Source organism: Symphalangus syndactylus, chromosome 18, assembly GCF_028878055.3.
Source record: "Symphalangus syndactylus isolate Jambi chromosome 18, NHGRI_mSymSyn1-v2.1_pri, whole genome shotgun sequence".
Taxonomy (NCBI): Eukaryota; Metazoa; Chordata; class Mammalia; order Primates; family Hylobatidae; genus Symphalangus; species Symphalangus syndactylus.
In genome coordinates this window covers 60,854,449-61,142,806 of record NC_072440.2, presented here as the reverse complement: position 1 = coordinate 61,142,806, position 288,358 = coordinate 60,854,449, and the positions used below count along the sequence as shown (strand labels likewise).

The 288,358-nt window shown below is 44.2% G+C and overlaps 1 protein-coding gene and 1 long non-coding RNA gene across 9 annotated transcripts; one reads left to right on the top strand and one right to left on the bottom strand.

Moving 5' to 3' along the window:
• Positions 1 to 45,279: 45,279 nt before the first annotated feature.
• LOC134733539 (uncharacterized) lies at positions 45,280 to 47,063 on the bottom strand. Its single transcript, XR_010117124.1, has 2 exons — positions 45,599 to 47,063; positions 45,280 to 45,506 (listed from the first exon to the last, which is right to left on the bottom strand). It is a non-coding gene; the product is annotated as an uncharacterized lncRNA (long non-coding RNA).
• A 5,742-nt stretch (positions 47,064 to 52,805) lies between these two features.
• Positions 52,806 to 267,002, top strand: SEZ6L (seizure related 6 homolog like). 8 transcript variants are annotated; one of them, XM_055251461.2, is made up of 17 exons: positions 52,806 to 53,107; positions 174,920 to 175,660; positions 176,783 to 176,916; positions 179,310 to 179,502; positions 181,419 to 181,604; positions 188,442 to 188,607; positions 193,136 to 193,302; positions 194,239 to 194,433; positions 196,224 to 196,362; positions 223,556 to 223,752; positions 231,111 to 231,305; positions 234,326 to 234,517; positions 248,631 to 248,825; positions 256,856 to 256,888; positions 258,992 to 259,103; positions 261,080 to 261,182; positions 263,673 to 267,002. In XM_055251461.2, exons 1-17 carry the CDS (start codon positions 53,014 to 53,016, stop codon positions 263,700 to 263,702), a joined length of 3,072 nt encoding a protein of 1,023 aa, XP_055107436.2. In that variant the 5' UTR covers positions 52,806 to 53,013; the 3' UTR covers positions 263,703 to 267,002. The 8 variants fall into 8 exon arrangements, with proteins under 8 accessions (XP_055107436.2, XP_055107435.2, XP_055107439.2 ...); XM_055251460.2 differs by having other exon boundaries at positions 258,989 to 259,103; XM_055251464.2 differs by lacking the exon at positions 256,856 to 256,888 and having other exon boundaries at positions 258,995 to 259,103.
• Positions 267,003 to 288,358: the final 21,356 nt, after the last annotated feature.

Below are 288,358 nucleotides of genomic sequence, written 5' to 3'. Positions count from 1 at the left end.
CTGGATACGCGTCCAAAAGAAAATGAATTGTTTTACTAAACAATGTTCATTATAGCACGATTCACAATAGCAAAGACATGGAATCCACCTAAGTGCCCACCAGTGGTGGATTGGATGAAGAAAATGTGGTACATATACACTATGGAATACTATGCAGCCATAAAAAGAATGAAATCATGTCCTTTGCATCAACATGGACGCAGCTGGAGACCATTATCCTACATGGATTAACACAAAAACAGAAAGCCAGATACCACATATTCTCACTTATAAGCTAGAGCTAAACATTGGGCACTTATGGACATAAAGATGATAACAATAGACACTTGGAACCAATAGAGGTGGGAGACGGGAGAGGGGCAAGGCTTTAAAAACCAGCTGTTGAGTACTATGCTCACTACCTGGGTAATGAGATAATTTATATCTCAAACCTCAGCATCACACAATATAGCCATGTAACATATCTGCATATGTACCCCTGAATCTAAAATAGAAGTTGAAAATATGAAAAAATAAAAAATAAAAATAAGAATCATCTAGACCAGAAGCTCCCCTGATAGGCTGCTTTGACTTCTTGTTGACAAGGGTTGGCCCTGTGGGCATCCCTAGCTGCAAGAAGTCCCCGGTGTAAGCATTTTTAAGTGAGCACACCACCACTCTGATCATAATGCAATACTTTAGTAACCAAGAAGGAGAAAATAAATACTGAGTAGGCGAATAGCAATGTCTGACACAAAATATGTCCATTAAAAGTTATATAATTGTCACTATGGGAGGCCGAGGTGGGCAGATCATGAGGTCAAGAATTCGAGACCATCCTGGCCAACATGGTGAAACCCCATCTCTACTAAAAATACAAAAATTACCTGGGTGTGGTGGCACACGCCTGTAGTCCCAACTGCTTGGGAAACTGAGGCAGGAGAACCGCTTGAACCCAGGAGGTGGAGGTTGCAGTAAGCCGAGATCACACCACTGCACTCCAGCCTGGCGACAGAGTGAGACTCCATCTAAAATATATATATATATGTTTTAAATTTTACACAAATTATATTACTCTGCATATTATCTTTTGAAATTGGGGTTTTCACTCAACATTGTTTGCTAACTTTATCTTTATTTATTCATGGAAATGTGGCTCATTTATTTCATCACTGATATTATTCCATAAGTAAATATTACTGTTAAAAAAATTGCCCTTATGGTGCACTGAGAATAGCAACCATAGGACCCTCAACTTCCTGGCCTCAGAATCCAAGACTGAGTCAGGAGGCCAAAGCTCTATGTTTGGATCTGTTTCAATTTATTTGGTTCTTTCCCAAGCAATTTTTTTCTGCCTGTACATCCTCCTCAGAGCACCTGCCTCTTTGGATGAAGATTTGAATTGCTACCTCCCAGAGCCAATAATATACCTCACCTCTTTGCCGACAAAGGTAAATATAATTAAAAAGTGATTATGATCTGGGACTACATTCATAAGCTTTGCTAGACCTAATTATACAGCTAAGACAAGTCTCTGGGTATCAAATTCTTTCTAGATGAAATTTACTGACACCATCAGTTGTGTCCCAGTGAGCAGGGGTGAGGTTTGTACTGCTGGTGGCAGAGTCTGGGATATGAGAAGGAGATACTGACCCAGGGCAAACCACGTCCAAGCTTCGACAATGTTCCTAGTTCTGAATTTGTTCATTTGAGTCGCATTTGTCCAGCACCATCCATGGTCATATCTTGTTCTTGAGGAATTCACAGTCTAACTGGGGAAAGGGGCTTGTCCATAAAGGCAGAGTAATAAATTTGTAAAAGAGTATTTGTTGGTGCATCAAAGAGGACACACGGATGGCAAATAAACACATGAAAAGATGCTCAACATCATCAGTCATCAGAAACATGCAAATGAGACATCACAATGCAATATCATGATGCACCTATCAAAATGACTGAAATAAACAATAATAAAAACACCAAATGCTGGCAAAGATGTGGAGAAATTAAATCACTCTTACACTGCTGGTGGGAATGTAAAATGGAATAGCCATGCAGAAAAACAGTTTTGCAATTCCTTATGAAACTGAATATGCAAATATCACAAGACCCAGCAATTACACTCTTAGGCATTTGTCCTAGAGAAACAGATATTCATGTTCACAGATATTCATGTTCACACAAAAATCTGTACACGAATGTTCATAGTAGCTTTATTTGTAATAGCTCAAAACTGGAAACAGTCCAGGGATCCTTTAATGAGTGAACGTACACTTACTCCAAATTGGCTGTGTTTGTTTTCAAATCTGTTTATGCTGATTGTACTTGGTGAACACATTGTGGTACATCCATACCATGAAACACTACACACTAATAGAAAGAAATGAAATTTTCATATCTGCAACAACTTGGATGAATCTATAGGAAATTGAACTTAGTGAAGGAAAGACAATTTCAAAAGTCACAGACTATATGATTTCATCTATGTAACATTTGTGAAATGACAAAATCACAGAAATGAAGAAAGGATGAGTAGTTGTCAGGGCTTACGGAAGGGGTGGGGTGAGAAGAAAGTGGCTGTGCCTGTAAAAGGGCAACAGAGTGAATCCTCACGGTGATGGGAGTGCTCTGTGTCTTGACTGTATCAAGGTCAATATCTACATTGTGAAATTGGACTAGTTTCACAAGATGTTACCACTGGGGACAATTAGGTAAAAGGTACATTGGATCTCTGTGTTATTTCTTACAATTGCATGTGAGTCTACAACTATCTCAAAATAAAAAGTTCAATTTTTTAAAAAAGAGAGTATTGGCTCCCTGCTCCAAACCCTTCAAAGCTTCCTATTGCCTTTGTGATAAAATACAAATGCTCGTCTTGACTTTCAGGCCCTGTTGACCTCCCAGACTATCCCATGCTGCCCCATTTTCCAGACCCCGGTCACCCTGGGCTGTTTTCAGTTCCTTTCTAACTTGATTTCCAGCCTTCTTCTGTGATGTTCTCTCTCCACAAAATATCATCTCCTGGTTTTTCTCCCAGCTGCTCCTTCTCGTCATTTGGATTTCAGCCTAAACATCACCTCCTCATGGAGGCCGTCCTTGATTTCTTCCCAATAAGCCCCCTCTAAAGTTCTCTCAATGTCCATCTGTAATTACTGTGTTTTCTGGTTTACTGACTTAATTTTTGTCCTCTCTACTAGACTGTTAAGTTCCTTGAGGACACGGATCTTGTCAACCGGGCTCACTAATGCTTCCCCAGAGTCAGCTGAGTGGCCGGCACATAAAAGAGGCTGAATAAATACTTGCAGGTAGGAGAAGAGGAAGGGAGGATAGAAGGGAAGAGAGGATGAAGGGATGAAGAGAGGGAGGGAGGAGAAAAGTGTAGAAGGGAGGAAGGGAATGATTAAAGGAGGGAGGGAGAAAAAGGGGAGAGGAGAGAAGGTGGGATGGGGTGGGAGATGTCAAAGAAGCAGCTCAACAGGACTTTGGCTGTGGGCAAGGGGGAAAGAAGGAATGCATGATGACACCTGGTTTGGGCTTGGTCATGATGGCAGACGCTGGTGTCGTTTGTTCTTCCTGAGGAAGGAGAATGTTTGCAACAGGAGAAAAAAGTGTAAGTTCATTTTCAATGTGTCAAATTCCTCTAGCTCCTTGCCTACTCCAAGTCCTCCTGCACCTGGTTATCTTGTATGTACAGAGGAGCCCTTTTTACCAAATACACGTAGGATCATTAATTGGTCAGTAAATCAAAAGGAAAATGGTTAAAACTGAGAATGAAAATGATAAATTCCTTAACACATTTTATTAAACTTAAAGACGTGTATATTCATTCATTAATCTTAAGACAAAAGGTGAGGCTTTTTTTGCCGATAATGTTTTTTGCTATTGGTATTTCATATAGTTTTTCTTGCCAAGTGATGTCTATGTGATATGCACTAACTCTGATCCTAAACAGTCGCCTCCCACACCTAATTTGATAGCAGTTCTTTAATAGGTTTACTTAATTAAATGGTGTAATTATAATAACATGTACAACCAGCATAAACAGGTTTGGAAACAAACACAAATGACTTAGAGTAAGTGTGCACCTTGGCTAAGAGATGCCAAGTGCCCGGGGAAATGAGAGTGGTGTCTGCTAGCCATCAGTGGGCATCAGTCCTCATGATTTTTAGCTGACAGTCTGTAAACATGGCAAGTTTGTTAAGGGGAAATTGGCTAAGATTTAGTGAAGTGTTTACTTAAATATGCATTAAATAAATGAGTGAAAGTTGTGATCTAATCTCAATCATCCCTCTGCCCTCAATGTCCTTTTCTGTAAAATGGGCCCGAGACTAGTTAAGTGGCAAAGTTATCCTGGACACAAGATGAGCACAAGTGTATAAACCTGGCACCCAGCTCCTAGCTCCTGCCCAAAGCCAGGGTTGGAGCAGATCTTTCCGAAGCCCTCAGCCTGTGAGGTCTGCACGTCGACAACTTTTTACAAAAGCAGCCGGGACCCCCTGGCTACCTTCCCTGTTGCCCAAAAGACATAAAATAGAAATGTGATTTGTTGTACCCCCAAAACTCAAATGACAAGGGACAATTAAGTACCTCTCACATGGAGAAACCCTGGGCAGCCTGATAAGCAGATATGGCTCAGATATTGAGGGCAGGTAGACAGGGCTTGAATCCTGATTCAACTTCATATTATCTATGTCTTCCTGGGCAAGTGACATTATCTTCCAGAGCCTTGGTTTCCTCATCTATAAAATAGGAGTTAAAATGAATGCATGTGAAGTATCACATTTATGTGTAGTACACAGTAGGTACATCATCAGTAGTAGCTACTAATATTATTGTTAATTATTGTTATTATTGAAAGCTGGCAGAAACAGGCAGCCTGCCAGACACCCTCTGGTCATACAACAAATGAATGTTGCTCTTCTGTCCTAGACAGGAAAAAGCAATTTGCCATTTCCTCTCCCACTTGAGTTGATTGCCGTTTCCTTCTGATTAATATTTATGAAACTGGCTTTGTGCCTTTGCAAGGGAAGTCCCCTGTTTGTCAAACAGAGGTCTATAAATTTATATGATAATTATCCTCCCCATCCATTCCAGTACCCCCCGGAAAGCAAAGATAACTGAAATGAGGTGTCCATGAGATTTAATGGGTGGGAGACTTTGGCCATGGAGGAACTACATACGCAAAACCTCTGTAGGAAATACGCTGGGGAAACCAGAGTGTCCTGGACCACTGGGATATCGGAGTTAGAAGATCCTCAGGGTTTGTCTGGAGCCATCTCTCCCCAACTGCCAGGAGATTCCAAGATATAGATGTGGTCAATCAGCATAGACCTCCCTCCTTCTCCACAGTGATTGGTTTATAATGGGCACACGCCTCATGCCGGTGCACTTGGAATGGATCTTGGGATTCTATCACAAGAGAGATGCTGCTAAGCTGGAGAATGTCAGCTTAGAGGTGCCAGAGCTGACTAAAAGAGTCTGCCAGCACTATGGGAGGCTGAAGTGGGTGGATCACGAGGTCAGGAGATCAAGACCATCCTGGCTAACACAGTGAAACCCCTCTCTACTAAAAATACAAAAAATTAGATGGGAGTGGTGGCATGCACCTGTAGTCCCAGCTACTTGGGAGGCTGAGGCTGGAGAATCACTTGAACCTGGGAGGCAGAGGTTGCAGTGAGCCGAGATCGGCCACTGCACTCCAGCCTGGGCAACAAAGCGAGACTCCGTCTCGAAAAAAAAGAAAGAAAAAAAGAAAGAGACAGAGAGAGAGACTGCCCAAGAAGCAAATCAAATCAAAACCTCTGAAAGACAGAAGAAACCAATTCTTGATATTATTTGAGTACTGGATGCAACTGTGCCTGAATTTCTACTCACTGAATTTTACAGTTGCATGAACCAATACATTATTCATTCTTTCCAAAAGCCAGTTGAGTTTTGCATCTGTCACTTGCAACCAAAAGATTCCTGTTAAAGTTTACCCCCTTATTTGATAGATAAAAATTCTGAAGTCCAGAGTGGGGAAGTTACTTGCCCAAGGTTATGCAGCAAGCTTGTGGTGGAAACCAGTATGAATGAAGGAACATAGTTTCACATTGATTCTATATTTTAAAAATACACATTAGACAAAGCTTAAAAAAATTTTTTTGGTAGGCAGTTGCCATGGTCTAGATATGGTTTGTTTGTCCTCACCAAAACTCATGTTGAAATTGGATCCCCAGTGGGGAGGTGTTGGGAGGTGGAGCCTAGTGGGAGCTGTATGGGTCATGGAGGAAGATCCCTCATAAATTGCTTGCTGCCATTCTTGCAGTAATGAGTGAATTCTCGCTCCAGGGAGACTAGATTAGTTCTCTTGGGAATGGATTAGTTCCCAAGAGAGTTGAAGAGAGTGGATTGTTATATAGCCAGTATGTTAGTCCATTCTTGCATTACTGTAAAGAAGTATCTGAGGCTGGGTAATTTATAAAGAAAAGAGGTTTAATTGGCTCACAGTTACGCCAGCTGTACGTGAAACATGGTGCCAGTATCTGCTTCTGGTGAGGCCTCAGGAAGCTTACAATCATGGCAGAAGTCAAAGAGGGGTAAGCAAGTCACATAGTGAGACAGGAGCCGGGAGGTGCTACACACTTTTGAACAACAAGATCTCTCATGAACTCAGAGAAAGAACTCACTCACCACCAAGGGGATGGCAATAAGCCATTCATGAGGAATCTGCCCCTGTGATCCAAACGCCTCCCATCAGGCCCCACCTACAACACTGGGGATTACATTTCAACATGAGATTTGGAGAGGACAAACACCCAAACCACGTCAGCTGGGATGTTCCTCTGTTTTTCCCTTTTCGCACATGTCTGCTTCCCTTTTTACCTTCTTTGCCATGTTGTGATGCGCGTGAAAGCCCTCACCGGAAGCCGGGACCATGCTATTGAACTTCTTGGTCTACAGAATCATGAGCCAAATAAACCTCTTTTCTTTATAAATTGCCCAGTCTTAGGTATACTATTATGACAACACAAAATGGACCAAGACACAAATGTTGGCGTGGTATGAGGAAATATCACACTTGTACACTAACTGGAAAGTGTGGAAATTAGTAAGCCTTTCTGGGGAGAGAGGCATTTTGGCAACAGAATGCTTAGAAATCATGTTGATATTTAACATGTAAATAGATCATATTATACCACAGGACCTCTGGATGCATGAATCCTGCCTCAAAAACATGTGTATCTTCCCACCTAGGAGGAATTCCCCTTGAAGAATTTGTCCTAAGGAAATAATCTAAAGGGCCTACAAATATTTAGGCACAAAGATGTTCATCACTGTGTTGTTTATAATAATGCAATTTGGGGGGAGAGGAAATCTCAATAGGGAAAATGGCTAAGTAAGAATACATCTATAAAAGAGAATACCATAAAATAAAAAATTAAAATCATGTTATGAAAGAGTGTTTCATTACATAGAAAAATGCCCACAATATATTAAGTAAAAAGGTCAGGTCACTGTCTGATTTATACCACATAATAGCATGTGACCCAAATTAAGGGAGGAAGCACCAATATTTATGCACGTTTGCATACGTGAATACAGCATAGAATATAGACAACAAGAAAGAAAGCCAAAGCATTAGCACTGTTTTTCTCTGAATGATATTTATTTGCTTCTTTGTGCTTTTCTGTGGTTTCCAAATATACTACAATGAACATGTGTTACTTATGTAATCATAAAAAATTAAAGTTTAATATTTAAAACAATTGACTTAGGTTGGTAAAAAATAACTGGGCCAGCCAATGATGGATACATGGTACAGCCTCTGTTAGCCACTTTGTAGACTCTACAGAGGTTTTGAAATAATTGCCTTGGACATAGAACTGCATTCATAGTCTGAATTATTAAAGTAGCAAACCCTGGTTCATAGCAGTGCACTAAATGTGTTCCATGCACTATTTTAATTCTCTCATTGACCTCAAAGAATAGGCATTATTACTCCCATTTTACAGGTAAATGGCTGAGGTTCAGAGAGGGTAATAATCTTGCCCTAGGTCACACAGCTAGCAAGGGGGCATGGTTGCAACCCTATCCAGCTGATTCAAGATTTAGCTTGAGTCCTGGTTTGACTAAGCCTTTAAGCTGGCTTCCATGGGGTGGAGAGTCTAAGCTGCAGCTAAAGTCTCGCTGGAAGGAAATTGTCTACATTCCTTCATCATAAGCCTGCAATGGCTGCTGCTCTTCTCTCTTCTGGTAGAGGCTCTGTTCTGGTGTGTCCCCATTTTACAAGGGAGGTCACTGAGGCTCTGTGCCTGAGATTACTCAGCTAGAAAATGGCCCCTAGGTTGTCGGTGAAGGCCAGATGCCTTCTGCAGCCCTGAGTGCATCTGCATTCAGAACTCAGGCTGCAGCAGGAGGAGCAGCCTCTCATGGGCCTGGGCCTTAGAGAACTGCTGAGTTAATTGCCAGAATCAATTTGCGCTAATCCCCCACAACGCCAAGCCTGCTGAGACCTGTTTCTGTGGCCTGCAAGCCTCAAATTGACCGCAGGTAATGGAAGTCATTTGTAAAGAGACATTTATTGTTATCATCTTCAGCTGTGTTCCAAGCCCATGCCTACTCTTCAAACAAGCAGTATCGAAAGGGTCTTTGAGAAGGGACGCAGAGGAGAAAACTCACCCATTCCACCTGATCATTCTAAAAATGAAAAGGAAATGAAAATGGAAAGGGAGGTGCTCTGGCCCACCCTTGGCAAAGCAGCTGCTGAAAGCATTGTTTAAATTTAAGGTCTGGGAGTGTAAATGGGAGTATGCTGATTCATCCACATTCTCTTGTCTAAATCTATCCTCCTATGGAATGCACTTGCCCATCATTCCTCCTGCACCTACTGATCACCTGTTGCGTAACTGGAATGGTGCTAGGTACTGAGGTAACAGGTGAAAAAGACACAGTGGCTCCCTGTGGAGAGTTCACAGCCTAGAGTGAGAGGCAGGCAGAACTACCATGCATTCAGAAAGGGATTCACTCCACCATTTATTCACCCGTAAAATGTTTAGTGAGTAGCTCCTCAGTACCCCTAAACTCTGCAGGGACTGAAGATGTTGCAGGTCAGGTTCTCAGGGAAGCAGACCCAGAGACAGTTAAGGAGCAATGCAGAGAACCTTTAGGAGGAAGACCTGTAGAAAGAACGGGGAAGAATGCAGAACTGGGCAGAGAGACATGAGGAACCGTGATACAGATCAGGGCCAGTCTTGGCCATCTCCATGGGAGGCCGGGGCCTAGGATGGCCCTTCAGCATTGTCCTAAATTTGGCCAACGAGATCAGGCTTTCTACCCCACATCACCCAGGAAAGCCATGCCCTGGGGCGAGGCAGCTCTCTGCAGCTGAGCCTTCCCTGACAGCAGAGGGCCATCTGCCAATAGTGCTTGAAGAGGGATCTGGGCTGTGCATCCCCATGTCCATCACAAGAGGGAGGATGATGAACACGAAAAGCACCATCCCATCCCCCCGAAAGAGCTTTCCTCTGTCTGAAAAAACAGGTGTTCTGTGGAGCAACATGGAGTAACTGGGAAGGTGAAAAGTCATTCATTCATTGATCTATTCAATGTTGATTGAAGAACTGCTGTGTGCCAAGTCACGCTAGCTGCTCAAAATGACAGCCATGACAAGAGAGACACAATCTCTGCTTTCATTGGTTTTGATATGGTGGTGACAGGAGCTGCAAAGGAGAAGAAAAGCATGGTTTATAATGAAGGCACCTTTAACAGTGTACAAGGTAGGAAAACATTTCTATGAGAGGCCTTAATTCTGGAGCAAGGGGTGTTGAGGAAAGACTTCCTGGAGGAAGTGACATTTGAGCTAAGTTTTGAAGGCTGAGTAGGAGTTCATAGGTAGGTGGAAGTGGCAGAAGAAACATTCAAATGGAAGGAAATAGACCATTCAGAGCTGTAGAAATGCAAAATCATACACCCCAACTGGATGAAAAGATGCAGCTGGACCCTGAACTGAATTTTGGAAGCCTACTTTCTCCCAGTAATTGGGGGAAGTTAAATAGGGTTGTGATCCAGCAACTAAGACAACCCAGTCCATACTTTGAGGAGGTTATGCCAAAAAGCTTGAGTTGGTGCTTTGATAATTCAGGGGTGGAGGGGCAATGTCTCTTTGATAGCTGCTGCTTTTTCAGCTGGGGAACAGTTATAGTGGCCTCAGTTGGTGTGACAGTGACTGCATGAGCCCATTTGATGCAAAACCTTTCACAGATGCTCTTGGCAGCTCCTGGGAGAAGGTGAGTCACAAGTAGCCTGAGTTTCTGTCTCAGCCATGCACCACTAACTCCATTCACAAAGCTCAGTAGACAATGATAACATCACTCTCCTTTCGGGGCAAAGAGCCCATGCAGCCTGCTTCCTTTAGACTAAAGAAATCTGGATTTTTCGGCTGTCATCAATTTCTACAAATGTCTCTTTAAGGCGATCTCTTGGCAATAATATTAAGAATAGCTAATGTTTATAGACGACAGGCTACATGCCAGGTACATTGTTAAGTGATTCCCCACATCATTTTGAATAATCCTCACAAGCCCTGTGTAGGGGCACTATTATTATCTCCATGTTGCAGATGAGGAAGAGGAACCACTTACGGAGAGGTTGAGTCCTTTATACAAGGTCACAGTCAGTAAATTGCCTAACCAAGACTCGAAATCTGTCTAATACCAAGCCCAAGGCCAAGTTCATAAGCACCATGCAACATGCCTCCCTACACTGCCTTCATCTCCTCCTTCCCTTGATCCCTGTATCAACATTTGAAAACCTGGCTTCTAGGGCCGGGCGTGGTGGCTCACGGTTGTAATCCCAGCACTTTGGGAGGCCGAGGCGGGCGGATCACGAGGTCAGGAGATCGAGACCACGGTGAAACCCTGTCTCTACTAAAAATACAAAAAAATTAGCCGGGCGTGGTGGCGGGCGCCTGTAGTCCCAGCTACTCGGAGAGGCTGAGGCAGGAGAATGGCGTGAACCCGGGAGGCGGAGCTTGCAGAGAGCCGAGATCGCACCACTGCACCCCAGCCTGGGTGACAGAGCGAGACTCCGTCTCCAAAAAAAAAAAAAAAAAAAAAAAGAAAAGAAAACCTGGCTTCTCGCAGGGCTCAGACCATTTCTCCAGTATTAAGCTAACTGGCGATGGTTTTTCTTATTAAAATAACTTCCTTCAATTATCAAGTGCATACACATTATAAAAATATTGTTGCATAAAGTTGAATGAAGAAAATTATTAACAGTTCCATGACTGCAACACAACAGTGGTTAATATTTTGATACATTTCCTTCCAGTTTTGTTCTGAATGATATTTGCTGTTGCAGATTTGTCTTTCTGTAATTGATATTAAATACACATTCACTCAACTTTATTATAAGCATTGCCCAGTTTGACATATGTATTTTGTAATCATCATTTTTTAATGGTTATATAATATTCTGCTGAGTGGAATGGTGCAGAATTTATTGGCTGTAGTTTTGCACAGTTAGGTTGTTTTCAATTTTTCACCTGTTACAAGTAACAGCAGCTAACACGATTCTATCCATAAAGTTTTTATTTCACATTTAGGATTATTTCATGAAGAAAGGATCTCAAAAGTACTGTTATTGCAACAAAAGTCATAAACAATTTACGAATCTTAGTATCTCACTGCCCTCACAACTTTCTGTGAGTGTTTGTATTCATACACGAGGCCTCTGGTAATGAATAAAACCAGTGTATTTCCCCCCTTATTTTATTTTTTTACACAAATAAAGCACGTTCATGACAGAGCAGCAGTGCAAGTTCTTAATAAACCTGAATAGACATTTCTTCCCCAAGATCATGCAATCCATCTTTCTTTGAGATACTGACAATTTAGTCTGTTCCATCCTTATGGGGGTCTTACTTTCATCATGAAGGAAGGTTACTATAGCAGCACAGAAAACTGAAAGTGATCATTGATTCTCACGAGCTCAGCATTGTGATACAAGAATAGGACACTTAGGGCACCCACCTTAATAGAAACACGCTTTAGAATTTTTCAACAAGAGCCTTCTTTCAGTTGGTCCCATTAGAAGGTAGCACTAGCTTGCAAAATCACCTGTGTAACATACGGAGACATTCCAGCCCTCCTGGGCATCAGGTCTGCGTGCATATTGTGAAGTCCATGCTAGCTGACCTCCAGCACTGGGGGCTCATTCCTGAGCCCCTTGCCCCAACCCTTGTCTCTTTTCTTGCTTCCAATTTTGACCTCATGACTACGTCCCAGTTTACAACCTTACCCATCTCAGATCAAAACCTGGCACAGTTGCCCCATTGAAGACCTGGCTTCTGATTCCTCACTTGTGAGGTCTCCTTACTCACTGTCAGCTGCTGCACTAACTCCTGCCCCTACTGCCACCCCTTGGTGCCAATCCACCATGATGTCTCACCAGGACTAAGGCAATAACCTCCTTCTTAGTCTCTTCCCTTTTGCTTTTGCTCTCTACAGTCTATTCTGCAAGAGAGTGATTTCTTTTCTTTTTTTTTTTTTTTTTTTTTTGAGACGGAGTCTGGCTCTGTCACCCAGGCTGCAGTGCAGTGGTGCTATCTTGGCTAACTGCAAACTCCGCCTCCTGGGTTCACGCCATTCTCCTGCCTCAGCCTCCTGAGTAGCTGGAACTACAGGCGCCCGCCACCACGCCCAGCTAATTTTTTTTTTTTGTATTTTTAGTAGAGGCCGGGTTTCACTGTGTTAGCCAGGATGGTCTCAATCTCCTGACCTCATGATCCACCCACCTTGGCCTCCCAAAGTGCTGGTATTACAGGCGTGAGCCACCACACCTGGCCGAGAGTGATCTTTTCAATGAAGCTGGAATCAGCTCTTTAAAATATGAATCTGGTCAGGAGGAATCTGGGTATAACCTTCCAACGATTTCCCATTGAACTTGAGATACAGACAGATACTCTGGTCTCCTCTGCCTCTTCAAACTCACCTCCCACTACAATATCGCCATTTTATTTTTCAGCCTGCCCTATCCGTAGACATCCTGCCTCCCACCTTAGTCCTTTCTCACACCATTCTCTCTGCTTGGAATGTCCTTCCCTTCTTCCTTCTTTGTCTTCTTGACTCCTCCAAATCCTCCTCCCGGTCTTGGCTTAAGTGTCACCCCCTCAGGGAAGCTTTTCTTGGCATTCCTCAAATAGGATCTGGGCATCATCTCCCTCACTGCACCTTGGTCACAACTCTGTGCTTTTCCCAGATAGCATTTGTTAAAGTTTAAAAGCATGCATTTGGGAATTTGTTTAAATTGTGGTAAAATACACATAACATAAAAATTACCATCTTAGCCATTTTAGAATGGATAGTTCAGTGGTGTTAAGTACATTTACATTGTTGTGCAACCATAACTGCCATCTGTCACCATAACCCATTTCACGTGGCAAAATTAAAACTCTATAGCCATTAAACAATAACTTCGGCCAGGTGCGGTGGCTCACACTTGCAATCCCAGCACTTTGGGAGGCTGCGGCAGGCAGATCATGAGGTCAAGAAATCGAGACCATCCTGGCCAACATGGTGAAACCCAGTCTCTACTAAAAATACAATAAATTAGTTGAGCGTGGTGGCACGCTCCTGTAATCCCTGCTACTCGGGAGGCTGAGGCAGGAGGATCGCTTGAATTCAGGAGGCAGAGGTTGCAGTGAGCCAAGATCATGCCTCTGCACTCCAGCCTGGCGACACAGCGAGATTCTGTCTCAAAAAACAAAACAAACAAACACACAAACAAATAACTTCACATTCCCCCACTCCCGCTAGCCCTGGCAACCACCATTCTACTTCTCTGTGTCTGAATTTGACCTCGTAGCTACCTCACCTGAGCAGAATCTGGCACTGCAAGTCCTTTGTGACTGGCTTATTTCACTTTTGTTACATCCCCACCAACAGTACACAGGGGTTCCAATCCCTCCACATCCTCGCCAACACTTGTTATTTTTTGTGGTTTGGATAGTAACTGTCCTGATGGATGAGAGGTGGTATCTCCTTATGATTTTGATTGGCATTTCCCTAATGACTAGTGGTGTTGAGCACCTGTTCATGTGCTCGTTGGCCATTTGCATACCTTCATGTGCAAAATGTCTGTTGAAGTTATTTGCCTATCATTTAATTGGGTTGATTTTTTTTTGATGTTGTTGCTGAGTGTAGGAGTTCTTTATATATTCGGTATATTAACTCCTTATCAAATATTCAACTTTCAAATATTTTCTCCCATATCATAGGTTACTGGATGATTTTTTATCGTCTATCTCTCTACCCATGATTTTAAGATTCAAGAGGGCAGGGATCCTGTCTGTTCTGCTCATAAACGTGTTGCAAACACTTCGCACAGTGCCTGGCACATAAAGGTGCTCAATAAATATTTTTCAAAAATTCATTATTGAATGAATTAATCAGTGAATGAATGAAATAATGGTTGTTTGGAGACTCTTCTGGCTGGGCTGCCTTCCTGTCCAATACCTTTCTTGGCTTCTGTTCCTAATAAGGCTCCTAATGGTTAGAATCCAAGTAGTCTACTTTAAGCAAATATTAGTAGCAGGAATGTTGTCACAAGAGTTACATTTTTACTTCCACCCCTCACCACAGCTTTTCCCTAATGGTTAAAAAACGATTTTATGGGAAGCTGCAGTGTTTGCTGGTTTTTTTTTTTTTTTTTATCCTGTAACGAATAACATTTCAGTTCACTGCAAAGCTGGAGCATCTCCAGCAACTGTGCCAAGAACAAAACCTTGAGAGAATAAGAGAGGGGAAAAAAATCAGCTTGGTCAGGCAAAAATAAGCCATGGAATCCCTGAGAAGTTGCCTGAAGCCAGAGTTCTTGCAGAGGAGGCAGGGCTGGGAAGCTGTCGGAGGGAAGCCAGTGTGATGTTTAATTTGTGTGCTCAGAATGGAGGCTGGGGTGAGTCTTGACTGTAATAACAAGCATTATTAGGAGACGTGCAGTGCCCCCCAGCCAGACATCAGCTCTGTGATGCTGAGAGTAGAGGGATGAGGTGGATATGCATCATGACAGTGCTTTTGAAATGGAAATATCCACGCATTAGGCTGAAGGCAGAACCACTCAGAGGGAGAAAAGTGCTGCACCGGGGTCAAGAGAGTCTGCACCACAGGGAATGGCATCATGCAGTCCTGTCCTTGGTGAGCAGAGATTTCTGAGAATGCTCACATGTGGCAGCAGAGCCTGCCTGTAAGGAATGCAGCGAAAGACATGCTCTGGGTATCTGGAGGTTGCAGCCCCATCCTTATCCTCACCTCCAGCTCCTCAGGTGGGTGCCTGGAGCAAGCCTGTTTGTCCCATCACCTGAAATGGTCTCTCTCCTTTAGACTTTTTGATTCTCTAAAGCCACCAACAAAGGGGTGACTCTGCCAGATGCTCCAAGGGCCAAGACCATATCTGTCTTGTTCACCACAGTATCCCTAGCATCTAGGACTAGCTTGGCATGAAATAGGCTCCCAATAAATGTATAATAAATGGATGGATGGATGGATGGATGGATGATGGATGGATGGATGGATGATGGATGGATGGATGGACTGACTGTCTTACACATAGTAGATTCTCAATGAGCATTTGTCAAATGAGTTGACATATCCCTGTGTAATTTATGGTAACCTCGATGTCTACCATAGAACCATGGGTAAGAGTCAGAGATTTGATGAATGAATGAATAACTGTTGGATACCTGGTAAGTACCGAATGAACATTTGTTGGATGAATGAATGTATCCCTGTGTAATTCCTCATGGAAGCCTTGGTTTCTAACATAGAACCACAGAGAAGTAGTCAGAAAGGTGATGACTGAGTAAGTGAATGGATGAATGAATGAGTCTCTTTCATATTTATTAATACTTCTGTATCTTTAGTACCTACTCCAGGGCCTGGCAAAGAATAGGTGCTCAATAAATGTTCAGCAATGAATTGATTATATTAAGGGTACAGCAGTGTGTGCAAGTTACCAGCCAGAAGTGCAGCCTTCACCATAGAAGTGTGTGTTCAGTATCTTTTTAACTTCCTAATTTGGGTATCAAAAGCCTGTAAAATAATTAATTATTAATGCTAAGTTCTGAAGTTAAGAGACTTTTGAAAACTTAACCATGTTTTTTTTTTAAATTATACTTTAAGTTCTGGGATACATGTGCAGAACGTGCAGGTTTGTTACATAGGTGTACATGTGCCATGGTGGTTTGCTGCACCCATCAACCTGTCATCTACATTAGGTATTTCTCGTAACGCTATCCCGCCCCTAGCCCCCCACACCTGACAGGCCCCAGTGTGTGATGTTCCCCTCCCTGTGTCCATGTGTTCTCATTGTTCAACTCCGACTTATGAGTGAGAACATGCGGTGTTTGGTTTTCTGTTCTTGTGAAACTTTACCATGTTTTTGCTGTACCACTAGCCCAGGTATCTTTGAGGTCAATCACCTCCACCTCAGAAAAGTCAATTAGTAGTTCTGAATCTCTCCCCTGTACCATCTTTCTCATGCTCATGTCATGGTCCTGGTAATGAAAATTCAACGACACAGGCATTAGCATTATCCTTGTTCTCAGGTGATATGCGCTTCTTGCTAAGATGTGATCTCACTCATAGGTGGGAATTGAACAATGAGAACACATGGACACAGGAAGGGGAACATCACACACCGGGGGGCCTGTTGTGGGGGTGGGGGGAGGGGGGAGGGACAGCATTAGGAGATATACCTAATGCTAAATGACGAGTTAATGGGTGCAGCACACCAACATGGCACATGTATACATATGTAACTAACCTCCACGTTGTGCACATGTACTCTAAAACTTAAAGTATAATAAAAAAAATAAGAAAAAAATAAATAAAACAACAGCATGTTACGCCAGGGAAAGGAAGAAGCCGTGGGGTTAGGGATTGCCCCCACCTTCTCCCTGCACATCCTTGATTCTTGCCATCACTGGCCGCAGAGCTAGCTCAGGCATTCACCCATCCAGAAGACTCTGAGGAAGTCCTTGCTCCCCTCTCCACACTCACATGCATGCACTTATGTGGGCTCCCACACTCATGCACACTCCCGTGCTCACATTCATTCACTCACATGCACCCACACCCCCACACCCTCAAGCTTGCTCACAGACCCTCTCATGCACACACTTGTATAGGCTTCCATGCTCACATTCATCCACTCACATGCACCCACACCCTCACGCTTGCTCACAGACTGTCATACACACATGCACCCACAAATTTGCACATACCACATTCACACTTATTCACATGCACACTCATCAGCTCACTCATACACCCTCAATCCTTACAACACAATCTCACACTCACTTATAGATTCTCACTTACTCCAACACACACCTCATACAGGCACATCCATTCTCACACATGCATATAGTCTCATACATTCACACTTGCACACTCACTCACTCACGGCTTCACACTTACACAGAAACGCTAGCACACACTGACAGTCTCACTCATACAGACCCGTGTAGATTAACACACACTCTACCACAAACAGGCACAGACTCAGATGCGCACACTCATGCACACACAGAGGCACACTCTCTCACATTACACTCAGACACACACACAGATACTCATTTTCACTCCCACATTCATATATATTTCCATGCTCACATTTATTGTCCTTCACACACTCACTCACTTCCCCACATGCACCTATATCTTTACACACTCACACTTGCTCACAGACTCACAGCCACTCTCACACGTATGCACATTTGCATAATTATATACTCTCACACACAACACCACATTTGCTCACAGACTCACACCTACTCTCACATATATGCCCAATCAAATAATATATACTGTCATACACACTCTCACACTCATCAACTCATACATTTGCACGTTCATAACTCATAGCATATTCATGCTAATGCACATTCACACATATTCATTCAGACTCATACACACCCGCACATACTCACTCCCACACATATTCATATGTGCACATGCAGAGGCACACTCTCACAATAACATTCAAACATGTATTCACACACTCACCTGCCACTCAAATACACACACACAGACATTCACACATACACAGACATTCACACATACACACATAACTAACTACCTGTTACTGACGTCCTCACCTGCTACATGGCTGGCAAATAATGCATTAGAAAGGGTCAGGCAGTCTAGTTTCTGGTACTGCCTTCCTTCCCTCATTCCAGAAACTCTTCTTGAATTCCTACTCTGTTCTGGACACTGTGCATTAGCTAGCTGCACCTGTGACCTTGGGCCAGTCATTCATCTCACTGTGTCCATTTTTTCTTCCATAAATTGGTGGCTAATTTCTAGGTCTAGACACATTTATGGAGCTCCCCCTACAGGCCATGTCCTTTGCGAGTTCCTGGGGATCCTCAAGTGTAAGGTGCAGCCTGTCCTCAAGGAGTTTGCAGTTGGACATGAGAACTACGTGGCCACATATGTAACTGTTATGGATAGAATTGTGTCCCTCCAAAATTCACATGCTGAAGTATTAACTGCCAGTATCTTGGAATGGGATCTTATTTGGAAATAGGGTCATTACAAGTGTAATTAGTTTAGCCAACATGAAGTCATTATCCAATATGTCTAGTGTCCTTATAAAAGGGCTATTTGGGCACAGACACATACACAGGGAGAATGCCATCTGAAGATGAAGGCAGAGATCAGGAGATGCTTCTACAAACCACAGACACCAAAGACTGCCAGCAAACCACGAGAAGCTAGGAGAGAGGCCTGGAATGGACTCTCCTTCACAGTCCCGAGAGGGAAACCAATCCTGCTGACGCCTTGATCTCAGATTTCCAGCCTCCAGAACCTTGGAACAATAAATTTCTGTTGTTTAAGCCACCTAGTCCATGGTACTTCATCATGGCAGCCCAAGCAAAGTCATACATTAACCAAAGGCTATTCAACCAGAATTTTCTCATTCACTCACCAGGCATTTCCTGAGACTGCTATATACTGGACCATGAGCTTCATGAGGGCAGAGGCTGTCTCTGGTTGATTTATCACTGGATCCCTAACTCAGAGTGCAGGGGTAAGAAATACTATGGGTGAATAGATGAATCAATAACAGAGAGGAGGAATGACAAATTGGCACCAGGACTCTAGAAATAAGTCTGGTACAGCCTTCTCTCAGTGTGGTTGAGATGGAAGTGTGATGATGGATGGGCAGAAATACCCTTGGGAAAGTAGGATCACAGCCAAAGATATATAAGCACTCCTGGAAATAAGTCAGACGAGATGCACAGCTTGTGTTTACATGGTTCTTTTTTGTATCAGGAATGGAATCATTTTGGTTTGTGGATTTTATAACATATTCCAAATTTATCCATAGCAGCATAATATATTGATATTAAAAACTGTATTTATATTCAAGTCCTGGTACTCCCTCTTTTTGCCTGTCTTTCTAGTGGCAGTGAGGGATGCCATCAGAATGCCATCAGGAAAGGGAGTCAAAAGAACAAAAAAAAGAATCAAGAATCAAAGTATCAGCTTTGCATTCTTGGATAGATTTTATGAATCTACAACAGAAGCTGTGGTATGGAAGCCCATGTATTTCAACTCTAATCCTAACAAGGATAATGCTAATGCTAATGCCTTTGTTGTTGAAGTATCGAATGTTTGCACAGAAAAAAATCTCCCCACCTTTTTTTAAAAGTCTGGAAGCTGGCTTCAGATATCAAGAACCTAGAGCATAAACCAGAAATTAGAAGAATGTATGAAGGCATAATATCCATTTTTCCATGCTTCAGAGCTGAAAGAGAGAATTAGCAAGAGTCCCTCAGAAGGATCCCAGGGCCCTGACTTTCAGGTTGAATAAGAGACAGTGGCCCTTGGAACCAACATAAGTTGAGGTATATCCTAGGCCCCTGGCTTTCCAAACCACAGGCTTCATTGATAAGGCTGACATTCACCATAACTCCTGGGTTAGAAGCCCATGGCCAAAGGAGTTGTCCACACCTCATGAAGCCACTCAGAGCTCCCTGGGCTGCAGTAAAGCTATCCCCTGATGAGGCTTTCAGCTGGAACAAGAAGAATGGCCTGTGAGCCCAACTGCAGATGTGGGTGTGCTTTATACCTTAGCAGGGTGACGGCTGTGTCCTGGGCCCTGGCAGGAGGTTAGCAGAGCCAGCGAGGACAGAAGCCTTCCTTTTTTAAAAAATTTAAATTTTTATTTTTAGATTTGGGGTCTTTCTCTATTGCCCAGGCTGGAGTGCAGTGGCATGACCACAGCTCATTGCAGCCTCGACCTCCTGGACTCAAGCAATCCTCCCACCTCAGCCTACTGAGTGGCTGGGAACTACAGGCATGCACCACTACACATGGGTAACTTTTAAAATTTTTTGTAGTGATGGGGTCTCACTATGTTACCTAGGCTGGTCTCAAACTCTGACCTCAAGCAATCCTCTGGCTTCGGCCTCCCAAATTGCTGGGATTACAGGATGAGCAACCACGCTCAACCTGAAGCCTTCCTTGAACTCATATGTCACCTAAGAATAAGGAAAAAGGGCAAGGAAAGAGAATGCAGAATTAACCAGGTAATTGCCCAAGATGACTCAGTTGCTTTGACTCCGCAAGATGAATATCTCCATTTGCAGGTAGAAAAAAAGGCTCATGGAGGATAACTGAGTTTATTATAAAGAAGAACAAAGTTTTCAGAAGTCTGTGGCCATTGTGACCCCCATAGCTCCCCATTACCTGTGGTTTCTCTTTCTGCAGTTTCAGTTACCAGTGGTCAACTGCTGTCCACAAATATTAAGGTATTGAGAGAGAGAGAGAGAGAGAATGCACATTCACATAAATTTTATTGCAGTATATTGTTATAATTGTTTTATTTTATCATTAGCTATCATTGTTAATCTTTTATTGTACCTAATTTATCAATTCAACTTTATCACAGGTGTGTATGTATAGGAAAAAAACAGTGTACAGGGTTTGGTACCATCCATGGCTTCAGGCATCCACTGGCGGTCTTGGAACATACCCCTGCAAGGATAAAGGAAGACTACCGTGTATATCCGCTGTGGCCAAAGTTGAGAATAAATCTAGCTGCCTTAGAGATACTCTCAGAGTCTCTTGGGTTTGTAGCTCTTTCGGAGTAGACAGATTTAGCAAATAAAAATACAGGATGCTTATACTTTATCTGATGACCCTAAGCTCTTGGCCCCCATCTCCCAGTGCTTAAGTAGAAGCCATCTGATCTCTGAGACAGTGTTGAGGTTCTTTATAGGGCCTTAGAAATCCACTGATTTGGGATTTGCAAATGCTTAGCACATGTCTGCCTTGAACCACCTCTACCCATTAGTGACAGACATCGCTAATTGATCGTTGAGCCTCACAGTTCTTTTCAATATAGCACTCTAGACAGCAACTTCCAATTGATCAGAATTGGTATGTAAGTTGGAATTAATTGCCCTCCTTGATGGAATCTGAATTTAAGCTTAAGGAGGAAAAGGCCAGACAATGAATGGCAGTGCCAAGAACAGAACCAGGGCTGGGCTCATTGGCTCATGCCTATAATCCCAGCACTCTGAGAGGCTGAGGTGGGAGGACCACTTGAGCCCAGGAGTTCGAGTCCAGCCTAGACAACAAAGTGAGATGCTATCTCTACAAACTAAAACTTAGCCAGGTGTGGTGGCACACAGCTGTAGTCCCAGCTTCTTGGGAAACTGAAGCAGGAGGATTGATTGAGCCCAGGAGTTTGAGGTTGCAGTGAGCTATGATTGTGCCATTGCACTCCAGCCTAGGTGACAAAGCAAGACTCTGTTTCCAAAAAAAAAAAAAATTTAATTTTTAAAACTTAAAAAAAGAACAAACCAAGTGTCTCTGCTCCCCAGCTGGGAATGTTTTGTTGGAGCCACAGAGTTCTGTGTTGCAGCACCTATAACTTTTTTTGTGGCTAGCACCACATCATGTGTGTACAGGAGAGAGGGCACCAGAGATTCATCCCATGTGAATGTGGGTGTAGCATACTACCTGGGCTACACACAAGAGGGACGGGTCACCGCCACGTGGGCTGACATTCACAGGCAACAGAGAATTTGCACTGAAGCCCCCATCTTGAGTTCAAATTCTGGCCCCTGCGTTTTCTGCCTGTGTGACCTTGGTCCAGCTAATTTTCTTCTCTGAGCCTCAGTTTCCACATCTGGAAAATGGAGACTGTTAGTACTGACCTAGTTGGGTTATTGTAAGGATTCAATTAGATATGAAAAGCCCAACCCTGGCACATCTTAGATGCCCAGAAAATGGTACTTGGTACCATTCTAGACTCTACAATTCTTTTGCCACTAAAATCCTTCGCTTTGTCAGCTGCTGTTAAGACATCTTTCTTTGCGTGCAGCTCTCAGAGGAGAACCTCACATTTTGAGCTTTGTTAATGAGTTATTTGTACCTAACAGCAAACAAGGAAAACAAGTGGCATAAAAGAAGGGACAATTGGCATTGGAAGAGATTCTTTATAATAAAGAAGGGACAATTGGCGTTGGAATCAAACCCCAGTTGTTACTTTTTGCTCTGGGATGCTTTGCAAGAGACCCTGTCTATCCAAGCCTCAGTTTGTCATTTGGACAATGGGCCCAAGGACAGGTGTCCCCATGGGCTCCATGATGGCAGGGGAGAGGATGGATGTGTGAGTGCCTGCTTTCACTGGCACTGTGAGCAGAGCTTTCACACAGCATCAGTTTCTTTGCCAATAACACTCTGGCCTGGCACCTGGCCCATGGCTGGTGAGGCTCCCTCGGCAAGAGGAAATGAAGTTTGACTCATGCTTTTGTTAATGCCTGGCTGCGGCTGGCCAGACCTGCCTCCTCTGGGGTTAGAGCTGGCCTCGCAACTGAGCTTGGCTGGGTACATGGGGTTACAGGGAAGCTGGCTCTGCCAGGCCGAGAATGGGAGATCTAAGTTACACATCACTGCCGTTGGCAGTGGACCCAGGCCAGAGGAGAGAAAGAGAGAGGCAGATCAAGACTCAGCATCCCCATCCTTCATGTCTGGTCCTTTCCCCCATCAGAGGACAAATGTTATACAAAGTGAAAAATGACCCCAACTGCTCTCAACCTGCAATAGTTGAGGACACCGAGGCACAGAGAGGGTGAGCAATGCGCCCAGGGTTTCACAGCCAAGAAACAGAGGAGCTAGGACCTAAATCGAGGTCTATGAGCTTCCCAAACCCAAGCAGTTAACAAGCTAACCTGCCTTCTGTGAGAAACCTGGAGAGTTTTCCCTGAGGAAAAGATGGAAAGAAACATTAATAGTAATTAGGCACATACCATGGGTTGATCAAGATATTTGGCCCTTTTCACATGAATTTGTCTACTACAACCCTGGTCATTTTCATTGTATTTTACGGATGAAGAAACTAAGGTTCAGATGCTTGAAGCGGCAGATCCAGTGTGGCATTATTGTGTCTCTGAATTTAGAGTCCTTACCTCGGCATCCATCTGCCCCAGAGGCAAATGACTTCCCCTCTCTGATCTTATGCCCTCCTCTGTAAACTGAGGATGATCACAGCACTCACCTCACTGAGATGTCATAAAGACCAAATGAGTTTGTGAATATAAAGTACTTAGAATGGTGCTTGGTTCATAGAAAGAGTACTGCAGGTATTTATTTCTGCCATTATTGTTGTCATGATTATTACTACCCAAGACCAAGCTGCAACAAAGAGACAGGGTTACGTTTAAAACCAGGATTGTAGAATTCAAAAGTAGGTTTAAGATGCTTCACGCCTACAGTCCTGGCCACTTTGGGAGGCCCAGGCAGGAGGATTGCTTGAACCCAGGAGTTCAAGCCTGCAGTGAGCTATGATTGTGCCACTACACTGTAGCCTGGGCAACAGAGCAGGACCCTGTCTCTTTTTAAAAAGTAGATTTAATAATTTCTCTCCTATCCCCATGTTTTTGCTACCAAGACAGTGGCTCCCAGATATTTGGACATCACTTAGCAGTTGAAAAAAATCAAATGACAAGTAGATAGATACATAGATGATAGAGAGATAGAGAGATAGATAGATATATAGATACAGATAGATAGATAGATGATAGATAGATAGATAGATAGATGATAGATAGATAGATGTAGCATATTCCATTTTCTATTTTACCAAAACAGACATTTTTTATAAATTACTACCATCTTTTACTTCCATTATTTCAGAAGTTAAGTGCATTTTAACACGTAACGGTGGGGGGCAAGAATCACAGGATACAGGAAAGCCCTTTAAATTAAATAAATGTAGCTTTCTGAACACTCTCTCAACATTATTCTCTTCATTTCCACAAAGACCAGTGGAAACCTCATCAGAGGTCATCCCAGGTTTTCAGGCCAGCATTTTTAAAGCACTGCCTTACTCCCCTGCCAAGGCTCTGCAGGAGGGTGCACAGAGGTTTGGGGTGCCAGAACACATTTCTAAAATAATGTGTTTCCAGAAAAGTATCAGCTGATAAGTAGCTGGAGGAAAAAAAATTATATATATATATACATACACTCATAAATATATATGTATATAGACATATATGCACATATATACACACATATATATATACATATATACACATACACACACACACACATATATATATACACACACACACACACACAAATATATATTTTCTTCCCCAGGTAACAGCACAAATTCAGCAAACCTAAAAGAGGATTTTTTATAACAATAAAGTAGTAACAGACTCTGATGAGCTTATCTTGCAATTTACAGAGTGTCTTAGTCCATTTTGTTCGGTAAAACAGAATACCAGAGGCTAGGGAATTTGTAATGAACAGAAATGTATTTGGCTCATGATTCTGGAGTCTGGGAAGTCCAAGATCGACAGACTATATCTGGTGAAGTTCTTCTCATGGCAGAAGGCATCACATGAGCGAGAGAGAGGGAAGGGGGCCAACTTTGATAAGAACCCCATTCCCAAGGTAACTAACTCACTTCTGGGGTTAATGACATTAATCCATTCATGAGAGCAGAGCTTCACAACCTAATGACCTCTTAAATGTCCCATGTCTCAACACTGTTGCATTGGGGATTCTTTCTAATACACGAACTCTGGGGGACACAATCAAATCATAGCATAGAGGATGCGTTAAGTAGAAGCCAAAGAACTCCTTTTATAAATACTCATCTGGGAATGAGCACATGGGGCTCAGACACACCCAAGCAAGCACTGATTTCCCTTGGCATCAGTTGTGTGGAGCAGCAGGTGTGAACGAGTTGTTTTTTTGCAGTTGAGTCTAGGCTGCAAACCTGCAGGCCCAGCCAGCCTCCAGAGGGACTGAGAGATGGGTGGAAGGGGATCTGAGATTGGAGCATGCCTCTCTGGTGACTGGAACAGCAAGCCAGGGGCAAGGTTCCAATGAGAAAGGGAGGCAGACACACACAGCTCACAAGGCTTAGGTTTACATGACAGATCAATGCAAATTTGAATCTAATTTTCTCTCTCACCCGAGGGTCTCAGTCTCCTATCCATAAAATGCGGATGGTAATATTCAGTTGAACTACATGAAATGCCATTTTTGTAGGTCAAAAGCTGTTGATAATCAAAGGAACTGACAATAGCAAGTGTTGGTGAGTATGTAAAGAAGCTAGAACTCTCATCCATTGCTGGTGAGGGTGCAAAATGGTGTAGCTACTTTGGAAAACAGTTTGGCAGATTCTCTCAAAGTTAAACATAAACTTGTCATATGACCCAACAATTCTACTCCAAGGAATCCATCCAAGAAAAGTGAAGGGATATGTACACACAAAGACTTGTACACAAATGTGTACAGCAACAGTATTCAGAATTGCCAAAAAAATGGAACTAATCCAAATGCCCATAGACTGGTGAATGGATAAACAAAATATGATACATCCGTGTAATGGAATACTATTCAGCAATGAAAAGGAATGAAGTATTTGATACATGCACCGGCTTGAATGAACCTCAAAAACATGCTACATGAAAGAAGTTAGACACAAAGACCATATATATTGTGGGATTCCATTTATATGAAATCTCTAGAAAAGGCAAATCTGTAGAATCAGAAAGCATATGAGTGGTTGCCTACAGCTGGGGGTGGGAAGAGAGGAGTGACTGCAAACAGGCAAAGGAGATCTTTCGGGAGTGATAAGAATGTGCTAAAACTGGATGATAGTGATGTTTGCCCAAGTTTCTAAATGTACCAAAAATCATTGGATTGCACACTTAAAATGGATGAGTTTATGATATGTAAATTATACTTCAATAAAGCTGTTTTAAAAAGTCAAATACAGGCCGGGTGCAGTGGCTCATGCCTGTAATCCCAGCACTTTGGGAGGCCGAGGCGGGCGGATCACGAGGTCAGGAGATGGAGACCATCCTGGCTAACACAGTGAAACCCCGTCTCTACTAAAAATACAAAAAATTAGCCAGGCGTGGTGGTGGGTGCCTGTAGTCCCAGCTACTCGGGAGGCTGAGGCAGGAGAATGGCGTGATCCCGGGAGGCAGAGCTTGCAGTGAGACAAGACCCCACCACTGCACTCCAGGCTGGGCAACGGAGGGAGACTCCATCTCAAAAAAAAAAAAAAGTCAAATACAGGCAATTTTTATAGTTCAACCAAATAATTTGCTTATGGGGGTTTTGAGGTTTCAATCTACAAAAATACAATTAAATTTCTGTTTGTGACCACAATGGTAGACAGGTGTGATAGATTGTTGCTAAAAATGGCTCTAATTCCCTGCCCTTTCCCTTATCCATACCCTTGGCAATGTGACTTTGCAGGTCCTACCATCAAGAAATGGGGAGTCAGGGCTCAGCACATGAGTTGCTTTGACCAATAGTATGCAGTGGAGGAGGCTGGGCGTGGTGGCTCACGCCTGTAATCCTAGCACTTTGGGAGGCTGAGGTGGGTGGATAGCCTGAGGTCAGGGGTTCCAGACAAGCCTGGCCAACGTGGTGAAACTCTGTCTCTACAAAAATACAAAAATTAGCTAAGCATGATGGCGGGTGCCTGTAATCCCAGCTACTCAGGAGGCTAAGGCGGGAGGATCACTTGAACCTGGGAGGCAGAGGTTGCAGTGAGCCGAGATCGTGCCATTGCACTCCAGCCTGGGCAGCAGAGCGAGACTCTATCTCAAGAAAAAAAAAAGTAAAAAGAATCCTGCGTAGGTGATAGTGTGCCAGTTCTGAGTCTAAGCCTCAAGAGACCTTGAATATTTACTCTTTTTTTTCTTGGAATCTTGCCACAACTAAGAACAAGTCCAAGTTTGCCACAACTAATGCAATGTAATCTAGTTCACTGAAGCATGAAAACCACCTGATCCAGCTTGTAACCAGTCTGCTGCTGTATATGTGGATGTGGTCATCTTAGAATAGCCAGCCCTCAGCTGACTTGCCAGCTGATCACAGGTGCAACAGCAGGTCCAAAGTCATCTGACCTTGTCCCAAATCAACAGAACCATAAAACTGACTTATAGATTCATGAGAAATAATAAGTGCTTGTTGTTTTAAGCCCTTAAGCTTTGAGGGATAGTTTGTTATGCAGCAACAGATAGCTAATACAGTTGGGGATTTTTTTGTTTGTTTTTTCACTACTTTTGAAAGGTTTGTTGGAATGGCCTGGCTTAAAATATAGGTGGTATAAATGAAGGGTTTTCTGGGAGCATCATGAGTCACTGCAATCAGGAAGGACATTGTATGTTCTAAGATGATGCAGTGGAGGAAATGGACAATGGCCTGAAATAGGAACCCCAAATTAAAGGCCATAAACTGAGTTGCAGATGCTAATTTGTGATCCGGTTGCATCTCACACAGGTAACTCTTACAGGCACCTCCAGGGTGAGTTACAGTAAGGATTTATTTATTTAACAGTAGCTAATTGTTCTTCCAAGACATACCAGGGAGCCAAGCTTGAATATTAAGTAAATGAATGGCATACAGGAGGTACTCCGTGTCTTTATACAATTTTCAGAGAATGGAGAAGAACAGATTCTAGAAGCGCTAGACACATTTAAAAGCCTTCATGATGGAGGTTAGAGGCTCAGAGTCCAAACTTCTTTGACTTCACAAGTTAATAAAGAGGTTGGTCTAAACTTTTTCTATGGTTTATATGGCTGTGTTCGGGATACTTAGTATTACCTAAGTAATGTATTTATATGGGTTTGTTTCCAAGAAATCCCCAACTTTGATTTGTCACCACTTTGGTGTATTGAGAGAAGATTCTTATCTAAAATCCCATTGCCTAAAGGAGGAAGACAATGCTTTGGCTTGCCTGGTCCTGGATTGAGCTGTCCAGTGTGGCAGAGCCAGATATGGGCGTTGTCATTCTGAGTGGCTGCTCTGCTCCTTCCCTGTTATGAACCAAAAGCTTGTGGCTCTCCCAGTTTATACCTTGAAGCCCCAACCCCCAATGTGACGGTATTAGGAGAGTAATCAGTTCAAGAGGGTGAAGCCCTCATGATGAGATTAATACCCTTACAATAAGAGGCACGAAGTGCGTGTGCTCTCTCTCTCCCTCCTCCCCCCCCCTTTGCTCTGCCATGTGAGGACACAGCAAGAAGATAACCATCGGCAAGCCAAGAAAATGGGCCTCATCAGGAATCGAATTGGCTGACACCTTGATCTTGGACTTTCCAGCCTCCAAAACTGCAAGAAATAAATGTGTATTGCTGAAGCCACCCAGTCTATGATATTTCATTACAGCAGCCCCCATGGAATAAGACACTCTTCTTGCCCCGTACTGGGGGAGCAAAGAGAAATGATGAGGTTTTGGCTTTTCTAAGCCCTTGGGTACAGGTCTTTATTCTCTGGCTGTTAGAGGAGAATCTCCCTTACTTTTCCCGTGGGCAAGCTGACAAAAGACAAACCTAGGGGATTATCAGAAGGGAGCAATGGAGATGCTATCAACTCCTGTCTTTAACAGATGGAATTTTTTCACATCTCTGGTCAAAATAACTGTTTGGTATCCTTAGAATTTTAGATGTGGGGGTGGATCATTGAATTACTACCTCCAGAACTGCGAGAAAAGGAAACTGTAGGGAAAAGAATATTATATGGACCCCACGCCCATACCAAATGACCAACCCAGGCTCAGAGAAGTGGACAAGAATTTGTGTAATTCCTGAAAAGGGCGATGGGTGAACCTCAAAAGACTTGCTTTGGATTGTTCTTTTCTGAAAACTGGCTGTGTGGCTTTGAGTGAGTCACTATCCCTCTCTGGGCTTCAGTTTCTTCATCTGTAATGTGGGGGCCATAAACCTGCCTTCCTCCTAGGCATGGTTAAAAAAAAAAAAAGCAAATGAGATTAAGGTTGGGAATGCCCTTTTGCACAGTCTTTAAGGGGTGAGCTATGAGGAATGGTGGTCACTATAGCTTCAAATCTTCTGCCCAAGAGAAGCCCAACTTTTGTTCAAGCCTTCTGAAAACTGCCGTGTCCTTCACTACCCATTACGGCTACCTTCTCTAGTTACCTAAAAGACTACTCTCCCTTTTGGAGCCCCTGAAGCTTGTAGCCTCCTGCTGGACTCTGTCTAAACCAATCTTCCCCTACTGAATGTCTATTATAGGTAAGACCCAGGAGAGATGGAATGAACAGCAGGACGCAGTTCTTATCCTCAGGGAGCTCAAAGCCTAACCAAAAAGGCAAGACGGGTACAGGTGAAGAGTTATTAGCTCTCGCTTCTGCATCCTCAGGGTTTTTCACATTGAATTATTGTTTTGTAGCCTTCTCCTCTAGAGCAGTGGTTCTTGAGTATTGCTATGCATCACAATCACGCAGTGGGACTATTATTTACAGATTACAGGGTCCCACACCCAGAGTTTCTAAATTAGTAGATAGAGCCTAAGAATCTACATTACTAATTAGTTCCCTGGTAAGTTCATGCTGTTGGTCTGCAGACTACACTTTGAGAACCACTGGTCTATATTCAGAGTTTTTGAAGACAGGTGCTGTGTCTTAATTGTCTCAGGAGTCTTTGTCTAACATTTGTTTTAAACTCTTACTCTTGTTACAAGACCCTCCTCAAATATCTTCTCATCCTGGAAGCCTGAAGTGACTCCCTACGCAGACGGAGTAGAACTGTCTTGAGGTTTCTCAAGCACAGCTCTCTATTTTAATGCATATATGAAGCTGTCTTGCATCTGTGCAGATGTTTGCTCTGCCAGACTGTGAGCTCCTTGAAGGTGGGGATTTTGTCTGGTTGTTTTTTCCCCAGAATAAGAATGTTGGGTATATACATGTCTAGATAATGGTTTAGATGGATGGATAGATGGTGAATGAATGGATGGATGGATGCATAGGTGGATGGATGGAGGGATGGGTGAACGGATGGATGGATGGACGGAAGGTTGGTAGGTGGATGGATGAAAGAATGAATGGATGGATGGGTGGCTGGGTGGGTGGGTTGATGGGTGGACAGACTGATAAATGGCTATAGTACAAAGCCATAGATGGTAAGAAGTATATGTTAATAGAGAGAACTTGAACCCTTAGACTTCATTTGTTGCCTATTTGGGGGAAGGTGGATAATGAGAGGCAAAACAACCTCTCCTGAGGGTTGACTCTCTGCATTCCTACTCTGTGCCCTTTCCTTTTGGGCCTTAGTTTCCCCCTTGGGCAAAAGAGGGGAGCTGGATGAGATGACCACTAAAAGTTTTTTACATTTTGAGCTGAAATGATTATTTTTCATAAAATGAAAAATAATAGCAAAAGCCACCATGTAGTGAGACTATGAACGTGAAATTAGCACATAAATCACTTGGTACAGTTCCTGGAAGATAGTAAACAGTTAACACATGTCAGGTATTTTCTTCTTCATTGTCATTATTGTCACTCCATAATGAATCTAGGTCTTTACCAATATGAATCCCTTCAGTAACTTCACCACTGTGGTTTTGAGAAATAGCTGGTATCTCAACAAAGTCTATTTCAGAGTAAAGAACACTACCTAAGGATAAGGAGAGTCATTCCATAATGATAAAGGGGTCAATTCATTAGCAGGCTGTAACAATGATAAATATGTATTCACCTATTACGAAACTTCAAAATATATGAACCCCAAACTAACAGAACTAGATGCAGAAGTAAACAAATCCACAATTATAATCAGAGATTTCAGCATCCCATCTAAATAATTAATAGGATGGTAGACATAAAATTAATAAGGGTTTAGAGACCTGAAAAACATGGTCAACCAACTAGACCTAATTGACATTTATGGAACACTCTACCTAACAATAGCAGAATACATATTCTTAAAGTGCTCATAATATGAGCTCATATTATGGGTCTTACCTTAAAATATGGAATATTTTACTAATACAGATTATATTATGAACCATAAAGTATGCCTCAATGATTCAATTTATACAAAGCATATTCTCTAACCACAATAGAGTTAAATTATAAGTCAATAACATATCTTGAAAATTTCTAATATTTAGAAACCAAAAGCAAACTTCTAAATAACCAATGGGGCAAAGAAGAAATAAAAAAATTAAAACCTATTTGAAATAGATTTCAAAGTACAACATACCAAAATTCGTTGCATGCAACTGAAACAGTACTGAAAGGAAAATTATAGCATTAAATGGGTATGTTAGAAAAATAGAAACGTCTCAAATCAATCACTTCAGTTTCTATCTTAACAAACCAAAAAAAAAAAAGAAGAATGTCAAACCCAAAAGTAAGCAAAATAAGGGAAATAATAAAGATCAGAGCATAAATCAATAAAATAGAAAAAAGTAATAGAATCAATGAAAGCAAAGCTAGTTATTTGTGAAAAATTAATAAAAATGACAAACCTCTAGCCATAATTATCAGTAAAGGAAGAAGATATAAATTGCTAATACCAGGAAGGAAAGTGATATCATCGCTACTGATGCTATAGATATTAAAAGGTTAGTGAATGTTATTAGTAACATTACGCAAATAAATTCAACAACTTAGATAAAATGGACAGATTCCTTGGAGAATGCAAACTACAAAAGCTCACTCAAGAAGAAATAGGTTGCCCAAATAGCCCAGTATCTTTAAAAGCTTGAATTTGTAGGTAAAAACATTCCAAAAAAGAAAATTTCAGATCCAGGTGAGTTCGCTGGTAAATTCTACAAAGCATTTAAGGAAGACATAATACAATCAAACACAAATATTTTCAAAGCATAGGAGAAGAGGGAACTTCCCAATTTATTCTATGAAGCCAGCACTAGCCTGATACCAAAATCAAACAAAGGCATTACAAGAAAATTTTAGATCAATATTCCTCATAAACATAGACAAATAAACCTTTAACAAAGTTTTAGCAAATCAAATCCAAAAATACGAAAAACAAAAAAAAATCTTATGATCAAGTACAGAAATGCAGAGTTGGTTTACAACTTGAAAATCAATAAATGGAATTTGTCATGTAAGAGACTTTCTTTAAAAAGGGAAACAAAATAATCTCAATAGATGCAGAGAAAGTATTCATTAGATGTTGAAAAAATTCAACATTTATTCCTGATTTTTTTTAAAAAAGTCATCAATCCAGGTGTAGAAAGGAACTTCCTCACTGGGTGCAGTGGCTCAAGCTTGTAATCCCAGTGCTTTGGGAGGCCGAGGCAGGAAGATGGCTTGAGCTCAGGAGTTTGAGATCAGCTTGAGGAACATAGTAAGATCCTGTCTCCACAAAAGTAAATAAATAAATAAATAAATAAATAAATAAATAAATAAATATTAGCCAGGCATGGGGGTGCATACCAGTGATCCCAGCTACTCAGGAGGCTGAAACAAGAGGAATGCTGAGCCCAGGAAGTTAAGGTTGCAGTGAGCCATGCTCGCTCCAGTGCACTCCAGCCTGGGTGACAGAATGAGACCCTGTTTCAAACAACAGCAACAACAACAACAAAGAACAGAACTTCCTCAGCTGGATAAAGGGTGTCTATTAAAAAACAAACAAACAAAACCGTACAGCTAATATCATCCTTAATGGCAACAGACTGAATGCTTTCTCCTTTAGATGAGGAATAAAGCAAGATTGTCCAGTCTTATCATGTCCATTCAACATTGCCCAGGGCAACAAAGTAAAAACATATACATTGAAAAGGAGAAAGTAAAACTAACGTTATTTGCAGAAGGCATAATCATCTCTGTAGAAAATCCTGAGAAATCTACACAGATGCCACTAGCAGTAATAAGTGAGTTTTCAAAGTCAGTACACAAAAATGAACCGCATTTCTATCAAATAGTAACAAACTTTTGGAAGTTGAAGTAAAATAATCTACCACAATAGTATGAAGAATATGAAATACTTAGCGACAAACTTGCAGGAGTTATTCAAGATCTATACTCTGAGAACTATGAAATGTTGCTAAGAGAAATTAAAGAAGACAGAAATAAATGGAGAGATAAATTGCATTTATGGGTCAGAACACTTAGTATTAAGATGCCAATGCTCCCAAACATTGATCCATGGATTGAAGGCAATTCCAGTCAAAAACTCAGCAGACCTTTTTGCATAAATTTACAAGCAGATTATGTAATTAATTTGGAAAATCAAAGAACCTAGAGAGCAAAAATAAATTGAAAATAACAAAAAGGACCTACACTGCTTGATTTTAAGATGTATTATAAGGCTACAGTAGTTAAGGTGGTATCAGTGTGGTATTGGCATAAAGATACACAGATCTGTGGAATAGAATAGAGTTGAGAAATAGACACATACATATATGATTAACTGATTTCCAACAAGATTACCAAGGCAATTTAATGGGGGAAAGGAAAATCTTTTCATTGGGTGATGCTGAAACAATTTGATGGTCGTATGCTGAAAAAAACCCACCATACACGAAAAAATTACTCTAAATAGTTTATAAACCTAAAAGGGGCTGGGCGCGATGGCTCACGCTTGGAATCCCAGCACTCTGGGAGGCCGAGGCGGGCGGATCACGAGGTCAGGAGACAGAGACCATCCTGGCTAACACGGTGAAACCCCGTCTCTACTAAAAATACAAAAAATTAGCCGGGCGTGGTGGCGGGCGCCTGTAGTCCCAGCTACTCGGAGAGGCTGAGGCAGGAGAATGGCGTGAACCCGGGAGGCGGAGCTTGCAGTGAGCCGAGATCGCGCCACTGCACCCCAGCCTGAGTGACAGAGCGAGACTCCGTCTCAAAAAAAAAAAAAAAAAAAAAATGCCCTAAAGAAAACATAAGAGAAAATCTCTGTGGTCTTGGGTATGGCACAGGTTTTTAAAACACGAAACAAACACAAACTATAAAAGAAAATATCAATTAGTCGGAGAAAATCAAAATTTAAATATTTTGCTCTTTAAGAGACACGAAAATGAAAAAGCAAACCACAAACTTAGAGAAAATGTTTATAAAACACATATCCGGCCAGGCGTGGTGGCTTACGCCTGTAATCCCAGCACTTTGGGAGGCCGAGGTGGGTGGATCACCTGAGGTCAGGAGTTCAAGACCAGCCTGCCAACATGGTGAAACCCCATCTCTACTAAAAATACAAAAATTAGCCGGGTGTGGTGGCAGGCGCCTATAATCCCAGCTACTCGGGAGGCTGAGGCAAGAGAATCGCTTGAACCTGGGAGGTGAATGTTGCAGTGAGCCGAGATTGGGCCATTGCACTCCAGCCTGGGGGACAAGAGCAAGACTTCATCTCAAAAACAACAACAACAACAACAACAAACAACAACAACAACAACAACAAATATATCCAACAAAGGTTTCTGTCTCAAGAATATATGAAAAACTCACAAAATGCAAAAATTTAAAAATAGGAAAAATGAAAAAAGAACATACTCATTAGCAAAGAAAATATATCGATGGCAAATAAACACATGAAAAGATATTCAACATCATTAGTCATTAAGGAAATGAAAATGAAAACTGCAATGAAATACTACCACCACAAGCCCAGTAGAATGGCTTAAATTTGAAAAACTGATTATCCCAGGTATTGGCAAGGATGTTAAGTGGTTGAGACTCATACACTACTAGTGGAAATGCAAAATAAAACAGCCAATTTGGATAACTATTAGGTAGTTCCTTAAGTAGTTACACATCCACCTGCCATATATATAACAATTTCACTCCTAGGTATTTACCTAAGAGAAGTGAAAACATTCACCCTCACAAAAACTTGGACAAAAGTCCTTGTAGCAGCTTTATTTGTAGTAACCCAAAAGCAGGAACACCCTGAATGCCCAACAATAGGTGAGTGGGAAGACGAATTGTGATACAAGCATACAGTGAACACCACTGGTGTCTTGAGTTTTCTGATCCGTCTAGTGGGTGACGGTACCTGTTTCTTTTTTCTTTTCTTTTTTTTTGGATACAGCAGAGTCTCGCTCTGTCGCCCAGGCTGGAGTGCAGTGGCGCGATCTCAGCTCACTGCAAGCCCCGCCTCCTGGGTTCACGCCAGTCTCCTGCCTCAGCCTCCCGAGTAGCTGGAACTACAGGCGCCCGCCATCACGCCCGGCTAATTTTTTTGTATTTTTAGTAGAGACGGGGTTTCACCGTGTTAGCCAGGATGGTCTCTATCTCCTGACCTCGTGATCCGCCCGCCTCGGCCTCCCAAAGTGCTGGGATTACAGGCATGAGCCACCGCGCCCGGCCAGTACCTGTTTTCTTGACAGCATCGGACTGTATGGGAAATCTGTCTGATATCAGATAATTTAAAATGTAAGCACTTCCAAAGGTAAGTGCTGAGGTCTTTTTAGACCCACCTTTGTAATCATCACACCCGGAGTCCATATCTCCATATTGATTGAGGGATTTAGTCTCATTTCCATAGATTTGTGTAGTTTTAAGGAATATACCATATTCCTTAAGAATATAAATAAGTATGGCTACTTACTTATCTTCACATCTCACGCTTCATACCTTTGCAAAATGGGGGAAAAAGGGGCTCTTTGACCACACTCAGGGATTTGAGCTTGGGAAATATAGTCAGTAGGCTTGATTTGGTTTCCTACCCTACCTTCTCTTGGTGTTCCTTTTTATTCATTTTGGATTCCCAGGAGCGTGATGCTGTCTCTTCTCTTTGACTTTATTTAAGGAGAGGTAGTGTATTCCTAAATTATAAGAAAATATGGATTCAAAACTTAGTTCTTCCACTTACTAGCTGTGTGACCTTGAGCAGATTACATAACCTGTCTGTACCTGTTTCCTTATTTGGAAAATGGGTATAAGCAGAGTACTACCCCCTGGAGCTGTTGAAAGCATGCAAAGCTCTTAACATTGGGCCCACCCTAAGTGGACAACAAATATTTGTTATTCTTACTACATGAACCCAGTTTCAGGAGAGGGTCTGAAGGTTGGATTCATCTTATCACTCAGTGTTACAATGGTCACTCTCCATAGATGACCACCCAGACAGAGGTTGCATTTTAATATGGTCTTGTTACAGAAAATAGATTCTAACTGGGATTTGGGGCATGATTAAATTGGTCTGGGGTAGAGGAAGGGCTGGGAGAAGGGCATTATTGTCTAGGACCAAATTGTGTCCTCATGACAATGAAGACTATATGAGAGACTCATTAAAATTAGCATTTTTTGCTAAAACAGAATAAAAATATAAAGTGTTTTAATAAAAAATTAAAAAATCTGCATCTTTGAGCCAGGCTCACTGGTGCACCCCTGTAATCCCAGCTACTTGGGAGGCTGAGGTGGGAGGATCACTTGAGCCCAGGAGTTCGAGACCAGCCTGGGCAACACAGCAAGACCCTGTCTCAAAGAAAAATAAACAAAATAAACAAAACCAACATCTCTGAGCGGCAGCCTGGGAATCCACATTTTAAGAAACTCTCCAGACAATTCTCATTTCCAAGAAAGTTTCAGAATCCCAGTCTAAGGCATATATATCAGAATGTATTTTTTTTCACTATCTCTTGCTATGACATTCTTGTATTTCTCTCTCCTCAATTTCTTTTTCCTATTTTTGTGTATGTTTGGGCGAGGGGTGGGTGGGGGTGGGGATTGACCAAAAAAAGTCCTTAATTACCTGAATTTTTTTTTCTTATTTTGTTCTTTTTAGGACTTGTATAGCTGCATTTTAAAAAATTGTTTTACCTTGGCAGTAATATATATGTAGAATTATATATTCTGCATCAATTAACATTATGCCATATGTATTATCTCATCCTGATACATTTTGCCTCAGGCCTTCTCTTCCTCACCTCTTGCTTCTGCGTTCAGGTAACTACTCAGTGTGGACAGATAGATGCATGCCTGTGTCCATGTTCATACCATCCTACTCAAATATAGATAGATTGCATGTTTGAAAATTTGACATATTTTGGTTTCTCTTACTGTATGTATTTTATAAGCACTCTGGTATATTTTTCTTGAAAGCTAAATGAATGAATAAACAAAACTGAAAGAGATATGGTTGGCCTATGCCTGTGCTTAAAGCTTCACATGAGATTTCTATAGTGGAGAAGGTTGCTTTACATTAATGAGGATCATATTTACTCTTTTAGTCTTACCTGCAATTATTGGGTGAACTCAGGTCTCTTTAGTTCATTACCCCATTAGTGCCTGTCAATAACAGAGAATGTGCCTGAAATGCTCAAGTAGCTGGGAGCTTTGGAAATCTCCTCTCTTCTAGTGGAGGGCAGCCCTGGCTTGTGCAGTGGGGAGCTTGGATCCTGGTCCTGTGGGTCACTGCAACTCGGGTCTCTCCCTGAGCCTTAATTTCCCCATCTGTAACAGACAGCTATTAGGCTAAAGCAGTATTTCTTTCAATTTGCCCTGTGGGCCATCTGCTTCAAAATCACTCACACACGATTTAAAATGCAGATCCCCAGAGCTCACTCTAGACTTATTGAATCACAATCTGGGGTGGGGCCCAGGAACCTTCATGCTTAACAAGTCTCACAGGTGGTTCTTATGGATTATTACAGGCTGAGCATCACAGTTTTGTGGTTAAACATTCTGTGTGGTTGAACTCCAAACTGCTTTCTATTCTTTCTCAGGCAGAAAGCGATTGACCCGGGTTAGTTAGCCTGGTTCTCATCTCCATGCTCAAAAGCTATGTCAGGCTCCTGGGAGGGGATGCTATTGACACCTGGCTACTTGCCTAGCTGCTGTGGCCTCCCACAGGTCATGGACAGGAGCCAGAGCAACGACGGCTGGCCTGCCCCGTAATAACTCAGACCTCAGGAGTGCACTCCAGCATTGACTGGGCATCCAGTCTGCAGAAGGTACACTGGGATCTGTCCAGCCTCCTTTTGCAGTCCTTAGGGGGACATGCCTTTCTTCCCAGAGCCTGAGATTAAAGCTGAAATCCTAGGTATCCAACATATATCAGGAACCCAGTGCAAGTTTAATGAATGGATACAGAATACTGAGTGAGTGGTGTACTCTGCGGTGGATAAAATAAGGAGTGTGGGGTGGGATCTTATGTGCAAGCCAGATAGTGGTGGCCAATAAATACTTGTTGAGCAAATGTATGCCACTAAGTGAAATTCAAATACCTGGTGCATAGTAGGTATTATAAGTGCAGCTATAGTAAGTCAATTTAATATCTGCCCCTGCTCGTCCCCCATATGCCTTCAGCCCTTAACATTGCATTGTGCTGATGCCTAACTGTTATATTTACATGTCTTTGGCTGGAAGCTTTCTCTACTGCCTGCAAGCATGGCAGCCCAGAAATCCTCGGGAATTGGCTCATGACCTCCAGCAGTCCTGGAACCAAGAAGTTTTTGAAGTTGGTGTATAAATACCCCAGCTCCCTCACTCCTCAGAAGGATAACTCTGAAACAAACATACTATGCCGTCTGTAGGAGTCCCCCAGTGGAGTGGAGCCCCACGTGCTCATGGAGGCCATTTGCATGATAACATGTGCTGTCTTTGGCTCCCTTCCCATTTTCTCTCTCACTTCTCCACCCCCCTACTGATATTTCCCCAGACCACCTCCCAAATCAACCACTTGCACTCAAGTCCTTGCCTTAGGGTCAGCTGCTGAGGAACCCATGCTAGCATGACTATTGAATTAATAGAGGACTAAAGATTTAATGAACAGAGGTGGAGGGCTAGCATACTATGTGCTTAAAACATAGGAAGCCTTTGTGGGAGGTTGCTGAATGAATCGCATTCAACAAATGCATAGAGTTCAAGGTAGATCCCTATAAATCTGGTACTTGAATTTCTGGTACAAAAAAATGTGTTTTGAAAACGTGAATGGATGGATGGTCATTGAAAAGAGTCAAAGGCTAGAAGTTTATGCTTTGGTACAGAGTGTTCAATAAATGCTTTTTGTATGGATAGGGAAGAAAAAAGGAGGGAAGGAAGGAAAGAAGGGAGAAAGGGAGGAAGGGGGGACTGAAAGAAGGGAGGGAGGGAGGGAGGAAGGAAGGAAGGAAGAGGGGGAGGGAGGGAGGGAGGGAGGGAGGAAAGGGAAGAAGGTGTCTCAGAGGCTTAGGGTTTGAAGAAGCCAGGCACTGAACATTCATGAAGTGGCCTATAAAACCCCCCATGGTCTGGTCCCTGCTCAGACCACAGGTTCCCTTTGCACCACTCATTCCCTTTTTCATAACACTTCACATCAGCCTCCTTTCAGCTCCAAATCTTTACAAATTCTGTTTCCTTGGTCAGGAATGGTCTCCTTTTAAGATGTGTCTCCTTACACTTAACTAAGTCTCAGCCAAGAATTTGCTTCCTCTAGGAAGCCCTCCCAGAGTTCTCCATTATGTCACACATATATATAACTATAATACCTCCTATATCACCTGGTATTTCTCACTTATGTAATTAGCTGCTTAATGGCTGACCCTTCCCAGTGGAATGAAAATTTTCTTCCATATTCTCGGGGCTCATCACGGCATCTGGCACATAGTAAGTGCTCAATAAATATTTGATGAAGGCTCAAGTGAGTGATGCAGCCATAGTGCCTGGTCTAGCTTTAACCTTAGATCTAGGGCTTTCCTGGGAAGAGCCGGGCTTCCAGAAACTTTCATCTACAGGCATGCTGTTCCCACTCCCACAGCACCCCAAACCAGCCAAATAGCAAAATGCACCCAAAATCTGGGAAAAGCCTTCAACAAGTCATCTCAGAGTAGTTACAGCTTCTGTCCCAGCCAGCACCGTCACAGGCAGCTTAATTATGGTCATTAGGACCCACATTAAAACATGATTATAACATAAAATTGAAATTAGCTGTATAACACATCCAAATTTTTCGGTATGCTTATTGATTTTCCTCCTCTATTAATCAGAGGGCTACAGTAAATTCAGATAGATCTGGTATAATTAAAACCGAGCCTGTAAATTCTAGTGAAAACTCTAATCAGCATCTGTCTTTTGTTAAGGACAGCAAGGTGGGAATGTATATTTTTCCGCGAAACATAATCAAGGCTTTCAGGTTTCTTTCCTGGATCTTTGGTTGGGCAGGTTGTCATTCCTTTTTAAGAGGAATTTAAAATTGGTTTGAAAAAAGATGCAAGTCATAAAGACATCTAAGAGATGCCAAAATAAGAAGTGGTTGGTTAAAAGAAAAATGATTAGCTGAACCGGGTGATTGGAGGCATGTGGATGAAACAACCAATTGAATTGTTCTCTTTTCAGTATGGTGGAGTGGCTTTGAAATCAGAAAACTTTGAGTTCAAGTCTAACTCTGCTATTTACTGCCTAGGTGATATTGAAAAAGTGTTGTTTTGCCTAGCTGAGCCTCAGTTTCCTCATCTGTGAAATGGGGATAATGATAGAACCTACCCCATAAGGTGTTTGGAAGGTTTAATGAGATTACAGTTTTTTCAGCTTGTAGTAAAATGTTGATAATTAGGAGTTACTACCATCTTCGTAATCATCACCACCATCATCCACACCACCACCATCATCTTCTTCACTATTTACATCATCATTATTATTTTCATCTAATAAAGAAAAAACTCAATGCTTGTCATGGCTCTAATGAGCTTCATGGCATCGTGAAAACATGACTTTGAATTCAGGTAGCCTTCCACTCTGTGCCACTCATAAGCTACGTGACCTCATACAAGCCATTATATTTCTCTAAATCTCTTTTCTCATTTGTAAAATGAGCACAGCTTTCAAGAGGATGTTGAAGATGTAATGAGGAATGTTGATTATGCCTGGCATGGAACAAGTCATTTAACCAATGTTGACTCCCCATCTCCCATATCCAGTCCTGTATCCTCAACAGACTTCTTAGTTGGTGGTATATCTCAGGCAAGTACAGAATATAAAATAGTCTATGGGTTTCTAATCACCAGACGTCTTTAAGAGGCATCCTGTTGGCTTTTCAGTACTGCCTCCTACAAGGCCAGTGTTCCATTGTCATGGCTTTAGTTGCTGGGGAGTGTTTCTGTCATCACAGAAGGGATCGTAGAGCTCATCACACATTCCACCTGCTCCCCTGCATTTCTCAGCTTTCTTTGTGGCTAGAGTGAGGTCATGTGACTACTTCTACCCAATAGACTATGAACACAAACATGGCATTTCCATTTGGAGAGAGGGAAAGAGCAGTGGTCAGAAAGCCACCACTAGAGATAACAAAACTGCAGAATGGGAGTGACAGATTATCAAGTCACTGCAGGGAAGACAGTTGTCCTGGAAGGCAGCTGAAACTCCACAGGACTTCTGTGAGTGAAAAACAAACCATTGTTGCATTAAGCAACTCAAGTTTTGAAGTTTGTTACAGCGGCATACCCTAACCTGTACTGATTAAAGCAATGATTGATCAATCAAGTCCGTTTATCTGATTGTGGTTCTTGCTCTGAATGCATTAGTGGGTTGGTGGATACTGCCCTCTCAGGGGCTGATGGACTTACCTCCAGAGCAGATTTTGGGTAGAGTAGATGGAACCTGGAAATCCTGAGTCCAGAGATCTGCCATGACACTCGTGCCCTTTTATGCAATCTGAAGCTGTTCCCTTACAGTTCAGATGCCTTAAATAGCTGAGAGGAAGGAACGTGGACAGCCCAAACATCAGGGGCCTCAACTGGCTCCTTTACAGTCACATAGTCCCCCTGGGCATGTTGGGGTGCCCAGTGGAATTAATATGTGGAATACCATGGGCATCTATTGTTTTCCCTGACCAGAATCCACACTCACCTTTATTTGGATACCAGCACCTTAATTTTGTTTTGAAAACCACTCATTGGATGCAAGCTTGGTGGGCTTTTCAATCAAAAGGCACCATCCTCATTTTCCCAAAAGGGGGCACATGACTCAACCTCAGTAGTGATTCATGCCAAAGTGCAGCCACTTCGAAGAAGTGGGGAGGGTCCCTGCTTCCTAGATCCTCAGAATTGCTTTGGTGCTCTCCCAGGTTCAACTCCCTTTGGTCTGTGAGATACTCCTATCTTTCTAACAAAGCCCTCCAACCCTTTTCTGGCTGAATATAGTCAGCCTCAGTTCCTTTCCACCAAAGAACCCTAAGAAATGTATAGTCATGAATGTCATCCCATATCAACAAAGCCCCTGTCATACGCTGGTGTCTTGCTGCACTCTGTTGTCTCATTATTCTGACCTTGGAATGTATTTTATGTCTGATGTAAACATAATCATAAACGAAGTCAACATAGCTCAGTAGATAAGGAAGATGTAGTTTTATGTATTCACTCAACAAACATACTGTGATTGCCAACTATAAGCAAATGCACTTCTAGCTACTAAGAATAAAGCAACAAATGAAACAGATTTTAAAAAAAACACCACCCTCATGCAACTGACATTCTAGTTGGAAGAAGCAGACATAAACAGCGCAAATAAGTAACAATATAATATTCAGAGCTGAGACATGCAATGGGGAAATAAAACAGGGCAGGAGGATGGGGAGAACATGGAACAGGAACCGGGGGCAGATGAAGAGGGATTGAAATTTTAAACTCCTTGTTCGGGGAAGACCTTGCAGAGATTTGAGCAAAACCTGGATAATAGAGTTGTGTGTTCTCTTGTTCATGTCTCCAAATTCCATTTTGCAGGTGATTCGGTTTATAGGGTTGTTGTGGGAACAGGATCTGACACTTAATAAGTACACAATAAACGTCATCTGGAAAATGAGCTTGAAGGAGCCGCCATTCAGATGCCAAGTCAGCTCTGGGTGTGTGGGGAGCGTCAGTACTCACCCTCCAATCCCAAGCTGTCACACTGAGGCTGCTGTATCCCAGAGGCCCCAGGCAGAGCCCCTTCTCGTTCAGGTCCTGAGAACTGCTAAGGCTGAGGCCTCAGAAGTTGTTGAGCCTTCAGATCACCAGGCCCTGACCCAGACTGCTCTAATTAGGGACATCCAACAGAGATGGGGGCAGGTGGAGAGAGACAGAGGGAAAGGGAAAAGTGGGGAGAGGAAGAGAAAGAAGAGAGGGAGGAGAAGGAGAGGGAAGTGAGAGACAGACAGAGGAAGGAGGGGAGAAGAGAGAGAGAAAGGAGAAAGAGGAGGAAGAGAGAGAGAGAAAAGAGAGATGGTGGAGAGAGAAGAGAGAGAAAGAGAGGGAGAGAGGAAAGAGAGAGATAAAGAAAGGGAGAGAGAGGTGAGAGACAGACAGAGGAAGAGAGAAGAGAGAGAGAAGAGAGGGGAAGAGAGAGGAAAGAGGGAGGAAGGGAAGTAAGAGAGAGTGGGAGAGGGAGGAAAGAGAAGAGGAGAGAGGGAAGGAGGGAGAGAGAGCAAAGAGGGAGAGAGAAAGTAGAAAGAGATAAGAAAAGAGAGAGAAAAGGGAAAGAGAGGGATAGAAGGAGAAGGAAAAGGGGAGATGGAGGGAGAAGAAGGAGAGGAAGTAGAGGGGGAAGGAGGGAGGGAGAGAGAACAGAAAAGCAGTGCACTAGGAGGGAGGGGAGTGTATCTTGCTGGAGAGAAGCAGGTAGAACTGTGGGGCCTCTGCAGTGGGTTAATGGCTTTGACCCAGGTGGCTAGGGTACTGTTCCTCTAACGTCTCCAGCTCCTCCCTGCTGCCCTATCCTGCCTACATTCAAGATATGGTCCAGGGCATGGATTTGGGATATAGGCGAACCTGGGTTCTCCTGGGTTCAAACCCCATCTCTGCCATTGCCTGGAGAGGTAAACTTGAGCAATTCCACCATTCTTTCATTCTCAACTGAATAATATCAACTTCACGGGTTAAAGTGAGGACCATGATGTGGTTTACGGAAGGCACGCTGGCATGTGCCAAGCACACAAGGGGTGCTTAGTCAACATTCGATGCTGCTGTTATCACTCTAACCGGGTTTGGGGATTAGCTCTGTCCTGGCTCTGGGTCCTTGGACTCTGGGGTGAACTCAGCCCCTGAGGAGACTCCTGGTCTCTGAAACTTTCATGCAAAGCCATGGTTAGGGTTCTGAACAGGAACTTTCTGCGCAGTGGCTCTTAGCCCCAGCTGCACACTGGAATCACCTTGGGACTTTAAAAAAATACAGATCCTGGGCCCACACCCAGAGAATCTCACATAAATAACTCAGGGTGCAACCTGGGCATCCGAATTTCTAAAAGCTCCATGGATGATTCCAAGATGTAGCCAAAGTTCAGAAGCACTGTCTAGGGCTTTGATTTAATCTTCCATATTTATTCCTAAAGAAGGAGATATACCCAGACACCATTTCCTTAGGCAGCCACACAGACCACTGGATTATTAATTTTTTTCAAATTTGGTTCCACAAGCATTTGTTAAGCATCTACTATGTTCCTGGAACATTGTTAGACACTGAATAAGCACTGTTCCTGCCCTCAAGCAGCTTGAAGTCTGGGTGACCATACAGTGAATAAACAATGCTTGAGAAGTCCACAGGAGCAGTGAGGAAAGAAACATCACCCAAATGCAGGAATGCGTGGGAAAGAAGCGGGTGCAGGGTCACACCTAAAGCACAACGTGGAAAAATGAGTAGCAGTTTTCTCTAGTAGAGAGGTGGGGGGAAGGTGGATAGCCCATGCTGTTCAGGGTTGAACAGCATGAACAAATGTGGGTTGGTGAAAAACTTCTAGGGAGAAGGGACAAAATGAGGAGGGAAGTTGCCTATAGGCAGGACTATATAGCAAAGGAAGAAAGGGTAGGAGAGGAATCCAGGTAGCAAAGGTCTTACAGACAGGCTTAGATCCATGGGGTTCATGTTATGGGAACTGGGGAGCCATGGAAGGCTGTAAGTTAAGGGGAAGCCTTTATCCTGTGCTTAAGACTTCAGGGTGTGGTTGCTGTTAAGTGCTGGGGTGTGGGGCATCTGAAGAAGAAAAAGTCTGTGCTTGGCAATTTCCTCTCAAGTAATTTTATTCCATTCCCTTCCATCATGCACAAACCTGAAGTTATCCTGAGAACAAACGTCACTGCCATGGAAACAGTAAGAGAAACAAACAATGCGTGCACTGTATAAAATTGTACATAAAGGCTGTTTATTTTTCATACCATTATTTTAATAGGTGGGGATGGCAGTGATGGGCTGGAGGAACAGCAGGCTTTAATGGTGCCGCTAATGTTGCCTATTCTTAAAATGACTTGATATGCTCACAGACATTCAGCCATTGGCACTTAGATCATGTCTCTGGCTTGGAACTCCTGCTGGTTTAGAATCTCACTGCCGGGAAGCATCAGCTGTTCCTGGAAGTGAAAGGCAGTATGGCCAAGTGGTTATAGACTCAAGCCAGAGGTCAGACAGCCCCGGGTTCCAGTCCTACTTCTGTCACACTTACTGATTGGTGACTATTGGCAAATTTCATCACCCCTCTGAGCCTCTGTTTACTCATCTGCGAAGTGGAAATATAGTCATTCATTTATTCCTTCATTTGAAAGTTAACAAGACTTCACTGAAAACTTGCTATGTGCTTTGTTCTAAGGGTCCTGGCATTCATTGAGCTTAAAGTCTAGTGGGAGAGCAGAGATAACATACCTGCAAACACATAAATAAGAGACATAATTGTAGATAGTGATATAGGCTAAGAAAGATTTAAAACCAAGGTTCTTCTCTCTGATGAGATGCCAGTCTAGCTGGCCACAGAAAGAGGAGGAAGAGCCAGCTGCTTATATATCAGAAGGAAAGGCCTTCCAGGCAGGGACACAGCAAGAGGAAAGTCCTAGAGACATCTAAGATTAGAATCCTTGCAGCTGGGGTTTTATAAAAGGAGGTGCAAGATAAGGCCAAATAGAGAGGAGAGACCAGATCGGAAGGGTCCTATAGGACAAGGTAGGAGTTTGGGTTATAATAATACTAACCTTCTAGAGTGGTTGTAAGGATTACATGAAATATCAAATGGTAAACTCTAAACAGCTGCTTAAAAAAAAGTCAGCTTTTACTTTCACCAAGACAACTGTAGTAGAACTCATCACCTCGTGGGTCTAGTTGCTGACATCATAGAATTATTGAATTTCAGAAGTGAGAGATCATTTTTCCTAATTTTTCATATGGCTGAATTAAGGGCAAGGGACTTACAGAAGTCACACAGGAGTCAGTGGTGGAGGCTCTGGGCTTTTCAATTTCTGCCCACTGTCCATTGAGCTCTTGACCTCAAGCCCGTGCCAAGATCTCTATGGGGAAATTCCTTGGCTTCTGTTTCTGCTGGGTGGTACTTCCTTCTAGGGGACAGTGTAGGGTCATGAAAAACCACAGACCTGGTGCTGCGAGTGTGTGGCTTCTCCCTGTGAGCCTCAGAGGGCTCACAGACATTAGTCCTTCTTCCCTCCTCCTGACACAGAGGCTGTGTCTGTCCTCCTGTGTCCTCCCTGGCACAGAGGCCGGGCATTGGCTGGGGAGCTGAGAGAAAGGACAGGCTATTGATCAGTAGGGACCTGACCCAGTCTGGCCTTTTCAATATTCCATACTAAGAGAGTGGTGAGATTTGAGAGGAAGTAGAAGGGCTGGAGAATGTTCCTGTAATTGAACAGAGCAGTGCAGCCTTAGTTAATTTCGAGTGAGGAGGCTCACACAAAAAATGGGTCAGATTGACCAAGACCCTGATAGATTTGGAAGTTTTACTTATTCTGCACCCTTAACCCCAGCTGGACTTTCCTCTGGGTATAGACATCCATAAATACATGTAATAAACCCTATGAGAGAAGAGATTTTTCTAGTATTTGGGTTCTGTTTTTCATACACAATTTATATAATGCGTGATCATTGCTCCTGTTTATTGAGCACCTACTACAGGCTGGACAATCAGTTCAGCAGTGAACATGCATCCCCTCTTTTACTTCCATAATAACCCTAGGAAGTAGTCATTAATAGTCTTCACCTTATACAGACAAGTAAATCGACATTTAAAAGTTACTTACATTGGAGAGAGTTCTGATATGTCTGACTCCAAATAGACCTGCTGATTCCAGAGGGTACGTGGACTCATGGGGTCCCCAAACACAAAAGTCTTAGAATAACCCATAGATGTGTGCTGCTGTGCTGATGCAGGCTGTTCTTTATGGACTGAAAAACGTATGTGTTACAGTTTATAATGCCAAAAGAGTGTATAAATATGCACAGTATCTTTAATTGATTTTTCTTCTCACCTTTGAGGCCTAAGAACATAACCCTTAGTCAGGAAAATCTCCCAGCTGGGTTTGCAGGAACTTGACTGTGGGGGCCTGATCCAATCCGATATGTTTGTCCCTCTCTTTCAGCCTCCTCCACGTTCCTGATGGTGCACTGGTTTTCCTTCCTGTCTGGCCAACAAGCCTCTGGAGAATGGCCATCCATCTTACAGGCTCACTTTGTATTCTGTAAACTTTCAGTTTGAAAATAAACGCATTGTCTCCCTGTCAAAGCTTTACTGTGCATGGGTATTTCTCAAGAGCTAGGGTGGATGGTACAGACAGACCGAGCATTTCCAAGGAAACCAAAGGGGCATAATTGCTTCTTTCCAGGTAATGTGGATGCACTGGATGGGGTCGGCTGCGTCACAGTGGATCATTTTCTTGTTAGCGTCTGGCCAGAGTGATGTGAGTACCACGGGCTTCCTGAATGACGCTGCACAGGCCCATCTGCAAGTTACAAACACCAAATTGAAAATAGATCATGAAGACACCAGTTGGATACTCTGCCTTCCCTTGAAAGATCCGCGGTGGGTTTGTCTCCTGAGACATACTATTGCTGGGATTTTTTTTTTCTTTTTATTTTCTTCTTTTTTTTTTCTTCTTATCTTTTAAGATGACTTTTTTTTTGTATTTCATTTTTACCCTAAGACAAAAGATTTTTCTCTTTTTTTCTCTCAGTGATTAAAATCTTTCCATCAACCAGATGTTCCCAAGGGGGATACATGATGCAAGGTTTGGCAGGGCGGGAGTGTGAACAAATGTGCATTGATGGAGAAAGTAGTCACTGAGCATAGGCTGTCTCATGACTTCAAAATCAAGCCCCTGATTAATCATGATCTGAGTAGACAAAGAAATGGGATCACAGACACATGATGACAATGACTTCCATTAATGCAATGACGCTGTTTTAGCCTCAGGACCTTGCACTTGTTGTGTTCTCCACCAGGAATGTGCTGCATCTGCACTTAGTGTCTGTCTCATCATTCCTTTCTCTACTTAAACGTCTCCTATTCTAGGAACCCATCCCTGATCATTCAAAAAGAACTTGCCTCTTTTACTCTCAAATCACCTTGCTTTATCTTCCTCAGAATTACAGCTCTCTGAAATTCCTATTTATTAATGACTTTATGGTCTATTTCTCATCCGTACAAAATAAGCTCCAGAGAGCAAGAACTTTGTCTTGTTCGCTGCTGTATTATCAGTGCCCAGAACAGTGCCTGACATATGCACTATCCTAAGTGCTTTATAATGATTGTGTCATTGATTGCTAAATAATAGGCTTTCGTTGAAATGATTCCTGAAAGGTTAATTTAGTTGTTCAAAATCACACCACTGTTAGTTAGTGGCAGATAAACCATTCAAATTGAGGCTTGTTGGGTTTGAAGTTCCAGGCTTTTAACTGCTCTGCTAAACTGCTTCCCCTGGCATATAGCATTAATTTTGGAAGTGGTTTGGGCCCTTGTGTTGCCAGACTTCACTAGACTGTCAGCCCTGGAGAGCCAGAGACAGAGTCTGTTGCATCCACAGCGCTCAGCACTGCTTGCCACGTGGTAGCCATTCAATAAATAGTAAATGCTCGAACAGTATTTGTAGATAGATGGACAGATGGATGAGTGGGTGGGTGGTTGAGTGGATGGATGGGTGGATGAATGGATGAATGGAAGGGAGGAGGGAAGGAAGAAAAGAAGACAGAAAGGGAGGAAAGAAGGAAGGGTAGGTAGAGGGATAGATGAATTGTTGGATGGATGCATGGACTAGTGAATATATGGACAAATAAGTGGCTGTGCAGATAGGTGGGTAGATGAATAAGGAAACAGAGTCCCGGAGAGACTGGTGACTCACTTAATATCACACAGCATTAGTCTTTAGTCCATCAGTTCACGGGATCTTCTCTATAACCCTAGGAAATAAGTGCCATAATATCCCCTCATTCACGAGGATATTATTATCCATTTATGTCAATCACTCCAGGTGATAAGTGTTATTTTTATCCCTACTTCTCAGAAGAGGAAAATAAAGCTCAGAGAGGTTAAGTGACTTGCCCTTGTCATCCTGTAAGGAAGAGGCGAGGCTAGGATATAACCCTTTGTCACCATTGTACTAATTTTAACTGCATAACATGGCAAAATATAAGGTGAATAGAATTGTAGGCACACATCATCTAATCAGCAGACAAGCTAAAATTATCTCCCCAGGAGGCATTGGGTAGCAGGAAGCTCACCCTGACACCAGAATCTAGGCAGGACGTGCCCTATTAGACAGACCACAATATCACTGTCATGGAAACAGCAAAAGGTAAAAGGTAAACCAAGTGTATGATATCGAGTAAGTTACTTTGCCTCCCTGGCCCTCAGTTTCCTCATCTATAAAATGGCTACCAAAATTGTGATTGCAGATTTTCATATGCAAACTGTTCTAGTCCCTTTCAGAATTCTATTTCTAATTATGATATTTCTTTTTCCAAAAATAGTCTTGATATTGCTCCTAAATAATCACTTTACATTCCCAACATCACTATCTCAGATAATCAGGTCTGTGTCCCATTTCCTCAAGACTTTTCTCTGTGTCTTGTTTTAGCCAGCAAATGGAAAGAGTAAATCTCTGTCCATATGTTCAATGGGTTAATGGTTTACAGTGTCACTTCTTCTACATAAGACACCTGCATGCAAGCAATGATCTAGAAGTTCAATGTACTTACCAAAGTGAGTAACCTCATTGATGGACTTTTAGTGATTGTGGCCCTTCTGGTAGTGAGGAAGGGCTGAAGCTTCAGAAGGTAACAACCAAATCATAGCACAGAGGCAGCCACCAAATTTCTGGGAAATAGCCTGTGAAGGTGAAATGGGTTCTGGCTCTGTAGTCAGGGCTGGCCTTGAATCTGCCAAATCCACTGCTTCCTGACTGAATGACCTTGGCTGGGTTGGGACCCCCCACAAAAAATCAGATACTTATCTTTCAGATGGCAATAACCACACCTCGTTTTCAGGATGATTATGAAATTGAAATGAGAGACCGTGCTCGGTGTGGGACAGCACCTGGCAAACAGTGGATTCTTTACACAATAGTTTCCTTTTCATTTGGGTTGTTTGGTTTTTTTTCTTGTAAATTTGTTTAAGTTCCTTATAGATGCTGGATATTAGACCTTTGCAGATGCATAGTTTGCAAAAATTTTCTCCCATTCTGTAGGTTGTCTGACATTACTGGGTATATACCTAAAGGAATATAAATTGTTCTATTATAAAGACACATGCACATGTATGTTCACTGCAGCACTATTCACAAGAGCAAAGACATGGAATCAACCTAAATGCTCATCAATGAATGAGCATATATGTATGGTACATATACACCATGGAATAGTATGCAGCCATAAAAAAGAATGAGATCACGTTCTTTGCAAAAACATGAATGGAGCTGGAGACCATTATCCTTAGCACACTAATGCAGGAACAGAAAACCAAATATCACAAGTTCTCACTTATAAGTGGGAGCTAAATGATGAGAGCACACAGACACATAGAGGGGAACAACACACGGAGGCCTACCAGAGGGTGGAAGGCAGGAGGAGGGAGAGGATCAGAAAAAAATAACTATTGAGTACTAGGCTTAATACCTGGTTGGTGAAATCATCTGTACAACAAACTCCCATGACACAAGTTTGCACACATAACAAACCTGCACATGTACTCCTGAACCTAAGAATTAAAAATAGTTTCCTTGCCTCCAAGTATGGAGCTAACAACCTATCTCTTTTTCTCGCTCGCTTTCTTCCCTTTCCCCTCTTTCTCCACCTTCCTTGCTTCTTTAGGTTTCCATTGAACAAGTCTCACTGAGCACCCACTGCATGCCTGCATTATACTATACAGAGCCTGAGCATATAGCCACAAACAAACAGGCAAGGTCACTCCACAGAGAGCTGGCAGCCTCATACAGTAAAGCATGGAGTGCTTCATCTTCTCCAAAGGAGAAATCAGCCCTCCTGCATCCCTGCCTCAGCCACCTTCTTTATAAAAACCAGTTGGGTTTACTGCCAGGAATGGAAACCTCTTGCAGCTGAGGATAGGACTTTATGGGGGGCTCTCTGTCCCCCAAAGCCTGAGGCAGGTCTGGGCCTATAGTGAGTGGCCTGTAAAAGAGCATTGTTTGAGTGAGTAAATGGGGAAGCTCTGGGTGTGGAGAATCTTCTGAAACCCTGGGCCAGAGTGCTCCTCCTTCCCTCCTCCATCCAGTGTTCACCTCCCCCACCCATTCTTTCTAGGGACTCCCAGCTCCACCACGCTGCTAAAGACATATTCCTCCCCCTGTTGCTGCCTGCAACCTTCTCTCCATCTGCTCCCTCTGCCTGTTCAGGCTGCAGTGTGTAGATAGTATGGCAAGGTAGGGTGGGGGGAGGAGGACAGCTTCTAAATTGGGTGAGAGGCCTGTAAAGCCTGACCGGTCTGCCAAGGCTAGGCAGGGAGAGACAGTCAGTCTCCAGGACTGTGCATAAGCTTGTCCCCACCTAGCTCTCTGCCAATGTCTGTCCCCAAGTATCTGCTTGTCTTCCTCATTGATTGTCCCTCACTACCTCTATTTGTGGAGAAAAGACTTTGCTTGAGAATCAGGCCTGGGCAAGAATGCAGCAGAGGTGGGCCTTGTAGTCCTGCTCAGATAGGGAAGCGGGTACAGGAAGAGGCAAGCGGCTGACCTGAGAGGAAGCCTCGCAGCTCTAGTGCCCTGCCGGCAGTGGAGTTATGGGAGACAGGGCTCAGATTAAAAAGTGGAGATGGATCTTAATTTAGAGTTCGTGATTGGGCTTCAGCGGGGTCCAGACCCCCTCCTGTTAGATGCACAATTTTGTGGCTATGTGTAGTGTTCTAGTAGATTCACAGCTCTCACCAGATCCACAGAGTTAGAGACTTTCTAGGTTATGGGGACTCACTTTGGAAGCGGCGGGGCCCTGGCGGGGAAGCAGGCTGGCTGGATCCCAGAGGGCTCTGGAAAGAACTGGAACTGGGATATATCTGGAAGGCTGGGCAGGCAATGGAAAGCTCCGGGCTGCTCATAAGCTCGGTTTCCAGGCCTCCATCTCACCGTCTGGAAAATGGTCCGGGTGCTCTCCAGCCTGGCCTGGCCAGGCAGAGCTGCTGGGAGCGTCAGCAGAGAGAGAAAACGCTCGGCTCCCAGGACGCAAGGGGAATTGGCGTTAAACTTTGCAGGGCCGACGGGCCGGCGGCCAGAGGAGGCGGCTGGCACCCCAGGCGCCGCCACGGCCCCTCCAGCTCACTGCCCGCTCGCCCGCCCCCTCCCTCCCTGCACTCTCTCGGCACAGACTCGGCCCCAGCCCCCTCCCTCCTCCCGCTCGCTCCACGCTCGTTCGCTCGCTCGCCGGCTCCTCCTCACTCGCCCGCCCGCGACCGGCGCAGCTCGGCCAGAGCGACCGCGGGGCTGAGCGCGCGTCCGCCCGGGGGCTCCGGAAGCAGCCCCGGCCCGCGGCCCCCTCCCTCGCTCCCGCTTCCCCTTTCTCGCTCACCGCCGCCCTCCTTCCCCAGCTCCCGCGCCGTCCGCCCGCCCCTCAGCCCGCGGCTCCGCGCCCCCTGCAGCCACGATGCCCGCGGCCCGGCCGCCCGCCGCGGGACTCCGCGGGATCTCGCTGTTCCTCGCTCTGCTCCTGGGGAGCCCGGCGGCAGCGCTGGAGCGAGGTAAGCGCCCCGAGGGGCGGGGCGGGCAGGGGGCAAAGTTGCCGGGAGAGCTGGGCAGCCAGGGGTTGGGGCTGACCAGGGCGACTCAGATATCACCCGCCGGGATGGGGAGCGGTGGTGGCTGCCCAAAATCGGGGCTAGGAACCGCACGTCCCCTTGGCCCGGGCTGATGCGAGTGTGGAGGTGGGGATGTGTTGAAGGACTCGGGCGCTTCCCTGCTTTGGCTGCGGGCTCCCTTTCGGTCTTCCCCGGCTGTGGGGCTGATTCTCCTATGCAGCCAAAGAGGATCTCCTTGGAGTGGGGTCGCCTCCAAACCCCAAATTCCCGGCGCTTCTCTGCAACCGCACCCGGGGCTGGGTGCCAGATAATTCTCTTCCTCTCCGGGAGAGGACAGGAAGGGGGGTGAGCAGCTGACCCACCCTGCAACTGAGGACTAGACTCAAACAGTGCATTTGCCGCTCTCCCCCGACACCTCAGAAACCCTTGACTCCTTTGGTTCAGGCTGCCCCGAGGGTCTGTGTCCCTGGATCGATCTCAGCCAAGCGTCAGGATACCGGACTTGGGTGTGGCTTTCGCCAGAGGCCGGTGGAGGGGGCTGAGGGCTCTGAGAACTTGGTAAGGGAAGGAGAAGAGATGTTAGTTAGCAGTTGGGAACCTGAACGAACGGACTCCCCTCTACTCTCTCCCCGACTGCCTAGCATCTCTGATCACTGTTAGGAATGGGGGTGGGCGGTGTTAGTTTCATCTACCACATGTTTGTTGAATGGGAAGAGGGGCCCAAGTTTAGCAGAGAATGACAGCTCCTCTTTCTCAGACCTGGAACCATACCCTCTCTCCACCCCATAAGGTACCTCAGGAAAAGTTATGGGTGGGGGAGAGGGCCAGATAGAGAGGGGGTGCAACGCCTAACTCACCCAAAGCTAACCCTCAGAGCTTCGGGGGTTTTCTCAGGCACCTAGGAGACCCGAAAATCAATAGGAGCGTTAGTTGGCCACCGGACCCGGCCTTCTTGCAAGGTCCCAGAAATGCGCTCCTCACGTGTAAAAAAGCAGGCAGCTGCAGGGTCTGAAGACAGAGGGAGAGCAGGCACTGTGCTCATCTGGGGCTCCGCCTCTGTCATTTGCACCGTCTTGACTCAGAGTTGGGGGACAAGCGGTGTTCTTTCCCGCGGAGTTCTGGACCCCCAGCGCGCGCACCTGCTTTCAGCACCAAAGGCCCTGGACAGCTCTCAGCTCCATGGGCCCTGGCTCTGGGTCCCTTTCCCTTCAACCCTTCCCGGTGGCCTGGAGTGCCCCCCTCAGCATAAATCAGGCATTTTATCCCCCATCTCCCCGTCTTTTTAAATGTAGAGCCCGGAGTGCAGAGCAAAGGAAATTGTTCATCACCTTTTGTTTAACAAAGCATATCATTGAAGAACCCCCACCCCTTTTTTATGAGGCAATAATGTCCACAATTTACACCAGGTCTGGACAATTTCTCTGGGAAAGATAGGGAAAGAGATTTGGTTTAAACAAATCGTTTCCACCACAGCATGGCCTTTCTTAATTAGCTGTCTCTTTCTAACAATGGCTTGGTGGCCTTGAACTGAGTCCAGCTCTCCCTCCCCCACCCCCTTTCGAATCTGTGTTGTGACTAACACACATATAAAAAGAACCTGAATCTACCCAGCAGCTTACTGGATTTTCTAAAGCAGTTCTACCTCTGAGGACTCCACTCTCCAATACACCACCTTGCAGGGAAAAAAAAAAAATTGTCTTAATGGCACGTATTGAATTGTCATCTAAGACAAGGATTTCCTATTCTGTTTCCTTCACAGGCTTCAAACACATTGTAAAAGCAGGGGGAGACGTGTGTGTTTTAATTTTTAAGACGTTTCATACTATTTTTCCAACTGCTCAACACCATGGCTACCCAGCATATTTTTTAAATTAACTTCAGGTCACTACCAAATTAAAGTCAAGTGATGTGCTACTTCAGAAAGCTCATTAATAACTGTGTGGTTCTGACTCTGAGTCATAAGGAGGGAGTGAGATTGGCCAATAAGCATTGCCAAGTCTGGTGGTGCATTTGGAGACAATTGACCTTCCACAATAAATTGTATTTTTAATATAGAGCCCAACATCCACTAATGTCAGATGGAGAACCATTCACCTAACTCGTTGTTGCAAACTAGTTCTTCTGTTTGCGGTGGAGTGAGGGGATTTGTAAATACTCAAAAGGGACCTGTTGCTACATTCTTATGCAGGTCACGTGGTTCTCTGGGCCATTTCGCTGTAAGGCATGAATAAGTATAAAGTATAACTTGTTTTTGAAGAGGCTCCTTATTGTCTAAGATATGCACATGGGGAATAATTGTAACTACGTGCTAAGACTGCAAAGCCTAAGTATAATTTCTTTTCTTTTTCTCTTGAATTAATAAGGCAAATTCAGTATTGCTGAATAAGACTCAAATTTGCTGCTTCCCCAGTCTCTAACGTGTGTTGTGGTTAGATTCACTTAAAGACTATTTTCATTATGGATTGGCATTATTTTCCATAGAGTTTTGCCCGTTCCTGCCAGGGGCCACCGTATCTAAGCTTGAGGGATTCATCTTGTGTTCATATGGCGCAGTTAGGTATTAAGAAAATAATGTTACATTCCTTTCCTTCCCCTTCCAAGGCAAAAGGATATTTTCTGATCAGAGTGGCTTGTTTTCTTATTTTTGCGTACAAGTCCATTCCTGCAAGCTGTTCAAATGAGCTCGATTTACTGGTCCTCCCATTCTGTCCAAGGACAATTCCTCCGATATACCCACTGTGCAGATCTCCACTGGGAGCGCTCCAAGATATAGTTGGCGACTAACGGCAGAAGAGAGGGGAATTCTGACCTGTGGAACAACCAGGTGTGTGCAACACCAAAGGTCAGCAGAATGGAGCTCCTCTCAGCCTGGAGACCTTGCTATCATCTCTCCCCTCCCTCTTTCTGATTACTACATTTTATTACTGTTTCTCAAAGAAAAATTATTGGTCACCGTTGACACACGCAGTGAAAAAGAGAACGAAAAGGTAAAAAGAAGCCAGGAGAATGCTCCAAGGAAAGTGTCAATCCAACTGCCCTTTTTGTATTTTTGTAGTTTCCTTCATGAAGCCAAATTGCAAAACATCCAAGAGGCTGTGGCAAGGCTGTTCTGGGGAGTTTGACTGAGCTGGGCACTGGAATTAGATTTACAAAGTCCAGGAAAAGAAGTGTAGCTCCATAATTAGAGTGACCTGGGTCCAGAGGCCAGCTCCATTGTTTATTAATGCATGGCCTTCAGCAGAACTATTTTATCTGAACTTCCATTTCACCATCTGAGGAATGGGGGCAGGGGAAGGAGGGCTGATGATACCAGCCTGGAAGGATGGTTGCAGGGATTACATAATGCATGTAAAAGCAGCTGGCATGGAGTAGGTGCTCAAGTAATGTTTATTTCTTTCTTTCCCTGCTTTCCAAAGGGCAAACTGCTCCTATTAGTAGACACCAAGAAAACAAATCGCTGCGATTGGCATGAAGCAGGTGTTGGTATAAATATTGGGATAATTCAGCCTAAAGGAGAAAGGGGTTGAAGGGCATAGTGAGTAGCTCCAATGGGCAGATGAGAATTTGACATTGCCTGGTGCAGACACCCTTCCCTTCCAAACTCTCATGCTGTTTCTTTTTGAACCTCAATATTACCATCAGGAATCAGAGTTCATGGTACTAGAGATCGAGCGGATGCAGGAGAGCAGGTTAATTGTTGGAAAGAAGACATAAGAAGCAAGTCTTCCAGAAAAAGACATTTGCTCTTTCACTCATTCATTTGAATTTACTGAGCACTTCCTATGTGTCTTAGTTCAACCTGCTATAACAAAAATGCCGTAGATAGGGTGGCTTAAACAACAGAAATTTATTTCTCACATTTCTGGAGGCTGGGAAGTCCAAGCTCAGGGTGCCAGCAGACTCAATATCTGGTGAGTGTCTGTCATCTGTCTTTATGCTTTGCAGATGGCCACTTTCTAGCTGAATTTTCATATGGCCAAGAGGGACAGAGAGCCCTGGTCTCCTCATCTTAGAAGTGAATTAATTCTTGCACATGTACCCTAAAACATAAAGTTTAATAATAATAAAATAAAAAAGTGAATTAATTCTTATCATGGGGGCCCTATCTTTATGATTTCATTTTAACCTAATTAATTCCTAAAGGCTCCACCTCCAAATGTCATTACATTGGGGATAAGGCCATCAACATATTGATTTAGGGGAGACACAGACATTCAATCTATAGCACTATGCATGCGGTAGACCTTGTGTTCGGTGCTGGAGTACTATAATATGATAAGGCTCCTGCCCCAGTAATGGCAGCCTAGCAAGAGACATCTGCAGGTAAACTACTACCATCCATGCCATGTGGTAAGTTCTTTGGTGGGGGGATATCAGAGATCTATGGGACCTCATGTGGATGTGTTTAATTCTCACAGGGGTGGCCAGTGAAGGCTTCCTGGAACAGGTAGCATTTGAACTGGCCCTGAAGGGGATATGACAGGTACCAGCAGCCAGAGGAGAAATTTCTACAGTAGGATAGGGAAAATCCTGAAGGCTTCACTCTCAGCACACATCACACCCCCGCGGAATTGAAGAGAGGAAACAGAGGAGAGAGTGGGAGGAGAAAGTAGGCAGGTGCACATGCTCACCCTCAAAAAAAAGATAATCTGTCGGACCTGCCTGTCCTCCCTGCTCTCCCCTGAACTTCACGGGCTGGGTAGATGAGAGCTGGAACAAAGGACGTTGAGCCGCGGTGTTCGCTATTGTCCACTAGAGGTTGTGATGACACCGAAGGAATCTTCTCAGAAGGGAGTGAGGCCCAGCTGCTGAGCACAGACAGCATCACACAGCCCTGGGTAAACACTGCTTTAGTGGATTTGCATGTTTGCATAATCCTCTGGTTACTGTCGTTCCTTAGAAGCATCCCTTTGGTGGCTGTGACAATAGGGAGCAGGGCAGGGAATAGGACTGCTTTGAGGAAAGGGTAAAAGGTTGGTGAGTTGGGAGGAGGTCAGTGGACGCATGTGATATAATTTACTAGATCGTGGGAAGGACTGAGTTTAAGCAATGCAAACAGCATTTATTGAGTGTTGATTTTGTTCCAAGCCTTATAATAACTGCTTTATATAGATAGGTGCAGAGAATTCTCACAGTAGCCCATGAGAGAGGTGCAGTTGTTATCCGCATTGTATGGACTGGGAAAACTGAGGTACTGAGAGGTTAAGCAATGTGTCTAGCATCACAAAGCCAAGAAAGGGATTGAAGTCCAGCCTCAGACCCAGGCTGGTGTCAGAATCATAACATCAAGTCCCACTACTACCTTTTATATCCTGCATTCCCCAAGACCATGTGCAGATTCTGATGGTTCTTAGGAAGGGATGGTGTGTGTTTGCCAGATGTGCATGGAATGTGTACTCAATGCCTAACACATTCCCTGGCACACATAGCAAGCATTTAAGTAAAGCTGGTCAAATTGAAGTGAGTCGTAAGGTAAAACAGGTTACGATTTTATTTATAGGCAATTAATTCACAATCATTATAGTTAGTGAGCATTTACTATATCTCAGGCACTTACATTGGTTATTTTAATTAATTTTAACAATATCATTTCATTTTATAGATGAGGAAACCAAGGCTTAGAGAAGCTGAGTTATGCATAGGTAAGGTTTAAATCCTTGGTGCCTTCCAAGCTGGGTCCTTCTGTATTTCTAAATGAAATGTGTGAGAAAGACCGTTTCACCATTAATGTGCAGATAGTCTGGATGGGTAAGTGCACCAAACTCCAAAGACTGACAGGACAGAGACCAAAACCAACCCTCAGTAGTTCTCAAAAAAGATGAACGTAGGGATTATTCTTTCCAGTTGAGGAAAGGAGAAGACCTCATAAAAGAGAGTGAGCGGTCCAGCTGGTTCATTGGTTGGCACCAACATTATGTGACTGTTTGCAGTTTCTCAAGTTTCCAGGTCACCCAACCATTAATGGAGAACTCACATTGTATAAAATTGGTTTCTGTAAGCCCCTAAATTCAGGACCTAAGCTAAACCATTTCCTCTCTATGAGTCTCAATTTTTCCTTCTGTAAAATGGATCACACTAATCACTACCACATTCATAAAGCTGTCCTCACAGGGCTGGGTTGGGACAAGAGAGTTAAGATGCTTTGCACATGCCAAGAAATCAATCCTTGAGGAAGTAAGTGCTGGCATGGAAGGTTGAAGACCTCAAACACCCCCATGTGCTTCTTCCTGGGCTTGTTATAGCCAGCGTTATAGCAAATATAACACTGCTATTTGCCATTTATTGTGGGCCTACTCTGTGCCAGGGGGCTGTCTTTGTGCTTATCCTGTATTCACGTACTTGATCCTCATGTGTTCCTATCAGGTGGTATGATAAACTAGATTTTACAGATAAGGCAACTGAGTCAGAACGGTACAAGCACTTGCTCAGGGTCTCATGGACAATGAGCGGTGGAGTCAGGATTCAACCCCAGAACTTTTCGATTCCAAAGCCCACGCTTGTTCTAGGTACTGGGGCATGAAGATGTGGGTATCACATAGCACAGAGGAAAACGGAAATGGAGAGCTGCTGCAAGCCTGGAGATCAAGGTGGTTTGACAGGACTTCAAGAGGGGAGATGCTTTCTCATCCAGTGGCAAATGCCAGCTGTCCCAAGTCAGCTTTCTGAGACAGAAAACAGTTTATCCCAGCCTCTTTCATACCTACTTTGATGGCTTGTGCGTGAGCCTTATTCTCATCTTACTCATGTTATTCCTGCAGCCTGGACTGTCATCCTAGAGGAGCGCATAGCTGGTTGTGTAGAGGGGACTAAATCAAATTCCCAACTGGCTGATTTTAACAGTATGATCTTGAGCTATTTACTTTAGTTCTCTAGGCTTGTTTTGGCCTGATATATAAAATGAGAGGATTAGATTTACATTACAAGATTGTTAAGACTCATCAATGTATGTGCATATTCATAGCTCATTGCAAGCACTCAATAAAAATTTGCCATTATTGCTCTATTAACCTGGTAAACTTCTATTCATCCTTCAGAACCCAGTCCTAATTGTCCTTTTCTGTGAAGTCTTCTCTTGCTTCTCTCCTCTCTATGCCAATTATGAATGATCTTCTTGGCCCCTTATCACATTTCATCCCCCTACTATGGGTAATTCATACACTGATAATGCCTGGGTTGCCAATTTACATAACTCCCTCCCCCTAAACAACGAACTCTTAGAAAATCTCAGCTGAATCTTACTCATTCATATGCCCCTTAGCCTGTATTTAATCCAGTATAAATTCTCAACCCATTATGTTAAATTACTTTTCCTCTTAATCTTAGTTTTGGGGAGGTGAAGTTAGAGTCCTGACATCTGAATTTAATTCCTGACTCTCCTATCCTGTGTGGTCTTAGGCAGCCTGTATAAACCTTGATTTTTTATCTGAAAATTGGGAATAATAATAGTGTCCAACCTCATAGGATTGTTGTAGAGGAAAACCAATGAGATAATAGATGTGAAATCACTAAGTAACTCTACAAAAAAGGAAGAAGAGAAAGAAAAATTAAAAGGTGGAAGAAGGAGAGAAATACACTTTGTAAAGAGAAAAGAAAAAACCTTTGTGCAAACACAAAACCACAAGATAGGCCATTCATCAGGTCCTCACTAAAGCCATCTTTCTTTCCAAAGGAAATATTGGATGCAATTATTTGCCCTGTGCCTAACCTCATTTCAAAGCAGAAAACTTCTGGACATCCTACTGCTTATTGCAGAATCTGCCTTCTCTTAGGTCTCTGGCAGCTGCAAAAACAGCAAATGCCCAGCTGAAAACTGGGACAGTATAGCAAAGTGAATAAAAACCCAAGCTCTAGAGTCAGAGCAGCCTGGGTTTCAGTCTGTTGCTTCTTATTAGATGTTTATCCTTAGTCAAGCCACTTTGTCACCTTGAGCTGACACTAGGCCTTGCATAGGAGTGAGGGTCTATGCTCTGCCCACTTCCCAGGGATAATATGATATGGGAGAGAGGTTGTATAGTTAGAGTAGGCCTCCTTGGTGTCTGTAATATAATCAGATTCTAGCAGTTATTTGGGATTCTTATCTGCCTCAATCGTCTCCCTGATATTTTCATTTTATTGAGGAAAGAGACCCAGAGACAAGAAAGGGCTTATTCGAAGTTCCAACTGTGAGTGGCAGAGCCAGGACTTGAACCCCTCACTCATGTCTTCTGACTCCCATGCTAAAGTGACTTCCACTTACTTTCAAGAAAAATGGAATCCCTACCCCTCTCAAGTTTATGTCCTGAGACCCAAGGAGTGTGGCAATGGAAGTTTTAAAGGTATCTGTTTTTAGTAAACCACTGGCATATATTACCCACATGGGACATTTACATTATGTGGCCATGGAAGACTGACTGCATGAAAGAGGCTTTGGTAGAAGCGGAAATCAAGCCATAGCTCCCTCCCCTGCTGACTTGGCACTTGAATCTTCAAGGCACCAGCAGATAAGCTTGCACCTGGGAATGGTGCCATCCAAGCATCTGGCTTGAGTCAAGCAAGCAAGAGTTAAATGAAGAGGCTCAAGGAGACCCAGGGCCCAGGCCAGGTATCCCTCCTAGGCTTCCTTACCCTCACCATGGGTCATGGATAGTGGCTGATTGAGAAACCCGCTGGGGAGCTGGGGTGTGGAGAGCAGGGAAGGATTGAGTGAGGCATAGCTAATGTAGCCAGCCTGGAGCAAGTAGTGGACATTGGGGATGTTTTGGGGCTGGAGATTAGAACAAGGTAGGTGGATACAGTATAGCACCTGGGGTCTGGAGCTCAGGACAAGTCTTAGTGGGTATAAGCCTCTGGGTGTCAGTTTCCTTGTCTGGTCTCACCTATTCCCAGTTTAGCTTAGCATCATAAATTGGTGAGTTCACATTGCCAAAATGGAATGGGCTCTTCAAAGCCGTACACCATAATAAAAAAAACACAGACCCTGGAGTCCAAGAGATATGGGTTCAAACCTAATGCTGTGATCTTGAACAAGTCACTTAACTCTGAGATGATGGGAGTGGGTGGTAGTGATGAGGATGAGGAGGGGAATTATGAGTTGCTGTTGTTACTGATGGACCGAGCTGATTCTCAGGTCAGCGATGGCTTCCATGAGAGGAAATAGTATATTCTAATGTGATTTTTGTGGTATAGTGCTATGGTTGGAATATTTGTGTCCCCTCCACCTACACCAATGTATAGGTTGAAATCCAACCCCTCTGCTGATGGTATTAGCAATGGGGCTTTGGGGAATTGATTAGGTCATGAAAGTAGAGGTCCCATGAATGGAATAGGTGCTCTTAAAAAAAGAGGCTTGAGGTCAGGTGTGGAGGCTCGTGCCTGTAATCCCAGCAGTTGGGAGGCTGAGGCAGGAGGATCACTTGAGGCCAGGAGCTCTAGACCAGCCTGGGCAACATGGCAAAACCCCGTCTCTACAAAAAATTCTAAAAATTAGCCAGGTGTGGTGGCATATGCCTGTAGTCCCAGCTACTCAGGAGGCTTAGATGGGGGGATCCACCGCAGCCCAGGAATCCAAGGCTGCAGTGAGCTATGACTGCACCACTGCACTCTAGCCTGAGTGACAGAGCAAGACCTTGTATTTAAAAAAAAAAAAAGGAGAGACACACCTTACCCTTTTCACCATGAGAGGTAGATATATTGAAGCAAGAAGCTGTGATATATAAGAAACAGGCCATCGCCAGACCCTGAATCTGCCAGCACATTGATCTTGGACTTCCCAGTCTCCAGAACTGTGAGGAATAATGTCCAGTTGCTTATAAGCTGCCCAGTTTATGGTATTTTGTTGTAGAAGCCAGAAAGGGTCTAAGGCATTTAGAACAAAGACTCATTCAGGATAGCTGAAGAATAAGAAGGTTTGCTCTAAGGACACTGCAAATATTGAGCCAAGAACATTCCAGGACTCTCTCCACTTCTCTCTTGCATGCATCTGCTTCTCCCCACGCATCTGTTCATTCTGGCTTCCTCTCTATTGCCTAACTCCTCTGCTCACTCACCATAGATCTCTCATCACCTCCACTTACCCATTCGCTATTATGGCTTCTCCAGCAAAATCACCACATGTGCACTGTCTAATATGGTAGCCACAAACCACATGTAGATATTGAAATTTAAATTAATTAAGATCAGATTGAATTAAAAATTGAGTTCCTCAGTCCTACTAGCCACGTTTCAAGTGCCCAGTAGCTATGTGTGGCTCATGGCCGCCTTATTGGACAGCATGGAGAGAGCACAAATGATTTCTGCCCAGTCCTTTGCACTGGGCAACTGGGCAATAGGTTGGTTCTTCATACTTAATCCAGTCATCTGTGACTGGTATGGGAAGCATGCCATGTGACACAAAACCATACCTTGGGATACAGCAATCGCCACTGATGATGTCTCACACACTTTCACTGCTGGCCTTGATAGCTGCTTCTCAACTCTTCTCATTTTTAGGATGTGGCTCTGCAACCCTTTTGCCAGTAAGACACATATTCATCAAGATGTGGCCTGTCTGATAATCACATCCAAGAAAACTGGGAAGAATCCTGTCATCATTGTAACTATCTGTTGACTTGCCTCCCTCCGTGCTGTACAATGAAATTTTCGGGGTTAGGAGTTGACTTGTATTATCTCTCTATTCTTAGCTATTCTGTTGAATAAATGAGTGAATGGATGAATCAATGAATGAATGATATGCAGTCTTCAGCTATGACTCAAAGTGTTTGGACATAGAACACAAAAGCCTTTGCAAAAAATGTGCAGTCTTCACATTATTTGGGTAAATGACTTAGGAAAAAATAATTTAGGGTAGGAGTTGTGGGTGATAGAGAGCTAGAAAAGAGGGAGCCTCATAAACTACTGTATTTAGACGTTTAAAAGTGATCCAGGCATTGAAATCAGATTGGAGTGGAAAATGAAGAGAAGCCTCAAGGTGGGGTCCCAGGAGTTCTCCTCTTTTCCCATGAGAGATTCATCTGGAATGATGACAGTGGATTTAAGAGCAATAAGGGAGGTTGGTAGGAACACAGAATGTGACTCCATGCATGGTTTTGGTAACCATTTTTCTGCAAAGTTTTAAGATTATGGAAACAGGGAGAGGAGATGTTTAGAACAATGTCCTCAGAGTGAGCATTCTGAATGGGGGACTCAGTACAGGATTAGGACTGAGGAAGGACTGACTGTGGATCCCCACTCTGCCAATTCTGTGTTGTGTCATGCTGGAGCAAGTCACTGAATCTCCTCAAGCCTCAGTTTCCATCTTCAAAATGAGAATAGAATTCTTCCCTTGCCTCTGTCTGCAGGGTGAATAGAGAGAATGTAATGCATGTGACTACTATCCAGCACAACTCCAGAGGGAGCTATTTATACTGCAGTGTATGTGAATGGTACCCCCTGGAATTAAGCAGTGTACAACCTATGCTGCCATATGTGGTAGCCCTGAATATGGAAGTATGCCACCGAACTATGAATCAATTTGCAGAGGAAGAAGGACAGAGCTCCCAAGACTTTTCATTCCCTAAGGACTTCTGATCAGGCCTCCACCTTCTATGCCCCCTTTTAAAGCAGGTTTAACAGAGTGGAAAGCTAATTTGGGGCCAACCACCTTCAAAATTAACGTAAAATATGTGGAATCAAGCCTAGTTTTCCAGGGCTTCAGGAAAGGAAATTTGCGTAATTTATGGCATAAATAAAAAATGATATGCCAGGTTAATTTGCATACTTTAACTTCAGTTGGGGTTAAAAACAAAGTTTTTGTTGTTGTTGCTATTTGTAGTTGTTGTTTTTAAAGAAAGCCTCTCTTGTTAATCTGACTGTAAGCTTGAGTAAATTACTTAACCTCTCTAGGCCTCGATTTCCTCAACTGTGAAATGAAAATGATAAATGGACTTACATCCTGGGATTGTGGTGAGGAGTTATGAGCTGACTCTGTAAAACTTGTAGAATAGTGGCTGGTACATAGCAGAAGTTCAATAATTATACACTATATGTAATATATAATAACATATTATGTCATTGTCATTAAGTATGCAATGTATCTTGTCCACTTGATATTACAAGAAATTCTAAAAGATGCATATCATAGTGTACCCACATGAAGTTATTTTGAGCTCAGGACCTAGAATTGTGCTAGAACACAGCAAGAGCTCAGTCGTGAGATGCATGGCTGCCCTACAATGAATGCGTTATTATCATTATTAATCACTGCCCCATAGGTGCATGTGTTTGAAAGCCCTTCTCCCCTCTAGACTGAGGTCCCTCCAAGGTAGGGACTGTTTTATCTCCCTCCCAATCCCCACCTCTCAACACTACATCTCCCAGATAGTAGAAACTCAATAAGTGCAGACATGTTGAATGAATAAATGCTGAAGTGTTATTGTTCTTAATTAGTATGCAAGAAATGATTCTTATTAACATGCATATGAATGAATGGCTGTCTTCCTCGCAGACTAGAAACTCCTCACTTCTAGGTCACCAACATTTGGATCAGTGCTTGGCGTATCACGTAGTCAGCAGGTGCTCATTTGGTGTATGATGGTGCCTAAGACCTCAGAATTTAAGGTCCAAGGCCTGACTCTGCATCCAGCTTTATCATTTACTGGCTGCGTAACTTTGGGCAAGATATTTGTGCTTTATGAAAATAGCATGTGCAAGGAAAATAACCAACTGTACCTTTTTCACTGAGTTGATGTGAGACAGAAATCAGGAATTTTTGATCAAGAGCTTAGCACAGTCCCTGACACACAAATTAGGTACTCAATATAGATACTACTGTGAATAAATGAATGCATGGCCCTTCCCAAGTGTCTTGATACAGGAAAGGGGCCTTGGTGTGTAATAAGAAGCTAGAACAGAATTTACAATTTTATGATCCCCATAGAGAAAACATTCTGTGGGAATTCAACGAGGAGCATTGACTTTACAACAACCACATCTATGCACACCTTCCCAATTTAAGGTATGTTATTATCTCATTTAATAAAATGGAGGTTCCAAGCAGAAGGCAGGGGTCCAAGTGAGTAAATCCATCATTCTCTGGCTGTTGTTTTATAATCAAAGTTTATCTCAGATCAGCCACAAAACCCTAGAGGAGGCACTACATGGGCTTGGCCTGTCTGCCGGGAGCCTTTCTGTCTGTGAATGAGTGACACCAGGAGCAACTTCTTAGCAAGGGACTTTCAGAGAACAGTGCTTTTGTCTCTACCAGACTCCTTCCCTGTTTCTAAAGAAAGCAGACCCCTAGGAAGGCTGAGAAGGAAACAAACTCCTATAATGCACTAGAATCCCTATTCATGGCTTCATTTACAGAATCTTGCTTAATTATTAGCAGAACCTTCAAAGGTGCCTTACAGCCATTTGATTATACATAAAGAAGCGGAGGTCAGATGGCTAAGCAGTGCTGGTGTTATGACTCATTCATTCTTTCATCCAAGACCTACTTTCTCTTTATTTCAGAGATTCCACTCTGTACCAATCACTTGATAAGTACTAGGGATACAGAGAGAAACAAAACATATCCTTGCCCTCAAGAACTTATCTAACCATTCTTCAGACTCACGTAGGACCAAGTTCTTCTCTTCTGCCCTCTCCTCACTTCTACGTTGTCCTGATGACTTCCGGGCAGGGGGCAACTTTCTCCAAGGGACCAGGGTTGGCAGCCATGAATTCCTGGGACCACTCCCTATAGCTCTAGTTGCTATCCAAACAAAGCAAGCTCGTTTGATCTTCTTTAACTTCAACAAGAAAAAAAAATCTAGTTGATGCTCCTTTAATGGGTGAAATAAATGTGTCACTTTAAGAGAAGCTCCAATAACCATCCCAGACTTCACAGAGGCAGAGGAGAACTCCAACGGGGCCTGCTGAGAGTGACGTTACTGCCTTCAATTATTGCAACAATATGTTGGCATTTCCTTCTTTTGTGAATGTGGGAAACTATACCCTGAGCAGAACTGCAGAGAATTATATAGACGCAGCTGAGCATGTGTATAGATATAAATAATATGCACACTATTTCCATAAAGCATAAACTTGGACAATCAGTTAATGAGGTTTGGCCAGAAACAAATTAATTCCTTTGGGTCCTGGGGTAGTTTTATTCTAAGTAATAATAAAAATAAATAGTCATTTCTTATGCTTAGCACATGGCAGAGGATATCCATTATTGCATTTGATTGTCAAAAAGAACTCCGAGGCCCTAGTACTATGGAATATTAGTTGTTTTTCAGCAAACTGAGGGTCAGAGAAACTCCACCATGGAACAGTGCCTTGGTTTTTATTTATCCTGACATTGACATTTTGGAAGAGTACAGACCCATTATTTTATAGGATGACCCTCAATTTGGGGATATAGACTTTTGATTCTTACAAAATGTCAGCATGCAGCCCATATTGGCCTATCACTTGCCTTTCTCCTTCTTGGGTGTTTTTGCCATGATTGAAACAAGGCCTAGAATTCCCCCAAGTCAGGCTGTCTTCACTGGTTCCCTCTACCCCAGTGTCTAGTACCAAGCAAGGGTGCCCCCTACCCCACTTCTGGGATCCCTAACCAGATGCCTGCCTCCCTCTCCACCCCACTTCTGCCACAATGCTTCCACGGCACCAGGCTGGCACCCTTGCTATAGTAACGAGCCTGCTCTATTCTTAGTATTTGTTTATGCATCTCTCTTTCCCACTAGGCCATGGGAAATTCAGAATCTGATTCACTGATTCAACCCCAAGAAGCAAATATTTAATAAATGTCTACTTTGTAGGCTCTGCTGTAGGTGCTGGAACAAAAACTAATAGTGCCAGCCCTCAAGAAATGTATGCTCCCTGTGATCTTTCATTCATTTACTGGCCCGAAGCATTCATTCATTTATTCAATAAATATTCATTAATATTTTGTGTGCTGGGCTGCATACCCCAAAGCATGCGGATCGTTCAGTGTTTGTATAATGGGGTAGAAACAATGGCCTACTCCTACAATGAAAGAAAAAGAGGTTAGGCTTGTTAATCTCTGATAGAGGCCAGCTGTGGTGGCTCACACCTGTAATCCCAGCACTTTGGGAGGCCAAGAAGGCAGGTGGATCACCTGAGGTCAGGAGTTCGAGACCAGCCTGGACAGCCTGGTGAAACCTCATCTCTGCTAAAAATACAAAAATTAGCCAGGCGTGGAGGCATATGCTTGTAGTCCCAGCTACTTGGGAGGCTGAGTCAGGAGAACTGCTTGAACCCAGGTGGCAGAGGCTGCAGTGAGCCGAGATCGTTCCACTGCACTCCAGCCTGAGCAACAGAGCAAGACTCTGTCCAAACAAAACAAAACAAATCTGTCATAGTAAACAAGATAAAAGGCTTCCAATGAACTTCAGACATTCTAATGCACACTATGTATGTGAAGGGGTTAAAAAGACAGCTGGGGGATTCTGAGAGCATCTAGAATCTCAAAGAGAATGGGAATCCCTCTGTCACACTGCCCTTGGGGGCACCAGCCACAGCCAGACACCTTGATCTGACATATAATTTCTCAGCATGAATGACCAGAAAGACCACCCAATGAGAGTCAGAGACCTGAGTTCTAGAGATGACACAGTTGCCAAAAATATGCTGTGTGACCTTGGGCCCATTTCTGTCCCTCTCTGGTCTTCAGTTTCTCCATCTCTAAATTTAGTGGCCTGGGCTGAATCATAGTTTCCAAAATGGACTATGAGTTAAAATCACATGAAGAGCTTTTAAAGACCCAGAAACCCAGCTATACCCCTGCCTACTGAGTCGGACCCATGATTGAGCTGTACATGCTGCCTTCTGGATTTTTCTGAGGCCATCAGTAAACTTCACCTGGATGATTTGACCCCAAGCCATGACCTTTTATGATTCTTTTGTTCATGATAATTATGTCCACCATTTATATGCGAGGCATATGCTAAACCCTCTACTCACGTGATCTCATTTAAGCCACATATGAGACCAGTGGGGTGGGGCCTGATACTTCCATTTTACAGCAGGAGCCACTGAGACTTGGAGAGATTAAGCAGTTCTCTCAAGATCACACAGCCAGTAAGATCCTGCATGCATATCTGTGTCTATGTGACTTTAAAAGAATTTGCCACCTCTCTGTAGTATGAATAGGGGTGGGAATCTACTCTTAGCCCACCATATTCCCTCCCCAGAGGTAGCCCTGTTCTCCTGGCTCCTCTCTTCCCTGAAAATCTAGTTAACTCTTTTAATGAGCCAAATAATTGTGCCCTGTGAAGTGTGTGATCGATCACACCCTGGCTGCCCATGAACCAAGCACAGGTTTGCTGCGCACTGGGGTCAGCCTCCCTGACATGAATTATTGCTACCATCAGCCCTCCTTTCCGCTCCTGCACTTGCAGGGGGGCGGCTGAGCCAAGGACTGTGGACACTCAGGATTCAACTCTGGGCTTGGCCAGAGATAAGTCCCTAGAGTTTGGGGCATTTGAAGAACTGACAAGAAGCCAGTGTGGCCAGAATATCCTGAACAGAGAAGGAAGTGGGCAAAATGAAGTTAAGAGAAAGTATTAAAGAAAAACAGTGATTCAGTTGCTATACTTGTTAAAGCATAATAAGGCAAACTTTATTCAGGACCATCACACTGATGGGGACAACTGCAATGGGATTTTGCAGTGGGGGAGATTGGGCTAACTCCAAATACGAATGGGAAAGTTGGAATTTATAGCCAAGGTGCAGAGTAGGGGTGGGGAGATTAGTGGATGGAAAACTACTGAAAGGAAACATTAGGGGTAAGGGAGATTCTCCTAAATCCACCTAACAGGATTCTTGCTGAAGGCACACCAGCATGATCAGACATCACCTGGAGATGGTGGAGGATGAGGGACCCGATCAGATATGGAAGGTGATCAGATATCCAAAGTGTAGGGTTCTTGCTAAAGTGACTTAGCAGGGTTCTTTGCTAAAATTGGATTCCACAAAGAAGTGCACAAATTGGCCTAGAATAAGGTTCAGGAGCCTGATTAAAGTTTGATCAAGCAGAGAATCATTGTCAGTGGCCAGGCCCAGATCCTATAGGGCAGGGAGGACTTGCTGAGAGGTGTTGGGAGTTTATTCTCAGCTGTGCTTAGGAGCACGGGAGGGGATTTTTGGGTTTGATAATGCTGTCTATGAAGTGAAAATGCTAGCATTAAAGGCAAAAGAGGAATCATTTAGGAGATCCCCGCAGATAGGATTTGAGGGAGTTAATTCTACCCCACACCTCCCAGCTTAAGATAGGGTCACCTCTTCTAGCCTCTCTGCTAAGGGCAGGGACAATTTGTGTATTGGTTTGTTTTCACTCTGCTATGAAGAACTACCCGAGACTGGTTAAATTATAAAGGAAAGACATAATTGACTCACAGTTCTGCATGGCTGGGAAGGCCTCAGAAAACCTACAATCATGGCAGAAGGGGAAGCAAACAGGTCCTTCTTCACAAGGTGGCAGGAGAGAGAAGTGCCAAGTGAAGGGAGAAAAGCCCCTTCTCAGACCTTGTGAGAACTCACTCACTATCATGAAAACAGCATGGGGGAACCACCCCAATGATCTAATCACCTCCCACGAGATCCCTCTCCCAACACGTGGGGATTACACTTTGCCTTACAATTCAAGATGAGATTTGGGTGGGGACAATTTCATACCACCAAGCCCACTGCTCCTGGTGCAATTTCTCTTCAATTGCAATGGAAGGGAGGCTGATGCTCTGCACTTGCTAAAACATCCACAGGATTCCCAGCCTTTGACTCTTTGGCTGTGTCTAAAACCTCCAACTCATCTGCAGACTTGCTGTCTTAAACATGGCTGGGTGCTTTGAAAGATTTTCTCTGTTGCTCCCCCATAGTGTCTAGAATACAGAAAAAGCAGCAGAGAGGAGAGGAAAAGAATATAAATTTGGGCAAATGATGATTAAATCCACCCTTCCCTGCCTCCCAAACTCTGATCAGACTGTACAAAAAGAATCTTATATATATTATCACTGGCTCTTGGTTTAACGTAGGGCCAACAGTGCTGGGTAAATTAAACGACATTTATAATATAGCTGAACTATAAAAATGTGCTTGGGGCAGAAATTAGACATACCAAGCTTTTTCCAGCAAAAGACATTTTTACAAATGCATGAGAACCTGAACCAATTTGGAAGCCCTGTCATTTTGATTTAAAGCTGGGGAAGTGGGGCTGATCCCTAAAGAGGAGAAACAATTATCCAGGTGAGAGGAGATTTTAAAATTCTGGTTCTCATTACTGCCCTAAGTTTGACTCAAAATGTATCATGTAGAGAAGAGGGTTGACCCATAACTGAGAGCTGGGACCCTTCCTTCTTCATCTGCATAACCAGCAAATCTCATATGATTTCCACATGTACCCTCTTCCAGGGAGCCTTCCCTGCCTGTCTCAGCTGAGTTAGGGGCATTGCATTGGAGTACCCATATCCACTTTGTTTTAGTTAACTATTGTTGCCTAACAAACCATCCCTGAAATTTAGTGGCTTAAAATAACAAATATTTACTATTATCTCACATGATTCTGTGATTTGACTGAGTTCAGCTTGGAGGTTCTTCTGTTCAGCCTGATGTTGAAAAGAGCCAAATCATCTCTGAGCCTCCAAGGGGTTCAACCGCATGTCTGGTAGCTTGAGCTGCTTGTCCCCTGAGCATGTAAGTTTTCCCTCATGTGAGTTGGGCTTCTCCCAACATGGGAGCTGGATTCCAAGAGAGAGTGTCCTAAGAGCAAAAGTGAAAGCTGCAGCTCTCTAAACATGACTTGGCAGCCATCTATAACCTACCACTCCCTTGTACTAAGTCATGATATAGTGCTGTTCCCATGTGCTGAGCGGGTACTATGCTAGGTATTCGCCACTCTGTACTCCATTGTTGGTTTATGTCTGTGTCCCCTTGCACAAAGGAACCCTTGTCTAATTCATTTCTGCAATGAAGGAGGTGCAGTTAGTTCGGGTTCAACAGAAAAGCCATGGCTCTATGTGTTCACGCCAAGTGTGGTCACTCTTAACCCAGGAGATTATGGTGAGAGAATGCAGGAATCTAAGGGCCAGCATCAGTATTCTTTTATAGTACCACAATAAAAATAATAGCAGTAGTCATAATGATGATTAATAGTAGTAGGAAGTACTAATAATAGTATAATTTCTACTGCTCTAGCACTAATACATGTAATTCTGCCTTACACTTAAGAGACATTTGACCACTTACAAAATAATTTTTTTCCATTACCTTACTTTGCTATTCAACAACTTTGTGAAATGGCCCAGGAGGATTTTTGTTATAAGTCATAGTTTATAAATGAGGAAACTGAGTCTGGGAAGGAACAAAAACTTGTCAATAGTCAATTAAAATGGATATTGTCAAGTACTTACTATTTGCACTTTACACCAATGACTTAATTTCCTCCTTGCAGCAATGTTGTGAGGTAGATACCATTATTGCCACCATTTCACAGATGAGGAAACTGAAGCTCAGAGAGATGAAGTCCTTGCCTTGTCTAGGATTTTATGTTTCCTGGCTGGGATTTGCATCTGGATCAGTCTAACTCTTGAGTCAAAGACTCTTTCCACAATGCTACATTTAATTCCTCCCAGATTACCATTTTGTAAATTACTTTGAGCTGAGAAAACATTCACATAAAAATACAGTCAATCCTCCCCTCTGTATCTGAGAGCTTCTCATCTGAGTATTCAACCAACTGTGGATTGAAAATATTCTTTAAAAACAATGAAAATAACAATACAATGATAGAAAATAATACAAACTTAAAATTTAAAAACCAATATACTATAACAACTATTTACATAGCATTTACATTCTATTAGGTATTATAAATAATCTAGAGATGATTTAAATTGTATAAGATGATGTGCATAAGTTATATGCAAATACTACTCCGTTTTCTATAAGGAACTTGAGCATCCGTGGATCTTGGTATCCTGGGGGTCCTGGAACGAGTCTCACATGGATACTGACAGACAACTATAATATGAAAAATTAGAATGAGGGACTCTTCTGTGAAAAACTTCCGCTGGGTGCGGTGGCTCACCCCTGTAATCCCAGCACTTTGGGTGGCCAAGGCAGGCGGGTCACGAGGTCAGGAGATCGAGACCATCCTGGCTAAGATGGTGAAACCCCATCTCTACTAAAAATACAAAAAATTAGCTGGGCGTGGTGGCAGGCACCTGTGGTCCCAGCTACTCAGGAGGCTGAGGAAGGAGAATGGCCTGAACCCAGGAGGCAGAGCTTGCAGTGAGCCAAGATGGGCGCCACTGCACTCCAGCCTGAGCAAGAGTGAGACTGTGTCTCAAAAAAAAAGAAAAAAAAAAGAAAAACTTCCACCAGTCTTAAAGCCCGCTTTGACCACTTGGAAGTTTTTATTCTTCACCCATTGTTAGTTCTTGATGGTTTCCACATAGCTGAGGTTACCAAGAAGCAAACTTTCAGATAAACAAGTTGTCATATGTGTAAAGTTACATGAGGTTATTGAGTCCAATTATTCCAGGGATTAACTCACTTTGAAGTTATAAATTATGCACTTGATGGGAGCAAAGATAGATATGTATATATTTTAGCACCTATAAAACCCATCAACTGGTCTTTTTTGGAGGACATACTATACTAAAAGGCAGGATGATGATAGGTTAAGCACGCTGACTTAAAATCAGGCTGCCTGAGTTCAAATCCCATCTCTGCCACTTATCTCAGGCAAATTATTTCATCTCTCTGTGCCTCAGTTTTCTCATCTTTAACAGGGATTTATAATAGTACCCATTTCACAGGGTTGTGGAGGGGATTAAATATATAGTCGGCCTTGGTTCATGTGCTCATCTTTGAACAAGTCACTGGGGTTGGAACCATGTAGGACCCTGACTGGCCAGCCCTGACCTCCCCCAGCACATGGACTGAAAGTGAGAGGTGGGGACTTGCCAAAGGAATGTCAGGAGATGTTCGCCAAGAGAAAAGTCACAGAGAAGTCCAGCATGTTAAGGAACTAAGAGTTTTCTTTTTATTTTTTTCCTGCCGTGTCTCAATCAATATCTGAAAGACTCATAAAGGAACTGAGTGTGTGCCAATAATAAAATGACCCAATTGTGAATTAAGCAGATATGTTTCTCCCCAGCAGGGTTAACAAAGTGGCTTGCATCCAGACCCAACACTGCCATTTACCACCTTACCTTCTGCAGGAGAAAGCATGGAAAGTGTGCAGAAAAATATCCTGGGGTGTGGCAAGACAGAGGCCTGTCAGTTTAGCAGTGAGTTGTCATTGGTTGTAAAACATGATCCTATAAATATAGGATGTTTGAGCAATAGGTCCATGTCAGGTCTCTCTAAGAGTCAAACATTTAAGCAACAACCTCTTGTTTAATGAGAATAAAGAAAATCTGCCACCCAGAAATAGCCTTTGACCCAGCAATCCCATTACTGGGTATACATTCAAAGGAATATAAATCATTCTATTATAAAAATACATGCATTTGTATGTTCAGTGCAGCACTATTCGCAATAGCAAAGACATGGAATCAACCTAAATGCCCATCAGTGACAGACTGGTTAAAGAAAATGTGGTACATATACACCATGAAATACTATGCAGCCATAAAAAGCAATGCAATCACGTCCTTTCCAGGGACATGGATGGAGCTGGAAGGCGTTATCCTCAGCACACTAATGCAGAAACAGAAAAACCAAATACTGCATCCTCTCACTTATAAGTGGGAGCTGAATTATGAGAACACATGGACACATGGTGGGGAACAAAACACACTGGGGCCTGTTGGAGGGTTGGGGGTTGGGAGGAGGGAGAGCATCAGGAATAACAGTTAATGAATGCTGGGCTTAATATCTAGGTGACGGGATGATCTGTGCAGCAAACCACCATGGCACACATTTACCTATGTAATGAAACTGCACATCCTGCACATGTATCCCTGAACTTAAAATAAAAGTTGAAAATAAAAAATAATCTGCCATCAACTAAGTCCTTTCTCTTCTCTGAGCTTCAGTTTCCTAATCTGCAAAATGAGCAAGTTGTACCATCTGGCCTCACAGGACACTTCCAGTCCTTGTGTTCAAGTGATTGTGACTAAATTTAAATGTCTTTAATGACAGCTTGAAAGTCAGGAGTCAGGGCACATCCACTAACTCACTGAATGATATTAAGCAAATCACTGCATCCATCCATCCATCCATCCATCCATTCATCTGCTCATTATCCCCTGTCCATCCATTCATCAATGCATCCAGTTATCTGTCCATCCATCTACCCACCTCTTCATCCATCCATCCGTCCATTCATCCTTTCATCCATCCATTCATCTGTTTATCACATCCTGTCCATCCATTCATCAATGCATCCTTTTATCTGTCCACTCATCCACCCGTTGATGAATCCATTCATTCATCTGTCCACTAATCCATCCTTCCATCTCTCCATCAACCTGTCCGTTCATCAACCCATCCTACACAAAGCCATTTTAAGACCTTGGTTTGATCTAAGCAGTATTATTTTGGAGTTTCACACTCATGTCATAGCATATAAATTTAAAGAATTCTTATAGTAACATTTAAGAAGAAGCATTAAAGTTATGTGTTTGAAATTATATTGTTACCAGTAACTCTCTCAATGTATTGTAATTGTAACCTGTAATTTCTTGAAAATCATCAAGCATACTCAGGAATGAAATGAGACTCTAACTCATCAACTTTTTTCAAATGTAATGAAACTTTTATGAACACTAAATTTAAAAAACACTGAGGTTGATATAACCGTATGTTGTGGAGGCATTTAATTTAAGCCTTTATTAATTTTGCTTTTGCAGTTTTCTTTTACTATTTTGGAGCCAATATATTACCTTCAGCTCTCAGGCATTTTCATGGGCTCTTAAAAAGCTTGTAGGCCTCAGGGCCTAATGGGTGAAATAGGCCCATTTCCAAAGTCTTTTAATATCCTTCCTGCATTTCCCAGATCCTAATTGGATGAAGACAGATTATGCAAAAGGCCTATCTGGCCAACCCAAGACAATAAAATAGAAGTGTAAGGGAAACATACATGAAGCATCAACCTCACGCTAAGGAGACTGCTTCACGTTTGCCCTCCACCCCTTTAGGTATTCCTGTCCCGAATAGAAACAATAATTCTGGACAGATGCGGGGAGAAGATAAAGATGATTTCAAGGGCTCACCATAAATCGTAATGAGTACCTACTCTAGCAGAGAGTATTTTGATTACTTTTTGAACTGTGAAATCGCAGATTTATCTCCTGTGATCACATTGGGAACATTTTTTTTCCTATATAAAAAGAGGTTTCAAGAAGTGCTGAAAGGTTTAGGATAATGAAGGCAAATTGCTTTACAACAGCAGGGAATTGTGAGCAGTTTGTGTGTCTCTGAACATGGGAAAAATAAGAGAATTCCCCAGGGAGAAAAACTCCCAGTTTGTCACTGGAAAAAATTCGTATGAGACAAATATGGCTTAACGCTTAAGCACGTATATGAATTGGAGCCCTTGGTGAATATCCTAGCCTGTCTCCCTTTTTTAATGATGAGGCATGTTCAACACAGGGAGTGGAGGTAACACATTCAAGATCACAAAGCAAGTTTGTGCCTAGACAGACCAATGGCTGACCCTGGCCCGATGTGGTTCTGCTACCACATGGTGTACCTTGTCCTAAAATAGTGGAAAATGCATAAATGAGAAAGGTATTCTTTTTTACAATGTGCTTTTTTTTTCTTTATTAGACATTTTTGAACATTTGGGAGATGTGTTGAGAAAGTTAATTACCCCATCCTCATCCCACTGCACCAAGGAATCCTCTGTTAACAGCCTGTGCAAATCTTTTCTTTCTTTTGTTACAATTTTGAAGAGCAATTTTCTCTTTATGTTTCTATATGCTTCTTGAGTCTCCATGATATACAGACTTCCCATGGCATTCAATTCTGCTCAATTGTCTGTTGCTATTTGGACCAAATTCTTCCAGGAATAATTACCATGCTGGAGTTCATGGTGATGTGTATGCAGTACACTCATGTTGGGTATCTCCTGGATGTCAGAAACTGTGCTAGTTAATGAGGGAAAGAAGTTAACCAGAATGGAATCACTGCCTGCAAGAGACTTAGAGGCTGGTGGGAGGTTGGGTGTATAAACAATTTTGACAAAGAGCAATGTGTCCTGTGATAGGGATAAGACACAGAAGTCCAGGGATGCACCTGACCCAGACTGGGAGTCAAGGGAGGCTTCCTGGAGGAGATGATCCCTCCTAGATCCCAAAGGTTGAGTAAAACTTAGCAATGTAAAGATGGGAGAGAGAAAGGCATTGCAAGCTCAGGAAAGAGCAAGCTCAAGGCTTGTAGGCAAGAACTTTGGGGCTGAAAGCAACCTTACCTGCCACCATACTCCCATAATTCCTATGTCACAGATGGGAAAACCAAGGTCTTTTTGAAGCCCTTGGTGCCAATACACAAGATAGCACATTCTGTTGTTCTTTTTGGCCTTTACAAAAGCAAACTTTATTTGCAGTGGGATGCAAATGGAAGACAATGGTATTGTCTAGCATGATTATCCCTGCAGATCTCTGTTATAACTAAGGCCTCCTGAAGTTAAGAAGATGTAGATTGGCTGGGCGTGGTGGCTCACGCCTGTAATCCCAGCACTTTGGGAGGCCGAGGCGGGTGGATCACGAGGTCAGGAGATCGAGACCACGGTGAAACCCCATCTGTACTAAAAATACAAAAAATTAGCCAGGCGTGGTGGCGGGCACCTGTAGTCCCAGCTACTCGGGAGGCTGAGGCAGGAGAATGGCGTGAATCTGGGAGGCGGACCTTGCAGTGAGCCAAGATCGCGCCACTGCACTCCAGCCTGAGTGACAGCGAGACTCCGTCTCAAAAAAAAAAAAGAAGATGTAGATTAAATGTGTGCATGGAGTGCTATCCTTACGCCTGAATTCAGAAGGACTGGCGCTACAGTCACTGGTTGGCAAGATTGGATTGCAGGTCAACTGTTTTTGATCCACTGTAACTTTAATCCTGGCCGAGCTGATGATATTTTGGAATCAGCAATGAATCAGCCATTGGACATAATATGCACTAGGCTCTTAGAAAGGAGTTGAGGGATCATGGGGAAGAGATGTTCCTGGTAGTGTAGGAAATAGAACACAATTGTCAAGAGCTTGCACTCTGGACTTGTACCTACCTTGATTTGAATCCCAGTTCCTCCACTTACAAGCTGTGCAACCAAAGCAAGCAACTGCATTTCTCTGTCTCCTCACCTGTCAAATGGGAGCAGGAATAGCTCTCACCCGGAGGGACTTTGTGTAGATACAAAAGCATGTAAAGATCTTACTTAAGTGTTCAGCACATCCTAAGTGCCCAGCAAATGGTGTAGTTTGAATTATCCTATTTTAATCCAAACCAAGTTCCCTCAGCTTCCAGAACTGGTTGGGGTCAGCTACATCCACTGACATATTCCTTTTAATAACAGTTTGTGCCGGACAGGACATAAAGAAATAGAAAGATGCTCTGTGCTGCAAAGCCTCCCAGGCACAACTGGGAATGACTCAGTGTGGGGAGTTATTTTGGTTCGCTCTTTTGTCTGCTCTGCTCTGGTTGTTCAGATAACTGGACTTTGCCTGACTTTGCAAACCAGCCAGACTGGGCTTACCTGAAATGCCACCTCAAACTCTCAAGCTATCTTTGATACACTGCCAATGAGTTAAATATTCCTCATATGATAAAGCAAAGGGGTTGATAAAAGTGTGGTAAATCTCTTCGGAGTATTAGGAATTATATAGTGACTTAAAAGCCCAGCTTGGAAAGTCAGAGGAAGTTTAGTTCTAATTTCAGCCTCGCCACTGCCTAGCTATGGGACCTTGGTCTTACCAGCGCCTCTCTCCTAATCTCAGTTTAGTCATTTCAGAAATGGGTGTACTCATGCCTGTCATTGGGTTACCATGAAGATTAAATGAGATCATGATATGTAAAGTGTTTGCCACTGTGCTTGGAATGTAGTAAGCACTCAATATATTCTAGCTATTCTATTATGTTGTATTTATTCACTTATTTAGAAAAAAAGGAATATGTAAAAATCATTACTATGTGTCAAGCCCTGGGGTGGAAGCTGATGATACAGTGACAAAATGGGTATGGTCTCCATGCTCAATCTATCACAGAAGAAAGACAATAAGTAAGTTAATATGAGTGTGTATGTATACGTATGTGCATGTGTGTGTGTGTGTGTATATATATAGTGTGTGTGTATATATACAGTTTGTGTGTGTGTGTGTGTGATTACAAATAGGAATAAATGCTGTGAAAGCATCAGGGTGCTGAGATCAGATGGTCATGGAAGGCTTCTATGAGGCATTGACCTTTAAACTAAGATCTGATGGATGAATAGGGAGTTATCAGGCCAAGAGCAAAGGAAACAGCATGTGCAAAGCCCTGAGGAAGTAATGAGTGATATAGTTTTGATCTGTGTCCCTACCCAAATCTGATGTCAAATTGTAATCCCCAATGTTGGAAATTGAGTTGGTGGGAGGAGATTTGATCATGGGGGTGGTCCTTCGTGAAGAGTTTAGCACCATCTTCTTGGTACTGTTTTCATGATAGTGAGTGAGTTCTCATGATAGTGAGTGAGTTCTCATGATATCTGGTTGTTTAAAAGCATGTGGCACCTCCCCTTTCTCTTCTTGCTCCTGCTCTGGCCATGTAAGATGTGCCTGCTTCCCCTTCACCTTCCACCAGTTTTGTAAGTTTTCTGAGACCTCCCCAGAAGGAGAAGCCGCTATGCTTCCTATACAGCCTGCAAAACCATGAGCCAATTAAGCCTCCTTTCTATATAAATTACCCAGTCTCAGGTATTTCTGTATAGCAGGGCAAGGACACCCTAATACAATGATCTCACTCCGTCTGAATAAGAACTAAGGCCAATGTAGCTGGAGTATGGCAAATGAGGGCAAGCCTGCTCAGAAATGGGGTGGAAGACGAAGTCAGGCTCCAGAACACACACAGCCTTGCAGCAAAATTTGGAGGCAACTTAAGGACAGTGGAAAGGAAGCCACTGAGAGGTGTTAAGCAGAGGATTGTATGATGGGGTCTGAGCTTCAATTTTCAAAACTCACTTTGACTTCTGGGTGGAGAATGAATGGTAGGGAAAGACCAGGCAGAAAGCTGGACTCATCTCAGTGAGGCAGAATGGTGGCTTGGACTTGAGTGGACCCTATGTGGGTAGGAAGAAGCAACAGGTTCAAGGTCTATTTTGAAGTTAAAGTCCGTAGACTTGCTGATAGGTAAAATGTGGGGAAAGGGGAGAAAATAGACTCAAGGACGTCTCCTCAGTTACTGCCTGAGTGACTGACTGGATCAGGTGGTACCTTTGCCGCAATAGGAAAGGCTTTAGAGAGTAAACAAGATCAGCTGTAAGGCTCTTGCAACACTAACATTGAATGGAAAATCCCTATTGTCAGCAACAGAGTGCATACGGCATGTGGATGCATCTTGTTTGCTGATACATTTTAGAGACGTGCACGTAGATAGCTTTAGGTATAGATACACCCACTTCCATACAGACACTACTTCTTTCACATCATCTTATTTTATTTCCTTCAAGGCACTCACCACAATCAGAATTATTTATTTTTTTCTTGTTATTTATTTCTTTTCATTCTATCTCCCCGATTAGAATGTAAGGTCCATGAGTGTGAGGCACTGACTATCTTGTTCCCTATTGATTCCCAGCACCTCGGCCTGGTACTGGCACATAGTAGGTGCTCCATAAATGCTCATTGAAAACATAATTTTTTCACATTGCTACGTGTACATTTACCTTCTATTGCATGACAGGTGTTCAGTTTCACATAACTAAAATGGCCAAGTGGGTTTTCGCAGGTTGGGGAAAGCCTGAGCCTGGTCTTACTGGGCAAGTAAGTAACATTGTGCATATGTTGTCATCCTTCACAGGAGGAGAGAACTGCAACTCTGCTGAGGAGACAGACAGAAGGGGTCCTGGTATAGTGACAAATCAAAGGCATGAGCTTTCTGTTATGGAAATGGGGTGGCCGGTGGCCTTCCAGGAAGACTCAACAATGTTGATTGACTGTAGGAAGAGTTAATAACTACTCCCAGCCCAGTCAACTGGGCTCAGTTGCTAAGCAACTACCTCCCCAGGGTTATATAATATGTAAGAGAAACACTTTTTTTCTAAATGGAACACAGGCTTCCTTCCTAGGTGACAGAGACTTTTCACCTTGATCTTTCCAATCTCCAGTAGACTCGGGTGACTTAGACATGCGACTGGCCTTTGGGTTGCCTTCAAGCTGCTACCAAAGAGGATGCCGCCATCCAATAAAGGATGGATTTAGAGAAAGGGGTAAATGGGCAATCTGTGTAGCTTCCTTTACTTGCATGTAATTCCTAGGCAACCCTGGCATGGTTGTCTCTTTCTATGGATTCTCCAGAGGGCTCTGGTGACACCAGATCTCCCTGAAGATTTGACCAAACTTACAGATGGACTGGGGCAAAAGGAGAAGCTACTGGTCTACCTAGGGTTTTCTTAACTCATGCAATTATCCATCTCCTTGTTATTTGAGACTACAAATGTGTACGAATCAGACACAACTGAGTTCAAATCTTGGCTTCCATTGAGCAAGTTATTTAACCATGCTGAGCCTCAGGTTTTGCATCTGTGAAACAGAGGTGATCAGAATGATGACAATTATCATGATGATGAAAATGAGGCTAGTCTTAAAGGCTTTGCAAGGCTCTGGCCAAGATCTAATGGATAATACATGTGAAAGAACTTCAGAAAGTCCATAAAGCTATATAAATGTTGATTGTCACTGAGATTATCCAAAGACTGTAAGCTTAGATTCAGGGATTCCTTTGAAAATTTGTGGTGTGGACAGTCATTGCAAGAGCACAGATGTACAGAGAGACAATGGGGACAACAAGCATAAAATAAAACCAGGAAATATCTTCGTTAGTTTATGCTGATATAATACCAGCATATACCACAGACTGGGTAATTTATAAATAATAGAAATCTGCTTCTCACAGTTCTAGATGCTGACTCTGGCAGGTTTGGTGTCTGGTGAGGGCTGTTCTCTGCTTCCAGGATGGTGCCTGTTGTTGCATCTTCCAGAGAGGATGAACACTGTGGCCTCACATAGCAGTAGACAGAATGGCCAACAGGGCCTCTCTAGTTCCCTGGAGCCCTTTTATAAGGGCTCTGATCCCATTCATGGGGAAAGAATCCTTGTGACATTTCCTTTAGGACCTGTGAAGCTGAGACTGCTCCCAGTAGATGTTCCCACCTCCTCCTGTCTTTAATAACAAAATATTCACATTAGCTGGAGATGTGGCCACCTGGAATATACTGAAAGTCTCTGCCTCCCTTATGGTTGGATGTGGCCATGTGGCTGTGCTCTGGCCAATGGGAAGCTGGTGGAAATGTTCCCAGTAACTTGGAGAGACAACGGGATAAGCAGAGAGTCACTGGAAAGTTCATGACACATCTACCTTACTGAGGACAAGTCAGCGATTATCAGATCTGAACGGGTCCCTAAAATAATCTTCTGCCCATTGAGAAGATGAGAAAATTGAGGCCTAAAGAATGGAAAAGGATGGTCCAAATCACTTACAAATTAGCAATGGAGAAAATTAGCCCATTACCAATCACCAACCAACCTTTTCACCAATTACTGAGTTAAGGTCTATGGTACAAAAATGAAGAACCACACCCAGCGCTCAAAGAACCCGGGGCCTGTTGCTTAGTAGGGACCGAACACAGCTCCCAACTTCCAGCTACCGTTTACCTTCTGGGCTAATCTTTAGTCTGTTCTTTTCAGAAGAGAAAGCCTGGGAGGGAAAGGTTTTTCTGAGACCTGATTTAACTTGTATCTATTCATCCGAGAGAAAACCCACAGTTTGATGACGTTGAGAGGTACTTTACACAAAATGACAACTTAAAGGAGAGGCAAAAGCAATCTCTTTAATTGCATTGGTTCAATTTGTCTACCTGATGCTTTTGGGGAGAGATTAATTTAATTGATTCTCTCATATGTGAAGTTCCATTACCTCTCCATGTTTCCAAAGCATATTTATGCTGCAAAACTTAAGCAAAGAGAAGTACATCCAGGACTAGAGGCGAGGATTCATTTCAGGCTGTCAGTGCAGCTTTTTAGCAGTTTGGTGAATTCCCTTATGCTAAGTTATACTCTCAGCAAGTGGGTAGAGTCCTCTTTCAGCATGCCAAGACTGGAAGTTGTAGATTCAGTTCCACAGGGCTTGAGGCTGAACTAAACAAATGAAGAGGAAGAAAGGGAGCTGACAGCTCTAGAGCACCTCCCATGGCCAGTGAGTCTCATACATCTCATATTCACCACCATACATCTGTGTTTATCAGGAGTCGGGTGCTTGGCTGAGCATTTCACATGGGTTGGCCCCTTTAAATCTCACAACAGCCCTATCAACTTGGTACTGTTATTTTACAGGTGAGGCACTGAGACTATGTAGTTAAGCTACTGAGCAAAGATCACACCAATAGGAAGTGGTGGGGATGGGACTGGAATGTAGCACTGCTTCCCAAGCATTCCTGAATTCCCCTCCTTCCTTCTCCCTGCCTCAAACCACTTCCTCCTTCTAATGTATATATTTCCTTTTAACTTCCCTTCTTTCTTCCAGTATCGAACTTTGGAAGTATGTGTATGATGGTGTGTGTATATGTTTGTGTGTGTGTATGTGTTTGCATGTATGTGTATGTGTGTGTATGCATGCACATGCGTGTGTATGCATGTTTGTGTGCATATGATCCATCCTTTCAGTAATGACTATGCACCAGGCTTGGTGGTTGGTGCGAGAGACACAGCTTCTGCCTTCAAGGGGTTCACAGGCTGACAGCAAGTCCTTCTTTCTTCAGTCCCACCTCAAGTTAGTGGACAGGACTTGTGGAATCCCCACCAGCCACCCCCTTCCCAGTATCACCTTCCTGGGCTGAGATCTCACTATTTCTGAACTACTGGAGCCCCTGTTTGAGAAGGGGTGGAAGGAGATGAGGAAGGCAATGTGGTGCAGTGGGCATAGCTCAGTCTTTGGTTAATATGACTTTGAAGGCCAGCTTGGCCACTGCTCCCTGTGTGCCATCAGCCTTCTCAGCCTCCAGCCAGTTGCTGGATTTGTCATTCTAAAGGACTTCTCTCATCATGCCTATCCCCTGGTTAAACAGACTCTGCGCCTCTGTCCAATTCCAGCTTTCATCCTGGGGTTCTGGGTAGCATATCTGACTTCACTCCTACAATCGCTCTCTGCTTGAACCACGTGGATGACTCACTATCCCCCAAACACATTCCCCACCTCTCAGCCTTTGTTCAAGCTGGACCTTCCGTATTACTTACCTCCTCCAGTCAAAATCCCAATCAGTCAAAACCCCATGCAGAATCCCAGCCCAATCCAAAGACTCCTCTGGTTCCCCCAACGGGGCTGGTTCCCCCAAGAGGCCTTCTTGAAGCCTTATGGGTCCTTGCACTCTTTCCTACCTCATCTAGGTTTTGTTCCTCAGTGAACTTGTCTTTTCTCTCAGATGAACTGTAAGCTCTTCCAGAGAGAGCATGTTTTATGCAGCTCAGAGCCCGAGCCTCTGGAAGAGGCTGGCATACAGTAGACACTCAATAAAAGTTAACGTAATTGATTAAAATGTCTCTGGAGGCTGGGCATGGTGGCTCACGCCTGTAATCTCAGCACTTTGGGAGGCTGAGGCTGGTGGATCATCTGAGGTCAGGAGTTCAAGACCAGCCTGGCCAACGTGGTAAAACCCTATCTCTACTAAAAATACAAAAAAAAAAAAAGGAAATTTGCCGGGTATGGTGGCTTGTGCCTGTCATCCCAGCTACTCGGGAGGCTGAGGCAGGAGAATTGCTTGAACCTGGGAGGCAGAGGTTGCAGTGAGCCAAGACTGTGCCACTCTACTCCAGCCTGGGAGACAGAGCAACACTCCATCTCAAAAATAAAAAATAAAAATAAAATAAAATAAAATGTCTCTGGAGGTGGTAGAAGGGTGGGATGTTAAAAAGCATAGGCTTTAGCAATGACTACTTGTATTTAAAGCCCATATTACCACTGTTTGTGACAACTGCCTTAATTTCTCTGAGCCTCGGTTTTCTTATCTTTAAAATGAGAAAAGTAATATCTGCCTTCCAGGGTAGTTGACATTGGTCAAATAATCTAACACCTCCAAAAACATTTTCACAGCCCTGGTCCAGAGTAGGAGACCAATACATGGTAACTGATATTATTATTATTTTATTATTTTTCTAAAAGGAAGACAACAGCTGAGTCAGATTTTTTGTTGTTGTTTGTTTGTTTTTTGTTTTTTGTTTGTTTTTTGAGATGGAGACTGGCTCTGTCACCCAGGCTGGAGTGCAGTGGCGCAATCTCGGCTCACTGCAATCTCTGCCTCCCAGGTTCACACCATTCTCTTGCCTCAGCCTCCCAAGTAGCTGGGACTACAGGCGCCCGCCACCACACCCGGCTAATTTTTTTTGTATTTTTAGTAGAGACGGGGTTTCACTGTGTTAGCCAAGATGGTCTTGATCTCCTGATCTCGTGATCCACCTGCCTCGGCCTCCGAAAGTGCTGGGATTACAGGTGTGAGCCACTGCGCCCGGCTGAGTCAGATTTTTTATTCTGTCTCATATCTGCATCTATCTCCACATACGTTCCTTTAAACAAATGGTTAAATCTCTGAATCATGTAAAAGCAGAATCTATTGCTAGATGATCCTATAGGAAAATGAAAAGGTCATTTCCCCATCCTCCTGAGCCACAGGAAGTTACAGCTGAAGCAGCACAAAGGTTCTCATGGGTCTTCATAAGTTCATGATGGCACATTCCCTAATAGACAGTGAAAGAGGCACGGGTTGTCTATGGAATGTTCCTAACCCTTGAGTTTGATGGATGAGAGGGCTGCCCAGCTTCCTCCCCAAAGCTCTCCCTTGACGACACTGTCAGGCACAGAATCCTAAGCTAGAGGGATGGGAAGGTGACAGGGGTTAACTCTGATATTCTTTTTTCAGTAAACAATTCATCAATTTTATGTCTTACTTTTTTTCAGATGAGGTTAATGGCAGAGGAGAGGCAGAATTTAATGATGATGTGGGTGGAAGGGCAGATCTGCTATTCAATCAGAACCACATAAAAATAGAGGAGACCTTTAGAAGAATGATCAGCCCCTGGATGATTTAGAGTATTCTCCACTAACTGTAGTATCGAACTTGCATGGGACGAATCATTAGTCATCATTAACTAAAGTTCAAAAGAAATAATTTAATACCTTAGCACTGGGCTGCAATAATTTTTTCTAATTGTAATATTTAAAGAACACTATTTAGTTTTCAAAGTTGTAACAAAGTTTCCATATATTGCAGACCACTTTTGTTTTTCTGCTTAAACCACTGAGGACAGATTATCATTGCACTCCCACTGGTGGAGCAATTCCTAGAGTTGCTTTGATGAGAAGCAGCTCCACTGCAAATCTGTGCCTGCAACTTAGAGCTTCTGCCTTTGTGTTCATTCATGAATCATCAAGGTGTCAGTGTCTAGAACATCTCTCTAGGTCCTAGAACACTGTGGAGTACAAAGGTGTGGTTCCTTAGACATTTGTTGAAATGAAGCCGTCAGTTGCGAGTTGCTCACTTTCATCTCTGTGCCATGCACCTTTGACTGGAATGTCCTTAGCCCTCTCCAGACCCCTCCAGATTGAGTTAGATGAGGCCTTTGTGCTCCCTGCACCCCAGATATGTTCCTTCACGTATAGCAGCCATTGGGCATGTCGTGATTGTTAACTAACAGCTCTATCCCCCTAGCCTCTGAGCTCTCCGAGATGAGGGTTATTTATTGTTCACATCTTTGGCAAGCAGCAAATATATAGAAGGTGTAGGTACAAGCTTCTTGAATAGATGAGTCAATTCATTTGGATTTGTCATTTGTCACATTTCTTTCCTCTCTGAGCCTAGTCTTCTATATAAAATAAGGATGTAACAATCACAGGAACACTTACTAAGCACATGCTATATGCCAGGCATCATCTTCTCATTTAAATCTTACAACAACTCTAGAATATGGACTTTATTACTCCATGCTACAGTTAGAAAAAAAAACTGACATTCAGAGAGGTGTTGGACACGACCAGGGTCCCACAGTCAACCAGGTTTGGCACCCTGGTATGTTTCACTCAAGAGCTCAAGACCTGAACCATCACATGGACCTCAAAGTGATGTACAGAAAGGGTTATTTTGAACAACGTAGACTCTTAAGAGCTGAAGAAGAGTAGGAGCAGAGAGAGGGAGAGGGTAAGGTGATGTTTCAACTTTTATTTCTGGTCATTTGCCCTGCATTTTATGAGGCAAGAGTGTTGTTACTGCCATGGCTTTGAATGCGGAAGAAAGCTTCCGAAATGCTTCCCCAAGTGTTTGAAATCTCCAGACACCCTAATTCTAGAACTTACTCTGCAATTCCAGTACCTACTCCTCTGTGACCTCAGGAAAGTACTCTTCCATTCCTACATCTCATTGCTTTCCCATGTGTACTATGAAAATTTGATTAGATACTGCCATTCAATACATAGTCCTTGAGTATCTACAATGTGCCAGTTACTAGAGTCATAGAAAGGTACAATACAGACATGGTCCCTCTTGGGACTCTTAATCCATATGGGAAGTCAGTCATGACACAGATGATCATACACATAATTACTAACTACTGTTGTGATGGGTGCTTGAAAATAACAGTATAGAGGACTCTAAAATAATAGTCATACCACAAATCTAGCACTTACTATGTGCTAGTCATCGTTCTAGCCACTTTACATCCATTAGCTCAATACATAATCACATTGAGTTATGAAGCAGATATTCTGAATATCACCCCATTTTACAGATGAGGAAGCTGAGGCTAGAAGAGGTTAAGGAGTTTTCCCAACATCACACAGCTATAAGTGGTATAACCTAAATCCAGGCATTGTGATGCCAGAGCCTTTGTTCTTAACTACAGAGATCTATTGCTATGAGAGTATCTGAAATCCGTGTCTAATCTAGTCTGGAAGTTTGGTAAGGCTTCTTTAAGGACATGTCTTTTTTTCTGAGAGTGGAAAGAGGTGAAGCAGTTTCCTAGGTGGCGTGCAGATCGAAGAGTGTTCTGCCAGAGGGAACGCTATATGGGAAGGCTCCAGGCAGGTTGGAGCTCATCACATTTGCCAAAGACAGGAGCAGATATGCTCTAATGAGCTGGATCCATTTTCTGGACCTCCTGACAGCTTTTTCAAGAAACTTCACAGCAATCTGTGCTGTGGTTCTGTTCACTGCCCCTGTCCAGCTCTATCTCTCTTTCTGAGAAAAGACCTCACTTCAAACCAATGTGACGTGCCAGCCAGCAGCCCACTTGGCTTGTCATGTGAACAGACCCATGTCAGGTAACCGAGAGATAATTGAACCACCAGATCTGGTTCCCTTTTGTCCTTGTTTTCCCATTCATTATTCCTTTCCATTGGTATAACTGGCAAATAAATCTCAATGTCAAATTTAAAGAGAAGAGTAAGTCCATTTATTTGGCAGATTTCACTGCCTCTTATTTGTTCAAGAATAGGGATGCCTGTCTTTGGTACAGTCCATCAACTTAAACACTACCAATTACCAATGCTTTCCTGGCATTCAAGGCCCTTTCAAGTCTGGTGACTTTTTGCTCTCCAAGATTATCTTCAGTGACGTACATGCATCAGGATGGTCTTCTCATTGCCAGTGAGCAGACCATGAGAGTTGTTATTAGTTCTGAATTCCTCACCTAAAATGTGCTCCCCACTCCTCTTCTCCTCCTTTGTGATTCAGCTCACAACTGACCTTCTTCCTGAGGTTTACCTTAATTGCTTATCTCACAAAGGCTTGCTTCAATTCAGTTTTTCAAGGCTTTCTAACTACACCATGCCTGTAACTCTTTTATCCCTAAACCGCTGTTTCTCTAAGTGTGAGTCCTGGACCACCTACATCAGAATCACCCAGGGCAACTATTAAAAATGTGGTTTCTGACTCTCCATCTTAACCTCTCCGCACCAAAATCTCGGTGGTGGGGGATGGGGAAAGAGAAGGCTGAAATTGGCATTTTAGCAACTCCTCCAATCCAATCACACTGCTCTAACTAAATTGCTTTATTCTTGAATTAATTGTAATTCTCCCGAGAGTCTCTTCAAGAATCAATTTAGCAGAATCTCTTCCTCCTCAAGAGAATGAATGTTTTTTTTTTCTTTTCAAGCATTTCCCAGTGACTAGGTAGTAGTCTGTGTAATGATTTGAGACACCAACTCTGTCCAGGCCACCATTCCCACTCATGGGAACCATCACGTCAGAACTTCCAGACCCTCCAGGTGTCCAGTTTATGCTCTGGAACTCATCCTTCACCCTCCTGTTACAGTGATCTTCCCCTAAAAGAGTCTGCAATGTGTCACTCTCAGCATCCAATAACTCAATGGCCTCTCCTATAGAATAAATGTGCAACTCCTTCACTCTACAAACATAACCCTTCACAACTCTGCCATATCATAAATTTCCAGGCTTATTCCCACCACTCTAGGCAATGCTTCACTACATGTCTTTGCAAATACTTTTAGTACTATCTGGAATAACCTCTTCATTCTACTCCCTTTGAAAATTACTGTTTGCCCTTGAGGGCCCAACCCCAATCGTCCCGTTTCTGAGAAAATGTCCAGAACCACCTCCTTTACCCCCAATTCCTACTCCAGAGCAGTGACAGCACCTCACCCCCTATGATCCAAGAGTTCTGCATAGTATATAATTTTTAAAACATTTAATTAAGTGCTTGCTATATGCCAGCCACTTTGTTACATCCTTTGCATGTCTTACCTACCTTTCAAAACTCCCATGCAGTAGATACCATCCTCATTTTGAAAATAAGGAAACTAAAACCCATAAAGGTAACATTCCTTGTCCAAGGTTACACAGCTAATAAGATGAAGAGTCAGGATTCAAAACCACAGCCATCTGATTAACACTAAACTGCTGCCGACAACATGAGAGACCTAAAAGTCCCAAAAAGCACAGATTGGCCCTTGTCTGTTCCGAAACAGCGAGATGGTCTAGACATCCATAATTGGCATTATCTCTAGTGTAGATAAACACAATATCCTAGGAAATAAAATACAGCACCCATTTGAGTTGCTGTCACATAACCTAGAGAAACTTGTTTTAAACTAAATTATCAGAGAAAGTTAGATGAACTCAGAGTAACTGAGCTATCTCTTTCTGGACAGAAAATTCAAAATGGCATTGAAGTATTGGACTTAAAGCTAATCTTCTAGGCCTGATGAAGCCACGGTGATTTATTTTGAAAGCTCCAGGGACAATTTGTTTCTAACGGAGATCTCTGGAATAACCCAGTGTTTTGTGAACCTTGACAACCCTTATTTTCTTCTTAATGCAGCTAAAATTTTGTTTAAAGCAAAAAGCATAAATTCAATATTAGCTTTACTAGGGGTTGGCATATAGGGTCACTCTTGCCAAAGGTAGACGTTGGGACAGGTATTTTTCTCTTATGGTGCTCTTTTTCTGTTTTGTTTTGTTTTCAAGTCACTTGCACCCACTATAATTGTTAGGAGATAATTGGGAAGGAGAAGGCACCACAGTATTCCATTCATCTTGCTTTGACACCACAAGGCGTGATAACCACCTTAGTTAGAGGCAGGATGCTGTAAAATGGTTATAAGCTTTGCAGTGAGACCTCATATATTGGCTTTGTCAATTGTTGCTTCATCACCTGAAGCAAGACATTTAGCTTCCCTGACCCTCAATTTCTTCATCAATGAAATCAAATATTTATCTTACAAAGTTGTTATCAGGATCAGATGAAATAATTCACATAAGCACCTGGCACATCATAAGTCCTTAACAAATGTTAGCTATCATCATAACAACACTAAAGGTATTTATTGATATGGGTGGATTTGAATCTTCCATCTTAGTATTTGTTTTCCATTTGCCCTTCTGTTTTTCTTCCTCTATTCCTCCTTTCCAGTCTTCTTTCAAATTATTTTAATATTTTAGAATTACATTTTAATTTACCTGTTGATTTTTTTGCTATACATATTTGTATTTTGGGTGGTTGTTCTAGGAATTACATTATATATACTTAACTTTTCGTATTCTACTTAAGGTTACCACTTTACATGAAATTTAGAAACCTTGCAATGATTGACCCTTTGATTGACCCCTCATCCACCATCCTTTATGCTATAGTCGCTGTGTGTAATACATCTACATACCTTATAAGCACACAGGCAATGTTATAATTTTTGCTTTAAATATTCATGTATATTTTAAGGAAATTGAGACAAAACATTAGTTGTTCATTTACATTTACTCACATGGTGACAACTTCCAATGCTCCTGATTTTTCCTGAAGAACTTAATTTCTCTTTGGTGTCATTTTCCTTCAGCCTAAAGAATTTCCTTTAGCTTTTCTGGGTGATAGATTTTCTTAGTTACTTTTATCTGAATATGTGTTTAGTTTACTTTTCATTCTTTTTTTTTTTTTTTCTTTTTTTTTGAGACGGAGTCTCGCTATGTCACCCAGGCTGGAGTGCAGTAGTGCAATCTCGGCTCACTGCAAGCTCTGCCTCCTGGGTTCACGCCATTCTCCTGCCTCAGCCTCCCGAGTAGCTGGGACTACAGGCGCCCGCCACCATGCCTGGCTAATTTTTTTGTATTTTTAGTAGAGACGGGGTTTCACCATGGTCTCGATCTCCTGACCTCGTGATCCGCCCGCCTTGGCCTCCCAAAGTGCTGGGATTACAAGCGTGAACCACCGCGCCCGGCCTACTTTTCATTCTTGAAAGCTATTTTACCTTGGTATAGAAATCTGTTTTGAAAAATGTTTTCTCTTTTGAAACTTTAAAGCTATTAGTTCTTGGCTTCTGGCTTCCATAATTTATGATGAGAAATCTATGAGGTTTCAACGTATCACGCATATGCATGCAATATGTACACAGTTTCAAATACATCCTGTATATGATATGTTTGTTTTCTTTAGATGCTTTCAATATTTTCTCTTTATTTTAGGTTTTCAGTAGTTTGACTATGACATACGTAGTCATAGTTTTTTTCATATTTATCCTGCTGGAGTTGGCTAACTCCTTGATTCTGTAAATGTATTTCACCAAATTTGAGAATTTTTCAACTATTATATATTTAAACTTGTTTACTGCCCCATTCTGTTTTTTTCTACTTCTTGACTCTCTGTGTGTGTGCATGTGTGTGTGTGTGTGTGTAATCTTTTGATATTTCCCACAGATCCCTGGGTTTTATTCTCTTAATCTTTTTTCTTTATTTTCTTCAGATTGAATAATTTCTGTTGACCTAGCTTCGAGTTTATTTACACTTTCCTCTGTCATCTTCATTCTGTTTTTAAGCTCCATCAGTGAATATTTAATTTTAGATATAGTTTTCAATTCCAGAGTTTTTATACTTTTTATTTCATTACTGATACTTTCTATCTTTTCATTGATTTCAACTATATCTTCTTTTAGTTTATTAGGCTTAGTTATAGTTACTTCCTTGACATCTTGGTCTCATAATTTCAACATCTAGATCATCATGGAGTGGGTCTTAGTTGATGTCTTGTTTCCTGAGCCTGTGTCAAATTTCCCTGATTCTTCATATGTCAAGGTATTCAGGGTTGTAACCCATATGCTGCCAATACTATATTGTAGAAACTTTAGATTTGGTTACACTTCTTTGAAGAGTGTTGATATTTTTGTTTCAGTTGGCAATTGATTTAGTTGGGCTCTAGCAAATGGATGGATGAAAAGGAGAGGGAAAGAAGGAAGGATATATGGATGGATGGATGAATGGATGGATGGATGGCAGGGAGGAAGGAAAAAGGAGGAAAGAGGAAGTCAAGGAAGGAGGGAGGGAGGAGAGAAGGAAGGAAGAAAGATGGATAGATGGTAGGAAAAAAGGAAAGGAGGGAGGAGGAAAGAAAGGAAGAAGTAGGGTAGGAAGGAAAAAAGATGGATATATGGATGGAGAGATGGATGACAGGAAGGAAGGATAAAAGAAAGAGGAAGGAGGAAGGGGAGGAAGGAAGGAGAGAGGGAGAGAGGAGAGAATGAAGGAAGCAAGGGAGGGAGGGAAGAAGGAGGAAGGAACAAAGATGAATAGATGGATGGATGGAAGAAAGGAAAAAAGAAAGAGGAAGGAAGGAAGGAATGAAGGAAAGAAGGGAGAGAGGAAGGAAGGAAAGGGAAAGAGGAAGGAAGGAAAGAAGGAGGAAATATGGATATATGCATGAATGGATGACAAGAAGGAAGTAAAAAGGGAGAGACGGAGGGAGGGAGGAAGGAAGGGAGGAAGGAAGGGAGGGAGAGAGGAAGGAAAGAAGGAAGGAAAGAAGGAAGGAAAAAAGGAAGGAAGGAAGGAAGATGAATATATGGGTGTATGGGTGGCAGGAAGGAAGGGGGAGGGAAGGAGGGAGGGAAGGAGGAGCAAAGATAAATAGATGGCTAGATGGCAGGAAGAAAAGAAAGAAGAAAGGAAGGAAGGAAAGAAGCGGGGGAAGGAAGGAGGGAGGGAGGAAGGAAGGAAGGAAGGAAGAAGGATGGGTCAATGAAAAAAATATGTATTATGAAGCTGTAAATGCCATGCACCTATATTAGCAGAAAATATCATTTGTTTGTGAACCAAGGTGAGGAATTGAGAGGATGACACTTAGTCCAACCACTTGGGAAGCCTCTCAGTAGAGATGAACCATGGCCCTTCCCCTGCCCTTCGGGCCAGTGCACATACCACATCTTCACATTGGTTCTGATCTGAGACCATCAGGTGGAGTTCTGTTGGGGGAAAGACAAAGCAACAATAAAAGCAAAAGAAAACCTTTCAGTGAACTAATCAAAAGCCTTAATCAATTCTCCCTGTTTCCTTCTCTGCCCCCAGAGAGGAGGGAAGGCTCACATTCACAGTGAGCTCATTTTCCTGAGTGGGTTCTAATAAAGGACAGAACATTAGGTTTCTCTCTTTAAGGGAACATACCGCTCCTTTTAGAATTCATTGGGATATTTTGGAACACAAATAACAACAGTGGAAGGCACTCGTGTGGTGATAATTTAATGTAATTCCGATGTCAGTGACACGCCACAGTGGCCTAGTCAGCTTCCCTGGGGGCGGTTTCTTTTGTGTTTTGCCTGGGAGAGTGGGTGCGCGGACATTCATACACCAGCCTGGCAGCCCCGTGCACATTTCCTCTTTTCTCATCTCCATTTTCAGAATGGTTTTTTTATTATAATCCAAAGGACTCCTAGGGAGACAAAAGAAGTTGGAGATTTTTCCAAACTCCTAATCAGAAGAGAGTCCACAAGCCAAAACTAGCCCACATGCATTTTCGGGTTTGGCCTGGAAATATTTTGTAACACTTTAAGGGATTTGTTCCAACATTTAAAATAGAAGACTTTGCATGGCAATTCCAATGTCAGGCATCCCTAGAAAAATCAGAAGAGTTGACAACCTGGGACTCACCCTCCTGCACTCCAACTGTTGGCTGGGGTAGAGTAGCAGTAGCCTGCCCCTTAATTTGGCCTGCTGCGTTCTCTTATATACTATGGACCTACCAGCTTCACTTCACTCATCTGCATTTTTTGCCAGCCTTTGTGGTCACCTGACCCTGCCAATCCTGCCCCTAAGCTTTGGAAGCCTCAAGCCCTGGTCTTCTCCACAGACTAGCCTAGGTCTCTCTATTTCTTGAAGAAGAGAGCTCTGGGAGCCAACCAGGTCTGTACTGTTGTGATGGAAATTTCCACCCAATGAAAGGAAGAACTAGTTCAAGATTTCCCTTTTCTCTTTCAAAACGTTTTGCTATAGTACACTTTCAGTCCTGCCATTTAGTTGATGCAGTTTGTTGGAATGACATTGGGCTGTTAATGGTGTTGGCCAAACTCTTTACCATTTCACCGAAGATCAGTGTCATCCAGAAGCAAGGCTATGGGGAAGAAGTAACCCAACCACCCACCTCCAGGTCCTAGGCCCAGAATATAAGGTCTAAAGGAAGGTAGATCCAGCTCTGCCCACCTGCTCACACTGCTACTCCATTTTATATGCAACTGGAGCTGCAACAATAGCTCTATAGAGCGTTAGGCTCAAAAGATACCTTACAAATAATTCAGTCCAGTGTTTTTTCCATCAGGAGCCAATAGAAATCAAGAAAATGACGGTCAGGCCAGTTGGCTTTACAGCCTCCCATCCCATTCAAGCATCATCAGATATTTATTAATAGCCTATTTTGTAGCCAGGTGTGGTGGCTCACACCTGTAATCCCAGCTACTCAGCAGGCTGAGGTGAGAGGATCACTTGAGGCCAGGAGTTTGAGACCAGCCTGGGCAACATAGCGAGACCTCGTCTCTAAAAAAAAAAAAAAAAAATTTAAATTAAATAAAAATAAAAATTAAAAAAATTAAAGAGATTGTTTGTGACAAGCAGAATGGTAAGTAAAGGTAGACAAAATTCATGCCCACCCAAAATAAATCAAATATAAATGAGGAGAGGGATATGGGGGCCATTCATTTGCATAACAGGGATTTCAGCTAGACCTGATGGCTGGGAAAGATTTCCCAGTGAAATAATAAAATGTGAAGGACAAGTGGAAGCTAACTAGGTGAAGGGGAGCCAGGACAGGCTATTCCAAAGAGGACGGCAGATTTCATAGGCCTGGGATGAGAGGGAACACGCAGAGTTTAAGGAATTAGAAGCAGGTCAGTGGGTGGAGATGAGACAGGGAAATGGGGAAATTTCAGACCACACATGGCCTTTCAGATCATGGCACGGGGCCTGGTCTTTATCATAAACAGAATGTAAAGGTTTTACGGTGCCATGGAGTTTCAGCCAGGAAACTCCATTTTTATCTTCTTTCTATGTTGAGATTCATGATATGTTCTCATTGGAATAAAAGATTCTATAGCTAAAATGAGTTGGAAAACCCATTACTCCAAGCAATACTTCAAGACAAAGGGCTTTTTTTAAAAAAAAATTTTCTGAGACAAGGTCTCACTGTTTCACCCAGGATAGAGTGCTGTGGTGCCATCATGGCTCACTGCTGCCTCAACTTCCCAGGCTCAGATGATTCTCCCACCTCAGCCTCCTGGGCAGCTGGGACCACAGGCATGCACCACCATGCCCGCCCAATTTTTGTATTTTTTGTAGACATGGGGTTTCACCATGTTGCCCAGGCTGGTCTCAAACTCCTGGGCTCCAAGGATTCTCCCACATCGGACTCCCAATATGGTGGGATTACAGGTGTGAGCCACCACGCCTGGCCAAGATAAGGGCCTTGAAAGCAGACCCTGCCCCTTGAGAAAGAAGGATGGCACGGTGGGGAGAAAGAGTGAGAAGTTGAGATGAGAGGAAAGGCCAGATTTTGTCCCTGGAGAGTAAGACTGCAAATGGTGGCCATGCATCAGAGTGGGATTAGAGCGAGAGGATGAACCTCAGCCTTGGGGTCAGAATTCCCATGCTTGGGACGGGGGTTGGCAAAAATAAAGTAGAATTAACAAGGCATGGGCTGAAGGTCCAGATGAAGACAGAAGCCCTGTTATCAGAACCAAAGCCCAGTGCTAGATATGTGAGCATCCAGGAGGGCTGGGTCCTAAATCCTGGAGGATGGGGGTGCTTAGGCTCCCTACGTTCCTCTCACTAATGATGGTCAGTATGAATTGTGTGGCTGGCTGAGACGAGGTTTAACTTAGCCATATAAACTTCTCCCTGACCCCCAGGTTTTCTTTTAAAGCAAAATAGCTGCTTCATCATGGAAACAGTCTTTGACTTAACAATGGACTATTACAATTCCAAATGAGAGCATCAGAGACCTAATACAAGGAAGCAAGGAAGTGAATTCGGCTTCTGGCTCCAGACACCGGCTGGGTGGTCCTGGACATGAACCTTTACCATGCTGGGCATTTGCTTTCCGACCTGTGGAGTGGAAACACTGATATGTTCACTTTAGCTTGAACTTTGCCTTTACTATGGAAGCTGTCATAACACATGCAATCTTTATCTGTTTAGAGGATTGTAATCAACTCATAGCCGTGGACATTGTCACCCCAAAATGCAGTTCATTCACAGATCACTGCCCCCGAGCCTATCCCTGCATACTAAGTTAACAACCCCTGGTTACTTTTATTTATTTTCTTCCTCTACAAGAAGGATTAAACCTTCCCTTCTCTTCCTAACACCCAGCACACAGCTGGACTAGGCAAAATTCTTAAATTAGAATGTGGATTTTGAGAGGCTGAGGCAGGAGGATGGCTTGAGACCAGGAATTTGAGACAAGCCTAGGCAAGTTCTTGTCTTTACAGAAAATACAAAAATTAGCTGGGTGTAGTGCCGTGCACCTGTAGTCTCACCTACTTGGGAAGCTGATGTGTTAGGATTGCTTGAACTTAGGAAGTCTAGGCTGCAGTGAACCGTGATCATGCCACTGCTCTCCAGTTTGAGCAATAAAATGAGATCCTGTCTCTTAAAAACCGAAAAAGAAAGACCTTGAGCAAGCATGGATTGGGCCCCCAGGACAAGCCCAACATTGTGCAAGGCACAGAGAGGCAATACAGGGACTTCCCAATGAAGGCCTCTGTCCACACATTGCTTAATAACCAGTGGCATTCATAGTAGTATTTCAAGAATTCAAAGAGGTCTGCCAACTGCAAAAGAAACTAATGACTTTGGAGATCAGTGACCTTCTTGAGTATCTTGGAAAGGAAAAGCTATACAGTCTAATGGTTAAGAAAAAAAGGCATTGGGATAAATTTTGTTTTAAACCTAGCTGTGTGTCCTTGAGCAGCTCACTTCACCTCTCTGAGCCTGGTTTCTTCATCTGAGAAACGGAAGCAGTGATAGTTCCTGCCTCACAGAGCTGTCCTGAGGATTAAAGAAGTAGATGCATGTGAAGTATTTCATGCAGGGCCCAGCACACGGAAAAGAACCAATAAACTTCAGCTATTCTTAGCTGCTTGCATCCTAGACCCGTTTTCTCAGATAGAACATTTGCAGGAACATGGATTAAAGGTTATAGATTCCCTGATGGGGAAGAAGAGGGAGGAAAAAACTTTAAAGTCCTGAAGGAGCCAGAACTATACAAAGCAGGAATATCATGTGGAGTATTATATATAAGAAATGCTGGTCGGATCTCCTGCGGAATTTCAGGAAGGAGGCAGCTTGCCCAGAGAAAAGGTGTGAACAGACAGACAGCAACACCTTGTTTTTTTCAGAAGCTTCAACAAAAGGATTTTGGAGCCAGTTGGCCCAGATTTGGAGGGGAGGAAGAAAAGAGTGGGTTGCCTGCAGTCAGAAAGAGACTGAAAGGAGAAGGGGAAAAAAGTAGAAAACACAGAATTATGACTTGGGGAATAGATAGAGTTTGCGGGGATGTTTCTGGGTGGGTGGTGGGCATGGCATTGATCAAACTTATAACACTGATGAATAGAAGCATATAAACGACTACATAAAGGAATACATTTAGAGTGCCTAGCATATGACAAAAAAATGCTCAATGTGATTTAGTACGTATTCACTGGGCAGGCACTAAATAAGTGTTTATTGAACTAAAGAAATGAAAGTGGTACATACTTTTTAAGGGAGGAGAACAGAATCATTCAAGAAAAATGTTTCTCAGCCCTGAACTTTCATCACATGGGTGGTACTTGGTTAGAAGCGAAGATCGAATTACATGTATCAGTAACTTTGTAATTTACTTAAATTTATTGTTTTAATCATGATGTTAAATGAGATCATTGTAGAGTTTATGTTTGGCCTAAGATGTACTTCTTTTTTAAAAAATTTTAGATTCACTTGGTATATGTGCTTGTTACACATGTGTTACATGCACAACGGCGGGGTTTAGACTCTAGTGCACCCATCACCCAAATATTAAACATTTTACCCAATAGGTAATTTCTCAACCCTCACCCCACCTCCCACTCAGACATACTTCTGCATGTTCTTGGTGAGGTCCTGGTCTTCTTTATCCTTGCTTGGAAAACTTGCTGGATAGATGACTGCCACCATCTTGTAATGGCAAACCAAAATGGGAGAGGCGATTCCTTTTGTTTCCAAAAGAAAACGGATCCCTAATGGAGACTCAGGAAGGGATGAAAGATAAAAAGAAAAGGCTCAATCCATATCAATCCGTAAGAACACTGGAGACCCCAGCTGTAAGAGGTAAAGAGAAAAAAGGGAGCAAAAAGGAAACCCCATAAAGAAGTAAATGAATGAATGAAAAGAATTCCTCAGGCCTTCATTTCATAGACTGAAGGTTGTGCCCCCAGCCTGAGGTGGGTTTGGATCAAGTGCTCAATCCCAGTGACTTGTCAGGGATCCTTTCAGATGTGTTCACCTCTGGGAAGAAGGGCCATTCGCCTGGGGTGAGCAGGGATCTGAGGAAACGTTTAGGGCATCTTGACTGATGAGCTGAGCCTTATCTACAGAGCAGTGTGAACAGCCTGATGTGATGAGCTCACTTTGCAAGGCACTGAACCATCCCAGCTTCTCGCTGACAGAAGCAGAGCAGAGGTCCTGGACGCTCCTTATCGCATGACGGGAGCACTTGGTGAAGCCACGGAAATTGGATTTGAGTGATTCCCGTCTTCCTCTCTCCCTGCCCCCAAACTAGAGCATTCTGACCATCCAGCAAGCTTAAAGGAACAGCCCCTGTCAGAAGCAAAGCCCAGAGAGGAAGAAACAGAAAACCAGGGAGAGCCGGGACCTTGCGCAGTCCCACATAGTCAGTTGGTGAAGGAGCTGGAAATGATCTAGCTCTTTCTGCTAAATCAGTCTTTCCTGTCTCAGAACTTTTCCTGAGAAATCACTCAATCCCTAAGGGGACAGCTGACCCGTCCCCAAGTGGTGGATGTTTAGTTTATTGTCCTAAGAAATGATCCAGCAGGGCCCGAGTGTGGTGGCTCACACTTGTAATCCCAGCACTTTAGGAGGCTGAGGCGGGAAGATCACTTGAGGTCAGGAGTTTGAGACCAGCCTGGCCAACATGGTAAAACTCTGTCTCCACTAAAAGTACAGTAATTAGCTGGGTGTGGTGGTGTGCCACTGTAATCCCAGTTAATCAGGAGGCTGAAGCAGGAGGATCATTTGAACCCGGGAGGCGGAGGTTGCAGTGAGCTGAGATTGCACCATTGCACTCCAGCCTTGGTGACAGAATGAGACTCCATCTCAAAAAAGAAAAAGAAAAAGAAAAAGAAATGGTCCAGCAGGTAAAAGTAGTGTCCTTATGTGAATAAAAACAATTTGGCAATCATCATTATCATCATCAAAATGGCCAAAATTTATCAGACATCATGCTATTAATTTGTATTAAATCTGTACAACCACCTACTAGGTCATTCTCATTATTGTCCCCAGTTTGCATATGGAAAATCTAAGGCTTTGAGAGGTAAAGTCACTTGCTCAAGGCCATATAACCAGGAGGGAAGTGGTAGGGTTTAGCCTGGACCCCTTGATGTCTGGTGTCAATGCCAGACCTCTTAACCACTGGGCTCTCCTGCTCCCCTGAGGGTTAAATGGGAATAACTGGGATTTGAACCCAGGACTTCTGACTCTTTAGTGCTTTGCTCTTTTGACTAATGATGATAACAGTAACTCATTAATTATCATCTCATTTATTCCACACAATGGCTTTAAGTACCCGTGTGGCAACTTGCACTCCTCCAGGATTACACTGCTAGTAGGTAGCAGAGCTGGGACCCCAGAATGCCCCATTCTTCCCTTCCCACCACCGCAGTGACATTTCAAAACCCGACACTGACTATAACCCTCCAACCCTTAAAACCAAACACAGGCTCTTCTTTGGAACTTACAAGACATGCACAATCAGGTCCTGGCTATCTTCTTCTGTATCAGTGACATCCTCCCTTTTTTTCTTTCGGCCACACTGGTCTTCTTGTGGCTCCTGCCAACACAGGGCTTTTGCACTTGCTGTTCCCTCTTCCTAAACATTTCTGTAAACCCCTTCCTGACTTTTGGCCTGATTACCTTCTACTTCTCTTTCAGGCCTCAGTGTAAGTGTCACTTCTGAAGACAGCTCTTTCTCTTCCTCTGGGGTATCTATCTATTTGTGGTTCCACATTAATGTGATTATTTAATTAGGTAATGTTAAGTCTCTGCCCATCCAATTTCAATTTGTGTGGCCATGAGCAAGTCCCCCACTCTGGGCCTCACTCTTCCAGTCTGCAAAATGGATGACCAGGCCCCACGGTTCTTCCAAGATCAGCTTATATGGCCCCAAGTGGGCCTCGCAAATACAACATGTTCTGTGGGACTCCTGCTCCTCGAGGGATTTCCCCATACGGCATTTTCTAAAATTCCCTTGCCACCTGCTGCGATGGAAGGTGAAGTGCCTGGCTTTCTTTCATGAGAGGTGAATTGAATTCTGAACGTAGAAGACACTTCTGAGGCTGATGTCGACAAGAAATGAACACAGACACAGGCTCCCTCTGCAAACAGTTCCTGGAGACCCTTCTCTGTCCTGTCAATCTCCTGGGTGCTGGAGAGCAGAGGTAAATTAGACATACTTCCTGCCTTTGAAAAACACACAGTTGAGTAGGAAAACAGATGCAGGAATATACACAGCCATCAGGTAGAGAGAAAGAAAAACAATGTCCCCCATTTATCGAGGACATGCTTTGTGTCAGGCCAGTGATGATCACTTTGTAAATACCCATTCATTATCCCTTTGCAACCCTAACCAAAGCCATCTGAACCACTAGTTTTGTTTGTTTTGTTTTTTTACTTTTAAGTTTTGGGATACATGTGCAGAATGCGCAGGTTTGTTACATAGGTATAATACATGTGCCATGGTGGTTTGCTGTACCTAACAACCCGTCATCTAGGTTTTAAGCCCCACATGCATTAGGTACTTGTCCTAATGCTCTCCCTCCCCTTGCTCCCCACCTCCCGACAGGTCCTGTGTGTAGTGTTCCCCTCCCTGTGTCCATGTGTTCTCATTTGAACTGCTAGTTTTATATACATTATTAAGACTTAAAGAGGTGAATTAGGCTGGGCTTGGTGGCTTATACCTATAATCTTAGCAATCGGGAGGATCACTTGAGGTCAGGAGTTCAAGACCAGCCTGGCCAACATGGTGAAACTCTGTCTCTACTAAAAATACAAAAATTAGCTGGGTGTAGTGGTGCATGCCTGTAATCCCAGCACTTTGGGAGGCCAAGGCAGATGGATCACTTGAGGTCAGGAGTTCGAAACCAGCCTGGCCAACATGGTGAAACTCTGTCTCTACTAAAAATACAAAAATTAGCCAGGCATAGTGGTGCCTGCCTGTAATCCCAGCTACTTGGGAGGCTGAGGCAGGAGAATCACTTGAACCCAGGAGGTGGAGGTTGCAGTGAGCCGAGACTGTGCCACTGCACTCCAGCCTAGGCAACGGAATGAGACTCCGTCTCAAAAAAAGAAAGAAAGAAAGAGGTGAAGTAAGCACCCGGTCCCCCTGAAGAGTCATGGGCTTTTCCTTTCTATTTCTTTGCCTTAAATCATTCCCCAGCCATACTCAGAAAGTTCTGGATTCGAGTGCTGGTTATGCCTCTAATTGGTACATCACTTCTTTAAGCCTGAGCTCCCTCCACTAGCAAAGTAGAAATAGCATCACCTTACTCACAGGGTGGTTGTAATGTTTAAATAAAACAAATCTTGTAAATATTCCTAGTTCGTCATAGAATATGTTCGAGAAATACAAGTTTCTTTTTTTTTTTTTTTCGCTCCTGGCAAATATCAGTAGGAAAGCAGGTAGGAAGAAAACAACCCACAATGACAAAAATGAACAAGATTGGCCAAGTCTGAGCCCTCTTGCCTTTTTGGGTTTGTTTGTTTGTTTGTTTGTTTGTTTATTTGTTTGTTTACAAAATCTGTTTTATATATAGACAGTTTGAAAGAATTAAGAAATTAGAAAATTTCACTGAGCAAATTATAGTACTTGCTCCTTTCTTTTCCATATGGACTCTTGTCTCAGACTTCAAGAACCTATTTGATGTGAATCCATCTCCTGAACCCAGGAAACCTACACAAGCCAGTAAATTAACCACTTTCTAGGGCATTTTTAAAAATCTGAGGCCATGAGAAAAAAGAAGTAATAATTAAAACAACTAAGAAGAGAAGTCCAAGGAGGATCCTTAAAGTTCTGAGTATGTGAATAAGGCAGATGTAGCCTCAGCAATAAAGAGGATCATGCAATGCCTGGTGACAGTGATGAAAATAAAAAGAACATTGTCACAGGGAGGGGAACAACACACACCAAGGCCTGTTGAGGGAGTGGGGGGAGGGAGAGTATCAGGATAAACAGCTAATGCAGGCGGGACTTAATACCTAGGTGATGGGTTGACAAGTGCAACAAACCACCATGGGACACGTTTACCTATGTAAAAAACCTGCACATCCTGCACGTGTATCCTGGAACTTAAAATAAAATAAAAATTTGAAAAAAGAACAGTGTCTGTCCAACAGCATACCAGGTAGGTGAAGAGGCTTCTGGGGTGGGGATGCCAGTGAGCTTTGATGGGTGAAATAAGCCTCACAGGAAGTGGAGAGACACAGAAGTGGGAGTCTGGTAGCTCCAGTTAGAACCCTAGGTCCACCACCTACTCACTGTGAGACCCCAGGCAAGCGGCTCCACCTTTCGGGGCCACAGATACCACAGATGCCATATCTGCAAAATGGACGTCATCATACATTGATCATTCAACAAATATTTACTGATCTCCGGCCACGTACCAGGCAGGGTGCTGGAGCTACATCAATGAACAAGACTGGTAAAACCCTGCCAGTGAAGCTGACATTTGCATAGAATTGTAAGTCAGCAACAGTAATAACAGTGAATCTGCCACTGACCCTCTCCTCCTCAATTCTCCCCACATCCCTTTGTGGCAGGCAGAGCAGCTGTTGTGTCCCCATTGTGCAGATGAGGAGACCGAGGCCTAGTCACACACCTAGCCTTGGGCTGCAGGCTCCTGACTCTCCACTTAGTTGCCTGTGTGTTAGCTGCCTGTCTGTCAGTTGTCTTGGGTGAAGCAGGTCTCATTGCCAGGTGAGATGATGATGAGACAGGTACTACACAGGCTTCTTCCTCTGGCTGGAACTCATCCCTATAATGTTACCATATGTAAAGCCTACAGAACCTGTCACAGTCACTGTCATATGGTCCTGCAATCCTCTGCCTGTCCCTCCCCCATTAAATTGTGAGCTCATCCATGGCAGGGGCCACTGGGTATCCCCAGAGCTTAGCATGGGGTCTAGCACCCAGTAAGCACTCAGGTAGCACATGATGAATAAAAGAATGGGTGAATTGAGAGAAGGAGAAAGGAAGGAAGGGGGAATGTGCTTACATCACACAATAAATACTGTATGAATGGATGGATGGATGGATGGATGGGTGGATGGATAGATGATGAGTGGTTGATTGGAGGGAAGGAAGAAAGGAAGGAATGTGGGAGGGAAGGAAGAAAGGAAGGAATGTGGGAGGGAAGGAAGGAAAGGTGAATGGATAAAAGAAGAAAGAAAAGAAAGAAGAGAGGGAGAGGAAGAGGAAAAAGTAGGGATAGAGAGAGGGAGAAATAGGCAAATTTCCTTTGGAAGAGTCAATGAATGTTGAACAAATAAAGTATTAAATACAACCCAGATCCCTTCTTTTGCCTGCTTAGCTTACCCCCTGGCCTTAGTCACCTGACCTTCCCTTCATCCTTCAAACTGCAGTTAAATCTTACCCCTGTAGTCTGTTGCAGCCCACAGAGACTGGTCTTTTTTCAAGCCTTGTAGTGTTCCTCCTATCTAATTTCCAATTAACAACTTGGTTGCACACTCTTACCTCCCCTAATTGAAACCGACTATAGCACTTGTTAGCATTGGGTAGTGGTTACCATCACAGGCCTATAAGAGGAAAACTAGCTGGCAGAATTTTGGCTCTCTCATTTTGCTAGAAAGTGACTGAGAAAGTCATTCCAACTCCCAGAGCCTTCATTGCCCCAAGTGTGAAACAGACACACTGCCTCACAGAGGTATTAGGAAGACTTACACCCTGAGAAAGTGTGCAAGGAGCTTCATGTGAAGCCCGGCACATAGCAAGCACTTGCTCGCGTCAATGGCTGTCATTACTATTGTTGTCTAACCTGTGACTGTCTCATCTACTCAACAATATTTTAAGGTTCTAAGAGAAAAGCACCATCTCTCGTACCTGGTGTGCGTGCGCCTGAACTCATGCGCCTGCACACACGTGCACACACACACACACACACACACACACTCCCTAGCACAGGACTGGATAACCAGAATGTTTATTGGTTGATTTCTGCTTGGACCCAAGTCAAGAAAGTTTCATTTCTAAAGATTTATGGTGGGTCAGAATCAATTCGCCAATGGTTTTATCCAAGCCAATCTTTTAGAAATGGCCTTATTGCAGGAAACCAGAGACAAATGAAAAAGCAATCTGGGTGCATGTCGTCAACAAGCTTGTGGGAGCTTCTAATACTATTTCCCTGTTGAGGTATCAGTAGGAGAGAAGACAGTTTCCCAGAGCATGGGCCCGGTGCTCCCTCCACATAATCGCCTGGGGTGGCAGTGGGTGGCTGGTTAAAAATGACGATTTCTGGGATCCAGTCCAGACTTACTAAATCAGAAACTCTAGAGTTATAGCCTGGGAATCTGCATTTTAGCCCACTCCTTAGATGATTCTGGTGCATGCTTAGGGAATTGCTGCCATGCCCAGCCTCATAGGAACATAGAGTGCAACACTTGGAGGGCCTTTGAGGGTTTCCAGTCCAACTTCCTCACTTTACAGATGGAGCAGGTGAGGCACAGAGAGGTTAAGTAGCTTATGCAAGGTCACACAGCAAGGCAGTGACAGGGCTGAGACACAAACTGAAGGCCTCACTGGCCAGCTGCCTTTACTCCATTGCATCACCCACCTTTTCCTCTGGAAGGAGTTATTGCTGGCTCTGCAAGGGGAAGAGGTGGCCAGCATTATTGAGGCTTTCTTGTGTTCTAGCCACTTGACACAGGACCTTCTAGCAATCCTAAAGGCTAGGTATTACCATGCCTATCATTCTGGAGAAAAAAAACTGAGGATTGGAGAGAAAGCATCATGTTTGCTGAACAGCAAAATCCTCTGGTGTATAAGACAAATCTCAATATCATAGGGAGGAACTGGGGGGAACCCCCACATACATGTGAAATGATTTGAAAATGGGTTTACATAAAAAAAATTTTTTTATTTATGTAAACGGGGTATATTATATGCTAGAACGCAGTAGGAAATCTCTGGCCCATGACTTGCTGTTGTTAGAATTTTATCCATCGCAGTGGTTCTTAACCACGGGCAATTTTGCCCACCAGGAGACATCTGACAATGTCTGGAGACATTTCTGGGGGTCACACCTGGGGTGTTTGCTACTGGCATCTACTGTGTAGAGTCCAGGGAGGCTGATTAACATACTATGATGCATGGGACAGCCTCCCACATTTTAATTATCTGGCCCCAAATGTTATTAGTGCCTAGGTTGAGAATTCCTGATCTGTAAGACGTGAACTTTTTACTTTTGTTGTGACATCTCTGTGGCTACCTCCACTGTAGGAGTTGCAGCAGCTCACCCCAGACCTGGTAGTCACAGGGTTCTTTCCTTAGCTGTTCTGTCTTCCACCCACAAAATGGGTGTATCACAGTGCTGTTAGATGATGTGAGGAGAAGAAGAGAGAAAATAGGTTATGTGTGAACCAAGTCTCCTGCCAAAGATAATGCAACTACCAAGAAGTAAAATTAGACTCCAAGTCCAGGTAGGTCTCATTCCAGAATTAATGATATTTCAAGTGTTGTTCTTGCCTCATAGATGAATCCTCCGTATACTCCATATATTTTGCAACAGAAGCCACTAAATTTCCTTGCATTGAACACAATCTATTTTTAATTATATTGTAGAGTAAATTGGATTTCACAAGTTTAATTTCAAGCACAAATTGTGGCTCCTCAGCCTCCCCTTCAGCGGTAAGAGGTATTGCTTGGGAGCTAAGAATGTGGATTTGTGATCAGCCTGAGTTTGAATCTTGGCCCAGCTGATTTTTAGCTGTGTGACCCTGAAAAAAAAAAAATCTCTTCGTTTCTCTGGAACTCAGTTCCCTCCTCCAAAATGTGGAGATAAAAATAGAACCCACTTAAAAGGATTATTGTGCATTTTAAATCAAATAATGCATATAAAACACTTCGTATGGTGTCTGGTACATGAAATGCCCTCAATAAATATCAGCAGTAATAATTATTATCATCATGGGCATTGTCATCATAATTGTCATTATAATTAAGGCCCCCGGATAGGGAGAAGGTGGTAGATTGGAGAGTTTGGGGAATACCAGGCATTTGTAAAACAAAGCTGGTACAGTCTGGATCTGATAATTCATCACTTACTAAATTTGACCCGTCATTTTTGCTTTTAATGAAAATATATTCAACGTTGGAAATAATTACTATTAAGTTGGCCTTGTTATTAAGCATCAAGGGATCAATGGTGGACTCAGTGGGTTATCGTCATTGAATAAAATGTCTCAAGGAGAAAAAAAAAGTTGAATTAATACACAATCCTGGAGCCAATTGAAAAATCCCTGATAACACTGGCTGTTGCTGACAATTAATTCTAGGAGTCTGTAAATCATGAAAGAGATTTGGAGGCAGAAACCAAGTTAGAAGAAGAAATGAAGAATTCAACTCATGCTGGCTCTCTCAGAGGTTCTATAACCAAGCGGGAGTTAGGGAGATTTGAGGAAACCTATTACTCCAACGAGGGGTATGGGGCAGAAGGAGACCTGAACTAGGAGTCAGCCTGGCAGGGCCTGGCTGAGCTTCTGTTCTCTATTACTGGGTGCAGGGCTAAAGGGGGGAGAGAAATATGAGCTATCAGAGAAGGAGACAGACACAGATCATCTAGTGCCCTTAGGCCCATGGCAAGGAGTTTGGGCTTACTCTATGTGTAATGGGAAATCTTTGTTGGGATTAGAGCAGGGAGTGGCTTCATAGGATTGTGTAAAACTCACTCTGGCCACTAGACTTCAGCCAGACAAAGTGGGAAACCGGTAGGAAGTTATTGCAGTTGTCTGGATAAGAGTCTACAGAGGTTTGACATAGGATTAGGGTGGTGGCAGTGGTGATGGAGAAGAGCATACAGATACAGGATATGTTTTAGAAATGAAGCTGGGAGGAAGTGCTAACAGATTGGCTGTGGAGGGTAAAGGAGAAGGTAGGCAATCAAGGATGCCTCCTAGATTAGAGCTTAAGTAGTTAGGTAGATGTTGATAACCTGCATCAGTCAGCTATTGCCACGATAATGCTGTGTAACAAACTACCCCCAACTCAGGGACTTAGAAATGCAACCACATGACTCTGCAGCCATCTGCAGTTCAGCTGGGCTATAATTAGAAAATCTGTTTTGGATGTGCCACTAGCTATTGTTACAAAGAAAGCCCTACAATTAACATCTTTCACTTTGGGGCCTAAAACAAACAAACAAATAAGCTACTCTAAACAAGTGAAAAAAATCAATGTTTGAAGAATCTGTAGTGGTCTGACCCTAAAGTGACCTGAAAAGATTTGTCCCAGCCATTCTACAACTCAGGACATCAAGAGACAGGAGAACACTCCAATTTCTCCCAGGCTCAAGTAATTTCAGTTTTCTGATTAGCTTGGTGCAGCTCGCAGGAACTCTGTTGGGCAGATAACTTGTCACACCAAACACAGGACGAACTCATCACTGGTCAGGAAGCCAACTCAGTCAGAGATTGGCTTGCCTCCCCCTAATCAATGCCATCCACAAAACACTAAGAATCACAACCACTGCCAAGCCAGCTCTTGCTCCTCCATTACTAGTTTTGAGCAGCGGGATCACTCAGTCTGTCAGAAGCTATTAGACTCGGATTGGCTGATTTTGAGAAGGAGGGTGGGGGGATTTTTTTCAAGGACAAGCTGAACACATAGAAGGGAAAACACAGTGGCCCTAGCCCAGCATCCATGGCTGGGGAATTAGATGATTCAAAGAGGAAAGACAACCGACAAGATGATGTTTTTGGCTGTGTTAGGATAATGCATTGTGTTCCCCACTGAGAAAGAGGGATTAGGGATGTGCTTGAGGAAAATTGTTGCCATCCCAAACGGCAATTTGCAATCTGGACAGGAAGTAAGTAAGTGGGACTCCACGAGAAACCTTAAGCAGCTGCATTTAGGAACAAGCTGGGCTGACTGACTGTGGCTGTCTGGAAGGTGAAGGACTTTGCAAGTAAAGAATGGCTTCTAGTTCCACCCAGCAGCAAATCTTCCCTTGGCTTTCACTTCTCAACTCAAGATTCCCCCCATGCCCTAGACCTGGTCCTCTCTCTGCACTATTTGCTGGCTTAGTGAACTATGTCACCATATGTGTGGTTGAGCAAAACAAAAACTTGAAAGTCATCCATTACTCCTTGCTCTCTCTCACTTCCCTTATCCATCCATCTCCAAGTCCTGTTAATTTTGCCTCATAAATATTTCTCAAAGTAACTCGATTTTCTCCATCCCTGCTGCCACCACCCTGGTCTATGCCACCATCAGCTCTCACTTGGCCAACTGCAACCATCCCTCACTGGGCCTTTGGCTTCCAGCTTGTTTTGCTTTCCATCCATCCTTCACATTGCTTGCCATAGAGATCTTTTCAAAACACACATCTGCCAACTCCACCTTCCTGTTATAAAACCCTTCTGTGACTCCCCATTGCTTTCAGAATAAAGACCAAAATGATGAATGTGATCCACTGTTCCCAGTGTGGTCTGGTTCCCTGCCCACCTCTCACCACTGCTCAAGCTGTTCCATGGGCTTGGAACACACTTCCCTCCAACTTTCACCAAGTTCACTTAGTGGCTTCTCAAATTCCATCTCAAGCATCAGTTCTGGATAGCACCTCTCTGTTGCTCCCAAACACCCTTAGATTTGAAATCAGAACCTTAAGCATATCAGAGAATCAAATTCTTTTCCTTCAGTGCCCTTATCTCAGCTAGTAAATATACCTTTGTGGATATTTTGTGTGTATATGTATGTGTGTGTGTGTGATTATTCAGTTGAAATCAGACTCCTGGTGAGCTCTATGGCGGAAACTATGGATAAGTTTACTGAACACCCAACCCCCTCCCATCCTCTCTAGCCTTTCTCTACAATGGCTGAATTTCCAGCCTTCCTTGCACCCAGGAATGGCCATGTGACACCATCTGGCCAATGAGAGGTAAGCAGAAGCTGCCAGCTGAGACCTGCAGGAAAGATTTTGAAGAGAGCAGACTCAACTTGGATGCCCTTTTTCCTTTTGCCTCTTTCCTTTGTTCCTCTCTGAAATAGAGAGACAAAGACCCCTTCTACCATGAAGAATGAAACCACACAATAAAGATGAGAGAGCAGAAAGAGGAGCTGGGGTCCTTGTTGTCACTGTTGGTGGTCTGGTCAGCTTTAGTCCACGTACCACGGACCTCTTACTGCCAGTAGGTCAGGGTTTCCTGTTAGTAGCAGCTCAGTTCAATTCTAACAGATACAAGCTCCATGAACATGTGCACTGTGTCTATTTTTGTTCCCCACGCATCCCCGGCGCAGTGTCTGACATATAGTCTCTGCTCAGCGAACATCTGCCGAATGAGTGGCTGGAGAGAGAGCACTGTCTTTGGAGTCCTGCATATTCGGGCTCAGAATCTTGCTTTGCAGCTGAAGGCTGTGTGGCTGCTTAATTTCTCTGAGCCCCAATTTCCTCAAGCATAAAAACTCAAAGGGTTATTCTGAAGGTCTAATGAGCTGACGTGTAGAAAGTGTCAGACCTTGACTAGAAGCTCAGTTAATAGTGTTTGTTGGGCTTTGTTTTATTTTTAGAGTTGAGGTCTCACTCTGTTGCCCAGGCTGGAGGGCAGTGGTGTGATCATAGCTCACCATAGCCTTGAACTCCTGGATTCAAGCAATCTCCCCACCTCAGCCTTCTGAGTAGCTGGGGGGCTACAGGCATATGCCATCCTGCCCAGCTAATTTTTAATTGTTTTTTGTAGAGACTGGTTCTTGCTATATTTCCCAGGCTGGTCTTGAACTCCTGGCTTGAAGTGATCCTCTCACCTCAGCCTCTCAAAGCACTGGGATTAGAGGCAGAAGCCACCACACCCACCCTTTGTTCGTAGCACAATTATGAGTGATTGGATCTGTCATCTCCAAATGTCACTTTGGGTGCTGACTGTGTACAAGGCACTATGATAGGCACTTGGGGTGCTAGGGAAGTCTGTGGAGTGGCCTCTGCCCTCCAGGACTGGGCTGCTCACTTAGTGATGGAAGATTTGCACACATGCACGGAGAACTCACAATGCCCATCTGTAAAAATGTGCCAATGGCCACAGAAGGGACACAGGCCCTGTGAGAGTGGAGGAAGGGGCAAAATAATGTGCATTGATAAAATTGTCCCTGGGAGCAGTGCAGGACAGGGAGCCTGCTTCCTCTGCATTCACTTACTTAACAAACACTTATCAATCACCTTCCATGAAGCAGCTAGGTGCTAGGATAACACAGGCACCCACCAACAGAGGTGCAGAAACGATTAAATGAATATTCTTGCCTGCCTGAACAATAGATTAAATGAGCAAGTGCGTGAACAAATGAACTTCTGAAGAAAAACAAACGAGCTAGAAAATGAAAGGAGTATTCCCAGGAAATAACCATGCTCTAAAAAAATGAGAGTCTGGGTCGATGAAGGACCAGGCTGCAGGCTTGTGGCCCGAATCAGAGTGGGGAAATGTGGTCGGGCGAGGTTAATGAAGGCGAGGGGCGGAGTTAGGATGGGAAGATAAGGCTACAATACACACCCTGCCCCCTGCCCCAATGTCCTGTATGTGACACTATGCCACTTGTCACTCCACTCGTTTTTACTGGAAACCACGTATACACCAGCATGATGCTGGGCTATGGGTACCCAATGGAGAAGAGGACAAAACCATTCAGCCCTCTGTACCTCATTATGCTTTCCAACCTTCCCTCCTTCCCAGTTCTGCTTCCTCCTCTCAGCCCGCCTTGAGGATAGCAGAGATGATGGTGGATCTAATCTAATACGAATGGTAGTTGCCACTTACTGGGGGCTTGCTTAGAGCAAAGTGCTCTCCGAATATCTCCTTTAATGATCACAGTAACACCATGGGTTAGGGAACCATTGCAATGAGGCAATTGAGGCTCAGAGAGGAAAAGCAACTTCCACGAGGTCCCACAGCTATTCAATGGCTGCACCAGAACAGGAACCCGAGTCTGGCCTCTTTGTTACTGTGCTTGCCTCCTCGAGTTTTTAATCTAAGCAAGTGAGGATCAAAGTTTAAGGTGCATCAGAGGATGCTTTTGAGGGATTACCTGTGACCACTATGTTGATTGTAGTGTTGGTTTCATGGATGTACGTATGTCAAATTGTATTAAACTGTTCTTTTTTTTTTTTTTTTTGAGACAGAGTCTTGCCCTGTCACCAGGCTGGAGTGTGTGGCATGATCTTGGCTCACTGCAACCTCTGCTTCCCAGGTTCAAGCGATTCTCCTGCCTCAGCCTCCCGAGTGGCTGGGATTATAGGCATGCACCACCACACCTGGCTAATTTTTGTATTTCTACGAGAGTCGGGGTTTCACCATGTTGGCCAGGTTTGTCTGGAACTCCTGACCTCAGGTGATCCACCCGCCTCGGTCTCCCCAAGAGCTGGGATTACAGGTATGAGCCACCGTGCCCAGCCTCCAGAGACATTTTAATCAATTATGTTAACTTTTATTGAGTATCTCCTATATGTCAGGCTCTGCCCCGGGCCTGAAACTGTACTCTTTAAATGTACAATTTATTATATGTCAATAATGTCTCCATTCAGCTGTTTTAAAAAAAAAATCAAAATAATTAATATGCATAACAATCTCTCAGGCTGCGTATTAGAAGACTCTCAGACCCCACCCATTGCCAATAGGGATTTTGATTCAGCAGCTCCGGGGTGAGGCCCAGCAATCTGTGACTTAAGGAACATCCTCTGGAGGATTCTGACTCTGCTGCCCCAATTTGTGTGTAGCCTGAGGTCCTTAATACAACTGCACCTCAGCATCCCTTAGGGAACATTTACAAAACACCAAGGCGTAGGACTCATTCCAGATCTGCTGAGACAGGGTCCCTGGGAATGGGACCTGGAAGCAGGTATTTTTTTGAAAGTTCCCCAGATGATTCAAATGTGCAGCCAGGACTGGGAACCACCACTGAGCTAAGAAGCATTTCAGGACGTCAGGCTAGGGCTGTTCAAAGCCAGGTGCAGGTCTTAACAAATGCCCCCTGCTCTGCCAGGAAAGGCAAGTCAGGTCCTGCAGATATTCCAGAAGAAATGGAAGGCCCAAATTCTCTTGCTAAAATAAGCCTTCTCTCTCTCAATCCTGCAATTGTTCTTAATACATGTGGCATCATGTTCGTCAATAATCTCCTGGGCACAGCATCTGAGAAGCCATGCACAGCACCCGCAGCTGTAAAGACGTCTGCTGTGTAGGAGCTGAGGCTAAGCCGTGGTCCTGGCATCAGCATCCACAGGAACAGGCATCCCTCCAGCTCAGCTTACAGGCTGTAGAGCTAAGGGTGACTGAGACAAGCAGAATCTGCTGTTTCATGAAACCCAGAGGCAGAGCTAGCGGGGCCATGAGAACCATCTCATCAAGCCCCTCACTTTACAATTTGGGAAACTGAGGGAGAAAAAAAGATAACCACTTGAGGGTTACTCCTTAACCATAAAGGTAAAAAAAAAAAAAAAAAAGAAGTTTCTCCTCCATGCAGCCTGACTTGATTGCACTGTCTCTCTCGTGCTTTGGGACCCTGGTCAGGTCATTCAGTCATTCAACAAACACTTATTGAGCACTAACTCTGTGCCAGGCACAGAGCTGAGTGCTGGGATAACAGCCATGAGCAAGACGGACAAGGTTCCTGCTTTTGTGGTCCTTATATTCTAATTTCTAATGGAATGAATCAGATAATAAACATTCAGCACACAGCTAGATAAACAGAAAATGCTGCTAAAACAAGGACTGAGGAAATCCTTCAGGGAAATGGACTGGAGACTGCCTGCAGTCACCACTGGCCAGAGTGGCCAGATGAGGCTTCAGTGAGGAGGGGATATTTAAGCAGAAGCCTGAGAAAAGGGAGGGAGGGAGCCCCGGGAGGAAGCAGGGAGAATGTTCGGCGAAGAGCCGGAGAGAATGCACTCCAAGCTGTGAATGCAAAGATCCTAAGGAGGGGAAGATGTTGATATGTCTAGGGAACAAAAAGGAGGCTAGTGCAGCCAAAGTATAGTGAGCCACGGAGAGGCTGATTATTGACGAGGCCAGCAGAGTGACCTAGGGACAAGTTGCCCAAGGCTTTCCAGGCCAGCATGGAAGTTAGTTTTAATGAAAGATGAGCAAGCCCCAAAACTGGGGCTTAGCCCAGGAGGGTTCTTGGCTTTGCCTGGGAAAGAATTCAAGGGCCAGCCAGTGGTGTTAAGCAGCAACTTTTATTGAAGTAGCAATGCACAGCGGCAGGCGCAAGAGGTATTGCTCCTTGTGGAGCCTGGCTACCCCATAATAGTGTGCCCAGGGCAGCAGCTCAGAGGAAATTATGCACCCATATTTATACCCACTTTTAATTACATGCAAATTAAGGGGTGGTTTATGCAGAAATTTCTAGGATGAGGGTGGTAACTTCAGAGTTGTCTGGTCACTGCCATGGAAAGGGGCAGTAACTTCTGGGTGTTGCCATGGCAATGGTAAACTGACATGGAACTCTGGTGAGCGTGTCTTATGGGGAGATGCTTCCACCCTGGCCCTGGTTTAGCTAGTCCTCAATTTGGTTCAGTGTCTGAGCCCTGCCTCCAGTGTCTAGTCCTGCCTTCTACCTCAGCTTGATTCTCAATATGCTGGGAAGCCTATGTGGAGTTTTCTGTTTGGAAGGGATGCCTCTATCTGTACTGTAAGGAGACCAGCAGTCATTGTCCAGTGAGAGTTTGCAGTAGGGAATGCAGTTTCTACCACACCGAGTAGTGGCCCTAGAAGTAGACTTGTTGTCCACATTGGTTCTATTCTTCCTTTGGTGCTGCCTTCAAGCTATTATCTCTGTGTCAAGGCCCAAGAGACAGATCATTCATCACCCGCCCTGCCTTGGTGTCTGGCTCCACAGCTGGGCAGAAACAGAAAGCATTCTGAGTTTCCTCGCCTGCCCCACGATGCAGATGCCCCCAGCCCTCTGTGGCTAAGCAAGTGACCACTGGTAAAAATCAACTCCAACCTAAGCTTGGCCCTTAGCTGTCATCTGAGTGGAGGCCAACTGCAAATGCCATGGCTGTGGACCCTGGTAAGCCAGTTTGTCATCCTGTGACATGAGGGACACGCACGTGGAGGGGAAGGCTACCTGCCCTGGGGTCCCCACAGCACTCCATGGGGCACTGCAATAGACCTGGGTTTGAATGCAAGCTCCACCACCTAGTTGGTCTGTCACTGTGAGCAGTGACTTAGATTCTCTAAGGCTCAGTTTCCTCAGGTATGAAATGGGGCTCATGGGGTAGGTGAGGAGAAAAAAGTGAAGGCTTCACACAGTTCCTGGCACCTAGTGAGCACTCATTCAATCAGAATTCCCATTCTCCTTCTGGTTTCAGAGCAACTATAGCACCAGGAAAAGTCCTTACCCAAAGGGAGTTTGTTTCCCCATCTACAAAAGGAAGTAGCAATGTGAGCTGAACTCTGAGGACCCTCCTGCCGTGAAAGTCATTAAGTCTCTGTCTCTCTCTCTCTCTGTCTTTCACACAGACACACACACACACACACACCACACACACACACACACACACACAGGCTTAGAGCCCGAACTCTGGAAACAGACAGACGTGTATTCAAATGTCAACCTTACCTGCCCTGACTATGTGACTTTGTACAAAATACAGCCATGTGCCGCATAACAACATTTCAGTCAAGACAGACCACATATACAATGGGGATCTCATCACATTATAATACCATATTTTCACTGCACCTTTTTCATGCTTCGATACACAAATACTTACCATTGCATTACAACTGCCTACAGTATTCAATGCAATTACATGCTGTACGGGTTTGCAGCCAGGAGCAATAGGCTACACCATCCAGCGTAGGTGTGTAGTAGGCTGTCCCATCTAGGTTTGTGCAAGTGCACTCTATCATGGTCACACAACCACAAAACCACGTAATTATACATTTCTCAGAACATATCCCTGTCATTAAGTGACACATGACTGTATTTAACCCTTCGAGCCTCAGTCTCCTCGTCTGTAAAACAGGGATGACCACAGTGACGATGTCAGAAAGTGGTCTGGAGCTTCAGAAGGACCCTGCAGGTAAGCACTTAGCCCAGGGGTTTTAGAATCACTGTACAAATGTCAGCTGTTAGACCATCCTCCCCCGACACACACACCCTTGTGTACTCAGCGGCGCTCCGCCATGGGTTAATCTAAGATTGAGGCAGAGACACAAATTTTCCATTCAAAACCCGAAGACCATTTTTGTTCAGTAATAGATTTAAACAAGGTTTTCTCCCACAGCTATCGTCCCTAATCTCCGATTGTTCCCGTTTTGGAGATGCAGTGTCCTTTTGCATTGCTTAGAGAATACAAATTAGATATTGTCTGAAGCCTTTGAAGCCTTTCCCTGTCTCCAGCAGAGCTGCTTCCTCAGGGACATTCACTCTCTCTCCTCATGCGGCGCCTCTTCCTGGAGCTGCCTTCATCCTGTCATGGGTGGCGTGATCCTCCCCGGCACATCTTTGCAGGTGGAAGGTGGACATTTGTCCAGGATTGCGGGTTGAGGACCCTGGAGGAGCCTCCCCGAAGTCCTCACTCTCCACCTTCCCACCCAGGGAAGAAATAAGAAGGAAAGAGGAGGGCTCTGCTGTATTCATAGAACCCCATGCCTCCTGGCACCATCATGAGGAAGGGAAGTCTATTACACTCACTTTACAGTTGAGGAAGCTGAGGCTTGAAGTCGAGCAACGTGGACCAAGGTCCCACACCTTTGCTCCAGTCCCTGATTCTCCAAGCTTAGGGAGAATGTACCAGATCAGAACTTCCATTCCCTCATTCCACATGTATTTATTGAGCACGTACTACATGCAAGCCTCTGGTCTGAACATGGAACACAGATGACAAACAAGTAAACCCATAAATAAGCAAGGTAATTTGAAATTGTGACCCCTGCTATGCAGTGTCGTAATGAGTGTTGGGGTATGGGGGAAGAGGGTAAATGTGGTTCCCTAGAAAGGTAGTACCCCATAGAAGGTGACATTTGAGCTGGGGCCTGGGCAGTGAGGAGGAGCCAGCCAGGTGAAGACCTGGAATAAGACGGTTCCAGGCAAGGGCAAGCACTAGATGGAGGACCAGGCTCACCCAGCCTGGCTGGACATTGGGAAGAAAGGCAGGAGTGCAGGAAGTGAGGCTGGGAAGCCAGGAGTAGTCAGTTCACATGGGGTTCTGATGCCAACGTAGGAGTTTGATTGTATTCTTAGTGCAATTGGAAGCCATGGCATGGGGGACGTGAATCAGCCACTTGACATTTTAGAGGACTTCCTGACCACCTTGTGGAAACTGGGGTGTCAGGATCCAAGAGAGGGGGCAGGGGAGTCATTCTGAAACATCACGTTAGCTCCTTGCTGCATCTTGGGAAGTTCCCAGGAAAGACAGAGTAGCCCGAATTGGAACCCAGATTTGTGTGATCCCAAAGCCCACGCTCTCTTGGCTCCAGCTAGGCTGGACCTTGGGGGAAGGAAATAATGGGGCCAGCAGAGAGAGGGGAACTTAAGCCAAAGAAATGTTCCATCTGAAAGCCAGTGCATTCCCTCCCTAGCAGCTGCGAGTAAAAAATAGAGTGGGTCGGAATTAGCAGACCTTTTTTTTCCTTTCTAATTTATAGCTCGTTGGTTGATGTGCTCCTTGGGAGAACGTCTTGCTCTCTGGCTTGGCAGCAAAGTCAATGACAAAGTACTGACAGCCCAGAACAGCATTCCTCCTCTGTATGAGGTCATGAATAAGGCTGGGGGCTCATCTCTATGCCTGGGCATCTCAGCAAAAGGTGGGGAAACCCAACTGCTGGATTGATAGCCACGATAGGCCTATTTCTGAAGTTCATTTTCCCGAACATTTAGTAAACTATATACCGTGCTCTAGGCACCACAGAAACAAAGGCAAATAGAGCACAGCCCCTGTCCTCAGTCTAGAAGGGAGACAGCCACACATACAAATAATTACAGGAAAGTGTGATGAAAACTGCAGTAGCAGAGAGAAATGACCTCAGGTATCAGGGAAGGCTACCTGGAAGAGGTGATATTTAAGCTAAGTCTTGACAGATGAGTAGGAGTTCAACAGGGTAGAGATCCCCCCGATGGCTGATACTGGGAGGAATTCAATAAATGTTAGTGTCTTATTCTGTTTCCTAGTGCTTTCTCGGATGTTGCTTTTGTGTGTCTCACCATATTGCGTGTTCACTGGGGATGGGAAATATGCCTTTGCCTTCTCTTCCATCCCCTACAGTAGTGAACACAGGACGTAGTCATAGAGCTGAGTCTCTCAAATTTGTTACTATTGGCATCTGGGGTTGGATATTCCCTGGTTTGGGACAAGAGGGTGGAGAAGGGAAGCCCATCCTGTGCACTGTATGATGTTTAATAGCATCCCTGGCCTCTTCTCACTGGATGCCAGTGGCACCTCCTCCATATCCCCAGGCAAACATGTCCCTCTGGGGACAAAATCACTCTTGGTTGAGAACCACTGTCATAGAGTATCCATGTATTTATTCATCTACTTAATTTTCTTTAATGAATGCAACAAACATTTACTCAATATTCACCATGGGTCAGACACATTGCTAGGTACTAGGAACACAGTGATATGTAAGATACAGCCACTGCTGCTGCCCTCAGAGTTGCCTGGCTGGAGGGGCAAAGAGACAAGTCTATGATGGGGAAGCACTGAGGCTGTGGGAGCATGTAGGGTGAGGGCATTTGAGATATGGACGAATTCCAGGAAGGCTCCCTGGATGAGGTGATAAATAGACATTAGCCAGGTGAAAGAGAGGGAAGGCATTCTAGGCCAAGGAAGAAAGAGAAGGCATTCTAAGCCAAGAAAATGACAAGCAAAAGGCTTAGGGGCTTGAATTAACCTACCCTTTTGGGGAAGTATAGCAGCTCATACCTGGAGCATGGATCTCCAGGGAGGCCAGAGGGGTAGAATAGAGGACTCTCCAGTCATTGAGAAGAGTCTGCTTCATCCAGAGGGCCATGGGGAAGCCATTGGAGAATTCCAAGTGGAGAAAGAAGGAATATTATCAGATAAAGTAAGAAAAACTCTGGCTGCAAAGTGACAGAGAAGTTTCATGAAGCTGCATGAGTCACTGGGCTTGCGGCCTTGGAAGATGCTGTCATAACATCAAAGGCACCCCCTGGCCTTGGCCTGGCCTCGGCCCTGCCCTTCAGGTTGGATCTCGCCCCCCTGTCTCGGGCAACCCAAAATCTGCATCTCCGGCTGCTGTGCCCACAAAAGCTTCCTTCCTGTCCACCAGTTTCCCAGCCATGACAGTCCCTCCAGATGGCTGAAGGAAAGCATTTTATCTACCCATGCCATTAAACCTGCCACTGAGCCGCAATTGCCTTTGGAGTTTGAGGGCAGATGGCAGTGCAACGTGCGGCTCAGCTCTGGAGAGTCGGCATGGCCCACCCATTAGTTCTCCTGGAGCTGAACAGAGGGGGACCGACCCTCTAATTGCTTGAGAACTTGGGTGTTATTGAAACTCCCTCATGCCTAATGATGTATGACCCTCACAGTGTGGCTTGGCCATTGCCAGCGGCTCTCCAAAACAGACCCTGTCTTATTTTTTATTCCATATATTTACGCATTTGGTCGATCTCTCTGGGAAGGTAAGTTTTTTAAATACTGGGTATGGAAACAGGAGATAGTCAAACTTTCCGAGCCTGTGGACTTCATTGATTGAGGTTGCGACATTTATTTCCAAAGCATCCTTCAAAAAGTTGGTTATAGACTAAACCACCAGTTTGAAATCTGGGGTCCCCATGACTCTAATAGTCCTTGAAAGGAGTGATGGGCAGGGGGAGGAGGGTGCTGAGAGAGAAACTAAGGGTTTTGAAAACTCTAATGGAGATTCTACTTAGCAAAACTAAGGCTGAATGTGCTAGCTAAAAAGGTCAGGTCTTTCTGGCTTAAAATCAATCAGTAATACCTGCAGGATGGCATCCTGACCGTGGCCTCTGAGCCTCAGCTTGGTGTGGCTACCATCAGCCTCTCCTCTGCCTTCTGGCCATGCAGAGGCCCCCATACACAACAGTCCTCCTAACACACCGGCCTTATTCATATCCAGAACCCTCTACCAGGACCTGTCTCTCCTCCCCCTTTCATTCTCTGCCTCGCTCTCAGTCTTCCCACTCCCAGAAGCTGCCACTGACCATCCAGGCCGGGCTAGCTGCCAGGGGTCTCTAAGCAGTGGGATGTTGAGTCACACAGGGATGGGTTCAAATCCAGGCTTAGCTGCTCAACTCGAGGTGTGACTTCCCCACTTCCCCTCCCTGAGCCTCAGTTTCCCTGTGTGTCAAACAAGGATAATCAAGTTTCTATCTCATATGGTTGTCATGAGAACTATTACGTAAAGGTTCTTAGCACTGACTCACCGCTGAGTAAGCTCTAATTCATGTTAGCCGCTGCTTCATTCCTTCAATTACACACCTGTTTCCCACAATGGGCAGGGACCAGGTCTTTTGTCTATTCTCAGGTTCTGGTGCAACGTCTCACAAATAGGAAACTCCCGATAAAATGTTTGCATGAAGGAATCCACAGATGTCAGAGTGGGAGCCAGAGCCACTTATACAGTGGATAAACCTGGCAAATTATTTCACCTCTCTATGCCTCAGTTTCTTCATCTGTAAGATGGGTATCCTGATCATACCTACCTGTAGGGTTGTTGGGAGGATGAAATGAGTTCATATATGCAAAGTGCTTGGAACAAAGTAAACACGACACCAGTGTTGCTCTTATTGTTTTACTAAAACCAAGGAACTGAGTGATTTATTTGTTCACCAATACAGTGTGGAAGACAAAGCACATTTTACTGTGTACAATGCATGGTGAGTGGGTGGATATTAATCATGAAATGGTTAAGGCTACTGAGGCAGCCTCATCTGCCATCCACCCCACCCCACCTGCTCCCAGGCCTCCAAGCCTGTGAAGGTGGGGAATAATGATTTGTATTTTTTTTTTTTAATCAGCAGAGCAGAAGTGTGCTATTTCACACGCCGGCTGTTTAAGTGTACACCTAGTTACAGCTGACTGCCTTGGATGATTGGTTGAGAGGGCTGAGTTCTCGTTTGTCCCCAATCAATCTGGAAACTGAAAAGGAGCCAGAATATTCATTTTCCACCATCAAGCCTGCAGCCCAGGATTATTGTTGATAAAGGAGCTGTGGAACCCAAGTTCCCCGGGGGAGGTGGAAGAGTAAACGTCTTACTGATATCCCAGGGCAGTGGATGAACAGAGGTCGGGATTTGAGCAAATCATGTCCCTATTATTAATTAAAGGGGCAGGGCATTGGTCAGAGCAGGCAGAAGGGCAAAGGGGCTAAGGAGAAGCTCTGGGCCCCATGCAGTTGATGAAAAGGTTGTGTCCTAGAAGGGTTTAGCCGAAGGGCTGTGTAGGCATTCAGGCTGGTATTTTGTACGGACCCACTGTGAGCCACTACGGGGCAAAGCACTCAGGAGGGAAACACAGAAGGATGTGCAAGAACTAAAAATATGCATTCCATCTGGAAGAAGACAAAAGTTGAGGAACCGTGTTTATGAAGATGGCCTCATGACAAGATGGCATTCATTCAACCACTCCTTCATCCACTTCAAAACTGTTGATTAGCACCTACGTTGAGCCAGGCAATTCCGATCCCTCGCGGATGTCAAATAGGAGTAAAACTCAGGCACTGCTTCCCAGGAGACAGCAGCATAAGTGGCCAGATAAAGAAAGTACATAAATAACAACAGCAGTAACAATAATAGCAAAAATAGTAATACCTGCTGTTTTTTGGGCACCAACAATAAGCCAGGCTTCGCATAAGTTATTTCATTTAATATTCTCCATTGCTTAATGAGATGATAGGTCCTATTTTTATCCTGAGTTTGCAGATGGAAAAAGCTGAGGCATGGAAAGGGTTAGTCACTTGACTGAGGTTCATGCAGTTAGGAAGGAACCATGATTCAAACCAGTTCCTTCCAACTTAAACCCCTGCTGGTCACACTAGGCTGCCCTGCCTCTTAAATAACTAGAACAACATGTCGTAACTGCTGGGTTGAAGCTACAGAAAGTCCAGTGTGACTCTAGAAGTGTAACTGGGCCTCTACATAGTGGCTCAACCCTGTAATCTCAACACTTTGGGAGGCCAAGGCAAGAGGATCACTTGAGGCCAGGAGCTCAAGACTAGCCTGGGCAACATAGCAAGACCCCATCTCTACAAAAAATGTAAAAAATTAGCAGGGCATGGTGTCATGTGCTTGTAGTCCCAGCTACTTGGGAGGCTGAGGTGGGAGGATTGCATGAATCCAGGAATCTGATGATGCAGTGACCCATGATCGGGCCACTGCTCTCCAACCTGGGCGACAATGTGAAACCCTGTCTCAAAAAAAGGAGGGGGAGCATCTGGCCAGCTGGGGGGCAGGGTGGCGTGGAGAGGGCTGTGGCTTTAGGTCCCCATTCCCAGCACACACTTCAGCATTTGCTCATAGTAGGTGGTCAAGAAGCACTTGCCAGTTAGCCAGCAAGTTCTTCGGAAGCCTTCTCAAGCATCATCAGGCAGGTTCTGCACCCTCTTGTTTAATGCTGTTCACAAAGCAGCATTTTATCCAGTGAGACCATGAAAAGGGATTGTGGGAATCTTCATTTTGTATAGAAGGAACTGAAACTAGTGAGAAGGAGAATCCACACCTAAATCCAAGCCTCCAGTACTCTGAAACCAAAGTTCTTTCCCTCAGCCTTGGAGCCCCTGGGAGGACTGATTCAAGATGAGACCCCAGACCCCTGACTCCAACCCCAAATCCTTCTAACTCCACCTGCTACCTCTTCCTCAGATCCGAGGGGCAACTTATCTTCCCCTGGTTTCTTATCAGCATGGAACGGCTGTGGTTTTCTGACTCACAGAGCCACTGAGGTTGTAAAACATTCTCTTTTCACTCTCCACGCTGGCCAAATGCATCCTGAACCTGCTGGCGTGACCTGCTGCTGCTGTGTGCCGGCCCAAGCACAAAGCCATTCATTTTGTATTCATTCTCTCCCAACCCCAATCCCCTCTGCCATCCCCCCGCCACCACACACAGCCCCCTCCACCCGCACCTTCACCTCACCCTTGGCTTAACTCAGAGAATTCAACTTCCCTCAACAAGGCTGGGGCTGAGGCTTCTTGAGCTGCAAATATCAATTACATTGTGGAATTTGTTTTACTCTTTATTTTACTATCCACTGGTGTTTCTTGGGAGCTACTTCCCTCCACCCCCTCTCCAATGCAAGGAAGGAGCTTTCTGTGTATCGCCTCAACACACACACACACACACACACACACACACACACATACACATACAGACACACACACACTCACACACACACACACCATTGCATCTTGCCTTGGGCTGGGCACATAGAGGATGCACAAGAAATACATCTGGTAGACCCCCACACCTTTGCTCATGCTGTTCCCTCTGTCTCATATACCCTCTCTCCTCTCGTGTTTGACTTTTTTTCAAAGACTCAAACCAAACGGCCCCTCCTCTTTGAGGGAAGGAGAGTCCCATTCATCAGGTGCCTCCCACATTCAGGCACCCAAGTCCCGAAAAGAGGACTTGGGACTCAGGCCTAGGTGTGATGCTGAATCAGCCCCCTATTCCTTGTCAACTTTGTGAATGTGGGCAGTCATTCCTGAGCCTCTGTCAAATGGGCATGATAATAGTACCTGCCTTATACTTGGTTGTTGGGAGGACTGAGTAGGTAGTTAATGGCATCTGGTCCCATCCAGGCCTGACAGACAGTGGACACATAATTCCTTGAGGCAATTTAATAATAATTAAAAAATAATACGTTATATGCTATCATTATTGAGCTACTACTGTGTTGTGGGAAGTAGACTCAGACTTCCACATGCATCATTCACGCAGCATTAGTGCAGCACCTACTGTGTGCCAGGTATTGTTCTAGGCATTTCAGAGTCATCCATGGAAGAAAAAGGCCATAAATCCTTGCCCTCGTGGAGCTTACCCTCTATTAAGGAGAGACAGAGGGTGAGAAACAAACAAACAAAAATATGTGAGTTACAGAGTATTGGAGGGTGTCAGGTGCTATGGGAGAAACATGGAGCATGTCAAGGAGAGAGCAGGCAACAGGGCATTCTGGAAAGGCCTAGGAAGATGGTGACATTTGACCTCCATGTCCACCAACCCCCAGCACAAAGCAGCTGCCAGAGGCAGACAGAGGAGGGCAATGTACAGTAGGTGTCCATGCACCCAAGTGAGGGAGAGAGACGTGTAGACACTCTAGAGAAGAGCGTCCAGGTAGTGGAACAGCCCTGTTCATTCATCATTTCATCCTCATGAGACATGTTGCATGTTATCCCCATTCAAAAGATGGTGAAGCTCAGACTCAAGAGAGGTTAAGGTCACATGAGAGGGTCACAGAGTGAGAAGGGGACAGCACTGACTGGTTGCAAGTCCATGCTAAATATAAGACCTTGTCATGACCCAGGGCTTGGTGCCCCTTATAGTGAAGATCGTAAGAGGAATGGATCGTCATCTTCCTCTGCTTGCTACCCTTGCTGGTTTCAAGACCTCCCCTCAGCTCTGCCTCCAGGAATCTAGCACTGACTGTGTCTCACGTGGCCTTGCCTCATGCCCTCCAAGGGATGCGGCACTGGACAGAGGCAAAAGAAAGGGAAATGTCACCTTCTTCTTCTGGGCTTGGCTCCTCCGTCTTGGAAAGCGAGTCTCAGAACATCTGTTAAACCAAGCCCCAGCATATTAAACAGCCACTGAAAATGTATTGTTGCCTCGTTCAATACATAGCAATTACACGGCGTGTTTTGCTCATTAGCGGGAAATTGACACAGAGGCAATCCTGCTTTTTAAATTACCACTAATCTCACTGCACCTGTTTGGGAAGAAGGCAGAAGGAGAAAGGAAAAAAGTTGATAATAACCATTTCATTACATTTTAAAAACAAACACTTCTAAAATTCCCCTAAATATAGCTTTTGGGCTTTCAGATTCCCATCTTATCTTAAGAGGAGCCTCTTTGCCTCATGCCACAGGCTGGAGTAGCTCTCCATTAATGTCACAGGCTTAATGGCACATGAGTCTGGGCACCAGGGAGACCGGGAGGACAAGCTAGGCTCCCTTAAGGTTTATTTAAAGTGAGATTCTGTGATTAACTCTGGTTAAGGGACTTGGTGCACATTGAGGAGAGCCACCACACCTCAGAGGCTAATGGAAAACTGACTTATTCAGTGGGTGGGCAGGTGTTAGGGGAGGTGGATGCAGATGCCGCTACAGGTGTCTCCAGAGCTCAAAGACAGGGTGTCACTTGACCAAATCAAACAGCTCTCAGTGAAGCTGGCGTTCAGACTTGCTGCCCAGGCAGGTTGCTGAAATCATGGAGCACCAATTCCCCATTTCTGCCTCAGTGCACGGGGTTGCATGCCATGCCCAGCACAGAGGCTGACTTCACACAGTAGGCACTCAATAAATGCTTCCTAACACAACCTCGGGGCTGCTTCCTGAGATGCTCCTTCACTGATATCCTCCAGGCCATGGGGCCAGGCTCATTCTATATGAGGCAGACTGCCCTGGGCTCAAGCCCCTCCCCGGCTGGGTGATCTTGGACAAACCTCTCTACCTCTCTGAGTCTCGGCTTCCTTATTTGGAAAATCGGGATAATGATAGTAAGTCCAGCTCAAGCTCATGGCTTGCTGGCTTGTAGGTGAGGGTCATGTGTGATCATAGGGCTGAAAGTGCTTGAGAAACTGGAAAAGTGGTTTAAGAACCACGACTATTGATGCCTGTGGAAATGGAGAAAGAAAAAAGAAAAACAATGTAAAAAAGAACAATGATTATTATTCTGGAGTTGGTTGCTCCTTGGAAGAGAAGATGCTGGGGCCTCAGATTAACATGAAACTTACCAGAACTTAACATAGCACTGTGCACATAGTTGTTCTTAATGAAGACTTGAAAAATGAATTCTTTTATTTACCTAAAAAAATGTTGGTAGAGTGTCTTCTCTTGCCAGGCAGTGGTCAAGACAGCAGGGGTTCAGCAGGAAACATGCTCCCAGTCTTCCTGGAGTTGGTTAGTGCCCTAAGGCCACCATGACAAAGTGTCACAAACCAAGTGGCTTAAAACGACAGATATGTATTTTCTCACTCTTCTAGAGGCCGGGAGTCTGAAACCAAGGTATCGGCAAGGTTGATTCCTTCTGGAGGTTCTGAGGGCAAATCTGTTCTGTGTCTTTGTTTCTGGTGTTTGCCTTGCAACCCTTGGTAGTCTCTGCTCCACCTCTGTCTCACATGACCTTCTCTTTGTCTCTGTGGCCAAATTTCTCTCCTCTTATAAGGACACCAGTCATTCGATCAAGGCCCACTGTAATCCTGAATGATCTCATCTTAACTTGATTATATCTGCAATGACTCAGTTTCCAAAAAGGTCACATTCACAGGTACAGGGGGTTAGGATTTGAACATATGTCTTTGAGGGAGACAATTTGACCCACCACAAGGATATCAAGGATAAACAAATATCCACTGAATTTATCAGAGGGTGCCATGGAGAAAGTGAAGCAGGGTTAAGGAGTATTTCAGATAATGAATCAGCAGGAAAAGCCTCTATGAGAAGACAGCATTGAGGAGAGAGAGCTGAGTGAATGAGGACATGAGCCATGCAAATAACTGGTGCACAGCATTCTGACAGAGCATGTGCAAAGGCCCTGAGGCAGGACCACACTGGGGATGTGCAGGAAACAGCAAAAAGTCCAGGGTGCTGGATCAGAGTAAGTGAGGGAAGGGTGGAGATGGAGCAGAACAATCATCTTAGAGACTGAGGGTGTCTTAAAGAGACGGGAAGCCACTGGAGGGTTTTCAGCCATGGAGCGAACTTATTGTGGTTTACATTTTGTAGGATCACTCTAGCTGATGCGTTGAGAACAGATTATAAAGAGCACAAGGATGAGAGTAGGGCAACTAAAAGAAGAGGAGGAGGAGAGAGCTCTAAGTTCATCAAAGCACTTGGTCTGGTAATTTGATTTAACCCATTAAGCCCCCGGAGAAGAAAAATGAGCAGGGAGTCCTGGCGTGGTGGCTCACACTGGTAATCCCAGCATTTTGGAAGGCTGAGATGGATGGATCACTTGAGCTCAGGAGTTCGAGACCAGCCTGGGCAACATTGTGAAATCTTGTGTCTACTAAAAATACAAAAATTAGCTGGGTGTGGTGGCACACACCTATAGTCCCAGCTACTCAGGGGGCTGAAGCAGGAGGATCGCTTGAACCTGAGATGTTGAGGCAGCAGTGAGCTGAGCTCACATCACTGCACTCAAGCCTGGATGACAAAGTGAGACCTTATCTCAAAAAAAAAAAAGAAAGAAAGAAAGAGAAGAGTAGAAAAATGAGCAGGGTGACCCATCACCCAAGTTGCACGTGCATTAAAGAAGCTGTGAACCTTGCAATAAAATAAGCTCAGTTGAGAAGCCCTGAAATCATGGAAAATCACCATGCCCTTTGATGTGAATGACTTAAAAACTTACCTGCTTCCATTTGTTTCCTGAGCACCCTTTGGTGTTAAGTCCTAGCCACTCGGGAGAGGGAGGGCACAGGAATGAGGAATGCAGAGTTTCTACATTCAAAGGGCTTCCCAAGGAGAGAGAAAGGTGCTCTGTGCACACACAGCTCAGCCACAGGGAGCTCTAGAACAGAGAGATATTTGTTTTAAATAGTGTATCTAGGAAGTCTTACTGGAGGAAGTGGCATCTGCATTGAGCTTTCTAAGCATAGGTAGAATTTGGCAGGAGTTGAAGTGTGCACCTACCTGGTCTTGGAGAAGGCATCTTGAGGAGGGATGTCAAACTCCAATTTGTCTCACAGGAAACTGAAGCAAAGGCTATGTTGAGGGTGGGAAAAGTTGGCACTTTATATTCCTCCCTTCTTTTCTGTTTTTTTTCCCCTTCCCAAGTGCCTACTATGCACCAAGAGCTATACGAGGCACCAGGGAAGCAACAATGAACAAGGCTGTTGGGATCCCTCTGGGAAACCATAGACTGATGGGATTTCAGTGCAGCTGAGTTGGAGAAGAGAGGCAGAGAGGGAGACTTAAATAGCAGGACAAGGGGTTTGTGTTTGCTCCTTCAACAATGGGGAGCCACGGAGGGTTTTGAGCAGGGAAATGACATGATCTGAACTGGACAAGTAATAATTATTTCGGCAGCACACAAGGATGGGTTTGAAGAGGACCAGAGGCAAGGAAGCCAGCTCACATCAAAAGATAACCCTTAAGTGCACCTGCCTTTGTTGGGGCACTCTGGTTTCCCTTGCCCCTTTGTGGTGGGGAGGTGGGGGATGGAGCATCAGGGGAGGGAGAACAGGCTGCAGGTCTGAGAAGGGATGAAGGGTTTCCATGGCAACCTTTTGCTTGCCTGTAGCCAGGGTAGCTATGCAAATTCCCCAGGCACCATTCCTGTGGACCTTGAAGCCAGTATCCCTGGCTGCTGAGAGCCTGACATTAGAAAAACTGGGATGCAGTAAAATTGAACAAGAGAGACAAGAGACAAAGATGTTTGGCTGGAACAGGGGTGCAGGCTCCCAGGCAGCCCTTGAACTCCGTTGAACCTGTTCTGCAGGCTCCTTCTCCCTTCTCCAGGGAGGGACTCTCCCAAGCCCACCCTTCCCCATTTGGCATGCATTTTACACCATGGGGACTTGGGCCGTCTGGAAAATGGGCTGACCTGATGGTGGTGCCTCCTTTCAGTTTTTGTGATGACTTGCAATATTGTTTGCCAAGCTTCATACACAATGCCTGGGTCAGGGTAAGCAGGTCAAAATGCTAGCAGTTATTGTTATTTGGCATGGCGATTAAAGAATGCTGGCTCTTAGAACACCAGGTCCTCCTCTGAGAGTGACCACTGATTGGTGTGTGACCTTGAGAAAGTCACTTCCCTTCTCTTTAATCTTCCTGTCCTTATGTGTCAGATGGAGATGCTGGCTCTACAGTCTCTTTATTATTGTTTTATTGTTGTTGTTGTTGCTGCTACTGCTGCTATTGTCACCATTATTATTAGTAATGCTGTTTTATCATTGCTACTATTATAACATCTATGTTGCTGCTACCTGCTACAAAGGGCAAAGATGATGATTCTTGTAAATACTCCATGTAGTTAGAATGTGAAACTATTTGCCAAAGCAGATAATGCAAAAATGTGTTTTTGAGAAATTGTTACATGAAGAGTTTATAAAAATGAAATGCTGTATTCTACACATATCAAGACAGGATTGCTTGTGGGTGTTGAAACTTATTAGGCGAGGTAGTCTTAGACATTCACTTGTCTTAGTCTTAATAATTGACCAAATCTCCTCTCCTTGAGTTCCCACACTGGGTCTGGGTTCCATTTCCATTCTAGGTGATCCTAAATTCAATTGAGAATCCTGAGTTCAGACCCTTGTAAGACACAGCCTCTCCTGTTGTAGAAAGACACCTTCCTTTACCTAACACAGATTTAGTCCACATTGTATTACTAACCCTAACCCTAACCCAACCTGAGTATTTGGCATGTAATAGACACTCACATTTGTTGAAAGGAAGAAAAGAAAGAAAGAATTAGAAGGAAGAGAATGGGGCATACTGCTTTCTAGTCCCAAGACCCTCTAGTCATTAATCTGGGGAAGAAGGTAGAAGCCAACTCTCTCATATCCATCTCAGTGGAAAAGCCATTTTCCCCCTCTAACTCCAGACTTTCTCTCTTCTTTTTTTACTCACCAATGCCCAAAGGAAAAAAAAAGGTATTTCCAAGTACGAAAGTACAAAGTTTCAAACCCACTAGTGCTCCTCCTTACAACCAAGTCGATTAATCCCATGACATTTCTCCTGGGTGGTTGCTGTTAATTGAATTAAATGAGATAATATTTGTTGAGTACGTAGCACTGCGCCTGGAAATGTTTATTGCATAGAATTGAATCTGTAATGGGTAGAGACGATTAGCATTGTTGTTGCTGCTCTTAATTAGAGTTATTAATAACCCCCTTCATTAGCACAGTACTTTGGAACTTCCAACCCATCTTCTAATGCATTTCCTTATGGCGCCGCCTGGGTCTCAATGTTTCCGTCAGATAAATGGGGGTGACAATTTGAACTATGTGAAATTCTTGAGAGGTCATTCTCACAGTGCTGAGTGCGAATGTGCTTTGCAGACTCTAGAAGGCTTTCAGATATCAAGGATGTGCTATTTTATTGTTGTCTGAATTGAGAGGTAGAGATAGACTCTGTTATATGAATAGGAAGACCCCAGACCGTCATCTCATGATGTGAAATGACTGCCTGGCTGTGTTCTTTTTGCCCACACCAGGCACACTTCAGATTCAAGTAAACAAAGGGCATTTGTAGGGCAGATAGGTCCCAATGATGTTATTAAGAAAATCACTAAAAAAGGCATGGACTTGGGCTTCACAGAATTTGGGTTCGACACTGAGCTCTGCTACTTCTTCAGGCAAGTCATTCCTCCTTTGTACTGCATTGAATAGTGTCCCCACCCTCCCCAAATTCATGTCTGCCGAAAAGCTCAGGATGTAACCTTGTTTGGAAATGAGGTCTTTGCAGATGTAATTAGTCAGATGGGGTCATATTGGATTGGGGTGGGCCTTAAGTCCAATGACTGGTATCTTCCTAAGAAGGTCATGTGGAAGATGCAGAGAGATACACTCAGAGAAGAATGCCATGTGATGATGGGGGCAGGTAGGAGAGTGATTTAACTGCAAGCTGAGGAACACCAAGGATTGCCAGGGGCAACCGTACTGAAAGACACAAGGAAGGATTCTTCCCCGGAGCCTATAGAAAAAGTATGGCCCTGCTGACACTGTGACCTTGGACTTCTAGCCTCCAGGACTGTGAGAGAATACATTTCTGTTTTTCTAAACCAGCTAGATGGTGGTAATTTGTTGTGGCAGCTCTCGGAAAGTAATACAACCTCTCCAGGCTTTGGGATTTTATAAAATGGTGATGATATAGCGGAAATCTCACATCTCACGAGACAGATTCTGCAGGATGATCCATGCAAAGGTTGTAGAACAGTGCCAGGCACTTAAATGGTCTCCAGATGATCACACATTGACACCATCATCCTTAGAACCCACACTGACCTGGGCTGTCTCATTGATGTCCCTGCCTGCCCTCAGCCTCCAGAGAGTGTCCAGGTAGTCACCTGACTCTAATTGAGAGTTCTGTCTGTGCCTCCATCACAGAGAGCCAGCCTGGACAAAGAGTTCAGGGTGCATTTGGAGGATTGCAGGGCAGGGACAAGGAAAAGCTGCAATACCTGGACAAGTCCCTGATGACAGCCCAGCATCAGGACCTACTGTGTGCCAGGTAGTTGGTAGAAGTCACATCAAATATTCAGAATGCCTCCAGTGTCAACATCATCGTACTACCTCCTTGCTCCAGCTGGAGTGCAGAGGCACAATCATAGCTCACTGTAACCTCGAACTCCTGCGCTCAGTTGATCCTCCCACTTCAGCCTCCCAAGTACCTGGGACCACCATGCCCAGCTAGTTTTTCTATTTTGATTGTTGTAATGACCTCTTTTTCATGGTTGAGAAAATGAGGTTCAGAGAGGTAAAATAACTGGCACAAGGTTCCCCAGCCATGAATCACGGGATCCAGGATTTGGATGCACGGTTCTGACTCTGACCTCATGCATCGAAGATCTTCTCTTGCCAACTTGCCTTCTGCTTCCAGCAAGGAGACAGGATGGTTGAGTTTTGAGTGGCATTTTCAACTCTGGAAGTTTAGGTTGACCTTGCACAAAAGACCAACTCCATTTTCCTTGGAAAGGAATCTTGTTTTAAGGAAAGAAATTTCATGGGGTGGATCCTACTGCAAAGCTGGTACAAAAAACCAGTGGCTGAAGCAGCTATGCAAGACTGCCTTCCTAGGGGAACCTGCCTATGCCCCATGAATTTCTTTTCTTTTTTCTCCTGATAAGAACTGTCTTTTAATATTTTGGAATGGTAAAGCTAAAGTAATAAGATTCAAAAAGAGCCATCTTCTGGTTGCACTAAAACTTTCTCTTTTTTAAGTATTTTTTAATTGACATATAATAAGCTTATATATTTATGGGCTACAGTGTGGTATTTCAATACGTGTACACAAATGATCAAATCAGGATAATCAGCATATCTATCACCTCAAAAATGTATTGTTACTTTGTCTTGGGAACATTCAAACTTCACTCTTCTAGCTATTTGAATATATACAATCAATTGTTAATTATAGTCACCTTCTAGTGCTATAGAACATGAGATCTTATTCCTCTGATGTAGCTATAAGTTTGTATCCACTAACCAATCTCTCCTTCTCCTCTCCCCCTATCCTTCCCAGACTCTAGTAACCACTATTTCATTCTCTACTTCTGTAAGATCAGCCTTTTCAGTTTCAACAGATGAGTGAGAACATGTGGTATTTATCTTTCTGTGCCTGACTTATTTCACTTAACACAATGGCCTCCAAGCTTATCCTTGTTACCTCCAGTGACAGATTTCTTTTTTAAATGGCTGGATAGTATTCGTGTGTGTGTATGTGTGTGTGTGTGTGTGTGTGTGTGTCCATTTCTTGGATTTTCTTTATCCATTCATCCATTGATGGACTTAGGCTGATTCCTTCTCTTGGCTATTGTGAATAGTGCTGCAATAAACATGGGAGAGGAGATATCTCTTCAACATACTGATGTCCTTTCCTTTGGATATATACCTGATAGTGGGATTGCTGGATCGTAAGATAGTTCTACTTTTAATTTTTTGAGAAACCTTGATACTGTTTTCCATAATGGCTATACTAATTTACATTCCCACCAACCGTGTGTAAGAGTTCTTTCTAGGCATCCTCACCAGCATGTTATTCAAATCCCATCTTGGTTAGCTTAGGGCTGCTAGGGGGATCCTTGCTAAGGCAGCAAAGTGACTGCACAGAATCAGTGCCCCCTGAAAAGGGGATGTCATTATGGAAACTGCTCAGTGGTATTTGTGAAATGGAGGTGTCTCACCCCAGGGCCAGGGAGACTCACAGCCCCTGAGCCAGGATGGACATCTATCTCCCAACACACATTCAAGTCTTGCCTGATAGAGCAAAGGAATGGTCCTGTGTGTGGCCACTCATCCCCCTGGAAGTAAGTGGGGGTGTCCTGCCCACTCCCTCCTCCTCCCCATGCATCTCCCTGGATGCCTTTGGAATTCTGAGATCACCCCCACCCCACTCCTATTTAAACTCACTGGGGCAAAATAACTCCAAGGGTTGTCTGTGAATGGCAGCAGCAGCAGCAGCAGCAGCAGCACCTAGGAGCTAGTTAGAAATGCAGACTCTTGGATCCCATCCCAGACCTACCCAGTCAGAGTCTACATTTTAACAAGGTCCCCAGGTGTCTCATGTGCACATTCAAATTTAAGAAGCTGGACTAGAGAATGAAAAAGGAAAGGGTTGGGCTACGAAAAAGGTAACCTAACCCTAGAAAGGAAGTAATTTACTTTTTCAGTGATTTATGCACTTATTTTTGGTTATCTATCTGAAGTTCAGACTCTACCCAATATCCTTGAAAAACCCCTTTGCAGAATCATTCCCTACCTCAGATGAAGTTTTCAAAATTGACAAAGAAACATATGTGTATATATATATATAGTTATTTCAACTTTTATTTTAGAGTCATGGGGTACATGTACAGGTTTGTTACATGGGTATATTACGTGATGCTGAGGTTTGGAGTATGATTGATCTCATCATCCAGGTATTGAGCATATTACCCAATCTTTAGTTTTTCAGTCTTGTCCCCTTCCCTCACTCCTTCCTCTGGTAGCCCCAGTGTCTATTGTGACCATCTAAATGTACATATGTATCCAATGTTTAGCTTCCACTTATAAGTAAGAACACGCAGTATTTGGCTTTCTGTTCCTGAGTTAACTCACTTAAGATAATGGCACCCAGTTGCATCCACGTTGCTGCTAGGGACATGATTTTGTTCTTTGTTTATGGCTGCATAGTATTTCACAGTGTATATGTGCCACATTTATTTTATCCAATCCATCACTGATGGGCACCTAGGTGGATTTCATGTCTTTGCTATGGTGAATAGTGCTGTAATGAACATGCAAGTTCATGTGTCGTTTTAGTAGAACGACTTATTTTCTTTTGGATATATGCCCAGTAACAGGATTGCTAGGTCGAATGGTAGTCCTGCTTTAAGTTCAACAAACAGTAATATTAATAATGGTTGCAAACAGTCTTTGGGCCCTACCTCTGGGCCAGGCACTGGGCTAAGAGTTGAGAGTGAATTATTTCATTTAATCCTCACATCTCCCTAGAGGGGTGGGTATTATTATTCTCCTCCATTTTATAAATTTGAAATCCAAAATGATGTGGCTGGCCCAGAATCACAGTGTAAGTAAATTACACATCTGGCTTTGAACAAGGTCTTCCTGCTCCTAGGCCTCTCTTTGACCACCAGGATACCCTTTTTTATACAGCAGAAGGGCATCACCAGCATAGCCTTGGCTCCAGCTCTCCACTCCTGCATAAAATGTGTCTGTTCCCCTGCCTCTGGAACCTTTATTGTTGGTGGCACTGCTGCTGCTGCTGCTGATATTTAGTCGTTTTCTTCGACTGTCCCTAGACCCTTATTTTTGACTGTCCTTAGACCCTTATTTTTTTACTGTCCCTAGACTGACCCTAGACCCTAGACAGTCCCTAGGCTGTCCCTTTTACCCCCCACTTGCAATGTCCTTTCTCAACTTTTTCACCTATCTCCATTAAAAGTCCTAGAAGAAAAGATATCAGGGCTCTTGACTTCATTTTTTTTTCTTCTTTTTTTTTTTTATTATACTTTAGGGTTTTAGGGTACATGTGCACAATGTGCAGGTTTGTTACATATGTATCCATGTGCCATGTTGATTTCCTGCACCCATTAACTCGTCATTTAGCATTAGGTGTATCTCCTAATGCTGTCCCTCCCCCCTCCCCCCACCCCACAACAGTCCCCGGAGTGTGATGTTCCCCTTCCTGTGTCCATGAGTTCTCATTGTTCAATTCCCACCTATGAGTGAGAACATGCGGTGTTTGGTTTTTTGTCCTTGCGATAGTTTACTGAGAATGATGTTTTCCAGTTTCATCCATGTCTCTACAAAGGACACGAACTCATCATTTTTTATGGCTGCATAGTATTCCATGGTGTATATGTGCCACATTTTCTTAATCCAGTCTATCGTTGTTGGACATTTGGGTTGGTTCCAACTCTTTGCTATTGTGAATAGACTTCATTTTTTAAACCCACAGTGCCGAGCTCATTGCTTGTATATAATAGATGCCCAGAAAATGCTTGCTGAAGTTAGTTTATTTATTTAGTTCAATTATTATGTGGTTCTTTATCATTACTGCATTATTATTTAGTTGAACTATTTAGTTAAATTTAGTTTACTGTATACACTCTCAATGAGGGCAATATTGCCCCCAAAGGGACAAAAATTGGTGCTTAGGTTCCTGTGTATGTATAAAACACAGATCTGCTATGGTATATAAATAAGTATACAGTATATCTGCAGTATTAAATTTTCATGGAAAAAATCATCTTGAAAGGCTCCTGGGATGGGTGATAATGAAAAAAGATTTTATAAGCATGAGTTTATAATATAATTCATTCAAAGTTTTAATCTTAAAAATCTGAACCACAAAACACAAATAGACAGAATACATAATTAAATAACTCACCAAGGATGAAACACAAGTGGAAAACTCATGGGAAGTGTTCATCCTTCGTAGAGGTCAAGTGAATGCACCTGAAACTACCTTTGAGGGACCACATTACACCAACTAAATTAGCTTAGAATGTTTAAACCAATAACACTTGGTGTTGGCAAGGTTATTAGAACATTGGTAAGCTCAGGGGCTTTGTAATTTGAAAGACCCCTTAGGAAAGCAACATGGCAATTCTGTTCAGCTAGAGCGGTAAAATTGTTCATGCCCTTTGACCAAAAGATTTCATTCCAGGGAATTTCTGCTTGAAGATGGATTCAACTGTAGCAAAAGTTGTATACACAAAGATGCTCATTAACTATAGCTAGCACTGAAAAAAAAAGGAAGAGGAGAAGTGAGGAGGGAAAGGGACAGAAGAGGGAGAAGGGGAAGCAGAAAGGGAGAGAAGGAAGGAGGAAAGGAAGGAAGATGGGAGGGAAGGAAAAATGTCAAACAAAATGAACACATGTAGGCCAGCTGCAGTGGCTCATGCCTGCAATCCCAGTACTTTGGGAGGCCATGGCAGGAGGATTGCTTGAGCCCAGGAATTTGAGGCTGCAGTGAGCTATGATTGTGACACTGCACTCCAGCCTGGGTGACAAGGTGAGATCCTGTCTTTAAAAATAAATAACACATGTAAAACACCCAACAGAGTGCTGAGCATTTGGTGAGTGCTCTACAGACAGTACTATCACCATTAATTCTTCCCCTCTACTAGCAGTAAGACCAGAGCAATTGAGCATCTGTCCTACTGTGGGACTTCAGAAGGAGGGTGAGTGCCAGGGGTCTTAATGAGGAGGGTCTAGAATACAACCCCAGCAAGCTAAGAGAGTGGACAGCTACCAAGATAGTGGATAGGGGTATATCCTACACAGCTCTCTTTATTAAGGAGTGGGTGTCTCCAGGCATGAATTTGAGGGCTGTTTCCTGTCCTCAGAATTCTATCACCTGGTCCTAGCTCATTGTTGATGAGCAAGCCACTGTTTCCAGTTTCCTTGGATAAAGGAGCTTCCAGCGGAGCTAACCTGGGATACATTGTGCAGACCAGTTCTAAAGAATACTTTAGAATTCTCTTTTTAAAACCACTTTATTGAGGTGTAATGGGCATACCAAAATGTGTAGGTATTTGTTACATGCAATTTGATGGATCTGGAGATGAGTACACACCCATGAAAACATCAGTGCAAACCTCTAGTGCCCATTTTTCCTATGACCTAAGGATGCGAAAGCATCTTAAGACTTATCCATCTAAGGCCCAGGCATCTGCATTTACAAACTTGCCTTTTGCTTCCCTCGGGAGCCTGGTTAATGCTTAAAGGAGGCCTAGAATAAACCCCCCACAGCTTTCCCATCTGGGTGGCCTTCATAGAGAAGAAGAATCCCCTCTGCTGTGTAAACGTTAGACAATTTGAGATTTCAAAGTGGTGTCTCCAAACAAGGAAGATGGCTAACACAAGCCTCCCTTGCCCACTACATGGAAGAGAAGGACTTTCTGTGGGGTTTGTGAGCCTGAATCAAAATGCCAGCACTTGAGGCCACCCTGAGAAATCCTTCATGACTCCTGAGGATAATTTTTGCCAAGACAGAGGGAATTAGGCCTGTTCCTATCTCTGCTAGGAAATCTCAGAACTCATCCCAGCTTACAGTTGCTGGGGAAAGAGTCTTGGAGCTGTCACCTCCATGTCTACTTTCTCCAGCATAGCAAAAGCATCCCCAGAGGCAGGAGAGGGTAACACACAGCAGTTGTCTATTTGACCTCGCAGTGTTGAGCACCTGCTCAGGGAAGGCTCTGTGCTAGTCACTGGGAATCCAATAAAAGTGAAATAAATAGGGCCCCTGCCTTCGTGGAGCAGACAGCCATGTGGGGCAGACAAGCAGCCATCATACCACTTAAAATCATTGTAAACTTACATCTGTGAGAACTTTAGTGTTGGAAGAGCACATGAGTGGGGTTTAGGCTGGCCTGGGAGATCAAGGGAGTGATAGTTAAGCTGAAGTTCAAAGGAAGATTAGGAAGGAAGTGAAGGAAGAGGAAGAGAGTTCTATGTACAAAGGCCTGTTGCCTTATTCATCCTTCTCCTTCCTTCTCTTCTCACACAAGGAGAAATAAATGAGCAAAGATAAAAATGGGAAGGAGCATGAGCAAATAGTTGGAGAAGTAAGGAAATGCTTAAGAGACTAGGTAAACAATGAAAGGCAGATAAGCTAGAGGGGTATTCAGGGATGCCAGGGACGTGTGCATGAAAGAATAAATAACAAAGGAATACGGGGACAAGGAGATAAGCTAACAAGTGAGCAAAGGAAGTGAATAAGAGGCCACCTGAGTGAGGAGGAAACCAACACATGAATGAAAAGCAGGATTCCTCCATTCCAGTATTCCCCCATAGCCAAAATGGTCAAAAGGCTCTTTTCGAATGCACACAGAATGTAGAAAACACAGAAGAGACCCGTGGCTTGCTCTGTGCCATAGTACGGAAGTTCTCAGCCTTGTCTGAAACATTGGAATCACCTGGAGAGCTTTAAAAGACACAGATGCCTCAGTGCCACCCCAAAAAGGCTAATGCAGTGGGCTGGGGTGTTGCCCAGGCGTAAGGATTGTTGAAAGCTCTCTAGGTGACTCTCGTGGACTTCCAGGGCTGGGAACCACTGCCATAAGGCACTGGTTTCATAGCCTTGTCCCTGGACCAGCAGCATCAGCATCACCTGGGACCTTGTTAAAAATAGAAAATCTCAGACCCTTCCCCAGACCCACTGGGTCAGAAACTCTGGGGGTGGGGCCTGGCATCTGTGCTTTAACAAGCCCTCCCTGGGGTTCTGATGCTCACTCAAGCCTGACATCTACTGCCATGGACGGAGTTTGTCATCTGCTGAGATTCCTTCAAGAGGAAACATGCTCCTGTTGCAGCAGAGAAAGTTCAGGTTAGATTCAAAGCAGGACCAAGTGTAGACTCCTGAGCATGATCATCAGAGCCACCATGGTCTGGGCCAGTGGTTTTCAACAGGGGTGGGGAGCAATTTTGCTCTCCAAGGGACATATGGAAATGTCTGGAGATGTTTTTGATGGTCACAACATCCCCACAACAGGTGGGTTGGGGTTACTGCTGGCATCTAGAGGGTAGAGATTAGAGATGTTATTAAACATCTCAAAATGCACATGACAGTCTCCTATCATAAAGAATTATCCAGCCTAAATTTCAATTGTATTGAGGTTAAGGAACCCCAATCTAGGTAAATGCACCTAAGCAAGCTCTAGTCTTTGAAGAGAAGCACCCAATGCAAAATACTTTTATCTTGATCTCATTCCTATAAGCTTATAGACAATGGGTCTGGGGAAAAAAAATCCCCTGCAAAATCCCATTTAACTTCTCATTTTACAGGAGAGAAAACAAGCCAGATAAATGAAATTATTTTCTAGAATCTCACAACACTCCTAATTCCTGTCTATTAATTTCCTCCATAAATATTTATTGAAAATGTGCTAAGTGCAAGGTACTGTGCTGATAAGAAGAATGTAATGGCAGACCAGATGGACGATTCCTGCCCTCAGGGAGCTCCCAATAATCAAAGGCATCAGTAAAATTACGAGGACTTTTTAATTTAAGGTGACAGGAGAAGGCTCTTCTGAGGAGGTGACATTTATGCTGAGGTCTGAGGACTAAAGAGGGACAGCCATGAAGAGACAGAACAGGTAGTAGAGGCTGTCCTATCTCCATTACTCCAGCCTGCAAGGAGAACTTGGCTTTTCCCTGTAGCCAGGTGTCTGCCGCTCACTGATCTGGAGGGAGTTGCTGGAGCTTGGAGAAGAACAGGCATTTAACTCCAGACAGCATTCAGAGTCTTACAGAAACCCCAGGGAGTTTATCATATCTAAGACCCTGATAGCATCTGTATTAGAAATGAGAATCCAACCAGACTGCTCATGAAAGATTAGCTTTAATTCTTTCAGAAGAATAAATGGCTTATACCAACTCTGGCCCACTTTATCTGCGTGCTCCTGCCAGCCAGCCGCCCTTTCCCTCTATTAAGATGGCCACGAGAGGACTTCCGGAATGAGTCTGTCATCTCCAATTCATTCTAACTAAATAGTCTTTTGTGAGCATCCACTCTGCCCAGATCTGGGTGGAGAGCTATGGAGGAGAGACCAGAAGAGAAGGTACAGCCTCTACCTTTGAAATACTCAAAGACACATAGGAGAGTAAGTTTCTTACACATCCATTCATTCAACAGGTGCTCCCCGAGTTTAAACCCCACATCAGGCACTGCACCGGGCACTGAGGATGAAGAAAGGATGCTCATACTCACATAGCGTGTGTCAGATATGTGAATGGTTACAGGACAGTGTAAGAAGTGGACAGGGAGTCATCACCCCAGCTGCAAAATCCAAAAGGGCTTCCTGGAGGAGGCAATGCCTGAATTGAGAGTTGAAAACAAGCTAGCAATTAACCAGATGCAAAAGAGAGGGCAAAAGCACCAGCATGAACCGAGGACAGAGAACACAGCACATTTGATGATAATTAAAATGGCACCATGTTGAGACCTCTTCTGTGAATTATCCCATTCACCTACTACATTTTTTTCTGTGTTTGAATGAGGAAGTTGGGGTACAATGATATTACATACAGCTAGCAAGTGCAGTATTTATTGCAGTCTGACTGTTGGGCCTGTATTTCTAATCACTATGCTGCATATCACATCTATCTAGAAAATGATACAGAATTCTCTATAACTGAACTATAAAGGATCTGGGGTAAGAAGGGGAGTGAAGGAGTTGAGGCTGCAAGTGCAGACCTGGGTAGACTTGAAGGGCCTTATACACAATGTTTGAAAAAGCCAGACCTTATTCTGAGGGAGGAAATATGAAGGATTTTAAGCTGGGCAATAATATGGTCCTATTTGAATTTTAGAAAAATCATCATGGAAGGAGGATCTTTTGGAGGGAGAGATTGGAGTCAGGGCAACTAGTGAAGAGACAGTTGTAATCATCTAAGGAAGAGAAGATACTAGTTTGGGCCAGTGGACATGGCCCAATGGAGGTAAAGGAAATGATAAAGTTTAAAAACAAACAAAATTTTGTGATTGACTGGATATAGAGGGAGCAGAAATGGGAGATTTTCAGATTTCTGGCTTGAGCTAGGACTACCACAATAGCTGAAATGAGAAGAAAAATATTTTTCATCCCAAATGAGAGAAAGAAAAGAGCTTTGGGGTAAGGTTGGGGTGAGAAGGTGAGGATGAAATGGTCAGCACCAAGAGAGGTAGGATAATAATTGTTGATACCTCTCTCTATCCTTGACAATTTTTGAAAGGATTGAGGCAAAAATAGCCCATATACCTATAGTAATGATTTCAAAATAGAGTTTAGCCTTCAAGGGCAATCTGAGGAAGAGAGAAAGGTGAGGAACCCATGTAATTGCAGCTGGAAGGCTACTCTGCTCCAACTAGCTTTCCTTTTCAACTCAGCCTACCAAGAAAAAGAAAAAGCACAAATTCAACAAGATCAGTAAGAGGCAAAAACTGAGTACAAATATTGAAACTGCAGGAAAGATCATGGTAGAATAAAGGGGTCGGGAGGGCAGAGAGGAGACTCAACTTAGAGAGATACCCCGAGGCTTCTTAACACAGGTGTCGGAGCTCTTAAGGGCATGATCTGCTGAGGTCGCCATCCACCACGTGAATAGCTCAAGTATTTAAAGGAGGCACCCATGCGGGGTGCTGTCCGCTGTGCTGAAATGCCACTGTGTTCTGGGCTGCTTGCAGGGCCACTTCTAATCCTGGAATGTCAATCATATCTATCATATCTCCCAGAGCTCATAATTTCTCCTAATTTATTGATGAAAAGCTTGTGATTTATGTGCTATTAAAGAAAAAAATTGAGCCACGATTTAGGTGTGACTATGTAGGGATCTAATTTTATGAACATTTGATTATGTTTCCAACAATTGCAAATTGATTTTCCCTCTGGGAACTTGAGTGGGGAAATCATTACATCTCCCCCACTCCCATATCCTGATTTGGCATGCTTAGGGTTATTATTAATCTAATAGAGGAATAAATTATACACAATACAAAGATAAACATCAGTTTGAGGCATGCATTTGATGAATATATCCAACAAACATTTACTTTTTAAAAATTTTTTTTATTTCCATAGGTTTTGGGAGAACAGGTGGTATTTGGTTATATGAGTAAGTTCTTCAGTGGCGATTTGTGAGATTTTGGTGCACCCATCATCTGAGCAGTATATACTGAACACAATTTGTACTCTTTTATCCCTCACCCCCTCCCACTATTTCTCCCGAGTCCCTGAAGTCTATGGTATTGTTCTTATGCCTTTTCATCCTCATAGCTTAGCTCTCACTTATGAGTAAGAACATAGGATGTTTTGTTTTCATTCTTGAGTTACTATGCTTAGAATAATCTTCAGTTCCATCCAGGTTGCTTCAAATGCCATTAATTTGTTCCTTTTTATGGCTGAGTAATATTCCATCATATATATATATGACAATTTTGGAAAGAATTGAGGCAATTCTTTTGGAAAGAATTGATATATTACATATAGGCATAAATATAGATATTATATATATATCACAACTTTTTTATCTGCTCATTGATTGATGGGCATTTGAGGTGGTTCCATATTTTTGCAACAGCAAATTGTGCTGCTATAATCCTGTGTGTGCAAGTATCTTTTTCATGTAATGACTTCTTTTCCTGTGGGTAGACACCTAGTAGTGGGATTGCTGGATCAAATGGTAGTTCTAGTTTTAGTTCTTTAAGGAATCTCTACACTGTCGTCCATAGTGGTTGTACTAGTTGACATTCCCACCAGCAGTGTAAAAGTGTCCCCTTTTCACTGCATCCATGTCAACATCTATTATAATTTGATTTTTTTTGTTATGGCCATTCTTGCAGGAGTAAGATGGTATTGCATTGTGGTTTTGATTTTCATTTCCCTGATCATTAGTGATGTTGAGCATTTTTTCATATGTTTGTTGGCCATTTGTATATCTTCTTTTGAGAATTATCTATTCATGTCCTTAGCCCACTTTTTGATGGGATTATTTGTTTTTTTCTTGCTAATTTATTTAAGTTCATTGTAGATTCTGGATATTAGTCCTTTGTTGGATATATAGAGTGTGAAGATTTTCTCTCACTCTGTGGGTTGTCTGTTTACTCTGCTGACTGTTACTTTTACTGAGCAGAAGCTCTTTAGTTTAATTAAGTTCCACCTATTTATCTTTGTTTTTGTTGCATTTGCTTTTGGGTTCTTGGTCATGAAGTCTTTGCCTAAGCCAATGTCTAGAAGGGTTATTCGATGTATCTTCTAGAAGTTTTATAGTTTCAGGTCTTAGATTTAAGTCCTTGATCAATGTTGAGTTGATTTTTGTATAAGGTGAGGGATGAGGATCCAGTTTCATTCTCCTACATGTGGCTTGCCAATTATCCCAGTACCATTTGTTGTGTGGGGTGTCCTTTCCCCACTTTATGTTTTTGTTTGCTTCAACAAACCATTTATTGACCACTTACTGTACTGCATGGATTCAGGAAACAGAGGGTATAGAGATGAATCATAGTCCCTAACCTTGTGAAATTTACAATCTAATGAGAAAGACAGACTCTGAACAAGGAGTTACAGGAGAAATGTTGGTTACACAGAGGAGACAAGTAGTGTGTGCCTACTAAGCATAAAGTACAGGTGCTGTAAAAAGACAAAATTGGCCAAGGCGAGGTCTCTCCTTTGAAAGAATAGAGTTGGGAGGGTAGATAAGCATGAATAAAATGGGGATAAAATAATTAAAAGTGTGGTTCAGACAAAATTGATACGGGTATTTTGGAGAAGTCAGATTGGACTGAGATGATTGGAGGTAGCTTTAAGGAGGAGGTGGGATTGGTCAAGGAGGAGCAACAGAAGAGACCAGTGGATTTCAGCTGAGCGATCATCCAGAAATGAGGAAGAGTTAGCCTACATGATTGGGAAACAGAGGGAAATAAGGGGTTTGTTTGACCCAGCCCTAGAGGGTCTTCAAAGCTTAGTCAAACCATTTGGGTTTCTCTTGTTTCCAGGGTAGCAAGTGAGTTCTATGAGATAAAAGAATTCTGGAAATAGTCTGGTGGCCAGAGGTATAATGGGAATATATATATATATTTAATATATTGATATATAAACAAATATATATTTATATTGATATATAAAAGATATATATGCATCTTTTATATATTGAAATATTTTATCTATCTATCTATTTATCTCTTTTAAAAAGAAATACATGACCCTTCTTGTGAGAAGAAGAACATGTATGGTAGGTGTGAGACTCAACTGCAGCACATCTCCTCATGTAAATCTGTAGAAATCTTTGAGGGAAAAAGAGAAAGATATTAATCCAGATGTGATTAGGAACCAGGATGGAACACACAAACTCATTCATTTATTCTTGTATTCAAGTATTTAGTACATAGCCTTTTCTATGTGCCCATATTGCAGCTGCTGGTGCTAGTTTTATAAACGCGAATACCATTCCCATTCTCAGGCTTCTTTCCTAGTGTGAAGGACAGATGTAAGTGTTACCATCACAGGGAGCTCAGGGAGCTTGTAATGGGTGGCAAAACTAGTCTAGAAAGCCAGAGAAGTGATGTTTAAGCAGAGAACCTGAAATCCAGGTAAGAAAGACTAGCCAGACGGGAGAAGGAGGACCAGCATGTGCATGGGTTGATGGGGGAGCTTCTGAAAGCCCAGGACATGAACTTAAATTCTTTATCAAGAGAAACCTTGGTCCCTAAAGGGAGACCACCATGAGTTCACTAGACTTTCAAAGCGAATCACAAGGGTGATGAAATGGTTTGAGCACAGGACTGAGAACTTTGATTTCTTTTCAATTCACAAAATTACTAAGCTCATATTTTGAGCAGCTACATCCATTTTCCCTTCTTCCCACAGTCTTGCCCTGCTATATTGACTACCATTCAGTCTCAGAATTAATGTCATTTCCACGACGAAGCCCCCATGAGCACCTAGCCCTGGTTCCCCTAAATTCCTATGGAAAGGACTCTTGGTATCACTCAGCACTTTCATGCTTCTCATGGTCTACCGGGTGCCACATGCCACATTAGCTCTTCCCCTGGACTCATTTCCACAACCACCCAGGAGAGGGAAGTTATTACCTGCAGAGTTTACAGTCCTGCATTTCAAATCCAACACCACTGCCTACTGTGTAACCTGGAGGCAAGTATGTTTACTTCTCTGAGCCTTCTTGTCCTCATCTGTAAAACAAGCCTGGCAGAAGTAGCCCCCACCCATGAGGGTGCATGTGACAGCTTAGCACTGTGATGTGATATGCATGTGCACTTAGCACTGTGTCTGCTCATCCATGTCTCGATATCCCTGGATGAGACATCAAGACTCAGATAAGTAAAATAAAGCATCCAAGGTCACCTCATGTGTAAGTGGAAGATGCTGGATTTGTATGAAAAGTTCTATGACTCCAAAATCCACATTCTTTCCATCTTGCCATAATGCCTTTATTGACATCCTTTTATCTTCTCAAATCACGCATTTAAGGAATACAGACCCTACGTTCAGCTCTGCACAAATGTTGTCCCAATTCCCAACAATCGTCTGAGATAAAGAGTTTCCCTTTTATGTAGTGACCTGTAGGGCAAATCTGATCTTCCGCAAGCTGGTCCTTACTCAGCATTTACAGTGCAGGAAAGTCTCCACTCCACCTGGTTGCTCAGGCAGAAGCCTGGGCATCCTCCTTCTCTCAGCCTTCTCCCCTCTCTATCCAACTCAATCCCAAGACTTCTTGACTCTAAACAGATCTGTTTTAAATCTTGTTCACCTTTTAGTCCCCACAGCTAGCCATGCCTCACCATCTCTCACCTGGACTGATCTTTTTGCTTCCACCCTTAATCCCTCTCAAAGCTCCAGCCAGAAAATAGAGTGATCTTTGCAATTCTAGTGATGTCCCCTCTACCTCAGGTGTGAAACCCCACATTGCTTTTGAGAGAGCGTCTAAATCCTGCAACATGGACAGCTAAGATTATCTTTGGCGAACTCTCAGATCAAGATTCCAGTCACAAAACTTGGTGTTAGCAACACAAAGAGTAAACTCAGGGTCATTCCAATTCTGGATTCTTGGCAGATTCTGAGGCTGCATTTGCTAGGGCAAGCACTGCCTGGGAGGATGTGAATATTTGGTAACTATGAGAGTTCTGAGGTTGACAACAGAGCACAGGCTTTGTCAGGGCTCTCTCTGGTCAGAGGCACAGGGATCAGGAAAAGCTTCTGCCCCGATCTTGTCACTTTGCAGCTGTGTGACCTTGGGCAAATCACTTAACCTCTCTGAGCTTCAGTTCTATTTACTATGCAAATAAAAATGAGAAAGATGGATGAAACAAGCTGTGTGACTTCCAGGATTTAATGCCAAAATGGGTCATTAGCTAGAACCCATGAAATTATCAAAATTTGACCTTTTTAAAGTTTACTTATTAAAATACATGGTAATATCATATGTTTATACTTCTCTAAAGGAACAGACATTTGCCGGGGTTGGCAAACTTTTTCTCTAAAGGGTCAAATAGTAAATATTTTATGCTTTGATGGTTATTTAGTCTCTGGGGCATCTATTCAACTCTGCATGAAAGCACCCTTAGACAATACATAAAAAGAAAAAGCAGGACCATGTTCCAATGAAACTTAATTTACAAAAACAGGAGGAAAGCCAAATTTGGCCAATGGGCTGTAGTTTGCCAACTCCTGCTTTAAACCCATGGATTTTCTGTTATCACGGGAAGGGGAAATGATTGGGATGTGAAGTTTGGAGTTTTCATGGAGCTTCTGCAAGTGCTTAGCAAGCAGCAAATATGAGCTTATTTCCTCCCTTCCTTGTATCTTCTTCCAAGAAAAGCAACTTAGAGACAATAATACAGGGATATTCTGCAGGCTACGGTGCATTCATATTGCACTAGATGTGTTTTAGGGGTGGAGGAAGTTTACAGGTAGGACCACCTATCACTGATCTCTGCCCCTCTTAGCCCCCACTCTTAATGACATTTTGAACAGTATAGCATGATCCTATATTCCCCACTATCTGGAAGCTCCTCCCTATGGCTGGGCATCATGAAAACTTATCCTGGAAGGAGGTAAGGATGGCATAGCTGGGGCAAGTTTCCTTACACCACCCTGTGCACCTCTCTTGTCAACCTGAATTGCCTTAGCTTATGCTCTGTCCTCTTCTGGTAACCCGGAAAAGTCATCTGAGCCTGATAGGAATTCAGATCTGTCTTGTGTGAACAGAACCTCCCGCACGCAAGTTCTGAGCTGAGAAAAAAAAGAACGCTTCCATCAAATTAGGCCAAGTAATACCCATCTAGTCTAGGGGGAAATTATTTAAATAGCATCAAAATCAATTTCCATGCCATTAAATATTCTGGTCTGTGTTTTAATTGAGACGATTACATATTCCCCAAAAAGAGAAGAGCTATTTGAAGAATCGTGTCTTTTCTCTCTTCCTCTCACTGCAACTGACAAGGAAAGCACCTCAGAGAGCTGCAAATCGCCTGTTAGCCTGCCTTCATTCCTATGCATCTTCTTTAGAGCTAACCTGGTTTATTATTTTCCTTTAAGAAACAAAAATGGAGCTCTAAGAGGCACCCAGGGCACTGGGAACTCTGAGTTCTTCAAATAGAATAAACCAGGTCATTCTCTCTTCTTCTTCTTAAGGGCTCGGATGTGTGGTTGGTGGCAAGAGGCAGACACGCCTTTGATGTCCTAGGAGCAGGCAGGGAGGTGAGGGTCATTCCCAACCTCTGCTGCTCCCAGGCCTTCTTCCTATTCAGTAAATATGTTGGGTGCATCTTCCATGGTCCAAGAACTCACTCTGGCTCCCTGGAGGAGCTCCCAGTCTGGTGGGGGGATGTTCCTGAAAACAAGTCATTATAATGCAACATACAAGGCTCTCCACCTGGCCACTGCCTTGCTGCCATCATGGGCATGAGCTGTGTGCAGCCTGTGAAGCTAGTCAAGGCCACCAAGGTGCTGGGCAGGACCAGCTCACAAGGATGGTGCACACGGGTGTGTGTGCAATTTATGGTGAGTCAGAGCAAGAGGTTCGGAGGCTGTGCTGCACTCGATTGCTGAGTCCTCGATGGCAGAGTTGAGTGCTTGGCCCACAGAGATGATCTGTGACTATTAAATGAAGCATTTATGTTGTGTGTTAAAAAAAATAAAAATAAAAAGCAGCCAGGCGCGAGTGGCTCACACCTGTAATCCCAGCACTTTGGGAGGCCAAGGCAGGTGGATCACGAGGTCCGGAGATCGAGACCATCCTGGCTAACACGGCGAAACCCCGTCTCTACTAAAAAAAAAAAAATACAAAAAAAATTAGCCGAGCGTGGTGGCGGGCGCCTGTAGTCCCAGCTACTCGGGAGGCTGAGGCAGGAGAATGGCATGAACCCGGGAGGCAGAGCTTGCAGTGAGCCGAGACAGCACCACTGCACTCTGGCCTGGGCAACAGAGTGAGACTCTGCCTCAAAAATAAATAAATAAATAAATAGCAACATATTAGGAGCAAGAATAAAAACCAAGGCCCCAGTAAGTGTCCCCATAGCTCTCATCCTGGTTGCAGCTCATTATCTTTGCCATGCTTTATTCAAGTCTGACTTTCTTTCTAGACTTAGGGCAGAGACCAGGTCAGTTCTGTTTCCATTGTGTTCCCAATATCTATAAAGTGGCAAGCAGAGTAGAGGTTCAATCAGAATTAAATGCATAAAGCAACAAATCAATCAATCAATGCAAGGTGAAAGCAACGAATGAATGAATGCAACATGCTGCTGGAATATGGGGGAAGAAGCACCTATTTCTATTAAAGAGATGTAAAGAAGGCTTTGCAAAGAAATGATGTTAGAGCTGAGAAGAGTAAAGTCTCATCCTCACCAGATGGCCAATTAGAGGGAAGGTATTTTGAGCAGAGGAAATCGTGTGTACAGAGTCATAATAATATAATTAAACCAAGAGCTAACATTTATTATTTACTATGTTCTAGGCTCTTTACTTGCATCTGCTCATTTAATTCTCACAACTACCATATGCAGTGGTGCTCTCATACCCATATCACAGGTGAGGAGATTGAGGTCACGATGGTTAACTCTCTAAGCTCACACTTCTAGGAAATGACAAAAATGTGCCTCAGTGGCTTTACTAATCCTGTGATGCCAAGCTTGGCTGTAACCGCCAGGTTTTCCTGCCTGCCCTTCCAAAACATGGGTTTTCAAAACACGGGAAAGTATCCAGGGGTTTGATATGGCTGTAAAATGAGTGCTGGAAAGTAGGACATGAGGCTGGTAATTTAACCAAGGACCTTTTTGTAGAGAGCTTTGAATGCTAGGCTAAAGACTTTGTAGTTCCGTTTATAGGTCAAAATTTCCCAAACTGGATTTCCGCAAAATACTATTTTACGAGATGTAAATAAGTGAGCTCTGGGTAAAGGGGGAGTGGTGGGGAAATTCATTAAGCAAATTATTTGGGAAACATAGCTTCAACCAAGCTAAACACATTTTCTTTCTGCTGCAGGACTTGTCAGAGCCTCTACCATGGAAGCAGGCATTTTAATTGTGCAAGAGACAGAAAAGGCACTTCAAACTTAACTTTTGAGGCGTATTTCTCAATAACCCACAGAATAGTGAATTTGGGGATTGCTGGCATAGATGATGGAGACCCATGGAGGGAATTTAAGGATTTGAGGTCAGATGAGAGGGGTCACCAGGACTGCAGGGAAGGTGACTGAAATTAAGAGGCAGGAGTTAGAGGGTTTGCTGAATTCAAGACCCTCCCAGTCAGGATGCACCGAAGACCAACAGGAAGAGGAAGTCTGGCTGCATCTGGCCCATTGGCATCAAAGAGAGGTTTCTACTCACAGTGGGTCCAGTGGGGAAGAAACTGAATTCATACACATGGCACTATCCAAACAAAGCCATGTTGCCTCTCTATAGAACAATGGGCTGGCTTTTTCAGGGCAATTTAATGACTGTGGCAAATCGCCCAGGCCATCAATTAAATTCCAATCCAATTTCCTTCCAATGCATTCTCTGCCTCAGGAGTTTCCTTTGTAACGTGGAACAAATCTGGCTGATGAGGTGGGAAGATGGATTGGACAATATGCACAATGACTGTCCTCTGCCTGGGCCAGCCTCTCAGATCTTGTCTCTCTTTCTGAAGGAGGTCACCCGGTATGAACAGAAAAGCAGATACAATTAGATCAAAGGACATTTTTAAAGTGATAGGAGGCATCTTGTTTAGCCTGGACCCTCCACCCCTGCTTTACCTAAGGGGAAACTGAGGCTCAGCAAGGAGGGGCATCATGACCAAGGTCGCACAACTGTTAAATTAGCTTCCTAAACTGGTCTCCCAATTTGACTCTTTCTCCAGTCCAGTACACCCCCTCTTCAGTAGCCAGGGGGATCTAGCACCTTAATCTGATTATATGACCCCTTAAGCCAAAAATTCCCTGGAGGCATCCCAATGAATTCAGAATAAAATCTGGTAGGATGGAGCAGAGGGCGCATAAGCCAGGGTCTCTCCACCTCCATACAACTGACATTCAGGATGTTTAATTATTTATGGGAAAGGTTTCTGTCCCATGCATTGTAGGATGTTTAGCAACACCCTTGGCCTCCACCCACTATATACCAGTAGCACCACTGCCCTAGTTGTGACAACTAAAACTTTCTCCCGACATTGCCAAATGTCCTCTGGAGGACAAAATTATCGTCAGTTGAGAACCAATGGCCTATGGAAAATTTCAGAAAGCAAGATGTGTCTGAAGAAGGGTTAGGGACTAAATACTGCCTGGTTTATTTACCCAATGTGAGGGCTTTTGCCCAGCCCTTTAGTCTCTCTGAGCCTCATTTCTTTTATCTATAAGGTGAGAAGGATAATTTCTCCCCTGCAAGGTTTTTGCTCTAGGATCAAACAGGACAATGGATGTGACTGTGCACTTGACATGAAAAAGTGCTTAAAATGTCACATGATTAACTGTGATGCTGTTCAACGCTGTGCTGGTATAATGGCATGGTTAGGGGGTATTATGGGATGTAATTTTCTCCATGTCCAGAACTCCTGAAGGCAGTGGTTCTTAAATGTTAATAGGCTTGTGACTCACCTGGAGTCCTTGGTAAGTGTGCGAACATCTTGCTCCCACCTACATCAGTGGGTCAGAATGAAGCCTAGAAATCTGCCTTTTAAAGATCAGCCCTGGAGATTCTGCTGCAAGTGTTCTTTTACACGTGTAGGAGAAGGCTCCCTCAGAGCTTCAACTAGCATTACCCACTGCTCTCTGGCAGGGGTTCAGGAACTTAAATGGATGCATAAACCTAGAGCAGGAGTGGGAGAAGGTATTGCTAACACCGCCCCAGGTCAAGATTGGAACCCTAATCTCATTGTTTGCTGATCTGAGCATTTATTGCATTTTCTGTGTCCCTTTGGAAATTTGAGGTTGATCCCAATCTTGACGCACCAGCTCCCGTCCTTGCCTTTATTTTACATTCGCTATTTATGCAGCGTGACTGCCTCCCAAACATATTTTGCTGCTAACATCTCCCAGTCTCTGATCAAAAATTGTGGTATAACATCGTCTTGTCATGAGGCTAATAAAGCATGTTATCCTGCCTGTCACAGAAGCTGCCTTACAGATGCTGTTTGCTATCTGCCAGGGCCTGGCATTAATCTCCCTTCCACTCCACTACAAGGAATAGAATCTACTGTGGGAAGATCAATATTGTATTATCTTGGCCACCAGTGTTGTTCCAGCCATGGCCAATGAGTTGTCATTCTCGTGTTACAAGTCGAGTGCACAAAGGAAAAGGACCAGAAAAAAGAGGGAAGAGAAGCCAGCCCAGAAGGGGACAAGAAAGACAGTATCAGGGAACAGACCCCGGAGAAAGACTCAGAGGAGCAAGGACACGAAAAGTGGTTAAGGACACTTGCTCCGGCCTTGGACAGACCCAGGGACTCTGCTAAGCCTGCCTTCAGAAGCTTCATGATGACAATTTCATTTTTCTGAATCTCAGTTTTCATATCTATAAAATGGACCCCCCAAAAATAGAACCTGGCAGAGAAGGATTGAATAAGACGATGCGTAGTAGAATGTTTAGCCCAGTTAATGCACACAGGGAGGGCTCAGTGATTATTATGGAGATATTATTGCTGTTGTTCTTGTTGTCATCTTTATTTCTTCTTTTTAACACTGGACAAGTCACCTTTCCTCCCTGGGCCTCAATTTCCCCAACTCTAAAATAAGAATTCCTTTGCATCTATGAAACAAAAACAAAACACCAAACAGGAGGCTTAACTTGAAATAGTCTTATCAGAGATTTGGGAAACAGAGATGTTGGTGCTGACAATTGTGAGGGGTGTGTGTGTGTGTGTATGTGTGTGTGTGTGTGTGTCGGAGAGTGAAGCACTCCTGGAGGAAGAAACAGCATAGATATGATGGACAAAAAAATAAGAGGCAAATGTATGGAATAGGAGCTATAGACATCTTCAGTGCTCTGCAAGGAGAGGACGTGCATTCAGATCCTTTAGAGATTTACATTTTGGATTATTAAAGATTTAGGCAATTTTATCTTTATACCCCTTCTTTACCTCTTCCTCATCAAGAGGGGATCAGGTGGAATAGTGGAGGAGGCATTGCCTCAAGCTTAAAGCCTGGTTGCCTAAGGCTGGCTCTCAAGGAAAACCCCTCGCTGGTGTCTGCTAGGACACCCATCATTCCTCCCCCTGCCTGGACAACCTGCTCCCCAGCCTCGAGCTTCCAACCCTCATAAGTGGGCAGCCACCTTGAAACTTCATTAAAGGCGAGCCCAGCCCCTGCATTCATTTCATGCTTAGCTAAAGAGGAAGCTGTGAGAAGCAATCCCCATTCAAGGGTGTAATGAGATGTCCACTAATGATCCAGATACAAAAATAAGGATGAAGTGTGGCCAGTCGACCCTCAGAAGATGATAATTTGTCTTAGAATAATAATGTCTGATTGTCCTCTTTGGGTGAACACGTGTCTGGGTTTTTATTCAAACCATTCATTCGGTGCTTAGCATAACCCTTCATTCCCAAGTCCTTGAAGGATAGGAACCATAGAACAGCAATAAAATCGTAATTATTAGTAGTATTTATATAAACAACATTAGGTTTCTGTTGCTCTGCTGGTTACAGCATCATAGGAAAGCAGCTGTCTAGATTCTTCATCAAAATCAGAACATTTGCACTAAATCTTTGTTAGTATCTATTAAATACAAAAGTACCACATCCTGCAACTAGAATTCTGTTGGGAATATTCCTAACAGAAATGAATATACACATACACCAAAAACATGGAATGGAATTGATATTGTTTGGATATGTGTCCCCTCCAAATCTCATGCTGAAATGTGATCCCCAGTGTTGGGGGTGGAGCCTGGTGGCAGGTGTTGGATCATGGGAGTGGACCCCCCCTCATAATCATAAATGGCTTGGCGTCTTTCCCTTGGTGGTGAATGAGTTCTCACTCAGTCAGTTCCTGTGAGATCTGGTTGTTTACAAGAGTCTGGGACCTCCCCCTTCTCTCTCTTTTTTCTGTTCTTGCCTTGTGATGTGCTTGCTCCCGCTTCATCTTCTGCCGTGATTAAAAGCTCCCTGATGCTTCCCTAGAAGCCCAGCAAATGCTGGCACCATGCTTTCTGTACAGCCTGTGGAACCATGAGCCAATTAAACCTCTTTTCTTTCTAAACTGCACAGCCTTGGGCATTTCTTCATGGCAGTGCAAGAGTGGACTAACAGAGAAATGTGTACAGTTGTACTATTTATAATAATAACTGTGAAGCAACTCAAATTGCCCATTAGCACTAAAATGGATAAACTGTGATGTAGACATAAGATGAATAAATTGTGATGTTGTCATAAAATGAAATACTACACAGTGAGAAACAAGGAATGAACTACCACTACATGCAGCAACATAGATAAATCTTGCAAATATAATGTTGACTGAAAGAAGCCAGATACAAAAGAGAACACTTTGCATAATTAGCCAATGAATTCTTAGTAGTCAGAACTGGTCCTTGGCCATAGAAGGCAAAATAGAGGTTATCCTTGAAGAGAGCAAACCAAAAAATTCAGAATGTCATGGAGATGTTTTGCATATTTATCTGGTAGCTATTTATCCAGGTCCCATTTGAGGAATTTCATCAAGCTGTGTTCTTACAATTGGGGGGAATTTTCTATGTACGAGTTACATTCAATAAAAGTTTATGAAAAACATGAAAAGATATGCTTAGGACCATATGACTCTAAATAGGTCCTGCATGACATCCCTCACTTTGGATGTTGGACCCCAAATACTTGATTTGTGTTTGGGCCACAAAAAAACTGAATTTTTACCCAGTGTTATCACCACTAGGCCAGGCTGCAGCTGGTCATCTTATGCCCGGGGAAAACTCAGACTGCATAGGCAGGGGTGAAGGATAAACTTTGGGATGTCCCTTGCCCCTGGTTCCACAGCCTCAGAAAGGTGGGGGTGCCTTAGAGAGGAAAAAGCAGGGATTCTGGAGTATTTTATATTTCCTTCCATGTTCCTTAGCAAAGCACCTGGCAGCCACTGGGTTTGTAGTGAGTGTTTGTTGAATGACTATATGAGGGTATGGATGAATGAATGAATTCATGAGTGAGTTCATTTTATTTTGTGAAAATTAAATAATGTATTTAGAATGCTCTTAACATCGCCTAAAATAAAATAGAGCTAGTAGTTAATGGGGCTCTTATCAGACAGACCTGGGTTTGAATCCCAGACCCATCAACCTCTCTCATTGTGTTTGTGGGTGTGTGTACTTCCATCTCTGAGACTCAGTTTCCCCATCTGCAAAATGTAGAAAGCAACAGTCCCCACATGATAGAGTAGTTCTGAGGATTAAATGAGACAATGCATGTAAAACACTTAGCACATTGTAAGGTTGAAAAAGTGGTAGCCATGGTTGTCATTATGAAAGAGTTGCTATCATCATGTGAATGAAGTTGTAGCTATTGTTCATGGGTGGGGGGAATTGGCATCTTTCCTTCTCCATCTCTTTGCCTCTCTCTTCCTCTCTTTCTGTGTGTCACAAGCCCCACGTGTGCTTAGCCAACCTTGGCAGAGTTGCTGCTGAGTGAATAAAAGGGCATCTTTCCCCCACCCCAGGAAAATGGCCTAGTGCCACCGCATGCAGGCATCATGCCTGTGAAGGGGGCCAGGTGGGCGCCAGGGCACTGAGGCGCTCTGTGTAGCCCCTGTCAGGTGGGGAGCTGACAATGGCCACTCTGAGGACCATTAAATTTGCCTCCTCCTATGCTTCCCCAAGCCCCACACCCAGCACCTGCCCACTGGGCAAGCCTGCAAGTGAAGGGAGGCTCTGTGCGCCGCCTCGGCCTCAGGCCCACACACATCCGAGGCATTGTTCTTGTTGGCTGCAAGAGCTCGTTAGGCTCTGGGCAGAGGCTGGCTGGACTCCAGGAGGCAGACATCAAGGCCCACAACTCAAAGAATAGAGGAGCCTGGGGCTTGGCCAGTCCACTCCCCCGCATGCACTGGGGCTCCGCTGCCCAGTGAGAACCTTGACTCTGGAGGAAGAGGGTAGAGATGATGTGTTATGCATCCCTGTGTCCCCCTAGCTCAAAGTGGTGCTCAATACAGGATTACAGAATGACTGGGAGCTGGGCTGCTGTGGGGTGAGATGGGGCAGGATGGGATAGATTGGGGTGGAGTAGGACAGGATGGAATAGAATATAATAGACTCTGGATATTTTCTTCTTTTGTTTGAGATCCAAATTCTTCCTCAAGTCGACCGAGAAGTTGGCAGGTGTAGACCTGGCATGGACAGAGTCACCTGAGAGAGCAGGGGTGATAAGCAGACACTATTTCTCCCTCCAAGCCCTGCAATTCTCAGCCACGGCCCCAAAAGAGAAATTATACCTTAGGATCACCCATCCATAGAACATGAGATCTGGAAGGGCTATTAGAGAACTTTCTGTCCAGTGCTTTTCAGATTATGTTCAAATCCCGACACTGCCATCTATAATCTATATTGCTTTGAGCAAGTGACTAAACTGATCTAAGCTTCAGTTTCCTCATTTGTAAAACGTGGGTAATAACATTATCTACCTCCCAGGGATGTTGAGAGGAGCAAATGAAATGATCCATAAGTTTAAGACCATGGATATAGGACCTTGAATATAGGACCATGGATATAGGACCTTGTATATAGGACCTTGCATATAGAACCTTGGATACAGGACCTTGGATATAGTACCTTGAATGTAGGACCTTGGATATAGGACCATGAATATGGGACCTGACTTGTAACAAGCACTTATCACCATTGGCCTTCATCATCACTGTCATGATCATCAAAGATGATTCGAGTAAGGGGAAAACTTAGGGAGCTGCTCTCAGACTCCTGCCCCCACTACTGATTAAATCCATGTGCTCCCATTTTTTACTTATTATTAGGGTTCAGTGGTCCCCTGGACTACTTCAGCTTCAATAATTCACTAGAAGGACTCAGAACTCAGAAAAGCCATCATACCCAGCCATAACCATAAGGTTTATTACAGGGAGAGGACACAGGCTGAAATCAGCAAAGGGAAGAGGTGCATGAGGCAGAGTCCTAGAAACCAGGCACAGCTTCCAGCTTTCCTCTCCGTGTGGGGCCCCATGGACAGCACTTCTCCCAGCAATGGTGTTGTGGTGACACCCACAGAGTATTGCAAACTAGGGAAACTCACCCGACCTTCAGTGCCCAGGGTTTTATCTGGGGTTGGTCACACAGGCATGATTGACCACTCACGTGGCTACCGTTAGTCTCCAGCCTCTCCAGAGGTCAAGCTAATACCAAGGCCAAGGCCCCCACCATCAATCACAATGTTAGCATGGAGTGTCTTGCTAACACTGGCATTGCCCAAGGCCCCCAGGTACACAAAGACTCTAATCAGGCAGGATATTCTAAGGACTTAGAGGTTACCTCTCTGGAGCCAAGCTCAAGGGCCAAACCTTTTTTCAGACTGTGCAGGGTGTGGGCAACCCAGACCCACTGAGTTAATCCCTTACTGCACAACGGTATATAGATGGTCCCCAACTTACGATGGTTTGACTTTTTTTATTTTGAATTTACAATGTTGCAAAGGAGATACGTATTCAGTACTTCTAACTTTGAATTTTCATTCAAAATTCTTTATAGCAATTTCATTATAAAATAGGATTTGTCTTAGATGAGTTTGCCTAACTGTAGGCCTATGTAAGTGTTTTGAGTATGTTTAAGGTAGGCTAGGCTAAGCTAGGATGTTCAGTAGGTTGGGTGTATTAAATGCATTTTCAACTTAAGATGTTTTCAATTTACAATGGGTTAGTCAGGATGTAATCCCATCATAAGTCAAAGAGCACCTATATTGTCATTCCTCTTAAGGTTTTATTTGAAGGAATGATTCCATTATACAGACGGTAAGTTGAGGCCCAGAAATGACAATGGACTTCCCAAAGGCTGCAGAGTGAGTTAATAAGGCTTTCTGACTGTCCGAGCCCAGAACTTTTTCTGTCATACCACAGGCCTCAGTTTGCCCATCTGTAAAATGAGGGTGCTAGGCCAGCACCCCCACCTCTTAGGTGCCTTTTGGTTCTGCCTTTACAGAAGTTATTCTCCCACCTTTGTCGGCAGTCTATTTGGATCACCTGGCTGTCAGCTAACTTTGGGGGCCACTAAGTGTCCTCCTTCATCCCCAGGACTCCTATCCTGAGGAGTCACTGGGGACCTTTTAGCTGGAGCAGATCCCCTGCTGATTTGTTTGTAATAGGCGGTGCTCACTCTGGACACAGCCAGGCCAGGATTCAGAGGCTGGCTGGAGGAGAGACATGGAGCAAATACAGCCCCTTCCCTTACCTCACTGGGGCATAAGTGTGTGGTCAGCCAGCCCGGCTTCAAATCCTGGCCTTGCCACTTACCAGCTATGGCACCTCTCTCTCAGAGCCCCAGTTTGCTCACCATTAAAATGAAGTTAACAATCACAAAGTCACTGCTGTCCCTGTTGTGTCTAAAGAGAGTACAGTTCCCGCCTCTTAAATGAGACCAATTAAGCCTTGCATTTGTAAAACTGCTTTCAACATGTAAAACCCAACCCTTGCCTTGCCCCAGTGTTTCTTTCAGCTTAACCAGTCAAAGATCATTGTCCAAACTTTACAAAGCAGGAAACTTGAGGTTTTCAGAGATGGAATTTGCTCAAGGTCACATGGCAACTTGGGGGCAAAGCCAGTGCTAGAACCCAGGTCTCCTGGTTTCCTGGATCTTTTCTACCTCTGAGCACCTCCTTGTAAGTATCTGGGAAGGTCAAGCTACTCTTTATTCTTGTCTGGGAATCTGAGCAAACAGGTGGAGAGACATTGTTAACTTACTCATGATGGCTTTTAAACTCACTTGGCAAACTGGATTCATTTCCAAGTATTATATTTCTCTACATAGGTAATTGGAGTATAGCATATAGGTAATTGAATCCAGATTGATTTCCCACCCTGAGCTTCCTCTCTGTGCTGACTGGTGTGTCTGTCTCCCTCCCTCAACGACTCACTGATTTTTTTGTGTGTACACACATAAATCACACTGCATTCCTCTCCCCCTCGCTGGCTACCTGCAAGAATTCACAAAGCTGTACCATGAGATGCGAAAGGAGTGGGGGTGCGTGGGGTGTGAGGGGAGGTGGTTATGGATGAGGGAAGGAAGAGGAGTGTTTAAATGCTAATCAGCTGGCATCGACGTCAGCCACAGTTAATCAGATTGCTAAAGATACAAGGGCAAGATCGTGTGCCTGTGCCAGGCTCTCTGGGCTCATTCATGAGGAAGATGGATGCAGGGCCCAGCCAACGCTCTAATGAGATGTAACTGGACATAAAAGAATGTTCAAGGCTTTCTGAACCCAACATGAATTACAAAGGAGGCCCATTCGTGGGGGAGAAGCCAGCTCACAGAAGACGATTATCCGATAATTACTCTTGTAGCTGAAACACTGAGTCTTTTTTTTTTTTTTTTAATATAGCCTCTCTGTCAGCCAGGCTGGAGTACAGTGGTGGGATCATGTCTCACTGCAGCCTCTATCTCCTGGGCTCAAGCAGTCCTCCCACCTTGTTCTCCCAAAGCACTAGGATTACAGGTGTGAGCCACTGCACCCAGACTGAAAGAATCTTTTCTTGCCTGCACAAGCTTTCCCACTTAACACCTGCTACAAGTCCCCCAAAGGCCCCTAGGTTTCTGCAGCAGACTCAGGAGGTATCCAGGGTGTGAGTTCACGTGTGCAGTTTGGTGTGTTGTTTAGGGTGGCAAAAATCCCCGCTCCATCTGTATGACTACGGCATATGCCAGAAAATGAAGAGAACAGCAAGAAATTAATCAGTTGGGCTTCTGTTTGACCTCCTAATGCTAAAGCAAACCATGTGAGTTATGTGGATGAGCTGCCTTCATGTTCTTTGCTTGTAAGTCAAAGCACGTTTATCTAGGATTAAGTTTACTAAGGATTAACCTTTGTGATAACCAGTAGCATACACCATCTACAAATCTACAATCCGTCACTTAAAGAGATTGACTTTGTCATATACACCAAGTCTTGTTCTCAGCACTGCAGGCACATTTGTGATTCATTAAATAGATACTGACTGGGGGCCTACTATGTGTCAGAACCATGGCCACAGAATGGGCTCTGGGGAGACAGTGATGAATAGGGTAGACATGATCTCTGTCCTCAAGAAACTTCCTCCTAGTACAGAAGACAGGAAAGAAGCCAGGTAATTATGAGAGTGTGATTAATGCTTTGGCTTATTTCTTTGATGGAGTTAAGAATTAAGGGAAGGAGAGTAAATCTAAGTAAAGATAATAGCCTATGAAAATGCTGGATATCTTAGAAGAGAGGTAAAGAGAGAGGCATTGATTGATTGAACTTAGGAGAACTGAAATAATTTAGTTGCCATGAGGCAGGCAGTGAGAAATGAGGATGGGGAAATTTGCTAGGACAGATCACCAGGAACCTTCCAGGGAAAGGTAAGGAGTTTGAAGTTTACCAGGCAGGACCACCGGCCAGGAAAGGGGTGGTTTAGAACGATCTCTCTGGCTGCTGTGGAGGCCAGCAAGGAGGTTGTGGAGTGAGGGTCAGGCAAGAAGCAGGGCTTTCCTAACAATTGCTCTGGGAATAATAGGATATCTAAAAAGAAATATCTTTCTTTAAAAATTTAATTTTAGATTCAGGGGGTCCAGGTGCGGTGTGTCACATGAATATATTGCATAACGATGAGGTTTGGGCTTCTAGTGTACCCATTACCAAAATAGTAAACGTGGTGCTGGATAGGTAAGTTTTCAACCCTCACCCGTCTTCCACCCTCCCCGCCTTTGGAGTCTCCAGTGTCTACTATTTCCATCCTTATGTCCATGTATGCAGCATTGTTTAGCTTCCACTTCTAAGTGAGAACATGCGGTATTTGGTTTTGTGTTTCTGAGTTAGTTCACTTAGGATATGCCTCCAGCTCCATTCATGTTGCTGCAAAGGACATGATTTCATTCCTAAAAATGTCTTTTTAAGAGACAGCTTGCTCTCCTGACTTCTCTTGTGGTGGGACTCAGGTTCTTTGGTGTATTGTAACAATGAAATGTGTTCCACTCACTAAAACGAATGAGTTTTTTAAAAAAGAAAAGAAGGGGAAAGAAAGAAGGAAAGAAGGAAGGAAGGGAGAAAGGAAGGAATGAATGAAGGAGAGAAAGAAACAGAAAAAGAAAAACAAAAAGAAAGAAGAAAAGAAAAGAGAAAGAAAGAAAAAGAAGAGAAAGAAAGAAAGAAAGAAAGGAAGAAAGAAAGGAGAGGAAGGAAGGAGAAAGGGAGGGAAGGAGAAGAAAGAAGAAATAAAAGAAAGAAAGAGAAAAAAAGAAAGAAAGAAAAAGAAAGAGAAGAGAGGGAGGGAGGGAGGGAAAGAAAGAGAGGAAGAAAGGAGAGAGGGAGTGAAGGAGGAAGGAAAGAAGGGAGGAAGGGATGGAGGAAGGAAGGAAGGAAGGAAGGAAGGAAGGAAGGAAGGAAAGAAGGGAAGGAAGGAAAGAAGGAAAAAATGAAAAGTGGAGCTCATCCAACTTCCCACCCAACCACGTTGAATGACTCCCCAGTGCCTCGACTTCCCATGGAAAGTTAGGCATTCCCCGTGGGCATTTCCCATGCTCTGTCTGTGACTGCACAACACCACTGCAAGTACTCACCTTAGGCAACTTTTTTGACAGTGTTGAGGACAACCTAAGGGATGACCACTGGATGGCTTCCTGGTTTAGGCAGACCCAGTATTGAGATTTTCTTTGTCTCTCCTCCCACGGAGGGTGAACCACCTGTGGGAGAATGTGATGGGGCTTTGCTTCCAGCCTCGCTTTCCCACCCAGCCACCGACTCTGAGAGGAAGAGGAAGGCTGGGGATCTTGGGATTTTCCTGTGCCGTGACATTGGAGGTGTTGAATCACAGAGAGTCAATCTATGACCCCATCCTCCTCCTCTTCTTTCCTGCCTTTCCTGTCTCACTGCCAATAAATTCATCTCCAGTCAGAGGAAGAACATGGAATAGAGATCTGACCATGTTCATCCCGAGGAAAAAATTGGGCTAAAAGAAAGGAAGTTAGAACAACTGATCTATGAGAAGGCTGAGGACCGGCTGTAGCAGTTTCAATCAGGATGGGGCTGGGGCACTTGGTCTTGTGTGAGTAATGTCTACACCCTGCTCCCTGTCACCCACGCACAGCTACGTTCAGAATTATAGAACTTCTGGAAACGTCATCAGCTCCTCAGCATTTGCTAAACACCCCCAATCATCCCTCCTCCCCCTGGAGAGGTAGAATACAAGTGTCTTTTCTTGGGGACTCCCTGCAGGAGAGAAGCCGATTTCCCTGCTCCCCATGGAAATGTGAGAGCAGTTAGAAAACCTGAGAAGGCTGGGGTTTGTTCTCTGCCTTCCTCTGAAATTGAGGTGACAAAGGGAGTTAATTATTTCTTTTTTAATTATTGCTATAAAAATAGCATGCACGTAGCAAAACAACCGAACTGTATAAAATGATATACAATTTAAAAAAAAAAGTGATTCTCTCTTTGAGCCCAAACCTCATTTCTACTCTGCTGAGGTAAGGCCCCATTACCTGGTTCAAATGTTACACACGTGAGGGCTGGGATGCACACCCGCCTACCTTGATTGTTCTTGCTTCACACTGAATTGTGTTGACACACAGCTGTGCCATTCTTTTTATTATTTTTCAATTTGTTACATAGCTTTTGAATAAGTAATAGTCTCCCTATAAATACATACATACATTTATACACATATATATACATATATATGCGTGTAAAAAAAGGTCTATAATGAAAATTCTCTTTTCCACCTTTATTCCTCATCATTCTACTTCCAATGCCCCACCTCCCCTGTAACCAGCATAGTTCATTTCTTGTGTATTCTTTCAAAGCTCCTTTATGCACAGGTAAACAAATGCAAATATATGTAGACTTATTTTATCTCCCTGTTTTTGCACGAAAGGTAACATACTCTGCATATCATTTTGCACCTTGGTTTTTGTTTTCTTTTTAGAAAGAAGAAGACTTCTTTATTGCTAGTAGGACTAAGCAGCCAATTTGTCTATACAGTCTGAAAACATTCCTAAAACTGCACCCTACACCTCCACCTCTCCCCACCCCACCCTTATGAGCAAAGAGCTATCATTACAGTTCAGTTCTGAGCTGCTCACCTCCCCTGCATCTATATTGACATAGGGTTGAACCCAAGGGAAACCTGGCGTTCGGAGAACTCATTTTTCAAAATTTATCTATTTTTAATCGACTAATAAAATTGTATATATTTATCACATACAACATGATGTTTTGAAATATGCAGGCATCGTGGAATGGCTAAGTCAAGCTAATTAACACATGCCCTACTTCACACATTTATTAATTTGGGGGTAAGAACACTCATAATCTAATCTCTTAGCAATTTTTAAGGATATAATACATTGTTATTCACTGCAGTCATCATGTCAGACGATAGATCCCTTGAACTTATCCCTCCTATGCTTTGGCTTAAATTATTTTCCCTTCTAAGACTCATGTTGGAATTTAATCCCCAGGGTGACAGTATTGACCAGTGGTGACTTAAAAAGGCTGTTGGATCAGGAGGGCTCTGCCCTCACAAATGGATTAACCACTCCTGAATTAATGGATTAATGGATTAATGGGTTATCATGGGAGTACAATTAGTGGCTTTATAAGAAGCAGGAGAGAGATATGAGCATATTAGTATGCTCCACCCTGCAGCCCCGTGATGTTTTGTGTCGCTATGAGACTCTGTAGAGAGTCCCCACCAGGAAGAAGGCCCTCGCCAGATGCCAACCCATGGACTTCTCAGCCTCCAGAATTGTAAGAAATAAGTTTCTTTTCTTTCTTTCTTTTTTTTTTTTTTTTGAGATGGAATCTCGCTCTGTCACCCAGGCTGGAGTGCAGTGGCACCATCTCTGCTCACTACAAGCTCTGCCTCCCGGGTTCACACCATTCTCCGGCCTCAGCCTCCCGAGTAGCTGGGACTACAGGCGCCCGCCACCACGCCTGGCTAATTTTTTTGTGTTTTTTTAGTAGAGACGAGTTTCACCGTGTTAGCCAGGATGGTCTTGATCTGCTGACTTCGTGATCTGCCCACCTCGGCCTCCCAAACTACTGGGATTACAGACGTGAGCCACCGCGCCTGGCCTTCTTTTCTTTACAAATTACCCAGTTCCAGCGTTCTGTGATAAGCAGTGGAAAACAAACTAAGAAATCCTAACTTAAATTATGTATCCTTTGACCAACATCTCCTTAATCCTTACCTACCCCTGCCCACCCCTCTGGTAAACACCATTCTACCCTCTGCTTCTGTGAGTTCAACCTTTTGGATTCCACTGCATCTTACTTTTTAACATTACAGAATCCTTGGTCATCTTCCTCTTCGGCGCATAGATAGCTTCATCATTCTCTTCTCTCAGCTGCGTGGCATTCCACCTGGATGTTCTGTAATTGACTTAACCTTATTGATGTATTCTTGATTTATCCTCTAGTCGTTTGCTACTACAAATGGGGCTGCATTGCTTAACCCGTCTGCATATCATTTTGCACAAGGGCAAACATCTCTCTGTAGGATAAATTCCCAGAAGCAGACTCACGAGTCAAAGGGAAGATGTACAAATAATTTTGAAAGTTCTTGCCATGTTACACTCTATGTTATTCACCAGTGACTTCATCTCATTCCTTTAAACCCTGCAGATATTTTACTGTGTTCTACAATTATGTAACTAGTCCCCTATGGATGGGTATGTATATTGTTTCCAGATTTTTGCTACTATAAACAATGCTTTGTATTGTGAACACTTTGCAGCACCCTAGTACGTGTCAATGACCACAAAGGTCTCTCAGCTTTGGGACATGACCAGGCAGCCTGTTTACCTAAAAATCTATTGCTGTTTCAGTGAAGCCTCTTTTGTTCTCTGGCCATTGAACCCAGACTGTCTTCCTAGCCCTCATTTACCATGGATCTCCAGTCTGACCTGTTACATAAACTCTGGTTGATGTGGAGCACGTCTGCAAAGCACCCTAGAATAGGCTCCCTGGATGCTCTTGAGAAAAAAGTGTGGTGAGGCAGGTGAAAGGTTGGGACCAACCATAGGCACAGCTTCAGGTAGAAAGCAGCATCTAGAGAAAGCTCGAGAGTACCTCAAAAATCATCAAGGGGGCTTTTTAGAAGCCTACCGTGCCAGTATCCAGCTGCCCCAGATTCCAATTTAGATGGTCTAGTTAAAATCATCAGAAATGAAATGCTGACTTCACTGCTGAAGAGCAGCAGCACTTTTAAATAGAGTTGGTGGCAGGGTAAATTGGTTCAGATTATTCTGAAGGTGATTTTTTTCTATGTCAATCAAAATTTAAAATGTGTAAATCTTTTGGCTGAGCAATGAGCAATGAACTTCCTTTTTTTTTTTTTTTTTTTTTTGAGATGGAGTCTCGCCCTGTCGCCCAGGCTGGAATGCAGTGGCGCGATTTCGGGCTCACTGCAACCTCCACCTCCCAGGTTCAAGCGATTCTTCTGCCTCAGCCTCCCGAGTAGCTGGGACTACAGGTGTGCCTCCACGCCTGGCTAATTTTTGTATTTTTGGTAGAGACAGGGTTTCACCATATTGGCCAGGCTGGTCTTGAACTCCTGACCTCATGATCCACCCGCCTTGGCCTCCCAAAGTGCTGGGATTACAGGCATGAGCCACTGCATACGGCTGCAATACAACTTCTAGTATGCCCTCCTTAAGAAATTACGTGAATGTAGTCACCAAAGATGTGTATTAATTGCAGTACTAATTGGAGGAAGGGAGGAGAATGGCAATAATTTGAATATTAATCAATAGGAGACTGGTTCAATGATGTATATGTTTATATTTTAGTGTAATCATTTAAAAAGGGTAAAGTGACTATGTATGTTCTTGCCAAAAGCCCATGGCTTCTAAGTACAAAGTTGGTGGTAGAATACTAATGTAATGGAATAGTATATAGCAGTGAAAAATGAATCCATCACAGCTACACTTATCAACATGGATGAATTCCATAAAGTGTTGATCAACAACAACAAAAACAGAAAAAAAAAGCAGCTTTCAGGATAATTCCTATGGTATGACAGCATTTATATAATATTTTTAAATGTGCCACACAATGCCATATATTGTTCACAGATATTTCTATCTGTAAAAACTAAATGCATACAATAAATAATAGCAGTAGAATAAGAACAAGTGCACATAATAAATGAGAATGCTAAATGCCACATTCAGGGCAGTAGCATCTCTAGGGGTTGGAGAGGGAGATGGAGAATATTATGGGGGAGGAAAGGCAGGGGGTTCAACTATATCAGGAGTATTCTATTCTTTAAGATGAAGGTGCACATATGTGGATATTTGCTGCGTTAGCCTTTAACTCTTTTTGATTGACTGAAATATTTCAAAATGTGTTACTCAGTAAGTGACAGAACAATATATGCCAGTGATAACTTTGTAAATGTTCAGGCAGATAGAAAATGACATCTGTGTTCATGATGGCTGGCAGGCTGCTGTGTGAGCTCTGCGTTTTACTGGCGTGATTTCATTTTACTCTCTAACCACTCCAAAAGACAAGGCTGATGAAACCCCACCGTACAGATGAGAACAGTGAGCCCCAGAGGAGGGGAGTGGCTGTCCAGGGTCTTACCGGCAGTAACAGTGAGCTAAGTCCAGAACACAAACAGTTCTGACTCCCAATCTCACACTCCTAGGTGCTATTTTGCCTTTTAAAGTAAAAATATGTAACTGTTTCTATATGAATACATTTTATTTAGAGATGAAACAAGACTTGGCCAGGTGCGGTGGCTCACGCCTATAATCCCAGCACTTTGGGAGGCCAAGGCACATGGATCACTTGAGTTCAGGAGTTCAAGACCAGCCTGGTCAACATGGTGCAACCCTGTCTCTACTAAAAATATAAAAAAAAATTAGCCGGGCATGTTGGCTCATGCCTGTAACCCTAACTATTCTGGAGACTGAAATGGGAGGATCGCTTTAACCCAGGAGGCTGAGGCTGCAGTGAGCTGAGATTGCGCCGCTGCACTCCAACCTCTATGACAGAACAGGACTCCAAAAAAAAAAAAAAAACCCTAACGATGGTTTAAACAAGATTACAATTAACACTGATACCCTGTAGAAAGCAGGATTGGTGAACAGAATGTGGGAGAGAAGTGCTTGTACTTTTGATTTCTTACCTCTCAGGTATTCTTGAATTTTTTGAATAAACTATTTCACAGGAAATAATTATTTGAAGATGTGGGAAAGAGGAAAAGTGCACAGGAAACAAAGTCAGAAAGTGTCTAACTCTACCCCAGTTTTGTCTCTATGATCTTGAACAAGTCACTTCCCCTGTAGGAGCCTTTTTTTTTTTTTTCACCTATAAAATGGGAAAACCAAAATGTCAACTTCACAGTATTGTTTGGAGATCGGAATGAGATCATAAGAGGGAATGAACTCTGTGGAGTATAAATCACCACTTGAATATCAGTATTGTTAGCATGGGCATACAGGCAGAGGGTTGCAACTGACTGATAGGGAAGACCCCCACTGCCCCCAAGGCCACCACCACCTCTGCCTTTTGTTCCAGAAGGTCTTCTCAAAGTGCAAATGGGATCAACACTATGAATCTATCCTTCCAAGTGGACCTCAGGGGGCCGGCAGCTGTTGCCTGGCCCAGTGATGAGCACGTAATAAGTGCGGAATGAATGAATGAATGAATGACAAATGGATTAATGAAGTGATGATCAAATGTGCCCAAGATGGAAACTCGGCTCTCGCTAAATCCAACTTCTTTATTTATAAAATAGACATTAAACTAAGACCTTCTCCAACCCTCAAATTCAATGATACAAGCAACACAAAGCTGATCAGTTCCAGGAATTGGGAAGGAAGACTTTCTCAGTCCTGAGGGCAGTGCCAGATCACCTCCGTGTTGTGTACACTGTGATTAACCCAGTGGTCTTCAACCAGAGGCAATCTTGCCACCCAGGAAACATCTGGCAGTGTTTGGAATCATTTTTGGTTGTCACAACTGGGCAGGGGATGGGAGGGTAGGGCACGCAGGTTGGGGGAGGTTTGCTGCTGGCATCTAGTGGGTAGAAGCTAGGGATGCTGCTCTGTTTCCTACAATGCACAGAGCAGCCTCTGTCACCCAGCAAAAATGATCCAGCCTAGATGTCAAAGGCATAAAAGTAACTGGCAGTACAGTTGATTCTATGCCTTCATCTATCCAGATGTTCCTAGCTTTGTTTTTAATTTTGTTTGATGTGCTCTGCTGTGGTTTTTCAAGCCTCAAACAGCCTTGTTCTTTCACTGCTACTGATATGCTGTGTTGACTCTGGACAACCGCTTCCCCTCTTTGAACCTCGCACTCCTTTGCTGGGCAATTTGTAACCGTGATCTCCAGGAGCCTTTTGATCTTTAAGATGTGATATTTATTTTCAGTTTTGTCCCCACTGGGGCCAAACAATCAAGGCATGTTGGGCGAGTCTTTATATTGTGGACTCTGAAGTATAAGAAATAACCACTGGATTGGGTATTAATGAGGATTAGAATAGTGACTAACCGTTTTGCAGTACCTTTTACCAGAAATACATCCATTGATTCACCTGCCAGTCCTGCGTCCTAAAGGTAGTCACTCTAAATAGTGCCATGAGGGAATAATGGTCATCATCTCTACCAGGAAACTGCATTCCAAAGAGGCTCAATGATTCCGTCTGTGAAGTGCTTCTGTGATTACAACCGTGTGTGTGCATTCCTAGACCTCTCAATCACCAGGGGCTAGAGACAGCATCTTAAAGTCAGCTCATTCTGTAAATATTTATTTCATTGAAGAAAGTCTTTTAAGTACTTATTATACATATTTTGGAAAATGCCAAAAAGTAGGAAGGAGAAAATATACCCAGAGACCACCAGGGCCTCCATCTTAGTGCCATTCTTCAAGTCAAAACATGATTCTCTGCATTGCAATTTGTTTTACTTGGTTGCTTCTAGCCATTTTCATACATACCAAGGAATTTTATATCTCATTCTTTTCACTGAACATTATAGCAGTAGCATCTCCCAGCTCTCATTTCTTCACTCACATCACCTTGTACCTGCATGATGATCTGTTATGCTACTGCTTGGAATTCCGTGCCTCTCCCAGGCATTCTGCTGCAGCTGGGGTTTTAAGATACAAACCTTCAGCTTCAGAGCGTGTGCTTTGTTTTTGTTTTGTTTTGTTTTGTTTTGTTTTGTTTTTAGATGGAATTTTTGCTCTGTTGCCCAGGCTGGAGTGCAGTGGCACGATCTTGGCTCACTGCCACCTCCGCCTTCTGGGTTCGAGCGATTCTCCCGCCTCAGCTTCCCAAGTAGCTGGGATTACAGGTGCCTGCCACCATGCCTGACTACTTTTTGTATTTTTAGTAGAGACAGGATTTCACAATGTTGGCCAAGCTGGTCTCCAACTCCTGACCTCAAGTGATCTGCCTACCTCAGCCTCCCAAAGTGCTGGGATTACAGGTGTGATCCACCACGTCTGGTCAAGGTTATGCTTTTTTTTTTTTTTTTCACTTTAATGGGATGTTCCCAGTCTAATCTTCCATCTCCCCATCAAAGTTAGAAAAATGGGAGAGAAAGAGAGATACGCTGCCTCCCCAGCTTGGATGGCAGAACAAATGTTCAGTTGCTTTCTACGTGGCACAGCTCTGTCCCTGGGGGGGGACGAGCAACATCAGCATGCATTTAAGGAAAGCTCCATCTCTTCTGTTTGAACTCTGTAGTTGATTATCAGTGTGTGTCTGTTTTCCTAACTCCTTGAGGGCAGGGGCCATATCTTAGAATGTTCACTCTCTTGTGTTGAGTGTCAACCGTAGGAGAAAGTGAACACCTAACACTTTGATTGATTGACCGCATTTGAGTAGAGCACTGAATGTACATGATGAAGGAAGAATCAGATAAATGTGACTGTCATGATTGAAAATTTTAAATGTTCTGAAAAAAAAATGAGTTAATTTAACTCAGTGGTCATCAGACACCAAGAAAAACAAGGCTATTGAAGGAAGTTATAAAGTTTCTGCATAAGGAGTTTTGTCCCCATAATGTAACTCTTCTCTATCTAGACATCATCATGGGGATATTCTGATTGCTCCAGTTTCCTGCTGAGGCCGTGAAGTACAATTTTTGCTAATTCCCAGTGGGACTTGGTTTTGCCTGGCACTAATCTGGCCAACATCCCGGCTAAGAATGAGGCCTGTGGGCTACCTATGTTGCAGACCACAGATGCATATCATCTGTGTTGGACTTAGCCTTAAGTTTGGATCCAGCTAGCAAGATTCAAGCTTGTGTATGATTAAGGAAAAGGGGATAGTAGGGACTGAGAGATGAATTTATCTGGTGGATACAAAACTCTCCTTGATGGTCAGGTTTTCAATGGGAAAGGGCTGACTCTGAACTCAGCTGGGTTTCCTTCTTAAAGTGGTTTATAGCTGCTGTGGTTAGCACCCTTGTACCCTGGGGGACCCAGAGAATAAGAACAGCAGCTGTGAAGAGGAAGCCAGTTAGGGAATCTGTTTTCTTGCATTTCCTTCTGTTCTTTTGACTGTATTCGGGTCTTGGAGGACTGGGATTGCTAGCGGAGATCACAAGCCTTGGAAAGAGTCAAAAAGTCACCATCTGCTGCACAAACCCACACTTTGTTTTCTGCTAACTGCATCCTTAGGCACTTGGAAGACAAAACAGATGAGGAACACATAGTAAGTCGGATGGGTTCACGTGTTCCCAAACTTCCCTGACAACTCTGATAATAAAAGTCACCAGAGGAGTTTTTCAATCATCAGCTTCCCAAGACCCACCCCTGGAGATTCAGATGTGATGGGTCTGAATTCTGTGGAGTTGGGGTTGGAGATTAGAAAAACACTCTAGCCCACCCAGCAGAGACAAACAAAATGACAGGGAAAGGGAAGAGGCTGATTCAAGCCGAGGAGGAGGATGCCAAGTGACACCAATACCCCAAGTTTCTTAAGAGAGCTAGTAGCATGGTCTTTGGGGTCATAAAAACCAAGATTTGAAACCCAGCTTCGTTGTGTGACCTCAAAAAGTGATTTAACATCCCAAAACTTCACTTCGATCATTCATAAAATAGGAACAATAATTTCTGCCTGATAAGGTTGAGAACGAATTAAAAATGAGGCAATGGATGCAAAGCCTTCTTCATCACTCAACAAAGCAATCAAAATTAAAACATTATAAATATCACTGTTATTTTGGCCAAGGTGAATTGATATGCTTTTTGTCACCTCCTTGTGTGCAGATGACACAACTTGTTTTCCCAATCTTGCTCTCTCTCTCTCTCTCTCTCATCCCTGCTTATAATTAAGGGGCAATATTTGCAAAGGAGCTGGCTGGCCAGATAATCCAAAGAAAACTCCCAACATCAGCCAGTGTTGGGGTTTAGCAGTCACCTTTCCCAATTTAGCAGGGTTAACAAATGGCTCTAAGAATAATTGTCAATTCCCTGGTCATTTCAAAAACCCAACAATGTCTGAGCTAGAAAGGCCCTTCCTTCAATATGCAGTCTGGCCGCCCATTTGACACATAGAGAAGATGCAGAGAAGAGGAGACCCATGCAAAGTCATGCTAGTGAATAGTGGCCAAGATGGGACACCACCCAGGTCCCCCAGCTCCTGGTTGTATCCAAGTACTTTGTGTTGTACCACAGCTGGGTCTTGGAAGCTGGGTGTCCTGACCCCTCCCCCCTGCTCTTTTTATCCCTACGCCCTCTTTTCACTCCACGGTCTACAAAGATGGTCAACATCAATCATTTTAGAAAAGCGACAGTGAGCATAAAAGCCATTGTTTGGGGGCAGATCCACATCTGGTCTAATCCAACAAGGTAGATAGAATCCCTCCATTATACAAAAGAGGCTGCTGAACCTCAGTAAGGTTCAAGGACTTGCCCAGACTCACTCAGCTCATAACTGTAACAGGCAGGATTCGAACCCTAACTCTGAAGCTTCACTACTCCCCACCTTGGACTAGGAAATCTGCCTGGTGCCTGAATGACCTTGACCTGCCCTCATGCCATCCACTCATGCTGCTCCCAGATACCCATTCCTGGCCCAGCATCACTGGCGGCCTGGAAGGAACACTGGCTGGTAATCAATGTTACACAACAGGAACATTTGTTGATGCCAGTTGCAAACTGTTGCAGTCTATATAGATTAAGCCACTGCCGCCAACTCCATGAAAGTAAATGAGCCTCTCAAACGACTGCTGAAATAAATTTAAATGACAGCACTGGAGGGCCTGGAGACTGTAGCTGAGCGAGTGTCTCTCTGCAGAAAATCGACAAGGACAGCTATCAGTCCGAGGGCTTTGTCCCCGTGATGTAATTCCTCTCTATCTAGACATCATCACGGGGATGTTCTGATTGCTCCAGTTTCCTGCCGAGGGGCTGTGATTGCAATGACAAGAGTAAAAACCATGATGGCAGCTGGCATTTGCTAAGCACTCACTACGGGTGAGGCGCTGTCCTAAGTGCTTTGCATACATCAACTCGCTGAATGATGGCAACCCCAGGAAATAGGAAATAATAGCCCCATTTGACAGCTGAGGGAACTGAGGCTTGGAGAGTGAAGTCATTAACCAGCAATTGGCAGAGCTGGGTCTTTAAAAGGCAAACAAAGCTAGTTTCCAGCACCATTCTGCCCAACAGCTGCCTGGGCCAGCCCTTCTTTAAAATGACTAAATGGTTTTATCTTCAAGACAAAAATAAATCGCAAGGATGGGGACCGAGGTGGGTGGACCCCTTGATCCCAGGAGTTTGCAACCAGCCATAGTGAGATCTGTCTCAAGAAAAAAACAAAATGAATTACAAGAAGTTAGCAAGGTATACAAGGCCCTCCAGGGCCTGGCCCCTGCCTCCCTACCTTACCAGCTTTATCCCTCATGCCCTCCACTTGTGCTCCAAAACCCCTTGCAATTCTTTTGTGCCCACCTCTGCCCAGCCTCCAAGCCTCCGTGGGTCTTCACATGGGCTTCTGTTCTGAATCTGCCTCGTGATTCTGAATCCTAAAACATTTCTGTGTCTCCCACAAGGTCACTCTTATATTCTTTCAGTTTATAATGTACCTCCCCCAACCCTGCTTTTACACTGTTGGTGGGAATGTAAATTAATTCAACCATTGTGGAAGACGGTGCTGAGATTCTTCAAAGATCTAGAACCAGAAATAGCATTTGATCCAGCAATCCCATTACTGGGTCCCATTACATATATACCCAAAGGAATATAAATCATTCTATTACAAAGATACATGTATGCACATGTTCATTGCTGCACTATTCACAATAGCAAAGACATGGAATCAACCCAATGCCCATCAATGATAGACTGGATAAAGAAAATGTGGTACATGTACACCATGGAATACTATGCAGCCATAAAGACAAACAAAATCATGTCTTTTGCAGGCACATGGATGGAGCTGGAAGATATTATCCCTAGCAAACTAAGGCAGGAACAGAAAACCAAACACCAGGCCGGGCGCAGTGGCTCACGCTTGTAATCCCAGCACTTTGGGAGGCCGAGGCGGGCGGATCACGAGGTCAGGAGATCGAGACCACGGTGAAACCCCGTCTCTACTAAAAATACAAAAAATTAGCCGGGCATGGTGGCAGGAGCCTGTAGTCCCAGCTACTTGGAGAGCCTGAGGCAGGAGAATGGCGTGAACCCAGGAGGCGGAGCTTGCAGTGAGCCGAGATTGCGCCACTGCACTCCAGCCTGGGCGACAGAGCGAGACTCCGTGTCAAAAAAAAAAAAAAAAAAAAAAAAAAAAAAACCAAACACCACATGTTCTCACTTATAAGTGGGAGCTGAACAATGAGAACACATGGACACAGGGAGGGGAATAACACACACCGGAGCCTGTTGTGGGGTGGAGTTGGGGGAAGGAGAGCATTAGGAAAAATAGGTAATGCATGCTGGGCTTAATACCTAGGTGATGGGTTCATAGGTGCAGCAAACCACCATGGCACATGTTTACCTATGTAACAAACCAGCACATCCTGCACATATGCCCCAGAACTTAAAATTAAAATTTAAATTTAAAAAAACTCCGCTCCCCCATCCCCCAAGCCCAGCCAGAGCACACAGCTTAGAAAAGAGTGTGGCCTGGTGTCCATCCCCACTCATCCTCTTAGCTGCATGTCTTTGTACAGGGAACAATCTGCCCAGCTGTACATGGCAGGCCTGTCCTGCAGACAGGGTTAGGGGCCCGTCCTCTCTGTCCTCTTAGCACACAAGCTTTTCTCTTTCCAAGCATTCATCATATCAAATATGATTGTGTCTACTTTCCCATCCCCCTTCTCAGTACATATACAACCAGGCAGTGAGACCCCTGTGCTTTTTGTTTCTATACTCCTAATACTTAGCTCAGTGCTGGCATGATCAAGCACAAGTCTTCAGGAAAAAGAAGAAGGAAGGAAGGAAAGAAGGAAGGAAGGAAGGAAGGAAGGAAGGAAGGAAGGAAGGAAGGAAGGGAGGAAGGAAATGAAGGAGGAAGGAAGAAAGAAAAAAATGGAAGGCGAAAGGAAGGAGGGAGGGAGGACAGAAAGAAAGAGAGAGAAAGCAAGCAAGAAAGAAAGCAAGAAAAAAAGAAAGAGAAAAAAACAAAGAAAGAAAGAAAGAGAAAGAAAAAAGAAAAAGGAAGGAAGGAAGGAAGGAAGAAGGAAGGAGGAAGGAAAGAAGGAAGGAAGGAGACAGAGGGAGGGTGGGAGGAACAGAAGGAAGAAAGAAGAGAAAGAGGGAGAGAGGGAAGGAGGAGAAAAAAGAAAGGAAGGGAGGGAGGGAGAAAGGAGAAGTTGGTTTAGAGGCCAGCCTGACGAGCCTTGGGCACCGCCCTTAGGAAGGCCACCCTCAGAGTCTGACAGCAGGTGAAGGTCCTAAATCTCCCCAAACTAACTGGTGTCTTTTCTCCTTTTCCAAGATGCTCTTCCCGAGGGAGATGCTAGCCCTTTGGGTCCTTACCTCCTGCCCTCAGGAGCCCTGGAGAGAGGCAGTCCTGGCAAAGAGCACCCCGAAGACAGAGTGGTAACAGCGCCCACCAGTTCCTCCCAGTCGGCGGAAGTGCTGGGCGAGATGGAGCTGGATGGGACTGCACCCTCGGCACATCACGACACCCCTGCCCTGTCACCGCTGCTTCCAGAGGAGGCCCGCCCCAAGCACACCTTGCCCCCCAAGAAGAAACTGCCTTCGCTCAAGCAGGTGAACTTCGCCAGGAAGCAGCTGAGGCCCAAGGCCACCTCCGCAGCCACAGTCCAAAGGGCAGGGTCCCAGCCAACATCCCAGGGCCTAGATCTCCTCTCCTCCTCCACGGAGAAGCCTGGCCCACCGGGGGACCCGGACCCTGTCGTGGCCTCCGAGGAGGCATCGGAAGTGCCCCTTTGGCTGGACCGAAAGGAGAGTGCGGTCCCCACAACGCCCGCACCCCTGCAAATCTCCCCCTTCACTTCGCAGCCCTATGTGGCCCACACGCTCCCCCAGAGGCCAGAACCTGGGGAGCCTGGGCCTGACATGGCCCAGGAGGCCCCACAAGAGGACACCAGCCCCATGGCCCTGATGGACAAAGGTGAGAATGAGCTGACAGGGTCAGCCTCAGAGGAAAGCCAGGAGACCACTACCTCCACCATTATCACCACCACGGTCATCACCACCGAGCAGGCACCAGGTATGCGGCCCCCAACTCCTGAAGCCCCTCCTGAAACAGCCATGAGGCACTCACTATGCTCGGGGCATGTGGGTAGAGGAATCTCAAGAAGCCCCGGCCCCACCATCAGTTACCGTCCATCGAGCACTGACTATGAGCTTTGCCCTGTGGCTCAGAATTAATAGCCTCATTTCATTTGTTTGTTGTTTTGGGGGTTTGTTTTAGCAACAGGATCTTGATCTTTTGCCCACGCTGGAGTGCCATGGCAGGATCATAGCTCACTTCAACCTCAAACTCCTGTGCTCAAGTGATCCTCTTGCCTCAGCCTCTTGAGTAGCTGGGACTACAAGCATGCACTATGATGTCCAGCTAATTTTTTTTGGTTTTTGTAGAAAGGGGATCTTGCTTATTGTCCAGGCTGGGGAACTCCTGGGCTCAAGCAATCCTCCCACCTCAGCCTCCCAAAGCACTGGGATTACAGGCATGAGCAAGGACACTCAGACAACTGAAACCCTGAGACCCCCAAGCAACTTGCCAAAGGTCACACAGCTAATGAGCAAGATTCAAAATCTTTTCATCTTGGAACGGAATTCTTCATTTAACCTGCTTCAAAGCCACTAGCCTTTTCAAAGCACATTTGCTTTTAGCATTACATGTATTTTCTAGACTTGATAAAATGCTCTTCTGTGTTCCAGTCTTCTCTACCATCTTTAAAATGGGAGAAGGACCCCCAATTGTCAAGCATACATGGATTTTGGACAAGTGCAATGTGGCCACCCTTCAAAGCATGTGAGCTCTGGGTCCAAATCCTGCTTGCTGTTTGAGCTCGGCCCCTCTCTGAGCTTTTGTTTACTTCCCTCTAAAATGGGGATGAAATATTATCAGTCCCTATGAGAATGAGTGGGGTCACACCTGTTGACTGGCTAAAATGGTGCCTAGCAGGATATAGTAAGTGATCATTCTGTGTCAATTATTGCTATTTTTATTATCATGTCAATTCTGGAGCTGAAGAATTAACAGCAGAAGGACAGATGGGAACAGCAAAATGCAGGTTCTGCTAGAGCCCCCATTCCACCCCACAGCCCATGGTTGAGCTTACATCCAAGTTGTCTTTGGTGTCCTAATTAAAGTCCTTCCTTCCAGCTCTCTGCAGTGTGAGCTTCTCCAATCCTGAGGGGTACATTGACTCCAGCGACTACCCATTGCTGCCCCTCAACAACTTTCTGGAGTGCACATACAACGTGACAGTCTACACTGGCTATGGGGTGGAGCTCCAGGTAACCCCAGGAGAGTACCTCGCAGAGGCTGCCTCTTCTAGCAGGAAGTCTCAGGAGGATTGTCTGAGTCAGGCTTACTGTTATGCTAACCAGTTTGGTTCTGTCTTTGCTCAACCAGGCCAACTTAAGCTGGGTTTTGGTGAATGAGTAGGAGTTCTTAACTCAATGCCTCGCTAAAATAGCTTGGGGGGATAGAGGGAACAGGCTGACCAATTCTGAGGCATTTCCCAGAAGGAAAATCCCTTGATACTCTGCTTATCTCACACACACACATACACAAACGCATGCACGTGCATAAACACACACACACACACTCACACACACACACACACGGAAGCTCCACCTGCTTCATCTGATTCTTACTTGCTTGCTTGTTCCTCTTTCTTTTTCTTTCTTGCTTGCTTGCTTGCTTCCTGCTTTCTTGCTTCTTTCTCTTTCTCTTTCTTTCTTTCTTTCTTGCTTGCTTACTTTCCTTCATTTTCTGGTTATTAGAACATTTTATTCTTAAACTTTTGCCCATACAGTAAGAAAGGAAAAGCAGGGTGGCATAATGCTCAGACATCTGGGTTTTAAGTCCTACCTCTTCCAGTTAAAACTGCGTGACTTTGAGCAAGGAACTTCACCTCTCTGAGCCTCAGTTTCCCCATCAATAAAATAGGAACAATGTTACTGCTTTGTAAAGTTTGGGGGAGCAGTAAATATGACAGTGCAGAGATCATTTGGCCACAGCCCAGCAGAGAGAGAGAGAGAGGAGAGAGAGAGAGAGATCATTTGGTCAGAGCCCAGCAGAAATCGTGACCATGCAGTGCATGTTATCAATTATCTTCAGTATGCTAATCACCCTGAATATGTTCCTTTTTCTCACGAGAAATAAAGAGCCGTCAAAAGTTTCTGAGCTGGGGCAGGTGTATGACATTACCTTAGGAAGGTTTTTTGTTTTCGTTTTTGTTTTGTTTTACTTGTATAAGAGAGACAAAAGGTAAGCCCCTCAGCAGGAGAACCTACAGTCTTTGCAATCCCCAGGGCTTTGCACAGTGTGTGGCACATTGTAGGTGCTTAATAATTGCTCATGGAATTAAAATAAACTGGAGAAAACCTGCAGTCCCGATGATTCTAGTGCTTAAGGACACTTTCCTCCATATCATAAAGAGTATTGGACCCACTATGTGTCCAATACTGTGTGGAGCCTTTTACCAGGCACAGTAGAGTTCATTCATTGAGCAATTAGTATGCACCAGGCAAAGCTGTTGACACAGGAGAATATGTCGATGTAAAAAACTGATGCAATGCCTGCCCTAAAAGAGAAATACATAAGATGCCATTTAATAGGGACTCTAATTGGTGTTTTAGAGGATGTTGTAGAATCACAGCAAAGGAACAGGCAAACTCCTTGGCAATCAGGGAAGGTCTCATAGAGGAGGGCAATTTTAATGGGGCTTTGGTGAATGAGTAGGAGTTCATCAAAGAGAAAAGAGGATAAGATATAGGGCCCGAAGGAAGAAGAGCTTGTGGGTAAGGCCTGCCCTGTTTAGAGGAGAGGCAGATAAACTAAAGTTCCAAGCCCTACTCATAAAAGCGTAAGTCTTCAAATTAGGCATTGAGACCTGACTAAACTCTCCCTTACACACACACACACACACATACCATTTGTTCAGCCTCCCTGCATACAACTAAAGTATCTCCCTTCTTTCTTCTCAAATCCCACAGGGTGTAAATGGCAAAGCAAGTGCCTGATTCTTTGAGGTAGGGGTTGATTGTCCTGCAGTTAGTTGTAGCCACCACTGGGGAGAACAAGAGAATGGGCCGGAGAGTGCCCTAGAAATGAGGCCCCCACCTCTCACTTACCAATTTATGCAGAAAATGGAAGAATATATGCAATCTTTTTTTAAATATTTTCTGAGCACCTAATACATGCCAGGTACTATTCCAGGCACTGGAAACATTGAACAGCATGGAGAAATCCTTACGCTTGCAGAGTATACATTCTGGTAGAATGCCTCTCCCAGCTCCCTGGAGACGGGATCTCAAGCACAAGCTGATCCAACTGCTGCCTCCACTCACCAGCTCCAGGATCATCTATCCCACCCTCTAGCATCCAGGGCCTCTGCCAAAGGCCCCTCTTACAGGACACAGCAATGGGGGCCTCACACTGCAAGTCCCTTGCAATGCCTCTGCTTTGCAGTTTGGTTTCACTCTATGCCCTCGGCTTTTGGGGAAATTAGGGGGACCTTGATATTCCCAGGGCTCCTGTGGGCTGGGCATGGGGCCCAGGGGTCCTGTTGACCAGGGGCTAGCAGTGCCTGGGCCACTTTTCATTGACATCTTTGCAACCTTAGAGGGTTCTATCTCAAACACAACTCAGAGTTCCTCTCTGTCTCCTTCTCTGTTCCCAGGTGAAGAGTGTGAACCTGTCCGATGGGGAACTGCTCTCCATCCGCGGGGTGGACGGCCCTACCCTGACCGTCTTGGCCAATCAGACACTCCTGGTGGAGGGGCAGGTAATCCGAAGCCCCACCAACACCATCTCCGTCTACTTCCGGACCTTCCAGGATGACGGCCTTGGGACCTTCCAGCTTCACTACCAGGGTAGGGTCAGGCCAAGGCTGATGAAACGTAGGTGTTTGCCTCAGTTTCCCTCTGGAGAAAAGGATTTTAAAATTTTTGTGCCAGGGACCTCTCTGACAGTTTGGTAAAACCTACAAACCCCTTCTCAGAATAATGTTTTTGAAAGTATAAAATAAAATATATACAATTTTAAAGAAAACATATTACTGAACTGCAGTTATCAAAATACTGCTATAATCTATGATGCCTTAATCTATGTACTTTTTATTAATTCATTAAACAATGTCTTCTAGTAGTTCTTATAATTGCTGGCATTTCAAAGTACTAAGGAGCATAAGAAATATGTTGAGATGTCCATTATGATATGAAAAATACCTGTGGTTTCTCTTGGTGTCAAAGTCACAGGTTCTACTACCATGTTTCAGTTTGTTGCCAGGAAAATAGCACAACTAAGGTAGAGGTTAATGAAAATAAGCAAGCAGCTTTCCTTCATTCAAGTTCACAGGCCCTGATTTCAATATATAGATCCCCTGTGTGTCCACAGACTCCTGATAAAGAGCCTTAACAGGGTACTTCTCTCTTTTCTTCTTTCTCTACTGTTTTTCCTTTTTGTCTGTTCCTGTCTTCTCTGTTTTGCTCTCTGTTCATTCCTCTCTTCTCTTACTTCCTTTCTCCTTCCTTCTCTTCTCCTCCCTCTTTTCTTGCTTGTTTTATTTCTTAATTTCCTCCTCTATTTCTCTTCCTTTCCACCCTCTATTTTCCCTCCCGTCTCTCTCTCCCCTTTCCTAGTTCCCCTTTGTCTTCCTCTTCCTCTTTTCTTCCCCTCTCCCTCCACCCCATTTCCTCCTGTGCAGCTCCCATGACCTCAGGTCTCCTTTGCCTCACCCAGGAACTTTCCCTTGGATACTTACCAACTGCTGAAATATCTGAATGGCAAGTGGATTTGTGAACCACGCAACCAGATATTGAGAGCCATCATGTTTTATATCAAATTGTCCAGACATTTGAAAACAACAACAACTCATTTTCAACTTTTCTCTCACCTGTTTCTGAAACAGGTGGATGACTGTATAGGGGAGTGTCCACTTCATCACAACTTTTCAATATGGATACTGCCCTTTGCTGTTGTTGTGAATTTAAAAGCAACAACACGAAAGAATTTGAATCATGAACTTGAATGTATTCCTTCTCATACGTACTGAGAATACAGATATTCTACGCTGCAGGAGAGGTCAGACCATGGTCTGGGGTGAAGAAGCTAGGATGAATTTGACATCCTCTTATGAAAACTGAGGAATTCAGTACCGCCCCATGCACCCTTTTACTACCCCCATCTACTGACTGTGAAGGAGGCTCTTTCTCTGTATTATCTCATTTAATCCCCCCCACCACCTATAAGGTGGAGGCACTGAGTCCTTGTCTCAAGGTGACATCGTTTTGTAAACTCACATTAGTTTTCCCTCTAAAGCTCAAGCTCTTGCCTCCCAGGCCAGTAGTTCTCGAGCTTTCATATCCTTGGGCACTTCCCAAAGACCTGGTTCAAGCATCTGCATTTTTAACAAGCACCCAAGATGTGCACGCAGGTGGGACTAAACTTCCTGGGTGGTCTTACCCCTCCCAGTCCCAGAGAGAAGGCCATTCTGTGTCCGCATAGATAGAGATAGGTTCAAAGGAGGTATGGAAACTCATTTTTCATCCCAAACCTGCTGTCTCTGGTTAGGCAGGGTGGCGATTTTTAAGCCCCAAGAAAGTGCTAACCTGGCAGCTTCAGCATGATATGATCAAAGAGAGTCACAAAAATACCATTCTCCAGAGCTCTGGAGTCCCCAGGGGCCTCATCTTCTCTCCCCAGCACAAATTGGCTCCCAGGATGTGGGTCAGGTTCTTGATCTCCCACTCCGAGTGATGACTGAGTCTGCCTCTGCATTTCTTCCCAGCCTTCATGCTGAGCTGCAACTTTCCCCGCCGGCCTGACTCTGGGGATGTCACGGTGATGGACCTGCACTCAGGTGGGGTGGCCCACTTCCACTGCCACCTGGGCTATGAGCTCCAGGGTGCTAAGATGCTGACGTGCATCAATGCCTCCAAGCCGCACTGGAGCAGCCAGGAACCCATCTGCTCAGGTACGCTCCAGCCTCAGCCGGACCAAACCTGATGGTCCAACTAAGAGGGGAAAGACCAACCTGTAGGACATCAAGAGTGACCTCAGGGAATGGCTTTCAGCCCAGGGGAAGAAACTGCTCCAAATATGGATGACTATTGCTATTTATTTTTTTATTGGAGCAAAATACGCATAATATGAAACTTACCATTGGAAACATTTTAGTATGTTCACACTATTGTGCAACCGTCACCATTATCTAGCTCCAAAACATCTTTAACACCCCAAATGGAAACACTGTACTGAAAGCAGTCACTCCTCATCCCTCCCTCCTCCCCACACTCCCTGGTAACCATCCGTCTGCATTCTGTCTCTGTGGATTTATCTATTGTGGATCTTTTATATAAATGGAATCATATAATATGTGACTTTTATGTCTGACTTCTTTCACTTAGCACTTAGCACTGTGTTTTCAAAGTTCATGCATGTTGTAGCATGTATCAGTACTTCATTTCTTTTTATGGCTGAATAATATTCCATTGTATGGATGTGCCACATTTTGTTGATCTGTTTATTCGCTAGTAGATATTTGAGTTGTTTCTACTTTTCAGCTATTATGAACAGTGCTGCTATGAACATTTGTACGCAAGTTTTTTTGTGTGGATATGTTTTCATTTCTCTTAGATATATACTCAAGAGTGGAATTGCTGGGTCATAGGGTCATTGTATGCATAACTTTTTGAGGAACCATCAAACGATTTTCCACAGCAGCTGCACCATTTTACTTTCCCCTCAGCAATGTGACGGTGCCAGTTTCTCCACATCCTTGCCCACACATGTTCTTTTGCATGTGGTTGTTTTTATTATAGCCATCCTTATGGGTATGAAGGTATCTCATGGTTTTAATTTCCATTTCCCTGATGATTAATGATGTCAAGCATCTTTTCATGTGTGTGTTGGCCATTTGTAGATCTTCTTTGGGGAGATGTCTAGTCAAGTCCTTTGCCCATTTTTTAAATTATACTTTAAGTTTTAGGGTACGTGTGCACAACGTGCAGGTTTGTTACATATGTATACATGTGCCATGTTGGTGTGCTGCACCCATTAATTCATCATTTAACATTAGGTATATCTCCTAATGCTATCCCTCCCCACTCTCCCCACTCTCCCCACCCCATAACAGGCCCCAGTGTGTGATGTTCCCCTTCCTGTGTCCATGTGTTCTCATTGTTCAATTCCCACCTATGAGTGAGAATATGCGGTGTTTGGTTTTTTGTCCTTGCAACAGTTTGCTGAGAATGATGGTTTCCATCTTCATCCATGTCCCTACAAAGGACATGAACTCATTGTTTTTTATGGCTGCGTAGTATTTCCATGGTGTATATGTGCCACATTTTCTTAATCCAGTTTGTCATTGTTGGACATTTGGGTTAGTTCCAAGTCTTTGCTATTGTGAATAGTGCCGCAATAAACATACGTGTGCATGTGTCTTTATAGCAGCATGATTTATAATCCTCTGGGTATATACCCAGTAATGGGATTGCTGGGTCAAATGGTATTTCTAGTTCTAGATCCCTGAGGAATCACCACACTGACTTCCACAGTGGTTGAACTAGTTTACAGTCCCAAAAACAGTGTAAAAGTGTTCCTATTTCCATTTTTCAATCGGGTTGTTTGTCTTTTTGTTGTTGAGTTGTAAGCAATCATTATATATTCTGATCACTAGACCCTTATCAGATAAGTGGTTTGCAAATATTTTCTCCCATTTGATGGGTTGTCTTTTCACTTATCGACAGTGTTATTTGATGCACAAAGCTGTTACATTTGGCAAAATTAAATATCTTTTTCTTGTCTTTCTTGTGCTTTGAGTGTAACTACTGCCATTTTTCAAGCCAAGCCAATATGTGTTGTGCACCATGCCAGGGGCTGCATTTAATCCTCACAGCAATCCCATAGGATGGGAGCCATTATCCCCATTTTACAGATGAGGCTCATGGAGGTGAAGTCACTTACTCAAAGCCTCCATGTAGAAATTGTTGAAGGTAGCCTGCTGACACAGTCTGATGCCCTCTAGTAAAAAGAAGTGGGCCTTCTGAGCCAGCAGACAGAATCTGAGACTTCGAGGACAGAAGGAATTTTAAGCACCTGTTGGGCGTTTTTTGTCATTCAGAGCCTTTCCTATCTAGGTACTCATTCAACAAACATCCATTGAGCATCCACTGTGTGGTAGGCATTGCGCCTGTTGCTAGAGCTATTGCAGGGACCCTGACCCAGTTCCTGCTCTCACAGAGTTTCTAGTCAAGGTGAGGCTGTAGTGTGTAATGAGTAAACAAGGATGCAGACATGCCGGTAACAGATTGTGTTAAGGACCAGGAAAGAAATTCACAGGGTGGAATGATGCAGAGTGAGGATGGAGAAGACACCAGTTATTGTGAGAGGCATTGCAAAGGAGAAAAGGTATACAGGAAGAAGATGTGATAGAGGACCTCACCTGGGAGGAGGACAGTGATGAGCGAAGGGTCAGGGAAGGATTACCTGATAACACTCCAAGATTTGGAAGTTGAGTAGGAAATAGACTGAGGGTGGAAAATAGGGGGAGAAGGGGGAAACATTCCAGGCAGAAGCACTAGCATATGCTAAGGTTCAGAGGTCAGAAGGAACTCGATGAGTTTGAGAAAGCAAATAAATAAATAAGATCAGTCTGACTAAACTGCAGAGAAAATATCAGGACAGAAGGCTGGGGCTGTGGTCAGAAACTGTATTGCTCAAGGTCATGAGAAGGCAGGTGGACTAGGCAGGAGATATCTGGAAAAATTTAAGCATAAGGGTGATCGTTCTGACTTCTATTTGGCAAAAATGATTGAGGATGGTCAGAGTGGATCCATGGAAATCAAGATGGACAGTATCTACTATTTCACTTGAACTCAGGGAGATAAGGTTACCACTTTCATAAGCAAAGAGAATGAGGCTTAGAGAGATGAAGTAACATACTTGAAGTGGCAGAACTTAGTCCAGAACCCTTGTTTCCTGAGCTCTTCCCCTTACAGCTTCCTTACTCAAAGTGTGGTCCTCAGACTAGCCAAATTATTAGAAATGCATAGTCTTGAGCCCCATGCAAAACCAAATGAATCAAAATTTTCACTTTAACATGCCCCTTGGGTGACTCATGTGCACATTACACCTGGAGAAGCGCTGGTCTGTAACGCACTATCCCTGCACCAGTGGGCACAGCCTTGGCCACCTTCAGCTATCAAGAGAGCAAAACCCTTTTAGAATTCTCAAAAGTCCTGATGGTGGTTGAGAGAGTATAGGTTGCCCTGCCACCTACTGTGTGCCAGGCTATGAGCCATGTGTGAAAAGAATATTGGAAATAATAAAACATAATTCCTGCCCTCCAGTTATTCATAGTCAAGTGGAACTCAAAAAGCAAATGAGAGCTAATGATAAATTCTGAGATTTAATTGCTACAGTATTGTTCCCCCAAGGCCCTTCAGAGTTTTTCTTTCTTTTTTTAAAACAAAGATAAAAATCCAAACCATAGGGCAGTTGGTCTCCACGCCTCTCTCACATTAATTTTTATCTATGTGTGAAATCAGGGAGGAATTAAACTTCAATTTGTGCTAAGAAAGATGGATGGGGAGCCACGGCTGGCAAATTGAAGCCAAACAGAGCCATCAGTACGCTTAATCAGGCAAAGAAGGGAAGCAGAGAAGCTGCAAACGATCAGCAGCTTGGGAGGACAGATGGCCAGAGCCCCCCACCAGGGACAGTGTCCTCCATCTCTCAGTTCCTGAGCCACAGGGCAATAGAGCTGGCTATGTTTTGAGTGCCCACTCTGTGCCAGGGATGGCACGAATCTCCCCATACCCATCATTTCATTGATTTCTGACTACTGTTCTATAAGGAGGGTGGACTTATCACCATTTTACAGTGGGTAAACACGTGACTTGTCTTAGATCCACAGCAGATAACCGGCAAGGTTTGAACCTAGGGCTGGCTTATTTCACAGAACAATCTCTCCTCTAGGACAGAAGGGCCGCCTGGAGAGAGAAATGAACCTAGCTTTCTGTCCGTGGTCCTAAAAGAAGTATGGAGCTTCTTGGCAATGTCTTTGCTGTAGGTCACAACACAGTCTGGAGCAGAGAGAAGAGTTATCCACCCTTCTCTGCTGCTGCAAGCCCCATTCAGTCATACTGTCATTCAACAAACACTTAATGGGTACCTGCTATGTATCAAGCTTTGAGCTGATATTAGAGATACAAAAAGGAAAAAATATTTATTCTTTCATTCAACAAACATTTTATAAAGCACTTACTATATGCCATGTACCTTTCTGGATTAGCAGGTTATCATAAATAAGACAGACAGTGGAGTAGTGACTTCAGTAAGAGATACTGGATTGAGGCAGCCTGAGCTTGAGTCTCAACTGCTCCACTTATTATGTGTATGTCCTTGAGGAAGTGGTGTAACACCTTTGAACTTCTTTTTTCCTCTTTTGCAAAATTAATGGTGGTTATTTAGTAAATATTTACTGAGCACATTCTACATACCAGGAGCTCTTCTGTTTGCTGGTAGTGTGACTGAAAGCAAACAAACAAAACGTAGTCCCAGCTTTTGTGGAATCTACAAACTCCTTAGCCATCTGTGAGATGGTTCCAAATAACCTGTCCCACTTTTGCTTCCTCTCCTATTTCTCTGAAAATGAAGGGGGAACCAAGCGTCCTGCACTTGAGAAGGAAATATTTTTCAAACTCCTTTGATCCTCCTAAAAGATAGAAATGGCTCCCAAGACTTGAAACCCTGGTCGTGGTGTAGGGCTTTACCCAATCATGGCCCTGGGCTATTCTTCACATCCCTTCCTCCTGGACTGACTGCCACGCTCTGTGAGAGGTGTCTGCTACCCACCAGCTCTCCTTAGAAAATTCAAAACTGGCTGGGTGCAGTGGCTGATGCCTGTAATCCTAGCATTTTGGGAGGCCAAGGCAGGTGGATCATGAGGTCAGGAGTTCGAGACCAGCCTGGCCAAGATGGTGAAACCCCATCTCTACTAAAAATACAAAAATTAGCCAGGCGCGGTGGCGGGCACCTGTAATGCCAGCTACTCAGGAGGCTGAGGCAGGAGAATCACTTGAACCTGGAGGCAGAGGTTGCAGTAAGCCGAGATCGTGCCATTGCACTGTAGCCTGGGTGACAGAGCAAGACTTTGTCTCAAAAAAAAAAGAAAGAAAGAAGAAAGAAGGAAAGAAAGAAAGAAAGAAGGAAAGAAAGAAAGAAGGAAAGAAAGAGAAAGAAAGAAGGAAAGAAAGAAAGAAAAGAAAGAAAGAAAGAAAAGAAAATTCAAAACTGCCCTCCTATATAGTACATGAGAAAACAATTTCCTAAGAACCAAATATCTCCTAAGAATTAGCGTAAGAATAAGAATACCCTCTTGCTTAAGAACTGGAAAGTGTTCTTTCCAGTGCACAAATCACTTTTTAATATTTTGCATTAGATTTTTATGATAATAGTAATAGATGATTCCGGTAAGAAATTTTTCAAGAAATAGTGAAGTGTAAGAAACAGGAACAAATCACTTTTATATTCATGGTCTCAATTGATCCTTGAAAATAGCTTATTAAAATAGGTATGGCACACTATTTTCTAACTTGTTTTTTTTTTCACTTAAAAAATAGTGAGCATCTTCCTATATGCTGAAGTATTCTTTGAGAACATGGTATTTAATTTCTGAATGGGTGGAGTGTATTTACGTTATGCATCACTTAACGATGGGGATGTGTTCTAGGAAATGCATCTTTAGATGATGTCATCATTGCATGAACATCATAGAGTGTATGTACACGAGCCTAGATGGTACAGCTTACTACACACCTAGGCTATATGGTAAAGCCTATTGCTTCTCCGCTACAAACCTGTACATCATGTTACTGTGCTGAACACATTGTAACACAATGGTATTTGTTTATCTAAACATAGAAAAGATACAATAAAAATATAATATTAAAATCTTATGGGACCACTGTCGTGTATACACTCTGTCCTAAATTGAAACACTGTTATGTGGCACATGATGTATTTCACTAAACATCTGTGAGTGGACATTAATCTTAGTTTTTTAAATTTTTCATTCCTAGAAACAAGATAGCCATGAATATCCTCATTCCTAGCTCTTGGTGCAAACCTCTAAATCTTTTCTTATTATAATTATCCAGAACCGCATTTGCCGGATCAAAGTGTTTGAGCATGTTTTCTAGGCTTTTCACTAAATTGCCCTCCTGAAAGGTCATAACAGTTTGCATTCTAACCAGTCATGATGAAAGTGGGCATTTCCCATCACCCTTACCATCTCCAGATTTTATTGCTGCTTTTTATCTTGGCCGATTAGGTGGATGAAAGTAGAATACAGTTTAGATTTGCATTTCATTTATTATTAGTGAGGCTGAATTTTTTAGTGCTTACTAAGTACTAGAAATATATTTCTTCTTTTGTGAACTGCCTGTTTATATCCTTCTTGATTGCCATTTTGTAGTTAAAAGTCAGGGCACAGCCAGCACCACAGAACTGACGTTAAATTGCAGTCATTCCCTACCATGAAATACACATGTTGATCGTTCCAATTGTAGGGTGAAATCTCCTGTCAAACAGGAGGAGTCCCTCCCAGGAGGACAAGTCCCTTCCAAGCTTTCTCTCCCTGCCCGGTTTCCCCCGGCTCCAGGTCTCCGATGTTTCATCCTAGGCAAGGGGCAGGGGTGGGGATCAGGGGAGAATGAAACACTCACTTCCTTCTCTCTCTCTCTGTCTCTCTCCTCTCTCTCTCCCTCTCTCCTCTCTCCCATTGCTCACCCACCCCTTTCTGGATCAGCTCCTTGTGGAGGGGCAGTGCACAATGCCACCATCGGCCGCGTCCTCTCCCCAAGTTACCCTGAAAACACCAATGGGAGCCAATTCTGCGTCTGGACGATTGAAGCTCCAGAGGGCCAGAAGCTGCACCTGCACTTTGAGAGGCTGTTGCTGCATGACAAGGACAGGTAAAGCTCTGAAGGTCCACACACAACCCCGTTTCTTCCCAGAATATTAGAACATGGCTTGAGGACTTGGAGTCTTGAAATGGCTGAAGCTTTGACCCGCGGAATTCAAGAAAAGAAGAGCTGGGGTGGATGGCAAAGATCTTAGAGACCATCAGCTTCAATCTCTTCCTTTTACAGATAAGGAAACCAGGGTATGCAGAAGGAAAGGGACCTGCCCCAGCTCACACAGCAGGCTAGGGGAAGAGGCAAAAAGGGAACTGCCCTATTCTTTCTCTTGCACACCCCTTTTTGCAGTTGAACAAAAAGAGAGTATGTATTGATCATCTGCTCAGTACCCAACCATATATTAAGCTCCATGGAGAACAGGAAAGAAGTAGAAAATATTAGTTTCTGGCATGATAGGAAATTGAGATGGAAAAACTAGACGTATGCACATGAAAGAATGAGGGAGAAGTTACCAGGCAATATCTAAGCAAGAGTGTGTCTGTAGACTCTTAATAATATGCATAGAATCCAGAATATGCATAGAATCCAGTAGTATAAAACTTTAATATTCTGCGTTCTTATTCTAGAATATTTGGGGATCTTATTCTAGAGACTATGGAGTCTTATCTAGAATGTTCTGAAATATTCTGGGATCTTATTCTGGGATATTCTGGTGTCTTATTCTAGAATATTATGGGGTCTTGTTCTAGAATATTGTGGATTATTCTGCAATCTTATTCTAAGATAGTCTAGAAAACTAGGACTTTAGCTGCTTTGACTTGCTATCTTGAGTTGGGTTTCCTTGGAATCAGACATGGTGATAAAGATGTGAGAGGAAGTAGTTTACTGGGGAGCTGATCCTAGTAAGCACTAGGAGGCGCATGGGAAAGTGAGATTGTGAATACCAGCTGCATTAATAAGCAGGTGGCTGTTGGGAGAACCGGGATTCTGTCCACTGGAGACCTCTGGGCAACTGTGTTGAGCATACCTCAGAGTGGTCTTGTTGGAAGGGTGAGGGAGCTGGGGTATTTATGCACCAGCTCCCATTCATCACTGGATGAGAGATGCGACGAGGAGCACTGACTATCCGCAACATCAGCTGCCACCCTTTGAGCTGGTTGAGTTGACTGATTCTCAGAGACTTGTGGTCAGAAGCCAGCAGAAAATGTGGGAGCAGTTGACTGCGGAGGGGTAGGAGAGGGTAAGGCACTGGCAGTGTTTACTGCACTTCCAGAATGCCCCCACCTTAGAATTTTGGAGTCCAAGAAACTTTGATCTAAGAATTCTAATGTTTTGGCTTCTTTGATGGATCAAACCTAGACTATGAGGTCTTTAGGTTGGAAAGACTTTTAAAAAAAAAAAAAAAAGACAACTGAATAATTTTCCCATACCTCTTGAGTCCACTTCCCTCTAGGCAGTTCAGCTTTATCCAGAACAACTCTATATCAATAAATTGCTGCTTTAAAGAGTAAGGTATCAAACAGGGGCTCCCGAACATGGCTTTTCAGCAGCACCAGAATAATAACCTGGGGAATTCTTTAAAAATCAGATTCCCTATCCTTTCTTCTGGAGACTCTGAAAATCCAGGCATGGGAACCCTTGGTGAAGGACCATTTCCAAATCTTAAACCTCAGATCTGCCTCTTCTGAGGGGTGCTTGAGATGAGCCAAGCTTAAGTTTATACTAGACAACAAGAATTAGCAGAGACAAAAGAACGCATCAAAATGAGTATTTTCTTATTTTCTGCAAGTTGTTTAAATCCTGACAAATGGGCCCCCCACTGGCACTGGTCACTAGTAGTTTCTCTGGGGTCCTGCAAAGATCTGCATGAGCTGACACTTCCCAGGAAAAAAAACAACTTTCAAGTGTATCAGTAGGAAGAGAAGTCTGTAGAGTTCTTCAAGGTTAAAGGTCAACACACACACAAAAATGATGAAGACACTACTCTCTGGGCTAAGAAGAAAAGAGAAATCAATTATGTCTGTCCCATGTACTTTATTGAGGGAGAAATGGCTAAAATACCACAATATGTCAGTTGCAAGAACTCAGAGCTAGATAAGACTCTATGTAAGAAATGGGACTTTGACCTGAAGTCAAAATGGAAGGAGATTGGACAATGGATCCAAAAATACAGAGGGAGGAGTATTCCGAGCATGGGGAATTGGGGGATGAGCACAAAGATGTAGGGGAAAGAATTAGCAAATTTTTTGGGGGGCTGCAGCAGAAGCTCTCATGAGAACAGGAGGAAAGAGATCTGGGAAGCTAGATTGGGGTTATATCCTGAAGGACTTTGAATGCCAGGCTACTTTTATAGGCAATAGAGAGCCATGAAGTCTTTTTAGTAGAGGAGGGACATGAATAAAGATTTAAGATGATTTTCCTCAAAATGAACCTTTTCTAAACTCCAGTCTCATAATATGCCCCCCAAAAAGTGAGTTCTCTGGTCAAACATGTTTGGGAGACACTGCGCCCACCCTATCCTTGCCTTGAAAGGTCGTAATATGCACTAGCTAACAAAGGCACTGATAAGTCCTGCAGGGGAAAAAAGTTTGATTTTTATTTAATTCAGCATTTTGCAAATCCATTTGACTATAGACTATGTAAGAATTTGAGAGAAAATATATTACTATTGCAGGCATTCTAGAAAATATGGTTAGAAAATTGCTGGTTTTAAAAGATTAATAGACTACAGAGATTTTGAGATCTTGAAGCTTTCCTCCAGAGCAACCCTCTTTGCCAAAGGCTTCTGTTCTTTGAAAGAGGTGTCCCAACACACAGCCCCTAAGATATAACAGAGTCATCAGGAATCAGAAGACTATGTAGATGCCCCTTCCCACTCCTGGAATGCCCCCCGGACTCCAACACAGCCCCCATCCTTGCCTCAGCCATACTGGACACATGACAAAACAAACAAACTGTGACTCCAACATTTATACATCTTAGTGACATTAGAAATTCATCTGGGCAGCATAAAATACACTATTTTTATGAGTCAGTAAAAACCTCAAAGGCTTAAAAATGTGTGTTTATGACTTCATAAAAGAAGCTTATCTAATTTGTATACTGTTTTCTTCACCACTTTTGCATAATTTCTTTAAAAAACCAAGGCTAGCAAGGAGTCAACTTCAAATAGCTTTAATAACAATAAAAATAAATACCCAACATTTTGTTTAACACATTTTATTTTTCAGGGCACTTTTTATTTTGCAATATTCTCAAAGCCCACCTGTAAGATGGGTCAGAACGACATTATGGTCGGGTCTCTCCTTTCCCAGTTGAGGACACTGAGGCTGAAAGGTGTTTTAGGACTTAATGTAATTCCAGATGGGGAATTGGGAAATGGGAATTATGACTCCTGACTTCCCACACAGTGCTCTTAGAAAATGGGGATCAGAGACAGAGCCTGGCGGGGGTCAAATGTTTAATAAACAAAACTTACCTACTGTGTCCTGTTAAGTTTTTTTTTTTTTAGACCGAGTCTTGCTCTGCCACCCAAGCTGGAGTGCAGTGGCTCGATCTCGGCTCACTGCAATCTCTGGCTTCCAGGTTCAAGCAATTCTCCTTCCTCAACCTCCAGAGTAGCAGGGACTATAGGCACGCGCCACCATATCCAGGTGATTTTTGTATTTTTAGTAGAGACGGGGTTTCACCATGTTGGCCAGGCTGCTATCTAACTCCTGACCTCAGGTGATCCACCCACCTTGGCCTCCCAAAGTGCTGGGATTATAGACGTGAGCCACCATGCCCCACACTCTGACATAGGTGCAATTGTACCCATTTTACAGATGAGAAAACAGAGGCTCAGAGAAGTGAAGTGTTCTTGTGCAAAGTCACACAGCTGAGAAGTGGCAGAGTCAGGACTCACACCCAGGTCTGCCTGACTTTACGTAAGCCACCATTTAGGCAATGAGATTAGTCCATTAATTCCAACTTCTCAGTTAATAATAATAGTCAACATCAATTCATTAGTTCGTTTGATTTATTACATCATATACATTAGTCTCCCTACAACCTCAGAATAAATCCATAAGGAAGCCAGGACAGGCATTTAGTCCCATTGTACAGAAGAGGAAACAGGTTTGATAAGGTGATGCTTGTCTGAGCACATAAGAGGCAAAGTCAGGACTGGGCGTGGTGGCTCATGCCTGTAATCCCAGCACTTTGGGAGGCCAAAGCAGGTGGATCACCTGAAGTCAGGAGTTTGAGACCAGCCTGGCGAACACGGTGAAACCCCGTCTCTACTAAAAATACAAAAATTTGCTGGGCATGGTGGGGCACACCTGTAATCCCAGCTACTCGGGAGGCTGAGGCAGGAGAATCACTTGAACCTGGGAGGCGGAGGTTGCAGTGAGTCAAGATCGCACCATTGAGCTCCAGGCTGGGCAACAAGAGTGAAACTCCGTCCAAAAAAGAAAAAGAGGCAGAGTTAGGTTTGGGATCGGGTAATGAGGCTCCAGAGGCAGTCATAGCACACCCCTTCCTCTGCCATGTCAGTGACCCCGGAAGATCTGTCAGTGTCCCTCCTCTCTGCTCCCACTGCCAGGATGACGGTTCACAGCGGGCAGACCAACAAGTCAGCTCTTCTCTACGACTCCCTTCAAACCGAGAGTGTCCCTTTTGAGGGCCTGCTGAGCGAAGGCAACACCATCCACATCGAGTTCACGTCCGACCAGGCCCGGGCGGCCTCCACCTTCAACATCCGATTTGAGGGTGAGGGTCCCTAGGAGCTTCCCCTTCTCTTGTGGGGCTGGAGGTAGCCTGGGAGGAGGGAAAGCATGGGGAGATAGAAATCTGGGCTGTGAAGGATGTGGGAAATCCCATGGCCATATGGATCCTTTGGTTTCCAAAGACAGTCTCTTGGTTTCATTAATAATAACAATGCCTTCCATTAACTGTGCACTTACTATGTGCTCAGTGCCTTCTGTGCATTGTCTGCTTGGATTTCAGCTTCTGCGTCATGTTTGATCCTCATCACACTGAAACATTAGAACTGTTATTCTATCTGATTTTCGGTGAGGAAACTGAGGTTTAAGAAACTTGGGTGACCTGCCCAAGACCACCAGTGAACAAGGATGGAGTTAAGATTTCTGTCCATCCTGTACTGGGGAGCCCTTAAGCTCTGCTCCACTCCACCTAGTAGACCTCTTAGAATTCAGCCACTTCTTCCTCCAAGAAGAATTTAGCAAGAGCCTCTCCTGCTGAGACCCTGACTCTTGAAGAAAGGGTTCGCTGGGCATTTCATGTACATTGGGGGACTTTCTGTTCTGGCTTTGCCAAGAAAAGTTGGCTTTTATCATAGACAACCCTGCAGTTTCCAGTGGCAAAAAATCAGGGCTCTGAAGTTACAGGCCACGGGAAGGATCCATATACGATGTGGAATGGCATTAAAACACAACAACTCCACAGGGCGGAGAAGAAAGAGATTCTTACTCCTATTGTAGATTTTTTTAAATGAGGCCCCAAGGAATCAACTGAGTGGCCCCAGGTTTCTCAGCACGTCAGCTGGAACCAGGACACGTGATTTGGTACCTGTTTTCTTTGGGGCTTTTCTAAACAGCACAGGGGACCCATCTTCTGAAATACAGCACCGTGGGGGTGGTCCCTGCGCCATCTGAACTGCTGCCTCTCTTTGTTTCCCTTCTTCAGCGTTTGAGAAAGGCCACTGCTACGAGCCCTACATCCAGAATGGGAACTTCACTACATCCGACCCGACCTATAACGTTGGGACTATAGTGGAATTCACGTGCGACCCCGGCCACTCCCTGGAGCAGGGCCCAGCCATCATCGAATGCATCAATGTGCGGGACCCATACTGGAATGACACGGAGCCCCTGTGCAGAGGTGAGCAGACCCACGACACTCTTCCCACCGCACCCCAGGGACCTCCACCCTTTGGATGAGAAGACCAAGGCCCCAGCTTGGAGGCCTGTTCCCAGTTTTCATACCATTTTTAGGATTAGAACCTTTTCCAGGGTTCACTGTCCTTTGGTTCAGGGTTGCTGCCGGTCTTGAGAAAATTACAAAATGGGTAAATTTTAAAAGGTGCGCCTTCTTCCAGGCATAGGTCCCAGAGTGCACAGCTTGGTGAGCTGAATACTGCATGGATTTCAGCTCCTAAATACTCCCTCTGCTATGCATGCTTGTGCAGCGCACAACCCACGCAACAACCTCATTAATAAGAATAATAATAGTTTTTAATTGGTGTGTAATAATTATGCTACCAGCACTTTGCTAAGGGTGTATGTGCATTATCTGATTTCAACCTCACCATAGCCTTATAAAGTAGATTCTATCAGCCCCATTTGCAGGTGAGAAAACTAATGCTGTGAAGTGACCTGCCTAAGAACATACCGAGGGGAATTGGCAGGGACAGAAATGGAACTCAGGTCTCTCTGTTCTCAGAGCACTGTGCTCTGAGCCCCACTGGACAGTGTTGGCTGCATAGAACCCTCATCCACACAAGATCCAGTGGACTGTTCTGCCAGTTTCCCATATTCTTTTTGTTGTTGTTGAGAAGGAGACTCGCTCGGCTCACTAGAGCCTCCGCTTCCGGGTTCAAGCGATTCTCCTGTCTCAGCCTCATGAGTAGCTGGGACTACAGGCGTGTGCCACCACACCTGGCTAATTTTGTATTTTTAGTAGAGACAGGGTTTCACCATATTAGCCAGGCTGGTCTTGAACTCCTGACCTCAGGTGATCCACCCGCCTTGGCCTCCCAAAGTGCTGGGATTACAGGCATGAGCCATCGCACCTGGCCCGTTTCCCCATATTCAAGGCCGCTGAGCCACCCTGAGCCTGGGTCTCCTGCTGGCATATGGAGTAATGAAAGGTGCCCTCACTCCTGGCAGCCACCACCTCAATGGCAGTTGGTGTGAAATCACAGCCCTGCCACGGTGAGGGATTGATCCCTATATTAAATGTGCCGGTTTAACAGAGCAGAATTTATTGGTGCTTTGGCCTCTGCCATGTTGAGAACTTTCCAAAGTGGTAAACACAGAGTGGAATTTAAAGGGCACCTGCCGCAGCCACATCTCTGCTTCCAGTTCAGGGCTGGGACCTGTCACTGCAACATTATCTAAATTATCCAGCAGCTACCACGTGCCAGGCGCTGTGCAGCATGTTTGACATTCATGAGCTTAAGCCTCAAAATAACCCAACGAGGTTGGCAGTGGTATTGCCCCCATTTTATAGAGAAAGGGAGCTGAGGCTCTGGGAAATTACATACCTCTTCCTACAGCCTGTTAGCGGCAGAGGCAAGATTGGAACCCTGGGACCACTTAACTTGAGTGGGCGGTCTCTTAGCCGCTACTCATCCTGCAAAAGAGCAGAGGCTGTTGAGGAGTCATTCTGACCACTGAGCCCTGTCCTTGGTCTTGAAAGAGCAATAGCGCCTCTTAGCCCAACTTTTACCAACCCTCAGCTGCAAGGTAGGCAGCTGGCCAGCTCTTATTTAATCATTACACACACACAGACACACACACACACACGCTGGCTGCCCGAGATGAAGGCACCTGTCCACAGTACACAGAGATTCACGGCTGTCTGACTTCATAGCCCACATGGTTAGCCGCTATGCCACATTGACTTCTTAACAAATAAAGTCCGTCTTCCTGCCTGTCTGTCTTTTACAGCCATGTGTGGTGGGGAGCTCTCTGCTGTGGCTGGGGTAGTATTGTCCCCAAACTGGCCGGAGCCCTACGTGGAAGGTGAGGATTGTATCTGGAAGATCCACGTGGGAGAAGAGAAACGGATCTTCTTAGATATCCAGTTGTGAGTGTTTATAATGGGTGGCCCTCTAATTTGGCAAAACTTGGGAGATTGAGAAAGCAATTGCTCCTGCTTTATTCTTTCAACCAATATTAACTAAGCATCTACTATGTGCCAGGACTGTGCAGAGAACAGGCATTCCATAGTGAGACCAACAACAGCAGCACACACACACACACACACACACACACACAGAGAGAGAGAGAGAGAGAGAGTCCCTATCTTTGGGAAATTCAGTCTAAGGAAACAAATATGAAATGAGGACATACACAAATAATTGCATACTTTAACTTCAATAAGTGATGTAAGGAGAGGTTAATGGTGCTATGAGATTCTATAACCGGAATTTGATACAAAAAGGAAGGTCAGAAAAGTCTTCCCCGAGGATCTGATACTAAAGCTCAGAACTAAAAGATGAGTTGGAGTGATGCATCCCAAATGAACAGAATGTGCAAAGGCCCTGTGGTAAGCATCTCATTTTCAAAGGACCAAATGGCCAGTGTGGCCAGGAAGACAGGGGCACTATAACACCCGTTTACTGGACTACAGTTGTTTATTTTCCTGTTTGTCTCCCTCAACTAAACCAGAAGGTCCTCTCCACTGGGGCTGGGTCTGACTACCCTCTGTTTCCACAGTCTAACACAGAGACTGATACACAGTAGATGCTCAGGAAATGATTGCTGAATGAAAAAAAAATGTTTTTAATGAACAGACTTACTTGGCTGTGCGGTTGAGTTTCCTTTACTCACAGGGGTTAACCATTAGATTCTCCATCCAGAATGTTCCCCACTAGCTCCCCAGGAGGGTGACACCTGCGGGGAAGCAGCTACCTGGGCCAGATGCAAAAGTGACTGCTCTAAGCATTTCTGTCTTAGGTAATTCTCACAAAGAACCCTCCCTGGGAGGTCATTAACCCCACTGTCTGAGAAGGCAGCAGAGGTGCAGGGAGGCCACCCAGAAAGCCAGCGAGTAGCAGGGCTGAAATTCAGGCTTCTGTGGTTTCTCAGTCATGCTCTTTCCACTGCCCCATGTGAGATGGGGGTGAGAAGTGGACAAAGACAGATGGTGGTGTCTGGAGAAAGCAGAATACAGGGTTCCCAACAGACCCAGGTGGCAGACGGGAGGGTGGTTGGGGGAGGAGAGAGTGCTGAAACCCAGCAGGCTGGGGAAGCAGCACTCACGGTTGTCTGGCTCTACAGAGGAACCTTTCAAGAGAAAGAGAAATTATTTTCAAATTATTAGTGACTGGCTTTTGAGGCTGTTCCTTAGATGCAGCAAAAGTGTCCTTAGGCTGGGTGCAGTGGCTCAAGCCTGTAACCCCAACACTTTGGGAGGTTGAGGCAGGAGGATTGCTTGAGACCAGGAGTTTGAGACCAGTCCCAACAATATAGGGGCATCCTGTCTCTTCAAAAAAATAAAAATTAGCTGGGTGTGGTGGCACACGCCTGTGGTACCAGCTACTTGGGAGGCTGAGATGGGAGGATCTCTTGAGCCTGGGAAATTGAGGCTGCAGTGAGCCGTGATCATGCCACTGCACTCCAGCCTGGGTGACAGAGTAAGACCTTGTCTCAAAAAAAAAAAAAAATAGTGTCCCCAGAGGCTGTCCCAGAACCTCCTTCTCCAGCGGAGTCAGAGACTTACACAGCTTGAATAGCTGCCCTTTGTGGACTTGGAGCCAGGCCAATCTAAAAAAGAATTCCACCTCCTTCCCACGTGACTTTGGGCTGGGCTCACCTGTTCCCGCCTCTCTCTGGGCCTCAATTTTTCTCTCCTGTAATGGGGGTCTTGGAACATCAATGCTTTGTGGCTGCTGAAGGCAGATTTTATGCATTCCTAGCCCATTGCCTCACTCTTCAATAAAGCTCATCCTCATCTGGGCATGGTGGCTCACACCTGTAATCTCAACAATTTGGGAGGCTGAGGTAGGAGAATCACTTGGGGCCAGGAGTTCAAGACCAGCCTAGGCAAAATAGTGAGACCCCATCTTTACAAACAATTAAAAAAACTATCCAGGCATGGTGGCACCTGTAGTCCCAGCTACTTGGGAGGCTCAGGTGGGAGAATTACTTGAGCCCTGGAGTTCCAGGCTGCAGTGAGCCATGATTGCACCGCTACTTCAGCCTGGGCAACAGAGTAAGACTCTATCTCTTAAAAAAAATAAAAATTAAAATTGAATTAAATAGACCTCATCCTCTTCCCCCCATTCCTTTCACTCTGACTTCTACAGTCTGGAATAAGATGCTTATTCATTCATTCCAAACGAACTGTTTGACTGTCTACCTATAAACCAAGCACAATTTTATGTGCTGGAAAGGTTCCAATGGTTGTTCCTTCAGTGGTAAAATTCATATTGAAAAGAATGGAATGGATTGTCTCTCTTAACTCTAGGGAAAAAATTATTGTGTACCTACTGTGTGCCAGCAGCAGGCTTAGCACTGAAGATACAGTTGTGAGAAAAACACGTCAGTCCTCACCCTGCATGCCTAGCAGGTGAGGCAGGTAAGAAAGTAAATGCAGTGTGAAAGGAGCAGTGACAGGCAGATGAGGGCACCTGAGTGAAATCAGGAGGGCTTCCAGGAGGAAGTGACTTCCATAATAGCCTGAAAGAGAAGGTAGGCAGGTGATAGGGGGAAAAGAAGAATGTCCTGGCCAGGCATGGTGGCTCACGCTTGTAATCCCAGCACTTTGGGAGGCTGAGGTGGGTGGATCATTTGAGGTCAGGAGTTCAAGACCAGCCCAGCCAACGTGGTGAAACCCCACCTCTACTAAAAATACAAAAATTAGCCAGGCGTAGTGGTGGGTGCCTGTAATCTCAGCCATTCGGGAGGCTGAGGCAAAAGAATCACCTGAACCCAGGAGGTGGAGATTGCGGTAAGCCAAGATCATGCCACTGCACTTAAGCCTGGGTGACAGAGTGAGACTCTGAAAAACGAAAGAAAGAAAAGAAAGAGAGAGAGAAAGAAAGAAAGAAAAAAGGAAAGGAAGGAAGGAAGGAAGGAAGGAAGGAAGGAAAAGAAAGAAAGAAAGAAAAAGAAAGAAAGAGAGAGAAAGAAAGAAAGAAAAGAAAGAAAGACAAAGAAAGAGAGAAGAAAGAAGAAAGAGAAAGAAAGAGAAAGAAAGAAAGAAAGAAAGAAAGAAAGAAAGAAAGAAAGAAAGAAAGAAAGAAAGAGAGAAAGAAAGAAAGGAGGGAGGGAGGGAGGGAGGACAGGAAAGGAAGAAGAATGTCCTACCTACATGATGAGGGCATCTGCAAAGCATCTACAAAGCCTGGAAATGAGAGAGTGTTGACATAAAGTTTAACGTGGCTGGAGCAAAGCATGGCAGGTGGGTAGAGACTACAGAGGGAATGGATCAAAGGGAAGCTCTGGGGTCTTCTTAGCTGAAGCTTCACATAGAAAACTTTATTCTAAGGCTGCATCCTTTAGGAAGCCTTCTGTGTCGCCCCCTTGTCCTTGTCCATAAATATAAATTTATGGTTCCAGCTTATGAATGCCTTCCCCCAGAAGTTACCAGGAAAACTACCTGTCTTCAGCCAAGAGAAGGTACCACCTACTCCTGAATTCTTGGCTTCTCTGGCAGAAGATCCCACCCAGCCCCAGGCCCCATGAAGTCATCTATAATCTCTTCTGCTTGGCTTGCCTCTTCTCGCCTCACAGGGAGCCTCCCATATGGGTGGTTTTGCTTAAATAAGACGGGTCCACATCTCCCTTTGGTGCCAGAGGTCTGGAGGAGGAAACAAGAAAATGGGAATCTTTACTTTCATCATCTCTAGGCATCAAATATTCAATTAACCTTCAGCCTGACACCAGATTGGGTTTTATTTCTACCACTAAGCATGCATGCAATGGAGCAGCCGATCCGAGAACCTCGAGCAATTAAAGCTTCCCCAAAGCCAAGCCACTGGCATTAGCAACAGGAAGGGAGCCCCTGCAGCGGGGGCAGGCTTTCTCTCTTCTGAACATTTTCACAATCGTAGATGGAGCGTTGACCAGGAGAGAGGACCCTCAGTTTCCTTCCTCCCTGCCCTGATACTCCATGCCCTCAGCAGCCCTGGACCCAGCACCTAGCATCTCTGGGCCTCAGATTCCTCCTCTGCAAAATGATGGGCTACCTTGAATCAAGGGTAGATGCAAATCCAAAATCATGAAGGGCCAGGCAACACAAATACAGGAATTAGAGCTGTTGTGAGATTATATGGAGGGGAGGGGTCTGTGATGAATTAGGAAGTACATACCCTATCTAAAATCATTTAAATTCAATTTCCATTTTATTTTATTTTATTGTTTGCAATAGAGTCTCACTGTCACCCGGGCTGGAGTGCAGTAGTGCCATCTCAGCTCACTGCAACCTCCGACTCCCGGGTTCAAGTGATTCTCCTGCCTCAGCCTCCCAAGTAGTTGGGATCACAGGCGCGTGCCACCACACCCGGCTAGTTTTTGTATTTTTAATAGAGATGGGGTTTCACCATGTTGGCCTGGCTGGTCTCAAACGCCCAACCTTAAGTGATCTGCCTGCCTCAGGCTCCCAAAGTGCTGGGATTACAGGCGTGAGCCACTGCCCCCGGCCATAATTTCAATTTTTAAAAATAACATACCCTCCTTCAAAAAAAAAAGTGCCTACTGGCTGAATCCAAACTGAGGGCCACCAGTTTGCAACCCTTGCAAATGATTAAGGTGACTGAGGGATTAAGCTCCTTTCTCATTGCAGCAATGAAGAAATTCATGTTTTTTAAGCACTAAATATTTTCAAGGTCTTTACTAACATTAATTTTTACTTTGTATAAGTTAAAAATAAATTGTATTATTTGCTCTTCAGATTAATCCCATGAAGTAGGTGCAACTATTACATTTAGTTATATTCTCTTGCTTCCTCATCACTTCACTTGGACGTCTAAGAGGCATCTCAAATGAAATGTGTTCAAACTCCTGATTCTCCCTCCCTATGTCTATTTATAGGGAGCTATTTATTTGTCTATTTATCTATTATACCTATTTTACCCCATCTTTCTCATATGTGTAAGTTATGATCTATTCCATCAGCTGCTTGGGGGAAAGAATCAAACAACAACAAAACAGAAACCTTGGCGTTATTCTGGCCCAGTGGAGTGCTGGCTTTCTTAGCAAGTTGGCGGCACAGTGGGCCACACCCTGATTTGTAGCATCTGTCAATTTCCACAGTGTAAATACTCCCACCATGACCCATTTTAAGCTACCAACATAATGACAACAGGCTCTCCAAATGCCTGGACCATCAGCTCTTATAAGCCCACATGATCCTGCCCCCAGTCCAGCACACTCACTGTGAACTGGACCTTTCTCTTTCTCCCACACCCTGTAGCCAAATCCTCAGGAAATTCTGTTGCTTCTACTCAAAAGTCAAAGTCTTCCCAGAGTCCAAGAAGTTCTGACACCTCCATTGCCACCTGCAGGGTCCATGCCACCACCGTGTCTTCCCAGGATTATTGAAACGGCCTTTGAGGTATCCTTGTTCCCACTTTTGCCCCCTTTGGGCTCTTTTTAACCAACACTCTGAGTGATCCTGTTACAACCGAAGTCATATGCTCTGCTCAAAGTTCTGCAATAGCTCCCTGTTTTATTTGGACTTAAAGCCAGTGTTCTTACAAAAGGCCCTATGGGATCTAGCTCTGGTTACATCTCCAGCATCACTTTATTCCTCTCTTCTCCTTTCTATATGGTACATTCGACCATATTAGCCTTCTTGCCATTCCACATGCATACTTCAGGGCCTTTGCACTGCTGTCTCCTCTGCCATTGGGATGCTCTGCCCCAAATATCTGCAGAGCTTGCTCCCCATCTCTCCATCCTCTGACTTTGCTTCACTTCCATAGCCCTTACCACCTCCTAACACACTACACATTGTGGTGTATCTTGAAGTATTTCAACTCCCACACCTCCACCTAGAATGTCACCTCCATGGGAAGAGCAGCAGCTTATTTTATGTCTTATTTACTGCCATAACCCTAACATATAGACCAGTGCATGGCCCATAGTAGGTGCTTAATAAATAAAAGTCAATGAAATAAATGTAGCTTGTCACAATCATACAGACATGAGGCTTCAAAGCGAGAATTTGAATCCAAATTTATGTTCAGCTGGCTATGATGCACATGGAGGGAAAAAAGAGGGTCAGAAAAATATGGAAAGACCTTCTGGGGACATGGCCTCCATTTTTTAATAAGTACAGGTTTATTACATGAAAGGAAACTGATTGATAAGAAATAACATTTGGCTAAAAATTATCAGGTAAAGTATTAAATAACAGAAGTAGGAGGACTCCCCAAGAGAACGTTTTACAGGGTTATAGTTTCAAAGGATATGTCATCACAGATCTTAGAATCAGAATATCTAGCGGGAGGGGGACTTCAAGGTCCCCCAATCCAGTGATGCTGAGATATGCTGGCAGAGTTCAGGGACCAAGTGCCGTGGGGCTTGGGAAGCCTATGTCACTCTCCCGGGAGTTCTGAGCACTGGACACTAAGCCAAGCAGAACGTGATGATGGAACCACAGGCAGGCTCAGAATGGGGCCAATAAGGCGGGGCATCGCCCTCCCCAAGGCAGCTGTCACGACTTGCATTAGGACAAGCAGCCAGCGTCATCCCGGGGCCTTAGGATTTGCAGTGACATCAAAATCGATTCAGTCTCAGTTTTAATCATCATAGACATGTGAGGACTGTCATTTTTGTCACTGAGCAAGTTTAATTCGATTCCACATATATTTATTGAGCATCCACTATGTAGCAGGCATTGAGGCTGGGCCCTGGCAGTGAGCAAGACAGATGCAGCCCTGCCCTCGGGGAGCCATGTCGTAGGCTGATACAGCACCAGCAAGAGGAAATACAGCACTCTGGGGGCCCAGAGCGAGGGAAGGTGAGCCTGGCTGAGAACGTGAGGGAGAAGCTTTCCTGAGAACAGTAAAGTCTAAGTCAGTTTTTCTCAACCAGGGGCTATCTTGCCCCAGGGGACACTTGCCAATGTTTGGATGCATTTCTCGTTGGGACAATGGGAGGGTGGGGTGGAGAGCACCCCCAACATCTAGTGGGGACAGGCCAGGGATGCTGCTATGCATCCTACAATGCACAGGACAGTCCCCACCACAAAGAATGAGCTCACCCAAAATATCAATGGTGTTGAAGCAGAGAAACCCTGATCTATGCTAAGACCTGAAAGACAGAGAGAAGATGGGCAGAGATGGAGGGGAACAGTGTTCCAGCCAAAAGGAACAGCATGTGCTAAGGTCCAGAGGCAGGAAAGCACAGCTCCCTTCTTCATTGTCCATGACATTTAATATTTGCTGAGCACTTAGGACATCCCAAGAATTTACATCCTAGACACATTCACGACAAGCACATGCCTTGGGTTCTGTCATTATCTCCATTTTCCAGATGAGTAAACTGAGGCTCGGGGTGGTGGGAGAGTGCCTGTGATCGCACAGCTAGAAGCTGGTGGAGCTTGGACTTTAACCCCACTTGCCGTGTCTCCAGGGCCCTGTGTGTCTGGAGTTCAAGGGTGCATCCATGAAGCAGGACAGCCTGGCGGTGAGTGCGACTCAGCAGCGCCTTGAAGGCCGCATTAGGGAGTCTGGGCTTCCCCAAATTGGGCAGCAGGAAAAGGGTTTAAGCACTTAAAGAGATTAAAGCTTTGCAGAAGGGAGCTCAGTCCTCTGGTCACCAGCCCGAGGCTCACGCCGACAAGCTTGGCACACGCTTGGCAGAGTGGCATCTGGACTTGGCACCTCCTCCCTCCCACAGAGGGAGTGAAAATAGCATCTCAACAGCCAGGGTTACGTGAGGCCCAAGAGCTGCTGGGTTTAATTTATCTTGCTTGGCTTTCCACTGACAGTTTTAGTAAACCAATTTGGGTTTGATAGTAAAAATAATTTCATCCTCCGGGCCCCTCAGCCCTCCTAAGTGTTTGCAATTGTTATTTTTCACATCGACGATGGGGAGGGAGTTTGCACTGCAGACCGAGCTGGGTAGGTGGCCCATAGTAGGCGCATGACTTAGCTGTCTGCTGAGTCATGAATGAGGACTTAAGCCACATGTGCCAGGCGAGAGCGGATCTCTCTCCCTCTTCGTCTCCTGGGCAGTCTGTTGATGCCGCGGGCATGGAGGTTCTAATTAGCTACCATTTATTAAAAACCTACTATGTGCTAGGCAGGCCCTGAGCTGCATCGTTTAGGTCCGTGAGCAACAATAAATGTGAACATTATTATGCAGAGATAATAATTACATAAATTAGAGCTAATGTGGGTAGAGATAATTACAGAAGGGTAATTACCCAAATTAGAGATAATGTATGCCAAGCACATTGCATGTTATCTGGCACGTAGTTGGTGCTTCATAAATGGAGACTACTATTATCAGGAATCCTCAGATAAGGCAGATATTATCATTACCACTTTATGAGTTGGGTAATGACAGCACAGAGAGGTTACGTGGCTTCCTCAGGTCACACAGCTAGTAAAGATGGAGCATACACCATAGCCTCCACTTCCACTGACTTGAACAGCTTTCGGGGCACCAGCTGTGTGTCTCGGCAATGCGGCAGCGACGCAGGAAGGCTCCCAGGCCTGTAGGAACTCAAAGTTCAGGAAGGGACGTGCAGCCATAAACAGACAACCTGGCAAAATGTAAGCAAAATCCTGTGGCTTGGAGGGTGAGTTGGGGAGGTAGAGGGGAACTAGATTTATCTCTGTGAATTATGGAAATATCCCTGAGAAGGTGACATCCAGAAGGAATCTTGAAGAATGCCAGTTGCCCGGAGTTCAAGGATTCAAGCAGTGACGACAGTGACCATTAGGCATGAAGTGAATGCTCTGAATCACAGCGTCAATTACAACCATCTGCCCCACATTGTTGGTGCTGGAGGAAAGAAGGAGGTTGCATCAACTAGGGATGAGTCAGGAGCCCTCAGGCTAAACCTTCTTCACACCCCAAATGCCTCCCTAACCCGCCATGTATCCCTCCCAGCTCCATCAGAAATCTGCCTCTTACTCTAAAAACACAACTGAACAGAAACTCTTAAATCCTAAGGGACTTTTCATATTCCTCTCCTCTCACTCTCTCTCATGCGTTCTCTCTCCCCACCCCTTCCCCAACTCTCAAAATAAATTACGGAAAGGAGAATAAGGGAACTAACATTGGTGAAGGCATGGTAGAATAGAAGATCTAAGAGGGGCCCCGAGTGGGGAGGTAACTTGGCAAATATCACACAGCAAGAGAGGACCAGAAAGACAACCTGCTTGTGGCCACAAGAGCTCAGCATGGGGGGCCACAACCTTGAAGACACCTTGCAGCCAAAGAGACATAAAAGAGTCTAGAGTCAAAAAGAGGTGCGTGTAAGTGCATCCTGATGTTCACCAGCTCTGTGGCCTCAGGCAGATTATTGAAGGTGGTGGTGCCTGCCCCCAAAATGGGATATTTTGTTCACTTTATCCCCAGTGTCTGGCACAAAAAAAGTGCTTGATAAATATCTGTTGAATGAAAGAGACGGTAAGGCTGGGCACAGTGGCTCATGCGTGTAATCCCAGCACTTCCGGAAGCCAAGATGGGAGGATCGCTTGAGCCCAGGAGTTCAAGACCAGCCTGGGCAACAAAGCAAGACCCCGTCTCTACAAATAATTTAAAAATTAGCCAGGTATGGTGGCATACAGCTGTGGTCCCAGCTACTTGAGAGGCTGAGGTGGGAGGATCACCTGAGCTCAGGTGTTGAGACCAGCTTGGGCAACATAGTGAGACTCTGTTTCTAAAAAGAGAGAGACAGAGAAGGTGGGTGTGTAAATTAATTAAATAATGTAAAAATTAAAATAACAAATAACATAAGGTTTCTGACACAAGATAGGCAGATCACCATAGCTAACACTACTTTTACCCCTGCTATATCCCAGGCTTTATGCTAAATGCTGGCACACATGATCTCATTGATGATGATGATGACGACGACGACGACGATGATGATGATGATGATGATGATAAATACCAACAACTGACATTCATTGAGTACTTACAATGTGCCAGTCTTTACGTGCTTTTTTTTTTTACCTATAGTAAGTCATTTCACTCTCCAGTGCAATATCAGTACCCTATGCAATATCTACATCACGTCAGTATGACTCCTTTGTACAGATGAAGAAACTGAGGCTGAGAGAAGTGAAACTGCTTGCCCCATGTCTCATAATTAGGATGTGGCCAAGTCAGGACTTGAACCCAGGTCTCTAAGACCAAAGCCAGTTTTTAACCACACACACACACACACACACACACACATACACAAACACACAAACGGTAGGGAAGTGCTCCACATGAGAGAAATTCCGAGCTCCATCTTACAGAAGAAGAAATTGAGGCTCAAAGTGTTTCCTGCTCCCTGTTTCCCGGACATCTACTGCGAACATCCATCCATCTCTGCAGGGAAAAAGTCTCAATCAGGCTGCAGCGTGCCTTCCTTTGCTCCTCTGCAGAGTTCCCAACATTGCTCCCTGTTTATGAGCCCCAGCACTGTTCTCTAACCAGGAAATAAAAGGGCCTAATAACAAACCCAGGTAACCATATGATTGATAGCTGCAGAACAGTCCTCTTCAGCTGCTGCCAACCTGTTCTGTGCTAAGTTAATTCCAAGCCCTAAAAATTAAGTGCCTTGTCCAGAGGCACTTCAGTTCTTCAAACAGAGATATAGCTGCTTTGGACTGTAAGAATTCTACCTGAGAGCCAGGAAAGGAGGAGGGAGATTCAAGAGTTGAGGACAACATTAGCCCTGGGAGAACAGATTTCCAGATATCAGCAAAAATCACGGGAGAAATGGCCACGACAAAAATAAAAATGGCTGAACTCAGATCTTCTGGCCCATTAGCAAGAGGAGACAGGATTTCCCTGGAGCCAAAAGTTTGAAGGAATTAGAGAAGGAGCAGAAAAGTTCATAGAGCTCAAATTCCATCAGGTTGCAAATGAGGAAACTGAGGCCCAGAGATGGGAACAGATTGCTCCAAGACCACACTATCAGTCAGCTATTGCTGTATAACAAACCACCCCAAACTCACTGGCATCAAACATCAAGCATGTATTGCTGTTCATGAGTCTACACGTCAGCGTGGTGCTTCTGGTCTTAGCTGGGCTCGCAGATGGGTCTATGGGAAGCCACTGGCCTTCTTCACGTGTTTAGGGGTGGGTTGGCTGTCATGGTCTAGGTGGGCATAGACTGGGATTGACATAGACACGGATCTCTGCTCCATGTGCCTCTCATCCTCCAGTTGCTAGCTTGGGCTTGTTCCCACGGTGATTGGCCAGGGTTTCAAGAAACGGAGAAGATGCATTCAAGGCCTCTTGAGCCCAGACTAGGACGTGGCACAGCAGCACGTCTGCCATATCCTATGGCAAGCCACAAAGCAAGGGTCAGCCCAGAGGTATGGTGTGGATACAGAGAGGGGCCAAGCTTTGGGATCATTTTTGCCCTCAAGCCACCATGACCATAGAAGAGTGGAGATTAGAACTCAGGTCTTCTGGTTCCAGCCCAAAGCTCCAAATGATATTACTGTGTACAGTGATCTTATGAGATCTGAGCATCATTATCTCCATTTTACAGATGAGGAAACCGAGGCTCAGAGAGCTGAAGGAACTTGTGTAAAATCTCACAGCTAGGAAGAATAAGAGACAAGATTTGCACTTAGGGCTTGGTGCCCGGCATATAGAAGACTCAGAAAATGTTTCTTTCCCTACATGATGCTTTCAGCATATGGGAGACACTCTGGAAAGATCTTGAATTCCTTAAGGGACAGGAAAAAGCCTTCGCCTACAGTAAGAGGCTTTGGGTTCTAGTCTCAATTCTTTCACTGAGTGGCTGTGTGACCTTGGATAAAGTCACCCCACTTCTCTGGGCCTCGGTTTCTTTCATCTTTCAAATGAAAGTAACAGTGGCACCCATCTCTTTGAGTTCCTGAGATGATGAAATTATACCATGTGCAGAAGCACTTGGCAAGGGCTTGGTACATTACACACACTCAACAATTTAATTGGCAACTGTGATGACGATTAATCCCTTCCATGGCCCATGGCCCATGGTCCTGTGTACAAACTGAGCTCCTTTGCATAATCACACCCCCCTCCCCCCCGCCACACACACACATTGATCCCTCTGAGCTTGCAGTCTGAGTGTTACAGTAGGAATGAAAAGAATCCATACACAGGTCCTACCCAGGTATCCCACCTGACTGATTACCTTCTTCTCCCCCACGATTTGCAGGGGATTGTGGTGGTAACTTGGAAACACAAGCACCAGGGTTAGGTCCTCCACCAACACATGCCCATGTTCTGCTCCTTGGCCACGCCATGCTCTTCTCACTTTGGTGATTGCAAGAGCCTACTTGGGAGGGGACCTGCTCTCTGTCTGAGCTGGACATTGCCTTATCGGTGCACCCCTACAAGCTCAAGGCATTCGAATGCAATTAGACCTGACATCTTAGGGAGACACGACTGCTTGTTTTACGAGTCCCTGACATGCGCCATCCTCCTGAACTTACTATTCGACAAGTGTTTATTGCAGGCATACCATGTGGCTAGAGTTGCATCCAATTATCGGAGGTCTGGAGATGACGATAATCACTCATATGGATTACTGTGGTGCCAAAATACTCACATGCCCTTATCTTTGTGCCAAGCTCTGTTCTGAGCACGTTACCTCTTAGTTAATTCTCGAAGCAACCTAGGAGAGTCACACGATTTGTTCTCCATGTAATAGATGAGGACAGTGATTCTCCTCCGAGGGGTGAAATGGCTCACCACTTAGACCCAGGAGTGTAAGCCTCACACTCCTCATCACCCCTCAACCCTGCTTCACAGAGTAGAATCGACTTCATCCAGAGGGCAGCCAGCTTCCCTTGAGAACTGAGCAGGCGAGCAGTGTAGTCAGGCCTGCCGTTTAGACAGCACCCCTGGGAGGAAGGCAGAGGTGTGTGGAGGTGGCAGGAAGCCAGGCAGGAGGCAGAGGGGCAGCAGCATTGGCTTGGCGTGGTCCTGTGATGGCCGAGGCCTGGGGAAGCCCCTTCAAACCCCTCTGGGGCCTTCCGGGGAGAAGCTGGGACAAGCCCTCCAGGTTTCAAAGGGTTCGTTTTTCTTGGAGGAGTTCCCACGCCAGGTGGGGGTGGCCCCTGCGTGAAGTTTCCTGGGGGTGTTTGGGCCGCTCAGATTGGCCACACCAGGGCTTTCTCCAGGGGCAGCCTTCGAGAATATGTGCACGATGCAGATGCAGAATGGCAGGAAGCGGCGACTCCAGCCACTGCCAGCTTCTGCTGGGAAAAGCTCTGTCAACTATTCCTCCAGCAATGCAGAGCACTGACCCACCGCCCTCTGCACACGTGCGTGTCTATGTGTGTGTGGCAGTATATACCACACACCACACACACACCACACAACGCTATACACACCACACACCCTAACACACATCACACACATCACACACACCACATGACACTACACACACCACACACGTACACACACCACACACACTCCACACAATACACCACACAATGCTATGCACACCACACACCCTAACACACACCACACACACCACACACACCACACACACCACATGACACTAAACACACCACACACACCCCCACACACACACCACACCCATCACACACATGCCACACATGCCACACCACATGACACTACACACACCACACAATGCTACACACACCCCACACACACACTACACACCACATGACACTATACACACCACATACACACCACACACACACGCACAAACCACACCCATGACACTACACACACCACACACACACCCGCCCACACATCACACACACCACACACATGCCACACGCCATATGACACTACACACACCACACACACCATACACACACCCCACACACACACCACATGACACTACACACACCACACATGTCACACACACCACGACACTACACACACACCACACACACCATACACACACCCCACACACACACCACATGACACGACACATGCCACACATGCCACACACACCACATGACACTAAACACACACCACACACACCACATGACACACCCCACACACACCACATGACACTAAACACACACCACACACACCACATGACACACCACATACACACCACATGACGCTACACACACCACACACACCCACACACACCACACACACGTGCCACACACCACACAAACACACATATTGTCACATACACATCCGACCTTACCAGCTGATCACGCTTCCCTCAAGGCGAGCTCTCGCACCCTGACTTAGACGGCCCGGAATGTAGAGGGCCCTGGGTTCTACTCTGTGTTTTATAAACCTGGGGAAGCTTACATCCAGAAAAAGGAAGCAATGTGGGCAGTGCCACAGAGGAAATTCATGGAAGGGCCACAGATGCCATCTGGGATCACCCCTAGGTCTGGAAAACTCAGGCCTCAGCAGCCTATTTCTAAAGCCTTGTATCCCCCAGATCAACCCCTTCCTTGCTATTGAGTGGGGAAATGGGGAAGATGTGTGGGTCCAACCTCCTCCACAGAAGGAAGCATGCAGTGGCTTGGTCATGGCCATTGTTAATGGACTTTTTTACAATTCGTGGATTCTGAGATTTGCATCTGGGGAAACTGAGACCCGGGCTGGGAAGCCTCTTGTCCAGTCACAGGTCAGAAAGGTGGCAGCATGAGTGCCCTTTGCTGAGGTCTCGTCACACCAGGATTTGTTGCCACGCCGCCCTTGCCCCTCAGCAGTGTGCCTAGTTCCTTATAAATAGTTTTTGTGATAGAGGAAAAATGCTCTTGTAGTGGAATTCCTGGCATTCGTTGTTACTTACAGCTCTCAACAATATTATCCCCATTTACAGGTGGCAACACTGAGGCTCAGAGAGGCTAATCTGCTTCAAGTTCCCCCAGCTAGAATTTGAACCTGTTCTCTTAATGCTGCCTCCTGAGCTGGAGGTGAAACACCAGGGTAGTTAAGGACAGCCGTCTTTGTAGGCAAAGCAGCCGGGGAGCTGTTGGGTTTTCCTGGTCATTGTGCGGGGTGTAAAACGTTATCAGTGACCTAGCCAGAGCCTCACCCACTGCCTTCGGAAATGGCTCAGTCCAGGGATGTGGTAATGAGAAACTGGTTGAGCTGCCCGTGGGGCAGGCCCAGGGGGATGGCAGGCCGAGAGCAGGAATCTCTTTCCTACTCTTTTTCTCTTTGGGAATAAGAGGGAAATTGAGAAAAGGGAGAAAGGAGGAGGAAATGGAGAAAAGGAAGAAAAGAAGAAAGGCGATGGAAACTGGGAGCCTCTCTGAAGTCAGGGCTGGGTCTCATTCAGGCTGAAAACTCCAGGTCTGCAGCTCTCAGTCCCAGCTGCCCAGGGGAACCCCTTGGGAATGGGAGTTTTAAGCGACGCTAATGCCCGGTCTCCACCCCCAGAGTTTCTGATGGCCTGATTTGTCTGGAGTGCAGCCTGGGATCAGGAGTTTTTAAACCTCCCCGGGGATTCTGATGTGCAGCCAGGATTGAGAATCATGGGGTAGTGTGTTCACAGCCTGGAGTGGACAGCGTTTTGGTGAATATTTTTGGAGAGAAACAGGGAGGAAGAGAGCGTGGAAGGAAAGGAAGAAAGAAAGAACAAAGAAGAGACTAAGAAAACAGGCCGGGCACGGTGGCTCAAGCCTGTAATCCCAGCACTTTGGGAGGCCAAGGTGGATGGATCATCTGAGGTCAAGAGTTCAAGACCAGCCTGGTCAACATGGTGAAACCCGGTCTCTACCAAAAATACAAAAATTAGCCGGGCGTGGTGGTGGGTGCTTGTAGTCCCACCTACTCTAGAAGCTAAGACAGGAGAATAGCTTGAACCTGGGAGGCAGAGGTTGCATTGAGCCAAGATCATGCCATTGCACTCCAGCCTGGATGACAGAGTGAAACACCATCTTTAAAAAAAAAGAAAAAGAAAACTCATCATTTTTGTGTGTTTTAAGGTGTCCTATTAGGGAGCCAAAGATACTGGTTTTCTATGTCCTCCCTGGAGCTGACATGGTTTCTTGTCCTGTCTGCCATTTTATCAAATTAAATTGAAAGCAAATTTAATTGGGTTTCACTGGGCCAAAGGCCCCTCGACAATTCTGTGTTGCTGAGAGGTGCCTGGCAAAGTTGTGCTGCATCTGAAAGGAACACAGAGACCTTAGGGCCTGGGCCTTTGGGGCTCAGTTTACTCCTCTGTGGGATTCATAACGGTTTATTTTTTTCTGACCACCTGACTGTGTGGGTGAGGGGATCAGAAGAGAAAATAGATACAAAACAACTTTAAACATGTCACTTCTAAGGCCTTCAAACAAAAACTATAAATATTTTATCAAAGTTTTATTGCATACAATGGAATTTACAGGTTTTGATTCTTGTTTTTCCTTTCTTTAGATCCTATGATTTATTTCATCACTATCTCTACTGTTCCATAAAGATCTTGCCTGAAGTGCAAGATAGTGTTTTCTTAGGAAAGTCATTTAATTCCCCTGAGCCTCAGTTTCCTCATCTGGAAAATGAACATAAATTCGCTGTCATTCCTTCATTTAAGTGAACTTTATTTCACCTGTGCCAAGCCCTGGGTGGGCTCCAGGGATTGGGGTGAAGACATGCGCCTTCAGGGAGCCGACACAGGCAGATGAAGGTTGCTGGTCTGTTGCTCAGGCTTTGTCTTCCAACAATGTCTGCTTGGATTCTGGCTCTGCTGTATAACCAGCTGCTTGAGCTTAAGCGCGTTTCCTCACCTCTGGGCGCCTCAGTTGGCTTATCTGTGAAATGGGTGTAAATAGTCATACTTACAGGGTTAATCCGATGATAAAATGAAATGGTGCATGTAAAGTGCTTTGAAAAGCACTCGAAAACCTTAGCTAATTATTACATAGCTGTAAATGCAGGGTGGACAGAGGGATCCTGACAAGATGTTGTCTAGCAGAGAAGAGAGGAGAGGGCTTTCCAGGTAGAGAGACTAGCACCAGCTAAGGCATGAAAGATGGAGGCTTTAAGGGTCTAGGGGCTGCAAGGGGCTTGGTGTACTGGATGCTTGAGACAGTAAGAGATGGGCCGAGACCCAGCTGTGGACTTCCTGGGAGGTCAGGCTGAGAAACTGGACTTTAGTCTGTGGGTTAATTTTTGCGGTTTCCACAGTCCAATTCTATTACCAGCTACTTCTTTTTGTGTTACCGTTTTTGTTTTCCCAAAACTGCGTGTAAATTGGCTTGCCTTTTTCACTTGGCTTACTCCAACCAAAATAATGTCCATTAAATTAGAAGTTTGATGTGCAAACCATATATTTATATATTTTTCTAATTTGCATTTAAAGAAATGCATAAACGTTAGACATTTTAAAGTATGTTTGCCTACCTAAAATCGTCCTGTGAATGAGGCTCGAAAAAGCCTTTTAAAGGCAAGATTTCTAAGCCAAGGGTCAAACGTTTGTTTAGAAAGGAATAAGGAAAAGAAAGGTGGCCTGCTCATCATGTCTTTCTATGCCCTCTCCGGAATATTGACTCTAGCTCAGTAGTTACCAACCTCACCTACCACCTGCTCCCCACATCCAGGCTCCTGATTGGTTGGGGTAAAAAGGGCACCTGCTGGGGAAGTCAGCCCATTCCATGCTTAGGCATATACTGCCCTCTGCAGGTGAGGAGAAGGATTACATAACCAGAGATGGGTTCGCTGGTCTGTGTCGGATTCTAATTTGCATTCTATCCTCACCTCTTCCATTCTCTATACCCCAGTGAAAGCAATGAGGGTCCCTTAGGTTGTTTTTATCCTTTTTGAAGAGGTACTACATTCACGTGATTCAAAATTCAAAAGTACAAAAAGGTCTACTGTGAAAATTGAGTTTCCCATCCTTCCCCAGCAAACAGCCCCCTCTCTGGCTCTCCTCCCTAGAGGCAATTACTTTCTTATGTATCTTTCTCCAGATCTTTCTAAATATTTCAAAAACCATAACAGAAAGCTTTTATCTATCAAAGTTAAGCCACCCAGACTAAGTAACTAGATTAACACTGATTTTATTGCAAACTTTGTTATACCTGATCAATAATAACCACGAACAAAACACAAAGAACAATTGTTACCAAGAAATGTAAAATGTTAGGAGATAAAATCTTTTTAAAACAAGAAGTCTGGGCCGGGCGCAGTGGCTCAAGCCTGTATCCCAGCACTTTGGGAGGCCAAGGCAGGCAGATCACCTGAGGCCAGGAGTTTGAGACCAGCCCAGCCAACGTGGTGAAACCCTGTCTCCACTAAAAACACAAACATTAGCCAGGCGTGGTGGCACGTGCTTGTAATCCCAGTTACTTGGGAGGCTGAGGCAGGAGAATCGCTTAAACCCGGAGGGTGGAGGTTGCAATGAGCTGAGATCGCGCCACTGCACTCCAGCCTGGGCAACAGAGCAAGACTGTGTCTCGAAAAATAATTTAATTTTTAAAAAACGAAGTCTGTAATACAGAAATCACAGCTATACAGGAGGAATAGCTTCTAGTGTTCTATAACACTGTAGGGTGACGATAGTTAACAATAATTTGTTGTATATTTTCAAATGGCTGGAAGAGAGGATTTTCAACGTTCCCAACACAAAGAAATGATTGATGTCTGAGGTGATAGATATGCTAGCTACCTTGAATTGATTAGTACACATTTTACACATGTAACGTAATACAACTTTGTACCCAATAAGTGTGTACAATTATGTGTTAATTAAAAACTAAAAATAAATAAATTGGAAGCTTTTTTTAAATAAAAGAAAAATAGGAAGCTCATAGAGAGAAGAAATATTACCTTGGTTGTGGAAAAGTTGGAAATCCCAGATTTAATCAAACTAACATTAGCAGTGATGTCATAAGAACACAATAGGCACACTAGGATTGGAGGGGCAGAAAGGGATGTTTTCATCCCACAGATTTTTTTTTTTTTTTGAGACAGAGTCTCGCTCTGTTGCCCAGGCTGGAGTGCAGTGGCACGATCTCAGCTCACTGCAACCTCCACCTCCCAGGTTCAAGCAATTCTCCTACCTCAGCCTCCCGAGTAGCTGGGACTACAAGCGCATGCCACCATGCCCAGCTTATTTTTGTACTTTTTGTAGAGATGGGGTTTCACCATATTGGCCAAGCTGGTCTTGAATCCCTGACCTCAGGTTATTCACCCACCTCAGCCTCCCAAAGTGCTGGGATTACAGGTGCGAGCCACTGCAGCCCGTCTGGATTTTTTTTTTTCTTTTAGACAGCATCTCACTGTGTCACCCATGCTGGAGTACAGTGGTGCAATCAAAGCTCACTGCAGCCTCAACCTCCATTGCTCAAGTGATCTTCCCACCTCAGCCTCCTTAGTAGCTGGGACCACAGGCATGTGCCACCGTGCCCAGCTAATGTTTTTATTTTTTATAGAGATGGGGGTTTCACTATGTTGCCCAGGCCAGTCTTGAACTCCTGAACTCAAGTGATCCTCCAGCCTTGGCCTCCCAAAGTGCTGGGATTTCAAGCATGAACCACCATGCCCAGCTATTCTGAATATTTTATTTGTGGTTTTTCAACTCGTGTTTTCTGATACAAGACTCAATCAGAGCACACTTCTTGAAAACGCGTGTATGTGGCTTTCACGGGCTGTTGTATAAAATAGTGGTTCAGATCTCAAGCTTTGGCATCAACAGACCTAGGTTTGAATCTTAACCTTCCTGGTTGAGCCTCAGTTTCCTTATCTGTATAATGGAGCAAGTCTTACTTTGTGAGGTTGTTTGAATGCTTGATACTTGGCGGACAGCACTGTTGTTATTCAAAAGCTAAATGTGGGTCCTGGGAAATGCTTTCTCAGCTATCCAATGGGACCAGTGTTTTCACTGCCCCGAGAAAGGGAAGAATTAAAGAAATAGCCAGAAGTGGTAATACTAAATGGCATGTCCACAAATGGCTGCTCAGGCCCTTGAAGGGGCTGCAGAATGTGCCCAGAGCAGGGTCAAGGTGGGGAAGGAGAGGAGGCTAGACAAGATGGACAAGCCAGCGGGTTGGCTTTGGAGTGGCCTCTCAGGCATACAGGGTGTCAGGTGGCATTGGAGTTGACTCTGGTAACCTGCATATCCAAGAAGGATCAAGGCATGGCCAACAAGGAGCCCTAGAGGCAGATGGGGCAGAAATCCCTTGAGACAGCCTCCCTCTGATATCAAAGTTTTCAACTTAACCCCTGGGGAATGTGCTGAAAGCAGCCATGGCACTGGCTAAGAGGAGTCCCCTTCCCAAGGTTGAAGCAGGGAAGAGTCCAGTCGGGGTTAGGGTCCTAGGTAGGAATTGGGATCAAAGCCACAGTCTACTCTGTGCAAGATCTGAGCCTGAAACCTGGCCCTATGCCCTGAGCTGGCACTGATTCACCGAGACACACACTCAGCGTGGTGCTGAGCACTAGGGATACAGCCAGCAGTGAGCGAGACAGGGGAGGGCCTCAGGGAGCTCCTGATCTGCAGCAGATGAGCATCCCCAGACCAATGGGGCCCCGAGTGCTGACTAAGCTCCATAAGGAGGGTGAGCAGAAGGGCTGCAGCCTAGCCAAGGAGGGGATGCTGGGGGCTCTGTGCAATAGTGAATCATGGAAGGCTGAAACTAAAGGGTGGGTAGGAGTTTCCCAGGTGGAGAATTCAGAGCACAGGGAAGGGAATGTGAAAAGTCCCAGAGGTCACCAAGAGCATCGTGCTTTGGAGAGACTGATGAGCAATGCAGTCTGGCTGGAGGTAAAATAATGGCTTGCAAGAGAGAGAGTCAGAAATGAGGCGGCAGGGACGGGGCAAGCGGCAATGCAAAAAATAGACCTGTGGAGCCTTGAGACTAGGGTTAAAAGTTTGCGCTCTATCCTGTTTCTTTTTTTTAATTGAGGTGAAATTCATACAACATACAATCAGTCACTTTAACATATACAATATATATCTACATATGTGGTACATTTACAATATTGTGCAACCAACACTTGTATCTAGTGCTAAAACCTTTCCATCACCCCAAAAACAAATTCCATACCGATTAAGCAATTGTTCCGCATTCTTCTCCTCACCCCCTAACTCTTGATAATCACCCATCTGCCTTCTCTCTCTGTGGATTTCCCTATTCTGGATATTCCTTATAAATGGAGTGATTCAACAGGTGGCTTTTCATGGCTGGCTTCTTTCACTGCACGTCATGTTTCCGAGGTTCACCCGTGCTGTGGCGTGGGCCAATGCTGCATTCCTTTTTATGGCTGAATAATAATTCCACTGCACAAACAGACTGTATTTTGCTTATTCATTCATCTGTTGAGGGAACAGGTCTGATTTACCTTCTGGAAAGATTCATCTGGCTGCTAAGGGGAGGAGTATCAGGGCCAGGTGGGGATGAAGTCAGGAAACCACCGAGGTGCTGTCCAATGGCCCAAGAGAAAGGTGATGATGGTCTGAGGATAGCCTGTGACAGTGACCAAGAAGAACGAGGTGGATGTAGAGGGGGAGATGGGAGCCGAGGTCTTCTGCCAGGAGCTCACACTTTGTGCCTGTGGAAAACCTTTCACTCTGGCACCTGAGAGGGGGCAGAGTGGATTGGGTCTGGTCTTGGGAAGCTCTGTGGTCCTATGGGATTCTCCCAGAGGGGATCCTGCCACTTCCAATCACAGTCAGACCAAGCCTGCCTGCCTGCCAGCATCTCTCCATCTCCCATTCATCCTAGAGTCAAACTGCCATCCCGCTTTTCTAGCGCCTCCTTGGATCGTATCTAGCTGACATCTCAATTCAGACCTCAGTGGAAAACCACACTCTGCCCTGTGGCTCTCCCTGCAGTGAACTCAACACATTTTCATCTCGGTTGCTTATGAAGGTCTGATTCCAGGGACACTAAATGCACTTGGTAAATACGTGGATGAGCAATTGAAAATGTAAGCTCCTCTTTGCATTGAGGGGAAAAAACTAAATTGCCAGACTCTGTGTACATAATTGGAACCAGTCTGTCAAAAAAGATTCAGAAGGATGAGGCAGAGAGTAACTTGATTATTTCTCCCAATGACCCTTCAGGCACATCCTATATTATTTTTTTCCTCTGGGTGAAAGCTGCGTTTTCATAGGTCTTCTGGTCACAATAAGTGCAGTCCAGTCTGAAAATCTTATAACCCTAAGTATCATTCATTTTGAAACTTCATCCCTCCCTCAACTGTGCTCCTCTGGCTGGGAATTTTGCAGACAAAGGGCATGGGAGGTAAGGGAACAGGAGACTCTAACTTGGCTACACTGTTTGGTTATAGAATGTATAGAATGCTGATTTTTTTCTGACTTTAATAGGATATTCAAAGTGTGAAAGTCTCCTGAGCACAGCTGCTCTTAACTTTCCCTTTTGCTGGGGTTCTATCACCCTTTCAGTAGGAGGCCACTTTTAAGGAGACCTATAGTTGGCTTCTGCCTGCAAGGTTCACAACTAGACTCAGGAAACATAGATCATATCCCACCTGTCATCAGTGATGGGATGCTTACTGTCAATATCTGCTTTTATTCTCCTTGCTCTGCCCAGAGGCAGGCAGGCAGTTCCAGTCTGATTTTATCATTTCTCTTGGTGAGCATCAAATCCAGCCACTGTTATCCAAGCCACAAAAGAAAGACACCTGCCAAGTCACCAAGAGTTCCCCTGAAGCCCTCCTCACTAGGTTTAATGTGAGGGTGATACACATTTGACCCTCCCTCCTATGATGTCCCACAGTGACCGCTCCCCTCAAGGCAGTCCTTCCTGCCAGCCTCCTCAATGGCCCAGTGCCTTCTTTTTCTTCTCTTATATAAGCTAAAGGTGGGAAGAAGGGCTCAGACTGGAAGAGCTGCATCAATGGTAGTAGATGATGTCATTGGTACTCTGTCTAAGCTGTGCAATACTTGCCACCATGTGCCCATAATGACCTCCCACTGCAAGGCCCTGTCCACTTCTCCAGCATTTCTCTGATGCCATGTGGTCACATGGGCAAGCCAGAAGTGCTAGGGACTTAACACATCCAGGAGCAGCCCTCAGTCAATAAAGGATGGGAACTGGAGGATAAATACCCCAGCTCCTTCTCCCTATGGATGTGTTCTGCACCATCTCTAAAGTTCCTGCAGGACTGAACCCAAAATGCACAGTGAAACCTGCTCATCAATGCACTCTTCATTGAGTCCTTCCCTTCTTCTTGTCTCATTTCCCCACTAGTGCTGCCTGGGAGGGCCTCCCAGACAAGCCAGACTTCAAAAGACATTTGTATCTTTGCTTGATCTCTGCATCTGGAGAATCCAAATGCAATCAACAGCCAAGTATCTCTCTTTGGAAAGTGGAAATGCACTGCACCTATTGTCTTGTTCTTAGCTGAGGGAGACACTGCTAAAATTTCAGAACAACAAAAGAAATTGCATTTAATGGTCTGTTGCACACCATTTACAATGTGCATTTATATAAGTCATGGTTTCTCAATTTTAGCCCTATTGACATTTTGGACTAGATACTTTTTTGGGTTGAGGGGCTGTCTTGTGCACTGTAGTATGTTTAACAGCATCCCTGGCCTCCACTCACCCATGGTACCCACCTAGTTAGGAAAAATATGTTTCCAGACATTGCCAAATGTCACCTGTGAGGAAAACTGCCCCTAGTTGAAAACCACTGACATAAATCATCTGATGTCATTTGGAATAAACAGAAATCCAGAGAAGGATGATGGTAGTGATGATGATGATGACGATAGTAATCATGGTGATGGTAACGATGATGATGCCAAAAATGAAAGTGGAATATAACAACATAACATTCCAATGACATCACCGAGCTTGCTCAGGTGCTAATGGTGAAGCTGGAACTTGAATCCAGGCCTTCTGCCTGCCTCACCTCATCCTCAGAGCTCATGACATAGACGAGGATTATTAAGGCTGATTCGCAGACAAGAAATTTCAGAAAAACCACATGCCTTCCATGAAAGTGACAAAGCTGAGAATCAAACCAAAGCTTTCTGATTTCCAAACCAGTGTGCTCTTCCCTGCACATTGCTCCATCCTATTTTATGGAGAACAAAGACTTGCTGTATGGTTTTAAAATGAAAGCTATTTTCACCCTTGAAGATGCTGCTACTGCATTTTGGCCACTGAAGTGAAAGAATAAAGCCAAGATGCGCATTGTCTGTAAACTACTGTTACCAGCGGATCAGCTGTGACGTCGGCTTAAGGAATATATCTGCCATCTACCATGTTTCACACTAGTCTAATCCAGCACTTTGATGAACAATTGGTGTTTTGGTGGTACTTAGAGCTAAAGAGGCCCTCTCCACCATAGGTCCAAAGCTGACATCAGTCCCACTATTTTTGCTGTCAAGTAGACTCTCTGGCAGGCTCTTTCATACCTTAGCATTTATTGAGCACCTACTGTGTGCAAGAACAAGTGGCAACTCCAGAATTTCAATATAGCAGGGGTTTAGGGGCTTAGATCTAGTTAAAAACTGTCAGGGGGGTAGGAGGGGTCTGGGGGTTTTGTCTTGAAGACCTGTGTGCAAAGCAAGCAGGTAGCTTTTATTTGAAGATCTTTTGGGAGTAGCATAGGGGAAACTGATGAAAATTACGGGGGCAATCAAAATCTTCCTAAGCCACCCCTTGGAGCAACTTTACATGAGGAACTATGAGAGGTATGGTGGAAGGTATTGGGGTGAATAAAATACAATCCCTGCCCTCCCAGAAGCAAACTTTCAATACCTTTCTTTGTGTTTCTGTTGTTTTGTTCTGACCACCTGAAACACCAACATGGGTAGTTGCCACCTCGCCTCCCTACTCCCGGACTAGCAGCAAACACCACTGTTGGCCACTGGATGAAGCTATCAGCAGGGAGGGCCACTGTCAGTCTGCTTCAGTTTCAGGAACTCTTCTCAGGGCCATTTCCTGGAACACCTCTCCTCTGGCATTGAATTGCTCAGTCACGCAGTTCCTGTATAAAACCCTTCAGTGTCTCCCTGTCTCCTGCAAGATGATGTCCAAATGTTGAAGCTTGGCTCTTTAAGCCCTTCATAATCTAATCCCTGCAGAACTCTGCAGGCTTCTACGCCTATCCCCATACCCCAGGCACACTGACCACTGGGAAAATTCTTTCAGGAACCATGGTCTTACTCCTTTCTTCCCTCTGCCTTCTCCCCACCATTCATTGTTTTGTTTAGTTTTGTTTTGTTTTGTGAGATGGGTTCTCGCTCTATTGCCCAGGCTGGAGTACAGTGGCACAATCATAGCTCACTGTAGCCTCAAACTTCTGGGCTCAAGCAATCCTCCTGCCTCAGCCTCCTGAGAAGGTAGGACTACAGAGGTGCACCACCACACCAAAAAAAAATTTTTTTTTTGAGACAGGGTCTTGCTTCTTTGCCCAGGCTGGAATGCAGTGGCACAATCTCAGCTCACTGCAACCTCCACCTCCCAGGTTCAAGCAATTCTCCTGCCTCTGCCTCCTGAGTAGCTGTAACTACAGGCATCTGCCACCATGCCCAGCTAATTTTTTTTTTTTTAGTAGAGACGGAGTTTCACCATGTTGGCCAGGATGGTTTCGATTTCTTGACCTCGTGATCCTCCTGCCTCAGCCTCCCAAAGTGCTGGGATTATAGGCGTGAGCCACCACACCCGGACTTTTTTTTTATTTTTATTTTTTGTAGAGACAGTGTCTCTCTTTGTTGCCTAGAATGGTCTTGAACTCCTGGCCTCAAGCAATCCTCCCACCTCAGCCTCCAAAAGTGCTGGGATTACAGGTGTAAGCCACTGCACCTGGACTCCCTACTCTGTGTTTATCTGCCTCGAGGTCTTCTACTCTTTCTTGACGTTTCAGAGCAAGAAGCATCACCTACCGCAGGAAGGCTTCCATGATGCCCCTAATCTGAGTTTGTCCTTACTTTCTCTCTCCTTACTTTGATTATAACTCCTGCCACAATCCCTGGCTTACAAATCTAAATAGATCACTACTCTGTGACGCTTCCGAGCTCAGCACAGTGCCTGGCTCATAGCAGATGCTCAAAAAAAAATTAGGGAGAAGGAGACAAGAAAAGGAGAAAGACATGAGAGAGAGAGAGAAGACAGAGAGAGGGAAAGAATAAGAAAGGAAAGAAAGAAATGTGAGTTTATATCTGTCCATGATTGATGAAGCCAAAGGTGAATTATCTGGCATTCTTTCAATTGGAGATCAATTTTATCTAGCATGTCTGAGATGGCACATGTTTCTGTGGTATAGTGAAGTGATTTCTGGATTATTAACTATCCGTTGTGGTTTAATTATTTAGTGTCAAGGTACTTTCTTGCATTGGAGTCTTTGAAAATGTGTCATCCTTTAACAGTATGAATGGTGACAGGTTTGAGCATATCTCATAAATAAGGTGCCTCCATCCCACCTCTGCCCTATCCCTTAAACATAATGGATAACTCAGTTGACTTTGAGGAATTTGTCCCGTGATAAATGGAAAGATCATTTCACCTTATATAAAAATGCAAGTTGTAATTAGCAAGCTGTCAGCATGTTCTGCACTGAAGAAGAATGAGAGATGCAGGTCATAGCCCCAGCCTGTAGCCTGGTGCCTAACATAGAGATGTCACCTAAGAAATGGTTGCTGATAATGGGAGTTTTAAAGGTGATTCTTCTTACAATGCAGCATTTGAGTTTGCAATGAGTCCCATGCAGGCAAGACCATTGCATCAATGTGTCTTGAAAAACCCAATTGAAGGCCGGGCACAATGGCTCACGCCTGTAATCCTAGCACTTTGGGAGGCCGAGGTGGGCAGATTGCCTGAGCTCAGGAGTTCGAGACCAGCCTGGGCAACACGGTGAAACTCCATCTCTACTAAACACAAAAACAATTAGCCGGACATAGCGGCGTGCACCTGTAGTCCCAGCTATTCGGGAGGCTGAGACAGGAGAATTGCTTGAACCCGGGAGGCGGAGGTTGCAGTGAGCCAAGATCGCGCCACTGCACTCCAGCCTGGGTGACAGAGTGAGACTCTGTCCAAAAAAAAAAAAAACTGACTTACAAATCTCTGCGTCACATTTGCAATCTATGCCAATCGTACCCTCAGCCTAGGGGTAAGACAAATAGTCTGGGGCCTGACACATACACACTTAAGAAATTATGTATTGCCTGAAAAAGTTAATCAAGGGCTTATTGAATGCCCATACTCTGTTTCACATGGCTCTCCCTCTTCTCTGCCCTCCAAGCCTGAATCTGAGCAACAGTGACATCTTGACCATCTACGATGGCGACGAGGTCATGCCCCACATCTTGGGGCAGTACCTTGGGAACAATGGCCCCCAGAAGCTGTACTCCTCCACGCCAGACTTAACCATCCAGTTCCATTCGGACCCTGCTGGCCTCATCTTTGGAAAGGGCCAGGGATTTATCATGAACTACATAGGTAGGTGTCTCATCTGGTCAATTTATTTTTTCTTTGTGTTTAGATGCAGGTTAAGGTGGTTTCCTCTAGGTTATTTGGCGGTTTTGTACTACAGTGATTTTTCATTGCATTGGCACAGTCATTTTTAAGAGCTTGGACTCTCTCGTCATGAGGACCAGGGTTTGAGCCCTAGCGTGGTCATCAATGTCGGTGTGGCTTTGGGAAAGTTACTGAACCTCTCTGAGCCTTCTTTTTGTCATCTGTAAGATGGGAATAGTGATACCTATTCCACAAGGTTGATACCAGGATGTAGTAGACAATGCCTCATAACTTATGTTTCATGTGTGGTCAGCTGAGAACCTGTTGTCCTCATGTTTCATTTGTGGTCAGCTGAGATCTTATATCAACATACTTCCTAATTTCTTCCCAATTTGTGCAACTTCTCAAACATCGTCTTCACCTTCTTGCCTGAACTGAAGCTCAGCTCTCCTCTAAGGCCTCTTCTTTTCCTGTAGCCTCGTTGAACAAGGACAGTCTTCCTCTCGTAATTCTTGTACTCTAGGAGCTATAGATGCAAAAGGTGTCTTTCCTGATCCTCAATGTGGCCTCCAAACCATGTCTCTCCTGCTCATCCTAAAACAAACATAACAAAAAAACAACCTGCTATCAAATTCAAGCTAAGCTCACACGCTCCCATGCTTTCATCCAATCACACTCTTCCCTTCTCATTCCCCACCCTGTAACTCTCCCTCATTCATTACTGGCTCTATGACCCACTTCTTTTCAACCTTTAAACCCTGGAGGGTCCCAGGCTCCATCCTGGACTGTATCCTCTCTTCCAGCTAGACTCACTCGCTCCATGCCCTCATTAGGGCCCATGGATTTAAACAGTACCAATATCCATTGACTGGTTTATACTTACAACCTTGACCTTAAACTCCAAATCCATCTATCCAACTGCCTGCCAACTCCTCCCTTGCCTCCATCCAGTAGACATCTCAGATTTAACATGGCCAAACAGAATGATTTCTTTTCCTGCCCACCACCACCACTACCCAACAGCATCCCCTGCTATCTGCCAATCCTAGGAAATGAGACCACAACCCTCCTGGTTTCTCAGGCTGCTTCCTCCTTCCTTGGCCCATATCCAATCCATCCTCTCAGCTCCACTTTTCAGTATGTCTCAAATCCAAGCACATGTCCCCGTCTTTCTATGGCCACCACTCTAGTCCGAACTACCAACATTCCCAGATGTCAGAGGACTGGGACACCATGAAGTCCCAGTGGTTCCAGCCCCAGAAGAGACTTGCACTAACAGAGGAACTGGTCCAGCCCTGTCGTGTTCCAGCAGAAGAAACCCTGGACAAGCAAGGTTGAAGGGTTGCTCATCAGGGGCAGAGCCGAGCTCCCATCCACGCTTCCTCATTCCCAGCTCCAAAGCTTCCTCCACCCCCAATATTTTGGGCAGCAGCAGAGAACCTGGGAGACAAAGAGGGTAATTAAGACCTAACATCCTTTGACATCCAGAAGAATGGGTGAGTGGTTGCACCCCAAGAATTTCAATGGGCAGGATTCGGCCAGTGATTAGGAAACGTGCTTGCACTTCCCAGGAATTAGATTGGCATCTTGATTTCCAGGATGGAGCAGAGAAAAGGAGAATTCATCCTACCCAGCCCTCTGCCACCACCACTACCACCAAAGACCCTTTGGTTGGAGCAAGATTCCATGTCTTTGGTTCTTTCTCCCCCTTCACTTAAAGAATTGTCCATCTTGGCCGGGCGTGGTGGCTCATGCCTGTAATCCCAGCACTCTGGGAGGCTGAGGCGGGCAGATCACAAGGTTAGAAGATCGAGACCATCTTCGCTAACATGGTGAAACCCCGTCTCTACTAAAAATACAAAAAAAAACATTAGTTGGGTGTGGTGGCAGGCACCTGTAGTCCCAGCTACTCGGGAGGCTGAGGCAGGAGAATTGCTTGAGCCCAGGAGGCAGAGGTTGCAGTGAGCCAAGATCGTGCCACTGACTCCAGCCTGGGTGACAGAGCGAGACTCCGTCTCAAAGAAAAAAAGAAAAGAAAAGAAAAAAAAAACTGTCCATCTCTAACTCGGTTGGTGCAGAAGTAATTAGAGTTTTTGGAGTTTTAATTCGCAAAAACTGCAATTACTTCTGCGCCAACCTAATAATATGAATTGTCTTCTCTGTACCAGCACTTCCACCTAAAAAACAAGCTACCCCCTTGACCATGGGCTGTTTCAAGAAGCCTCATGCATGCCAAAGTACATTCCTTGCATTTTTATTTCCAGATGGTGAACATTTTTCATCCCTGCCTGCTACATGTCCACCTCTCAGAGAGGCTAACACGAATATTGATCTTCTTTTTTATGTTTCCCAGGGGCCTTTTTACCTTTGATTGTGCTGCTAAATATTTTCAGAGTGTCATTGCTACAATTTCTTGTGGGTTCCCCGCTCTTTTCTGGGCAGTGCCCTGGGCTTCAGGGGATAACTCATGTTGGCTGTCCAGGCAATGTACCCTCCAGACTCAGCTGCCTTTGGAGGAAGTCTCTGGTCTCCTGGCTCCTGTCTCTCTCCTTAGACATCCTCTCCCTCTCCACTGAAAGATGAGGTCATGGTTTTTGCTCATTTATCTCCCCTAGTGCCCAAGTCAGTATTCCAAACCTGCATTCAGCTTGATGGCAAAAAAAAAAAAATCTGACTTTGACTTTATCCAAGGCTGGTCAAGTTTAACCAGAAAGTCTGGCCAGTGTTCAGTTTGGCAATATCTTGACGAAGAAGTGTTTTTGTTAATTGAAGTTGAAACTTTTTGTGATTTGTGTGACAACTTACAGTTGGCAAGCACTTTAACATATATTATTTTATTTCATCTTCAAATGTATTATCTCCATTTTCCAGAGGATTTGGTTCATAAAAATTCCCTGGACACCTCCTATATGCTAGGCTCTGCATACCAGGATATAGAGATGAATAGAATATTCTCCCTACCCTTAAGGCATTAGTGGAAATGCGAAAGGCAGTCTCATTAATAGACAATATCAGGATCGCAAGCTGATGCTGTGGGAGAGGCAGAAAAAGGATTGCAGAGAATGTTTTTCAGGGATACACCGCTTGGCTAGTTTGGGTAACAAAAAAGAGAGAACAGTTCCTGGTTGTTATTCCCGTTAAAGAAACACACAGTTAATTTTACAAGAATGGCAAATAGACTGTTCTAGCTAATTGTGATGCCGCTCAGTTGCTTACTACTTATGTTGAAGACCATGTTGAAAAGAACTCCAAGGAGGTCATGCCTAAAGTCCATGGCAAAGAATGTCATGACTGATCAGTGATGCCTGCCATGGGCATGAGAAGGGTATTTGCTCTTCTGGGTCTAGATTTTACCATACGCAGATCTAACTCCCATTCAATGGATGCATCAGATGGTAGGGTCAGGGGTTCCTGTGGTCACTAGAGAATTCTGAAGATCCTACATTGACCTAAATGCCTAAGCCCAGCTCTGGAAGGTGGCCAAAGTTTACCTGCTATGATTGCAATTAGAGCCTTCCACAGGAAGACTCTGGGCCTACGTGGCTCTACAATGTGAATTCTACTCCCAGAATTCACCTTTGAACAGAGAGATGCGAAGACCCATTCACTGTTTCCTGTTCTTTGCCCACTGTCTATGGCCAAATGCATGGGATGGAAGGGATTAAGAAACAGATACGATTAAGCAGTGCTTTTTGAGAAGACATTGGTTATTTGTCGTGTGTTTATTCCTCCAAGTCTAGGATAATAACTAAGCTCCATATTGTAAGTCAACTCCAATCAAATAACAGTGGCTCCCTGGAGTGCTGTTTTGAGGATTGGGAGGTCTCCGCTTGATTCAAACAAACAGAGGGCTGTGCTTGATTAGTGATGTCTGCCATGAGCATGAAATGGTAGATGGTGGTGTGCATTCAGTGCATTTGTGAATTTCTTTTGCACAAAAATTGAACCTTGGTGTTAATCTTGTCCATGAGACTGAAACCATGACTTCAGATCTCTGTATTTCTAGCGTCTAATAAGATGCTCATAATATCTCAGTCAAAGGAACAAATGAATCCATCTAACCCATCTTAGTGTTCACACAACATCGTCATATCCTGCATGTTATTTAGCTTTCACATTGCCCTTTGGAATAGACAATGTAATAATTCTTGACTCCACTCTGCAAATGAGAACAATGAGGCTTAGAGCAGTTAATTGGCATGACCGGAGTCACACCGTTTATTTAAAAAAGAAAGAAGAGTAGAAAAGAAGTCTTCCAACTCCTAGGCCAGTTTTCTAATTCTTAGTAAAGTTAACAAGGGCCCATGGGAACAGACCATTCCAGAACCTCCACTTAGGGTGCTTGGTAAAAAAAATGCATGTTCCTGAATCAGGGTCTCTGGGGTACAGGCCCTGGAATCTGAAGAACAGGAAGGTTATACGGTGGTTTTCTAATTCTTAGCAAAGTTAACAAGGGCCCATGGGGATGGACCATTCTAGAAACCTCCACTTAGGGTGCTTGGTAAAAATGCATGTTCCAGAATCAGGGTCCCTGGGGTACAGGCCCTGGGATCTGAAGAACAGGAAGGTTAAGTGACTTAGCCAAGGCCACCCAGTTAGTAAACAGTGGGGACAAGATTTAAGCCAAGCTTCTTCTGCCTCGTGGCAGTAACTGAGAAATTACAAATGCAGTGGGTGCACGAAGGAGAAAGGAGGTCCCACGGGAGTGTGCAGCCATGGTGGCCCATATTGAAAAGTCAGACAAGCAAGCCTTTCTCCGTCTCAAAGCATTTGGCTCAAGGCAGACCACATTTCTGGTGTCTGCTCCCATTTCTCCCCTTTCATCCATAGTCTGAGCATCTGCAGCTGTGTCCCAAATCCAGGGCTTGGCTGATTTTTCAGAGGCCTAAAAATAGAGGCTCCTGTCCCCCCACCAAGCAATTCTCAAAGCTATTTTCTTACCCTTCTTCTTGCAGACACCCATGAGATCTCCTTTCCCCAAATAAAATCATGATGAAATCCCGGGAAAAGCCATTGCTTGGTTCTCAGAATGACTTTCCTGCAGACAGCGGAGGTGCTCTCCTTTCCCCAGAAGCACATAAGAACTGCAAATTAATTATACAACATAATTAGCTCGCTCCTCCAAATCTGTGCAGTGGGCACTTTGAAGCAAGAATAGTAATAGTTTGCCATGCATTGCTACCTTAGTAACAAGAGTTTGTAGGAGAAAAACAGAACAATTACAGAGAAAGGCACAGTAATAAGCTGTGGGTAGCATTTTCTGGAGTATGGTTCATTTTCACTAATGATATGCAATTGGATTGGAAGAATACACCAACAGTTTATTTTCATTTATTTTTGTTCAAATTTTTTTTTCTTTTCTTTTGAGACAGGGTCTCACTCTGTCACCCAGCCTGGAGTGCAGTGAAGCCTTCATGGCTCACTGCAGTCTCGAACTCCCAGACTCAAGCAATCCTCCCACCTCAGCCTCCTGAGTAGCTGGGACTACAGACACGTGCCATCATACCTGGCTCACTTTTTTTTAGTTTTGTTATTGTTTTTGTAGAGATGGGGGGGGTCTCCCTACATTGTCCAAGCTGATCTCAAACTCCTGGGCTCAAGCAATCCTCCTACCTTGGCTTCCCAAAGTGCTGAGATTATAGGCATGAGCCACTGTGCCCAGCTTATTTTTATTTTGATAGCTAATTATTTCTCTTAATGCATATTAAAAATGCGTACATTACTTATTCACCAAACTCATGGATTTAGAGATATTCTTAGGATGAAGCTGAGCATATTAGTCACCTATTGCTGTGTCATAGATTATACTCCAAATTAGCAGTAAACATTTATCATCTTGCAGTTTCTCTGGGTTAGAAATTCAGTAGCAGCATGAGTTGGATGGCTTTGTCTTGAGGTCTCTCATGAGGCTCCGGTCAGGATGCCAGCCAGAGCTGCAGTCACCTGAAGGCTTGATAAGCACTGCATGATGAACTTCCAAATGGCTCACACATGTGGCTGGCAAGTCAATGCCAACTGTTGACAGGAGGCCTCAATTTCTCTTCCCGTGGGTCTCTCTGGAGGGCTGCTTGGGCATCCTCACAATATGGCAGCTGCTTCCTCCGAAGCGAGTGATTAAACAGAGAGCAAGGAGAGAATCTCAATGTTGTTATGACCTAACGTCGGAAGCCACCCAGGGCCACTTTTGCAGTCTCCTATTCAGTGTTGGTAGGGACCACACAAGAGTGTGAATTCTGCTGGGCACAGTGGCTCATGCCTGCAATCTCAACACTTCGGGAGGCCCGGATGGTAGGATTGCTTGAACCCAAGACTTCAAGACTAGCCCAGGCAACATAGCAAGACCTCATCTATACAGAAAAAACAACAACAAAAAAAAATTAGCCAGGCCATGGTGGTACATGACTGTGGTCCCAGCTACTTGAGAGGCTGAAGTGGGAGCATCACTTGAGCCCAGGAGTTTGAGGCTGTGGAGAGCTATGATCATACTCTTGCACTCCAGCCTGAGCAACAGAGGCCCTGCCTGTAAAAATAATGATGACGATAATAATAATAATAATAATAAATGAAAAACAAAAATAAAATAAAAAACAAAATAGAAAAATCTTTAAAAGAGTGTAAACCCTCGGAGGTGAGAGTCATCCAGTGACATCTGGTAAGCAGCGGCCACAGTGAAGCAGATGCTGTTGTAATTATTCCCTCATGAAAGGTCAAGGAACCTGAGCTGCAGAGTGAAAAAGTGATTGTCCCCCCGTCACACCGTTAGTAAGTGGCAGAGCTAGGATTCTGTCTGACCCGAAATCCTGAACTGGTTTTATCAAACCGAGAGAATGTTCAGTGAGTTGAGGGGCCCACAGAGAGAGGTAACCATAAAGCCTCACTATAGGCCGGGCGCGGTGGCTCAGGCCTGTAATCCCAGCACTTTGCGAGGCCGAGGCGGGTGGATCACAAGGTCAGGAGATCGAGACCATCTTGGCTAACGCGGTGAAACCCCGTCTCTACTAAAAATACAAAAAATTAGCCGGGCGTGGTGGCGGGTGCCTGTAGTCCCAGCTACTCGGGAGGCTGAGGCAGAAGAATGGCGTGAACCCGGGAGGCAGAGCCTGCAGTGAGCCGAGATCGTGCCACTGCACTCCCGCCTGGGCGACAGAGCAAGACTCTGTCTCAAAAAAAAAAAAAAGCCTCACTATAGACTAGCTCTTGCCAGTTAAGCGATTTTGGAAGCGTGTTGCTCATTTCTAGAGGCTTTTTTTTCTCTTCGCTCATCCCTCCAGCCTTCATAAAAGGAGGCCCCAACAACAAGACTGCTTCCCCCATCTAAGGCTGACGTTTCTCTTTTAAAGAAGTGTCAAGGAATGACTCCTGCTCGGATTTACCCGAGATCCAGAATGGCTGGAAAACCACTTCTCACACGGAGTTGGTGCGGGGAGCCAGAATCACCTACCAGTGTGACCCCGGCTATGACATCGTGGGGAGCGACACCCTCACCTGCCAGTGGGACCTCAGCTGGAGCAGCGACCCCCCATTTTGTGAGAAAAGTAAGAGTGGTCTTGTTTCCTTCCTCTAGGTCCCTGGGTGGCAAATCCCTTCTAGGGATCTTTTTTTGAGTGTGTGCAGTGGAGCTGTCTAATGTAGAATCTGGACTCCCCTCCTCCACCAATTCATGAGCATTGCTCACAAACATCATTTTGTAGCCCTCAGTGGAATTACAGACTCAGGTGCCTTCAGAAACCTGGCCCATAATGTAAACGAGTGAGATAAGCTGGGTGTGAGACATTAGGGAGTGGTGTGAACTCCAGTGAATGGGAGCGTATGTAGCCTGGTGATAAAGAACATTTGGCTGGGTGTAGTGGCTCGTGCCTGTAATCCTAGTGCTTTGGGAGGCTGAGGTGGGAGGATCAGTTGAGCCCATGAGTTTGATAGCAGCCTGGGCAATACAGTGAGACCCTATCTCTAAAAAATAATAATAAGTATAAAAATTAGCTGGGTGTGGTGGGACACACCTGTAGTCCTAGCTACTCAGGAGGCTGAGACAGGAGGATTGCTGGAACCCAGGAGTTTGAGCTATGATTATGCCTCTGCCCTTTAGCCTGGGTGACAGAGCAAAACCCTGCTGAGAGGGGTGGCAGAGTGAGAGAGAGAGAGACAGAGAGAGAGACAGAAAGAAGGAAGGAAGGAAGGAAGAAAAGAAAGAAAAGAAAGAGAAAGGAAGGAAGAAAGAGAAAGAAAGAAAGAAAGAAAGAAAGAAAGAAAGAAAGAAAGAAAAGAAAGAAAGAAAGAAAGAAAGAAAGAAGGAAAGAAAGAAAGGAGGGAAGGGAGAGAAGGGAGGAAGGGAGGGGGAGGGAAGGGGAGGGAAGGGAGGGAGGGGAGAGTGAGGGAAGGGGAGGGAGCAGAGGGAGGGGAGGGAGGGGAGAGTGAGGGAAGGGGAGTGAAGGGGAGGGAGCGGAGGGAAGGGAGGGAAGGGGAGGGAAGGAACAAAAGAGGGGAGGGAGGGAAGGAAGGAAGGGAGGGAGGGAAGGAAAAAGAGAGAAGGGAGAGGAGAGGAAGGGAGGGAAAAATCATTATTATTTAATCATTTTAAGGGATTGGAATGAACATGAACCAGTTCCCTATAGAAGTCTTCTTACCTGCCTCATTTTTTGCCAAGAAAAGGCCCAAAGTGAGCAAATAAATTTGAATTGGGCCCCTTCTATGTGGGACTGTTTGCATTTCCATGCTGGGTCTCTCACTTATCCTCCATCCAAGACAGTGGAGACCCACCAATCACCTCTGTTGTTCTCTCTTCTGATGAAATGAGGTCAGAAAAACCCCTTGGCACAATGGTCTCCCCATAGAAGTCGCTGGATTTCATCAATCTTTCATTGGTTAATCTCCCGTCTTGACATTGAAAGACATATATAGCCATATCTTAAAATTACGTTGGTAAAGATGCTTACTTATAGTACCCAGGCAGTAGTAAAATGATAGAATAGAAAGTGAAAATCTTTGATGATGTCACTCTTTGGAAACAACGTCGCTGTTAAAAATTTATTCTATATTGCTTCAATTGTGTGTGTGTGTAGATGCACATCATACATACATTACATGTCACACATAGACATCTATATATGTGTCGTCTGTCATATGTCAATCATAGCTCACTGCAACCTCAAGGTTTTGGGCTTAAGCAGTCCTCCCCACAGCCCCCCAAAATGCTGGGGTTACAGATGTGAACAACCACACCCACCTAATTTTTAAAAGTTTTTTGTAGAGACAGGGGTCTTGCTATGTTGCCCAGGCTGGTCTCAAACTCCTTTCCTCAGCCTCCCAGAGAGCTGGGATTACAGGCGTGAGCCACCACACCCAGCAGATCCATTCTTACAAACTTCCTGCATCTGCTTTTTTTTCAGCTCAGAAATGTGGATATCTTTTCATATCATACATGTTGTCCAGTTTATTCTCTTTTAATTGGTTTATTGTTTTCCTTTTATCTATATTGATTTTTTCATGTGAAAAGTAATGAAAGTTTATTTTATTACAATCCAGCACTACAGAGAAAGCAGTGAAGTTTCCCCCTCACTTTGTTCTCTTTAGCAGTTGCTCAGAATTTCATGGGATGGCTATTCCATGATATTTAACTCTTTCCCTGTTTCCTTTTTAAAAAATATCACAAATAATAATGCAATATGCAACCTTATACACAGGTCTTTGGACCCTGATGCAAATTATTTGGGCAAGTTCATATATATATATATATATATATTTTTTTTTTTTTTGAGACAAGGTCTCACTCTGTTGCCCAGGCTGGAGTGCAGTGGCACCATGATGGCTCACTGTAGCCTTGACCTCTCAGGTTTAAGCGATCCTCTCACCTCAGCCTCCTGAGTAGCTGGAACAACAGGTGTACGCCACCATGCCCCACTAATTTTTGTATTTTTTGTAGAGACCAGATCTCGCTATGTTGCCCAGGCTGGTCTTAAACTCCTGAGCTCAAGCGATTCATCCACCTCTGTCTTCCCTTTCAAGTCCTAGGATTACAGGCATGAGCCACCATGCCCCACCTCTTTGGGCAAATTCTCAAAAGAGGAATTAAATTCAAGGCTATTTTCTCCTGGCCTGTTCTCTAGCCACCTTTATCAAGCAAAAGATACATTATCTTCCAAAAAGGAAAAGAACTGATTTAGGAAACTTTTTTTTTTTTTTGAGATGGAGTCTCGCTCTGTTGCCCAGGCTGGAGTGCAGTGGCACGATCTCAGCTGACTGCAAGCTTCGCTTCCTGGGTTCACGCCATTCTCCTGCCTCAGCTTGCAGAGTAGCTGGGACTACAGGCGCCCGCCACCAGGCCAGGCTAATTTTTTGTGTTTTAATAGAGACGGGGTTTCACCATGTTAGCCAGGATGGTCTCAATCTCCTGACCTCGTGATCCATCCGCCTCGGCCTCCCAAAGTGCTGGGACTACAGGTGTGAGCCATCGCACCCGGCCAAGTTAGGCAACTTTCTAGATCATTCTGTAATTCTCAGCAAACCCATGGTCATCCAGAGGTCTGACGTCCTCTTGGTCTGGTTTCATCCCGTGTAGTTATGTACTGCACCGACCCCGGAGAGGTGGATCACTCGACCCGCTTAATTTCGGATCCTGTGCTGCTGGTGGGGACCACCATCCAATACACCTGCAACCCCGGTTTTGTGCTTGAAGGGAGTTCTCTTCTGACCTGCTACAGCCGTGAAACAGGGACTCCCATCTGGACGTCTCGCCTACCCCACTGCGTTTGTGAGTCCTGTTTATTGAATTGGGCCCCCAGTAGGTAGAAACAGATTCACTTTCTCTTGTTCATGATGGAAGGCTGGGCTGCTAGGAGGAGGCCTTCTAATTTTCGACAGGGGCTTTTATTATTATTACTATGACAAAACAGTACCTAACACTGATTGGGAGCACACATACTATAACATTTACGGTAAATTTATCTTGCATTGCTCTAAATCTTCTACCAAATTTCACTCTTTCTTCCTCAAGTAGCCCTGGGAGCATGGTATCATTGGTTTCTTTCTTTCTTTTCTTTTTTTTTTTTTTTTTTTAGACGGAGTCCCACTATGTCACCCAGGCTGGAGTGCAGTGGCACCATCTCGGCTCACTGCAGTCTCCGCCTCCTGGGTTCAAGAGATTCTTGTGCCTCAGCTTCCTGAGTAGCTGGGATTACAGGCGCGTGCCACCATGCCTGGCTAATTTTTATATTTTTAGTAGAGATGGGGTTTCACCATGTTGGCCAGGCTGGTCTTGAACTCTTGATCTCAAATGATCCACCCGCCTCGGCCTCCCAAAGTGCTGGGATTACAGGCGTGAGCCACCACCCTAGCCTCACTGGTTTCATTTTAAGAAGAGGATACTGTGCTAGGTGTGGTGGCTCACACCTGTAATCCCAGCACTTTGGGAGGCCAAGGCAGGCAAATCATTTGAGCCCAAGAGTCTGAGACCAGTCTGGGCAACATGGCGAAACCCTGTCTCTACCAAAAAAATACAGAAATTAGCCAGGCATGGTGGTATACACCTATTGTCCCAGCTGCTCAGGAGGCTGAAGTGGGAGGATTGCTTGAGCCCAAGAGGTCAAGGCTGCAGTGAGCTGTGATTCTGTCACTGCACTCTAGCTTGGGTGGGACAGTGACACCCTGCCTCAAAAAAAAAAAAAAAAAAGAGAATACTACTTCAAGGATCTCTAGGGATTCTGATGTACAAACAGTGTTCACAGTCATTGCATAAGGAAAGCATGAAGTTATATGGAAGGAGCAGAGCCTTACACAGTATTTTTGGGGTTAGAAACTGTCAGCTGCGCTAATATTTTAAATGAGTGTGTTATAAACAACTCCATTAGGAATACAGCCAGTTCAAACTCCAGAAGCCACAGTGAGGTCTTGATAGTGTTGAAGAACAAAGAATTTAACTCTGGGGGGGAAAAAAAGGAAAGAAAAAATAGAATTCTTGTGAGTTGATTATAAATTCCCCTACATCTGATGTGAGTAACACTGTGTACAATTTATAGACTTGGCCACCTCCTATAGTGGCTATGTTTTGTGACTTCTCACAACTACCTAAAACAGGCTTCACAGATTTTGATGACCACACTAACAAGCAACTCTACAATTTAGATGAGCAAACTGCAGAAAGGCAACCAGAAAGCAAGAAAGTCCTTGTCTGTTTTTATTGGATAGGCTGATACTTACTGAGCACTTACTGTATGCCAGGTGTCATTCTAAGAATGGCGCATGCATTAACTCTTTTATTCCCGGCAGGAAAATAAAAATGGAGATGTCTGTTGTCTCTCGTTGAAGACAGAGCATGGCCAAATTCACACTCACAAGAGACCTTCCTCTCTGCTCTATTCATGAGCCGGCCAAAGCCAAGTTCCCATTTGCTAGTTCATAAATTCAGCTTCCCCAGCCCGCAGAGGGCTTTACTCTACACACCCCAAAAGAATGAAGAGTTTTAGGCCCATAGCTCTTGCTTCATAGATTTCCCTTAACATCTGATCCTTTTCTTGTGAGAGAAAAATTTCCATTTCTGTGTTCTTATTTTCTCTTCTCAAAAAGGGAGACTTTATTATTCTGTTTCCATAAGTAACAGGGATTCTTGGACCACACAGCCCTGTGTCTCCATCTGTCTTTTTAGTCAGAGTCCCAGAATTTCAGAGCTGAAGGGAATCTGAGAGATAAAATACAACTGCAGGATGACTTAGAGATAAAATGCAACTGCCCCCATTGTACAGATAATAACAATAGTTACTTATTGAATGTAAAATACACATTGCTAAGCACACTGTACATATCCGTAAACATGTGTTTTTGTGTATGTGTGTGTATATATAGTGTGTGTACATATGTGCATATATATGCATATACACATATACTAAGGAAACTGATATTCAGAGGGAAGTACAAATAACAAGAATCATTGCTCATTGAATGTGTAAGAACCATTTCTAGACACTATATATATATTTGTGAATCTATGTGTGTGTGTGTTTATACACACATACTAAACCTAGCCCCTTAACCACAACCACACTTGGTCCCCAAGGCCCAGAACCTTGGGCCAAATCCACATTGGTTGGTTCCTGTTATAGGTTGAATCTATCCCCAAAAGATATGTTAAAGTCCTAACCCACAGTATCTATAACTGCAAGTTTGATTGGACATAGCATCTTTGGCGTCCTAACCCATGGTATCTGTAACTGTGACCTTGATTAGAACTTCTAAGTTCTAACCCACAGTATCTGTAACTGTGACCTTGATTGGACATAGCGTCTTTGAAGTCCTAACCCACAGTATCTGTAACTGTGGATTTGATTGGAAATAGAATCTTTGCAGATGTGATCAAGTTAAGCTGAGGTCACAATGGATTAAGATGGGTGTTGATCCAATGACTGGTGTCTTTGTAAAAGAGGGAAATCTGGACACAGATGGGGACACAGATACAGAGAAGGCCACAGGATGACAGAGGGAGAGATTAGAGTGATGCAGCTGCAAGCCAGGGAGCACGAAGGAAGGACCCCCCCGCCGCCCCGCCCGCAGCATTCAGAGGGAGTGTAGCCCTGCTGACACCTTGATTTTGGACTTCCAGCCTCCCAGCCAATAAGTTTCTGCTGTCCTAAGCCTCCTGGTTTGTGGTCCTTTGTCAAGGGCAGCCCTAGGACGTGAGTGTCATTCCCATTTCCTTCTAGTGACTGCAAGAGCGATCAGAAGCAGCCACTTTAGTAACTCCAGCTGCAGAGACCCAAAGATGAAAAGCTTAAAACAAAAGCTTCTATTGAAATACTGAAAGGTGGAGGCATCATTTCTTTAAAAAAGAAAAAGCACTTCACCAATGAGACCCAGTCTCTAAAGACCCTCTGAGCTGCAGCAGCTGCTGCTGGATTTCCAAGACGCAAGCCTCCCTCCCTCCCTTCGGGAATGCTTTTCCCTGAAATCTCAGCGTTGGATTTGCAGTGCTGAGTAGAGACGGCTTCCCTTACACCCATGCTAATGAGTTCACAAGCCACGCGGGGTGTCAGGAGACACGCGGTACTCCCAAAAGCCTGAAGAAGAGCCGCTGGTGGCAGCGACGTGACAAGCGGGCGAGGCTGATGGGAGATAACGCAGGAGGCGAGAGATGGTCAGATTCTGGCAGCGCGGCTCCTAAGTAAGAGGGAGGATGCAATCTAGATTCTGAAGGCATTTTTAAAGTTGAGGTTGTCAGACATAAAACAGCTTTGAAACATTTTGTCGACTGAACAAAGGGAACAGCACCCATTTGATGGGCCCCTTCAGTAGGCTGACCTTTTCCCCAACACTAACACTCTTCGCCCTCACGGAAATTCCACAGGTGAATGCCTGTCCACTTAAAAGCAGGCAAAGACGGACTGGAGAGGGTGAGTAGCTTTCCTGAGGCCACACAACGGAAAGGAAGACCAGAATTCTAACTCAAGCCTGACCAAACCCAAAAGCATCTTCTCAACCTCATCACTCTGCAGTTCAGCTTTTGGGCAAAGCTCTGGTGCTTAAGAGTGGACAAAGATCCACCAAGAAGTTCATGAAGCAGACAGAAAACTGCATAAGCCGCTGGGCCCAGTGGTGAGGTGGCTCACACCTGTAATCCCAACACTTGTGGGAGGCTGAGGCAGGAGGATCACTTGAGGTCAGGAGTTCCAGACCAGCCTGGCCAACATGGTGAAACCCCCGTCTCTACTAAAAATACAAAGATTAGCCAGGCTTGATGGTGAGCACCTGCAATCCAAGCTACTCAGGAGGCTGAGGCAGGAAAATCGCTTGAGCCCAGGTGGCGGAGGTTGCAGCGAGCAGAGATCACACCACTGCACTCTAGCCTGGGCAGCAGAGGGAGACCCTGTCTCAACAACAAAGAAAAAAAAGAAAAGAAAAGAAGAAAAGAAAACTATAAGCTCTGGTTTTCTACAGCCTCTTGCCCAGTCACTTGCCCAAAGCCACAGTTTGGTCCCTTGGGACTGAAAGCCACATCTTTTTAATCCTAGTCCATTTACCCCCGGGCACTTTAAGAACAGACAGTTCAGGCAGAGATAAAGGGAAGAGTCTGGGTGTCAAAGTCAGACACACCCTCCAGCTCTGCTGAGTGACCTTGGGCAAGTAACTTGCCCTCTCTGGGCCTCAGAGCCCCCATATGTGAAAGAAAATAATACCCTTTACCGAGAAGGCTTGCTGGGAGGAACTCACTCAGTCATTCAACTTACTCAGTTGTTCAGGCCTCCTGTATGCGGGCACACGCTAGGACAGAGGTTCCCAAACTTTCTCAACTCATGGCACCCTTGGTGTCTCAGGAATTTTTCACAGATTTCCTAGGCCAAAATACCATTTCCATTTATTAAATACCAATTCCATTTATTAAACAGTTAAGTACAAACAACTGAATGAGTAGTTATCTCTTCACAACATAGTAGCCATTTGAAAAAGTAATGCACATACATTAAAAGAAAAATGGTTTTTTTTCATTATTAAATAATGACAATTGCTGGCCAGGCATGATGGCTCACGCCTGTAATCCTAGCGCTTTGGGAGGCTGAGGCGGGCGGATTACCTGAGGTCAGGAGTTCGAGACCAGCCTGGCCAACATAGTGAAACCCTGTCTCTACTAAAAATACAAAAATTAGCTGTGTGTGGTGGCACGTGCCTGTAATCCCAGCTACCCAGGAGGCTGAGGCAAGAGAATCGCTGGAACCCGGGAGGCGGAGGTTGCAGTGAGCTGAGATCACGCCACTGCACTCCAGCCTGGGAGACAGAGCAAGACTCTGTCTCAAATAATAATAATAATAATAATAATAATGACAATTGCTGCTACGAGGATGTGTACCCGTTGGACTGTGCAAAACTTCTTAAATGTTAGGATCAGATGGGACTTCACCACCCTAATTTCCTGTTCCACATTGATTTTGTCACAGTTAGCACAAGCACCACAAAAAAATCCAGCTTTGCAATGATGAGTCATCATCAAAAGAAAGGTGACGTGATCTAACGTTGAAACGGTGAACTATCTTGAGGTGGTTCACAAGGGTCCAACACATCATTGTGTTTCCTCAGAACTTTTTTTTTTTTTTTTGAGACAGAGTCTGGCTCTGTTGCCCAGGCTGAAGGGCAGTGGCGCAATCTTAGCTCACTGCAAGCTCCACCTCCCGGGTTCACGCCATTCTCCTGCCTCAGCCTCCAGAGTAGCTGGGACCACAGGCGCCCGCCACCACACCCGGCTAATTTTTTGTATTTTTAGTAGATACGGGATTTCACCGTGTTAGCCAGGATGGTCTCCTGACCTTGTGATCCACCTGCCTTGGCCTCCCAAAGTGCTGGGATTACAGCCATGAGCCACTGTGCCCGGCCCTCAGAACTTTTTTAAAAAATCCCACAGCACCCATGTGAGTACCTGGTGGCATCCTGGGTCACCTTGGTGCACAGTTTGGGAACCCTGGCACTGGCCCCGGAAAAACAGTAAGGTGTAAACAGATATGACCCACATTCTCATGGAGCCTGGGGCCTATTTGGAAAGGAGGGTGAAGAGACAGGTCTTTGAAAGAAATCACAATGAATTGTCAGCATCACCTCCTCCAGGAAGTCCTCCCTGATTTCCTAGGCTGGGTTGTGTTTCTGTCCTCAGAATTCCCATGGAACCTACAGTGACGTCTGTCACCACAGCTGCTGCAGTTTATTGAAATGATCTGTTTGTTTGTAGAATCACATTCCCTAGAGTAAGAAAAAAAAGAGAAAGAATTTTAAAATATATATATAGAATCAAACACATAACTCACTTGCTAGGATTGTCTCCAGCTGATCCTTGAATCCCCCAAGCCCAGGAGGCTTGACAAATGATGTTACTATTACTGTCGTTGATATTGTTAGCAAAACGAATGTGGTCTTTATCACACCTCCGCTTTGTTGCAACTTCCCCTCTTTGATAAGGACGTGGCGGATGACTCCTGAGGTAACCATCCCAAAGACATAAACCACACCGCCAAAACTAACAAGAATATGACAAATCCGGCAGGGGTTTTATGGGTGGCTCTCCAGGAGTCACTTAGCTTGCTTAAGAGACAGCGATTCCCCGGGAGGCCCTGGTTCATCACAGCCCTGAGCCCAGAACACCTGGGATACGAGACACAGGGATTTCCCAGCCTGGACAGAGCCCACAGGTGCTGTGGCCAGACTGTGGCCGCGGTAGGAGCTCCCACTGTTGAATCGTCTCCTGTGGCCACATCTTGGCCAGCAAGTCCAGTGTTAGCTGAGTGCCCGTCCTCATTTAGAAATCTCTGTCTCTGGGAAGGCGGTCTCTCAGAGAAATCCATGATAACCCTAGGGGATTTGGGTAAAGAAGGGCCTTTTGTTCTAGCAGAACCATTAAATGGACAGCACTCAAAACCAGCACATCCAGGTTTGTACCCCAGCCCTGCCTCTTACAAGCACCATGACTTTACACAAGCCAGCTTTCTCATCAAAAAGATTGAAAAACGAACATGCCAATCATAAATATAAAGGCTTTTAATGAATGGTGTGCCTGGCACATAGCAAGTCTTCAATTAGCATTGGCTGCTACTCTGTTTCAAAGCTCCACTACTTGTAGGGCATATTGCAAACCATTTGTAACTATTACTAGGGGACTTGATTTCAAGCATTTTGTTCAAATGTGCTGCAGAAATGTACATTTTCTGCTATTGTTAAGGAGAGGGGAAAATGGAAAAAGAAAATAGAAATGACAGTGGGTTTGTGAGTAGATCTATAAGGCCATCGGTCCAATTCATTTGCATTCCTGGGAGAGAACGGCTGGAGTTACACCAGTTGCAACCCGAATTGTTTAAAACATTCGACCAGTGGTTTTCAACCAGAGGCGATTTTGCTTTCCAGGGGACATGTGTCAATACGATTTCTAGAGAAATTATGAGTTGTCACAACTTGTCAGGGAAGAGGAGTGCTACCGGCTTCTAGCAGGTCAGGGCCTGGATGCTGTTCAATATCCTCCAGTGCCCAGGACAGCTCCCACCACAAAGAATTGTCCGTTCCAAATGTAAATCCTCCATTTCCCGTGAACACCCATGGGAGGTCATGCCTGATCTCTACTTCTACAGAGATCCTGAAGAGACTGAAAAAGAAGAGCAGGCTGCTGCTGAAAAGGCAGTGACCAAGGAGGAATTTCAGGGTGAATGGACTGCTCCAGCTCCTGAGTTCACTGCTACTCAGCCTGAGGTTGCAGACTGGTCTGAAGGTGTACAGGTGCCCTCTGTGCCTATTCAGCAGTTCCCTACTGAAGACTGGAGCGCTCAGCCTGCCACGGAAGACTGGTCTGCAGCTCCCACTGCTCAGGCCACTGAATGGGTAGGAGCAACCACTGACTGGTCTTAAGCTGTTCTTGCACAGGCTCTTAAACAACATGGAAAAATGGTCGATGGAAAATAAACATCAGTTTCCAAATGTAAATCCTGTCTAAGTTGAGAAAACCTGCCTTAGATGATCTTATTTCAAAGTGTGACTACATGTCACTGCATAGCCATGTCTCGGCTAAGGTCCAGCCTCTTTATGGGCAGGAAAAAAAATGGAATACAGAGACATAAGAACTCAGTCAAGGTGCTGCAGCAGACACAGGCCTCCGGTTTCAAATTCAAGCTCCTATTCCTTTGACTCTTCTGCCATCTTCTAGGTGCTGAAGATACACACAAATGCCTGCCAAGAGCTGGTTCCTGCTGGGTAAAAATTCCATATGACATTGTTTTCAAACTCTTACTGAGGACTGGGTCAAAATTGAATCAGGCTGACTTGAAAGCTAGAGAATCCTCAGCTCAAATTGCAGCTCAGCCACTTCCTGCTTGTGGGGACTTTTCACCAGTGAGTTCCACCTGAGCCTCAGTTTTCTCATCTGTAAAACGGCTGCATGGTGCAGTGGTTAAGACTGGACTTGGACCACATGGATTTGAATCTTATTTATACCACTAACTAGCTTGTGACCTTTGACACATTACCCAACAGTTCTGTGCTCCATTCTCCTTGGATATAAAATGGAGATGATGACCAGGCATGATGGCTCACGCCTGTAATCTCAGCACTTTGAAAGAATGAGACAGGAGGATCACTTGAGGCCAGGAGTTCAAGACCAGCCTGGGTAACCTCAGGGTCCTCAGGACCCTGTCTTCATAAAAAATTTTAAATTAGCCAGGCATGGTGGTGCACACCAGTGGTCCCAGCTACTTGGGAGGCTAAGGTGGGAGGATCACCTGAAAGGGAGGTCAAAGCTGAAGTGAGCTGTGTTCGTGCCACTGCACTCCAGCCTGGGTGACAGAATGAGACCCTGTCGCAAAAATAAAAATAAAATAAAGTAGGAATGAAGATATAATATCTGTGTCTTAGGGTTGTTGTGATAACTAAATGAGTTCATAGATAAAAAACACTCAAAATGGAATCTGGCTCAGAGAATGCGCTCAGTAAATATTGTAAATGTTGGCTGTTTTGGTCATGATTGTTATTACCTTCAAGGACTTTGCAGAAGGATTAGAAATAATATATGCAAATCACCTAATACAGAATGGTTGCGCAAATATTTTGGAAATTAATTAAATGATGAGTTAATATGTTAACCATGCCAGGACACCAAAGCAGTGGTTCTGAGCCCTTGCCAAACTTTAAAATCGCCTGGAGAGTTTTAAAAAGACTACTCTGGGTGACTAATTAAATTAAAATACCATAGGGGGCGGAGCCAGGGCACAGGACAACCCAAGGCCTTTCTAGCACTTAGCCTGGGGGTCCTGCTCCTAGGTCGGCTGTCAATATCCTCCTTTACACCCAGGTCTAACGATTTATACTTTATCCACGTTCTATCTCCCCAGGGCGAGGACAGTCTTTAGCACAGGTTTGGTACCAGGAAATACTTGTGGAATACATACAGGATTGAATTAGTGTTAAGTTACATGAAGGTAGGGACCACGTTCGCCTTGCTCATCATTGTATGCCCGGCGCATACAATGCCTGGCACACGGAAGGTGTCCAATGAATATTTGTTGTATTAATTCATCTGTTAATTTACGAAAGAAAATTTCCGGGGAAAGATTCATGGGGAAGTTCTTTTGTGTTGCCACTGCCACCTGCTGGTCATTTTGCTGCACTGCAGGTAATACAGTAGGGATTTGTGTTCTCTGAAGGGAGCCACCAACGTCAACAAGAAAAAGCCTCCCCGACCAGGGGGCGGGAAAGTGAGGCTTCTCCTCTGCGCTTTGCCCAGCACAACTGAGACCACACTGGGTTGCAATGACCCGGTAACTGTTCTCTGTTCCCCACTCTACTGAAACCAAGATTCTCTAATTCACTACTTCATACCCAGCTCCTAGCACAGGGATGGAACGTTGGAGGAACAGAGTCTATAGGCTGAAAAAAAACAAAACAAAACCAGAGAGTGTATTCTGGACTCTGGGAGTTCAAAAACTATAAAGTGTAGTGCACCGGACTGCATTTCCCGAGGGGCAGGAGTATCAGATACACTACGGGGATACCCGCGCGGCTTTAAACAGTGTCCAGATGAACTTTTTGTGAGTCGTTTGGCTTAAGAAAATTAGAAAAATTAAAACTGACATGTGAAACCTCTGATTATAAGACTATTATTATTTAGAGTGAGGTTAAATTATATAGTGCAATCTAAATAGAGAAACAAGTCAATAGAAATTTTTAAAAATATATTAAATAGGCCAGGTGTGGTGGCTCACGCCTGTAATCCCAGCACTTTGGGAGGCTGAGGCGGATGGATCACTTGAGGTCAGAAGTTCGAGACCAGCCTGGCCAAAATGGTGGAACCCCGTCTCTACTAAAAATTCAAAAAAAAAAAGCTAGGCTTGGTGGCGCATACCTGTGGTCCCAGCTACTCGGGAGGCTGAGGCAGGAAAATCGCTTGAACCCAGGAGGCTGAGGTTGCAGTGAGCTGAGATCACGCCACTGCACTCCATCTTGAGTGACAGAGTGAGACTCTGTCTCAAAAATATATATATATATGTATTAAGTAAACAACAGTACAATTGGCATGAAAATATGACAAGAGTTTTAAAAGTCATAAAAATAATCAGTGTGCATTGGGTGCTCACTATATGCTGCCCATCTCATATGCATGAGCTTGTTTAATTCTCATAACAATGCCATGAAATGCCCCTCTTTAAAGATGAGGAAATTGAGGCTCAGAGAGGTAAGTTGTGCTCACAGACATACAACTAGGATCTGAATCGTGAGCCCTTGGACACTTGAGCCCAAGCTCTCCTACTCTGCAATTTGCCTTTAAATGAAATGATGTGAGGTCTTTCAAGAGACATTTCCTGGGCACCTATCCTGTACCAGGTTGCCAAAGATGCAGCAGTGAGCTTAGCTGGGTTGAGGACCAAAGGCTTCCTCAGGATGTTTTCAGAGGAATCATTAGAATATGATTGGCACTGGGTTCTCCTCATTATACCATCTATGTTTATGTAAAGTAATGCAGACCCACCCTGCATTAAAAAAAAAAATACATCAAAGCACAGGCTGTAAAAATAAAAATAAAATTCTCCCTTCCTACAGTCCATCCCCAAGGCACGCTCTGCAGGGTTAATGATTCCTTGCCAGCCCTCTTAGGTCTCACCCATAAACACATAATAGAGTGCTGCCTTGGAGGGAGCCCCATGATTGATTTAAGCAAGGCTTTGTGATTTGATTCTGGGCTCAGACACAGAAGCGTTGGCTGCATATCCATCCTGCTCTGGAATGCCAGGGGGTAAACTTCAAGTATACGGATGACCTTCAATTAGTGGAAGGATTAGCCTTGGCCAAGTGTCAGCTGAACCACTTACTGCCTCATCTCCGGGAGTCTTGTGGAAAGGGAGCTACATTCAACATCTCTGCCTCTCTCGCTCAACTATTCCAACAGCCCCTTCCCTTGGCTACATTAGGGGTCTTCTCCAGCCACCCAGGGTCTTCTGAGTTTCTCTCTTCTATGGCACCTGCCATTTTTAATTAAGTTGTCCATTTACACATGTGCTTGGCCCCTTAAAGCATGCAGACCATGAGCTCTAGAGGACAGGAATGATGTCTGATTCACCTCCTCACCGCATTGCTGGACGCATTGCTGGGCATGAAGTAAGCACTCAAGAGATATTTTCTGAATAAATGCATGGGTGCCCGCCAGAGCTATCTATGGTGTCATCTAAGATGCAACTCCAGCTGCACAGTGACCTGGAAAGTCTCTTCCCACAGACTGACTTCTGGGCTAGATTTCAAGGTGGGAAGGAAACAGTTCATAACTCCCAGTGAAGACTGCTATTGACGTATAAAGGAAAACCCTTCAACCTCAAGAGTGAAGCCAGATTCCTACCCGTCCACCCACTGGAGGAGATCAAAGTCCCGATTTTTCACGTATGGTGATTACTGTGACTAAAACATACTCATCGATTGATTCATTCATCTTTTCATTGGAAAATTGATACATTTACATGCCTACAAGGCCAGGCAAGTACCACGTGAAAGACAATAGGAAGTGGCAGACACGGGGGCTAAAGTAAAGAATACTCCTGGTCTAACAGGGAAAGCCACTACTCAACTCCAGCCGGTCATTGCCATGTAACTATGTGAACCCAGTATTGTGCAATCTTCTAATGTTTCAGAAGAATCCAGAAATCTAAATTATTATTTGAAATCTCCTAATTTGTGAAAGCTCGGTAACTATCGTTTCAGTTGACATTGCTCAAGCTGAGTAGAGCCCAGATGTAAGTCATGTTCACAGAGAAAAGGGTTCTAGCTGGGACCTACACTGTACTGTGTGCCTTGAACCACAAGTGCCGTAGGACCAGGGATTGTATCTGTTTTATTCACCTCTGTGTCCTCAGTACTATTTATGTTGTTGGCACATAGTAATTGGTCAATAAACATTATCTGAGTAAATAAAGGAATGCTTCCTGTGAACCAGGCATTGTACTGGGTATGAGCATAATATGAGTTTAAAGCCTGGGAAAGAGGTGCCAGAAAAGATTCTGAAGTTATGATGATGATAAGACAGAGTTCCAAGGACAGAGGAATTCATGCCTTTGGGGAGCAATCTGGGTCTTGAAGGCATGCTTGAGATTCATCTTGCAAAATAAGACGCTTCAAACAACACATGTTTATTACCTGACAGTTTCTGTGGGTCAGAAATCTGGGCATAGCTTAACATGTGCACCCATGTTCACAGCAGTATTGTTCAGAGTAGCCAAAAGGGGAAGCGACCCAAGTGTCCATCGATGGATGAACGAAAAACAAAGTGTGACACCTGCCTACGATGGAATATTAGTCAGCCTTGAAAAGGAAGAAAATTTTTGACGCATCTTACAACCTAGATGAACCTTGAGGACATTACGCTAAGAGAAAGAAGCCAGTCACAGAAGGCAAATACTATTTGATTCCACTTACACACGATAACTAGAGCTGTGAACTTCACAGAGACAGAAAGTAGAATGGTGGATCCCAGGGGCTAGGGATAAGTTGTTTAACGCATATAGAGTTTAAGATTTGCAAGATGAAAAGAGTTCTGGACATAAGTTGCCCAACAATGTAAAAGTACACTAACCTACTGGACTGTACACTTAAAATAGTTAAGATGGTCAGTTTTATGTTATGTAGATTTTACTACAATTTGAATTTTTTTAAATAATAAAGTTTAGAATGTTTTAGGATTTATAGTCCTCTGTGCGAAGCGATTTGCTGGCTGTCCATTCCATCCAGGTGCTGAAAAAGGACTAGATCTCACATGCGGCCTGGAATGGGTTAAACCTGCAGGCTCAACGCTCCAGTAAATACTGTGATCCTAACACCTTGGGAGGCTGTGGCAGGAGGATTGCTTGAGCCCAGGAGTTTGAGACCAGCTTGGGACCCATGGCAAGACCCTGTCTCTACTTTAAAAAAAAAAAAAAAAAAAGCCGAGTGTAGCAGGACATACCTATAGTCCCAGCTACTCAGAAGGCTTAAGCAGGGGAATTGCTTGACCCTGGGAGGTTGAGGCTGCAGTGAGCCGGGCTACACCACTGCACTCCAGCCTAGGTGTCTTAGGCTACTGGGTACTTTGTGTCTGCAGCTGAAGAGAGCAGTCACCAGATGGCAGTATAGGCTTATTTGTAATAGTTGGGGCCTTTTGTTGCATTCCTACTAAATCCCAGGTCCTGAGCTTCAAGCTTGCTCTAATAGGTTCATCTCCAGTGAGGGAAACAGATAACTAATTCAGTACAGTACAGTACAGTACAGTACAGTACAGTACAGTACAGTGCATGCAGTGCTGGAAAAACTAAGAAGACTGACGACTCAGTTGATGGTAGGAGGCATCAAGGAAGCCTTCCTGGAGAAGGAGAAATGAAGATTGAGTATTGAAAGATAACATCTAGTCATGATGGATGCGCAGGTTAGGTGTCAGGTGAAAAGCAAGAAGATTTCATAATTAAACACCACCACCGTCCATCATTTACTAAGTACCTAAGACATGCCAAAAACAAAACATCTTAAGCACTTCCTTACTTACCTATTTTAGTCCTCCAAATTCCTATGAGACAGATATTACTTTGATCATCATTATGCTAATGAGGAAACTAAGGATCAGAAAGGTTATGCCACTTGCTGGCGATCACACAGCTAATAAATAACAGAACTATATTTTAACCTTGATTCCTCAGCCAACTTCATTCTACCTTGCCCGTATGTAATCTGTGCCCAGAGGTGGAAGACAGAAAGGACAGTTTGAGAAATAGAAAACAGTCTGATGCAAGGTGGGGATGCAGAGAGAGGATGCTGGAGAGGCTGACCAAAGCTAGAGCACACAGGTTCTGAGCAGGACTCCCCAGAGATTTGCATCATCTCATCAGAGCTCCTTCTGGCTTGCATTTCAGCGGAGGAGTCCCTGGCATGTGACAACCCAGGGCTGCCTGAAAATGGATACCAAATCTTGTACAAGCGACTCTACCTGCCAGGAGAGTCCCTCACCTTCATGTGCTACGAAGGCTTTGAGCTCATGGGTGAAGTGACCATCCGCTGCATCCTGGGACAGCCATCCCACTGGAACGGACCCCTGCCCGTGTGTAAAGGTAAAGAAACCTACTCACCATACAGGGTCCACGGGGCCTGGAGATGTCAGGATTGGCTCACAGGAGTTCTGAACTTGCTCTAAAAAGTTGGACTAGGAGCTCGAGACCAGCCTAGGCAACATAGTGAGACCCCCATCTCTACCAAAAAAAAAAAATTAATTGGGCATGGCGGCACACACCTGTATTCCCAGCTACTCGGGAGGCTGAGATGGGAGGATCAGCTGAGCCTAGGAGGTCAAGGTTACAGTGAGCCTTGATCATGCCACTGCACTCCAGCCTGGACAGAGCAAGACTCTATCTCAAAAAAATTAAATCAAATTTTAAAATAATAAAGAGCTGAGCTACTGTACTTCATTAAATCTAAGATGTCACCATTACTTTATGCACCATTAAAAAAGAAAAAAAATGCTGCCAATTATACTATGACACAATGCCTTCTCCTGGCTTAGCATTTTTATTTTTACTTACTAAAGGAGCTTTTGACCAGGCACAGTGGCTCACGCCTGTAATCCCAACACTTTGGGAGGCTGAGGCAGGCAGATCACTTGAGGTCAGGAGTTCAAGACCAGCCTGGCCAACATGGTGAAACCCCATCTCTACTAAAAATACAAAAAAATTAGCCAGGCATAGTGGTGCATGCCTGAAGTCCCAGCTACTCGGGAGGCTGAGGCAGGAGAATCACTTGAACCTGGGAGGCAGAGGTTGCAGTGAGCCGAGATGGCTCCACTGCACTCCTGCCTGGGTGACACAGCGAGATTCTATCTAAAAAATAAAAACATAAAAAAAGGTCTTTAAGCTTTTTATCATATATCACACTTATGAAAATGTTGAAATGAAAATATAAGCAGCCCAGGTGCGGTGGCTTACGCCTGTAATCCTAGCATTTTGGGAGGCTGAGGTGGGAGGATTGCTTGAGCCCAGGACTTTGACACCAGCCTGGGTAACATGGTGAAACCGTCTCTACAAAATAATAATAATAATAATAATACAAAAATTAACCTGATGTGGTGACGTGTGCCTGTAGTCCCAGCTACTTGGGAGGCTAAGGTGGGAGGATCACTTGAGCCCAGGAGACAGAGGTTGCAATGAGCTGTGATCATGCTACTGTACTCCAGCCTGGGTAACAGAGTGAGACTCTGTCTCAAACAAACAAACAAAATACAAGCAAAATAAACTGGTTCCAGTGTATTTAAAACTTCTCCACCTTCAAAGTGTGGCACTTTTGATTTTCTAAATTATTACCAAAATTTTGTAGAGACAGGGTCTTGCTATGTTGCCTAGGCTGGCCTAGAACTCCTGACCTCAAGCGATCCTCCCTCCTCTGCCTCTGAGTAGCTGGGATAGCAGGTATGAGCCACCACACCCAGCTGTAGAATCATTTTTACTCCAAGTCTTCAACATCCTATTTTTCCACTCAATATCGCTCATGTTGAATGTCATTCTGTACTAAAATATATATACATTTACATACATACATGTATATGTATACATATATATACATATGTATACATATATATACATACGTATGTATATGTATATATATGTATACATATATATACATATACATACGTATGTATATATATGTATACATATGTATATATATGTATACGTATGTATATATATAGCTCCTGTCCCATTAAAGCATCAGGGATGCAGAATTCTGTAGGAACATCCATAACGAACTAAAGTCTTTGATACGAGGGGCTTGCAGTTACATTGAGGCAGGGCTGGGACGAGTTTGAGGCAAGAGAGGTGCCTGAGGTGAAAAATGTAAGGAGGTGACCAAGTGTCCCATAGAACAGCCTTAAAAAAAGAGTCTCCATACACTTCTCGCCCTAGACACCTCTCGCCTTGCCCTAGTCCCGGCCCTGTGAGCCAGCCTGGTTTTTGTTTGTTTGTTTGGTTTTGTTTGTTTGTTTATTTGTTTGGAGACAGGGTCTTGCTCTGTTGCACAGGCTGGAATGCAGTGGCATGATCATTACTCACTGCAGCCTCAACCACCTGGGCTCAAGCTATCCTCCCACATCAGCCTCCCGAGTGGCTGGGACCACAAGTTCACGCCACCACACCCAGCTAAATTTTTTTATTTTTGTAGAGATGGGGGTCTCGCTATATTGCCCAGGCTGGTCTCTACTCCTGGCTTCAAACGATCCACCCACCTCGGTCTCCCAAAGTGCTGGGATTACCGCATCCGACCTCTGCCTGCTTTTGACCCCCGCTTAGAGAACCCTGCTTAATTATTTCCCACCTCTTGCACCGCCTTCTCACAACCAATTAGTTCCCATGAGTTAGGTGTGTTCCCCCACTGCCTACGGGGTGATCTCCCAGGGCGCTACCTGGCATTCTGCAAACTCTGATACTCTTACGCCCCGCGTTTGTGCACACGGGAAATCGTGAGCGCCACCTGGTGGCAGCTATTATTACACATTATTGCTTGAAGCCTCGCCCCCACCTCCCAGATGGTGAAGTGAGAAAATTGCATCTTAGAATCCATTGAACACCCATCACTAAAATTAAGTTGTAACACACTAAGTAAAATTTGGATTCGTTTATCTGGACTTTTGAAGTGCACAATCAGTAATAGTAATGGAAATATGTTCAGTGTTTTAGGCCAGTGGATCTTAACCTTTATTGCATTAGTGCCCCTTTGAGAATCAGGCAAAAGGCTCTGAATTTGCCCTCCAGAAGGAACAGAAGCGTGAAGTTTTATGTCTCTACTTGGGAACCCATAACTTCAGTGGATCCCCAAATGCCTTATTCATGAACCCCAGCTCTGAGGCTTAAAACTACTTTCCCAGCTAGTTTGTCCACACCGAGGTATATTTCCGAAAGAAGTGAAAACAGGTATTTAAACAAACACTGTCTAAGAATGTTTATAGGAGCACTATTCGCAATAGCCACAAGATGGAAACAACCCAAATGACCATCAACTGATGAATGGATAAACAAAAGTGTGGCAGAAAAAAGGGAATATTATTCAGCCATAAAAAGGAACGAAATACTGACACATGCCACAACATGGATGAACCTCAAAGCCATTATACTGAGTGAAGGAAGCTAGACACAAAAGGTCACATATTTTAGGATTCTGTTTATAAGAAACATCTAGAATAGGTAAATCCATAGAGACAGAAAGCAGAGTCGTGGTTGTCTGGGGACTGCTTAATGAGTGTGGGGCTTGTTTTGGAGATGATGAACATGTTTTGGAACTAGGCAGAGGTCATGGTTGCGCAACATTGTGAATGTGCTAAATGCCACTGAATTGTAACACTTTGAAATGGTTAATTTTATGTTATGTGAATTTTATCTACCTAAAAAAAAAAATTCCCCTGAATCACCTTGGTTAAGTCTTATGACCACTGTCTAAGATAGGTGAGCCATCTTACCTGTTTTACAGATGTGGAAGGAGAAGCTCAGAGAAGTTAAGTGATTTTCCCAAAGCCACACAGCTAGTACAGGACAAAGCTAGGACTTGAACCCGCATGTCATGACTGTAAATTTCCTGCCTTCAGGGCTACTAAGAAAGACCCTCAACCAGCCAATCACCGCAGCACGGAAACCTAGGTGTGTTCACACATTCCCGAATCTACCCCAGATCTCCCAAAGCAAAATCATTGAGAGGCAGGCCTGGAATAACATTTTAACAAGCTCTCAAATACACTTTGAATGTGAGAACCATTTAAGGCCGTGATTTCCAAACATAAACGGAGTCCTGAGCCCTTTCCACGGAGATTCTGATTCACTAGGTCTAAAGCAGGACCCAGGGACCAGTTTAACTAACCACACAGGTGAATTGTATCATCAGCCAAGTATGGGAAACACTAGCATAAGGGATGCAATTTAATCTTACCAGGTATCAAGCAGGGGCTCATCACATGAATGACAATGACTTATATAAGCAGTTCTTTTTTTTCTCTCTTTTTTTTGAGACGGAGTCTCGCTCTGTCCCCCAGGCTGGAGTGCAGTGGCTCGTTCTCGGCTCACTGCAAGCTCCGCCTCCTGCGTTCACGCCATTCTCCTGCCTCAGCTTCCCGAGTAGCTGGGACTACAGGCGCCCGCCACCACGCCCGGCTAATTTTTTGTAGTTTTAGTAGAGACGGGGTTTCACCGTGTTAGCCAGGATGGTCTCGATCTCCTGACTTCGTGATTCGCCCACCTCTGCCTCCCAAAGTGCAGGGATTACAGGCGGAGTCACCTCGCCTGGCCATAAGCAGTTCCTAATAAGAGAACAAGGGGTCCTTTTGAAGAGCAGCGAACGGTAGGAAATCCACAGTTAGCATTTAAGACAGCTGCCTTCCCTCATTCCCCCATAATTTTGACTAAGTCCAGCCCTGTGTTTGAATTTATTTTATTTGTGTATTTTTAATAGAGATGGAGTTTTGTCATGTTGCCCAGGTTGGTCTTGAACTCCTGGGCTCAAGGGATCTGCCCACCTCACCCTCCCAAAGTGCTGGGATTACAGGCATTAGCCATCATACCCGACCTGAATTTATTTTTGATAGCACAGGAAACCTGCTTTGTAGAGCTTAAGTATTGGGAAGTTCCTGGGTAAAGATTGCCTGTAAACCCTCTTAACTGTCACATGAACATTAACAGAAGTTAATTTGACATTGTTGATGAGTTTTCTGCAGGGGGGAAAAATTAGCAGGATTTGTTTTTTAAGAAACCCCAGCCGGCGCGGTGGCTCACGCCTGTAATCCCAGCACTTTGGGAGGCCAAGGCGGGCGGATCACAAGGTCAGGAGTTTGAGACCATCCTGGCTAACATGGTGAAACCCCGTCTCTACTAAAAATACAAAAAAAAAAATTAGCCGGGTGTGGTGGCGGGCGCCTGTAGTCCCAGCTACTCGGGAGGCTGAGGCAAGAGAATGGCGTGAACCCCAGGGGGTGGAGCTTGCAGTGAGCCGAGATCGAGCCACTGCACTCCAGCCTGGGTGACAGAACGACTCCATCTCAAAAAACAAAACAAAACAAACAAACAAACAAACAAAAAACCCTAAATAAGAAAACCATGAAAAGGATGACTTTGGCCTGGACAACGTGTTTGTATCTGCCACGGTAGCTTTTCTAATTCTTCTTGGATTAGTTGTGAAGGTGTCTCATGGAACAAGTAGAAGAAATCAGAGTTTCAAATGGAAGGAGCAGAGTTTTCCTCTCTCCTCCATCCCTTTCTTTCTTCTCCAGAAGCCAGTGCTAATCACCTGAATTTCCAGCGTCACACCTTTACCTAGCTTTATACACATAGACATATTTGGAAAGAGAGAGGGATTTTTTTTTGTTTGTTTTACAGAAAAAAAAAAGAAAGAAAAAAGAAGGCTGGGTGTGGTGGCTTACACCTGTAATCCCAGCACTTTGAGAGGCTGAGGTGGGAAGATCACTTGAGCCCAGGAGTTCGAGACCAGCCTAGGCAAAATAGTGGGACCTCATTTCTACAAAAAATCAAAAAATTAGCCGGGCATGCTGACACACGCCTGTAGTCCTAACTACTTGGGAAGCTGAGGCAGGAGCATTGCTTGAGCCCAGGAGGTTGAGGCTGCAGTGAGCCGTGATTGCATCATTGCACTCCAGCCTGGGAAACACAGCAACACCCTGTATCACAAAAAAAAAAAAAAAAAAAAAAGAGGGAGGGAGGGAGGTTCATATCATGCTGTACTCTGTGTCTTACTTATTACAAAAGTAGCGCCATGTTATTTTTTTATTTGCCACCCATCATTCCACACTTTGCTTGTTCCCCAGTGCATTCAGCCCTTCCTCTGTTGATGGAGACATCAGTTCTCTTCCAGTTTTTTGTTTGTTTTGTTTTGCCAAAAAAATCTTGCCCATGAATCCTTGGATGCTGGCACTTTTCATCCTGTGGGACAGATTCCTCAAAGCAGGACTGATGGTGTGGGCAAAGATCTGTGGATATCGAGTTGTCCTGGATGTCACCAAATCGTTTCCCACAATTGGAGCAATCCACGCTCACCAACAATGTGTAATATGTCCATTTCTCCACCTCCTCGCCAGCACTGTATGTTTTCAATTTTCTTTTAATGCTGCCAAACTGAAAAGAAAACTACCATCAGAATATACACAAATATAGCTGGGCATGGTGGTGTGCACCTGTAATCCCAGCTACTTGGAGGCTGAAGTAGGAGAATCACTTGAAACCGGGAGGCCGAGGTTGCAGTGGGCCAAGATTGCACCACTGCGCTCCAGCCTAGGTGACAGAGCAAGACTCTGTCTTAAAATATATATATATATACACAAATGACAAAAAAAGGAAAAAAATAACAGGAAAAGATAAAAAGAGGCTCCATTTTGCAGGTGATCCCTGAAACTTCTCTTTTCTATGGGCTAGTATCTCTAGAAGCCCCACAAGGTGAATCAGCTCACTGCCTTCTCCCACAGCTGTGATGGCATTGCTAGCAAGAAAGGCTCTCGGGAGACTCCTGCACCTTTCTTCCCTCTCCATTTCCACTCCTGAGATCCGTCCCACCACCAACTCTGTAAGGAAATGATAAATCACTTCCTCTTCAGGAAAAAACTGGGATGCATGACACTGTGGTCTGCAGGAGGGGAAGCAACTCAGTGCCAATGTGAGGCCACCTGACTGGGACTTGGGGCCCCCGGGCTCCAGTCCAGTTCTGCTGTGGACCACCTGTGTGACCTTGAGTGAGCCCCCCTCCCTCTCTGACCTTGGTTTCCCTTTTTGTGAAATAACTGGGGGAGTCCAGATCAGAGTTTCTAAAGAGGAGCCAGTGAGCCCAACTGCTGAGGCATTGGTGAGACCTGCAGAGGTCCACTGCTGAGAATACCACTCTGACAAGTCCCAGGAATGGCCCAGGAATCTGCATTTAACATGCCCTTTGGGGTCCATGAGCACAGGACTCCGAGGGACACATGATTCGATGCCTCCTCCCAGTTCTAAGATTCCATGGACATTCACGCATTCCCACTCAACCACGGTGCAACTCACATCTTGGGGCGGAACCATCTGCTTCAATCTTTCCATTTTCTTGATGCCAAAGCTGCAGAGAAGTGTGCACTTAGTTAGCCAGCTAGCTTTTCAGCTGGTTTTGTTGTCATGGTGTGATGATGGCATAAACCAGAGAGTGACTTTAACCAAGGCATGGATTAGGATGTCTTGGGATTGGGGACATCAGTATAGCTAAGCCTTTGATGGCCACTCCCTCCTATCCCCTAATGCTGCAATTTTTTCATCAAAGTCCTTCATGCTGGGGTTTTGCATTCCTGTAATAAACATCCATCCTTGTTGGTATATTTTTGTGCTTAGCTACCATGATGACTGATGACAAAGACGGGGTGCCAGTCCCCATCATGTTGAACCTCCAGAGAAGTTTTACAAAAAACATAAATGATTAAAAATAGTTTCACATGGGATACAAAGCCTCATCAAATATAAAATGAATAAAAATAAAATTAGAGAGGTTTACATAGATAGTCTTCAAAACAGGAGAAGAGTTCCACCTCTGGCTGGATTTTGTATAAAAGTCTTGGGCCTCACAATTCATTTGTGCTTTGCCCCACATGAAAATGATGAAAAGACCCTAACCACATAATTGAGAGCAGAAACCAGAGAGCTTGAGCAGCCCAGATTGAAATCTTGCCTTCATCACTGAGAAGCTGTGTGACGTCAGAGAAGTTGCTTCACTTCTCCGAACCTCTGTTTGCTCATCTGTAAAATGGGGATGATAATAGCATTGACCTAACAAGATTGTTGAGAGGATTAAATGAGCAAATGTATATAGAGTTCTTGGCACAATTTTGGACACGTGGTGAGTGTTCAGTAATTATTCACTATCACTGTTGTTGATCTTGGGTCTTATCTGTCTCATCTTCTCTTGGGAACTTAGGAAGTGAATAGTCCAGGCACGTTCACTGATTATAGTGGCCCAAGATAAGTAAAAACATACCACTAACTTCACCAAAGCATGGCATGGGCTTTTGCATCTAATTTTTTGGCCTCATTTCATGCAAACAAAGTGAATTCACTTTACATTGACCAATGCTTCCTGATTTCTCTTTCAGTTAATCAAGACAGTTTTGAACATGCTTTAGAAGGTGAGTTCCAGAATGAAAAAAAAAAAAGCTCAATAAATCAAACTAATAGCACAAAACAAGGGCAGGTCTTTGAATATCTTTAGACACTTAAAAAAATAAATTCTACCTTCAGACTGCCAAAGACAATTTTAAAATAATATCGTAAGGGAAAAAAAATATGGGATTTGCAAGTCAGGACCCTAACAATAACTTGAAAGGGATTCGACAGCTGTTCTATACATGGTAACAGCAATGAGATAAGGAAAGCTTGGAGCCCATAAGCCTGAGAAAGGCATAGCCCTATTGTAAAACTTTTCATGATGCCATTCTAGAAGGGGAACTAAATCTAGTAACGTGTCACCTTCCATGCCGAGAGTCCTCCTGCTTTCCAGAGGGAAGAGTTTGCCCTGGAAGCATTCTATGGTCCATTTTTCCCTGAGTCTTTTTTCCCCTCAACATACCCACCCCTTCTCCCATCTCTCCTTACTTCAGCTCTCCTTTTATTAGAAATTCCCAAATGAGACTTATTAATGAGGAGCAGATGTTAAAATCTATCCAGGATTTTATTTCAGTTTTGTTTTCATTTTGTGGTTCCTTCCCTTTCCAACCCCTCCCGTGTGTAAAATGTCCAGTGTTCTATGTCACCGCTATTGAATTCGGTACAAAACCACTCACCGGGGCTGTGATGTAAAATATATACTGTACTATATTACTGTGTATGTGTATATATATATATATATACATATATATATGTAAATACAAATACAGTATATTATAGTATATATTTAAAAATATATACTGTAATATATTGTTTCTTTTTTTTAAATGTTTTTACCCAATCAAGCAGTTTTTATTATTCCTGGAGCCATCTTTAGCATTCTGACAATAATGAGTTCACTTAGAATCTGGGGCTATGTAAATTACATTTCACTAGTGGCTGTTCCTTGTAACAGACAACACTTGAATCCAAGCGAGTGGAACCAGGGCTCAAATATAAGTGAAGGAGCATGAATTATACACTCCACTTGGAAAATAGAGGGCACTTCATGTTAGTCTCCATTCAGAGTATCCTTTTTCTGCCTTTTGCCAACCAATGAACCATGAGAACGTCTCAAAGGGCTGGGGTTGCTCGGAGCTTATGAGAGCCATTGTAACGTTTTGTGCTCATGCATTTATTGTGGGTATTAGGATTGATTTTTCAGACCCCGTAAAGTGGTGGTTAATGGGTTATAGATGGGTGTACAGCCAAGCTCCATTAGATCTGACCGTGGAGAATGGCAGAGGAAACCTTGAGGCCAAGTTTCCAGAAGGAATGTAGGATCCCGCTTTAAGCTATGCTGGGAAAGCAGCCCTCTGCCCCAGGCCCCTGCAGCAGCTGTTATAGTTCTTGCAGTTGCCACAAACAATGGGAGGTTGAGAGAGCAGCAGGGAAATGTGCAGGAGTAGCCTCTGGGAATCAAAACGGGCCTTCACATTTGGGGTGTCATTGGGGTGTGCAAGACAGAGAGCTGTCCCCAATGCTCAGAGCCCACTCGTGGACTGGAGAGTGGAACTCAAAAGGTCTAGGAGGGGCCGTCAGTCTGCATGCAACAAGCTGCCCAGTCCACAGGTGAGCACCAGGTCTGAGAATCCCTTAGAAACCTTGTGGCTGACTACCAGCACCGTTCAACTCAACAACACACACAAATCCAGATTCGCCCTCCACTCCTGCATCTGGGGTCCAGATGCATTCCTGTTTCTCTTCTCCACTCCATGGAATGTCCAGCAAATCTGCTTTCCCCGTTACTGAATTTGGGATTTTCTCCAAGTCTTCCTGTGAATTGAACTTTAATCAGATTTTAACTGTAGCCCCCCAAAAATGGGAATGGTGCGATTGGGTTTCAAACAGTGTAATTCTTTGTAGCTCCTATGGCCAACCCACCAAAGGATGAGTCTGGGACTCCTTGCAAGGGACCACCACCATTTCGTCTAGTCTTTGGTGATGGCTCTGCAAGGTCTAAGGCCCTCCCAGAGCCTTAGACCTTGGAAAGCTGTCTCCAAAGGGTGGAGAACTGGGTAGTTGGGCACTCACTGGGAGTCAGCTACCTGGGAAATGAGGACCTCACTGGCTCCTGTGTTCAGTAGCAGAAGCAGCAGCAGAGACTTCGCTGGAAGGGGGGAACATGGCCCTGGCTATCTTCATTCCGGTCCTCATCATTTCCTTACTGCTGGGAGGAGCCTACATTTACATCACAAGGTAGGGAGCTGATGGGGGAGACGACTGCCAAGCACTCAGCCACCAGTACTCAGAGGGACTGGGCGGTTCACCTCTCTGAGCCTCAGGGTCTCCACCTGGAGCTCGGGCATAGTGGCATTTGTGTGATCTCAGAGATGCCCAGATTCAGCCCAAGTCTGTGGGATAAATATTTACATTGGGCAATTATGAAGCCTCCAAGCCAGTAAGACAAATACTATTCCTGCCCTCAAGGAGGTTATGATTTAGTGGGGGACACAGACATGACATATTGCCAGGCACGTTGATTCGTTCCTTCCATCACTCACTCACGCATTCACTCATTTATTCAACAAATATGTATTGACAATCTGTTGTATATTAGACATTGTCCCAGATGTTAAGGGTCTAGAAACTTGCATTTGATGCAGAAGGAAGATATTAAACCATGCCCCAAAATAGCCACTCATTCATTCACATTCACAGTTGTTGAGCCCCTACTAGGTGCCAGGCAGTTTTCTCGGTTCTAGAAACATCATTTGTGAAAAAAAAAAAAAAAAAAAGAAAATAGAAGGAAATATTTGCCCTCCTGGGGTTCAGGTTCCAACAAGGAAAGATAGAAAATAAGCAAAGTATATAAGAAAATATATAGTGTTAGAAACTGATAAGTGCAGGAAGGCTGGGAGGGGGCAAGAATTCTGGAATAGAAGTGGTGGTGGACTTTTAAATAGCGTAGCTAGAGGAGGCCCCACTGAGAAATGACATTTGAGCAAGGACTTGAAAGTGATCATGAGAAACCTATGCAGGCCAGGCATGGTGGCTCACACCTGTAATCCCAGGACTTTGGAAGGCCAAGGCAGGCGAATCACTTGAGGTCAGGAGTTCGAGACTAGCCTGGCCAACATGGTGGAACCCCGTCTCTACTAAAAAAATAAAAAATAAAATTAGCCTGGGCATGGTGGTGGGTGCCTGTAATCCCAGCTACTTGGGAGGCTGAGGCAGGAGAATCACTTGAACCTGGGAGGAGGAGGTTGCAGTGAGCCAAGATCATGACACTGCACTCCAGCCTGGGCAACAGAGCAAGACTCCATTTCAAAAACAAAATAAATCTATGCAAATATATGAACAGCATGTGCAAAGGTCCTGAGGCAGGAACGTGACTAAAATAAATCGTCCCTGCCCTTATGGAGCCCACAGTCTACTGGGGGCAGGGTAGAGTAAATACACAAATAAATTATAACACACTAAGATAAACACAATGAAGGAAACAGGTAGGTGTGGTGAGTAACAGAGAAATCACCTTTAAATAGGTGGTCAGGGGCCAGGCATGGTGGTTCATCCCTGTAATCCCAGCACTTAGGGAGGCCAAGCCTGGAGGATTGCGTGAGCCCAGGAGTTTGAGACCAGCTTGGGCAATGGGCAATATAGTAAGACCTCGCCTATTTACAAAAAACAAACAAACAAAAAAACACTTAAAAAGTTAGCCAAGTGTGGTGGTGCACGCAGGTAGGAGAATCACTTGAGCCCAGGAGGCAGAGGTTGCAGTGAGCTGAGATGGCACCACTGCACTACAACCTGGGTGACAGAGCAAGACCCTGTCTCTAAATAAATAAATAGGTGGTCAAGGAAGGCTGATCTAAGGCAATATGGCATGCAGTAGGTGCTCAATAAATGCTCATTCTTGTTCTTGTTTCCCTTTGCATTCAAGAGGGACTTGAATGACCTTCCAGGAGAAAACAAATTAAGCTCTGCCCCCCTCCCTAGTAAGGGGAGATCACAAGGCTTTGGTTCTCGCTGCCTGGGTTGCAAGTTGAGAGCAATTATGATTTCTGCTTACACCTCACTAGGATTCTCGCCTGCAAAAGGCTGTTTGCACACATCCTCGTTGTCATTCACAGAGGTGCCGCTGCTCAGGAAGTGGCACCAACTGTTCCCGTTCAATATTGTAATGTGTCTCCTAGCTGGGGAGAAGTAACTTCTCTCTCCTTTCTCTCCCCCAGATGTCGCTACTATTCCAACCTCCGCCTGCCTCTGATGTACTCCCACCCCTACAGCCAGATCACCGTGGAAACCGAGTTTGACAACCCCATTTACGAGACAGGGGTGAGTTGGTCTCTCTCGTCTCTTCCCAATTCCCTTCCTCTTTGCTCTGAATTCGCCAACAAGAAGACAAAACATTTCATTTCCTATTGCTCACAAGAGGCACAGCCAGTGGTCCTGTCTTATCCCCAAGAAGAGCCCTGAAGAGATAAATGCTGGGAGAACCCAGCTCTCTTTGCAGGTGATTGGTGCTGAGGATGAGCCTAGGAGGCTGATTACTGTCAGCAGAACACCCACAGAAAAAAGAGGCTGCACCCAAGACCCACAGAGAGCGGACCACCGGTGGCCTGGTGGCAACGTGCAGCATTCCCACACATCCCACTGGGCTCCACCCTTTATTCAATGGCAGTGTGAAACATCCCTGCATATTTGAGTGTCAGGCCCTGTTTTAGGTGCTAGGAACATAGTCATGAACCCCAATAGACACAGATTACACCATTAATGAGCCTACCGTCTTGTGAATTATTATTATCAATAATAATACATGCCATGTGCTGGGCACTTTAAATGCATAATCTCCTTGAATCCTTGCAGCTCTCTGCAATAGGTTCCACAGTTATCTCTAATTGATTGATGAGGACATTGAGGTCCAGAGAGAGGAAAGAATAATTTGGCCAAGGTGGCACACAGCCAGGATGCACAGCCTGAAGCCAGGATGCAAATTCAACCTGACACTCTTAATCATGATGCTATCTTGCCTCCCTCGAACCTCCAACAATCCGATGTGCCCATGAATATTTTGATTACAACAAATAATACTTTTTAAGGACTATGAAAAAATTGAACAGGGCACTAGGAGAATGTATAACGGGGACACTTAGAGGGAGCTGGGGAAGGCATCGTTGAGAAAGTGAGAGTAAAGCTGAGACATGGGAAGTGGGTAGAGCTTGGACGATGGGCTGAAGAAGATGCCAGACAGAAGGGAGAGCATGGGCAAAGGTCCAGGGCACATGCGAGAAAGCAAAAGGCTGATTATGACTTTGCAAAACCACCATCCTTCAAATTCACTGCGTAACGATGTGCAGCCATCTCCCAACGTTTGGGAGGAATAAACCTGACTTGTTTCTTATCCTGCTAACCTTCCTTCACCTCCACTTCCTCTGATCTCCTGTGTTAGTTATCTATTGATGTGTAACAATATTACTGCAAACTTAGGGGCCTAAATTAACAACATACATTTATTATCTCATAGTTTCTATAAGTCAGGAAGCCAGGCACAGCTTAGCTGGACCCCCTGCTTTATGGCTCACAGGCTACAAACAAGGCAGTAACTGGGCTGCAGTCTCATCTGAGGCTCAACAAGGGAAGGATCCACTTCCAAACTCACATGGTTGTTGACAGCATTCAGTTCCTTGCAGGTTGTTAGAATGAGGGCCTCAATTTCTTGCGGGCTGTCTTCTAGGGGCCACCCTCAGTTTCTTCCATGTGGGCCTCTCCATAGAGCAGCTCATGACATGGCAGCTGGCTTCTTCGAAGCCAGCAAGAGAGAGAGAGTCATCTTGGAAGACAGAAGTCACAATCCTGTGTCATGCAAACATGGAAGTGACATCCTAGCACCTGTGTATTCTCCTAGTTAGAATCAAGTCACAGGCTCTACCCACCCTTAAAGGGAGGGAAGCCCACAAAGGTATGAGCTCCAGGAGTTGGGGATCATGGGGACCACCTTGGGGCCTGCCCACCACAATCCCATGTACCATGAAGCATAGATGTGATTGCATATCTGTGTTGGCTGAATGGGAGCTGGAGACTTCCATTAAAGCATGTGACAGTGACAACTTCCAGGGCTGAGCCTTCTTCTATCTCCTTGCTCCTTGTCCCTGGGGCTTGGAATACATTACTCACACTCCATAAATATTGAAGAAATCAAACTACCCCTATGTTGTAGTCATTTCACATGGCAATGGTAGATTAGGGCATATGTTATTTTGCATTCTATGTAGCTTGCTTTGAAATCATGGGAAAAGGTCAGACTGAAATAAAGGAGAGTTTTAGAGACTAGAAGTGAATGAATACTTATTAGTAGAGTGTATCAGTGACCTAGAGCTATAGTAATGCTGAGTAACAAAGATCTCTGAACTCAATGGCTTAATGCAACAAGCATTCATTTGCTCATCAGTCTGTGGGACAGCGTTTTAGGCTTATTTCAGCTGGATGGTAATCCTGGCATTGGCTGGTTGATGGCTGGGTGACTCAGCTCTGCTCTCTGTGTCCTTCATTTTCCTGAAGAGACTAAAGCCTAGCAGGGCACGCCCTGCTCATGGTGATGACAGATGGACAGGATGTGAGCAGAAACACACAAGCATGTTTCAAGCAGCTGTTGTGCGCCTTTTCCTTATAACCCATTGGCAAAAGCAAGTCAGGGTCAGAGTAGGAGGGCACTGCAAAGTCACGACCAAGGGCATGGACATACGGAGGTGCAAAGAACTGCATCCCTCTATGTATATCCCTCTACCACACAAGCGTTTGACAAATCCGTGCTTCTCTCTCTTGCAGGAAACCAGAGAGTATGAGGTTTCTATCTAAAGAGAGCTACACTTGAGAAGGGGACTTGTGAACTCAACCACAGTCTCCTTGAGACATTCCTCCAGAGACCATGCGGCATTTGATTGAAACCCCAGAATGTCGACTGTCTTTTCTTTAGACTCTTTATTGAAGGTTTACTGTTTTCTTCCCTGTATTTATTATATTTAAAAGTGAAATAGGTGTGGGTTTGGATGTTTCACGGCCTCAGCCAAATTCATGTTACAGCCTCAATTCTGAAGGCAGGTGGAAGACTTGCAAAATGGCAAACCGCGGCAGCAAAAACACAAAACAACAGATGGAGTTTCTCCCATCAGCAATGCCATGCTAAGGCTGCATCGAATTGCATGCATCTTTGGGAACCATGCCCGTGGTGTTTTCAGTACAAATCTAAGTCCCAAGATTAGGTTGGAAAGGGTATTTCTTGTTGGCTTAGTTTGGATTGGAATTTAGCATGGGTACTTAAACCCATTTGGGGAGCTGTGCTCCAAAACAAATTCTGTGTCCTCTCTTCCCATTTTGCCAGCTTCTGAAAGGTTTTTCCACAGCCCCTCCCTCTCGTGGTTCTTCTGAAGGTAGCAAAGGTGTTATGTAAACGTTGTCTTTTACCACTCTGGCCTCGCTGGACAGTGACAAAACAAGAAAACGTTTTCTTTCTAAAAAGGTGATAAATGACCAAAGGGAATTTTTCAGAGAAAAATGAGAGATTTGAGAGTTCCAATGAAGAATTGGGTGAGGGGGATCATTGGGTAAGGGAATTTGGTTAATAAAATGTTCTTTTCTTTGACACTCTTTCAACGATGAAAGAGCACGTAATTTATGCTACGAGTGCCAGGATCGATCACCATGTTCAGCAAGCCACTCTCAAGCTGTGGTAATAAACACACAGGCTTGGGAGGCACCAGCGGCCCCACTTATACAGTGACAATGATTTGTGATGGGAAAAAGGAGGTGCCATGTTTGGAAATCTAGGGGTGAGCTCTGGTTTCTCCTGGGGTTCTGGAATATCTCAGCCCTCAAAATAGAGGAGACTCAAGTGCACTGATTCTCTAAAAGGTGTCATCTTCAGAATATACTTGCCATCAAGTATTTCAGGGGGTGGGAGGGTCCTATGAGAAGAAACTGTTTTTCTATTCTCTGAAGCTGTCTGGATGTTGGAGGGTGGTGTGAATGCTGACTAAGGAGGTGTGGAGAACAGGGGCAGGGGATTTTAAATCACAGCAAACCGTCCAGTGGAATCCTGTATCATCTGATCTGAACATCAATGAAGACAGAGAGAGGAATTTCATGCAGAAAGGATTCCATAGCCCCACATCTAATCACACGGGCATTCCTCTTATTTTATCAGGGTCTGTTTTCCCCCAACCCAGTGAAACCGGTGAGTGTGTGACTCTTTGGAAGATTATTTTCTAAATACAGGTATAAAGAGAAGGTGGAGGGTGCGGGTGCATGGAAGAAATAGTATGTGTGAAGCAGATTCACCTCCCTGGGACCGGTGACATGTTGGTGACAGTCAATGGCTTGGACAGGCACACAGGCTCAGTGGCATTTGGAACCCTCTTTGGTGCCCTCCCATTCTCTCTGGAATTGTTTCAAGTCTGCTGGTTTTCAAACAAGCAAAGACCTTTCTGGCCATAGGGAGAATAGCGGGGAGTCTATGTTTTGGCGGTTACATTGGAAATATCTTAAGCAAGATAGGGAAAGTCGGTTTTATGCACACATGTACCCTCCTTGCCAGCAGAAACTCAGACTTCAATCTTGGGGGTCTAAGACCAGAATATTTTCCTTCTGCCAGAAAAGAATCTTGCACATATACTCCTGAAGGCATGCATGTGTGGTCCATGGCAAGAAGTAGCTAAAGACTGCTTTCCAGGACCCAAAGCCCCATTTAATGCAAGAACCAGAGAAGTGTTCTAGGCCATTAGTGAACAATGTCATGTTTAGAGAAAGATAACACAAATCATATAACCTTTCCTTAGAAGGCAGAACCCAATCCATTTTATTTGATGCTTATTCTAACCCTAACCCTGGGTCACCTGGAATGAAGAACTCTATTAATAATATTTGATTTTACAACGTGTTATGGTTATGTGAAAACTAAACATTTGCCTTTTATAAAGACTGACAGAATATAAATCTTTATTCTAACCCTATCCCCAAAACTAGCCAGGCCACACCCCAGATGTTCTTATTGACTATTGGAAAGATAGAAAAGACGTTGGGTTTTTTGTTTTTTTGTTGTTGTTGTTGTCGTTGTTGTTTTTTTCAGAAGACCAGTGTCTCAGTTCTGTCTTAGTAGTACCACACCTGTAACCATGTTTTAAAAGTTTGTTTTAGCCTAGAGACAGATCATACGAGTTCAACAATGTACAGTGTGATTGAAAAGACAGGATGGTGTCTATTTTTCTTTTTAAAATATCTGAATGTGTATTTGTAATACATAAAGGTAAAAAAATAATAGTGCCAAAAATGTGCAAGGCATCTCATTACAGTTCATATACGTCTGTTTTTATAAGACCAATATTAAAACCCATTGGGATTAAATATTTTTGAATAGGATACACTCTTGAGAAACTCGAGAATGGACTGAGCCTTCCTACAAGCCACTCTTTGTTTTTAAAACAGTGGGGAAATACGTTTACAGAGATTGTGAGCTTCAGAGAATGCATGTGATGGCGTGTATTACATGCTAATTCATATAAGCTGTATCTGTCAGCTAACACCCTGTGCTTTAGAAATGCACACACTCGACCCTCTTTAGCTTGGAGCTCAGCTTTTTGCTTCTTTTTTTTTTGTAGAATTATTTAGCTAACATAAGTATTCTGATCGCTACCTGATGGCCATTCTTACTTAGTTTCATAGATGTGCTTTAACTATGATGCTTTGAAGCTCACCCCTTGGAGAGCCTACAGAACCTCAGGCTGATAGCTTTGAAGACTGCCAAACAGCCCAGAAGGAAGCAAAGCGTCTGCATCATCAGGAGGGTTGTATAAGAAGTAGTGATTTGGCAAATACGTGGGTAGCTTTAGGCTGAAGCAGGGGCCTCAAGCAAAAATGCCCTTCGAGTGAATCCAAAGGGCATGACCTTCCTATGTCCTTGACTAGGCATGACGAGTCATTTGAGGTCAGATATTATTTGAGTTGTTCAGCACCCCCAAAGGTAGGCATTCTCCTGGGAAATTTTCATTTCCATTTTATCGCCAAACAGAATAAAAAGCAAAACAAACTTTCTAAGCTAGAATAATGAAATTAAGTCATTTTCCACTTTGTATATATTGATGCTAATAAAACAGATGAAAAAGACTCAAGTGTGTGGGATTTTTGTTACAGACTCTTCAGGATGGCACCAAGTGGAATGTTTCCAGTTTCTGGGGACTGGGTTGGGGTAACACCTACAGATACTTTGAATGCTAAGACAGGACATCCCACTCTGGAATGGTTCTGGGACCTTCAAGGGATGTTTGGGACAACATGGGTTTGACGGCACTGCCATCATCCGATGTTCCACCATCCTCCCTGTCTTAGCTCAGCCTGTCATAAGAAAATACCACAGACTAGACGAATTAAACAACAGAAACCTGTTTCTCAAAGTTCTAGAGGCTGAGAACTCCAAGATCAGGGTACCAGCCAATTCAGTTCCTGGTGAGAGCTCTCTTCCTGGCTTATAGATGACCTTTGTGCTGTGTCTTCACACAGTGGAGGGAAGGGAAATGGCAGGAAGGAGGGGAGGAGAGGAAGAGAAAGAGGGAGAGGCAGCTGTTCCTCTTCTTAAAAGGCCACAGTCTTATCAAATGAGGTCCAATCCTTATGCCCTTATTTAGCCTTAATTACCTGCTAATGGCCTTATCTCCAACTACGGTCACATTGGGGGTTAGAGCTTTAACACATGAATTTTGGAGGGACACAGTTGTCTATAGCATTGCACACCTGGCACCCCCAAAATGTATGTCTTTCTTGCATGCCAAATACATCCACTCCAACAGCCTCCAAAGTCTTAACTCATAACACCATCGACTCGTCTAAAGTCTCATCTAAATATCATTTAAATCAGGTATGAGTGAGACCCAAGGTATGATTTATCCTGAGGCAAACTGCTCTCTATCTGTAAATCTGTGACCCCGCACAAGTTATGTGCTTCCAAAACACAATGGTGGGACAGGCATAGTACAGACATTGCTATACCAAAATGGAGAAATAAGGAAAGAGGAAAGGGGTGTCGGGTTTCAAGCAAGTGCAAAACCTAGCAAGGCAAATTCCATTAGATCTCAAGACTTGAGAATAAGCTTCTTTGGTTTGATGCTCTGCCCTAAAGGCCCACTGAGGTGGCAGCATCACCTCCACGGCTCTTTCAAGCTGCCCTGTTCACACAGCTTTCTTCAAAGAGCAGCCCACTCCTGAGGCACTGGATGGGATTGTCCTGGCTGAAACCAGAGACACAGCCCTACCCTTGAAAACAGAGGAGAAAACACCTTGGTTCTGGGACCTATGGTAGCAGTGGCACCCCTGATGTTTCCTTAATCACATTCTGGTTCATTCTTAGCACACATTCGCAGCTGATGGCCCTATGGTTTGGTTCTGTAGACTCCAAGAAGGTTGAGAGTTATCCTTCATTCTGTCCTGCTTTCTCTACCCCCTTTAGTTCAAACTGGTAGTGTCTTCACTGGCATAATTCCATTCCTGGATTCTGCCAAGATAGCTGATGAAGTCCATGAGTTGTACTCATGATCTCTATTACTTAAATTTTTATTTTTTTTTATAGGGACAGGGTCTCATTATGTTGCCCAGGCTGGTCTCGAACTCCTGGGCTTAAGTGATCCCCTCACCTCAGCCTCCCAAAGTGCTGGGATTACAGGCATGAGCCGCCATTCCTGGCCTTGTGATCTCTTCACCACGTGATTGTTCAGACACATCCTCAGTGTTCTCTTCGGAACAAGCGTTCTATTTTTTTTTTTTTTTTTGCAATATGGATACGCTGAAATTTTGCCAAATCTTCAAATTCTGCTTCCTTTTTGCTTAATTGTTTTTTCTGACAACCAAAATGAGTGATGGAGGCAGGTGTCTCAATGAATCAAGGTTTATGGAGCCAGCTGAAGGGTGCACCCAGGAAAAATGTGAGTCACAGACACATCTGTGGCTATATTTTCCAGAGAGGTTCTTGAGAGGTTCTTAAGAGTTTTAGTAGTTCTACATTTTCCTTAAAAGGAAGGAGGGGGCAATGAGGTAAATGATTACATAGTTGTGAGAGACTTTAGTTAGTGCCCCAAAAATTTACATTTTACATAAGATACGATGAATGTTTGAAGAAAAAAGGAATAGAGGAAGCAGACATCTCAGGGAGGGGCGAAGAAATGATTAATCTCATCTTGTCTTTGTTCTGTACAAAGACAGATGTAGCTTATTAGGAAATAAGCTAGTTATCTACATTATCAGTGTGGAGTCTTTTGAAAGGGCTGGTTTCTGTTTAGCCCTTAGAGAAGAAAGACTGATGGCAATTATTGAGGGCAAGGGGATAATGAGGTGTGTCTGACCCCCATGCCATCATGGCCAGAAACTCAGCTTCAGTTTCTCTGGGGTCTACTTGGCCAAGAGGAAATTCATTCTGTCAGTTGGGAGCTGAGAATTCTATTGTTATTTCTCACTTTTTTTTTTTTTTTTGAGACAGTCTTGATCTGTCACCCAGGCTGGAGTGCAGTGGCACAATCTAGGCTCACTGCAACCTCTGCCTCCCAGTTTCAAGCAATTCTCCTGCCTCAGCCTCCCAAGTAGCAGGGATTACAGGTGCATGCCACCACGCCCAGCTTATATTTGTGTTTTAGTAGAGACAGGGTTTCAACATGTTGGCCAGGCTGGTCTCAAATTCCTGAACTCAGGTGATCCACCTGCCTCAGCCTCCAAAAGTGCTGGGATTATAGGCGTGACTTCTCACTTCTTTAATTAATCTCTCTGCTTTCACATTTTACTATAAGCAGTCAGGAAGAACCAAGCCACTCCTTCAACACTTTGCTTTGGAATCTCCTCAGCTAAATATAGTAGTTCCCTCTTACCTGATGTTAGTGGATGCCTGAAACCACAGATAGTACTGAACTCTATACATAGTATGTTTTTTCATATACATACATATCCATGATAAATTCTACCTTATAAATTAGGTACTTAAAGAGATGAAGAATAATATTAAAATAAAAAAATTATAACAATATACCAGCATCACTACTCTTGAACTCTGGGGCTATTATTAAGTAAAGAAAAGGTTACTTGAACACAAACCCTGAAATACCACAATAGTCCATCTGATAACGAAGATGGCTACTAAGTGATGAGCAGGCAGGTGGCATAGACAGTACGGATATGCTAGACAAAGGGGTGATTCATTTCCCAGGTGGGACAAAATGAGATGGTGCAAGATTTTATCATGCTACTCAGAAGAATGGGGCGCAATGTAAAACTTATGAATTGTTTACTTCTGGAATTTTCTTTTCTTTTTTTTTTTTTAACAGAGTTTTTGCTCTGTTGCCCAGGCTGGAGTGCAGTGGTGTGATCTCAGCTCACTGCAACCTCTGCCTCCAGAGTTCAGGCGATTCTCCTGCCTTAGCCTCCTGAGTGGCTGGGATTACAGGTGCCTGCCACCATGTTCAGCTCATTTTTGTATGTTTAGTAGAGACAAGGCTTCAACTTGTTGGCCAGGCTGGTCTCAAACCCTTGACCTCAGGTGACTCACTGGTCTCGGCCTCTCAAAGGCTAGGATTACAGGCGTGAGCCACTGCGGCCAGCCTGTTTCTGGAATTTTTCATTTAAGATTTTCAGATGGCAGTTGACCTTGGGTAACTGAAATGAAGAAAGCAAAACCATGGATAAGGGGGGACTACCGTCTCCAGTTTCATTGTTCACAAATTCTACCTTCCATGAAACACTAGGATGAAGTTCAGCAAAGTTCTTTTTCACTTACAACTAGGACTGCCTTAATCCCAGTTTCAAATAACATGTTTCTAGTTTCTGTCTGAGATCTCAGCAGACCAGAATGACCTTTTTTTTTTTTTTTTTTTGAGACAGGGTCTCACTCTGCCACCCAGGCTAGAGTGCAATGAAGTGATCACAGCTCACTGCAGCCTGGACCTCCTGAGCTCAGTTGATCCTCCTACCTCAGCCTCCTAAATAGCTGGACCACAGGCGTGCACCACCACACCCAGCTAAGTGTTTTATTTTTTGTAGAAATGGGGTTTCGTCACATTGTCCAGGCTGGTCTCGAACCCCTGGGCTCAAGTAATCCACTTGCCTCAGCCTCCCAAAGTGCAGAATGACCTTAAATGTTCATATCTCTACCAACATTCTGTTCACGGCAATGTAGGTTAGCATGCACCTCAAAACCCTTCCAGCCTCTACTCATTACCCAGTTCCAAAGCCACTTCCACAGGAAACAAAACCAATAAAGTGAGTGTGTGTGTGTGTGTGTGTGTGTGTGGAGAGAGAGAGAGAGAGTATAAGGAATTGGGTCATGCTATTATGAAGAGTGAGAAGTCCCAAGATCTGCAGCCAGGAAGCTGGAAACCCAGGAAGCTGATATGTAGTTCCAGTCCAAGTCCTAAGGCCTGAGACCTGGAAGAACCAATGATGTAAGTTCCGGTCTGGAAGCCAGCAGGCATAAGACACAAGAAGAGCAGATACTTTCACTCAAATCCAAAGGTCATGAAAGAACAATGTCCTGGCTCAAAGCAGTCTGGCAGGAGGGGTTCCCTGTTACTGATAGGAGGGTCAGTCTTTGGGTTGTATTCAGACCTTCAACTGATGGGATGAGGGTTCTACATTAGGAAGGGCAATCTGCTTTACTTAGTCTACCAATTCAAATGTTAATCTTATCCCAAAACACCCTCATGAGGATACTCAGAATAATGTCTGACCAAATAGCTGGACATCCCATGGCCGAGTCAAATTGACAAAAATTAACTGACACACTCCCAAAGCCCTATAAATGCAAGGTGACCACTCCAATGAGCTATGGTGTCCATGCTAAAGTCTTGCAATGACGTTGCTATTTCTCAGAGAAAAACAGAAGAATGTTTTCACAACTCTTAAGATATAGGCATATTTGACTTACCCCCATATCTTAGGTTGGGCTCCCCCAGAAGCAAACCTTCAGATAAAAATTCAAGAGCAAATAATGTATTTGCTAGGCAATTCCACAGAGTACCAGTAGAGGAGTGGTAAAGTGAGACTAGAAAGGAAATTAAACTAATAAAAAGTGCATTGGTCAAGCAAGTTACTCCCAGGGACAACTGGGAATCCATCACACTGGATAATTTAGCGAGATGGTGAAGAAAAAGCCTCAGGGTTGTTCCCTCTGAGCAGTGAGGGAGCTGAGGTATTTATCCACCAGTTCCCAATTGTAACTGATTGAGTTGTTTCTGGGAGGCATTAACTCCTAGGCACCTCTGGGATTCCCTGTGCTCAGAGAAAGAGAGTTATATATGCCTGCAGGTAGAAGGCATCAAGTAGAGTTCATGGGAAAGCAACTACCAAAGGAATATGGGCAAAGCACCTACAGCATCTTTTACACCTACTTATTGCCCAAGTCAATTGTCAATCAATTCATCAACAAATATTTTTAGCACCTAAAAATGCAGCTTATTGTGATGCCAACACCTTGGTAAGTTGGTCAAATGTGGGAAAGCCTAAAAATATAAGTAAATGTGGAATCGAAACTTTAAAGATGTCATTCAACCTGAGAAAGCTGACTGACCAAAAAAAAAAAAAGCCTAAGATTTCAAAGTAATTTCATTGAAAATTAACCTTCCCCTTCTGATGATAATGTCTTTCCTTGGAACCAACCCAAATGTCCAACAATGATAGACTGGATTAAGAAAATGTGGCACATATACACCATGGAATACTATGCAGCCATAAAAAATGATGAGTTCATGTCCTTTGTAGGGACATGGATAAAACTGGAAATCATCATTCTCAGTAAACTGTCGCAAGGACAAAAAACCAAACACCGCATGTTCTCACTCATAGGTGGGAATTGAACAATGAGAACACATGGACACAGGAAGGGGAACATCACACTCTGGGGACTGTTGTGGGGTGGGGGGAGGGGGGAGGGATAGCATGAGGAGATATACCTAATGCTAAATGACGAGTTAATGGGTGCAGCACACCAACATGGCACATGTATACATATGTAACAAACCTGCACATTGTGCACATGTACCCTAAAACTTAAAGTATAATAATAGTAAAATAAAAAAGAAAAAATAAACACCAAAAATAAAAAAACAAAAAATAATGTCTTTCAATTAACACACAGATTTAAACAGTGTTTTCAAAAGAGGGCACACTAGCTCATTTCTTTGTTTTTTTTTTTAATTCTTTTTTCCTTTGCTCATTTCTTAAAAAAAAAAAAAAAAAAAAAAAAAAAAACAGCCCCTAACATTTAGAAATTTTTCAATTGACATTTCTGAAACCAATGTTTCCATCTCAGTAATAATATTTGAGATGAAAAAAAATTCCCACATCAGCAATCAGTGTTTTTAAGAGCTTGGATCTTTCCTCAAAAAAGAAAAAAATCTGAGTGACAGAATTCTGGTTAGTTTTGCTTTCATGATTCATTATATCACCTGTAATACTAATGGGACCAAAACTGTTAGCTAGGAGGGAATTGTAAGAGGATGAAAATGAGGCTATTAGAGACCAGGAAAGGATGGATGAAAGATCTCAACAAAAGGGAGTGATAGTCTTCAGTCTTGATGAGGTTACATTTTGTCTTTGTCCTCTATCAATGCTTACCCTTAAAATAAGCAAAATAGGCATGTTAAGAAGGAAAGAGGCCAGGTGTGGTGGCTGACGCCTGTAATCCCAGCACTTTGGGAGGCCCAGGTGGACGGATCACCTGAGGTCAGGAATTCAACACCAGCCTGGACAACATGGTGAAACCCTGTCTCTACTAAAAAATACAAAAATTAGCCAGGCATGGTGGTGGGCACCTGTAATCCCAGCTACTGGGGAGGCTGAGGCAGGAGAATCGCTTGAACCCAGGAGATGGAGGTTGCAGTGAGCCGAGATCACGCCATTGCACCCCAGCCTGGGCAACAAGAGTGAAACTCCCTCTCAAAAATAAATGAATAAATGAATAAATAAATAAATAAATAAATAAACAAACAAATAAATAAATAAATATAAAAAGGAAGGAAAGAAATTGATAGTGTACTTAATGCCAAAGTTTTGGAACATGATATGGTGAAACAGTGGCCATTGGTGAGGTCAGCAAGGAGAAAAGATAGAATTACAAGGATTTTAATTGTGCTTAAATTTTTTTTGATTAAACCACTTCTACTCTGGGCAGAGAGGGTCTACCCTGTGCACTTCTTTTTTGTTTTTTGTTTTGAGACAGGGTCTCACTCTGTCACCCAGGCAGGAGTGTAGTGGCACGATCTCAGCTCACCGCAACCTCCGCCTCCCGGGTTCAAGTGATTCTCTTGCCTCAGCCTCCCAAGTAGCTGAACTCCAGGCACCTGCCACCATGCCCAGCTCAGCTAATTTTTGTTTTGGGGGGATTTGTTGTTGTTGTTGTTTGTTTGTTTGTTTTGTAGAGATGGGGTTTCACCATATTGCCCAGGCTGATCTTGAACTCTTGAGCTCAAGTGATCCACGTGCCTTGGCCTCCCAAAGTGCTGGGATTACAGGCATGAGCCACTGCACCTGGCCCCACTTCTTTCTTGTATGGCTTTCTGTAGGATAGAGAGTTTTTTTAAACGAGGGTTTGCAGGTAACCTAAGAGTTTCGTAACTACTTCTTGATCTACCCTTTATAAATTGGAAGTCTATTAACATGACAGACACAGATTAGCAGTGTAAGATAAGTGTGTGTGTTTTTGTTTTGTTTTTTCAAAAGCCTGCAGCACTTGTAGGCTTTTGTATCCCCAGGCAGTCTCCCATCCAAGATACTAAGTAGGCCCGATCCTGCTTATCTTCCAAGATCAGATAAGATCGGGCACATTTACAGTGGCAAGACCCTATGGACTAGCATATGTTTTCATGCCATGATCCTGCATGAGAATTCATTCACCATTGTTTGCTTCCTCACAGATTGTTTCCTAAATCTACAAAAAAGTTGAATTGACAGTATAAAACAAGGCTTTGATTACAGTAGTGTCCCCTACCATCCTTAAGCAACAGAGAAAATGCCTTTTGGGTGACTTTCCTTGGCCCTAATATACCCAAATACCATCAAATGTTTCCTACACATTACATAGGATTTAGAGTCAGCCATCAAAAAGATCACATTACAGCCTTTCCAGAAAGTGATGTGAAGCAGGCAAAACTGGTGTCTTTTTAGTTGATGTTTTCTCCCAGGTCTGTATCCATTTGACAAACCAATTCTCCCAATGATGCCCAGAAGAAAGGACAGAAGAAAAATCTTGATGGGAATTAGAGCGACACAGCCCAAAGAAAACAATTTGGCCAAGCGGTGGCACCAAAATTGCTGTCCTTAAATCCTTCGAGTTCAATCTGTTCCCCAGCAATTGGGCAGAGGACCAAGGGGTGAGAAATAAGAAAGACAGTTCCATCTACAGTCTTTCCTCTGGTGTGAAATGCAACAAAATATTCAGCACACACACACATACACAAAGAATAGAAAAACTAGCTGTGATGTTTTGTGACTGTATTGGTTATGAAATAGAGATCAGCAAAAATATCAGAATCTCTCTCTTGAGCCTGGTAATGCCAAGTTCCCATAAGGGGGTCAGAATCATATTTATTCATTCAAGAATTGCTTATTGAACATTTGCCTCCAGTTGCAACATAAAAGGCTCAAGAAATCATTGCTTCCACCCAACCTTGAGAACAAGCCAGTTAAGCTTAAAAAAAAAAAAAAAAAAAAAAAAAAGTTTTTTCAAAAACCCCAAAGCTGTCAGAGATCTGGGGATACAAATGCACCCAAATTACTTAAATTCCAGAAAGAGATGAGCCCTTCTTGAGAGAGAAGAATTTCCATGGCTCTTAATCTCTGGGGGCACTGTGGAAGAGTAAGAAGACAAAGAGCTGACTTTTTTCAAATGTTTAATGGCTGCTTGGGAATTCCAAAAAGCCCCAGCCATAAAGGGAGTTAGTGTCCATCCTTCAGCTGTATCCCACAGTGCTCCCATTGAACACACTGGCCATGCCTGAAGCTCGGAGCAGGACAGGAGAGCTGCGAGAGATGCCCTCTGCACCCAGGAAGGCACAGTCACCATAGGGCCAATCAGAATCCATGCAATCCTAGGTGTCCTTCAAAGAATTCAGCCAGGTGCGGTGGCTCACGCCTGTAATCCCAGCACTTTGGGAGGCCGAGGCGGGTGGATCACTTGAAGCCAGGAGTTTGAGACCAGCCTAGCCAACATGGTGAGACCCCATCTCTACTAAAAATTAGCTGCACGTGGTGGTGCACACTTGTAATCCCAGCACTTTGGAAGGCCGAGGTGGGTGGATCACCTGAGGTCAGGAGTTCGAGACCAGCTTGACCAATATGGTGAAACCCCATCTCTACTAAAAATACAAAAATTAGCCAGGCATGGTGGCGGGTACCTGTAGTCCCAGCTACTTGGGAGGCTGAGACAGGAGAATTGCTTAAAACCGGGAGGCGGAGGTTGCAGTGAGCCGAGACCATGCCACTGCCCTCCAGCCTGGGCAACAGAGCAAAACTCTATCTCCAAAAAAAAAAAAAAAAAAAAGAAGAAGCCTCCCCTAGAAGGTCCAAAATGCCAGCTGGAGATGTTCCTGTCACTCTTCTCCAGCCATCCCATCATTTCTCTCTGTAGTTTAACGACAGATGTTTCTGAGACTGGGGGTTTGTTCACACCAAAGCGCAACAGAATCATAATATATAGGCTAGGGTTTTATAAGTACAGATCACCCATAACTTAGAATCTTATGAATAAATGCTCCCATGTTATTGTATTCTATAGTATCAGTGTCATATTTTTATTTGATTAACCAGCTAATCACTTTGCATGATCTCTAGACATATTTGAAACTTCAAAGGCCTTTTCTGTTTGCCAAGAACTGTATTGGCTATTGTTCTAAGATCATTGAGAAGGTAGCTAGAAGTTTTTTGATATTTATTTATTTATTTATTTATTTATTTGAGATGGAGTTTCGCTCTTGTTGCCCAGGCTGGAGTGCATCGGCATGATCACGGCTCACCGCAACCTCCACCTCCCAGGTTCAAGCGATTCTCCTGCTTCAGCCTCCCAAGTAGCTGGAATTACATGCATGCGCCACCACACCTGGCTAATTTTGTATTTTTAGTAGAGATGGGGTTTCTCCATGTTGGTCAGGCTGGTCTCAAACTCCCGACCTCAGGTGATCTGCCCGCCTTGGCCTCCCAAAGTTCTGGGATTACAGGTGTGAGCCACCACGCTGGGCCAGCTAGAAGTTTTTATATGTATATGTGTGTGTGTGTGTGTATATATATATTATGTATATATAGACGCACATATATATATACAGTCATGTACCATGTAACAATGTTTTAATCAATGATGGACCACATATATGACAGTGGTACCATAAGATTATAATGCTTTATTTTTACTGTACCTTTTCTATGTTTAGATACAGAAAGATTTACCATTATGTTACAATTGCCTACAGTATTCAGTACAGTAACATGCTGTACAGGTTTGTAGCCTAGGAGCAATATGCTATGCCATATAGCTTAGGTGTAGGGTGTCCTATAGCAGCTAGGTTTATGTAAATACACTCTATTATGTTCACACAATGATTGAAATTGCCTAATGATACATTTCTTAGATCGTATCTCTGTCTTTAAGTGACACATGACTTGTAGTAGCACTGTAGTGTCCTGTGGTTAAGTACACATGACTGTAGCAGACAGTAGCATGACTGACTGTAGCATGTAGCATGTAGCATGTAGCAGTATGCTGTGGCTGGCCGTGCGCGAGGATCTGAGGCTATAGCAGAGAATAAAACATGGTCCCTACTCATTTAGATCTTATAATCTACTGGGAAGACAGATGCTAATCAATTACCTATGCAAATAAACATATGAGCACAAGCTAGGAAATGTGCCAAGAATGAAAGATACAGGGGTTGCACCAGGGGGACTTGTGATTGGGGGTGAATGATCGAGGAAGTGATCGGTATTGAGACCTAAGGCAAGAGTAGAGCAGTAAAGGAATGTCAGAGAAAGTTTTCAGGGCAGATGGAGGATGTGGAGGGAGGGCAACAGGAGCTTGGCACCTCTAAGGGACAACCAGTGTGGCTGGAGGCTGGAGAAAGGGGGTCACATAGTGGGAGGGGCAGACCTCAACCCAGGGAAATAGGGGAGAGACAAGGGTGGACCTCATGTGTGACACTCCCTCTGACGGCCACATGGGGACTCCCATAGTTTGGGTAGTTTCCAAGGCGGAGGATTTGGGGGCTCCACACTCACCCTTTACCTTCATGGAGGACGCACAACACACAAAGAAGTGGGGGAGGCTTATCAGGGAAGCATTCTAGGTGCATGTCGGGCTGCCCCTTTCCATTAGGGGTCCAATTTTTTCCCATTAGAAAATTGAGGGCTGCTGACTAGGCATGGTGGTATGCACCTATACTTCCAGCTACTCGGGAGGCTGAGGCAGGAGGATCACTTGAGCCCAGGAGGTCAAGGCTGTAGTGAGCTATGGCTGCACCACTGTACTCCAGCCTGGGCAATAGAGTGAGACACTGGTTCAAAAAACTTGAAAAAGGGCTGGGCGTGGTGGTTCACGCCTGTAATCCCAGCACTTTGGGAGGCCAAGGCAGGAGGACTACCTGATGTCAGGAATTCGAGACCAGCATAGCTAACATGGTGAAACCCCATCTCTACTAAAAATACAAAAATTAGCCAGGCGTGGTGGTGGGCACCTGTAGTCCCAGCTACTCAGGAGGCTGAGGCAGGAGAATCGCTTGAACCTGTGAGGCGGAGGTTGCAGTGAGCCAAGACCATGCCATTGCACTCCAGCCTGGGCGAGAGAGTGAGATTCCATCAAAAAAAAAAAAAAAATTGAAAAGAAAGAAAGGAAAAAGCAGACAGAAGGCTGGGCTTCTGACGGGCCCCATGGGGAGAAGCCTATTCAGTGAACCTGGGACAGCTGGCAGGGCAAGAGCTCAGCTGATCATTCATGGGCTTGTCACTCAGTCAATAAAAGAATGGGGATTCCGAGGAAGGACAGGCAAAGGAAAGAAAAAAGATGGAAAGGTCACTGCATGCCCCAGATGCCTCAGAAACCCAGATCCTGTTTCCCAGGCCTGGCTGTCCTCCAAGTTTAGAATAATAGCGAAGAGACAGAGCTTCTCCTGAGATCAGAACCTACCTCACTAGTAGATGTGCTTCAGACAAACAAAACAAGATAGAGAGACCTGGGCCAGGAGAGAGAAAGGATCCCAAAAAAGTGACCAAAGAGATCCCTGTCAGGATAACACAGTAACGACAATAATAATTGCTGGCATTTGTTGACTGCTAGCTAATTATTTTTTGGGTTTTTTTGTTTGTTTGTTATTGTTTGGTTTGTTTTTTCTTTTTTGAGACAGAGTCTTGCTCTGTCGCCCAGGTTGGAGTGCAGTGGTGTGATCTCCGCCTCCTGGGTTCAAGCAATTCTCTTGCCTCTGCCTCCGGAGCAGCTGGGATTCCAGGTACCCGCCATCACACCCAGCTAATTTTTGCATTTTTAGTAGAGATGGGGTTTCACCATGTTGGCCAGGATGATCTCGAACTCCTGACCTCAAGTGATCCACCTGTCTTAGCCTCCCAAAGTGCTGGGATTACAGGCGTGAGCCACCACGCCTGGCTTGTTTTGCTTTTTGTATTTTATTTTATATATGTTTTTATTTTAGAGAAACGGTCTGGCTCTGTCGTCCAGGTTGGAGAGCAACGGTATAGTCACAAGCTCACTGCAACCTCAAACTCCTGCACTTACACTATCCTCCCACCTCAGCCTCCCACAGTGTTGGGATTACAAGTGTGACCCACCACACCTGGCTGTTTTTTACACTTTAAATACACCTTTTAAATTCTAGGATACTTTTTAGATTTCCTAGCTATTCGATGCACTTTAATATCTCATTTACTTTTGTGGGTAAAGAAACTAGCCGTCTTCTTTTACAGATGCAGCGTCTGAAGTGCAAATAGGCGAAGTCACTTACCCAGGTTCACACAGCTGGTACATGAGGGAACGGCACCCAGGAGGTCTGGCTCCCCCATGGATGCCAGGGTAGAAATCACTAAAGGCCAACCTTCAGAGAGCAGAGCTACTTCTTCCCAGGGTGCTCAGAACAAAGCAGGTCTCTTTCAGCCTGGGGATGCCCTGGATGCAGGAGCCCGGCCTTATTTGGCTCGTATCCCAGGAGGAGTTAGGGATGGATTAGGCAGTGGCTAAGAGCTGGAACTTTGGGTTTGAATCTCAACTCCATCTGTGATTAGCAGCTTAGTGGGGTGAGGGACCCTGGAGAGGATAGATTTCCTCCTGCATCATTGTGGGACGCTCCAAGAGGGGGTTCCTACCTCCCCATGCAAAAGAAAGAGAAAAAGTTATACTAACTGTCATAGAATGTTGGGGCAGACACGCAAAAATACCTAGCCATATCTGTTTCCTTTCCCTTTGTTAACAGAATCCCAATTTTGTTCCGAGCAACTATGAACCCAGCCACAGAAAATGCATCGTGGTTGGTTTTACTTAGGATAATCCTGCCACTCATTGTTTTCAGCCTCCCCCGCTGCTAGGGTTGATCCTCTTGACTCCTTTTGACCAATGAGCCTCAGCAGAAATTGGCTTGGGGCAGAGGGGCTGTTCTCAGAAAGTATTCGCTTTCCTGATAAAAGGGGGCAGACACAGTTGCAACAGCTCCAGCCCCAGGCCTCTGTCTTCCTACCCTGAACCCTGTCATGATGTGTCATAACTTCCATGGCCATCTCACAATGGAAGTGATCAGCTTGAAGACAAAAGCAACACATGAAGAATGACGGGGTGGACAAGCAGAAAACCCTGGGTCTCAGAAATCCTACTACTGGGTGTCTACCCAAAGAAAAAGAAATTACTGCATCAAAAAGACACCTGCACTCATGCATTTATCATGATACTATCCACAACAGCAAGTCGTGGAATCAACCCAAGTGTCTATCAGTAGACGATGGGATTAAAAAAAAATTGATACATATGCCCCATTGAATACTATGCAGCCATTACAAAGAATAAACTCATGTCTTGCAGCAACATGGATGGAACTCAGGCCATTATTCTAAGTGAAATGACTCAAAAGCAGAAAATCAAATGCGAAATATTCTCGCTTATCAGTGGGAGCTAAACAATGGGTTCTCATGGACATAAAGATAAAAATAATGAACACTGGGGACTCCAAAAGGGAGGAAAGGTGGGAGGGGCAAAGGGAGGAAGGGTTGAAAAGTTACCTGTTCACAGTAAGTACAATGGCACGATGCTCACTATTTGGGTTATAGGTGGCACAATTGGTACAATGCTCACTATTTGGGTGATGGGTACACTAGCCCAGACATCGCCATGACATAGTATAACCATGTAACAAACCTGTACAAGTACCGCCTGTGTCTATGAAACTTAAAAAATGTTTTTTAAGGCAAAAAGAGAGAGAAAATTCTGGGTTTCTGAGGTTGCCAACATCATTCCACCTGAGAGAATCATAAAACATAATTCGTGAAACTAGCTATGTGCATTGTGAAATTTAAGTGATAGATCTACATGTCCTGCAAAAGTATAAACCGAGAAAATTGTTCATCAAGGTGGAATCTAAAAACACAGGTAAGGTATAAATGCCATTTTCTGGAAAGTTCTGCCTACTTTTCAGATCTTGTGCCCCCGCAAACTTCCCATGCCAAGTTTCGCCCTCTCCCTCTCTCTCCTCTCCCTCCCTCTCTCTCTTTCTCTCTCCATATTATGTCACTGTCCAAGATTAACTACCTTTTGCACTGAAAGATGACATAGCATAGTAAAACACAGTTTCAACATTAATTTCACGGCTTAAAAGTCTTAAAGACCTAGTTTTTATTTCCTTATACTCCCAATATAAATTTTTATTTGCATTGAACTAAGAAATTACAGGTACACCTTGGAGATCATGCAGATTCTGTTCCAGACTACTACAATAAAGCTAATATCACAACAAAGCAAATCCCGCATCTTTTTTGGTTTCCCAGTGCATATAAAAGTTATGTTGGCACTATACTGTAGTCCATTAAGTGTGCGATAGCATTATTTCTAAAAAACAATTACATAGCTTAATTTAAAAATACTTTATTGCTAAAAATGCTAATGATCATCTGAGCCTTCAGCGGGTCATAATCTTTTTGCTACTGGAGGGCCCTGCCTTGATATTATTGATAGCTGCTGACTAGTCAGGGCAATGGTTTCTGAAGGCTGGGTGACTGTGGAAATTTCTTAAAATAAGACAACAGTAAAATTTGTCACAAAACTGTGAAGTTTGACTCTTCCTTTCATGAAGGATTTTTCTGAGGCATGCAATGTTATTTGATAGCATTTTACCCACAGTAGAACTTCTTTCAGAATTGCCGTCGATCCTCTCAAATCCTGCTGCTGCTTTATGAACTCAATTGATGTAATGTTCTAAATCCACCGCTGTCATTTTAACAGTGTTCACAGCAGCTTCACCAGGATTAGACTCCATCTCAAGAAACCACTTTCTTTGCTCATCTATAAGAAGCAGCTTCTCATCATGAAGTTTTATCATGAGATTGCAGCAATTCAGTTACGTCTTCAGGTTCCACTTCTCATTCTAGTTGTCTTGTTATTTCTACCACATTTGAATCACTTTCTCCGCTGAAGTATTAAACCCCTCAAAGTCATCCAGGAAGGTTAGAATCAACTTCTTCCAAACTCTTGTTAAGGTTGATATTTTGACCCCCTCCCATGGATCACAAATGTTCTTAATGGCGTCTAGAATGGTGAATTCTTTCCAGAAGGTTTTCCATTTACTTTGCCCAAAGCCATCAGAGGAATCATTATCTGTGGCGGCTATAGTCTTAGAAGATGTATTTCTTAAACAAGACTTAAAAGTTAAAATTACTCCTTCATCCATGGGCTGTAGAATGGATTTTATGTTTGTAGGCATGAAAACAACAGTAATCTCCTTGTACATCTCCCTCAAAGCTCATGGGTGACCAGGTGCATTGTCAATGAGTAATAATATTTTGAACAGAATCTTTTTCTGAGCAGTGGGTCTCAACAGTGGGTTTAAAATATGTAGTAAACTATGCCATAGACAGATGTGCTGTCATACACGCACAGGCAGAGTAGTAGGTTTTGCACAATTCTTAAGGGCCCTGGGATTTTTGAAACAGTAAATGAGCACTGGCTTCAACTTAGAGTCACCAGCTGCATTAGCCCCTAACAAGAGAGTCAGCCTGTTCTTTGAAGCTTGAAAGCCAGGCATTGACTTCTCCTGTTTAGCTATGAAAGTCCCAGATGGCATCTTCTTCCAATAGAAGGCTGTTTCATCTACGCTGAAAATCCATTATGTAATGTAGCTACCTTCCTCAATGATCTTAACTGGATCTTCTGGATAGTTTGACGCGGTTTCTACATCAGCACTTGCCACTTCACCTTGCACTTTGATGTTATAGAGACAGCTGCTTTCCTTCAACCTCATGAACCAACCTCTGCTAGATTCAACCTTTTCTTCTGCAGCTTCCTCATCTCTCTCAGTCTTCACAGAATTGAAGAGAGGTAGGGCCTTGCTCTTAATTAGGCTTTGGCTTAAGGAAATGTGATGGCTGGTTTGATTTTCTATCCAGACCTTTAAACTTTCTCCATATCAACAATAAGGCTATTCTGCTTTCTTTTCATTTGTGTTTTCACTGGAGTGGCACTTTTAATTTTCTTTAATAACTTTTCCTTTCCATTCACAACTTGGCTAAGTTGCAAAAGAGGCCTAGCAATCGGCCAGTCTTGGCTTCCAACATACCTACTTCACTAAGCTTAATCATTTCTACCTCTTGATTCAAAGTGAGAGATGGGCAACTCTTCCTCTCACTTGAACATTTAGAGGCCATTGCAGGGTTATTAATTGGACTAACCTCAATATTGTTGTGTCTTAAGGAACAGAGAGGCCCAAAGATTAGAAGAGAGATGGTGAAACAGCCAGTCTGTGCAGCAGTCAGAACACACACAGCATTTATGGAATAAGTTTGCCATCTTCTATGGGTGCAGTTCATGACACCCCAAAACAATTACAGTAGTAACATCAAAGATTACCCATCACAGGTCACTGTAATAGACATAACAATAATTAAAAAGTTGAACTATTGTGAGAATTAACAAAACATGACACAGAGACATAAAGTAAGCACATGCTGTTGGGAAATTGGCATCAGTAGACTTGTTCCACGCAGGGTTGCTACAAACCTTCAATCTGTAAAAAAATTAGTCTCTGCAAAGTGCAATAAAGCAAAGCCCAATGAAACAAGGTATGCCTGCATCATTCTAAAACTATGTCATTAATACTATTGTTGGTGGCACTATCATGGTGCCTGGCACAGAGTAGGCACTCAAATATTTGGTGAAGAAATGACTATCAGCCAGTAGAGAAGCCCAAAGCAGGGCCGGTGTCACTGGCAAGCTGGGTCCCTTTAAACCACCAGATGGCATCCTCAGCATGGGATTCTCAAGGAAGGCCTTGAGAATTCTACAGAAACTGAATCACACTTCTGTTTCCTCACAATGGTTATTTTCTTTGGACAAAGACATCTGATGAAATGGATTCTTTCCGGTAAAACAAAATATGATTTGGAGAATTAGCAGGCTGCCCTTCATTCTTGGCAGTAAAAGAAACCAGCATAATTGTTACTCATCCTTGCCCAGGCTGCGTGTTACGGATAAAAAATGGGGTGGCTTTGGACCCAGGGCTCATACAATGCTGCCCCCAACCACAGAACCACACAAAAGACTTTCAAAGACTCTAACTTGTACTGATGTTCTCTAGAAGGGACTGAGTGGGAAGTATATTATCAGGCACATCACACAGAAAAACTTCTATAAAATCCTCTGTACCCATTTCTGTCCCCAAGAGTCTCACATTCCTGGGAACCTACTCGAATCTCTCTCCTTTCCCAAACTCCTGAATTCTCCCACCCCCTACCCATCTGACTTTCTTCCACGTAGGGTTACCAAATGTACAAAATAAAAATACAAGACACCCAATTAAATTTGAAAATTAAATAAATCTGTAGTATTAATAATAAAGTTCTGACTGTGGGACACCTGACCATGATCTGGCCAATCAGAGGTTCCATGATTAGTGGAGAGACGGTTGCATGAGCCAAGCTGGGCCAATGGGAAAGTGCAATATTTGGGACATATTTATACCAAAAAAAAAAGTGTTGTTTATCTGAAATTCAAATTTAACTGGGATCTTGCATTTTCTCTAGCAACCCTACCACCACACCCTTCTTATACAAAAATAATGCATAAGATGAACAAGTTCTACAACGCTATGTTATACACTTAAAAATCTGTTTGGGGCCAGGTGCAGTGGCTCACGCCAGTAATCCTAGCACTTTGGGAGGCCAAGATCGGAGGATCGCTTGAGATCAGGAGTTTGAGACCTGCCTGGGCAACATGGCAAGACCTCATCTTCACAAAAAAATTAAAAACTTAGCTTAGTGTGATGGTGCATGCTTGTAGTCCTAGCTACTGGAGAGGCTGAGGCAGCAGGATCCCTTGAGCCCAGGAGTTTGAAGTTACAGTAAGCTATTATCATACCACTGCATTCCAGCCTGGGTGACAAAGTGAGACTCTGTCTCAATAAAACAAAAACAAAAACAAATTTAATCTGTTAAAAGTTGAGATCTCATGTTAAGTGTTCTTGCCACAACCAATTTTTTAAAAAGAAAGAAAAATAAAATATGCTATTCATAGTGCATAATCAACATAATCCCACTCGCAAGTACAGTATCATACAAAATGAACCATTTGATTTGCAAATTTTGCAACGTTGTGAATCTCACAACTTTTGTGCCAGGTGAGACTGCTTGAGAGGACTTCCTTTACTAATAAAACCTCTAACTGAATAAATTCATACATAGATACATGCAAGCAAGGTCTCCCTTTTCAGTTCCCCATCCATCAACCTGCAGGACCCTCCTTGGTGTCCTTCCTTCTAAGAAGGCAGGGGAAGGGGCAAGTAGATATCCGTAGAGTTTAATATTGGGGGACTGTTCACAAATACAATAATTTTTTTTCTTTTCACATTTTGTTTTATGGCATATGAAATATATACATGCTTTAAAATGTCACATGTGACCGGGTTTGGTGGCTCGCACCTGTAATCCCAACACTTTAAGAGGCTGAGGTGGGCAGATTGCTTGAGGGGGGTCAGGAGTTCGAGACTAGCCTGGCCAACATGGTTAAACCCCATCTCTACTAAAAATACAAAAATTAGCCAGGCATGGTGGTCCATGCCTTTAGTCCCAGCTACTCTACTCAGGAGGCTGAGGCAGGAGAATCGCTTGAACCCAGAAGGAGGAGGTTGCAGTGAGCCGAGATTGCACCACTGCACTTCAGCCTGGGCGACAGAGCGAGACTCTGTCTCAATTTTAAAAAAAAGGAAAGAGAAAGAAAGAAAGAAAGAAAGAAAGAAAGAAAGAAAGAAAGAAAGAAAGAAAGAGAAAAAGGTCACATGCGATTATAGGATTCAAGCAACACATAGGGCTAGTAAGCAAGCTAATAACCTTTCTCAACCCCTCTCGTCCCACATCTTTGAAACATCAATGTTTCCGGTACCCTTTGGTGTGGTTCCTTCCACATCATTCTCTTTGCTCATAAAGATACGTATGAGAGACTTTGTTTTCCTCAAAAGAAATCATTATGTGCTTTGCTTCCCCCAAGCCCCCGCCCTTGATATATTTATATCTTTATGTCTATCTCTCTCAACATAGATTCAGGGAGAAAGAACATATCTCGAATGGACATCTCTTCAGGTCATTAAACAGAGCTCTAAAGCTGAGTTATAGGCCATAGTGTGCTGCATCCTAATTTATTCCACGGATCCCACAGATCCTGCGTCTGGATTTTTATACAAGGTTGTTTATCACAGCACAGTTTGTTCCACTGAAAGCTAAAAAGACTATGAAGGACAATCAGCAGGAGGGTGTGCTTTTTTATCTCGAGAGGCTTTGCTAGTGGCTCTAGAAGTCATCTTTTCTTATCAGTCTGGACCTGACCTCAATACTCCAGGATCCCATCTGGAGGAAGATGGCTTCCACCTGGCCCTCCTCTCCAGTGAATATTTGAAGCCTTGCTCTGCTCTGCTTCCCCAGTTTCCCTCCCCATAGTCCTTCCTTCCTTTCTTTCAACTATTTTCTACTGGAGAATTTTCTGAGAGGTTATATAATCAAAAGGATTTCATCAAATGATGAAAGAGCAGCCATACACCATGGCCAAGCAATTGCATGTCTCTCTAGAAAGACCCTGGTACATTTTGGCCTAGAGCTCAACATTTTCCAAAAGAAGAGTCCCTTTTTCACTTCAGGGACTCCATATGTTGGTTATAATGGAAATCCAGGCCCTCTTCTCATGGTAACAGTTCCTCAATTTTTCCTTTGAGGAAAGAGAGAGGGGCTCTGGGGCTACATGGTTAAGTGGAAGTGATCCTCCCTCCTGACACCATGAGGACCTGACCACAGCCTGGGCAGTCAAAGAACAGGTTCCACGGTAGCTCAGAGAAAGTCACGTGGTCCAAACTGGCCAATGGGAAACTGACTCAGTCTTTTGGCAGGAGCTCCCAGGCCTCTAGGAGGTGTGCCTGGATCCACTGGCAGCCATTTTATTTTCATGCAGGGCAATCATGACTGCAAATGAAAACAAGAGAAAGTAAAACAGAGCCCAGAAAGAGAAAAAGACAGATCCCTGGTGATGTTGTTGGAGTTTCTAGATTCAGCTGGACTGAAAGTGAGACCCACCCACCTCTCACCTTTGCAATCATATGAACCAAACATTCTCTTTGGGATGAAGCCAGTTTGAGTTGGGTTTCTGTCCCTTGAAATTAAAAGAGGTCTTGGTAATAGAACACTATTTGTATTTCAAGTAATTAAGAAAATACATCCTATCGGCCAGGCGTTGTGGCCCATGCCTGTAATCCCAGCACTTTGGAAAGCTAAGGCAGGAGGATCCCTTGAGTCTGGGAGTTTGAGACCAGCCTGGGCAACATAGGGACACCCCATCTGTATACATAATTTAAAAATTAGCCAACTGTGGTGGTATGCACCTGTGGTCTCAGCTACTTGGGAGGCTGAGGCAGGAGGATCTCCTGAGCCCAGGAGGTCAAGGCTACAGTGAGCCATGATCGTGCCACTGCACTCCAGCCTGGGCCACACAGCAAGATCTTATCTCAAAAAAAATAAAGAAAGAAAGAAAGAAAGAAAGAAAGAAAATACATCCTGTCTCCCCACCCCACCCCAACTTCACACATACAGAGAGCTATTAAGAATTCAGTCATACTTGCAAAACACCTATACTTCATCTGCAAAGTTATTATATTGATGTAACGTACAGTTTTCCTACTTTTACAATAAGTCTGAGATCCGTAAGGATTCAGGACCCACAGGTAAGAATCAAATACTCTATGCTGGTGGCTCATAAGGCATCTGGAACTGCCAGA

What these genes read in the sequence shown, in the direction of transcription:
- SEZ6L (XM_055251460.2), top strand. Translation starts at nt 53,014, where the DNA reads ATGCCCGCGGCCCGGCCGCCCGCCGCGGGACTCCGCGGGATCTCGCTG. An exon ending in ATCTTCTTAGATATCCAGTT is followed by an intron (nt 196,363 to 223,555) that starts GTGAGTGTTTAT and finishes CTGCCCTCCAAG; the next exon opens with CCTGAATCTGAGCAACAGTG. An exon ending in GCCTACATTTACATCACAAG is followed by an intron (nt 259,104 to 261,079) that starts GTAGGGAGCTGA and finishes TCTCTCCCCCAG; the next exon opens with ATGTCGCTACTATTCCAACC.